The sequence below is a fragment of the Phalacrocorax aristotelis genome, chromosome 2 (genome assembly GCF_949628215.1).
Source record: "Phalacrocorax aristotelis chromosome 2, bGulAri2.1, whole genome shotgun sequence".
Taxonomy (NCBI): domain Eukaryota; kingdom Metazoa; phylum Chordata; class Aves; order Suliformes; family Phalacrocoracidae; genus Phalacrocorax; species Phalacrocorax aristotelis.
In genome coordinates this window covers 139,241,055-139,529,412 of record NC_134277.1, presented here as the reverse complement: position 1 = coordinate 139,529,412, position 288,358 = coordinate 139,241,055, and the positions used below count along the sequence as shown (strand labels likewise).

The 288,358-nt window shown below is 37.5% G+C and overlaps 1 protein-coding gene across 1 annotated transcript; it reads left to right on the top strand.

The window, feature by feature from the left end:
* Positions 1-52,673: 52,673 nt before the first annotated feature.
* Positions 52,674-232,774, top strand: MMP16 (matrix metallopeptidase 16). Its single transcript, XM_075085347.1, has 10 exons — positions 52,674-53,171; positions 148,395-148,543; positions 156,226-156,348; positions 167,600-167,904; positions 188,443-188,604; positions 191,299-191,516; positions 213,896-214,034; positions 222,067-222,217; positions 226,760-226,875; positions 231,342-232,774. The coding sequence occupies exons 1-10, from the start codon at positions 53,040-53,042 to the stop codon at positions 231,674-231,676; spliced, it is 1,830 nt and encodes a 609-aa protein (XP_074941448.1). The 5' UTR covers positions 52,674-53,039; the 3' UTR covers positions 231,677-232,774.
* The last annotated feature ends 55,584 nt before the right edge of the window (positions 232,775-288,358 follow it).

Here is a 288,358-nt window from a genome sequence, read left to right as displayed (position 1 = left end):
TTTTGCTAGTACAGAAAGTGTACAGATTTAGTCAAAATAATATGCAAACTACAGACTTATCTGCGTAAGTTTCTTCCCTACTCTAGGGCATTTCTCGCCAGCTAGATCCTCTGGGATGTTGTCCACAACTACAATTTCTTTTCTGAAGCATGATAGTCTTTTTGCTTATCTGTCTTTATCAGCTTCCTTTGACTTTGGCTAGTCCTGCAATCAGAAACAAGTCAGTATGCTCTTCCTCTTCCAATCTCTTTTTATTGTAATCTTCCTGGGAGTCTCATCTATTCTCCAGTCCCCATAGTAACACATAGTTCCAGTATGCAACCACTAGAAAAATTCTTCTGCTCTAAATTCTAGCCCTGTGAAAGGAAACAATCAGCTGTAACCTTCTCCTACCATATGTTGATCAGAGAAAATATACTTCAGTGACACTTTCGTCCAAAGACAGACTTCCAAGATGCAAGCTCTGGTCCTTGTCTGTAGCATAAGATGTATAGTTGTAGGGCACATTTGTTTCTGTCTGTATAGACAGCTTTTTCAGGCACTGGAATGTGATCATCTAGGTTGTACAATTGTTAGCACAGTCCCTGGTATAGTATTGGCACAGGGCAACTGTTTTCCTAAAAATTCTTGGGAACTTTTTGGGAGTTTGCTAATTCAGATGTTGCTTCACAGACATAACACCCAAAAAAATCACAAATTGTACAGATTCCTTAGATGTTCACTGTGGGGTTTATTTATTTCACATTTCTGCCACAGACTTAGTAGGGCTTTTCCAGGGGGCATGTTGGACCATCACTTTGGGTTTTTCAGGAAAATAAGGGCTAAAACCCAGAGACAGCTGCACAACGGAGATCAGATGTCTCAGAATTTGTTTCTGTGTCACCACTTCTATACAATCGCAGGCACAGATTGGTGTGTGACAGAAAAAAGGAGAACTAATATCCCTGAACGTTATTCACGTGCCAGATTGGGACACAGATTTTGGCTTTATTACTTTAAACATAAACAAGTTGTTATCATCTCTGGTCCCTGAATTATTTCCACTGTGGGAGTCCATATTCCCCTGCAGTCCTACTGTCAACTATGAATCCAAGGCCTAGCCATACACATCCAAATATACAGTTTAGATCTGATTCTATATGTGAATCTATATCCCATCTGATTAGGTTTTGTCTACCTGAGATTCCTACAGTTTTACAGAATTAAAACCATATCACGTTATTGCTATATAGTATCTTCTATTATATAATGATTTCTGGACATTTTAAGAAAATATTTGTGTGTTCTTATGCAGAAGTATATTAGGACAGTTTATTTCTTTTTCTCCTGTCCAATACTACAGCAGCTTCAGTAGATTAGAGTAACTTCAGTACTCTGGGGAAAACATTATTTAATTTTGAATTTTTGGTTGGTATATTTTACCTATACCAAGGGTCATGTCACACAACCACTGTCAAATCAGGGGCACAGCTGCCAGACTGCTCCCTACACAACTGATCTGTGGAGTAATATCACGCAGATAAAATCTGGATAAATTACACTTTATTGTAAATGCTACTTTACTAAATTGTTTTTAAATTGTGTGTTAAAGTAACAAGCTCTTTTTCTTTACTTTTCTCAAGCATAATATAGAGCAGTCCACTCTTATATCTATATTTACACATTTTGCTGTTACAGAAACACCTCTAGGAACACTGGATATTGATTAATATTGTTTAGACCGTAGATGAGTGAATGGCTTGTTATGAATAATTTATCTAAATCTTTTTCTTATGGCATATCTGTGAGCAGATTGCAGTTCTTTCAAATTTATTCAATAGTCAGAATTAAAATAACTTCTTAAAAAAGTTGTTAGTTCCATGGAATGAATATGAATTGTTTTTTATGGAGTATTCATGCATTGGATGCCTTGATCAGCAAAGGCACATGGTATTGTTCTTATTTCCTGATTGGACAAACATCCAAGCAGCTCTATTGCAAATCTTCACACAGCAAACATAAATTTAGATTTCAGGTTGTTTTCATAGAGGTGACCTTGTATGTATTCTCTGTTTGCAAGCATTTTGGCCAGAAAAAATAAATTGTACTGGCTTTAATAAAAAGAAACACAAAGTAAAAAATGTGACTGACAGGAATGCACAAAAAAGCCAATCAGATAATAGCAGAAAATATTTTCTATTATCTGCCTTAATCTGATTTATAACTGTTAAACTGTTATTATTTTCTTTCTTTTTCCTTTTCCATAATTTATGAAATAAGGTCTGTGAACTGTAATTTCTTATTATAAGTCTTCTGCCTCCTCTGTTTATTGAAAGATCTAAACCTGTTTTTTTTCTGTGCTAAATAATTACATGTCCTTTTCGTGACATTTAAAAATCAATAAAGCATAATGTTTAAAGGAAAAGTCAAAGCATGAATTTTTCATGGACAGATTAATCTATAATCTGATTGTTCTCAATATGACTATTTTACAGGCACATGCAGCTAACTGAAAAGGCATCTGTATAATCTTCCCTATGCATCCGTTTCTTAGTGTGCTTCTCAGGAACAAAAATATGTATGGCCTATGCCTTGTTCACGTTCTGAAGAGAATTAACGTACTACCTACACAAAACCGCTGGGGTTCCTGGACATCTCATTGTTCAGATTAGGGACCTGTAAGAATGCATTACAGCCCTTGTACAGCCCGACCTCCTCTAACCAAAATGAGCCCGCTGCCTCCCAGGACATCTCCAGTTATGTGAACTTGTAGTCTGAGACACTAATGTGCAGCTAGGAAATTTTTATATCAATGTGTATGTAACAACATTCTTATAATTATTAATCATACTAGCAGCAGTAATAACAGTAAAAATAATATTACACTAACATCTATAGAATCATCAGATTTCATTTTTTAATTCACCACAAAAATATATACTAGGAGACAGTCACTGCCTCTGACAAGAGGTTAGATGGAGGTTGAAGGAGACTACGAAGCTATGAAGGCATTCTTGTAATATCACTGGGAATTGTGCTATTGGATTATTAGGGCTCCTAAGTTCCTCTCCTTCCTTTGCCCTTGCAAATGTGCAGAAGGACAAAAGTTTGACAATAGATGGGAAAGAAAAGGAAGGCAGAATGACATGTCAAAGATCACAAAATAATTAAAGTCAGAGGTGTTAGCAGAATATAATTCTTCCCATTTCTAGTCCCATGTGCTACCTACTGGCCCATAATATGCTTGTAAATCTTTCCATATAAATCTCTGAGGCAGCAAGAGGAATCCTCAAGACAACTATCCAGAAGGAATCCTATTTTCGTTTGACAGTTTTTGACAGAAAGCCAATCCCACTTCATCCCCTCTTATGAATAAATACATAGATATAATCCTTTAAATTTAAATAACAATTTCCATCTAAGGATCTCCAAATTCTTATCAAACACTAGACCCTTACATTGCACAATAGTCTTACTGACCCTTAAAGAAGCATCACTTGACTGAAGAAATTTCTCATTGTTTTCTCAGATTCCGCTAAACTCAAAGTTGGGAGATCCGATTCAAAGTTTTCTAGACCTTTTTACTAAAACTAGCCAGACCGTCTGCCATCCTCTAGCACATGAAGTATTCTGTACTTTCGAATGGGTGAGGTGCTGATAAAGAACATTTTAATGTAATGTTAAAAGTTTTATAGGAAAAGCAGAAGCTTGAAAACAGGTTACAGTAGCCGTTTGTCTTGTATATTTTTATCACTTTGGAACAGTCTCCCTGTTGACATAATATGAGAGATGCAACGTGGTGTCTGTGTTTACCCAAACTGTCTGAATTTTTCTGACTCCCCGTCTGTTTCCTTGGTCTACGTGTTACTGTCTGATAGTCAACGACAGACCAGGCTTAGTCACCTCTGAGTATAACTCCTAAACACTTTTGGGGTTGGGAACATGTGAAAGCAGTAGGTCGGTAATGTGTCTATGGAAAAACCCAAACATTTGTCAAATTAACTATGGTTTTCCTCCTAACTGGTGAATCCCTCAATTAAAAAAAAATGGTTTTGTCATGTAAAATATCTCCTACAGAAAAATACTGGACAAAATGTATGAATGGGCTTTACACTTTTCTCCTGTGATGTATATTTTACATATTGCCTGCATCAAAGGAAGCATAAAGGGATATTAATTTTTTATTTTTACTCAGCTCAGCCAACACCTAGTTTGTGTTTTCAAAAGAACAATTTTCCTTCGCATGAATAAGTAAGACTTTATATTTCCATTTACAGTAATGGAAGTTATTAAATTGATGATATTATAAGTATTCAAATGTCAGGAGGGCAGTAAATTAACAGTGTTTAAAGCCAGTAGAGACTTTGTGTCATGTACTGTGATATTTACCTTAGGATCTCATTTCATTAGGCTTCAGTGGTGTTCACTACTTGCTTATCTATTTGAAAAGTATTTCTCTATTTGAAATATATTTTTAAAAGTTTTAGAAAAATCTTAATATGCCAACCAGCTTTTACAATAATAATGAAGCTTAAAGCTGATATCAGACACCACTGTAAAAACAGGGTAGCAATCAATTTTTATGGAATCAAATATGTAATAAAAGCTTCATAGTTTAGATTTAGTTGTTCAAATAAATTAATCCAGGAATGGGAGATCTCCACCAAGCCTCCTTTCCAATTGCTTAGTTGCATTTCACACTTCTCTGAGCCAAGGCTACTACAATATTCTGAGGTTGGATTTTAATAAATTAGAAATAAAAGGCATTTCATTAGGCGGATATAGTACAGAATCAGGAATTCAAAATTAAAATGAGAAGTTAACTGCAGATGGGACATGATCGAGCAAAACCACACATTTTTTCTTTGATTTCTGTGTGTTTACCACAGGAATGTCATAAATATGGCCAGAGCTCTTAACCCCAAACAATCCTTTTAGCTGTGTGAAGTTCTTTCTAGATTCAAGCCTGATAAATTCAGCATCTTAGTTATTCCCCAGAGGAGCAGTTAGGAGGAAGTATAAGTACAGTTTTCTTAGCATCTTAATCCAGTTTCCCTCCTAACCTACATAGGGGTTCCCGCAAGGAATTCTAGCTTCCTAATTCACCTTTTAGAGCTTCTTCCATAGGCAATAGTACAGTGCACAAGTCTGTCTGTCTACTTCTATGGCATAAATTAACAGGGCACTAGAGGACTTCCCCATCCAGTCTGGGATCTTGAAGGTTTGCTTTAAAGAACAAGCATTCTCTTCATGGCAGAGTATAATAGTCTACAGATAATGGACTTTTATTATTAGCCTCTTGCACTATATATGTTTAATGATACCTCCCCACATGAAAACTCCAGAAAGGAGGAAATTAGAAAAGCAAAATTTCTTGGCCCTAGCTCTCTACTCTTTCAGGCATATAAACAATCACTTTAATTTCCATCAATAAAAAGTTAATGTCTTTTATGCAAGATGAAAATGAGATCCTCTGGGTCTGGATTTGTTTTCAGTAAGGTGGACAAATACCATGCACAATCCCATGACTAAATGTCATGAGCCATTCCAGGGACAGGGAAGTTTAATGTCAGATCTGGTTTTCGATGAGGTTTTTGGCCCCCTACATTTCATACAGGCAGCCCACGTTCTCCATCCCTTTTTCCCATTTGGTTAAGCTTTAGCATTTCATTTGTCAATTTTAACAGCAGCTGATCATGTAAAAATAAAGAAAGAAAATCTATGAACTGTCTGACTTGAAAAATGTCCCCCAATAGATGTTACTTAAGGGAAGAATTAAAAAGAACAACATCAAAACTTAATGTAGAAAATTCCCGCTGAGCTAAGAATTTTGTGAGCACTCACATACTCTCAGCTATGTTGAGGATGGGCCAAAGACTATCTCAATGTACCAACACCACTGTTTAATCCTTTCTACATGGTTAAGTGAATGGCTCCTCTCCTAATTTTGACACTCTTCCCACTGTAATTATTTTAACAAAAATGACGATTCAGCCTTTGGAATTTCTTCAGCAAATCCTTTTCTGATATTATTTATTATTGCACTTACTGCAGCGTATAATTTCAGTGACAAGCGTATCCTGATAATGTAATTAGATACTACTAAGCAATTGTGTTTATGTGCTGCTTTTTCAAGATCTCTTGCAAGTAAAATGCAAGTCTCAAAAGACTCCTTTATTAAGATGATGTTATTCCTTCACATATTTCTATTTCTACTTGCAATTAATTGTCTCATATTTCATCCACTGAGCTAGTTTTTGTTACCAGATGTATACCTTTATCTAAATCCAAATAAATCCACACAGAATAGTTTAGCTCTACCCAAAACTGAAGTGTGGGAAAAAACTCTTTTCCCTATGTTTCGAAATCATCTGGTGACTATTTCTCACTACATCAGAAGCACACCAAACATTGGAACACAAAACAATATTTTACTGGAGATGTGAAGCACATCCTTTTGCCTCCCAGTGAAAATAAACCCACAGGGCTATAAGCCCTTCTAAAACTCAGGAGTCGCACATTATCAATTATTTTGAGACTGACCTAAACGCTATGCATGTGTGACACACACTTCTGTCTGAGGCTGGGTAAATACGTTTACCTAATCCTCTGTGTAATGGGGTCATTCTGAGGGTCATCTCCCTGTACGTGAGTTTCCTACTTCAGCTTAAGAGATGAAGAGAGCACTAAACCTAAGACTAACCTAAGAATTGACAGTTTTCCACCTTGGGCTCATAACCTAACACTCAGAATACCCCTCAGTGATGCTAAACTTAGAAGATGTGGCAAAGGTAGTGGCAGATCTGTGGCAAAGCTTGAACCTGCATTTGGGAGTCTCCACCATTCACCATGGTAAGCACAGATTCAGCCTTTCATGCTCTCAAAGCCATGTATGGCTTTCTTGTGAACTTGGCTTCTTATTTTTTCTTTCATCTACATAGTTAAATAAATCTGAAAGGACTCTGTTATTGAAGGTCAAATAAAGCAGTCATACTGGTATTGGCTTGTATTGGACAGCTACTGCTTCACACAAAGTCCATAGCATGGGGGTTTTGGGATGTAGTAATTCTGGGGTTCAAAGCAGAATAGGTCTACCGAGATGTGGCAAAGCAAAATGTAATGCTTAAAAATGCATTCTAGTCATTCTAAATGACAAAAATAATAGTCAAACATCTATCTGTACGAGACCAAGAAGATGAAAGGTACATAACTTATAAAAAAATATTTCCTACCTCTTTATGGCTTAGGGTTCCCAGGAATATTTTGTGGTATTAAACCATCAAAAAGACATATAATCCTCAGACTGGTGTATGACTTTTCTTATATGTAAAAGAAGCTCAACCATGAAATCCAAAAAAAGGGACTAGAATTAGCCTGGTCAGATGAAAATTTTATCTGAGGTCATACTTCGGCAAAGCTAATGGGAGCTTGTGATTGTGAATGTTGATGTCTAAATAGCAACTATGTGCTTAACATTTGCAGAGCTATACTGGCCATCAGAATTACATATAAAGGGACAAAAAAGGAGTTAAGCTTAAAAGTATTAAGTAGCAAGTGGTGAATATTCTTAGCTAAGCATATTCCAATGGATATCCAAAGATACATCCAAAGATTGCCCCTGGTGTTATAAAGTTTGAAAAATATTCTTCTGTCAGAAGGCTTAGATAAGAAAATATGTTTCTATGAAAAGTGGGATTATTAGACTTGCTTTAAAATCAAATAGTTTCTAAAAAACAATGTCAGAAATTTATGTTAGCAGCATGTGACAGCTGCTTGGTCTGTTAGCATTACTGTCTGACTCCAAACCGTTATGGGATTTAATGAGAACATTGTAATCTAGTGAGAAGCAGGTGGGTCCACCCCAGCAAACTCCATCACAGCATACATACAATAATGAAAGCATTAATTATAGTATAGAATGGAATTAGTACTCTTTAAAAAGAAGATACTGCCTCAGAATAGATTCAACAGTTATTGCACATGCCTGGGAAATCATGTATATATACTGCTATTAGAAATACGCCTTATTACTATAAATCCTCACATAACCCATTTTGGAAAGCTTTATATCAAAAGCCAAGTGAAAGTGGCAACTAAAGGGTATCTGAATTACTCCAATGTAAATGGATCTGAGAACATATTATTACTTTACCTAAGTCATATGCTTTACTGTTTTCAGCTACCTACTTCTTGTCTTCCCTTAAACATGGAAAGTGTTTCCTGTAGTATTCCATCTTCTCTGAGTTCAGTGCTAAAATGCGTATAGGCACTAGCAAATCTTTTCTGGGTCCAATTAGATGCTTGAGATAACAAAACATTAAACAGGAGATTAATCACAAAATATATTCTCTGCTTTACCCTTTGACATAACTGTCTCATATTTAACAACTGACATTGATGATTATATGTGCTGGTAATTCAGATCTTAATGGAGCTCCCTGCCAAGCCACCCACAGCAGAAGCTGGCACAAGGCCTGCGCTGTGGATGGATCAGAAATGGCATGTATATGGAATCAAGTAATTTTTGTGGTGGGAATGACAGTTGCTCAATGTTAGCCGAAGGTGTGGAGAAGAAAGGACTACTTTGCTCTGCCTGCCCCTCTTACGGCAAAGCTTATACCTGGCATAAAAGTGTACCATACCACTGAGGCCAATTAAACTATGCCTATTTATGCCCTGGCTATAATTTTGCCTTTACTTTCAATCTCATTAACAGAGTAACACAGTGGAGAGCCAGTCATTCCTTACCAGATATATATTTTGCTACTGTCTTGCTAATGTAGACTTTGAATTTCTGCCAAAATGCCTATACCAAATTTAATTGAATAAATATTGGATTGAATTTGGGTTTGAATCATAAATTAATTTCTGATGGACCATCTTCTGGTACCAGCTTTCCTTTGCAGGTGATGTTTTCTCACAAGTGACAGGGACCCACACATTCTTGAGTCCTTACTGATAGGCAGAAGCCATCTTCCTGGTCGGCTTTTACTTCTTTTCTCAGCTCATGAAAACCTGTTGTCTCTACTGGCATATTTATTGCTGCTCCTGCAGATATATGAACTATACCAAGCATAACCTGACCACAGATGGTATAAAGCTCACTTTAATCAATCTCTTGCTGTGTTCCTGGAATCTAACTTGGCCTGGCCCCAACTTCATAAGCTTGTTATGTCAATGCCCAGACTGTACAAAACATCAGTTGCATGGGGCACTAATCTGTTTATTTTTGTCCAATGAGCTATAGACTGTTTTCACAGTACAGCTTTCATGTGTGAAAATGTTTGTATGCTGTTCACTGATACTTTACTATTTCAAGGGCCACTGATCTGTCCAGCCTGAGTGATTCCAGGGTGTTTATACTCCTCATTTCCTAGCAGGTAAGCAGATGATATAGAAAGCTTAGATCTTTAAAAACCTGTTTTAAGTTCATTTTGTGGAATTCCTTTGCTTAGAGATAAATATTAAAGCAGCAGGGATTGGCCTGATAACAAACTGGATAAGACTAGTCTGGAGAGATATAATCTGGGTCCCTTTGGCATCTAGTGAGGGACATGCAAGGGCTGTGCCTGCCATCGTCTGGCACCCAGCAGCAGGTGAGCAACAGGCCTGACTGTTAGTCAGAGTGCTGTGAGTACAAGCCAGAAGAGAATCTCCCTTAAAGGTCCCTTCTGACCTGCTTATAGAGACATCGTTGGTAACAAATACACGCGACTGAAATTCCCCCAGTGTTTTGCAACACTGGGCTTTTGCTCACCATTCAGTTTTGAGCCCTCTGACTATTTTCTGTCTCTTGACATGGCAACAACTGTGAGTTAATAAGTGGGTTCAAAATGTGACAGAAAAAGTTTTTGCTGGGTGAGAGATGGAAAACTTCTGCTCATTCCACTTTGATACTGAGCTAGATTTGGACCTGAGCCTTAAAAGTAGTTACACTGAGACAGTATTTGCAAGAAGAAAATGAGGACATAGCACTAGTGTCTGCAATGTCTGAGATGCAAAATACTTTTTCAGTGTATTGATTTCATTTTCTTAAGCGGTTGGTTGATGTTTCCCTAAAGCATGGAAATTAAAGTAAATCATGGAGAAAATAGGGTAGTGAGTAGAGATGAAAACAGACAATAAAATGCAAGCCTTAAACAAAAGCATTACATTTTTCTGAAAGTTATCCAGTGCCTCTACAACTTACTGCACAGGTGATATCCCTTTCCGAAGCCATGTCCTTGGATGGACAGAAATTTCTATGTACATAATAGATACATTAGAAGAGAAAACCAAATTTCACACAGCTTATAAAAAGCAATCAAATATACAGGAATGTACAATCAGGTAAAAAAATCAACAGTAGTGCCATGGTGAGGTATATTCAATTCTTAAAATGAATATAGAATCTGAGAATTTTGTGTGTATTTTATGAGGTTCTTATTCAGGTCAAATGCCTTTTAGTTTCAGTAAGATTCTGAATTTGAAGATCCAATCATGCTGGAACAACACAGTTTTTAAGGCCTGAAAGAAAGGTGTCAAATATAAAAAACTGCTAGTGATACATAAAAGTAATTTTCACATAGGTCCTACTGAACAGGATGATGACTCAAAAAAATGGAAAATACAGCTCTGTTGGAACAGCATCCTCTTCACCACGACTCTCACAAAGTCAGTACAACAGAGTTTTATTGAATGGAACTTCTTTGGCATAATCCTGCAAGATGCTGTGTGCTCATAACACAACTAAAATGCCAGTCTTGAAATAATGGCTTTAATAATTGCTTTCTTAATTTCCCTATCTGTACGATATGGCTGATAGGATTCAACAACTTTCATGAGATACTGAAGTCATCCTTGGATGCAAAGCTCTTTGAAATGCAGTCATTCATATTGCACAGCAGACTCTAAAAAGTTCTTTCAGTGTCTGTGTAAGGTCTAGGGTGGTTGCGGAGGGACAATGGCACCTAATTCTTCTGTTCGCAATATTAGGAGTAGTTGTGAACTTCATATGAGAGCATCCTTTCAACGCTGTGCATTTACTCTATACTGTTTTCTGAAGCTCTCTTGACTGTACTTAAAATGTTGCCTTAGAGCATCCTTAACTACTTATTCTTTTCCCAGAGTAGTGCAAAAATAATCTACTCTGGGCAAAAAACAGTCATAAGTACGCAGCATGAAAGCCATAAAATGGCTTAATCTGATGTACATAGAAAATGTGATTGTGGTATAGCATAAGGTAAACTTCCACAAGACAATAGGGTTATCATTAATAAATGTGCCTCAACATCAAAAGGATCCCCTTGTCTATAGAATATTCAAAACCTTGTGAATTTTATGATTAATTATATAAAAGACTTCTAAAATCACAGAAATGCTAGTTAGACAGGTTTTTGTGGGTCATCCAATCCATTCTGCTACATTAACATAGGAAATCGTCAGTGTTTAATTAGGTCAGAGAATGACAGAATGGTAGGGGTTGGAAGGGACCTCTGGATATCATCTTGTCCAGCACCCCTGCTTGAGCAGGGACACCCAGAGCAGGGGGCACAGGAACGCATCCAGGCGGGTCTTGAATGTCTCCAGGGAAGGAGACTCCACAGCCTCCCTGGGCAGCCTGTGCCACTGCTCTGGCACCCTCACAGGAAAGGAGTTTTTTCTCATATTGAGGTGGAACTTCCTGAGTTACACCTGTGCCCATTGCCCCTTGTCTTGTCATCGGGCACTGATGAAAAGAGCCTAGTCCCATCATCCTGACACCCACCCTTTAGATATTTATAGGTATTGATGAAACCCCCCCTCAGTCTTCTCTTCTGCAGGCTGAACAAACCCAAGTCTCTCAGCCTTTCCTCATAAGGGAGATGCTCCAGCTCCCTGATCATCTTGGTAGATCTCTGCTGGACTTGCTCAAGCAGTTCCACATCCTTCTTAAACTGGGGGGCTCTAGACTGGACACAGTACTCCAAATATGGTCTCACTAGGGCAAAGTAGATGGGGAGGATAACCTCCCCCATCTGCTGGCCACACTCCTTCTAATGCATCCCAGGATATTGTTGTCTTTGCCTAGCTGAGCCTTAATAAGCTCCAAAGATGTAAATTCCATCATATGTTCCAGTGCTGCATTACTACTTACTGAATTTTTTACCTAATCCCCAACCTCAGTACTGCAAGCCTCAGTCTGTGGCAAGCCAGCAGCCTATTTGGTCCCTGGGAATATAATGGAAGCAGTCGTTTTGGTACACATTCCCAGGGACACATAGGAGAAGAAGGTAAGTGGAAACAGTCAGCACAGATTTACCAAAGATAAGTTATGTCTAACCAACTTGATTGCTGTATATGATAAAATAACAAGGTCTGTGAATGAGATGACAGCAGTGAATATAATTTACCTTGACCTTAGCGAGGCTTTGATACTGTCTTCCACAATATTATTGAATCCAAATTAGGATGTTAAACTCTGAATCGGTAAAAAGATGGTTGGAGGGTAGTGGGCTCAGAGTAGTGGGCTTAGAGGGTAGTGGTTAATGGGTTGTGCACTACTTGGAGGCTGGTAAAAAGTGTAGGACTGCAGGGTTCTGCTCTGGGACATGTTCTGTTTCACACCATTATCTTAAAGAGATGACTGAGTGCATTTTCCTCATGTTTGCAGATCGCACTAAAACGGAGGGAACAGCTGACACGGTTGAGAGCAGGACTGCCATCCAAGGTGCCCTGGACAGGATGAAGGAATGGAGCAACAGGAACCCTATGAAATTCCATAAGGACAAATGCCAAGTCCTGCCTCTTGGAAAGAAGAACCCCTGGAAACAATACAGGCTGGGGAAATCCTCACTGGGGATCAGTGCTGCTGAAAGGACCTGGATGTCTTCATAGACAGCAGGCTGAGCACAAGGCATCACTGTGTCCTGGCAGCAGAGGGCCAACTGCATCCTGGGTGAAATGAACAGAAGCACAGCAAACAGATCGGGGGAAGTTCCACTCTACTCAGTACTCAAGAGACCACATCTGAAATACTGCATCCAGTTTTGGGCACTCCAGTGTAAAAGATATTCTGAAAAAGTGAATCAAATTCAAAAGAGATTCACCATGATGGTTGGGGATGGAGCACTTTCCCTGGAAGGGAAGGCTGAGCAAATTGGACTTGTTCACCCTGGAGAAAGGAAGGCTTCAAAAAAGCCTAACAGCAACCTACCAGTAGCAATGGGGAGGTCATCAAGAAGCTAGTGTCAGGCTCTTACACAGTAGAGCACAGTGGGTGCATGAGATAAAACATGCATAAGTTGAAGCAATAGAGGCTCAGACTGGATATAAGGATAAAATTTTATACAATGAGGACACTCAAACGATGGAACATGTTGGCCAGGGAGCTTGTGCAGTTTCTGTCCTTGAAGGTTTTTAGACCAGACTGTGTGAAGCTGTGACAAAACTGGTCTGATCTCACAGTTGTCTATGCTTTGAGTAGGAGGTTGGACTCGAGATATCTTGTTCCCTCCCACCCTGGATTATCCTATTGCTACCGTTGAAACATCGGCTGAGAAGAGTTTGGCTCCATCACATCTGTAACTACCCTTCAGGTGTTTCACTGTCCCTTAGCCTCCTCTCTGACAGTCTGAAGAAGCTCCCTTAACCTCTTCATATAGGCTGTGTGCCCTGAGCATCTGGGTAGTTATCCTTCAGGGTGTTTAAGAGCACCAGGTTTCTTCAGAAAAAGAGACACCATTACAGACAGCAAGCCATACTTGTTTCCCATTGAACTTGTGTCAAATCTATGTAATTGCCTTTCACCTCTTCACCTTTCTCACAGATGTTCCAGCCCTTCCCACAGTAACATTCAAGAATAAATTTACATAGATAAGTAATCAATCAAAGAACAGTGAGATGACTCAAGTGCTTTGGACATACAGATGTGCAAATTTTTCCAAGGCCCAAGTTGAAAATGAAACAATTTGCAATGCACTATGAATACAAATTGTCCAGAGAACCAAAAAGAGGGACCTGTGAAAATGAAGACTAAAACAAGAAGCCAGAATTCTGTCTTTGTTCAAACTGATGGCAACATTTCACTGACTTCAGCATAGCCAAGATCTCATCCACTTTTTCCAAGATAATAATTGTCAGAAATCACCCCTAAATTGCAAACCTATGTTTTGTGAATAATAAATTGCTCTTGATCTTGTCCACTTCTAGCTTTTCTGTCTCATAAGCATTATTACACATCAGTGTCCTAATCTTTCATGCTTTTCCACTCACAGTAGATGAAAAAATACAGTCTGCCTTGGCTGGAAAATAGTACATAGAACATGTTCATCACTTCACCTGGTAAGAAATGTCTATGCTAGTGAATCACAAGAGCCCTCAGTGCATCTGTATTTCCCAGGTTATTCCTTTGCTCTGGAGCAGTTCTGTATTTCAGGCATTGACATTAACACCTAGCAAGAAACATATCTGGGCTTATTGATGTCAGATCTGACACACGGATGTGATGTGTATTACAAGGTAACTTCTCTTTTAAGAGAGCACAGAATAATTTTTTGGTGCATGTAGAAAAAGTTGCAACTTCAGAAAGACTCTTTTCATTTTCAAGGAATAGGCAGAGTAATATCTTAGTGCTGTCATAAAAATGAGTTTGTGCTCTAACTTTAGTGACCCAATAACTTGCAACACCAATATCATTCATCACACTGTCAGAAAGAAAGAACCAAGGAGGAGGGAAATAAAACATCATATTATATTGTAGAGCCAGTATTTGCAGTTGCCAAGGGAGCAAGATACCCAGCTGATTGGTGTCTAAATATCAGATCATTAAAAACAGTTCAGTTAATAACTGCGATTTTAAAAATATTTTTTTTTAGTCTGATTTTTCTGGAGAGTGTTGTTTTAGTTTGCCTCCACCTATTTTAATAAGGAGTCTTTCAGTTTCGGCTTTGGGTGAATTCTGAGAATATTACTTCTCATTTTTGATTAATACCTTACAATTATTATCTCTTTACACTAAACTTTGCTGAGATGTAATTTCTGAGCTGATTTAATATAATGGATCATGTTTTCTTTATTCCTAAGCCATTTAGAGAAATGCAGCAGATTTAATCTGCTCTTCACTAAAAGAAATTGATGCAGTGTCACATGGGATGTTCGTTAAACTGGAGAAAATGGGAACAAGTAGAGGAACTGTATGATAGGTAAAAAACTGACCAATGAATTATGAAAAAGAACTGAAATGAGATTTGTCTTCACAGAAGAAAGTTACTGGTGAAGTTCCTAAAAGGTTAGTCTTGGGTCTGTTGTTATTTAAGTATTTCATTAGGGACTTGGCACAAAAGTGTTGATGTGAAAATGAAATTTATTGATAATATAGAATTGGAAAGCACTTTAAATACAGAATATCATGTGAGGACGACTGAATGATTCTGAGGATTGGAATAAAACATAAATGGGACAAAATAAAAAATTCATAATGCAAGACCAGGCATTGTAGGCTAGACCCCAAAGTATTCTTAGGGTATAGTCTGCTCTGTTTACCTTCCACTTTAGTTATATAAAAGCACACAAACTTCTAAAGGTAAAGTTTACTTCTGCCTGGTCAATGGACAGAGGTAGGTGCCTTTGAAGTCCTCACGAGTGAGATATCTGCCTGATTTAGGTGTTTAACCTTGGACAAATACATCTTTGCACAGGAGATAAATCTTACTACTTCATTAGATACCTAAAATGAAGCTATTAGCTAGTTACCTAAGCTAATGGACTGGATTCATCCCTAGGAGCATATGAGATTGACATGTGAGACCTAGCAGACTGGAATCTAAAATACAGAATTAAGAGCCTTGATCTCTCACAGTGTACGTGGTGTATTAGGCAATATAGAAGTGACACTGTTGAATGAGGAACCTTCTTACACTACCCCATAGCAAATGCAGAAATTATATAGCTTAAGCAAGAATCCTCATTGGATTTTCTTTTCAAATTTGCAGACTGACGGAAGAGGAGGTATCACTTAGCACTATAAGGGTAAAGCACTTTTTCCAGCTGATTAGAAATGGGCCAGGATGGACTCAGGTATAACGTAAATCCTGAATATGTTTAAAGAGACTGACAGCCCTAAGGTAGGTTGTTTTACACAGATTGCCTATACAAACTTCTGTAAGACAGGAAACTTTAACTTTCTTACATCAGACTCTTATTCCTCTATTCACAGTCATGGGTAGAGGTTCATCAAGTCTGGAAGTGACAGATAAGACTGCACACTGTACTTGTAATTTCCTTATTTTTAAGTTGCAGTTGAGACTCAGGCTCACCAGCTTTTTATCTTTTTCCTGCCCTTGCATGTATTAAAAGAAAAATGAAGGGATTTCTGCAGCAGCAATAACTACTCAATATGGCTTGTATCTCTTCTGCCACAAACAGCATATTAGTGCTATCTCTAATGTTTTTCAAATGCTGTCAAGTGAGTCTTTTCCTGTATAAGATTCCACACAATTAAAGGGCAAAACAATGAGGAAGGTAGTGTTTCAGTTAGTAATATTTTGTTTACTCACCTTCATTGATTATTTAAGTTTCATGTGCTTTGATTGATTTTTATGTTTCCTGTGGGTTTAAAAGATTTATTGATGGTCGTTAGTGTTGGAACACTAACAAGGGCTTTGTTAGTGCCTTAATTGTTGTTAGGCTGGAGACACCTTTTACAAGGACTCCAGAAAGGACTGCCCAGTGTAATTAAGAGTAATAAAACTCTTTTTTGATTGCTTGTTTATTTAGATAAGTGAGGAAATATTCATGATTTTATGAGTCAAGACTCTGTGAAAAATACCACACAGCGCAAAAGTTTTCAAGAGGCTTACAGCTAGCAGAATTTTGTATGCTCTGATATGCCAGGAAACACTTGTGCTTTTGTGCATGGTACTGCACTGCATAGCATGCTTTTTCCCAGGTATGTGGAGCTCTTGCATAAAAATACTACACCTTTTCAGAACCTGGGCGAGTAATTTGGGGTGGTACTACAGACATATAATCTCTTTTTGAGCTAGCTGGGGAATGTATATGGAAAGGTGCATTTAGATGCTGTCAAACACTTCTGTGTGCCTAAACCTCTCACTAGGTCTGAGGCTCACTGTGCCTCACAGATGTTCTTTACTTATTTTTGTGGCTCAGTCTGTGGCTAGTTCAGCCTTGAATAGAAAATCACAACCCAGTGGGAATCAATTAACTTAGAATTATTTAATAATCATTCGGTTTCCAAACTACTCATAAGTCCTATTAACTATCCTCAGTGAAAGCTTTACAGATTGGAAGGAAACAGCAAATTTCTGCATAAGCTGCTCTGAAATTCTAACCTTAAAATAGCAAGTAAGGAAAGCAAAGAAGACAAAGCACAAATGGGGCCAAACTCTTCATTGCTGCCATTCTGTAAACAAGAGCTGTCTCTTGTGAGAGGTCTCTACGTGATATATTAGCTGCATTGAAACAGTTTTGAATAAAAATAGGGAGTCAGTATGGTTCTGTCAGTTTTACATTGAAGCTTTTTCAGTATTAGATACATCTTGAGGCTCTAAATATCCATTAAAACGATCTCTTTCCTCACATCGCAAAGTAGGAAAGGTATTAAAAAACCTGCTGCCAGCTTGAATTAATGACTAATCCAATAATGCTCATGCAACGCCAGGGCAGTTAAAATTATTTTTAACAATTTAAAATTTGCATATTAAAAAAAATCATCAAATTTTCCTACCTTCTTTCCAACCCTCTATATCCCTTGCAGATAAGCTATATTCCAACCCTCACTTCTTTTTTTCTTTTCCTGGGAAATTATTATATATTAGCTTTTAAGGCTCTAAATCAGCACTGTAATGATACAGTGCAATGGCTAGCTCATTCCAATAAAAATATGGTGGTAGAATCAGACTGTTAATTGGTTAACTCTTCCCTCTTCTTTTCATATTATATTATATCTATGGAGATACGAACACATCTATGATTGTGCAATTTTAAAATCTGAGTTTAATCTACATGTATTTAAAATAAAGGTTCCTGCTAACATAAAATATAAAACTGTTTTCCAGAGAGACAGTTTTCGTACGCCAAGTCAGGGGATACTTCTCTGTTCTCTTGTACTTCAAATTTCTATTACTAGCCAAAAGTTGTAGTAGGAGCAAGAAGAATGGAAGTGATGGGTGTCACATAAATGCTCTCACATCACAGCACGCAGTCAGCACCAACAGATGTTTAATTTTTCCTTTAGGATGGAAATATGTTCATCCCTATTGTGATGAGATGTTAAAGGTATGTTGTTAGGTAAGAACTCTTTTCAGAGTACTTAAAGAGAGAAGTATCATTATAATTACATCTTCCATATATCAAAGGAGTAGAAATTTATCACATGCCCTTTAACTCATTTATTAATTAGAGCATGTCTTTGAGGAAGACATTTCAGTTTTCAATTCAGTGTGATAAAAGTCTACCACAGTTCTTGTCAAACTGTCTCTGTAGTTAATTGCCTTCAGTGTCTTATTTTGAACTATAAAATAAGCATCAATTTCTGGGTTTGGTAAACTATCTCTTTGGATTAGCTTTCTACCTTAAGGTTGGGTATTCTATATAAAATCTGGAAATTGTATTAAAAACCTGATAATCTGTTTGTGAACTATTACAAAAATTTATAGTGGCAACTAGGATTAAAATTTAGTCTCTGATATCTTTCCATAAGTAGCATAAAACCGAATAGTTGTCTGAATGGATTTATTTTTTCTATTAATATCCAGAAACAGAAAATATGTGCATAATTTTTTTAATAAAATAACCAAAAGAAGTAGAATTCATGTTCAGGAACACTGCCTACTATAAAAAATAAAACAAAAAAGGAAAACCAAAAAATCCTCCATCATATCTCATGCCTACATACGCTAAAAAGAGTGACTATAGATGCTTCACAGATAGGGAAGGTATATTTGGTCTGAAGCCTAAGTATGATTCTCTAGGGCTGTATTTTAAAATGCTGTAATGTTGTTTAATATTTCACATCCAGCATATCATATACTTCACAGCAAAATACATATTTGGTCTATTCCTACAATACTTGGCACCAATTCTTTCATCCATCCTGCATGTCTACAGTGGATCAATTATGGTTTTCTTTTAAGTGAGAGTATTCCATTCACTAAGGCTACCTGAAAAATATGGATAAACTGTGAAATGGGCATCGCCACATTGTCAGCTCTCTTGTAGTCTCACTAAAAGGAGGTTAGAGAAGGTGTTGCCCTTCTAAATGCACTCTCACTCTTTCCCATAGAATTTTCACCTGCCAGGGCTAATTTCCATTTATAACACTGAAGTTCTTCTGTCGGTGCTAGTGTGGTGGAGATAAAATTAAGAACCCACTTTCAGTTCTCCCCATACCAATTAAATATAAACTGAAATCTATAAGTAGTGTTAATTATTAAGTTCTCCCCTCATACTGCAAAGACTAATTCTGTAAAATTTCACATTGATATAATTCTGTAAGTGACTTACACTGCTAACCAGTTCTAACCTAGGTTAAGGTTAGAATCCACAATGCAGGTAATCTATTTAGGATGAAGTGTTCTACCAATATATTAAAGCATATTCTATACACTTCCTTGAAAATTGATTATGCAAGATAAATGTAATATTTCTTGCCTAAAAATCAAATCAGAGGAAAATCTGAGATTGTGGAAATAGTAATTATGCAATATTAAATAAAATAGTTTTTCATCCCCTTGTTTTTGCATTAACTGCTTAGAGTCTACACCAAATTACTGTATTGTTAAACAACTCACATGTGATATTATTTAAGCTATTTAGTTTGTTTCTTTTCAGAAAGTCAATATATTATAATATCTAAGACATTTAAAAAAAAAGTCATAGATGGGATGTAGTAGCAAAATGAAAGATATTGCCATTAGTTTGAAACAGGTTTGACTTACAGTTGGCTAAATTCAGATTTTCTGTTTTGGTATAAAGGTTGATGATTATTTCTGAACCAGAACGGCAAAAAAATCTTTTCAGAATTCCTATTAAACATAAATGCTAAAAAGATTTTGGTCTTTGAAAGTCTGATTTTGGAAGTATTTGTGGTGCCTAAGAGGACTTGTCAGCTCAGGTGACCCTTGTCATAAGGTAATATTAGGCAAATTGATTTCTCATAGAATGTCAGATTCTAGGTCACATTCTTCCCGTCCTTTATATGTTGTCTGTCTGCCAATTCTATGCAATTGTTCATGGTTTTCTCTCCACCGTTTTTTCTCTCAGTCTGTGTTTACCTCATGTGCACTGTTTTCCATGGGAACATGGGCTATTGCCTTTTGTCATTTTTTGTGTCGTGATTTGACTGTTGGACCCAAGCACGCTCAGCTGTACATCCTCACCTCAGGTCATTCACTTCTTTGCTATAAAGGGCTGTCCACTTCGCTTTGTATTCTCCTAACTGACAGGGTCTGTTATTTCTCTATGAGGTCCAGATGACTTCAAGGGATAAAAATGTTCTTCTAGCTCATCAGACTTTGCTTTGTTACCTGGGAAGATGTTTTACTGGATCCAACACTAGCAGGAAAGGATCCTTTTCTGTTTGTTTGCCCTTGCCATCAGTTTCTTGGATGTCTTTCCAGGGGATTATGCATGCCTACTGCTATCCGTTATGTTTTCAGATTCCCAGATGCCACTGAACCACTTGAATTCTCCTACAATGTGTTGCTCATTTCCTGAGTCAATGTCAGATAGGTCAGAACTTGTAAAATCTATCTTTAGTTTCCTCATCACATTTTTTCCCTCCAGATAGACTCTTTCTCAGAGATTTGGGAATTAATCTTCCGTCACCCATATATTTTGTAAATCCTGATCTGATGTTTTCTAGGTTTTGCTGAGAATTTGGTGAGTCTATATGCCTTCTGTATTGTTTGCACTCTTCTCACTGTTCAAATGTATGCCAAACAAGCTTGCATACCCAGACACTACTTATGTCCAGAGTGAAACATATATTTTTCTTACATAAATCTCCAAGGGCTACCTGCACAGCCCCCTCAGCAATTGGGCTTATTTGTTCCTTAAGATCTGTTAATCCATTCAGTATCCTTCTTAGTACTGTCATGAGGTAAGGGTATAGTAGCAAGCTGATAGAACCAGTATTTTGTTTTTCAGAGCTACCCTCTAGAAATCTTCTTGTTTGTGTAGCCTTGCCAACAGTTGTCAGAGGCAAAATATTTTCAGTTAGAGGAATTTTACTTAACTGTTATTGGCAATTAACACAAACTTTTGATTACTGATTCAGGTACTGAGAAAAAAAGAAAAGCATACACAATTAAACACTAACACTTTCCTCCTCTTTCCCAGGGCTCAACTGCTCGCTGCTGCCGGTTAACATGATTCCAGTCTTCGAGACGTTTCCACACTGCATTAGCCACCATCCAGGAGTCTGTATGTACATTTACTGGGGCCAGTGATGCCCCTGAATATGTTCCAAGGCTATTTTCAAGGCCATTACTTCTGCAAACTAACTAGAGCCTCCAGTCCCTTCGCAGGTGGCAGCTTCTCCCGTGGAGGGATTCCAAGTAGCAGCTCACTACCTCCTGATCCCTGATGTAATTTTACAAGATCCATCTGTAAACAAACTCCATTGTTTGTTTTCAGCACTTAATGCATCATATGCTGGAGCTTCAACAGCCTGAGGAATTTGGTTTCCTCACATTATTGATTTACTGGCTACAGAATAATAAACCCAGCTAATCCCAGTCTGGAGCTTGAACCAGTACATGCCTACTGGGTAAAGGCCAGCACACATTTTTGCCATGCAGCACTGGTCGCTCTTCCACCAGTGGGTTTTGAATCTTTAAACCAAAAATTCAAGACAGGTAGTCTAGGGTATAACCACAGTGGCTGCTCTGTGCTTGACACCAGTGACATGCAGATTGTCCTCATCTGCAGTTTGAACCTCTTCCTCTACAGAAATGTAGTTATTTTTGGCACTTCTGTAGCTCCAACTCCCAAATCCCAACAGCTTGCCTCTCATCTCTTGAGGGGCTCGTTGCCACAGCTCCTGCTCTTTTTGCCACAAACTGCTGTTCTTTCCTGTGCTGGTATATAACAAAATTTTTACATTGCTCTCCTTCTGGATCAGTACTAATGTCATTGCATGGGCTACCTCCTGCTTTACCTGGTCAAAAGCTTGCTGCTCTTTCCCTTCCCTCTCAAAATGACTCTTTTTTGGAGGTCACTTGATATAAAAGTTTGGTCAATTGGCTGTAACTGGGGATATGCATACACCAAAATCTGTTAATGATTAAGAAGGCATTGGTGTTAGTTACAGATGGGCATCCAAGGCATGCACTTGAGCAATTTGTTCAGCTGTGATATGTCTCTGTCCATATGGCCATGACAAACCTAAAAAATTTATTTCTTAATTGGGCCCTTTCAGTTTGGAAGACTTAATGACAAATCTGGCACTGAAAAAGTAATGATTACCTGTTGAACTTTTATGGGTGTACATGAAAAGGTTACAGGAGGGCTGCAGTGGTGGCTTCTGGGAGAAGAGACATGGGGCTGCCCCGTGCGAGACACAGCTGCTTCCAGCTGGCTTTGCAATGGACCTGCTGCAGGACACAGCTGAGGAGTGTTGGTGGTGCCTCTGTAAAAAATATATTTGGAAAAGGGCAAAACCCACCACATTGGCTGAAGAGGAGGGAAAAATAAAGAGCAAGAAACAACCCTGTGAACACTAAGATCAGAGAAGAAAGAGGGTCAGGAGTTGCCTCAGGCTCCAGAGCAGAGATTTCCATGCAGCCTGTGGAGGAGACCACAGTAGAGCAGGTGGATATTTATGGAAGGACTGCAAGCCCATGGAGAAGACCCATGCTGGAACAGGAGAAAAGTGTGAGAGGGAAGAAGCAGCAGAGAACTGTTATGAAATGACCATAGCCCCCTATTCCCCATCCCCTCTGTGCTACTCAAGAGTAAGGGAGAGGTAGAGGAGTTGGGAATGAAGGAACTTGGGAAAATGGGGGTGAATGTGGTGTTACTTTAATTTTTGTCTTTGTTTCTCACTCGCTCTATCTATTTCAATGGGCAATAAATTAAACTAGTTCTCTCCAATTCAAGTGTGTTTTGCCTGCAACAGTAACTGGTAAGTGATGTCCCTGTCTCCATCTTGACCTATGGGCTTTTTCATCCTATTTTCTCCTGCCCTGGTGAGGAGGCAGAGTAAGCGAGCAGCTGGGTGGGCACCTGCCTGCAGTCCAAGGCTCATCTACCGTATGCTTTACTTAGTACTTATGGAGCTGTTCTTCAAGTTAATGCATCATCAATGTATCTGGAGATCTGTTATTTAAGGTTTAGTGGATGATGCCAAGTTGGATGGAAGGGCTGTGTTTGCACCCCTGGGTGACCTGGTTCCAGGTGCACACCATTCCAGGAAAAGGCAAACTGGGGCCTTGCTTCTGCAGCCAGAGGGACTGAAAAAAAAAAAAAGTATTTGCAACATCCGTTGTAGCATACAAGGTATATTCTTTGGCTTCTATCTTGTACAAGAGGTGCAACAGGTCTGAAAACACAGCAGATAATGGGGTGTGATTTCATTCAAAACTAACACCTACTGTTAACCACCGTTCTCCAGCAGGCTCTGTACATGCCAAAGAGAGCTGCTGTAAGGTGAATTAGTCTTTGAGACCACTCCTTGCTTTTCCAGATAATCAAGTAATTTTTGTATTTTCCCAGGGCCCCCCTTGGTCAGTTTGACACTGCTTTTGGCAAACTGCTTAAGTTGCTAAGGGAACAACAGCTGGGTCTATCTTATAGAATCGCAGACAGGCTGAGGTTGGCAGGCACCTTTGTATGTCATCTGGTCCAACCTCCCCTACTCAGGCAGGGTCACCTAAAGCCAGTTGCCCAGGACTGTGTCCAGGTGGCTTTTGAATATCTCCAGGGATGGAGACTCTACAACTTCTCTGAGCAACCTGTACCAATTCTCAGTCACCCTCACAGTGAAAAAGTGCTTCCTTACCACAGAATGACAGAATGGTAGGGGTTGGAAGGAACCTCTGGAGATCATCTTGTCCAACACCCCTGCTTAAGCAGGGACACCCAGAGCAGGGGGCACAGGAATGCCTCCAGGTGGGTTTTGAATATTTCCAGGGAAGGAGACTCCACAGCCTCCCTGGGCAGCCTGTGCCACTGCTCTGGCACCCGCACAGGGAAGGTTTTTCTCATATTGAGGTGGAACTTCCTGTGTTCCAGCCTGTGCCCATTGCCCATTGTCCTGTCATTGGCACTACTGAGAAGTGCCTAGCTCCATCTTCTTTATTCTCTTTGTTCAGATATTTGTACACAATAACAAGATACCCTCCTGAGCCTTCTCTTCTCCAGGTTGAACAGTTTCAGCACCCTCAGGCTCCCCTTATGTGAGGGAGGCTCAAATTCCCCAGTAATCTTAGTGGTCCTTTTCTGGGCTCTCTCCAGGACCTCTATATCCATTACTGGATATGTCTCTGTATTCCAGATTTTGAAACTAATGCCTGCTGTGGGCAAAACAGTCTTGACTTGGAGAATATAGTTTAATTTAATTTATTGACAACTGAAACAAAATTTTTATTACTGATTCAGGTACTGAGTCATAGAAAATTAAACACTTAGGAAACACCTCCTCTTTTGCCAGATTCAAGTTATTCAAACACCTTTCTTACTCCCGCCCTAGTGTTGGCTCACCTTGTTTTGACAGTGGGTTATACCCAGTCTGTCCCAATTCCTCTGCTGATGCGATGGACAGTACAAGAGATTGGGGGTGTTGCCTAATGGTTTATTTCCACTGCTCCTTGCTTCTTACTTGTTTTGAGTTGCCACCAGTCCCCCAGGGGTATCCCTGCCCTAACAAGGGTCACCCGCAGCCACAGTGCCTTGGGGATGTCCATGCCCTGGTGTGGCTTATCCATGGGCTGCAGTCCTTCAGGATGGTACATTGCCCATCACAGACCACCTTGTTCCGAGAGTGCATCTTCAGCCATACCCCCAATAACATCTCCTTCATCTTGTTCCCTCCATAGTGGCTGCTGCTTTTTCTTAAACATGGCAGAGCCATGGCACTGGGGCTGCTCTGGCTGGCTGTGGTTTTGGTGCACAGTGAAGCACTCACACTGGTGTCAGAGCCAGCTAGATCTGGCTTTGACCAGCCCGTTCATGGCAGTTCATGGTCTCCTCCCACACCAGTCACAGCTGCTACCCCTGTACTGAAACCCTGCCAGGTATGCCTAACACAACAGTAGAGCCATTTTTGAGCAATACAATGTTATGCCTTCCCAACTGAAGAGAATTAATATAATTCACTGCATTTTACCTTCATTTACCTTCATTGCAGCTTCTTTATGGAACTTTTTAAACACTGATAAAGTGACTAAATATGTTATATTTATCTTAAAAATTACTTCTGGAAAGTGATCCACAACAAAAAGCACCTTTAAGAATCATGTCTTTAAGTATGCCCCTTTTACAGTTCCTAAAGACTTACTAGTAGATGCTGTTTTCTATCAGTGGTGCCTGAAACATCATTTAAAAAATAGTGTATTACTCTTCTAGCTTCTGAAGAGGTAAGGTTCTTCAGGATTAGTGACCCTCTTATGATTTGATTTCTTTCTTCAAATGCTGCCCCTTGGTCTCTATTTCCATATCACATCATTATATACAAAGCTCCTCAAGAGTTCACGGTATCCTGAAGCTAAGGTAGTTAAGATAATTAACCAACTCTATAAATTGCTGGAGTCATTTCCCTTTCATTACTCTGGGGTTTCTTTACTTTTCTCAAGGTTTAAAGCAAAGCTGGAGACCACCACCTGTCAAGAAATGAATACTGGACTAATCTCCCTGAATATTCAATTTATCTGCATTCTGTCTACTGTTCTTCTAGTATCTACACAGGAATTGCTATTTCCTTGATGTCTTTTTTTCCCATCTAATAAATGAATGTATTGGCAATAAATTTGATACAATTCAGTATCATCTGTTTTTCTGGTGATATTCTGCCAGTAGACATTCAAATTTGGTGGTATCTGCCAAAATATATAGCAAAAATTTTCAGTGGTTGAATGGTTCATATGGCTCAATATGACAGAATTCATTTTTATATCTCAAAAAGTGAGCATTATTTCTCTGGAAACGTTGGACAGCATACCCATGTTGTTCATAATGATACTGACTTCAATGCTGTGTGACGTGGTTTAGGATAGTGCTAGTCTTCAGGTTATTTAAAGATTTTGTTTGTTTGCTTGCTTTTTAGCATGGATGATTCATACTGTGCTAGTTTTTGATGTAATGCTACATCTTTGTAGGCTTTCTATTCTCTACTACGATTCTGTCTCACAAGGTGCATCTGGGCATATATTTCCACTTCAGCTTACTCTATTGATGACTATTTCCTTTCTATTTTGAGATTTTTTTCTTAGTTTTTAGCTGTATTGCACAGTCTCTCTTAAACTTTGTTATATGTTACATATGTGACCTTTTTTCCAGTTATAAACAGATGGAAGTACACTCAAATTTGTAAGTATCTAGTACCCATATTGCATCTTGGTTTTGAGTAAAAAGAGTATTTTTTTTCTGTCTTACTGTGGATGTGATCACATATTCTGCTGATCACTCTTCTGCTATTATTCCTGCCAACAGCTTTGGTCTTTTCCCTGAACAATGCAGTAGAGGGAAAAAATGGATTTAAAAGGCTTTATTCTTACTGTTTAATTTTATCCCCCCTTTTCATTTTCCTGTACTGGTCCACATGTTGTTTTTAAACTACTGCCTGTGCAAATTTCAGTTTATGGAAGTTCAGGATATACTAGAAGTTGAATCCTTCCATGGTTCCACTTTGCTGCCTTCCAAAGTACTTCTCTGTGCACTAACCAAATACTCTTCTTAACTCTGGATCAGACAACTCCCTGCCACCACAGCTAATGTAACACTAGTTACTTTAGTTAAATTAACTCAGTACATAGATGAAACTTCATCAGGTTTCTAAAGATAAATTGATTTTTTTATTAAGAAAACACTTTATTAATTTATTTACATTAAGTAAAGCTAGAATCCTAGCTGTAAACGAGCTGCTGTCTTGTTTTCTTCCTTCAAAATACATCCTGCCATAACCACTACTCTTCTAAGTCTAATGCTACTCTGGTTGCAAACTAACATGGTTTTCAGTATGCTTAACTATGATGCAGAGAGCAGAGTTGTCTTTCAGTAAGAAAATCAGGAACTCACCTTCTATTCCTGTGTGTTTGTGTGATGTTGCCAATTCTTACCGTATTTAGGGTGCTTTTCTTTAAATATCAATTCTCAGAGATAAGTGTTTTCATTTAAATGATGCTTGCAGAGAGAAGTTGAGTAACATCTTATGGCCATGATACAGCAGTAACAGGAAGGATGACAACATTATTATTTTGAAGAAGTAATTTAGAAGCCTAATTTAGAAACCACTCAGGATAGAGGATGGTGGGATGGGGAGTGTGAGTCATGCATCTACTACATTTGAAAGTTTTGGTGGTGCTGCCCAAAGTTATTAGGTTAAATTGCACTGTTTAAAGGCTTCTTGTATCTGGTAAGCCAAAATACTTTGCAAAAATTTCAGGAAATATGGGCAAGAGCAATTAAATGATACTGATATATATGAATCTGTGACAGATTAAAATATTAGGGGGTCCTTCCCCAACCAATATTTAGTTCTCTTGTGATGTAGGCATTAATATCTAAAATCAGAATCAAAGTACATCACTTTGCATCCAGATGGATATTTATTTGCCCTGACATTGTATGGGGCAAACAAATGACTAGGGGAAGATGAAGATATGTGTCCTGGTGTTCTGGCTGCGTTTTCCCCATTCTTCCCTTTAATTTGTACTTTGGAAGATAACCTGGCACAGGCTGCTCTGGGAGGTTGGAGCAGGGGAAGTTCCACTGGTACTTCAGCTATATCTCTTCCCTTGGGAGGGATAACATTTGGGCTGCCTGCTCAGGTTGTCCTTCCCTTGCAAAAGCTCTGTCTACAACTATTATTTAGGAAAGTTCCACATGAGGTCAATATAAATGTCACCCAAATGAGGATGAGTAGGTCATTCCCCTCCTTTAACCAGACACATTCTACTTTTTCTTACACATCCATTGAAAAGACCAGCTTGTGTCTCATTATCTTGTAAAGCACTTCTGGGTACCTAGAATGTGAAAGACAGTGAATAAAACCAGATTTTATTAGACTTAACATTTGAAAAAAGAATAGAAAAAGAAAGCCAACAAGAGAAGTAAAACCATCAATATAGGATAATATGTTTAATATATTATATAAATAATTTAATATATAATAAATTATAAAATACAAAAGCATTTTAGTCTTCACTGTTATACATTTGTTAATTTGAGCTGATTAGTTTCAGTCTGTGGAGAAAGAATTGACTCATGAAGAGGTGAATTCAAATATGGTTGCTCTCAGGAATTATTATTATTATTATTATTATTATCATCATCATCATCATTATGTCCTATGAACAGAAAAGGGAGGAAAACAAATCCTAAAGCTGCTTTAGCTGCTGCTTTGTTCATGATAATGTGTATACCTTAGTGAAAATATAAAAGAAATACTTAAATGAGTTCCATTTCATTAGTGTGACACAGCTACTTTCCACCTTTTAAAGAAATCTGTATTTAAAGTGAAATGAGCATTTTTTAAAATATGAACACACAAAATCCTTTTCAAGGTGAATCACCTGTCATCCAAAGGGGCACAGCCAGTGGCTTTAATTCAGAGTATCTTGCTCAGAAATATTATTTTTCATATCATCCTGACATTGCTCTGCAAGCAGTTTAGGCTAATAATGTTATTTTATAGTGGACCCAAGGCAGTTTTCTGCATAATGGCCCAAGCATATTTATTGCATAGTTCAATACCTGATTGAAAAAAGACTCTAAGTTTATAAAAAATAGTTATCATTTGTGCCTTTCCTTCAGGAAGTAATAGTAGATGCACATCAAGAAAGAAAAGTAGTGATTGTTTCCATTCTTTTACTCATCTGTTTGCGTTATATGACTTCAGGAATTATATATCTAAGAGTGTAATTACGGAATGGGCCTCATTTGCAGGCAGGAGAACTTAAAATTTTTTCAGACCTTACATCTTGCTATTAAGCTGAGAAAAGCAGTCTTGTGTGTTTTCATCTTTAGCATAAATATTTTATGTTCCTCCATCCCTCCATAAAGTTGCACAGTATAGAAAGTCTTCCATGATACAGACTTTAGTGAAAGCGTCTAATTTAAATTACCATGGATCAGCCTGAATCTGTGTGTGTGGGTGTCTGTCAGTTAACAACTGAATGTCACTACTGTATGTACATTTGTATATGTAATATATAATCCAGAGACAAAAAAAGTACTTTAACACAGAAGTAGAGTTGGTAGTGTGCATTGGTAAATGAAGAGTAAACAGCATTTTGGCGTTGGAAAACTTGCTTTTTACCTTTGCAGAGGAATTTTTCTATATATTTTCTTACAGTTTAAGAATTACCAAACAATTTATACTAGAAAACTGAAGTAAGAAGCTATCTGAAAATATTCCTTTCATAACTTCTAATGATATGAAGACATGAAATATAAACCTTTGAAAAATAAAAATATTTTAACCATTGAGATCAGGTTTGTTGCTATGCCAAACAACTCAGACCCCAGTAAAGCCACATTGATAGTTATACATTTCAGAGCAGGGCACATTGATGAACCTAGTCTGTCTTTGTGTCTGACTTTACAAAGCTTTAGAGGGATGCATAAGTAAAAGCAGTGCCATGTGAGAGCTGGACACATGGCACAGATAAAGTCACATGTTGGAGCTCCTTTATATCTCCCTAGGTTAAGGATTTCACTCTGTGTTTCTTCTTTCATCTGGTACCTTGTGCCTTAGACACAAAGGGATGGGCATGGCAAAGTCATAAGGAACCTTTGATGACTATGACAGCAAGAAACCACAGCACTTTTGAGAAGTGTTAACTACCAGGCACTAAGAATTCTTGAAACAATCTTTTTTTTTTTTCTTTCTAAGTCATCTCATCGTAGAGACAGCTTTCTGAAGATTAATTCTTCAGGAAGAATTATCTAACTATCCCAATGGCATTTCCTGCCTTAATTTGCTGAGAGAAACTAATTGGTAAATCATACAGAGAAAATGAAGACACTGAAATAAACCCAAAAATTCTTAAAGGGATTCCTTTAGCTTATAAATCAATGTATTTCCTTGTACCTTTTCACCAGAAGTTATTTCTAATGGCTAGGCTACACACTTGGGGAAAACTTACGTATTACTTTTCAGACAAAGAAAATTAGCAGAGATTGTGATTTAAGCACAAATCTGGATCACAACCATCCTGTCTATCATTCACTGGATTTTAGTCCTGATTTTTAAGAAAGACATTATTTAATGATCTAACCACATCTGGCATCATATTAAAACAATTTCAGACTTCCAGAACATCATATCGTAGGTAGAGAAAGCCTACAAATTTGGACCCATTTTCAGAAAAAAAAACATTAATTTCTTCTAAGTGTATCTTATTATATCTATACGTATAATTATGTCTATGCTTTGGCTTCTTGTATAATCTGTGTAGAGGTTATGGACTTATCTAAACATTTACTCAGGCAAAAGGAAAAGTCAGTTTCATATCCCGTTTCTTTTGTTTCCAGGTACCTATCACAAAGCACGAGTAATTCAGCAGCCCTGGCATGACAGGGCATCTACGCTGTGCCAGACAGAAGGTTCAAGCAGAATATATTCCCCCATCCATCTAGCAAAACAGTTATGACCGTCTAGTTTACAGTTTCCTGTGTGAATTCCTCCTGGAGCACATATCAATGCTACTTTATCTTCAGGATTAATTCGATGTTACAACTAAACCCTATTTACTCATCATCTTTGACGTCACATCCCAGGCATTTTACCAGCATATCCTTTGGCATCTGGAACATATTTCCATTTAAACTGATTTGCCTATAATTTCATATGTTTGTTTATTATTTCCTTAATCCATTTCAGACCTTGCACGTAACCATATGTGCATATAGTAACTAGAGATATCATTAAAACTTTGTTAATATTGGGATGAAATTTAGAGAGACCTTTATTTCTACTTTAATTGTTCAAATAAATCTGCAAATTTAGTTTTATAACTGAACATGGGTTAGCTGAATTTGTTGTTTCCTAATAACTGCAGGTTATTATTTTTTCAGAAGAATATACTAACATGTGCCTTTTTGTTAATTTTGCCTTATTTTCTTCATACTTATTTCCTACCCACATTTCCTCTGCCTGAAAGGCCTAGACCTCTGAGAGACCTGCCTAATACCACAACTTCTGAGTAACGTTTCTTCAACTTTCCTCAGCTGCTGTTCCCAGGATTCACATGTAATAGCTATTTTAACTTGGAACAAAGCGCACTACAGAGAGGATAATTTTGTCACAATACCAAACAGAATAGCGCTTAAACAAAATTATATATAACCTTTACAATCTATCCAGATTTATTTCTGGTTTTCTCTGTTAAACATGGTCCAACTCTTTTCAAACAGGCTAGCAATATTTTGTTATGGAAGGCTCTGTTTAGAATTAAACCCATAAAAGAGTTGTCAGAGTTCCTGAATCTGGAGGGTCTTCAAAGTACAGATAAAGACATGAAGATTACTTATTTCCAAGATTTCTTTTTTAATTTCTTACTTTTTGTCGACAACAGACAACAATCATACAGGGAATAAAAAAGCTCTTTGGAGCTCACTAACTCTTGATGGGTGTATTGGGTTTGTTTGCAAAGACCTCAGTTGCTGCTTCTCTTCCCTAGTTGTGAAGAGACCAGGTAATGTATCACTTATTAAGGTGAAAAAAGCTAAAGAAAAGAATGGGTGGGGTTTTGGGGGCATGAAAATAAAGGACAATATGCTACATGTGCATGCCAAAGCACAGAAGCATGTTCTGTGGTAATAAGCAGCGAAGTAGAAAGCTCTAGGTGAAGAACACCAATAGACTGTTTAAAAACTTCTGTTAGCCATTGCAATCCATGGACTATTGGCTATCATCATACAGTTTCCAGGTCTTCTTAATTCATTCAGTACTTTATTTTTTAAAAATATATTCTCTCAATAAAAATTCACTGGAAACCAATAATACCTATTTTTCACTCAGTTCTAATGTCTGTTATGTTGGGCTTTATCAGAACTGCACCTTCAGGGAGTTCAGCTAAGCAACAGTGAGAATGAGAATATGACAGCCTCCCATTGTGCCAACACTCTGTTTTAAATGTGTCCAAATTCTGTGTTTATGAATATTCTAAAAAAAAGAGAGATATTGATCCTATAAATAAAAATTGCAAATTATTCACTTAATTTACACATAGTCAAAAGTTTATTTACTGATGCTTTTTCCACCTTTTTACCCTATCTTATTTACATATTTGATATATGAGTTCATTATATAAATGAGAGAGTGTGCTGATGAGATCAATGTGTTTTATTGTATTTTGCAAACAATTTAAGGGTATATGTGATTCCACCAAAACTTTCATAATATCAGTATGGACAGTTTTGCATTAGACTTATCTAGCAAGACAAATGAGCAGACTGTTGTAAATATATCTGTAATATGTCTGAATCCCTCATTATAATTTATCCAGTACAAATCTGAAATTTCACTGTTCATCATATTCATATACTGTCTGTATTACCCAGGTTTGCATCACAAAGGTAAAGCAAAATAGATTTCAGATATTTCTTTGGTAAAAGAATTAAAATGATGCTTTTACTTACTGTAGAAATTACTACTCATTTCATCGGCTGGGAAATATACATGATAGATGCAAAGCTCTGAGGAATGAGGTGGGGAAGATGAGTGGACATAGGGCAATATGGTCTCAACCTCTCTCCTTTAGGAATATTCCTTCTGCCATTCCTTCCAGTCAAAACATTTTAGAAGGTGACTAACTATTTTTCTATCTCTTCTGTCATTCTTTACTCACTTTTTACTTCTCATACTGTAAGGGTCGGTATATACTCCTAAAGGATAGCTTATTAAAGACACTGGTAAGTCTTTCTGATTGGTACTTTGCAGGTCAGGAAGGGATTTTCTAAATAAGGCTGAAACTGGTGATGGTTTGACAACTATTTTACTTTCTAAATTTCTTTATATAAGTAAAGGATATTTTAACAAGTAGAACACATAGAACTAGTGGAACTAGTAGATTTCTGTTCAGACTAAAGACTGAAGGGATACGTCTCAGGTTAAATTACACTGGGAAAATAGGGTTTCTGAAGTCCTTTACTTACAAAATTGTCCTTTTGACATTCCCTTTTCTATTCATGGAATAGAGGGTCAGTGTATCTGAAGATGTCTACCCTGGGTGCTAGCTTGTATGCCTGGAAAAGGAGAACCAGAGAAGCAGGATGTGTTTCCCAGCCTGGAGTCAGTACAAATACCCTGTCACTTACATGATTTCCTGCGCATTTCTTTATTCACTTAAATATTTTAATCAAATGGAATGCTGTTGTTTTAGCAAGATTAGCAATGTTATTGCCCTCTAGTGGACTTATTTATTTGCAATTGTATAAATTATCCCGGAAACATTTTGATAAACATGGTCTGTAACATAGAACAGTGAGTCTGGACCAGAAAATATCCTTGATAGGAAAATATCCCATGAGTTACTTTTTGCAAGGTATGTGTTGGGGATTATAAAATGTATATTATATTGGAAGACAGGAAGCTTCTCATATAACATTAAACAACGAGTAAAGTCTGTTGCAACAAAGGTTCAAAATCTACCTAGCAGTGGCACCAACCTAGCAAGTATACCACAACTGCCTAAGGCCCAAACCACACAATCAGACTGTGTGACTGCCATTTCAGCGCTGCAGTATGTGTGTTAATCAGTCTCAATCGCTCTTAGCCATTATTCATGTTTTATTGTAGCTTCAATGCTTGGTTAAATTCCTGAAATTAGTCAGCACGTCAAACTTGCATGGCTTCAACTGGGGACAGAGAGCAAGCCTTGGATAAAGTTCTATCAAAGCAAAGCATAAGCACTGAAAGGCAACAAAAGAAAGGCAGAAGTGTGTTACAGAATTATCAGGGCAACATGCACAGAATATAACATGTTTTTGAATGACTATATAAAGATTAGAAATGGAGGGACTGGTCTAATAAAGACAGCTAAGGTGAGTAAAATGTAGACTTTAAAGAGAATGCACTAGATTAAGTACTTAACTCATTGACTTCTAAAAGCATTGTTTAATGAACCTCACTTGCCATTGTAAATTGCATTGAGCATCAATCTGTGTAGTTAGGCCCCATCAAATGTGTGTAAATGGGGCATTTATATCTAAAATGAATTATATTTTAAATATTTTAATTTGGAACAGGAATCGATTAAAGTCTCTTTGCAATAAGATGTGTCTGAATTTTTATGAAATATGGATTAATGGGAGTAAAACATGACTTCACAAATATCACAAATTTACATGTTGCAGCAATTCTAATATTAATAGAATTTGGTCATTTAATCTGTTTTAAACATCCAGTGAGTGTTGTTTTAATATTCAGAGTCCATCAATAAGACCTATTTCACACAATAATGAACAACATAAATATTTATTAAATGATTCACTATTTTTCTAAACCATTTCTTAGCACATAGTGAGCTTGAAAGCTTGACTGAGAGAGACTGATTACTGTAAATTCCATTGCCTATGCTTTGAGTTCAATGGGATTACTCTGGCTTTACACTGTCAGGGCCCTGAGTGCATTAATAGGCTTCACCTACCTTAAGCAGCCTCACCTGGACCTTCACCCACCCACTCTGCCCGAGGGCACAGGGGTTTCATTCAGGCTTATGCTTGGACACCCAGACCTGCCCTGAGGGATGTTGTAGGTGTCCCTGAGCCCAGACCTGTCTCCTGCTGTCCTGGTTTGCAGGGTTCCTGGACAGACCTTGCACCTACACTGTAGTAGCCTTGCTTCCAACCCTGTCTCCTGTCACTCCTGAGGGGGTCCCTGGTCTCACCCTGGACTTGACTCATTATCTCACCTTATCTGGGACTGTTGATGGACCCTATCCCTCTCACCACTCTGCTCTGATATAGTAGGGCTGTGCCTTTGTCAGGGAGGGCACTGTCCGGCCCATGCCATACCCACTCGCAGATCTTGGGTCATCCTCTTCAGTGGACCAGTCAGGCTCTTGCTGCTCCCTGGCAAAGAGGTGAATAAAATGAGAATTCTTCCCTAACAAATTTACATCCAGGATCAATAAATTAGGCACAAATTTATATTTGCTTGAATTTTATGAATCATGTTTGATGTTTCTGAATTTTAAGGGCAGACAGGACTTCTACACATCACTCATAAAGAATTAGGGATAATTTTTTCTACAACACATTTCTTGCATTATTCTGAACATTTTCTAATCTGGTATTATTCTGTTTCTGTCATACACAAGACTAATACATTCATAAAAATCACCTTTACTTATAAACACATTTCAGAGATTTTAAACAATTGACATTGGCATTTAACTGTTATGTTGTATCTACAGTTTAAAATTTCTTTTCAGATTGCATAATTTGCCAACTATGATCTCACAGCAACTGTTGATTTAGGCAAAAAATACATTGGGATCTCCAAGTAAAGTCAAAAGGACTGTGAAAGAAGAGGCTTCCACAGCTGAAATCTAAAATTAGGCAAACACAAATCATTCTTGGACTATTTGGTGCCTACCTGGGAGTTAACGTCTGGGGGTGGGGGAAGTGCACATCATCAACCCAATGGTGAAAGTGTGGGCAGATCCTGTGTATCTTGTACATCCTCAGAGAAGAAAGCAAGGAAGTGGAATCTGGCAAGAGGGTGCTTTACCATAATAAAAAATAGATCAGTTCAAGTGCTCCACTGTACAGGCATCACCATACTGATATAAAGCATTATATGCATGGGTTCTAAGACTGAACAAGGTGAGCAGTGAGATGTGTGTCAGTCACGCACACAGTTCCACTCCTGTACTATTCCTGGGGTCAACTATAAAACACTCTATATGCCAATGTTGGAAGCAAGCAAGCATTTAGGTGGTCATAATTAACTCTGATCCAGCACTACATTATATCAAAAAATGCCACTAAGGTAGATTCCTTATATTAAGGAACCAATTTGCCATTCTCATGGAGTGTGAATTGTGCTTATCTTGTTCAGAATTTCATAAAATTCTATTAAATTATAAGATTGACTCCATGAATATGATCAACAGAATCCAAATTTACAGCAATATTTGTGAATAAGAATCTAGGACTAGTTTTATGAGATCTTGAGATAGCCAACTTTAACTGAAAATTTACTGCAGGCAGATCCCACTATTTCTGTGGTTTATATTAGTTAACCTGTTATTTTCAGGAAATATGTATATCTATCTCATAGCAAGATTCCACATTTTTGTACTTCATGGATTTTAACTTATTTCCAGCATGAGAAACAAAGTCATATTTGTATATGTCAAGTAATGCCAATGTAGAGTTTGCTTGATCTCAGAGGACTACGGTAATAATGTTTGTTACTCTGTAATAGTTGGTATATTAGTGTAATTGAAAGAGAAACACTTTTTTCATCAGTTGACCCAACTTCTCTTCCCTTCTTAAAAATGCACATGAAGATTGCCATGTTTTATTAAACTGTAAGTATTCTTTTATTTTAATACATAGGCAACATGCTCCTCTGTCTGGTGTTACCCTTTCTACATCTTTTTATACTTACAATCTCGCTCTTTCCTCTGCCTCTTAAAACACCCTTATTAACTCAAGCTGGTATATAGCTGGTATATAATGGATACTTTGAAGAATAAAAATATGTACGGCTCAAGTAATTGTCCAAAGATTTCTCTTAAGAGTAGAGGCACAGGAGATAAACTTTGAAATACAGCAAAGTATAAAGGCAAATGGGTAAACTCATATCCCTGAGTTGAAACCATATGACAGCCCTCCCTTTGAATCTCATTGGACCCAGGATTTTACCATTTTTCTTATAAGAAGTCAAAAACTGTTTTCTAGACTACCTGAAAATCACACTTGGAAAGTAACAACAGTTCATTTCTTAGTAGGGCAGGGAGGTCACTGGATCCAAAGGCATCTTTTCTTTTATCTTGTTTTTGTTTAACATTTTCCTAGTAATTTTTCCTTGCTGTTTCAACATGTTCCTGGAAATTGCTAGACTGAATATCTTTTCTCCAAATCCAGTCAAGCAGTAATAAAGCCTTGTATTTCCACCTCTTGATCTCATCATATTACTTCATTATTTCTTCATTCCATTGTTCCAACCATGATGTTCTCAGATGGTATCATTTTTCCTGCTTTCTCTCAAATGCACTGATATCTCATCCTTACTACAAATAAACGGTCTCTTGTCTACATCTGAAAAGGATATTCCCCGACTCAGCTTGACTCATCATTTTTTATCACTCATTTTCTCTTCTCCTGGTTTTATATTTTTCTGCTCTGCTCTTTCCTTAATATGGAGCAATATGAAAGTGGCCTTCAGATGGATGCCACAAACACTACCTACCCCTCTGAACAGGGACGAGATTGCTTCTTTTGTTCACCACAAAAGTGAAAATGTCTCCCAAAAAATGAACAGGGAGAGGCATTAACAGAAGATGGCGAAAGACAGCAATGGCTGAGAAAGCTGATATTCAGAGGCGTATCAGAAATTGTAAGCTCATATTCTACCTCTCTGCTGTTTCTCTGTCTTATGATTTTTCCCCCACTTTATTCTTTTGCTTTCCTTCCTCTTTTCTCCACTATCTTACAGTTATTTTGAGTTCTGTATGTAACTGGTCATATCTTCTCCCAGCAAAAGGAGGAGTAGCATGAAGGGTAGACTTACTTTTATCCATTACCTAGTTCCAGGAAAGCAATACAGACTTTGTATAGATGGAAAAACTTTAAAATTTGCAACTTACTATTAGTAAAACCCTTTCTGGATCATCCCATTATAGTATGCAGGAGTCCCACGTGCAATTACATATAAAATTATCAGAAGTACCTGAAAGTAGAGGAAGCCAAAGTTTTAAACTGGTCTAGTGCACAATTGATTATATAATTTATCAGAGTCCATATGGAGGCAGCAGTGAAAAAATATAGCAACACAGCTGAAAACAAAAAAAACCTCAAAGAAACAAACAAAAAAATTGTAATGACTACATTTTTAAAGAACCAATTATTTATCTTCATCTTAACTGTTAGTGGTCCATACATGAGAGATGCAGGATGACCAGAGTTAGTTTCATTTCTTTAATTTTTATGTCGTAAAAATCACAGAGCAAATTTATTTTCACCAACTTGGTGAAGTGGTTTTAGGATGGGACTTCTGAGGAGACTGTGTAAATGGAAAGGGGACCCAAAGATTCTTGCCCTTCACAGGCACTTGTCAGAGGGTTGTTCCCCACTTGGAGCAGTATGAAGTGGGAACAGTTGCAAATTCTTTGAGTAAAATGAGTTAATATGGTAAGAGAACAGAAACATGGAGGAAAAAATATTATCTTCCCTCTCCCTCCAAGGAAATTATAAGTAAAAGTTTTTGACTGGGGGCTACAGAACTAAAGTCTCTGGAGCTGCTTCAGCTTAATTCCAGATAATAGCTCAAAGGAGGAGGGACAGTACTGAAGAATGGCATTAGAATCCTCACACATTTTAGGAGGAGAGATCAATTTTCCATTTGCCTGCAGCTGACGGAGTTTCCAATTGCGATGTATTTGAATTGCCATGACTAGTTTTGTTTATAGGTACAAGACTCACCTTTCTTAAACATTCTCCAGCATTTCCTTTAAATGAACTACTTCTTAAAAATGGCTAACTAACCAAATAAATACAATCCTGCACTCTAATTCTAGTTCACTAGAATATTCGTAGACAAATACAACAAAGAAATACAATGCTGAAATTAATTCATTAAAGAAATTAAATGAATATTTACAGAAATAATTCCCTGTATTCACTAGATTACCTTAATGAACATTACTTGCATAAAGAGTAATTTACACAACACAAGGTCACGCCCTTGCATGCCTCACTTTGTTGTTCTAAAGAGTACTGGTGTCATATTTTGCTTTTTGATGCCATACCACCTATACTTATATTCATATATGGGCCATAAGTTGTTTATAAGGCACTACATGCTCAGAGGTGCTGGTTTTTCTTCTTCCCTGCCTTCATTACTGAAACTTAGTCAGTGGTCTTCCTGGCTGTAGACATTTAGGCTGAGTAAGACACACAGCTTATTACAGCAAACAGCAAGCAGAAGAATGATATGGAGAGCAGTCACTGCTCATCTTGAAATGGCTCGTTTGCAGGTGCATTAATAACAGGGGGGTCTTCATTAATGTGGACCAAGGTTCAACAGTTATCCCGTTTATCCTGTTCTTGCGATTCCCCCCCTACCTCACCCCCAGATGGCAAGTGGCATGTATTCCTGAAAAAAAGAAAAAAAGGGAAAAAAAGGCTAGAAGAGCCTATCAATGTCATGTACACTTTATCTTACCTACTTATCTTATTAATCTACAAATATAGGTGAAACAACTGAGAAAATACGCTGTTGTAGTCAGTATTTTTAACAATTCAGAAAGCTCAAGTTCATGTTTTGAGAAGGGTGACAAGATGCCTTAAAAGATGGCTACAGTCTGATTACTGCCATCTGCATAGGGTCCAGACAAACGTTACCCTTTTTGGACCTGTAAAGGCAAATTTGGAGAATATACTGGAAACTGTTATGAGGAGCTATGGGTTTCTGAAACCAAGATCACTTCCCAAAGCTGTACATGCTGTAATTACATCACAATCATACTATTGTCATCAAGTTCTCAGAATGGCAAGCTCATACCATTCCAAACAAGTACATTTCAATCATTAAATGAAAAGCTTTTAGTTCCAAGAGCTAAGGAAAAATATATCACCTGTCAGCAAAAATGAAGAGAGACAACACTAGTGTTTCAAAGAGCAGCCCAGTTAGTCAGCACACTGGTGTGTTCCACAAAAGCCCACAGAACTTCCCATCATGTGAGGACCTTTCCTGACAAAAAATAAAACAAGAGAAATGGAGAAACTTATCTTTAACAAATAAATTTAATGTATGAACTGGAGAAATGAAAATATTTTTCTGTCCGATATTAATTCTCAAGGAGTGGAACAAATAAGAAATTCTTTCTATGGAAAAAAAAATAGTTCTATACATTCTTAAATCCAGATCAAATATAATTTTGCTATCTTTTTAATGCTGATTGCATTGTCTACCTATAATTCACTAAAAAGATAATTCAATGGGTTGGTCATTTAGTCAGTCTACTCTGAGGCAGGACTAACTTGAAATATTTTTAAAACTTTCATGGCCTTCCTATGCAGCCTCTTCCAGCGTTTACAAATTATCACAGCAAGGAAAAAAATATGCCTAAACTAAATGTCTTCGTTTTAAATTAAGTCAAATTAATCCCACAGTGATGAGGGATTAAATGCACGCTTTTCACAATAACTGTACAGTTTCATAGGTATCATTACCATGTCCTCTGTATTGTCTTCCTTCCTAGGCTACACAAATCCAATTTCCAGTCCAAAACAAAACCTTTTCTCACACACTTTTAAATCTCTGATCACTTTGTTGCTCCCTTCTGTTTGTCTTCTCTTAAAGAACGGTGCTCAAACCTAAACTTGTAGCTGAAACCTTACCAAGACCACAGAAGAAAAATTATCATTCAGAGTTGTCAGTTTTGCAAGAATCATTCCCAGAATGACATTTGTTTTTTGGCAACATCTTATAAACCTTAATTCAGATTATAGCACATCTATACTTTTCTGTGTTCTTTCTTGCACTGCTCTTCCTTGTTTTGTATTTGCCCTTATAATACTTTTCCCAAGCATGGTACTTGTAGTTGTCGTCATTAAATGAAATCAGATTTGGGACCTTTTCTTTGACATACATTGATCTGTAGAATACTTACAAGCACCTCAAATATTGTGCCATTTGCAAATTGCATAGCTACACCCTTCATTCCATTGTTTAAATCATTAATGAAAATATAGAACAGACCTTCAGAGAAGCTGTTTCCCTGAATAGGTCAACTGGGACAGAAATGCACCACCTTTCCAGTTTGACACAAAACTATTGAAAACTGAACTTTGACAATATTTTTTCAACCTCTTCTGGTAATTTCATCTAGACTGTGTAAGATTAACATGGTAGTATACTGTTAGGGAGCTGTATTTCTAAAAGCTGTACAAAAAGACAGGAACTTTTTCATCACTGAGTCATGCATTGTCCCTCCCTCCGTGTCCTGCTGCCCTCCATGAGAAAAATATACTAAACTGATTGGTGTATATACCAAATAAAATGGAAATATTTGTTTCATCATGGCAACAAAGTGCTTTGGTGGGGAGCAGAGCATTCAGCTGAAACATATAGAGCAAACAGTTATGTAAATTTGGGACCTGAACCATCAAATCTTGAAAATGCAAAATGTGAACTGTTTTGGTCCTATGGGAATATAGGAAAATGGAGATTCCCAGGTGCCAGTTCAATACCATGATGCTAACTGTAATTGTATGAATTACTGTCAAGTAACCTGAAATTCCTGAGGGTTGGAAAAGTATGTGTCTGGTGATACTACTTGAAAGAATGAAGTTAAGAATATGTGATATGTGTTGGCAAAACATGTTACCTATATTGTTATGAATTAAAAGGAAAAACATTAATAAGAATCTAAGGAACTGTATAGCATGATTAGGAAAAAGGCTTAAATTTTATTAAGTATTTGTAAAATGCCTTAATATAAAAGCACCCTTTATGCATACCAGAACCACCTTTGAATACTGAAGTAATCTGGTTAGACTGAAGACCTAAGTTCCATAGAATTTGCATTTACCTGAAATTCATATTTTAAAATTAAACAATATTTACTTTTCAAAGTTATTAGTGCTTCTCTTGTCACATATACATTAATCTGTTCTCTTATGCATTAGCAAAGTATTTAGTTGCACTGTGCTATGGGAAATTATTGAGATCAAATATAGATTCCCTGAGACAGGACCTTTCATAGTAAAAGTTAGTTCCTTTAAAAACAATGAAGGTATCAGTCTACAACATATTGACCTGAATTCTCACCTGAATACTAGAAATGCATCTATTTGCTCTACACTTTTTTAGAGAATAATTTTTAAGCACATTATTTTTAATTCACATGCTATTTGCAGAACAATTACTGCAAATCTTCAAGTTTTGTATGAGCCTGCATGGCTTCACAAGTCATCTGATTTTTATTTATGGTCCCTGAATATTTTCTGTATGATCGTATACTTACAGATGTATTTGAATTCCTCATCTAAATGTAAAATTTGCTGTTTTCTTTTGACTATTGATCACTTACGTAGTTTGAATATAAATTTTTTCTCTGTGGATATTAAGATTTTTCACCCTTAGATTTTAGTTTTTGAATATTCCTATAATAACCTTTGCTCAGAACTACATTGTCTAAGGAAGAAAAGCAACTACAAAGCTTAGAGTTATATACAAACACTACAACTATGTGTATCTTAACATCACTTAAGTAAAAAATGAAGCACAAACAGCATAAAAGTAAATAAATTCCCAACTAAATTCTTTTATGAGCTCCAGTCTCAAAGTTGTAATGTTAATTAAAGAATAGACAAGCTTATTTATTTGGTTAATAAAAAATGGTAAATTTTCAGATGTGATGTTCTAGACTGAAAAATTAGATTTGGTAAAATGGAACTTGTTCAAATAATTAATGAGAAAATTTCTTCTACTTGACCTAAGCTCCACTGTCTCTGTTACTCCGTATGTATATATATGTTCTCATAAGCATACCATGCATATGTTTCACACTAATTTTGCTCAATACTAAACATGGATGAACATCAGATATTTGAAGATAAGTACCTATATGGGCTTGGGAAAAGCAAGAAGCCTTTGTCTCAGAACTCCACCTCTCACTCTACTTTCTGGCAGCTTTCTGGATAGTTGTAATGAAAAACTACACATATATTCTCTTTGTTAAGATAATCTGGTACTCTTCCTTGTGTGCTCTCCCTCTCTCTCTCACACACACACACACGTGTGCATGCACACATACACACATTCTCACAGAACAGCAACCTTAGTACATGTGCTACAATGAAAAAGCCCACATATTTCTAATGATGATGTTGTCATCCTCTGTCCTCCAGAAATTTTACTTAGCCTGACAAACATGGGAATGTTCTAACAAAATGTAAGAACCTTTCTAAGAGGTACAAATGTTTTCATCTGTCTTTGGGTCAGTGAGAGCTGAAGGCTTGAAAGTCTGCTAAAGGCCCCTTACCTCATAAAGCCCACTCACCATATGAAGAAGGTGATATTTCACTATGAATGACTGGACACAGTAACAATGGTAATACTACTAAATAATATAAACAGTAAGAAAGGCTTTCAGAGCGGTTACTAAGTTGGGCAACTGCAATATCAATCAATTAATGTATAGCCTGTGTAAAACTCAGGTGATGACTAAGCAACTAAAAAAACAGTAAATGCACTTTAAAAAATAATTATCTATATCATCAACTCTCTTTCTAATTCTCCTGTTTTTACTTTCTTTCTTTCTTTTTTTTTTTTTTTGTTTTCCTTTCCACCACAGGACAATGAAATAGATGAAGTGTAGGCCTAGCGTTTTCAAATATGCTTGTGGGATAGATTTGTCCAGTTCCTATAAAAATTAATGAGAACTAGGTGTTCAAATCTGTTAGGTTGCCTTGAATTTTCAATCTGAAAGTATGAGCACTATTTGGAAGCCTCTCTCCAGCTAAAGGTCTAAACATAATTCTGCCTGTTCTTCTGTTATGCATGAGTAAGAACATATGCTTAGGATCTCTACTGGGAGCCCCCTTAATGATATGGAAATACTGTAGAGCCAATTCTTGTGCTTTTATGAAGTGTCTTGCAATACAGAAGTTCGAAGAAAATAAAACTGAGAAGACCAGAAAAATCCCAGAAGGAAGAGAGGAAAGATATGCAACCCTGTATGTCTTAGATTAAGGAAGACTAAAAAATATATATATTAAAAATATATAAATAGTAGCTTTCCTGAAGAAAGAATACAAAGCATTACAAGGGTCAGGATTTTGTTTGTGTTCACACATTGTTCAGGCCAGAACTGGGGGGGTGGGGATGTTGCAAAAATCTTCAGTAGTTTTTGTGTGAATTTTCTGTGCCTGAGTTATACAGGTCACATCAAACTGAACCAGTAAGACTTCATAAAAGTCGACATTGTAATCTAATTACTTTCTATGTCTTCCTCCCAGAATACAGATATAAAACTGGACTGCTTATCTTACTTTCTTGCCAATGTCACTGTTACCAGCAGCCATGTATAAACAGACTTTTCAAGACTAATAACCTTCAGTTGTGCCTCACCACTTTATCTTCCCATCTTTTTCCTTTACCTGTGTGCAACGGCACTGGAAAGATAATGAATCTAAATCTATTTTTATAGCTCTACACACACCTACAATACAATCATATATACAGATAGGTTTGAAGTGTACCTTTTTATATGAGGTCCTTCCCCCCAGAAATGATACAGTAATATTATGGCAGACCATCAGATTCTAACACATTTCCTTCTCTTCCCAACAATCACATCTACACCAGAATCATCACCCTTTACCACATATTTTATGCAAATTTTTAAAATTGCTGTTGCTAAGGTCATGACTGCCCCTGGAATAGCAAAGAACAGCCAGGAAGGCCACGAAATTTGACTAATGAAAAAAGTTAACAAAGTAATTCAGTTTAAGCTTGATTTCTTTAAAATCATTCCCTATCCTCTCCTTCCAGAACAAACATAAATTAAAAACCACCTGTAAGAGTAAGAAGAGGGTGTTCCCATTGCTTTGAGAAGTAAACTGTGTTAAAAACAGAGGAACTGGACACTGATTAGTCAGAGAAGCTTGGGTAGAGGAAAACTGAGTCAGGTCCAAACTTGTATTTCCCAACATTGGGTAAAATCATCTATATGGTGCAACTAGATCCTGTAAGTGTGCAAAGCATTTTCAGGTAGTATAGCCCTGGTAAACAGGTCTGCCCTAGTAGTCTAAAGAATTCATTTTCTGAATCTTTCATTTCCTTCACCCTCCCAATTTTCTTCACTTTGGGATAAGTGGGTTTATAAAAACACACCCATACTTCAATATTCCGGCACTTAAAAGCTGCATTTCTAAAATTGTTAACTGTTGCTTATCAGAATATTAACATTCAAGTCAAAAAGTTGAAATTGCACATGGAACCTTAATATTAGTCTCATGAGAATGTGTCCTCTTTGACCTGACCACTATTTCCCAAATGACAAATAATTAACCAATTATAGCAAAAGGATGCTAAGATAACCTTAACATGGAAGAAAAGGTTGCCAATAAAAGGGGAAAACAAACAGTTGTAGTTGGAGGAGTACAGACACAGGGAAACTGAATTCTCTGTGTGTGATTTTTCCTCTCTTACTTGAATACCTGTTTCTATTGGATAGGTATCTGGCACTTTGGGTGTATCTGTACTGCAGAATGGAGTAATATATAAGCTTAAACTTGAGTGAACCCTCCTGCTTCTTGCAGGCTGGCCTCTTCAGATACATTTTCAAGTGTGCCCTTTTAAAAGACATATTCTATTGCTAGCACTGCTCTCTTTACCAGCAGTAGTAAACAGCTCTTCTTGATCCAAAAACTCATATATGAATGGCATAAACTAAAATCATCTTAAGGAGTCATATGTGTCTGATGCTTTTGAGGGGAGCACCTCCAGTTCTTGGGCTACCAAAGCAGCAGAACTGCTTTTTAGAATGTAAACTTTAATTCACGGAAAAGCAAATGAGAAATTTTGTTATGATGATAAAGATATTCTTGAACATATATGCCAAGTATAACAATTTTTTCTTGAGCCTGCAGAACAATAGCTCTAAGAGATGCAGTGATTTCATTAATGACAGTGGTAATTAACTCTGAAACTCACTAATGATATTTACAAGTTAACATTCCTCTCTATTTTACTGCTACTTATTTTGCCAGATGCATTCAATCCATCTGTGAAATGCCACAGTCTTAGGTTACTCTTCAAGTGCCAAATGCAATGCTATTTCTCCCAAACTCCAATTGCCAAGACTCATCTTTCCCCAGGTAACACTTCCAACATCCATTTGTGCTGTAAAAATACGGAAAAAAAAAAGTCCTTAAATAGTGTGTTGAAAGCTGAAAATAGACAATATAAATTCAGTTTCTGTGGACAATAAAATAAATACAACAATAAGGTTGTAAGTACAATTAATTTTTGGAGGTTAATTAATAGAATAACTTGAAAAAGGTCCATTTTAACCATGTTGATGTTGAATTTCCAGCCAGGTTAGAGCAACACAAAACCCAGGACAATTACCTTCCATTTAAGATTCAATTTGATATGGAGTTATGGAGGCCTTTGCATCTATGTTATTGAAGCCACCTAGTAACGAGACCTTTGCACGCTTTTGACAGACACCTGTTTTTTTCTTTCTTGACCAAACCCTTCAATATTTCTAAGAGGACTTTGTTACTTTTTAAGTCATTCAGCTACGCCAGTGTATTCTCTCAGAACTCCTCACGTCTTCCTCTTCAAACCTGTCACTGTTCTGCATTATTTATTTCCGTTTCGTGTATTGTGTTCTTCTCTTAGCTGTTAACAATATCAATTTTATATGCAGGGCACCTTGTAAAAATGGAGATAATATTCAACACAAATTGTTAAGATCTTACAACAACCACCGGACTGCCATTCCGACACTACTGTAAATTCAGTGAATAATCACCAGCACAGCCCAAAGGACAGCTGGACTGCTCGTAAGCCTTTGGCTGTAAAGAACCCTTTAGTTTGAGATATATATGCTGGTAAATTGCTGATGGACTTGACGCTTGAATGGGCCTTTCTTGCTCTGCAGACTGATCCAAAAATCAGAAAGCATGGAGAGAATGCATCAGGAGTGGGAGAGAAAACAGCAGCATGAAAATTGTCATAAAATAGAGAAGATAAAGTTTGGTATGAACACTTACACAGAGTAAATAAGTAAGGACTTGGCTGCTTCAGTGCATTTTTTTTTTTGATCTATCCTTCACTAATCCAATATTAACTCCTGTTCCTAGAAAAGGTCGTATGAAAATGTTATTATCAAAAAAGAGATTCTATTATTATTGTTGTGTACTTCTTGACAATTTTCTTCCAGGAGCCATTTCACTTTCACACTGTACCTTCTTTCTCTTTAAAATATATTTATCTTGGTTTTCAGCTACAGAATTATATTTCCTATACCTATTTCTTTTGGCCACTTCTCCTGCCTTCAAGAGATTAGGAGATACCTGCTCTACTTGCTGGAACGGGCGTTGTCACCACAAAGACTGAAAAATAACTGAAGGCCTGACAAATGCCTCACAGAAGAGATTTTACCCTCAGAATAGCTCCCTGAGACAGAGAAACTGCACTGCAGACTAGGAAATGATTGGTTAGATTAGATTAGATTGGGTTAGATTAACTTGATTTGTAATTCCCTGAACAAGCACCAGAGTTGCCTCTGCTTTGTACAGATAGTTGGACCTGATGACTTACAGAGGTCTTGATGAACCTAAATTATTCTATGATTTTATGACTCTATGAATTAGAAATTCAATTTATAACTTTATATTTTTTAAAAATTTTTACACTTTAAGACTTTATTCCTCTATGACTCCACTGGGTCTTTTGAAAAATTGCAGCCAAACATGAACCAAATATCTTGAAATATCACTGACTTTTATGACTTTAGGAATTTTCCTTGTGATCCTACAACAATTATGTGTGAGTTTTTACACTGTCATTTATCTTTACTTAGGCTCTTTATAAAGCCATTGGTAGAGCTGAAAGACAATACGGTAAAGTGCACTGGCAGTATAAGTCAGTTCTCTTTCCTGAACAGACAGCCTTATGCCTACAGTCAACCTTGTATAAATGGAGAACCACAGATACCTGAACACAGGCAATGTGAGTGTGATCCTGGTAGAAATATATATTCAATGCAGTATTCCCTCCTACACTGTTAAACTCGTTTGTTACCTTTCAGTCAAACAAAATTCATACGGACACATCTATGGAAGTCTCACTCTATGAGTAAAAGGCCAGGTGCTTAGAACAACTTTTCCAAACCAGAACTAAATATAGCAGTGTGAGATGGATACAGATATGTGAGATACACATTATCTACTCTCAATCTTTGCAGTTTCTTATATCTTGTAATGAAGCTCTCTTCTCTTTAAAAGTTCCAGCTGGTACTATCAGCAGCTAAGCAACACAAAATGGAGAAAAGACAACATGTAATATTTTGATTTTTTTCAGTTAGCATATGAATTTTTATTCAGAATTGATATACAGTAAAGTGGAAAATTTTTCCTCTGTGTTCAAAGCAGGACATGGAACATTTAGTAATGTCTATGTGTGCTTCTAGTAACCGTCCACTGTAAACCTCTGACTATAATAATCCATAAAGGATATATTCTATAGAGTCTAAGAGACTCAGCTGGTAAATGGTCTGGTTGGGAGCACAGGAGACAGAACTCTTCCGGCCTTTCAAAAAGGCTAAATGCTTTAGAACTAAGTAGAAATCTCAGTTTTTCCATATTGCTTCCCTACAAACCTGCTCGCTGCTTATTAATTACTGCTGGTAACTGCCACTGGCAAGAACAGAAAAATCATATTGGTATTTGATAAAAATCTGCAAGGCACTTATAAAGTATATGACTTGAATCATTCAAGTACTTCAACAAACAGCTCTCGTTCCTTTCCAATTGCCTTTTGCTGCTTGCTTCCTTCTTGTTTACTTACCCTCTCATCTTTGTTGCTTTTTTCCTGTCTTTTCTTTAATCTCCTTCAGAAATTCCAAACACACATATCTACAAACAGGCCTATGTATGAAGTTCTAAGTTCTTTTCTATTTCTCCTTACCTTCTTACATGTCCCATGAGGCTCTGACCCTAATCCTGCATGTTCCTGCCCACAGCTTACTCATAAATATTCAAAGCTCTTGCCCATCATTACTGGAATTTCTTCCCTCACACAAGCACTCCTTAATCACATTTTTAATTTCTAAGATCTCCTCTGTCCTTCATATGCCTTGTTCCTTCCCTTGTCACTCATATTCACACATTACTACTCTCTTTCCTTACCAATCTCTTTCTTTACCTGTGGTCTCCCTCTCTCTTTCTCAAACATGCTTAGAACTACTCAGGTGCTTTTGTTCTCCACCATTCTATTCATACTATTGCTTTTCTTCTTTCTTCTTTCTTCTGGATACAGTGTAAAGGAAGTAGATGGCTGCATTCATGGCCCCATGCTTTTCACAGTAAATAGCCACAGAAGTCCTGACAGGGCAGATGAATTAAATTCCAGTTACAGGAACATATCTATTTCCATTTCATTTCTGGGTATTACATGAATGGCAGACTTTACAAAATGCACCAGCAAAAACAGAGCTAGTGCTTGCTGAGAGTGCAAACAAGAAGAGGACCCTTAGGGGAAGAGGAAAACCAAAAGGGACAGTACAAACTTAGTGAGTTAGTGTTTTTTTTACACCAGTTACAGTGATTATTTCATAAAGTAACAAAAGGAAAGAAATTACTGATATACAAAGAATAACAAAATTTACATACAAGAATTAAAAAAGTTCATTAGATCTCATAATACAATCCACTGCCTGAGGAGCGGAGAAAGGATAGCTATAATATTCTTGCCTATCAAACTTCTGTATGGAAAAGATTCCACGCTCCCACTAGGTATCTTATTCCAAATGCTACTAGCACCACATTTTAGAAAGTTCTGTCTAACATTGAATCTGAAGTTTCTGAATAATTTCGTTGATTCATTTTTTCCTTCATCCCAAACCCAGAAAGAATGAAATATCCCAGCAACACTTTCCATATAAAAAGACCATTTTCGCTGAGTCTTCTCCGACTAAATAAATAGTGCTCTTTCAACTTTTACACATGTGTCTTACTTTCTAAATGTTTTAATATTTTGTTATTTTCCTCTGGACTGTCCTTAGTTTGAAATCAAACACAGCTGGCTTCATCAATCACTAGCAGAAAAATAATTTGTCCTGTCAGATGTACAGCACACCTATTAATACACTCCCCAATGAGGCTGTCTTGTCTTTAATGGCATCATGCTGCTGACTCATATTTACTTCATAGTCCATTTCAGCCCCCAGATTCTTTTCTGAAGTGCTGTGGTTTTACCAGTACCCTTTTGATTTTACTTTTTGATTTTTTTTCTTCCTAAATGTAATTTGCATTTGTCAGTACTAAGTTTCTTCCTCATGGTTCCAAGTTAAGGTCATTTTGACTTCTGATACTGGCCACCAAAGTGCCAACAGGTCCTTTTAGCTTGCTGCAGCTCTATATTTCATGATTTCATCATTTGCATCACTAGCAATCTGAAGAACAGAAAATGCCTTTAAGATCCAGCAGTTAACATGAAAAAAAGTAAAACACATAAGGAATTCTGCTTTAATACTGTTACTTTTGGTTAGGCAGAACCCGACTTCACAGAATCACACAGAATCACAGGTTGGAAGGGACCTCAGGGATCATCTAGCCCAACCTTTCTAGGAGGAGCACAGTCTAGACACCCACAGGAGCACAGCACCCTGTCTGCCGAATATTAAAAGTGTCCAACATGGCCAAGTCAACCACTCCCCTGCGGAGATTATTCCAATGGTAACTGTTCTCACTGTGAAAAATTTCCCTCTGGTGTCCAGTCGGAATCTCCCCAAGAGCAACTTGTGTCCCTTCCCCCTTGTCCTCTCCATGGGACTCCTTGTAAAAAGGGAGTCTCTGCCTTCTTTGTAGCTGCCCCTTAAGTACTGGTACTTGTTCTTGTTTGCACTCTCAGCAAGCACTAGCTCTGTTTTTGCTGGTGCATTTTGTAGAGTCTGCCATTCATGTAATACCCAGAAATGAAATGGAAATAGATATGTTCCTGTAACTGGAATTTAATTCATCTGCCCTGTCAGGACTTCTGTGGCTATTTACTGTGAAAAGCATGGGGCCATGAATGCAGCCATCTCCTTCCTTTACACTGTATCCAGAAGAAGAAAATGGTATTCTTCAGAGGTAACTGCTTAAGACAGCAAATGATGGAGAACCTACATCCTTCTACTATGTGTTGTTAAAATTTTATACATCTAATCTGCACATGTGTTAATTCTGGCCATTGACCTCAACTATCTGCGTAAGGACATTTCATCTGTTGGGTATGTCTTTTACTTCCAGGCTGTTCTGTATCGTGATCGGGTATCTTTACATCTTTTTTGATAACCAAACAAGTAAAAATAAGAGAAATTTTTAAAATCTTGCAATTTTTAAATAGCTTTTTTTCAGTAAGCTTGCCTTTTTTTGTCTTTTTTTTCCCAAGATGCATTATTGCACTAGCTTCTCTCACTAATGTTGTGCACCATTTCACATTCCTTTGACTGCATAACCCTGTTAACATATCAAAGGGCTGCATAAAATGTCCCATTAACCATAAAATCACTGCCAGAATAGTTTATCTTCCATAATCACAAGGCATTTTGAACATCACGATATCCAGCATAAAGTGTGCCTGTGCTATGGGCATTTCACACGCTGTTTTCCCTTAAATATATGACCCTATATTTGGAGGCATTAAAATAGATTTTCAATCTCTCAGTACCCAGATTTTGTCCAGCTTGGTTTATATCACCGTTAGCTACACTATCGTGATCTCACTTTCCATGAACTTTTGTCAGCTGTGACTTTGGATTTTCTTCCGAGCCGCGGAAAGAACAAATCGCTGCGGGACACGCCGATGACCACGCGACGCTCCTTCCCCGCCAAGGGCTGCATGTCGGGCAACTCCATCTCTCCGCCCCGCTCGCTGTCCAACCACTTCACCCCGCCGCTTCCACCGCAGCGCTGCTCCCCGCCGCGCTCCGTCCCGGTGCCGGCCGAGAGGGGCTTCGCGGCAGCGCGGCCCCGCGTTCGCCCCGCTACACCCGAGCGCGCCGGGGCGGGGAGGAGCTGCGCGTCCCCGGGCGGCGGCGCGGCGCGGCACCGCCGGGGCTGAGGGACACCCGCCCCGCCCCGCCCGAGCACCGTAACCCCGGCACGGGTGCAGGCGCGCGCTGCCCCCGTGCACTCGGACGCCCGCGGGAGCGGGGAAGCACTCGGGGCGTTCACGCCGCGCCGGGCTATCCTCCGTGAGGAGGCTTGGCTCTGGTGTGGCTGCTTCGGCGCCTTCGTGTGAGGAAGGGCCGAGCGCGCCTCCCGGCCCGGCGGGCGGCCGCCCTCCGACAGCCGCTCTCGGCGGCAGCGTGCCGCCCGCCCGCCCGGCCACCGCGGCCGTGCGGCGGGGTCGGCCCCTGGGCCCGTCGCCTTTAAGAGGCGGACGGGGCGGGGCTATGTAGATTTCGGCTGAACATTCTGGAGTGGAGGGGAGCGGCGGAGGGCGAGCCAGGGCAGGGCGCCGCGCCGAGCCGAGCCGAGCCGCGCCGAGCCGAGCCGCTGGGCGGCCAGGCCGGCCTTCCCCGGGAGGAGTCGGAGGCGGAGGGGGTGGAGGCAGGGGAGGAGGAGGAGGAGGAGAAGGAGGGAGGGAGAGAGAGAGAGACAGAGAGAGAAAGGGAGGAGGGAGGACACGGGGAGGCAGTTGCTGCTGCTGGGCAGAGAAGTCGTGCAGGAGCTGCGGCTGCACTCGGACGCCACATTCCCTCCTTACGGGACTGGTGGTGAGGATGAGCGAGAGCTGACCCTGCCGCCGCTGCCGCCTGCGCTGTGAAGTGTCTGCTCCTCCTCCTCCTCCTCCTCCTCCTCCTCCTCCTCCTCCTCCTCCTCCTCCTCCTCCCGTGCTGTGGGTGAACCTGCGCTACGGGCTCTTCACCGACACGGGGGGGGGTTGGTTTGTTTGTGTATTTGTTTAAGGCAAAGGGAAAGAGAGAGCTCTTCCGTCCACTGGAGCACAGTTCACTATGATCGTACTCGCATTCAGCACTGGAAGCCGGTTGGATTTCGTGTCTCAGTCCAGGGTGTTTTTCTTGCAAACCTTCCTTTGGATTTTATGTGCTACAGTGTGCAAAGCGGAGCAGTATTTCAATGTGGAGGTAAGCTCAGCCGTATGCGTATGCGAGCGTGTGTGCTTCCCCCTCTCCCTTCCCCCTTCCCTTTTTTTTTTTTTAATATCCCCTAAATAAAATAAAATCGAATAGCCAGCCAGCCATGTCTTCCAGCAGCCAGGGCACATGCCTGTGCCGGCGTTCCTTCCAGCAGCCGGTAGCTAGCTCCCCTCCCCGAGATCCCCCGCCTGACGGATGCGTTGCGGCCGGAGACCCCGTTCGGCGCGGCGGCGGCGGCGGCGCGGAGCGCGGTGCTGGGCGCAGCCCCCGGCGCCCCGCTGCCCTCGCCGCGCAGCGCGGGCAGCCCTCGGCCCGGGCACGCGGCAAACCTGGGCGTAGTGTGTGCGCGCCGCGCAGGGAGCGCGCTGGGGATGTCTTGGGCTTAACATACCGCTGTACTGCTGGGTTTCCCCAGCCTTGTTTGGGTGTGCTTTTCTTTTTTCCTTTTTTTTTTTTTTCTTGAAAGAAGAATGAATGAAAGCCTTATGGGGACAGGAGGAAGGAGACTTGAGGTTTTGGCACGCTTCTGTGTGGTAGGGTATTTGACAAAATAGGATCTTTTCCCCATTTAAACAACAAAAACAGTTGCCACTAGAAATAGTGAAGCAAACGGCATAAAGGTGCAACTACAGCACAAAAGTTAGAGGGTGTGGAGGACCAGGAAACAGGCTTTTTCCAAGTGATGAAGAAGATTAAAATGTGGGGATACCTAAATGGGGCAAACCCGTAGAGTTTACAGTGACAGTGAGAATTCAGTGGACATCCATTTCCAGCCACTCTTCCATACGCTCCCAGTTTTCCCGTTTCGGGTTTTTACATAGTGCTTTTGATTAACTGATGTTCCTTTACTGACATTATCATCTCTGCATATATTGTTTTCTCCTATTTGCCCCTTCTGTCACTCATTCGTTCGGCTGTGAGCCCTTTTTCTTAATCTGTTTCATTGTGATGTATTTCCCTCTTCCTTTCCCTGTCCACTCAGCTTCTTCATCTTTCTCGTTATGTGTCTCTTTCATTTACGTGTCCTCTTTCAGCTTCTAACACATAATACTGGTTTTCTGTTAGATCCCTCTGTTCCTTCGCTCTCCTCTGTCCTGCCCACTCAAAACTTTCTGCTGCACCCATACACCACCCTCACTCATTCTCGTTTCTAGTCTCTTTCGTCTCCTGTGTTCCCACAATTATTTCTCTCAGAGAAATGAAGTCTGTGTCTTTTCCTCTGTCTCGCAGATAGGCACACTTGCTTGTTTTATATGCGCTCTTGTTCTCACTCAGTGACACTCATTCTTGCTACCGTCTCTGGCAAGAATGCTCCCACAGATTCTCCTCCGTCCCTAGACTGTCTCCCTCTTTGTCTAAAGTTCTTACCTGTACTACTTCTCCCTCTGCCTCACACAAGATCGCCTCAAACATATTTAAAAAATGACTTTTTTTTTCCGTATGTCTGCTTTCATTCTAATCTTGCCCTCTCTACGTGCAGTTTCCCTTGCCACATGCAGTCCTCCTCTCATCTTAACAGCACACATCTCTAGCTTCCCTCTCTGACTTGCATCTCTCCAGAAAGTATTGTCTTTTTACGCCATCATTAAGATCTCTCCTGATTATAAACCCTAGTCTTTTTTTCTCTGTCATCTATGCCCTAGTCGCTCTCGTTCGTTCCGTATCACAAACGTGCATCTGCTTCCGTTTGATTGTAAGCGCCTTGGGGCAGGACTCAGGTCGTCTTCTATGTTTATGCGGTGTGTACCATGCTTGAGTCTGGAGTACAGTTGTGAGACTTTTGCTATATAAATTTTAAAGTTGCAAATTTCAGAGTGCACATTCAAGTTTTATCCTTTTGCACATGTCCTCAGCTGCCGCCTTTACTGATGAGCCGGGGAAGGCAGCGTGGAAAAGAGGAAGTTGCTCTCTGTCTCCTCTCCAGGCTTCACAGCCTGGCCCCCTGCAGGGTATAGGGAAGAAATTCCAGCGACAGAACTTTCTCCTCCCACAGCAGTCTGCTTTGTTGGCATCTGGCTCTGCTGGAGAGACGGGCGGCAGATGGAGCTAGTGTGGGAGGAGAAAAAGATTGGTTTAGTCAAGTGGAATATGAACAGGAGGCCAACTCCAGTCAGAAGGAGGTTTTATGAGGAAAGAAGGGAAACACTTTCATTTTTGCCACCTCTTCCATATGGAAAACAGCACATTTTGAGGGCACAGGCAATACTGGGAGCAAAAACCACCGTTGGGTGGAATGAAGTAGAGTGTGTGTGTGTGTGTGTGTGTGTGAGAGAGATGAGGGCACGTATTTCTCCCTTTTGAAATATGCCATCTCCTGTTCTTCCTCCCAGCCCTCTGAAACAAAGCGTGTTGTCATATGCCAGCACTCCTGGTCTCTTCGTATTTAAGTCTTTGAGCCACAGATCGCTGGGAGCCAGAAGAGTGTTCCAGGGAATTATTTTAGTATTTGAGAGTTGTCCTAAGATGGGATTTTTCCCTAGGCCGCTGCCTTTGACCACTGTCAGTGACGTGGTCCTGAGCTAAATGGACTTGAGATTTGCCCCAGAACTGCCATTGCCATGTTCACATTGTTTGGGTAGCACTGAAAATGCAACTTTTACTGATCCCAACAGAAGGAATGCTAAAAGCACGGGAAATTTGAGGCAAAGGACTTGGCAAGAGCATGTATGTATTGTGCTGTACAATCTGTGTCAGCACAAATACATAAAACAGTTGTACTTGATAGTAAATTGTGAAAATATGACACACTTTTTTAATGACAATAAGAATAAATATGCAAAGTAGGGCTCAGGAAAGAAGAGGTGTATGTTTAGTTGAATGAAATGTCACTGAACAAATGCTTAGGATGGTTGGAAAGCAGATTTTTTTCATTTTTTCTTGTCTCCAAATGAAGTACAGATAATACCTGTTGAACATTATAAAATGCAGAGATCATTTATTTTCCGTCTCATTTAATCCACATTCCCAGTTGATGAGCAAAATCAGTATAGCACTGTTTTATTTTTTTGTTTGCTTGTTTCAACGCAGTTTTGTTACGCTGTGAGCCAGTGCAGTTCTTAGGAGATATTACTGTAGCTCAAAGATATTAAATAAAAATGTTATATTTTAAAGAAAAACACAAAGCTGAAGTTTACAAGCTTGCATGAACGTTACCGTTATTCTTTATAGTTTTGTTGCCCCTCTGTAAAATTTCTTTTAACCGAACATCTACATGGATGAAGTCCTCAAGCTTCCGATGATAGCGGAGCTGTCAGTCCTGAAATGTATTAATGTATGTAGTATTTCATGTAATAGACAGAGCTGAGTAGAGTTCAGATTGTGGAGTATGGGACTGTGGAGGGGCACACTTGCACTCTGAGTCAGTGAAAGCTTTGTGGTAAAGCTGCGTGAGAGATGATTGTGAACTGATGGTTTAAGTAATGCTGAAGTTTAAGATTTGTCGTACTGTTATGTGTAGAAAGACTTTCAACGTTCACTGATTACCAATGGCATTTTTGTGAGACATTGTTTCTGACACCCTGAGAAAAACTAAGGACTACACTGCTAGCTCCCTCTTCTCAGTGCTGAACTATTGGTCCAAAGCTAACATCAATGAGTATGCTCACTAATGGAAGAATACGTCCATCAGTGTAGAGTTTTTGGAATAATAGTTACTAAAAGAACATTTGAAACGTAAAATTGAAGCAAGCACACACAAGATAATTTGTTACTAAAAAATGAGAGAGCAACCAACTCACCCTTCCCTCCTGCCCTTTGGTTCCTCACTATAGTAATAATACCTTGTGTTGCTCAAAAATAACTCCTTTGTGTGTTACGGGGAGTGTCTATAGATGGTCTTTCACAAGTATCACCCATTTAGAATATATACGTATTTATGTGATTTACTAAAACCAATAGTATTGTACTGTTTGAGCTGGTATTATCATGTGAGTTTGTCTTCTAATGTTATCTGTTAGTTTATGTATATATTTAAATAAGTATGTGTATATTTAATTTACTATTAAATATTCAATATAAAAAAATCAAAAAGCAAGGTCACCATTATGTTAAGGGAAAAGTAGTTACTGAAACAAGAATACCTTGGTCAGAAGACAGGATCAGCATGAATCTAGAATAAGATTAATCTCCGGATCCTAATACTGCCTACTCTTACTCAGCTGGGTATCTCTGTAAAGCCTGTTGAGAAAAGAAGTGTTTTTAGAATCACACCTAGTTTCATTGACTGTGTCTGTGATAAGGGAAGCACTAGAGACAAAGCATGCTTCATCATCTCTCTCCTCAAGCTGGCACTTATGCTCTATTTTGCTTCTTCTAATGCTAAATATATAGACTTGAATCCCTAGGGGACATCTCAAAATTACTCTTATTTTAGTGTGAGCAGTTCTCTAAAACAATACAGTCTTTTCTCCCATTTTCAGAGGTGGGACAGTTAAATTGCATATTGTGGAACAAAATACAGTGGAATCCAAACTTCAGAAAAATATCATCAGTTTCCTCCCTGGTAATACGTGGCTGAGAACCCCATTGTTTTCATTGTTAATAAACTTTACAGTTAGCCTCCAGCTCCTGCTGAATGGTAATGCATGATCTTTTCTTCTATAGGTGTTGAGTCTTTTAAGTTTAAAAACAGACCAGTTTAATTCTTCAGGCGGTATTTGAAAAAGCGTAAACATTTGGGAGGGGAAAAATTCCTCCAATATCACCCTTACAGGCTTTGCAACTAGTGGGCTTGGTTTTCTGGTTCGCAAGCACAACACAGTATTTTTATAATTAAAATGCAAGCTCAAAACTATGGAGAAGCAGCTAGGGTGGTTTTGGAATAATTAGTGCCACATGTCCTAAAAGGACTTTACAGGGTCTTCTGTGTTGTTTTAAGTTGCAGTCAGTATGCATGATTCTCAGTTATTTAAATCATGAATATCACTCTTCCATAAAGTATCCACTGAATGGATTTTTGTTAGAAGTTCAGATTGAAATTATTAGTAGGATGGAGGGCAGTTACTGAATCAGGTGATGGAGGTAGTTAGTGGGTGAAGTATTAGCTAGTAAAAATATAGATATAATGTGGTGTATTTCTTATTTGATTATTGACGAAATGCAGATACATAGAAAACCTCCTGTAAGGGCTTCTGGTGAGCAGATATATCTAGATAAGGAAGATAATTGGAAAATTATGTGTCTGATGATAGGCAACAACAGTTTTCTGTCATAGAAGGCAAATACTTACTATATAGTGAACTGGCTCTCATTTAATAGGAAGAAATATATGCGGAGACTACTAGTTGGCAGAGTGCATTCTCTGCTGTAATTTAAACAATGATTCCTGTTTATAAAAAATGCAGTAGATCAACTTTCCATTGCGAAGTATGAGATTATTTTGTGTTACTAAGGTTGCAGGAACATTTTTGGGCTCTGTTGCCTGTATTTTTTGTAAAGACAGTTTGAAAAGATGATATCAATTCACAATTGACATAGTGTGTTAGACCTTAGTTGCAGGATGGGTTTGTTTATAATTCTAGTTCATCTAGAATTGTTTTTCTACTGCAAATTTTTGACTGTTTAGTGTTTAAGCATCACAGCTGTTAGTAGTTTTCAGTTCTACTAAAGAAAAGAAGTAAAATGGTTAAACAAAGATATTTATGTAATCACCTTATGTGGTGCAAGATGTTTTCTGACATGAGATCTTACTAAAATAAATACACAATTTATTAGCCCACTGAAACCCCCTGAACAAGCCCAAGATCTCACCTCTTCTGTTATTCAGAAGGCGTAATGTAAAACTCCTGCATAAGCACTCATTGTTTCTTCAGAGTGGATATACTGCGTTCTTGAACTGGTTTAAGATTTATGCTGCTCTTTGTCAGTTTTATTTGAATCCATCTAAAAGGTCAGTGCTTGCTCTAGGCACCTCAGCTCTGCTTATGCACTCGGCAAGACTGAGTTGTAAGAGTTTATAAAGATAGAATGTGGTATTATATAGATTTTTAAACATTTCAAACTGCATCTGTTTTCAGTATTTTAAAGTCTGTCTCATCCTTCTACTTTACTGAATGATCATTTTGTGGAGTTAAACACTGGAGGACTCTGTTGATGCTTTTTGAAGATCCTTAAAGTAACAGTACAACTTTTTTTAAATTAACATATTTAAATTGCTTAATTCTTCTCACCTCTCTGTTTTGGATTCCAGTTTATTGTCTAATCTGTTCGCTATCCTCAAACTACACTATTGACCATAATCTGAAGGAGCAGGTTGAGACTGTTTAATTTGTTATCTGTGATATGTCAAATGACAGATTTGGTTTCATTTTGTATGAGGAAGACCAGGATTAGTGCTGCAAACATGATTTTAGTTGGCACTGAAATGGATTTGAAAAATAATTATGATTAGAGCTTTATCCTTTAAAGAGAGGTCATGCTATTTGGAACCTTTATTTATTGGTTGCCTGGCAACTGTTCATTCATGTTCCTGCTTATCATCATTCATTATAAGCATCTCTGCTGTACAGTAAGAGCAATTAAGTGGCAACAGCTTCTTTCTATGATAAATTAAAATTGACATAAATTACAAAAACAGAAAAAAAGAAATTCTGTGGTTTTACTTATTAACCGAAACTGTTAGTACAATGTTTCTGCACTTATTAACCCCTGGTTTATACTAGATGAGGAGTTATCTGCACTTCAGCTGTGATCATGATGTTCCTAGCATACCTTCTGAGGTATGACGGTGTATAATTGACTTAGGGGCTTGTTCAGGTGTTTTTGCCATGCTTAAAATCTCCTGTTAATTTGAAGATCTAGGTTTCAGAATATAAGGAAACTTATCTCCTGTTGATATCAGTGCTTAGCATTATGCAATCCAATCTGATGTGCTGAGGCTTGAGCCCAGCATTGGGAAAGGGTTTAAAATTCTGGGATTAAAACTGCTGCGACGGGATGTGCAGCTGAAGCAATGAGCCACAACAGCTCTGTAGCACATTAAAGTCACTTGAGGCTTTCTCTCTGTAGAACAATAGCAGTTTTTATTATGCTGTGACAAAGCATTCATAAAGCATATTTTTGACAGTTGTTTTGTGACTGTAGATGTGAAATATTTTGCCTTTTGTATTCATTTTTTATGGATCATATAATGATTGACCCTTGTGTGAAATAGTAGTGTGGAATGGGATGGTTGTGCTATGGGGATATAGCATACACATATATACATAGGGTATATATAGAAGATGTCTCTGTACGTTGGGAGGCATATTGGAATAAATTCATTATGGCTGCATCTTAAAAGAACATCTGTCACTGTAGGGCCAGGGTGGAAGTAGATTTGTCTCTCTGCTGCTACCTCTTGGTAGCGGTGGCTTTGCCTCTATACCAGACGGCTCGGAGCTCAGGGAAAGAATGTCCCTCTAGGACTGATGTCCTCTGCTTTGAGTGTCTGATTTTATTAACTCACCAGTACTCTTCATACCAGGCTCTGGTTATGGGGGCAAAGTAGCTGCTGTAAGACAAATCTATACCAATTTTCGTCAGCTTTTCTGACTTACATGACATGTCTGTGGTATGTGAAGATGCTGTTATGTGTTTTTACCTTTTATGAAACAATTGAACTGGTTTCACAGTTGTATAGATAATTTGAAAAGAAATGCTAACCTCAGAAAATCTGTTCTTTAATATTTTTTCCTCATGATCTTGTAGAGAAACAATTGTTTTGTTTCATTGGTCCCGTTCATTTTTGCTGACATGTAATCACATCTGCACTTACAAGTGTGAAATACAGATTGGTGAAGGAGACTTACTTTTTGAGAAGATCACCAGCTGAAAGGCAGAAAGAAAATTATCGATTTCTTTAAAAAGTAGGTACAAAACCAGAAAAAACAAGTGTCCCTTTCAAATGGGAAGGAACATGCTTCCTTTAAATGTATCAATGGATATTTACAGAGTGTACCAAAGAGGAAACTGCTTCCTTTTTGTACTGCATCCGGATCTGAAGGGGATAATCCTGTTGTATTTTTCTTTCTTCCCTCAGACGTTGGTTGTGTGATACTCTTCCAGGAAATGGCTTTGACCCACTGAGAAATTGACAAATTATGTTTGTCTACATGTTATGGTTTACATGCTGTACAGAATAGTAATAATGCATTTAATTGCAAGTACAATAAATGATCTGTCTACCTCACAATCAAATCTATTATTATTGCCAGAAGTAACAGTATTATATTGCTAACTGTACAGCATGATTTTGGTCTTGGCAAGTAAGGCTTTTTTTTTTTCCCCTCATTACTTCTGTGTATTTAAAAAAACTCCAAACAAACAACTCAGGAATGACTGTGTTCCATTTTTTTATTTTCTGTATTGATTATGAAGTGCTGGATTCTGATACTTCTGTCCTTCCTTACATGTATATGGAATGTCAGCTTTGGAAAAGTCTTTATTATCTCTTTCTCTGTTGCATGTATTTTTAAATGTGCAGAAAAAAGGAGGCAATGCAAGTAAGTGACTGAGGCATTGTGCTGTGGTGCTGGAGATCTGGGTTGTGGGTCCAGTTATACCATGAGTCTTCATATTGATCACATAGTTTATCCATCTTTGTAACCTAGCTTCCACAAATGTGAACTGGACTAACTGAAAAGTATTTGCTGCCTTTTCCAACACATGTCAAGAACAATAGAAGTGATGTAAAAGAGCCAGGAATATAACTTCATGAATATATATATTAATCTGTCTTGGGACAGTTTCACTTTTTGTCATAAAAAGTAGTAGAGGGATATCATAAAATATAAATACAGCATTTCAGTTTGGTCATCTGTGTAATAATTCAAGCAGTGAATATGTTCAAGAGCCAAGTACCAGAGCAGAAAAGGTGAAAAACACGTCTACAACACTTCAAATGCTGGTGGTTTGGGTTTTTTTTGTTTTTTTAAAGTGTAAATATCAAAACTTGGTAGAGAACATTGTCACTAGGATTACACACAGGTTGTCATTAGAAGACTGAAGATACAGAATGAAAGTTTCATTTCAGAATGAAAGGTGGAATAAGATCATTTTTGTTACTCAAATATGAAAACATAGTCTCCTTCAAAATGTATTTAAGTGTAAAAGACTTAACAAATAAAATGGATTATATATCAGATTGTAAATGTTACACAATGCAACATTTAAAACTGTTATATTTTTGAATGAATGTACTATTAAATAAGTAAATTGTTCCACAAACATTCATGTTGTTTTGTCATCACAGTACCTAAGTTTCTCCTTTTTTGTTTGAATAGTTGTGGATTTTTATGAAATGCAATAAAAGTTTGGTCTTTCACTGCTCCAGGTATTAATGTTTTTTATTAGACACCACTAATAAGCAGACATGCTGCTCACGTACCCCTCGATGTTGAAAACTTCATGGTGGGAGGATGAGTCATAGGGGAAGTAAGATATTTGCTATGCTGACACGTTAAGTATGATAGAAGTAGAAACTGAATCTTGTTCTTCAGGGTTCACCTTATGACCTTCCTTTCTTCCTTCCACTTCTCTCCTTACTTTTCTTTACTTGCTTCTTTCTTATATCTTGTTTTCATCTTTTTTTTTTTCTTTTTTTTCTTTCCCCACAGCTTGTCTTCCTACAGACAATTGCCTGCAGCCAGGGAAAATCATCAGTCAGTATTGAACCATAGAATCAGAGATATTAGAGATGTGAAAGACTTATCAAGAGCCTATTTCTCTGCTGTGCAGGATTGCTAACTGTTGTATATTTCCTGGAGTTTTGTCGAGTCAAATTTTAAAATCCACAGTGGTGGGACTTCCAAAACTGGAATTGGAAAAAAGCTGGTAAAAGTACAGTAGGGAGAACAACAGTGGAAGAATTCTTTTAAGTAGACTTTCCTTTGGCTACTGGCAACACTTTGAAGTTTGCCTAACCTGAGCCATTTCTGATAGAAAGTGATGTCTGTTCTATAATCCAAGATGACGGCAGCTCTTTATAACCATAAATGGCATGCATGGTTTGGTAATTTGGTGTGTGACTTTACAGAATGAAAAATGCAGGAGGGGCAGAGAGAAATGAAGGATTGATTTAATTTTAATTCAATGTGAAATTCTTAGTGCAGTTGAAGTGGACTAACACTGCCTGATTTTAAAAGATATGTAGATGTGTATGGATTGCTGACACCGTCTCAGGAGGTTTTGACTAGTTTAAGATGATTTTCTCGAAGTACTATGCTTTGTTGTATTTAAGTATTACTACCTAGTGAATAAAATTAGATATTAGTAGGAGTGTTACGGATATCTAGATATTACTCTCTGTTAAAAAGTCTTATTTTGGAATTTCACATATTTCATTAGTGTAGTCACAAACGCAGACTTAAAGATGTTCATGACACCAGCACATATGAGCTATCATAATGTCCGTGCTTTGCAAATTGTGTAAACACTTGTGAAGCAAAAATCTCAAGATATTCTCTGTGGGAAGGTTGAGTTTGCTGGAATATGTCCTGGTGATGAGATTTGTGCAGGGAAGATTTGCATGAAGTATGTTTTTCAGCAAGTGTGCAAGTTACAGTGTTAGACTGGGAAAGGAATTTGGTTTGAGAGGAGAGTATTTAAATTTAGGTGTTCAAATGTGCTGTATGTGTTTCCTATATATTAATAAGTCTGCTCTCTGAAGTCAATGAAGCAGAGAGACTAATTCAGCTGACGAACCAGTTAATGCCTGTATCAGAGTGACTTGAATCTTTTTTTTCTGGACTCTACTATTGGTACTGACTAGCAGGGTGATTGAGTTGCTTTCACATAGGTGTCCAGCCCTTGGCTGGCATATGCACAAGGCTGGCAGAAATAACATGGGACGTATGAAAGCTTCATCTTTTTAGGCTATCAACAGAAAGCGAGGCTGTGTTCGAAGTCATCTCAGATGACACTAGACACTTCTGTTTAGGTAACTGAATCCTATTCCCAATTTTGAGTGATGGTGAAGGGTGTCAAGACACCTATACCTACAGGGCTCCCTCCAGGTAGATGCTGGCATTCAGATGCAGTTTGGGGTTGAACCCCTTCCCTCTGCAACACTTGTCTAGGTACCTGGTGCTGTTTAGGCCCTGTGGTCTGTCTTGCTTGGCCTCTAGATAATGTTCCAGAAAAGCATAGACCTCTTACAGGTCCAATGATATATCTGCCATCCTGTGGATAATGTAGATCATCTTGGATCACACCAGACATCTATTATTTTGAAAACACGAAGAGCAGAGCTCCGTTTCTGTGGTAGTACAATTTTTACCCTGTCAGTCTGGTGCCCTGCACATTATTAAGTACATTTGTCCCTTAGCACAAGAGGCTAACACTTTCTTACATATAAAGATCTCATGTATTTTAAATATTTAGTTAGGGATATAAAGAATACAACATTTTGCCACTGGCAACAAGGCAGTTTTGCCTTCAACCTTAATGAGACCAGGCCTGGGCCTGTTTAAATCTGTGTAAAACATATTACTTAACTTATAGAGAATACTTCTCGCATGTTTTATAAACTTAGTGCTCCTGACTGTTATTTGATGCTTTACTGTAAATTATTTTAAAGGCTGTCTTTCCTTCGTAAGCGTACAAACCTCTAAACAGCTACTTGTTGCCCTAGAGGGCACAGAACAGAATGTTAAGCCTTTTTTTTAAGAAGTAAATAATTAGAAAACACATTTTAGAACAATCAGCTTGCTAAACGTCTATTTTCTGATAGGCAATCCCCAAGAAGATAAAAATGAAAATGATGTTTTAATAATTTCTTTGAGTAAGAGCCCTAGGCCCTCAAGAATAATATCTTTTCAAGTACTTTTGTTATGTAAAGTAAAATGTGGATTCATTAAACAGAAATTTACATTTCTGTGTTAATACCAGAATTTAGATCTCATCATATGCTGGGTCATAATTTAATGTATTTGTTTACACTACTTGCTGTAGGTCTTCAGAACTGTGAAATTAACTGGGTCAGAATAAGAGAGTTATTGGTCTGCTTATGTTTATATGTTTGCTTATTTACTTATTTATAAGTCCAAAATTTGCAATACCTGAGTATGCTACCTGATGTACTATTTGAATGAGTTTTCTGCTATCATGTAATTACAGAGAGATTAGATCTGCTGTTGATTCTTAGGTCTGCATTTGGGAAGGAAGAGTGATATATCTGCAGCCTCTTATTCCAGAAGAACTTCCTTTGTAATATTTAGCTCTACTCCATTGTTTTGCACTGACAGGCTCATTTAGAGAAAAAACAGTATTTTAGTTCCTTTGTGAATAATCCCATCATTCTTCCTGGCTGCCAAGAGAATTCACTTTTTGTCCCAGCAGTCAGATAAAGATAGAGTCATTGTTCTTCATAGATTAATTGCTTAGATGCCTTTTCCATTGAGATATTAGAGAATTTTTCTCTATATACGAGATCTTTCTAGGGAGGTGATGTCAAATTAATTTGGACCAAAAGAATTGGATTCTATAGAAACATGTTCTTTCTTTAGTTTTGCTCAAAGTAAAGATTCTGTTTCATTAGAAGTTTTTTTTTTAAATGTCTTTATGAATATTCCATTCTTTCTCTAAAGTTTTAGCAGCAGAGGAAATGATTCTTAAGGTGAAACTAAGCTTTATGTTAGAACAATACATTCTGTGATGTTTTGTAAAAGTTACGAGTGACTGTGGACAGGAGAGCCTGAAGCTGTTATGGCTTTTCTCATGTTTGAACTCTAATACAATGGAGAAATTCATCATGCCCATTGGCTTTAGTGTGGTAGGTAGAAAAGGACAGAGTGGGACTTTTAACTTTAAATGTCCTACAGTGCAAGGGCTTTGTAGGTGTTAACTTGTCTTTAGAAATAAAATAGCTACATGTGTAGCTGAAAATTGTTTAATGGTGTTTGGTAAAGTATCTAATAAAAAATATTTTTTTTCCTTTGGAGCAAAGAATTCAGAGAGTTGTTGAAGGAAGTCAACAGCCCTCAGATTCATATAGAAATGGAGAATAAAAATATGCTTTTGTTCCATGGTTTCTTTTTTTAGAGCTCGTACACTACCCATGTTTCAGTGATAAGAACCACCTGTTAAGAGACAGGAAGAAGGGAATCCACCCATATTTGATCTATTTTCTTTTACATAACTGTTTGTTGTTTACTTATTTACCTATTATCCTGATAAGATATCTGAGTCTAGTGGTCTTGATTGGAAAACTCTGATGAGATTCTAACTTTATGGAATTGGTCAGATTGTGCCACTAATTTTGTTGGATCTGAGATTTTACTCCAAACTGTTTGAAAAGCACTGAATTGCCAAACATTTTAACTGAGTAAGTTAAAAATATGTATATGTTAAATACCTAATATAAATACTGGTGTGGAAATCCATAGCCTTAACTTATACATAAAGGATAAAGCTAGTACAAAAAGAAGCGTAGATAAACTATCTATTTGTAAACTGAATTTTGTAGTTAGATGAGCGTTTAAAATCACTATAGAGGAGTGGTATTCTTGAACCACTTTCCAGAAGGATAGTAGGGGGTGGTGTAGGGGAGAAAAACTTAGCTTGTTTTGAGATGGGATCTAACTATTTAATGAAAAGGCTTACATAATATAATGACTCTCATCAGCAGTAATGGTCTGGATTCCTTCCTTGTCCTACACCCTCAGTCCAACAGTAATTTTCCTCATTCAGTGAGGCTGATGGCTCTACTGACAGCCATTGACTGTAATGTTTATTCTTTTGCATTAGTCTGTCTACCTTAAGAACTCTGTAGCTATTGCATTAGACCAAAAATGTGGACTATATTGCATCAATCGACTCCTCCGCTTCATTGCTTTTTGTCATGTCCACTATTCAGACACCATGTGTGAAATTCTTTTTCCAATAACATTTAACTCAGTGCTGTCAATCATGAATAAAGCCTGTGGAATCAACCAGACTGGTTTGAAAATCATAAAGAGGCTTATGGAATATTTTTGTTTGCCTTCTCCTTTTTGAGCTTTTGAGTTCATATTTTTCTCCGTGAAACGAGGATGAGAAATTCACAGTTAAAGAAGAAACTAAATATTTTCATTATATCCAGTAAGCTGTCTTCAGGAAACATAGCAAATACTTAAGATGAAACCTATCTAACACTAGCTGCAGTGCTCACTTCTTACCTTTTTCAAAATTGTATTTGCTGTGATTTTTGCTGCTGTTAAAACTTGCCACTTCACAACATCAAAGTACTTCTAACTGCTGACAAACACTGTTTTTCACTATATACCTACTAACATTATACAATATACATAACACCATTAAACTTTTTAACAGTAGGTAACTGGCTGACCTTGTGCACGACTATTTGCTTGACCATGGGAGAAGCCTGTGTTTGATTCTATGACTTAGCTACTGATTGTTTGCAGCAGCAGGGACCAGGTAGTTCTCCAGAAATTGAGGTTTTATTTTTACAGGTATTGTGATTTCTCTAAAAGGAGAAGAAAAGCACAGATTTTACTGCTTTTAAACTAGATTTATGATTTCATACTCTTAACATCTTATTTTGTAGCATCTGTGAGCAACTAATAGAGTTGTAGTGAGGTAGGGCGAGTGTCCTGGAGGTTCAAGATTAGACCTCCAAAAGCAGTATATTAAAATACCAATATCAGTAGTGACATATACTTTTAGTCATAAACCAACAATAACTTGTGGACTAAGAATGTTAATTTAGATAACAGTATTTAAATAATATAAATGAATTTTTAGATGAGTATTTAGATAATATAAATCCTCCCTCTCCCTTGTAATCAGATGCTTTTTCTCTTTATATTCATTTATTTTTTTATTTTGTTTTACTTTGATTGAGACACATGAAATTTAAGAAGACAGGACTGCTTAGTAGCTGACTGCTTAGATAATATTTTAATGAGAAAAATGCCAGTGATTGGTACATATTCAGTGGATATTGATTTGAGGGGGGGACAACACAACAATAGGCAGTTGACTGCCTAACAATATGAATTTCAGCTCCAGAATTCCTGTAGTGATTCACTTTATGCATGAGTCAGGAGCTGAAAATCAGGGGATGGCCTTTGGAAGACCTGGCAACAGGGATTCTGCTTGTTCAAGAATGCAAATAGGGAGTTCGTTATTTTAACCATATATGTCTATAATAGGGGTTATTTTAAATTAGCCACCACATTTCTTTCCTATGATTCAGAAAACATTGCTTGGGTAGAAGGGAGACAGCAAGTCATGAATTTCAAAGTAAGAGCTAAACAGAAACACTCTGCTATATGTCAGATAAATGCAGTGGATGGTGTGGATCGGTTTTGAAAGAACAGAGAGGGTAATCCCTTCGGGCGTTGCTCTTTGCTTGTATTAATAAGGTTAGGTTCAGCTTTTGAGATGCAGACCCGCAAAGGGTCTCTCTAAAAGTAGTGCAATGAATTTAACTCATTATGTCCAGCTCAGATATAAAGCCCTAATCACATTAATGTTGGATACAAAAAAGCATTTGAAATGCAGTTCCAGATGACCATAAAACCCTTGTCTTATGTAAAATGAAGCAGAGTCTGTGCATGAAGGTATTCCTTGAGTTCACTGTGAGTTTCAAGTTACGCTGCATGGTATTATGCTGAATGAACGCAGTATTGGAAGATTTTTGAAAGAGATCTGACTATGTTTGTATATAATATATTAAAATAATAAAACTGTTTTACAGGCTTTCTGTAGAGCTTTATATAAAAGTGCCAATGCAGTTTAAGTTGCTGCATTACAGACCTAACTGAAACTGGTGTAAGTCTTCAGTATCTTTAATTATGTTGAGAAATTTCCAGCAGAGATGGTAAACTAAAAAGGTTTACATAAACTGAAAGGTTGCCATGTTATGGAAAGTTCCACATTCCATATCATGTGGAACCTCTGTCTCTTTCACCTGTTGATTTGCTTGATGGAAGATACCAAGCTAATGACAAGTTAACTTGCAGAAGTTAAGTTTCAGGATAACACGTCATGTTTCAAGTAGTATGAAATTCAATATCAGAGTAACTCTGTCTATATTGGTAAGCTAAGCAACGCCAGAGAAGTCTTCAGGCACTGAACTGGTCTGTCTGTGGAGTTAAACTGTTGCAGGCATGGTTTCAGTATGGACCAGCTTGCATTCTTACTGACCAGGGACAACCTCGTGAAGGATTTGAATTCAGGCACTCTGTGTGTTTAACAGTATGGAGGTGAGCTGTTGTGCCAGTAATTTTTTTCATGCTGGAGAATGGTTGCAGGCACATTTAATTTAGACATGACCAGTCTTTTTTGTGAGTGTTTTTAAATGAACTGGTCCTGATTTGTCCCTCATGGTGATTCACTCTGTTCAGATGAGATGTGAAGGGGAAAGGTCCAGAACATCCATGTCCTTGTTACCATTTGTTGCAGTTTCCCTCACAAATTTTTTATGATAGACACTCTATTGGAAAATGGGTTGTTTTGTTGTTTCTTTGGTATTGCATATCGATATTTTCTTTGCACTTGCATCGTCCAGGCACCACAGACAAAGGTTAGCCTCAGACACTTCTGTGGTAGAAGGAGAATTAACCAGATTTAAAGATTTGAGGATCAGGGCTTTATTTAGTATCAGTCTGCAGTTGGGTCTTATTGGTGTATTGGGCCAGGGCTTAGTCAGGTTTTATGTATGATCTGGAAGATACGCCTTCAAAAGCCTGAAATAATTTTATTGCCATTCATTGCATACATTAGATGAGAGTCAACACTTTCTTTGCCTGCCCTGCTTTCTTACAATCATGTTTTTCTTGGTTGTAAGTTTGACTTACATTGACTGACTATTGAGGAGGCAGACATGCTTTTCCCCATCACTGTCTCTAGAATGGTTAGTGGTAGGGCAAGTTACCCAACACTGTGCCAAAGTTGATCAAACCCAAGCTGGAGAAAACAGCACCCAAGTCTCCAGGTGAGAGAACAGAGTCAGCTGAAGCAGAAACATTAATTGTTACCTGTGATCATGACCTCTTGTGAAATGCTTCCCTGCAGTTTATACGTTTGCAGTTCCATGTCACAAACTTCTATTAAGGTTGCAGATTGTGGATGGTGCAAATGTTATGGTGTTGCCTCACAGTCAAGTCTGTATCGCTGGGTGGTCTCATAGTGGATGAAATTTTGCGGGAAAACATGTCCCTTTGGTGAGAAGACCGAAGGCCGCTTTGCAGGATGTGGGTAGTTGTATGCTGGTGTTTATCTGGGATATCATTCAGGCAAAAGAAGCAACCAGTGCTTGGAGTCTCCTGTCCTGAAGGTGAGGTAAGTCAAGAGATCTTTCCAAGGCTCCTTCACTGTTTGGTGCTTCCTGGGACTGTCAAGGAAGAATGCCACTGAGAATTGATTTGAACTGTATTTTTGGGAACTGAGCTGGGATGACCAGCTTGTGTTATGTACTCGCAGCCCTCTGAGCTCCTGTAGTAGCAATGATCTAGCATTACTAGTCTTTAAGACCACAATCAGAGTAGTATTTAGATGGGGACAAATTAGCCTGCCTCTGCTTTTTTCTTTCGCATTTCTCTTTACAAAGCTCAGCCTGGAACATAGCAGAGGACTTTAGCCTTGATCTGGGAAAGCATGCTATTGAGAACTGTGTTTAGGGGACCTAGACCGTTCAGCGTCTTGAAAAGCAGAAAGCCCACATTGGCTTTTTGTCATTGATATATTAGCCTCTGATAGCCTGTGAAATACTGTCTTCAGTATAAACTGTGTAAACAAAATCAAGCTATTGATACCTATTGCACTTATTACTCCTACACAAGTCAAATGTTTTCTCTTGATCTGACACCCTCCATTCTCATTTTGTAAGCCAGTTCTTGATCCATGTGAGCAACTCGTCTAATGTCTGACCTTGTAGGTGAAACTGCTGTGTGATGCAGCATTAATGGATTTGAAATCAAGATAAATAAAATGTTCATTGTGTCACATTTTTAGTTTGTCATATCAGCTATATATACAGTAAGTTTGCCATGTGTATTTTTTTATGAGTTTGAGTTACTCTGGCTGGTCTATGCAGCATACAGTTTTAAAGGTTTGTAAATGAGGCCATAGCAAGCATTTCCAATTTCTGTCCTATAAGTGAAGTCAGAGTTACTGGATTGCAGTTCTTCAGATCCTCCCTTGTTCTTTATGTAAATATAGTTATTGCCATATAACATATGGTGTTTCTTCTCCCCTTTTTAACTTCACTTCTTTATTCTAAGTAGAAGAAAGGATATTGAAATTCCACCAAGACTAGTGACAACGAAATTCCTACAGCGAAATTGTGTCCTGACTGAAATTAATGGGATTTTTACTCTGACTTGTGTGTGGCTCTATGTTCACCTGGAGGACTTACAAAGCTTTCCGTTCAAGTGCGAGGGGAATATGTCTGAAGCTGTGGAATCCCCTGTCACCAGTTTGTTACTTTTGCTCTGTACTCTTCACTCATGGGATTAGCTCTTGCTAACATTAGTGCTATTGGTTGAACACTGTAGGCTGTGGGATAACCATAATTCAGGGAAGTATTGCTTGCAGGATGATAATGCGGCTGACAATTTTCCAGAAATGTTTCTTGTGTGCTTGGCAAAATAGCTTCAAGTCATTAAGACTTCTTTATTTTATTTTATTTAGAAAATGTTAAAATACAACGAAATATCAAATGAGGCAACTTAGATATTTGAACTGAGGGGGACTTAGCTAGAGATCCTTTTAATAAGGTGTGTGACAATTTTCAAGGTAGTGTCTCAGTTTAAGCCACTTACAGAAAAAAGTGGCAGATGATTATCAATCTGTTTAACTTACCTGTATTTACCAGATCAATGGAAATATTTTTCTTATGTTTCATCGTGATGTAAAATGAGGATGTAATTTCTGCATCAACTTGAAGTTATTTCTCAAAATTAGTGTGAATGATCACTAGCAGAACACGGTGTAAATGTTGCTACTTTGACCTGGCCTCTTCGTTTGAACTAGATACTGGGCCAAATTACTTGGCATTTCCCTTCCATGTAGAGGAGGAGAGCATGAGACATATTGCACCACTGCCACTCCATTGGCGTTAGCAGTGTTACTCCCCCTTTCTTTGACCAAGGACCAAGTGAAGCATTTCTCTGAAAATCTATGAGGTGCTCTTATGTCACTGTAGTGACACATAGATCTGTGATACTGTTTGTGATATGCAAGGGCATATCTGTTCTACAGCACAGAGTGAAACACAGGTATCCTGAAACTACCATTGATCCTACCTGCTCTGCCTGCTAGGTAAAGATACTTGATTGGGCTCCAAATATTAGTCATGCAGTCTATGCCTGACCCAAAAATCCCCATATCCAAAGACAGAAAAATACTATGTGTATGAGTAGATCCAGACCTACATCACTTTGCTCCTTCTGGTTAGAGACCTAGGGGAGGTCCCTTACTAACTGGGAAGTCCATTTTACTATATTTCATTTTGTTAGTCAGCCTAGCATTTTGTTAAGCAATTCTCATGGCTTAACCAAGTAGGCAGCTGAGCCCCACAAAGCTGCTGGCTCACTTTCCTCCTGGTGACATGGGGGAGAGAATTGAAGGGTAAAAGTGAGGAAACTTGTGGGTTGAGATAAGGACAGTTCAGTAGGTAAAGCAAAAGCTGTGCATGCAAGCAAAACAAAACAAGGAATTCATTCACTACTTCCCATGGGCAGGCAGGTGTTCAGCCATCTCCAGGAAAGCAGAGCTTCATCACATATAACAGTCACTTAGGAAAACAAATGCTGTAACTCTGAACGTCACCCCTTCTCTTTCTTCCCTCGGCTTTTATTGCTGGGCATGACGTCATATCGTATAGAATACCCCTTTGGTCACTTGGGGTCAGCTGTCCTGGCTGTGACCCTTCCTAACTGTGTCCTTCCTGACTTTTGACTCTGTGCAAGCACTGCTCAGTGATAACTAAAACTTCCCTGTGTTATCAACACTGTTTTAATCACAAATTCAAAACATAGCAAGATACAAGTTACCATGCAGAAAATTAACACTATCCCAGCCAAAACCAGAACCGCATTTAAAATAGTGGAACCGAAACATATGTCTCCATGATCCAAGTGCATAGGAAGAAATACAGGGTGTAAAGGTGAAGTGAAGTTGTGGCAGTAGTCTGGAGGAAGAGCCTTACATTCTTTCATAGTTGCCTAGCAGCTAAATATGACTATATTTTATTATTGCTGAATATAAATGTTCCCTTGTTCAAAATGCATGACAAACATTGGCAAACAAATTCTCACAACTTAATAATACTGTGTAAAAGCGTTATCTCTGCACTTTCTGTAGCACTTTATAGGACATTTATTGAAACCTTGTATATATATGCTGGAAAATATTAGTCATCACTCCAGACAGACTTTTCAATCATTCTGCCACAGACCTGTCATTCTTTTTGAGCCTCCAGTTTGTACCAATTTCACATTCTAGACCTGCTCGCTCTTTATTTAAACATCCCATTCGGTAAAAGACCACCATCCCTGGTGATTCCTATGGATCTATCACATGCCCTAGGAGTTATCTGTGGTTTGGTGGTAAAGTCATTAGGGCATCATGGTATGGATCCAAGATTTCCTGCTCCAGAATGTTTCCTTATATATACCAGATCAGCTAAGTTCAGGTGTAAGTGGGATGTTTGGTAATTTGATCTGTGATTAAAGGTGAGCCACAAGCTTCTTGATACTAGTATGTTTGTACCATTCTAGCCTTGTGAAACTTCAACAGACCTTTGACAAAAGTATGCATTTTTCCATTGTCAGATGGGATTTTTCTAGGATGCTTTTGATACCCTATCATACGTGATCAGATGAGGAAACTGACCTCAGCTAATCTGCCCAAACATCACTGCAAGAACCAGAATCAGATGTCATGATTAATGTAATTGGAAAAGTGGTATCAGACCACTATGTCGTAGAATCACAGAATGGTAGGGGTTGGAAGGGACCTCTGGAGATCATCTTGTCCAGCACCCCTGCTTGAGCAGGGACACCCAGAGCAGGGGGCACAGGAACGCATCCAGGCGGGTCTTGAATGTCTCCAGGGAAGGAGACTCCACAGCCTCCCTGGGCAGCCTGTGCCACTGCTCTGGCACCCTCACAGGAAAGGAGTTTTTTCTCATATTGAGGTGGAACTTCCTGAGTTACACCTGTGCCCATTGCCCCTTGTCCTGTCATCGGGCACTGATGAAAAGAGCCTAGTCCCATCATCCTGACACCCACCCTTTAGATATTTATAGGTATTGATGAAACCCCCCCTCAGTCTTCTCTTCTGCAGGCTGAACAAAGCCAAGTCTCTCAGCCTTTCCTCATAAGGGAGATGCTCCAGCTCCCTGATCATCTTGGTAGATCTCCGCTGGACTTGCTCAAGCAGTTCCACATCCTTCTTAAACTGGGGGGCTCTAGACTGGACACAGTACTCCAAATATGGTCTCACTAGGGCAAAGTAGATGGGGAGGATAACCTCCCTCAACCTGCTGGCCACACTCCTTTTAATGCATCCCAGGATACCTTTGGCCTTCTTGGCCACAAGGGCACATTGCTGGCTCATGGTCAGCTTGTTGCCTACCAGCACTCCCAGGTCCTTCTCAACAGAGCCACTTTTCGTAGTTCATCCCCCAGCCTGTACTGGTGCATGGGGTTGTTCCTCCCCAGGTGCAGGACCTTGCACTTGCTCTTGTTGAATTTCATCAGGTTCCCCTCGGCCCAGCTCTCCAGCCTGTCCAGGTCTCGCTGGATGGCAGCACAGCCTTCTGGTGTATCAGCCACTCCTCCCAGCTTGGTGTCATCAGCAAACTTGCTGAGGTTACACTCTATCCCTTCATCCAGGTCATTGATGATTATGTTGAACAGGACTGGGCCCAGCACAGACCCCTGGGCAACACCACTAGTGACAGGCCTCCATCCAGACTCTGCTCCATTGATCATGACCCTCTGAGTTCTGTTGTTGAGTCATTTCTCTGTCCACCTCACTGTCCATTCATCCATCCCACACTTCCTTAGCTTACCTGTGAAGATGCTATGGGAGACAGTGTCAAATCCCTTACTGAAGTCAGGATAGACAACATCCACTGCTATGTCACATATTCTCCTAATAATGAGCTTATAAATCCTTTGTACACCAGCATATAAGCCATACTCTCTACAAGGGTTACACAGGATAAGAACAACTGTGGATCAAATAACTAACAGTAGAGTGCATAAGGGATGCTAGAGGAACCAGGACACCCAAGCAACCGTAAACAAAGGAGAAAATGGCCTCCCTCTGTTCAAAGGTGTGGCTTCCCATGGCAGCGGACAAGGTCTTGTACATTCTATCCCAATTTTCCTCCCCCTAAGAACATACAGAAAGAGGAAATTGCTGTGGGACAATACAAAATTTAGTGCAACTCGTGAGCAACTATTTCTCTATGTTCTTCTGTGTTAAAAGGTTCCAAAGGTCTGTAAATGACATTTATGACCACTGTTGGAATCCTGTACATAGAAGGTTGAAAAAGCAGGCCAGTAGCTGAAAACCAAGTCCAGAAGAGCCTGTTTCCAACGTCCTCTATCTCCCATATGATTGTGGTAGGATAAGAAGAAACTGCATGTCAGGAAATGTGATTTTTTTATTTATTTCCTTTATTTCTACATTGTATACACTCAACAGTCACTGAATCCATCTGTAACAATGTTTCTAGCAAGTTTTCGTGGTAATTGTTCTCTTTATACTTTTCCCCATGTCCACTTTTGCTCTGTTCTAAATGAAAAATGCATCAACAAGCTCTCATTTATGTCTTTTCCTTGCAATTTTAGAAATAAATTGATATTTTTTTTTCTTTTTACAAGTAACAGTAAAAAACAAAGAGATTTATTAACATCAATAGCTGCAAGGATTTACAGGAGTGCGCCATATTCATGAAGCAATAGATCAATTTAAGGCAGATGAATAACAACTTTTCCCAAACTATGTACGTTCAGGAGAGGATAAAAGCCCTGGCTCTGGTATTATGTGAAGGCTGAATTGGAAATAACTCTCTTTTACTCCATATAAAATCAGCGTGGGCATCAGAATCATTCAGCACACTTCCTCAGCTGTCCAACACTTGCTGGTGTTTGTGTTACTGTATCTGGATTTTTTACACATTCATAATAGGGTCTTCAGATCATGATACTCAGGCTGTTCTGTGTGCAGCCTTGGAGGCAGACCAGACCTGTCAAATCCAATGGAAAATAAATGTAATGGCCAGCTGGCTTAGAAGGCTGTGGTTAGATCATCAAGAATGAAAACTCCACCCGGAGGTCTGCCCTCCTCTTGTAGTGGAGTTTGGGCCTCCAGCAGCAGATCGTGCTGTTCCTACCTGAGCTGCAAGGATTTAACCTTTGATTTTTTTTACCATTTAATAATTGAGCACAGGGACTCTACTTGTTCTGATTTTCTGTCTAGAGTGCTTTAGAGCATCAGCAGAGATTTTTCTGTGATTTTGTGATCTCTTTCTAGACAAGAGAACCTTTGTTTCCTCTGTGATCAAATAGTGAAAAGATGTCCCACATGCCTTCTGTCCAGAAAATATGTGGTGGTAAGTGTCCGTCACATGTTAGTATCTGGACTTCTGGATTGACTCATGCTAAAATATTTTTCAAGCTAAAATATTGTCTAAAATATACACACAGATATTGCTAGGCAGCACTGAGCCCAAGTGGAGGGTGAGACCGGCAATCATAGTGAAAAAACTTAAAGGGATTGGTCCGTACTAGATTCAGGGTTCTGCAACCCTATCAGGAGTGTGTATCTGAGGCAAAGAAAGGCTATATAAGGACCTTCCAGGGCAAGAAGTCGGAGATGCTCCTCTTCCGGTTTCAGGGTTACCACACAGAAGTGATGTGGTCCTCTGATTTATGCACTTGTGGTCTTACACTGTAAATTTTCCCGTTATCACCTATGGAGAGCACACTGTGGCTTGCAAAGTTTATATATATAGTACTATGTTGTATTAGTGTGATGTCAGCGTTCCACAGAATCACTTTTTCCAATAAATGCGTAAGCTAGAGGATGTAGGAATGTGCTAGAGGGAGTGGTTTTATACAATTTCTGGAATAAACAGGCTTAGAAGTGAGAAAAAAATCAAGAACTTCATTCTGGGAGATTGCAGAATGTAGTTTGTTTTAAGGTTTGTACTTTATACATCTAATAAAAACATGACCAGGGCCTCATTCTACAGGTGTTTTGGGTAATAAAATACGGTGATGTTTAATAACAGGTGCCTGGAGAGCAAGAAAGTCAAAGAATAGCAATACATCACAGGAGAAAAAGGAAAGGATGCAGGTTAGAAAGTTAAGCTGATGTATTCTAAATAATTCAGAATAAATTTTCATTTTTTCATTGATAAATTGTGCAAAAATGCTGTTTTCATGTTAATGAAAAACATTGAGAAATAAAACTTCAATAAACACAGTTCAAATGCATTTTTCCTCTTTGATGTAATTTTTTGCATTTCTGACTACTATTTTTTTTTTTGTTTAGGTAATAAATATGCCTGTCTTTTTAGAGAATGATGAGAGCTCCGAAAATCAGTATTCTACAGCAACTATATACAATTTAAAAGGGTAAAGGCAGTCTAAGCAATAAATCTTATTTCTGTGTTAGGATTTCATTTTAGCCCTACAACTGTATTTTAGTAACAAAAATGAGTTTTAAAGAGCATGTATCTTTAATAATTTGCCATCTGCAATGTATAGGATAATCTGTTTGAAGAGCAGCAATTGCTCTTACTAATAACGGGGGGTTAGTACTTCTCTCATGTAAAATAATAGTTGTATCAGTGCAAATAGGAACTGCTTAATGAGTCATTTGTCATTTAAATCTTTCAACACAGTTACAACAGATGCTTTTATATCCTTATTTCACTGCTTCTTTTTTGTTTTTATTATACCTATTGTTCACTGCTGAAATGAGCACGGCTGCTCAGCTGATGCCGTTTTTCATAGGCTCTCTTGGCAAGGGAGGGAGCGGGGATGAAGCTGCATGTGGGTCTCCATGGCGACCTTGGTCTTGGCCTGATGCCTGCAGTCTGGCCTGCTCACAAAACGCCATGCCCTGATGAATTATTTAGCTCTGTTGAAGAAAAAAAATACAGCAACAGGCTCCTAGTGAGTAACTGAGGAGAGCAGTGAGGTGACATCAGTCGGCTTACGCTGATGTGCTTGAGGGTTCTCACCAGCTAGCAGAGGGATCAGTTTGCTCTTGCTTTTCTTAAGGCTCTGCTATTAATCACTGTCCATGTTGGATACCCACATTTTGTCTATGGTTATGAACAGAAAATAACAGAATAATAATTCTGTGAGTTGATAGTCTTTTTTTTCCTTTCGTGATCTTTTATTTATGTTCGAACAATCTTGATCTTCTGTTTTCTAATATATATTACAAAATATATAAAAATATACTTTCATAGAGAGAAATTACAAGATTTTGACAGTATCGTGCACCGAATTGTTATGCCCAGAAATAATTATGCCCCAAATTGCTATGTGTTTCTGTGTATTTAGATGATTATATCAGTCTGTTAAAGAGCAGTTGGTAATTGTCAGTTGTTTCTGACAAAGGTAACTGACCTATATTTTGTTTCTGCATTGTTATTGTGTTTGGATTTACATACCCAATCCAAAGTGCATGTATGAGGTTTTGGGTTTTGAGGCATACTTGCAGGTAGGGAACTTAAGTAGAATAGGCAGAAGTTATTGTTATTTCTAACAGTATTATCCACTGCAAGTATGAAGAAAATTTGGAATACTGGGGAAGAGGTGATGTATCAAGTGTACGCTGTTTGATTTGGCACCTCAGGCTTTGGAAACAAATTTTACCAGTAAGACTGATTTTTAAAAGTTCAGTCTATAAAGGATTATTTACGTGAATGTAATTCAGGGCAGAGTACCGTTACATGCATGCGTAAGACTCAGAAGCCCTGTGTTTCAGAAGAGCTCATAATTTTCTTTCTAAGGGGAGATTATTTCATACTACCACTGACCAAATCGCTGTTCATGTCAAAAAAGTGAAATGTTTCAAATAGTTTATTTTCCTGTCTGTTGTGTATTTTTGCATATTTTTGGGACATACAATAACTCATCTTATAACTGCTCTTTTTACAACAGCACCAAGTAAGAATTACAAATGAGCTGTTTGGCGGATTCAGTGGGGGCCATGTCTGTGTTGGAGGGGTTGAGGTTAAGGTATATTTTGTTGCTTGACTCACCTCCTTTCAGCTTTGATGTGGTAACATGGCATTGACCTTCTGCGTGAAATCTGAGCATGCAGAAGGAACGTTCCCTACTTGGCATACTGTAAAATTAGCCCATGTGAGTCTTAAATTAACCCAGCAAAACACTACCAGTGCTACCTCTCATCAGTGGCTCACAAAGCAGTGGTTTGCCTAACCTTCATTCCGTTTGTCTTTCCAGCTTCAGCCTCAGCCCGAAGGGTCAGCTTGTAAGCCCAAGGCAGCACTCAGAATGAGGTGGCTGAGATTACTTTGTCCCCTTGCACTTTGCTTTGGTTTTAACCAGAAGTAACGTTAACGAAACCGAACCCTTTGCTAGCTATGGTTATTAGAAGTAAAAAGCTGCATGTTAGTCATTAAATCCTTATTTTGAAAGAGTGTAAGTCAGTCTAATAATCTAATTTTGCCTTGGAACTCACATTCCTTGAAAATAAATCATGGAACAGTTTGCTAAAGGGAAAATTGTAACTTCTGTACATTTCAAGAAGTCACAAGTCAGTGTCTCCTGAGTGTAGCTAACATCTTTACATCTGCCAGCTGCAAATGAAGATGAATTAGTAAATACAGACCTCAGTTATAATCTAGAGAATACAAGAATTTGAAGGCCTTACAAAGTCACTCTAAAGATATATAGTGTAATTCAAAGGCAGACAGCTACTGTTAAAAAAAAAATGTCATTTTTTTATCAAGCAAATATACCACAGCAATAGAACACTACAATGAAGAAGCATTGATGCCTTCAGCAGAAAGGAAACACAGGTTTCTATCTACAGGAAATTCTAAAGGCCATGCTTTCTGTGAATAATCAACAAGTACTATTCTCTTTTTTTCTTTAATGTTTAGTTTATCAGTTTTATTTTTCTTCATTTATAGGAATATTTATTTTTCTTGGGGGAACCAATTCTGAATCTGAGAGTGGTGCTCTACATATGGTTATTAGGTGGTTACTTACAGCTGAAATCTGGAGTTTACATACTCCTTTCTTTTAGATTATATTATTTTGACAGTTGGAACATCTGGGTATTGCTATTACATGGATTATATTTACTCCCAAACAATCAAACATGTAAGCTTATACTTAATCTTCACTTTTAAAATGTTACAAAAAATATGACTTCAAAATTTAAAGCATCTATGTAGAATCCACTGAAGAAAATCGCCTGTGTATTAAATAAATTCCTTGAAATACCATTACAACAGTGCAGATAAAATTAATTATAAGATCTCATTAGACTGATCTCAACATTAGTTAGAGAATTTGTAATTCTAAAGAAGGTACTAAAAGATGGAGTCTTTCTGCTTTTAAAGTAACAGCAAATAATAGTAAATAATATATTGATATTGTGTTAGTAATATATTCTATTTTCCGATATGCATATTTTTATATTTGTTTTTTGTAATATCAATTTATCAGTCCTGGTCATTTACTTTAATCATCTAAGGTGATGGCCACTTGCTAGTGCCATGGCCTAAAGTGATTCAGGACCCTTCACCAGCTTTGATTACTCATTGATAGTTACAGTGATTTATGAGAGATGTCCTGATTTTTCCAGCTCTGGCTTTCAAAATAACCTGCTGTTACCTGGTGGACATATAAAAATAAATTCTACCAGCAATGTAGTGTGTGGTTTTGGGTGTGATGTTGCAGAACTACTTTTAGTAAAACTGACTATTTTAATAGCATCTCCATGTGCCATTTTGCCCTGTTGAAATAGTGCAGTTTGTCACTGAATCTAATGAAGAAAGTATTTCAGCCTCCGTATCTTTGCTGCTTTTTTAAACACTTGAAAGTGATGGTCAGAATACTTCCCTTGTTCTGTTGAGTTTATTGCCGAATGGTTCAGTTATGTTTAGAAGTCAGGTGTGGAACCTCTACTCAGTAGGCATAACAATTTATCATACCATTAATTAGAACTGATTTGTCAATGGTCTAGCTGTATAATGTGGTATTAAATGACAGCATTTTCCATGTTTTTTCTGATGTTTGCTACTTAAAATAGAAGTGTCTGGAGCAAGGATGAATGGTATTTTAAAGAAACATTATGAGATTTGCACATCTTTGGTTTGTAGTTGTGCTTAATGAAGAGGTCCTTTAAGATAATGTGACTTTACCTATGCCATAGGAAATGCATTTTGTGCGTGAAAAAAATATTTCTTTTTTGAAAATACTGTAATAATAGCAAACTTCCCCAAAACAGTTACAAGCCTGTTATCCAGTTTAGTATATTATTTCAGATGTTTTCCTGACATGTTTTCTGAAACGGAGGACTTTTTTTGTAAGACACTTTCAATTCTATACAGATTTTGCTTAGAGAAAAATGCTGTTCAAGTGCACTGCTACTACAGCTGTCATTTACATCCTAGATAAAAGGGAAGAGAGTTTTGCCCCAAGTTGTTCTGCAGAATTCATTCCCATCTCCCTAAATTCAAGGAGGAACTGAAAGAAAATATCCTAATTAACATTTAATAATGCACTGTATGATCTCATAGCTCTGCTGAAGTAGAAGACTGTAATACATAATTTAAGAGTGTGAAATGTACTTTCTTTACTTCATGCAATTAAACCTAACTTTATTTAAGAAATACAGTTCATATTAGTTAGGCCTGTCTTTCAAAAAGGCAGCACAACTGGGATATGGAAGAAGAAGTTTCCATTGTAAATTGTGACTCAGAAAATGACAATTTAACTCTTGCTTAGTGCAGTGGACTGAATCTCCTTTAGCGACTGATTACCTTAATCTTCTTCTGGTAATTTCCATCAGATTAAGTTGAACATTTGCATGACTAAAACTGAGAAAAAGAAGTATGGGATGATTTTTGTGTCACATTTAAGCTTCCATAGAGACTGTAGAGGGGGATGAGCTCTCCTGGCAAAAGACATTGCCTGGCATGGATTCGGTGATTGGCACATCTATAAAAGAAGTGGTAAGAAAGGAAGCAAAACTTAGCGTATTGCCTGTGCTGCTGGACAGTTCCCCTCGTGCCCCGGCCCTCTGCAGCTGCCCACCGTTTTGCTTGTGTTGCTCCAGAAATTGCTGCTGGGGTGGGTATACTTTTAGCATTACAATAAACACGAACGTTACTTTGAAATGAGTCTACATCATTCAGTGTGCTGTTGTTATAATTAGAAAAGAACCACTTCAGGCTGGCTTGAAAAGCATATGTTTCAAAAATTCATTTATAAAAGTTTGAATTAAGGAATAGCAAGACTTGAGGAGTATTATACAGCAGCGTCGCAGTGTGAGACCACATCGACAGTGTAGAGACTAATGGGGCTGCAGAGAGGTGATTGGTGCTGTGGTTTTGGCTTTCCTTGTTTCAAATAGCTGGCTTTAATCTGACTTTGTTAGTCATGAGGCACTTTTTATTCCTTCTGGAAGGTGATTGCCTGACAGCAGTCAGAGGTAAAAGTTAGGGGGGTTGAATTCTTGAATTGATGGCAAAATTCATGAAGTTGCAAGACCAACATACTAGGTGCAGCTGGATTCTGTTACTGGTTGTTTTTCTTGGTGGTGGTTTTGTTTGTTTGTTTTTGCCAGAAACATCTGAAGCTTTCCTGATTTGAGAACTTACTTTTTAGTGTCATGGGACCCCAAGTCAGCCACAGCTGTGCAGCAGATGTGTGTAGAATTTTCCCTTACAAGGAACTCTTCAAAGAACACCAAAAGGCTTTTAAATAAACAAGTAAATAAGTAAATTACCTTTAGGTTTTGTCAGCATAAGACTAGATTAGTTGGGTTCCGAAGGAAATTCAGAAGACTTAGGAAAGACAATAGAAATAAGAAGGATTTATAAACAAATGCCTTCCCAGAGTTGATCCTTGCTTCCAGAAAACCCACTGACCTCCTGATTCAGAACCACCTCCCACAGGGGAGGAAAAAAACCAAACCCATCAGCTCTGAGGCCTGGTTATCTGCTTCTTGCAATTATTTCTTCATCTTGTCAAATGAGTTGCAGGCTCCCAGCTCTGTACTGCTATGCAGTTTCCTTTTGCTTGACCTTTGAGGAGGCTCAGTGTCTTCCCCAAGGAAGGAGCAATATCCCCTTTTCAGCAGATTCCACCCCAACAAGTGTCATAACTGCCATCAAGAATGAAAACCAAGAACTGCCCATCACAGTTTGTTCACACTAAAAATTTTTTTCTTATAAGTAAATGAGTCGGGTAAAGAAGCAAATTCTACTTCATCACAGCTTGGCAGAATTGACATGGGCATAAAGGTGCTCCGTACTGGTTAATCTGTTTCTAGATGTGTAAGCAGGAAAGTAAAAAGATATAACAATATGAAGAATCGAATGTAGAGAAGGTGTAGCCATATCTAAATCAGAAGCTGCAGTTGTGTGGCTATAATTACTATGCTAAAAGAACCCAGAGACCAAAATTTTTATTATGCTATAATCTGTGTATAGAATAGCGTTAGGCATATATGCACAAACTGGCAATTGCAATGAAGACTGTGCAGCAGAAAATTTCAGAAAAATACTCAGGCCTGCATATGAAGTAATTTCTTTTCCTATTTCTGCCTGTGCATGCTTTTAAAATCGTTTTCATTCCCTTTCACGTGCAGACAGTTTTGTGATTTCACCTGAAAACGATCCTACTGCATTCCAAGGAAGAGGGAAAGGCATTGTGTTGGGGGGGTCACTTGTTCCTTCAAAACACACTCAGGCAGAATTATTTCTCTGAATAATCCATAATGGGAGTGTTGTATAACTTCTATTAGTATGATGATCAATTAGTTTTTTTCTTGGAAGAGAGATTCTTAAGGGTAGTGATCGCGGTACCTGAGAACTAAGTCACTGGGGTGTTGTTGATTGTGCTGGTCTGTCTCTGGTTGTGCATATGTGTGTGCATACAGCTCAGGGGGTTGGTGTTTGTGTACATGGATAATAGAATTTTCAGGGGTTAGTCCTATGAATCCAGAGTTCTTATTCATCCCTGCGGGGACAGACTATTTAGTGTCTAAGAAATTGCTGCAAGTTATTTCTTTTCCTTTCATTCACTGTGGAGTTTAGCTGGTGAGGTGTCTGGTTTGGGCATATGAAAGCACTTCTGGTGTGATGTGATAAGTGACTGTTTCAGAATTGAGTACTTTTCCTTCTGAAATAGGTTATACAGATTTTGTAAGTCTTGCTTGTTGTGCAACTCCAAATGAAAGCAAACTTTCAGTTTCCATAGAAATAAGTACAGCATGTATTTAAAAACTTTGAATCATGGCCCTATTTTATACTATCAAAAGAGATTTAACAGCAGTGTAAATCTGCATGCTGAAGTTGCAAGCTACTTGCTGCTTTATTGCTATCTAACATGTTTCAATTTCTGGAAATATTTTTATATGCATTATTTCTCTGATTTTTGAAAAGAATTATTACATCAGCATCTGTATGGTAGGTTGAAGCTGAACATTCTTTCGTTAGAATTCCTGTTCATGTTCACAGTTCAAAGTAAAGAAATAATGTTTAATATCTGGTTTTCATTTCTGATGGTGACATGTGGCAGATAAACATTGCAATCTGTCTGAAGCAAAGACAGTGCAAAGCTGCTCAGAAACTGAAAAGCTGTGTATGGAAAAGCTTTGGCAGAGCACCATACTGGGCATCGACTGGGTGCTATTGGAGAAGGTGGTGGCTCTGTATGGAAAAGTAAAGAAAACATAAAAGACAGGCGTGGAAGTTTCAGTTGATTGACACAGGCGTTCCAGGTCTGTTATCCTGCTAATATATCCTTATGCACACTGCAATCTTTGAAGAAATGTCTGCAAGCAATCTGTGATAAACTGAAGGCTGTCAGTCAGAAACTGAATCCAAAGAGACGAGAGTTATTGAAAAAGCAGAGTTGAAGTCAGTGAGATCAGCATTTTTTCTGAAATATCTAAGGTTATATGGAAATGGATAGTTTTCCATTCCTTTTAGGATATGGAAAATTTTGCAGGAGCCTCTTCTTGCTTTGCTCATTAACATTGCTAAACTAATATTGCACAGACACTGCACAGGTTAAGTGAGAAAGACAAGCTTACAATAGTTAATGCAATGTGATTTTTCCTTCTCAAGCATTGACAGCTCTTGTCATTTCTCTAGTTTTAGGCTGCTTGCATGCGAAAATTCTTTAAAGTTGAACACACATGGCAGTCCTTACAGTCTTAAGAACAGTACATAAACATACCATTGTCTTAAGAAGGTGGTGTGTCACAACAGGAGAAGTCCAGATATTCCTGAGAGAAATAATTACACAACCTTGTAGCTGTGATTACCTTTTAATCTTTGGGGTTTTTTTGTCATTTCTATTCAAAAGTGATTGTGTATCCCTGCAATAGATTTTATGGTTCAGGAATCTTGAGGGGCAGCTAGCTAAGTGGTCAGAAAAAAAAAAAAAAATTATGATTAATTATAAAGTTAAAGGAGGCATGGACATAGACACAATAGTGCTGATGTCCTAACCAGACTTTTGATATTTTAGGACAGTATCTAGATAAAGAACAAGAATTGAATGTACGGGAGGAAAATATGCATGCTAAGAGAGGCTTATCTCCTTCCATAATTCAGTAGACTTAAGACTCAAATCTGATTTCAGATCTACTGAAAACTTAGCAAAGAAGTTCCTAATGTCAGGATAGACATTACTGGAATATGAACTGCTAAATTCATCCACCCTGCAGTGTAAAGTGCTCCTCAGAGTACCAGAGTGCCACTTTTTAAATTAAAGTGTGAAAGTGTAGCTTTTGAAGGTGAAATATTCGGAGCAGGATGTAGAGGAAGCCTCCAGGTGAAGAATATGAGTAACAGCTGTCTGTTCTGGTTCAGGAAAAGCAAGTACTCTGTTTCTATAACTGTTTGTAAAACTGTTGGGCTGCTGGGGATTTTGAACAGCGAGGAGATTTCATAGTAAACCATAGAGCAGGAAGATGTGGGAAATCACTGCAAGTGAAATAAGCTTGTGTTGCAAAGACAAGGTTTTTTTTAAGACTGAGGCAGCTCCAAAAGTACCATGTCATTCAGGGTTCACTGCTGGAGCCTGTTGTGATTTGGGTATCTGCCTGGAACAGAAGCTGACAATCATATTTGCTGATCACTATGAAGTGCTTCACAGAATAGCCTGAAACTTCGCCAGTAAGAAACCAAGAGGCTGTGATAGTAGCCAGGGCTCCACCAAATGAGTGGATTGGTTTGGGGGATCTGAGTCAGTTCAGATAGGAAAGCTCAGCATCCAAAGTGTTTCAAAGGGCATGAAGCAGTCTAAGTTCAACAAAAGATACACCACCTTGGAAATTAATATCTAAGAGAAACCCCGTGTCAGATCTCAGGAACTCTCCTAGGGTATGTTTCCACAACATGATGCAGTGTTGGTCTAATTAGCTGTGGCAGAACACTTCTATAATGCAACTATACTACATCTAATATTTGAGCTAGCTTGTGCAACTCCAGATGAAGCATTACATCCTGATGACATACCTTGGAATTCAGTTTGCTGCCTATGCAGAACAAGTACATTACAGCTCAGAGCCAGTCTGTATGGAAATTCAAGTGACCAGGTAAAAATACAAGCAGAAGAATAGGAGACTATTTTCATTAAAACTATTTCCTATGTTGATGTGTCTCAGTGCTTTCTGCTGACATGCTTTCCTGTTTCCACCATGCTGTACTTCCCCATCATTTCATAGCAAGACATCTGGGCCCTTGATTATTACTGAGTGAGATGGAATGGATTGGTTAATCCCAGCCTCCAACAGTATCAAAGCAAGCATGGCAACTCTTCCACTCATTGTGTTATGTTGCTGTATCTCGTTTTCTCTTAGTCTTGAATTATCATGGAGTGTTATTTGGAGGTTGTGTAGTCAATGCCTGTGTCTGTGCATAGAAAATCCCCCCCAGGTCAGGGAGGTTTGAACACAGCTGTTCTAAATGAGTCCTTGTGAGGAGAAACAGAATCTCCTGGGATCAGCATTAATTACCTTCATAACAAGCTTTTTTCCCAAAACCTGTAAAATTCACCTTTCCCTGGGCTACCCATTTAAGTAGGAGAATCACAGAATCACAGGAGAAGAGAATCCTGACAGTCTCTTCCTTCACTGGACCTTGCAAACAAATGCCACCTGTTGGGAAAGATGAGTAGAAGCTTCATGTCCATCCGTGGTTGTTGGAGAAATCTGAATAATTAATTTATTCTGGCGCAGGTTGGCTCAGTTCTTTCTTCTCCACCTCATTCATCATCCCTTCTTTATCTGGTCTATGTACTCTTTAGCCAAGAGTTTCTGTTCTACCTCCAGCTAGAGGCTAGTGTTGTTGGTTCTTACTGTGTGATCTTGTTCACATAAAACAGTGACAGTGTTATGGTAAAAAGATTAGCACATCTCTGCAAAGCTTAGTATTCTGCTTCTCAGCCCCCATCTCTGAATCTTTTTATCCTCTGAGAGCAAAACTGGAAGGAATCAATCAAGCATGGAATTAGGCATTACAGGGAATAGGGTTTATGAAAAAAGACCAAGTAAGAAAAAAGTCCTAGAGAATTCTGTCCAAAATCAGAGGCAATGCTAAAAATTAAGAGTCTGACCTCTCTTAATGCAATTACTTCTGAGTTTAGACCAAAAAGCATAAAGACCTATGTTCACACTGAAAATGAAGATGAGATCTATATCAGTGGCTGGAATGAGAAGAGATTGGCCCTCCTATTTCATGATAATCACATTTGTTGCCTGGGTGTGTCGCATTTGGCATGGCTTTTTAGAAAATTAAACTAAGACATATTATTAAAAGATGTTATTTTATCCCTTTAGATATCAAGTGAGTTAGCAGTTGTTCTACTGAAGGAAGATGTGTTACTTTTTCATTACTGATGATTAGTTATGGAATGACTGTACTGCAGGAAGAGGACTGGGACATAAGTGGCAGTTTCAAGTAGGAAATAACTACTGACCCACCACGTGTTTTAGTGATATTAGACAATCTGCTGTACGTATGTAACATACAGTGCTTTCAAACATGAAAGTATCTTCCTTCTATGTCATCCCTTTTAAGAAAATATCCAGAAAGCATTCTAGCATTTGAATGGAAATTCAGGTGGGACGTTAGCACTTGAAGTGAAAGAGCATGCTTCAAAATCCCTGCTGAGGGCTGACCACTTACCTACAAACGTTTGGAGATCATATAATTTTTGTGCAGAGTGCTCAGGACCTATAACCCAGTTGCGGTTATTGGAGCTTCACAAACGAGGGATCCTTAAGTTCTGTTAATCCCCTCAGCAGTCAGATTTAATAGTTAGGTGTGAGCAAAATAAACTGTATAAAATTAGAGGATCTCTTTTATAACCAGTGCAGTTGTGCTGGTTTTGCTGGAAAACAGACAATAGGAAATAGTCTGCTGGTAGATATTTCTTACAGAGAAGATAATTCTGATTCACAGAATATTAATCAAAGGCAATCCTGGGGGTGAAAAAATACAGCATGTTCTAAAGCTATCTTTATCTGAGGCCAAAAGATGACACGTTTTACAGATGTTGAGAAAACTCTGAAAGAATTTCCCCTGCTTAAACAAGATTAGATTACAGTACCTGGGGATGCATTTTATGTGTTAAGAGATATGGTTAGAGAGTCAAGGCCTTTAAGGATAAAAATATTTAAGGAAAAGCAGTATGAAATTTGACTTCCTGGTTTTCTGGATAATCCGTCTTTTATAATTCTGAAGAACAATTTCCTTTCAAGTGTTTGATGGAACACAGCTTGGTCAAGTGGTCTTAACACATCAGGGAAGAAAGTTAAAAGCAGACATAGTATACTAAAATTGAAGTTGTAATAAAACAAGAGTAATGTCATTGATTTATCCCTGTTGTGTGAGAGCATGACATCACTGCAGAAATCTCTAAAACTAATCTCTAATGTGGCCCTGTCTTGGGCTAGCTCTGTCAGTAGCTGTCAGCAGAGCTATCATTTTGGATGCAGACAGTATAAGCGAGCTCTTAGAAGTCAGAGCACTCTGAAGACATTTTTATTATATTGTTGGTTTTATGACTTCAGTGAGAGCATTTCCTGCTCAGTGCTTTTAGCATAGGACAGGACAAGGTAAGAGCCAGATAGGAATTATTTTAGGGAAGAGTGCGTGTTGCAAAATGCTAACTTGCTAAACCAAAAATGTTTTATGAGTAAGTTTTCTTCTTCCACCTATTTTCTCTCTCGTGAAACAGTGGATGAGTTTATTTTTTGTGTCTCTGTTCCTTTGGGTAAATCCAGACTGGTGATAGGTAGTTTCTGTATCCCTTTTCTGAGGAAGGTTAAAGAGATAAATGCATGTCATTCTTCTTTAATTTTATGGCATTCATATTCTCTCTTTCTGTATTTAGATACTAGTATTCTAATACTAGAGAATAATAAAGGCCATATTTGATTTCAAAACATGAATGCTAGTATTTTGTTTATTGAAATAAATTTAATGATGCCAGCCTTCTATGGTGCATGACTGAGACAAGGACTTTGTTGGAAGGAATCTTTCTCTTGATGTTTTCCCACCTTTCCTTCCAGTGTGTATTAGCAGCTTTTCCATTAACTATTCCAGTGTCACAAGGTGCCTACAGGGACCATCTATCCCACTGGAAGGTTGTCTGCTCTAAAGGCTGCAGCTCATAGCACAAGTTGCTGAAGTCCATTTGTGCTCTCTTAGTGTTTGTTGACGAAGCACCACTGTGAACACACTGCATAACATAAGTTGTTAAAGTCTGTCTGTGCTCTCTTAATATTTGTTGAAGATGCATGGCTGTGAACACATTCTAGATTTATAGCCTGGGTTTTGTGGATGGCGCTGGTTACATTACTGCACTCTAGCTAACAGAATAATTTCAAAGCATGATAGCCATTTGTTGATAATTGAGGTTTATATTGATTTTATTATATTTTCATTGAATGTATTGATCCACCGGCATAAGTAGTGTAAGGAACCAAAGAGCTCCAGGAGCCTCCACTCGATTTGCAAGTTGACGTTTTTAGTTTCTTTTTTAAAACCATATAGTCTTCTAAAAAAAGCATAAGCTTAGTCTGTAACTCTTAACATACTGACTTACAAGGTGCCTGGCATGTGGAATGATAACTCCCTATATTCATCCCACCTTGTCAGTGATCCATGAGGCTGCTTATGGTGAAATCACTTAATCATTTGTTTTATAACTTAGAAAGGCTAAGAGCAGAAGGTGTTATTACATCAGATAAAGTGTTGCTATGTACTGCAGATGCCATGCTAGTACAAGATACACAGCCTATGGGGACATCCTCCCATATGGTCTGTGGTAAGCTAAACTCTTAGCTGATGCTGATGCCCACCATATTTTGCATTTTTTGGTAAATGAATGTAAACGCTGATTTGTAAAACCTGAGTAATCATTTATTTAAAATTTATCTTTTGGATGGCTGGATTGCGTGTTGATTTTGGTAAGCCTCTCACTAAGATATTCAGTTATTTTTCTTTTCTTGTATGTCCACTGAAATTTAAAATGTGTATGAATCGTATTAGGAGAATATAGCATTGTCTTTTTACAAATGGTATGTTTTCATTCCACACTCTGTTTGTGTATTGAGCTTTTATGTTCAAAGTGTTACTGCACATTTCATTTTTATGTCTGTATCTTGAAATGCTTGTACTAGCTCAATATAAGTGACTGCAGCTGCAGAATTTTATTTAATCCTGTTGGATAGCACTTCTTTGGCTGTTTGAGTCTTCCAGAATTATCTATCCATGTTTATTTTAGATTGTTCAGAATATGATTACTAGTGAGGTTTTTTATAAGTAGGGAGCCAAATATAGGCTGCTTTGCCATATTCTTGGGTTTGCTATATCGCCTTTTTTTTTTTTTTTTTTTAAACCAGCTTGAATACCTTACCAGGAAGATATTGCAAAGGGTTGTCTGCTATGCAGTTGTCTGGTTCTAATACTTAACAGAGTATTAAATATCTTAATAGCTGCTTCCCATGGCTGTGGTTGAAAAAGGAAAAAATGTCTACCTAAGGAAATGTACCATTATAAACCAGGTTTTGACATTTTGCTTCATTTTATTATTTTCAGTTGAAACATGCTGAAATTTCAAAGGAAAAAAGTGTTGCAAGCAATTCTCAAATTCCATTACAGTTTCCATCAACTAGTTTTGTTTTTCTCTGTTGTTTGAACTTGTAGTTAGTATCACATAGTTCTATGTGGCTGATGAGTTTTGAGAGGTGCCTTGGATGGTATTTCCTGTGAATGGAGCAAATTTTTGCATCTAAAAAGAGAATATATTATTTGGGGACAATCCCCATGGCCCTACCTTCTTTTTGTGAAACAGACTGCATGAATTGAAGTCAACTAACATACTTTCCTGTAAGGAGATGAAGGTAGAGTTAAAAGTTCAAAGAAAAGGTGATTTTGCTTTTGCACCCAGAGATTTAAAAAAATTTTTTTTTTTTAATAGGCATAGCTATTTTTTCAGTTATACCTAGAAATTGCTAAGGTGAACATGTTCTAAAATATTAAAAAAGCTCACTATGGCTTCCTGGTTTTTTTCTCCTTCTTCCCTTTTTCTGTTCTTCACTTTCTGCCATTATCTGTTTATGTTACTCCCTTTTCCACAGACTTTACCAAAAATTCTACTCCCAGAATGTTTTCATAACTGTCCTGTGTCCCCAAACCTTCTGCCTTCTCTTTCCCTTTCCTTCCTCAACTTTACCTCTCAATATTTATTATTCTTTCCATTGTATTCCCATTTCCCATTGTCTCTGTCCCTCTCTGGACACTGTCCCACTAGCTACCTTATTCTGTGCTGCATTTGCAAAAGCATGTCCTGGCTGGTGAAGGTTTGGTAACATCTCAAATGAGAATATGGGATGAAGCATCTGCCGAACATGCCCTGCTTGACTGCAGGCACAGCAGGTGAAGCAGATATCAAAGCATAGCAAAGAAATGGTTAAGAAAAGTAAGCCCTCCACAGGTAGGTCTGGCAAAAGCTGTTTCAAAAATAAATTAGGATACTGATATATGCTTAAAAATTTAGAATAGGCAAACTTCTGCTAAGAGATTAGTTTATGGGGAAGGCATGGAGAGAAAGCCATTGTGGTAAGCTGACCCATAGGAACTGAAGAGAAACATGCTGTTCTGCACATTTTCTTGGCCTAACACAGCAACAGACAACCTGCACTGCTTATCCCAGAACTCATCAGCTAAAGGAAGTTGTACCTGAACCTCCGACCTTAATTTAACTTAACTGAGCTAGACTGTGGCTGATGGGCTACTGAAGAAGTTTAATCCCGCAGTACCAGCTAGCTAAAGCTATTACTCTAAGATTTACTATTTGTAAAACTATACTTTTCTATCTGTAAGTGACTGCTGAGTCAAATACATGTAATTCAAAGATGGACTGCAGTTCCGTAAATGCGACTAACTGCTTCCCTGCTACAAAGTGAAATACCCTGGACCAGCTCCAGTTTTCTACTGAAACAAATAAATTACATGGAAGATTTTGTTACAGTTTTTAATATGCTAGACTCTTTAGCCAACATCTTTTTAAAAAAATAAATATTTCCACACAGGGGCATGCGCACAAGAATTTTTGTTGGGATATGACACCTCTGTAAAGACACTTCTTTTTCTCAGTTAGTCCAGTAATAGCAGAACTCAGGGACTTTCCTCAAGGTCACTCAGTCTTCCTCTTCCAAATGCCTTTGCAGAACTATATTTGCAAGTAGCTAGAACTATGTATTTGTAGGGAAACTTGTAACTGGCTCCATGTATCATCCATTTACAACATATTACGGATATAGTATTATCTAGTGAATTTTTTTCCTTTGATACATAAATGATTTTTATTTACTAGTTATTCCTTACATTTTTTCCTCTCTGTCTATTAGAAATCAGACTCTTCAGGGTATGAGCAGAGCAGTGTTCGGTAGTACATAAGGAGTACAAGAAACAAATCCCAGCTTTTTATTCAGGTCCTCAAAGGTAATGCGATCAGTCTACTCTCATTGCAGTTTAGCCAGAACTCAGCATGTCTGGCATGATATATTTATTATGTAATAATATATGTCAGGCATCAAATCAGGCTCAGTTGTTGAGTGTTATCTTCTGCAGGGGTATAGTCTTCAGACCCCCCCTTATCTAGTCTGTGTTACTCTTCTTTCGTTGTATTATGATGTAAAGATTTTTAAAATCACTATTTCTGTGGAGTACATAGAAGTTATTTTTGGTTCTTCCCTTGTTCTGCTGATACAGTTAAAAAGCAATCACTATTCCTTAGAGCTATGCAAGTTATTGGTCAAATGATGGTAGTACACAGATAAAGATATATGGGAATGTCAAGACACTCTGCAAGTTCATTGCAAGTTGTCAAACAAATGCATACATGCAAATTTCAATTCTGTTCAGGGCACAAGAAGAAAAATCAGTATTTTTCAAATATAAATCAGTGTAAATATGTGAAAGTGTATCTCTATATTCTCTTGCTGTATGTTACAGTTTCTAATGGGTTGTTGCAGGCGGTGCACTGGAAAATATGAACTCGTATTGATCATTTTCTTACCTAAAAAGAATAGAAGAGTGCTGCTAAAGAGAAAATATTTTTTGTTTTTCTTTGAATTCTGTGCTGATATTTGAAATTCTTTCCATGGTTTCTTAGCATATACGTTTCTGAGCATGTGGAGTTTGAAATGCATATGGTTTCTACACTTTATACATTGAAATGCCCATTTTATGTAACAGTGGGCAGCTATAACTTTATGTAAGCGTATAAATGAGAATAATTTGCATGGTAAGAACTAGCACTTGACTGAAATTAGACAATAGAGGGAAGCAAGCCGTTTTGATGGGTGATGGATTTGGTCTGAATGACCTCTAGTTTAGTCTTTGAAATGGCTCTGTATGATGTGTGTCCAGATACTAGAACTGTGCTAATGTAATAGAGTATAATTTTCTGACAAGTTTAACTATACTATGCGCAGTTGTTTGAAATACCATTTGCAGAAGAGGAATGAGACCCTAAAAGAAATGCTGCAGAAAAAAATAGTGTGATTTAGGGCCTTCAGATCTGATATGATTTGCTAATTCAGGAGGGTAAATATCACAGCATAGTTGACATACATACTGCTGTATGAGAAATAAAGACTGTTCTTAGCCTCTGGTTTAATGCAAATACCGCCTTCTCCCCATTAATTTGAAACAAAATGGCTTTGTACTTTTTGTAGGGGATTCATTAGACAGATCTATAGGCAGCTATTTATGGCCTCTAGAGAATGATAATCAAATGTCGACGTGACAGGGAGTTAGTTCACATGATCACAAGTTGTGATACTTTATTAAGCTTAATCCTTTAGTTTTGCAGTTGGTATAAAGATACTTTACAAAACATGTGGCACTTTTTTTTACAGAAATATCCACACAGTTTCATCAGGAAGCTTTAGTGGCAGGAGAGTGCAGATTCAGTGGATTTCCCTTTAAGGATATTATGCATATGTAAGCTATGCATATGTAAGCTATGCATATGTAAGCTATGCATATGACAGCACGTGAAATAGCCACTTTTTTGAAATATTTTTTTTTTCTCTTGGAGGGGCTGGTATTTATGCTAAATAGATAAGATTTCTTATTAACCCTTAAGAAAGAAATATGATATTTTTTCCTCTTCAGGGCAACAATAACTGCAGAACAGATTCACAGGTACAACAAAGCGTTCATTCCTCCCTGTTTGGAATGTTTGGAACACTCTTCTTTCCTTCTTTCTACTATTCACTTTCCACTCAGCACTGTGTGAAAAAGTGAACCATTGCAACTGCTTTTCAGTCATTCTTGCTTTTATGATGCTCTTTTTTTTTTGTACATTTTTAGATAGAAAAATAGAAAAAGAACCTTTTAGAAATGGAATAAAAAAGACAGAGGTATTTGCTTACTGGGACACTGGAGTCTGGAAGACAATTTTAAATTTCTTAAAAGTGACTAAAATTAATTCACAGGTCTCAGAATACTCTGAAAACTTAAATGAGCTTAATTATTCCTTTGTGACATGGCCTTGTAAAAATCTTGTAAACATTTTTACACTGAACTACCATATATGGCTGTTCCTTCCAACTTTTTATGTACCTGTGCTTGTCATCAGTTCACACAGTTGATGTTATTTTCCATTTTTAAACATTTAAAATGAGACATGTTTCACTCCTCTGAGGTCGTATCAGATGTTTGAATGGAGAAAGGGGGCAGTCAAACAATCAGGGAATTTTGTGTTGCTTTTTTGTATTTTGCTAAGTTGGAAGACTCAGAAAGGGAGTTTCAACCAAATGCTTCATTCTGGCTCACTCAGGTAAAATGTCCACTACATGAATAGGGCTGGAGCCTTGCTTAAGAAACACTAGTTGTATCCATCTCTCAGTGAAATACAGGTGTGAAACCATTTCCTTCTCCCCAGATACTGCAAGATCCTTTTACAAGCAAATCATAAATCACCCCAGTGACCTGCACCAGCTTTAGAGCACAACTGGTTCTGCTGTCAGTGTTCTGGTATTAACTTTCAAAACTTCCACAAGAAATTCTCAGCTTTATGCCCTTTTAAATAGACCCATTGACTTAGATAACATAAATTACATTCTTAGTTGTTAAATATCTGGTTGAATTACAGTCCAGTGAGACATAGTAGATCAGTTGTCCTCTGGGTACCCAGCCCCCTGGGCTGGAAGAGAGGGACAGGGAGCAGAATGAAGCTCCCATAATCCAAGGGGAAAATGGTTAGTGACTTACTACACCACCTAGACATGCACAAGTCTTTAGGGCTGGATGGAATCCACCAAAGGGTACTGAGAAAACTGGCAGAAGTGCTCACCAAGCCACTTTCCCTCCTTTATCAGCAGTTCTGGCTAACTGAGGAGGTCCTAGTTGACTGGAGGTTAGCAAATGTGAAGCCCTTCTACAAGACGGGCCAGCAGGAGGAACCAGGGAACTACAGGCCTGTCAGCCTGACCTCGGTGCTGGGGAAGGTTATGGAGCAAATCATCTTGAGGGCCATCACATGGCACGTACAGGACAACCAGGGGATCAGGCCCAGTCAGCATGGGTTTAGGGAAGGCAGGTCCTGCCTGACTAACTTGATCTCCTTCTGTGACCAGGTGACCTGCTTAGTGGACGAGGGAAAGGCTGTGGATATTATCTACCTACACTTTAATAAGGCCTTTGACAGCCTTTTCCCACAGCATTCTCCTGGAGAAACTGGCTGCTCATGTCTTGGATGGACATACTTTTCACTGGGTTAAAAACTGTCTGGATGGCCGAGCCCAGAGAGTTGTGGTAAATGGACTTAAATGCAGTTAGCAGCCAGTCACAAGGGGTGTTCCCCAGGCCTCAGTTTTGGGGCCAGATCTGTTTAATATCTTTATCAATGATCTGGACGAGGGGATCGGTACACCCTCAGTAAGTTTGCAGATGACACCAAGTTGGGCAGGAGTGTTGATCTGCTTGAGGGCAAGAAGGCTCTGCAGAGGGACCTGGGCAGGCTGGATTGATGGGCTGAGGCCAACTGTATGGGGTTCAACAAGGCCAAGTGCCGCGTCCTGCACTTGGGTCACAACAACCCCACGCAACGCAACAGGCTTGGGAGAGAGTGGCTGGAAAGCTGCCCAGCAGAAAAGGAACTGGGGGTGTTGGTCGACAGCTGGCTGAACATGAGCCAGCAGTGTGCCCAGGTGGCCAAGAAAGCCAACAGCATCCGGGCTTGCATCAGGAATAGTGTGGCCAGCAGGAGTAGGGAAGTGATTGTGCCCCTGTACTCGGCTCTGGTGAGGCCACACCTTGAATATTGTGTTCAGTTTTGGCCCACTCAGTACAAGGAAGGCATTGAGGTCTGAGCATGTCCAAAGAAGGGCAACAAAGCTGGTGAAGGGTCTAGAGCATAAGTCTTACAAGGAGTGGCTGAGGGAGGGAGGTAGAGTTGTTTAGCCTGGAGTTGGCTGAGGGGAGACCTTCTTGCTCTCTACAACTACCTGGAAAGGAGGTTGTAGCAAGGTGGGTGTTGGTCTCTTCTTCCAAGTTACTAGTGATAGGCTGAGAGGAAAGGGCCTCAAGCTGCGCCAGGGGAGGTTTACAATGGATTTTAGGAAAAATATTACTTCACCGAAAAGGTTGTTGAGCCCTGGCACAGGCTGCCCAGGGAAGTGGTTGAGTCACCATCCCTGGAGGTATTTGAAAGACAGGTAGATGTAGTGCTTAGGGACATGGTTTAGTGGTGGACTTGGCAATGTTAGGTTAATGGTTGGACCTGATGATCTTAAAGGTCTTTTCCAGCCTAAATGATTCTATGATTCTGTGATAAACTGTGTCTACAGTACACAATGCTGGACTTTACTGAGATACAGTTAATGACGGTAGTGTTTAGAGTATGATGGAAAATGTTTAGCTTTAGAGGAATACCAAGGCAAAATAATTTTATTACATGCTTATAAGTGAACATTGCTCCTGATTATACCTATACAACTCTTAATAGGCATGTTATGGTTTGGTGTCTGAAGCTTATATTCTAATTAAAACTTCTGAAAAGGTCTGACAGTGAAAAATAGAACTCTGTCATAATGCAGCCATCTTCTCGACCTGTTTAAAGATACTTTGCAGCTGAAGAATGGTTTTAGGAAAATCAGCCATGCCTTATTACTTAAATGATTGATTTTTTGCTTGTTGACCTTGGACACTGGCTCAGTGCTGCACCTTTAATTACACAGCCAACTGCTGCAAAATGCAGGTGTTTGATTAGGTAATCAAGGATTTAACCTCTGACTACCTAAAATATTATGAAAGCTAGAGGTTCTTTTTGTGCAGTCAGAATGATCAGCTGCCAAAACTAAATTATTTGTTAACACAGATGATACTTTACCTTTACCTTAAGTATTTCAAATGAGACATTGATTTATGGTAAAGAGTTAATGTTTTCTATTGTACTTGTACACTTCTTAAACATATAAAAAAGTAATTAAACCACTAATACAGGCAGACATTAAAGAAAGCAATTGGGGTGTAATCATTTATACTCTCATATAGCCTGGATTTACCCAGCAGGTGAAGGTGGTTGTAGCCTTCCTCTTTAGTTGGGGCACACAGTCTAAGTGTGATGCAGCTGTTTGGTTCTACTGCCTCTCCGTGCTTTCTGCCTGTCTCCCCTCTGCCAGCTGCTTTTAGAGTATGGCAGCAGTATCCTGACAGCACTGCCCTGGGTGCTCTACAACCAGTTGTAATGCGATATCATCTCAGCCCTTACTGATAATACTCTATCTGTAGCAAGAGCAGGTGAGAAATTTTTATTGAATTTTATGCACAGAATTATGCATCTGTTTTTTAATGTTGCTCAAGCCATAACATCCTCAACTGAAATACGACTAACCTTTATCCACAGTGAATTTCTGGAAATTGAAAATGGCCAGTCTCTCCAGAACTTGTTTCTTCACAGTGATTAAAGAGAAGTGCATTCTCAAATACTCCCAGTCATCTGCTGTGGCAGCCTTGGAGCACAGTTGCTTTTGCAGCCTATTTGCTGTTGCTAACTTTAAAAAGCGTGTAAAGACATTTTTCTCAAACAAGTTGTGCACCTGGAGTTTGCATCTGCCCAGATTTTGGAGAATTTGGGGTAGACTCCAACCAAATATGTTGTAATAGGTGTATAGGATTTATAAATATTATCAAGCAAATAATAATTTTTAATAATTATTAATGTCCACATTTCCTGATGAGGGAAGTAGTCCAAAGAAGTGATCTTTGCCATAGTTGTCCATTTGCTATGTACAAGTTGGATCAAGATTACTGGGGACAATGAGGGACAGACACCAGCTGTCTGGATCCCATGGTGAGAGCTGGAAAGGCTGTGGGCGGTGGGGAGCTTCTTTGTAATCTTGTTACTTGTAAACTGATAAAAGCCATTGAAAAACAGTAAACATTGAGCTATGAGCTTCTATTTTCACAGGAACACTCTTTGGAGTTGAATTACCCTTTAAAATTGACTGCAGTCACTCGTTTAAGCGTATTTTGTTGTGCTGCGTACTGTGCCCAGATGATGGCTAAGGCTTCACTGGGGTTTGAAGTCCTTGGTATTTTGGATGTTTTTTTTTCTGTGCCTGTGCACGTGGCTGTCAGAATGCATTTCAGTCTTATTTTGAGTATGATTGTTGCTAAGGCTATAAGAGTTAAGTTTTCTGCAAGAAAACTATTGCCCAGTGTGGGAAGATGTGAGAGAGAAAAGCAGTGCTATTGGCATTGATTCCCTTTGGGAACAGCGTGGATGTTCTCTAAGCAGGACCATTTACTCTGAACAGCTCTCTGGCAAGAAATCCAGTAGCAAATGACAGGAGCATTAGAGCAAGGAGAACTTCCACTGAAACAGCAGAAGTAGGAAAGATTTAAAAGGAGCATGCTCTCTAGACAGAGAAGTCTATTTTCACCCAGAAATGGAATATGAATGGGGAGAATGAACATAATGTCTGGATAATCATTATGTTCATTAGAAATTTGAGAAGTAAAATTACATCCAGGAGGTTGTTGCTTCCCGAAGGACCTTAATGCCCCCTGCCTTTATTTATTTATTTATTTATTTATTTTTCGAGAGAACAGCACTTCTGTGTCTTTTAGAAATTCCTTAACTGAACTTGAGTTCTTTCTGTTACCAGTTTGTTCTCCTTTAAGAAATTAATGATAAGCCAGTATCTCTGTTATAGCCATTTGTTGTGTAGGAGAAATTTATTCAATTAACTGTGGCACTTAAAAGGCTTGAAGGGCTATTTCCAGAATTGAGGCAACTGAATCTGAGGATCCTGCTCACCTGGAATAGTGTCAGAATTCACACTTGAGAGAGAAAACTAACCATGGTTATCACTCACTGCTTAAACAGAGAGAGCTTTATAGCAAGTAAGGTATATAATTCGATCACAACAGACTAGCTTTCACTGAGAACAGCAGAGCTGAACCGAGCTGTGATACAGGGCTTGGTTTTGATATTTTTATCAAGAACAAACCCATTTAAGATGTGTGCTTATTGGATAAACACTGGAAGAGAAAAACTAAACTGTGGATTTTCAGTAAGTTAAAGAGGAAGTAGATTATAGGCTTTTCATTTTACAGTTTGCATAGCTGAGGAAACAGAAGACAACAGATTGAAAGAAGTGTAGCTAAATATAAAGTGAAAGAGATAATACATTAGATAGTACTTAGCCAGTCCATTGAATTCACAGGAAATCTAAACTTTTTGACTGCATTTAGAAAAGAAAAACTAATAATATATGGATACTGATATTATTTGTAGGGATGCATTATGTGGCAATAGATTTTCACATTTCTTTAATGCCTGAGTAGAGATTAAAGAAGAATTTAGAATTTTCACAATGGAAGACTGGATGCATGGATGAAGGGGACTGTTGCTTCTTAGCAGAATAGGTAGTGCTGGCTACTGCAGCAATATTTTGTATATAGTTTGCATATAGCATGTGGTTCAATTAAGTATGAATCAGAGTTTGGAAATGAAGTTTAGACCTCTCAGAAGAAGCAAATGAGAAAAAAAAAATTGTCATGTTTTGTCTCTTTTGTGAAATTATGTCCTTCAGCGATTTACAGCAGAAAATCTGTAATGGAAAGAAACATTGTACTAATGGAAGAAACAGGGGTGTGGACTTCAGCCAGACATGACATTTTCTCATTTCTTTTTCTGCCCTACTTTTGCCTTTCCCCTGTCACATAAGATCCTTTTTCAGTGCCCGTGATTAGATGCCTACCACTGTCAAGTGTTCCTACCCAGTTATGTGTAAGGAAACTGCCTGTGCTACACGAGTGAACTAGTGCTTCTCATTCTGCAATACATCAGTAGTATTTGAAGCAAATTGGAGTGGTCTGTCTCCTTCGGAGAAAAGATGCTGTCTGTATTCAGTAGCTATTTCTTGGGTGTAGCATCTGTCCCAGATGGGAGCAGTATCTCTAACATCTCTGCTTATGCAAATGAGTTCATTTGTTTGAAAAAAGATGAATAGGCTGCAGAGTTACTTTGCTTTTCACAGTAGAGAGATGCTCCAGATGCATCTTTGTGCATTAGATCTACTTAAAAAGAGTGGTAATAAATCAATTCTCACTTTTAATGTAGGTGTTTTACACTATGAAAGAGGAGAGAAAAACAGTGTTAACACCATGGAATGGTGATTGTAGAAATACAAATGAGTGTGGGAATTGTGGGCCTGAAGTGTACATGCGACTGCTTTTAACACTTTATTTGGAAACCAGCATTATTTCTAACTCAGTCTCCTAAGCACCGATCAATGTCGTGAAGTTTAATAAGCTATTTCTTTCCTGTAGCAGGAAATGACAATCTCAAATCTTGCAAGTACTTAAGGCAATGAGCAGAGTATACTGGAGTACTTTTAAATAAGGTGAGACTAGATTTTATTAGGTTTAGTTTAAGACTTTGAATTTTTGTAGGTCATATATATTGATGTTTTATGTGAGCCACAGGCAAAGGAGATTTACCCACAGTCATAATTAAATAAAGTCAGAATTCAAAACCTGATGGTGCTGTAGTAGACTTAATTCATGAGAGTGGCAAAGCAGGTACTTGCTGCTATACTTTTTCAATTAAAAAGAGAGAACCTTCTTTTGCTTAAGTCACCCTTTTAATATAGTTAGTTAGGTAACCAATGTATTTCACTAATCTTTTTGAAGGAAAGAGAGGAAATATAATGACAAGGTGGCACAGCAGAGCACTGGACTCAGAAGACCTTCTATTCTTTACCTGACTTTGCCCCTAATCCATCACTGAAACATGAAAGACATACTGCATACATAAAATGTTTGTAAATAAAATTTCTGGGTTTGGTTGTTTTTTTTTCATTATAAAGCAGTTGAGGACATCTGTTATGCAATCACTTATGATTCCATTGTAATAATTGACTTTAAGCTTTTCAGAATACTAATTGCAAAATGATGACTGTACACATAGTTTTCAGAATTTACAGCTTTGTAGAAGGAGTGTCTTAGACTATTAAATAAAGCATTATGGGCTTATGGTAGATCCTCAGGTCTCAGTCTTCTTTAAAGAGACAGACTTAAGAGGACCAAAAATCCTGTATCATGTAACGATTTTGAAATCATCTTCTCTCATAAGAGCAGTCTGGACATCTACAGGTTGAACAGGAAATCAGACTTCCCAATTCAGCAGTTCCAGAAGAACTGTATTATATTTCATCTGATGTCCAGAGGCAGAGGTGTATGAATGTTTGCATGAGCAACTGCCCTTCATTCACTTCTGCTGGTCCATTGGTCAGGTATCCCTATGCTGCCTCCAAGTTGCTGTGGAAATGACCCAGAGGGAGCCAGCAATGACCTGGAAGACTGAGAACTGGACTGGCAATTATCATAGCAGTCAAGTAAACGCTGAAGTGGCCTTGTTTGCACCCTGGGTATAAAAAAATAGGGGGAATTTAGTGTCTTGCTTAGTGACTCTTACATACCCAGAACTGAATCTAACATTTATTCAGAATTAGCTGATTGCACCCTGTAGAAATCACCACAGACAAGAAGACGACAGTTAGCAGGTCTGTACATTGTGAGTGAAAAGTAAATTGGAAGGGTACAGTATGCTTTAAAAGGCTCCAGTGTCACACCAGTCTGGAAGTCAAAGGCAAAGTGCCCCTTGACCTCAGTGGAACCCCTGTAAAGTAGCAGAGTTTAGATGATAGCATATTTTTCAGTCTGAAGGTGAATTAGCACAGTTGTAACAACAAATGATACAAGCTGATATCTTAATATGCCAGGAAAAAAAGCCAGTTTTGAGGTGAGTATATAGATTAGGATCTAGATAGATATATGTCTATTTTTAATATGGATCTGATAGGTTGTGGCTGGATCTAGAATTAAACTGGCTTTGTTGGAGGAATCCACGACAGGCGTTTTCTATTCAGGGAATGAGAATTGATTGTCTCATCAGCTGATCCAGAGCTCATCTCTTTGATCTAAAACCAGAACAAATAAAGATTTGTACAACTGGCTCTACAACTAAGGCAGAAAAGCATCACTAGCTGATATACTGAGTAAGAATTGAAATGTAACTTAACGGTGGCAAGAGCTACAATCAGGAGATGTACACTGTTGCTCAAATTCACCCTTACAACAGCTATTAATTTTTTTCTTTCATAAAATGGCTGTAGGCTTTTTTAGGTGCAGTCCAAAACCATTAGTGTGTAAAATTAGTATAATTAACTTCTTGATGTTTGCTAGGAGATATTGATATATTGCTTGATGATGACTCTTGTTTATTTGCATCCAAGGTTTAGTGTTTAGCTTTACACATAATTGCTCCTTATTTTAGGCTAACTTTTCCAAAACCAAATAAAAAGGGGCAAAAAAACTCCAAACCTCTTCATTCTTCTGTAACATATTCTGTTGAAATGTGGTGAATTCTAGAGTAGGGGCAGATGTTTTCTCCTTAATGGTCTGAAGGCATCTTTCTGTTCATTTATTTGACAGTATGAGAAAAGCTATTTAGAATTACTAAATATAACATCTTTGCCTTGTCCAAAATAGAAAGGTGCAAATTAGTTTGAGAATTAAACAAATACAAAGCTTTAGGATTCTAGGAGAGGCAAAGAAATAACTGAATGATGGGGTTGGTAGTCACATATGTCTCCATTAAACTCATGCCTCAAGCCCAATCAATCCAAGGAAATAAAAATAAAGTTCAGGGAGGCAACTTCTATCATGCACCTGCTGTGTGCATGTAAATCTCTTGGGTTTTGGTCCTGCGAACTATTGCAGGTTCTTAATGAGGTAAAAAGTTAAACACATGTAACTGTTAATAAAACATGGAAATCTAATCTTTAGCTAATCCTATGATGTGTTAAATATGACCTCACTGTTGTTTTGTCATGTTAGTAAAATAGAATTTAACACGTCCAATTTCAACTGCACTTTTCAGAAAGGAACTAGTGGGGACAAAGTCTTTCAGAATTCATGATCACCTACTTCCTGTGTAAGCATCAACTCTCCTAATACAAAAAAAAGGTCGCAGGGAATAAATTACAGGTTTCTAGGAACATTATGTGCTTTCCTTTCTGTGCACCTTCCATTCTACAGCCTACAGATTCTTGCATGTATCCTGGAGTTGCATGTAGTATTATAATGATGAAAGGCAGATCTATATCTATATCTATATCTGTATCTATATCTATAAAACTTTAAGTAATAAAAGTACATGTGTGAGAAATGAAAGATATTGTTGAGAGTGGTTGGTCTAGAAAGTTTGGATCCCCTACTCTAAGTAAAAGAATTGTGACATGATCTGTATTCATTTGCAAAACAATCCTTTTTCGTAAATTCCTGTAATGGATAATTCATTCTGCTTTGTTTTGTAGGACTTTAAATTTCAGTTGACTTTTTTCAGAATTCTGCTTTGCTCAGAAGTTCTCAGTACAGTTCAAACCTTTTGCCTGTTATTGTAGCCATGATTCTTGGAATCCATTGCTGGTCATCAGTATGTGATTTTAGTAAAAATCATTAAAAATTAGGCTTTTAGGAAAAATTTACACATAGCACAATAGCATTTAGTTTCCTGATAAATCTATTGTTGTATGGAGAATTGGTAACAAGGCTCTGATTCAGGTAAATTAGATCACATTTAAAAAAAATATAACTTCTCTGAGTGCCTGCAACTCATCACAGTAAGAATTCCTTTTCAGATTTTTCTAGCCTGTTGACCTCTTTTTGATTCAGAGATTTTCTGACTCACAGGCCTGTTCCTCAGCTAAAATGTCTCTTACAGTTTTTGACAAAGTTCATATAAACTGTAACAGATTCAACTATTGTTTTAATGGTCTCTTTTAAGTTTCTTTAGCACCTTAGTGAACAAGATTTTCTTCAATTTGTAGGGAGAACTTTAGGAACATGTTATTTAATTTTTATAACATTTTCTGCTAATAAGAGGAAAAGCTTTGTTCCTTTCTGGTGGAAACTGTAAAAACATCTTACTTTGTTGGCTCAGGCAGTGTAGGCTGCTGCAGAAACAGATCAGAGCTAACTTATTATTTTAACATCAAGGACGAATAAATTTCTTTGTAACAAAGTCTAGATTGAGTCAACCTAACATCTGACCCCTGTTTTTTTTTTTTTTAATCTTGAAATTCTTGAATTCTTGACTTTCCCTTGAAACTTATATCACATATACTTTTCCTGTCACTTTTTTATAGACTATATTACACTTTTCAAAACTTCTTTTAATTACTTTCACCACTACAGTTCTATTTCAGCTTTGAAATTTTTAGTAAATTTGGACAGTGAAATGATGGTGTTACAATCTATGGAGGAAATCTGGATCCTTTGAATCTAGTGGGTCTTTTGTTGATTTTAATATTCTCCTTACTTTTAAAGAGTTATAAAGTTTGCATTTGAACCTTTTGCCTTTACTAAACATGTTTGTGCGATTCCAAAGGTTATTGTGCTATAGCTTATTTAATTTGTCTTCTGTTAAAGAGGTGTTATCTCTCAGTGTTTAGATCTTTTGCAGCATCTCTTCCTCTTCTTTAATTTATGTTTATTCTCCATACCAGAGCACACTACACATTGTAAACTGCCATTATCCAATTAATCATTAAATTATTGAAATGAGCTAAGCTATGACAAAAGTGTTTCTCCATTACACTCTATTCAGCACAGCGTGAGGGAGACAATTTGCACAATCTCCAAAACAGAACAAAATTAAACCACCTTTGGAAATCATGGAATACATTAAATGCATTTTTACTATCTCTGATAGCTTTTTTTTTTTTATAATGCTAGCTATCTTGTGGTGGGAAAAACTTTAGATCTACAGTGGGTTTAATGATTAGGTTTTCATAACCTTAAAGACCACAGAAGCCATCTCCTACATATTGTTGAAGAGAATGCAAGAATAAACTCAAATAAGCTGGAGATAAGGTCATTTTAGAGAAGCTTTTAAAAAGACATTAGAGAAAACCTTCTTCTCACCAGCTAAAAGAAACAGAAAACCCTGAGAGTACTTTCAATAATAACAGCCTATTACTGTATCAAGAACAGGACAAGGAACTGAACTTACCGCCCTCTGGGGAAATTTTAAATATTTTTAAGCATGTGGAAGCCACAATAATTGACATTTTCATAAATGTTTATAGTGTAGATAGATTGTTAAATTGCCAAGCATTTGCTATTAACAGTGTAAAAGAAAGTCTCTCTTAAGCTATACCGCAGAAGGCTGAAAAAGTTTTAACTTATCAGAACTTTGTATAAAACATTTACATAATGAGAAAATCTCATGTGAATGCAACAATAGCTTAATTACATGTAAATTAAACAATAAAATGCAAATAATGTCACCATACTAGTTATAGACTCAGTGTTTCAGTTTGTTTTGTAGCAATGTGAAACATGAGAAAAATATTATGAAAACATTCTATTTTCTTGGAATTTACTGTTTATTTGAATTGTTTTTTCATTTAATTTGATTTTAGGACAATGGAGTGCTACATGTCTAACTCAGATGCCAGTCTTAAGTTAGTATTAATCTAAGATATCAGCTTTATATGAGCAATGCTTTTAGGACTTAAATGGATACTTCAAATTTTTATTGAATTTTTCTAATACATAATACAAAATATGTGGAGACTTTATAAGTTTTGTTGTATCCATTTCAATAATACAAATTATGTCTTTATTTCCCAGTATATATCATTGTTGAAATATTTGCATGTGTGGATGTATGTTTTTTATCACTATACATGCTTATAAAATTGTAGATACTATGTATTTTTAATATAGAAAGTTTTTACAGGTTCAGTTTGTCAATAGGTATGTTTATCTTGAAAAAGAGGTGTGAAGTATGTATTGCAAAATGCTCACCCTCTTTCAAAGACAAGCTTGTGGTGGTAGGGATCAAACTGCTATAATGGCACTTTGGATATTTCTTACTGTGAGGATGGATAAATTTATGTATGCAGCCTTGTTCTCTTCAAAGGCTACTCACAGAGGAGGTAATCTTCCTTCACTAGTCTGCTAGTATTAAAAAAAAAAAAGACCTATAATCCCATAAATTATCTGGCATAATGAAGGTGCTATTCAGGTTACCACAAAATTGCAGCTGAATGTTGTAATGTCAATGGTGGAACTTTCCATTGCAGACATAGCCTTGTTGCACACTTATCTTCACTGAATGTAACAGCAGCTCGTTATACAAGGTATTGTCTGGTGTTCTGAACACATACTTTCAGTGCTTATTTTAGTGTTAACTAATTAAGTTATTTTAATATAATCACACTTTTTTTTTTTCATTATAATCTTTGTAATTCAGAATTTCCTCATAGTTCTGAAGATAATTTAATAAAAATTTCAGGCATAATGAGATCAAGGGACATGACTGACAGGTATTCACATCATACTTAGTACTTAAGAAAGCATAAAGGCAGTTAGGATTGCATTACTTCTGCCAAAAGCAGTTAACAAAAATGTTCAAATCCTGAACAAGATACCTGTAACAGAACGGTTTTTGTGTTGTTTTAAGTATTATCATTGAGGGAGTTGATTAACTTCATTAATAGAATTTATTGTGTTTAAAAGTTTTGTAAACACCTTTGTTTTTCCTTCTTTTAAATTTCACTTATATTAACTTACATGTATATATAGTCACACAATGAATAAAACTCTTCTGATGAATTTTAGGAAGGGAATACATTCCATTGTCAGCTTGCTCAGCCATGGGGAGAGGGGGGTCAGATTTCATAGAATCACTGAATGGTTTGGGTTGGAAGGGACCTTTTAAAGATCATCTAGTCCAACCTTTCTGCAATGAGCAGGGATATCTCTCTCTAGATCACATTGCTCAAGGCCCCATCCAGCCCAATCTTGAACACTTCCAGTGGTGGGGCATCCACAACTTTTCTGGGCAACCTGTTCCAGTGTCTCACCACCCTCAGAGTGAAGAATTCCTTCCTTATGTCCAATCTAAATCTACCCTCTTCCAGCGTAAAACAGTTGCTCCTTGTCCTGTCACTACAGGCCTTGGTAAAAAGTCTGTCCCCATCTTTATTGTATGACCCTTTTAAGTATTCAAAGGCTGCAATAAGGTCTCCCTAGAGCCTTCTCCAGGCTTAACAACCTGAAATTGCTCAGCCTTTCTTCATAGGAGAGATGACCCAGCCATTTTAAATTAAGTTTTAAATGAGTTAATGACAAGAACCTATTTGTGAGTAAAGATATCACTGGTAGGCTGAAGTATTCACAGATCTGAGAACGGAGGGAGAAACTTGAAGATAGAAGGATAGTAGGAAAGAGCAGAATGTTAAAACTTCCAGACATTGAGAGTCCTCTACAGAGATGCCTAGACGATAAACTGGGAGATCTTGAAGTTGAACACACATCTAGAACTATTACTTGGTGTGGATAACAGAGTAAAGAAAGAAGAAAACAGAAGTAAAGCAAAGCTGGACTGCTGGGTTAGAAGAGTATGATTAGTTTAGAAAAGACAAGCCAAGGAAAACCGGTAGTTACACTTCATCTCACAGAATCGCAGAATCACAGGTTGGAAGGGACCTCAGGGATCATCTAGCCCAACCTTTCTAGGAGGAGCACAGTCTAGACAAGATGGCCCAGCACCCTGTCCAGCTGACTCTTGAAAGTGTCCAACGTGGCCGAGTCAACCACTCCCCTGGGGAGATTATTCCAATGGGTGACTGTTCTCACTGTGAAAAATTTCCTTCTTGTGTCCAATCGGAATCTCCCCACGAGCAACTTGTGTCCATTCCCCCTTGTCCTCTCCATGTGTCTCCTTGTAAAAAGGGAGTCTCCATCTTCTTTGTAGCTACCCCTTAAGTACTGGTACATGGTGATGAGATCCCCTCTAAGCCTTCTTTTCTCAAGGCTGAACAGACCCAGCTCTCCCAGTCTGTCCTCGTATGGCAGGCTTCCCAGTCCTTTGATCACCTTGGTGGCCCTTCTCTGGACCCCTTCCAGCCTGTCCACATCCTTTTTGTAGAGCGGGGACCAGAACTGTACACAGTATTCCAGGTGTGGTCTGACAAGCACTGAGCAGAGTGGGATAACGACTTCTTTCTCTCTGCTGGCGATGCCCTTTTTGATGCAACCCAGCACCCTGTAGGCCTTCTTGGCTGCTGCAGCACACTGTTCCCTTATGTTGAGCTTCCTGTCCACCAGGAAAAATGCATTTATTGCTCTTCAGTGTTCAAGCAAGAAAGTGAGAAGCAGACTTCTTGAAGGCACACCTTCACCAGCCTGGATAAAGTTATGAAGGGAAAAGAATGGGGACATTGTCATTCTTGGAATCTATTGTAGACAGCTTGGTCAGAAGAATAGAGTCACTAGAGTCACCTGAAGGATTTGTGTGTGGTTGAACTGGAAAGCATCAATTACTCAATTCCAAAAATAGTATGTAAGGATTGGGAAGGTCTGACATATGAACAACTTTATTTTAAAAGATAAAGAACATTATTAGAAATGGCATTCCTTAGATTTGGCTATGACCAAGAGATTTCTGAAACTGGTTGAGAATCTGCACTTGGAAGCCAATTCGGGTGAAAGTGACTGTAAAATGACAATGTTTGTGGTTTTAGGAAGAAGCAACCATAGTAGCAGAACGTGAACAACTGACTTCAAAAAAACATACTTTAACAAACTTGGGGGCCTAGTAGAAATGGTCTCCTGTGAAAATAATCTAAAGGATAAATGAATGAAGGAGAGCTGGCAGTTACCGAAAGAGACTATGTTAAAAGCAGAGTCACAGACCACCACAATGGGGAGGAGACACAGGAAACATTATCAGAAATGCAGATACATCAGGCAACACAAATAAGGCACCTGGAAGCTTTGGGGAAAAGTTCTGGAGGTGTTAGAATGATATGTTAGAATGATGGAATGATAAAAGATAGTGCTGGTCCATTGCTTTGCAAGAAAGAATAACAAGAAACAGATGAAAAAAAATCCCCTTCAGTTCTGTAGGTATGTATTTATCAAAACAGCAGTACCAAGTAGGTACAAACAGAATTGGGAAGGAACAATTTAAAGGATATTAATGTAACATGATGTATTCATGTTGACAGGATTCAATTAAATTTGCCCTTAAGTATTTAGAAAACCTAGCCAGCTCAATCCGTGAACCATTAGCAAACATAGTACCTAACTTCAAAAAAGGAAAAATAGTCTATTGTAGGATTATAGGTGAATCAGTATAATTTCAACATCTGGGAAGTTACTGAAACAAATTATTAGTCATTATATAGTAGGTACAGGGAAGATAATAAAGTAATAAAAACAGCTAGTATGGTTTTGTCAAAAACAATCACATCAACATACTCTAATTACTTTCTTTGATGGGATTTCTGGGTTAATCAGCTACGGGAATAGATAGGACTGATTTTGACTTCAGGCAAGGTTTCTGACACTGTCCCATAAAGGAGTCCATAAATAAATTAGGACAATATGATCTAGATGAAATTAAGACAAATTGCATTACTAGTTGGAAATGACACTTAAAGCTGAGTTATCAGTGTCTGACTGTCAAGGAGGGTGGACAGTGCAGGGCCTGGTTTTGTTCAATGTTTTCATAAATGAATTGGTAATGGACTAACAAGTGTACTTCGTATAATTTGTGGAGGAAATATGAGATTTGGAAGCATTTTGAACAATATGAAAGAAAGATTGTTATCTTGGAAAATTTGAGATGTTTTGTATCACTGTGCTGAAATTCCATAATGAAGTATAAAAAGCTTAGTGGCGAGGAGTGAAATGCACCATTAGTAAATGAGGATAAAGAACTAGGTATTTATTCCGAAGAGCAGTATCTGAATGCCATAGTGGACCACAGACTTTTTCAGCTACAAAAATGTTTTTGAAAAATAAGCTTCAGATGTTGTTCTGGTTGTATTAACCAGAATGCCATATGCAGTGTATGTAAGTTAATAATTTTACTCTGGACCTGATGAAGACTTGACTACAAAGTAATGTGTCCATTCTTTGGCTCCACAGTTTAGAAAGGAACTTAAAATTATAGCATGCTCAGAGGAGAGTAGCAAAATTACAAAAGGTATGGAAAAATCCCCTTTGAGCTGAGAAGACATTTAATTGATTTCATCTAAATGGTGGAACACATGATAACAGACTTTCAGTATGTAAAAGACTTATAGTCAAGACATCCATGTGGATAAACAAGTAGTAATAAACTTAGTTTTAAAAATAAAAGAAAAAAAAAAAACAACCCAGAAGCAACCAACCAATCAAAAATCAAAGCCTAGTGTTTTAGATGTGGTATTGGGAAAAACCTTTACCTTTGTGAATGAAATGCAGGAAAGCTGACTAACAGAAACAGTGTGGATTTGCTTTCACTGGGGGTTTTTAAGAAAAAAATCTGTCCTGAATAGTCTAGATGCACTTAATTTTGCTTTTGGGATAGGCGAGTGTCTTAATTACTCCTGTACACTTGGCCAGCCTTACTTTTTTATGATTCTTTGAAAAATTCTATGTTAAAATTCTGATTTAGCCCTCATCTCTATTCTTTTTAAACTTCTGTTTAGTTTAATATGCCTTTTTTAATTTGGTCTTTGTATCTGGGCTGGGGAACTGGACAGGTTACTTCAAATATGATGCCTTCCTAATTAATCAGTTATTCCAAATAGGTTTACACATACAGAGGCAGAGAACAGAACTTCTGAATCATCTTAGGGTGAGTCACTTGCCAGACTGCTGCTATTTATTACTCCACAGGTACTCTCTCTACAGTTTTGCATGAGCACTTTTCTGTCTTGTGGATGCTCCCAGATATGCATCTGGAACACCGCAGTGTATGTGCTGTGGACTGAGAATATCACCTCTCCAGGCTTTGCTGTTGTTTATTTTGGGGCTATTTGATGGAAATGGCAGCCACTGTATCTGAACACATCACATTAAAGCTAGCTGGAATCACAAATTTTGTCCTGTAGGCAGTTCCGGTATTTTGACATTTGTTTTCTGTCTGTCTCCTTTACGAGATTAGATCTCTATGACATTGGTTTCATTTAGGTGAGACTGCAGTGCCTTATGGAAGATGTAGTTCAGACAGGCTAACAGGTATTTTACCACTGTCTTAGAACAAATTGCACTAGGTATTCCATTTCTTGAATGACTTTTGTACCACAGTAATTATATAAGCTTCGATAGGGTTATTCCTGATTTGTGCCTGTATAAGCAAGAGAACCATAAGCAGATTGTTTCAAACTGTGTGATTCAGTGAGAAAATGGCCTCTTTCATAACCAGGAAGGTTTATTTTAAAAAATATTTTCTAATTTAATTTAAAAGCTAGGAGATTAATATGAAAGAATAGATGGGCAGGTTCTATTTATAATGAAATTAATTTCCATAGATCTCCCCATCTTTGTTGCTTCAATAAAGGAAAAAGGGGAAAAAAAAGGATATTTGGCTGGAGTGAGGAAAAAGACATTGCTTCAGGAGCTGCAGTAATTTAATCTTTTGTTTATTTTGCTCCTGTACAGCTGACGGGTGATCCTTAGGGGTATTCTGGCTTTTGAGCAGGATTCTTCTGTTTTTCACAGTTGAAGTGATTATGTAAAAGAGTTGTTTGTTTTGGGTTTGTTAGTTTTTTTTTTTTATTATTGTTATTTCTGGCAAAACAGTCACATTTTCCCTTTAATACATTCTACTCTGGTTGTAACAGTTTATTTATTCTGAACAGTGAATAGTAGACCACCATGTCATGTTGTTTTTCAATGGAAGTTTACTAAAGCTATAAAGTTCCTTGAAAGCATTTAAGGATTTGCTGTTTTGTGGATAACAAAAGCAACCTCGTGCAAAACTTCTGTACATTTAAACAACAATAGCAGTCATATTTCTTCATCCATTGCAGTATTTTTGGTTCTGGTCCAACAAATGACAAGTTTAGTTTTCATTATTCATTTATCTGCATTGATTAGTTTTGCATTTCACTTCTCTTTGAGATCAGATATTTCAACCTGTTTTGTTTTTTCTTTTTTAACATGGCGATGTCCAGTAGGTAAATGGTGGGAATCTTCAAAGCGGTTTTATACTTGTTTTACTTTATAGCAAAATCTGCACAGATGCTTTATGTGTGTTTTCGTTGGTCTTACTTGCAGATGTTCTTCTTTTACATGGGAAGTCACAATCCAATATTTACCTTTTTCTTCAGTCCTCAGCAAGAATAAATTACTCTGCCTTCATTTCCTTTCCTTTTTCAGAAGAGCGTGGGCAGAAAAACCTAGAAAATTGGCTTCTAGGAGAGGGATACCAGAAAAAGTACCTGTCTAGTGGAAGGTCCATGTGAGCTCTCTTCCTTTTGCTAACATAACTACCACTAAAATGTTTCTGTTGGTGGGGAAGCATGGAAGGTCACTGTCCTACCATTCATAGGCCCTGAGAGTACTGAGCTAAAATAGGAGCACCTTATCCATCAGACCATCCCTGCTTTCTGTTCCACATAGCTCCTCAATCATTTTGATCTGTGTCTGCATCTACCATAGCTAGATTTTGACTTGTCAGTCTACTTCTAGTAGTAAAAGTCAAGCAGCACTAATGCCAGTCTCCCTGCTGCAGAGCTACAGCTACTGTGTCGGCTTTTATCTGTGACTTTAAAACTCCTCAGGGCTTTGTCCCTGTTATTCAGTATAATTACATATTTTAAGCACTATGTAACTTTTGGCAGTACCGGTTTATATAACAGAGCGTAGAAAGAATATTTTCTGATAGCATTGGTAGTTCCTATATTTTAATGAAGCAGGATGATGTTTCAATTTATTTGTTTGGATTAGTGATAAAGTAAAATTTTATTAGAGAAAGCTTTATTATACTGCAACCTTGAGTAAAGCAGACATGCAGTTGATTAAATAATGTACTCTTTCCCCTTTTTCTTATCTTTAATTGAATCTAGCCCATCTCAGTTGGACAAACGGGCCTTTGAAGTTTTTCCTTTATATCAGCTTTCATGTGTGGCAACAAAACAAAATACAGTTAATATATAACCAGGTTTGAATCTTATTATGGACCATTCCAACAACAGTAATTAAATGCAATATTAAAAATGAACAGTATAAAGATTGGTGATTCTTTCTCCAATACTTTGATGTAAGTCTTGCAACATGGAGGACCAGTTTCTTCCCTCCATTGCACCTGCAGAAGCAGGAATAATTCCACTGAAGACATCAGGGTTAATGAGGGGAAGATTGGGTCTGCTGTTTGCCCAAGGTCTGTGAAGATGGGGGGAGGGGCCTGTATTATGGATATCCTGATTTTACAATGAGTAAAGTAACTGAAAAATATTGAAATTAATATTTGGTAAGTCTTCCCTTAAAATCCTGGGATTTTAAGACCTCTTTACTTTGAAATTCCTGGATAAAAGCCAGATAGTGCCTATTAATAAAAGAGTCATGGGAGTAGTTTGGGTTTAGTCAGAGCTAGCATGACCTCTTGCTTGGTCCAAAAAACCAAAGAGACGTTTTAGACAAAGGTGACAAGGGTGAGCAGGAATTGAGAGAACAGAAATGAAACAAACTTTCTATTATCAATTATCTGGTCTGTATGTAGAACGTGCTGTGGGTTCAGTCAGCAAAATTAGCTCTGCTCTGGCATTCTTGCATGTGGCATCGCTCAGAAGTCCAAAAGCCATGTGCAGACGGTTGTGCTGCTTTCTGATTTGATCTGACTCTGCAGTTGGGTGTCATTAATGAGCCTTCCAAGAAGAGACACAAAGCATCGGGAATGGGGGAAGAAGAAAGAAGGAGGAGTTGTGAACAGGGATGCTTGAGGGCTGGAAGGTGTCTTTGAAGATGATCTAGTCCAACTGCCTTGCTCAAAGAAGGATCAGCTAAAGCAGGTTGCCCAGAGGCATGTCCAGCTGAATTATTAATGTCTCCAAAGATGGAGATTCCAAGACCTCTCTGGGCAACCTGTTCCAGTGCTTGCCCACCTTCACAGGGAGAAAGGTTTTTCATATGTGTAAAGGGAATTTCCTTTATGTCAGTTTATGTCAATTTCATACAATCATTAAGGTTGGAGAAGACCTCTAGGATCATCAAGTCCAACCGTCAACCCAACACTAGCATGTCTCCTGAACCGTGCCCTGAAGTGCCACATCTACAGTCATTTAAATACCTCCAGGGGTGGTGACTCCACCACCTCTCTGGGCAGCCTGTTCCAATGCCTGACCACTCTTTCAGTGAATAAATTTTTCATAACATCCAATCTAAACCTCCCATGACACACCATGAAGCCATTTCCTCTTGTTCTATTGCTAGTGACTTGGGAAAAAAGAGGCCAACATCCACCTCACTACAACCTCCTTTCAGGTAGTTGTAGAGAGTGATAAGGTGTCTCCTCAGCCTCCTCTTCTCCAGACTAAACAACTCCAGTTCCCTCAACTTCTCTTCAAAAGACCTGTTCTCCAGACTCTTCACCAGCTTCACTGTACTTCTTTGGACACGCTCCAGCAACTCAAAGTCCCTCTTGTAGTGAGGGGTCAAAACTGAACACAATATTCAAGGTGTGGCCTCACCAGTGCTGAGTACAGGGGCACAATCACTTCCCTACTCCTGCTGGCCACACTATTCCTGATGCAAGCCCGGATGCTGTTGGCTTTCTTGGCCACCTGGGCACACTGCTGGCTCATATTCAGTCGGCTGTCGACCAACACCCCCAGTTCCTTTTCTGCTGGGCAGCTTTCCAGCCACTCTCTCCCAAGCCTGTTGCGTTGCGTGGGGTTGTTGTGACCCAAGTGCAGGACGCGGCACTTGGCCTTGTTGAACCCCATACAGTTGGCCTCAGCCCATCAATCCAGCCTGCCCAGATCCCTCTGCAGAGCCTTCTTGCCCTCAAGCAGATCAACACTCCTGCCCAACTTGGTGTCATCTGCAAACTTACTGAGGGTGTACCGATCCCCTCGTCCAGATCATTGATAAAGATATTAAACAGATCTGGCCCCAAAACTGAGGCCTGGGGAACACCCCTTGTGACTGGCTGCTAACTGCATTTAAGTCCATTTACCACAACTCTCTGGGCTCGGCCATCCAGACAGTTTTTAACCCAGTGAAAAGTATGTCCATCCAAGACATGAGCAGCCAGCTTCTCTAGGAGGGTGTGGTGGGAAATGGTGTCAAAGGCTTTACTTAAGTCCAGGAAGACAATACCCACAGCCTTTCCCTTGTCCACTGGGCGGGTCACCCTGTCATAGAAGATCAGGTTGGTCAGGCAGGACTTTCCTTTCATGAACCCATGCTGGCATTTCATTTGTACCCATTGCTTCTTCTGCTGTCCCTGGGAACCACTAACAAGAGTCTGGTTTCCTCTTCTTACTCCTACTCATCGGTTATTTATATATATTGGTGAGATCCTTCCTGAATCTTCTTTTCTCCAGGCTGAACAGTCCCAGCTCTCTCAGCCTCTTCTCTTATAGCAGGTGCTCCAGTCCCTTAATCGTCTTCATCACCATTCTCTGGACTTGCTCCCATTTGTCTATGCCTCTCTTGTACTAGGGAGTCCAGAACTGAACACAGTAATCCATGACATGATAGGAAATGTATTCAAGTTGTGGAAACAGGAATCTGCAAAAAAAGAGGCAGCATCAGGAGCGTGGCAACTGTACCTGAGTGAGGAACAGCCTGGACTAGTGATCTATATCCATGTGGTCCTAAGCAGAGCTAGCTCAGGTGTTTTTGCAACTTCAGCAGAAGTTTTGTGGGAAGGGGAATGTTTTGGTTTTTTTTTTTTTCCTTTTGATCCCAAAAAACCAAAACTACAGAGGAAATAGCGAGAGTAAACAAGGAGGAGAATTCTGGAGTATGGGCTTGTCTTTTTTCCTTCACCCAGGAGTGGTTTGCCCACATTTGTATGAATGCATGTGGAGTTTGTGAGAGGAGGAAGAATTAGAAGAACGAGAAAATGTCTCCAACGTATTCTATGAGTGTATTTAGTGTGTCTTCTGTGGGCTCTGAGAAAGTGCAGTGTGAGTTGAACCGAGTGCAAAAGATCTGTGCCTATACTGCCACAATGCTGAGTTTGATCTGATGTATTTTATATCTCAGGAGGGCTTTTTTAATTCAGGCTTAGCTCTGTGTGAAGCAGGTACATCTTGGCTAGCTCATAGGGTGGCCAGAGCGAACTCACATTCTCCCATAATGCACTGTGTAGACTCATGTGGGCCATTGCCAGAAAGGCTATAATCTACTGTGGAAGCTGTTGGCATGGAAAAGACAGGGAAGGAGCCGAGTTAAGTGAGTGAGTGAGTACTGCACTCAAACTTGGTGCTTTGAAATCCCAAGGCAGGTAGTGAAAGAGGAGAAAAGGTAACACTTCCTTGGAGTTTGTAGAGAGGTCAAATGGGGTGTAAGTAGGAGTAATCCAGAACTGTGTAAAAGTTGAACAAAGCAGAGGCAAAGTTTTGAATGTGAGTCTAAGGAGGCACAGAAGGCAGGTGGATGACAGCCCGGAAAGCTTTAGGAAGAGTATCAATCAGGTTTTCAGAGACAAGTGGGCAAATAAATGGAAGCAAACTATACAATCACATAAAAGAATATAAAGTACCTGCTTTTTAAGAAGGAAGACTGTTTAAATAGCTGTTTCATGAAGGAATGTCTGATTCTTCTAAACTCAAAATGTATTGCAATTTATTTAATTCACAAAGAAGCGGTGGTGAAGCAAAGTGCTGTTGATATCAACTCTTTCTATATTCCTAGTTCTTTATAATCAAAGGGCAAAGATACAAAGTTGAAGATTTTTCCAGCTGCAGTTTCTCCCTTTACAGTATAATCATCACACAGCTGCTTTAGAGCATACTTCAGGTTGATCATATGAATTTAGTTCTGCTGATGGCTGCCTGCGTGTTTTTATTTGAGAAAGCTTACACGTGTCATTCTGTAATGGTTCCTATTTTCATTTTAGGTCAGTATGCTTATGACGGCAAACAGCTATAAATGGCACCACCAGGTGCAGGCGTGAGAAATGAAGTAGAAAAAAATCTCATCACAGTATACCCTCAAGTTTTCCCCTTGACAGCAGAGTTTCTCTTCTGCAAGACACAAACCCTATATTTCCAAATAAGTCATCGTAACGCTCCTGAAAAAAGATGTTATATTGCAGAATCATCGTTTGTGAGGCTCTTGGTCTTTCATAGTGGAAGTCTAAAGCCTGTTACATGATTGGAAGTTGGTGGGGACTTGAGGTTGTGATGTGCTATGGATGATCTTTGGGCATGTTTGGGTAAACGTACCAGGTTACATGGTAACCAGCAACAGTAGCACCGGTGTCCTTTTCTGGTCTGAGACAGATCTGACTATAAACTTAAGTTCTGACTTTCATGCTGCTTTAGGATAAGCAATAGGTAGCTCAGTTTTCTATTTGTTCTTAGAGTGGGAACATTCAAGTGCATACATGTTCTGTAAACTCCACAGAGCTGTCATCAGCCTCCAGATGCCAATCCACTAGCTGCTTGTGTTTTTTAAAATTCTGATGTCTACTTTTCTTTGTGTTAAAAAAAAACCTTAAGAGTTTTGGTTTAGTTTGGGCGTTTATCTCCCCCCCCCCCCCCCCCCCGAAATAGAGAAAAATATTTGGCAAAATGATTTTGGAATTATTTACAAATGTGAGTAATTTATAAAAAGTGAACTGGCAGCAAGGCAAGCACCTTAAACCATATATGGCTTATGTGTCCTGCACAGTGTAGGTGAGGAAATAACCATCAGAATGCTTTGCACAGATCATAGGTATACTGCAAAATGTCTTCTACACGCATATATTGGAACCTATTTAGAGCCAACTTAAATTTTTGGTTTAGAAATACCTTTGTTTATGAAGATCTTATATAAATTTAAATACGTACTATTTTACTATTCTTGTCTTTTGTGTCTTCCATCATACTCATATCCCACTTCCTTCTTTCTCCTTTCCTCCCGGTGAACCCATTTCTGAAGTTTCCCCAGACATCCAGCATTTCGTGATGTACAGCAGAGGGTTCTGGGTGTTAACGTGAGGTGCGATGGCTCCCTTTGCTTAAATCTTTTGTGCATTATGTTTTGACCATGGAAGTCACCAGACACAAGCCAGTTTATCCCAGAGATCTGTGAGCTTGCATGGCAGTAGCTGGGTGAACTGTGGATGTCAGGTGATCAAATGTTCTAAGAAAGATTCTTGAAAGGATGAAGTAATGGTATAACCTGTATGAAACAGCAGAGGAAACTTTGAGTCAAATTTGTTATGAAATTAGATATCACTCTAATTGGTTAGAATTGCATGTCATTCTTAACTGAGGTTAACTCGATTTTTTTTGGTAATATTCCATCACAATTATCGGCAGTATTTCCCTCTGTGGGATGTGCAGTTTCTCTAATTTACATATTCTCATATCTTAGAGTTGTCAGGTTTCCTAGACACTTCAGCTGTATCAGTTCTGCTTTGCTTTTGCTTGAAGTAATGCTGAAGTGTGTATTGGCTGGGCTGTATTGTAAAATACTGGTGTGGCATCCTTGTGCAGTTTTCAGAGGTGGGATTTTTAATCTGATCTATAATATATAGCTGCATATTATGTTTCGAAAGCAATAGCAGAATATTACATTATTTTAAAATTACTTTTATCATAAAATTAAAAGAGAGACAACCTTACAACTGAAATTCAGATTTCATCTTTCTTTTGTGTTTCTGGGCTTTCTTTGTCTGCATCTGTACTGAAGATGGTACTGTCAAGGTAGCTGGAACTGGATCAGAAACTGATCTGCCTTGACAGTTGTACCATCTGGAAGCTCTTATCTTTTGTAATTGAAAGGTGTATTTGGATTTTTTCAAATAAGAGATATTTTGATTGAGAGTCACAGCTGTGGCCAAGTAGTGCTTGGCACATCTTAAGTAGTGAATGGTGCAAACATTACTTCAAGCCAGGTTGGTTTCCCATAAAGCCAGTCTCTGAGCACAGGTGAAGACTCTAAGTGGTGTGATTTGACTTGCTCTGGTTGCCTGTGTTCCCAAACGACTTTTAGGACAGCAGTGGTTTTGCTTTCTTTAGTCTGGCTTTCCCGCCTGATATATGTTTTTTAGCTGGGGCTGGGGAGAGCTCAGTGCAAGCTGAAAGGAGTGGAAGGCTGAATATATTTCATGCTCCAAAAATGTGTGAGAGTCACTATTCCTCCTCCCTGTCTGGAAAGCACTGAACTTAAATAGGAGTCTGCACTGTTATCAGTAATTATCATTGCACAATAGATTGGAGGGAGGGGCGGAGGCGGTCAGCACTGTAATACAAATGTCCTAGCTGGACTTTTTCCTAAGTAGTATGGAGCTGCACCACTTCCAGCAATGGGCTGCCATCAAGTCTGAATTGATCTTGGATATAGCAGAACAGTTTGCTAAGCTGTTGTCCTAGTCCAAAACAAGGATTACCAAACTGTGGCATACCTTTTTTCACAATTCTTGTACCATCTATTTCAAAGCAGCATGCAAGATAATAGTAGTAAAACAATAATATGACATCTTGCTCGTCTATTCACAGAGGAGATGAATGACAGCTGTTGGGTGGCCAGTAAATGGCCCCTCCTGCACCTGTGCAGAGTTTGGCACAGAGATATGCCAGCTACCACCATCGCCATATGGAAGAGCTGGGACAGGAGACTTCCTAAATGTGCATGTGGCTCAGCACTGACCCTGCAGGAGTGGCTGCTCGTTATACAGGGGAATCCCTGTGGAAAAAAAAAAAAAGACATGTTAGAAAATGCCAACCAAGGGGGGCTAGTCAGAGGCCTATGAGGCATTTCCATGTGTTTTACCAATAATTGCCTTGCTTTCACATGCTTGGTTTTGGTTAAAGAAGCCCATGGCACAACTGAGGAAGTAAAACACACAGTTTAACTAAGGTCAGTCAGCCTTAGGTGATTCCTTTCCACGTAGCATTTCGCTGGGACTTACGAGACACGAAATCAACGTGCATGAAGGGTGGCATCACACTGTCAACATTGTGTCCACACCACACTCCACATTTTATTCAGAGCACTCATTTTGAAGGATTCTTTAAAATGAAATTAAAACATATAGTGGAATTTGAGGTGACTTTTGCAGAATATGCTCGTTAGGTGGCACTACAGCAGTGAAGAGACATGATAACCTTTAAATCATTCTCATCATATTTGACTCATCTAACCCCTGTGGATGTATTTTTGATGGCAGTGACTATCATAGGTCTGAGCATCTTCTTCACACTCCAATTTTATGTCACGTTTGTGCTTCTACCTGTGGGCTGCTACACTAGATAATTCCAGGGAACTATCTAGTCTGGATGCTAAATATGACTAGTACTGAATTGTTCTTTTAGTGTTAAAAAATGAAAAGGAGAAAGAGCTACACATGGATAAAAGAATTAGAGCAAGTAGTACTTGAGGAAGGTATAATCTGTTTATGTTGTCCTGGTTTCAGCTGGGATAATGTTAAATTTCTTTGTAGTAGCTAGTATGGGGCTGTGTTTTGGATTTTTGCTGGAAACACTGGTGATAATGTGGAGATGTTTTAGTTGTTGCTAAGTAGCGCTTACAGTGGTCAAGGACTTTTTCAGCTCCCCACGCTCTGCCAGGTGCACAAGAAGCTGGGAGGGGACACAGCCAGGACAGCTGACCCCAGCTGACCAATGGGATATTCCATACCATATGACGTCATGCTCAGTATATAAGCTTGGGGAAGGAGGAGGAAGGGGGGGATGTTTGGAGTAATGGCGTTTGTCTTCCCAAGTAACCGTTACATGTGATGGAGCCCTGCTTTCCTGGAGACAGCTGAACACCTGCCTGCCCATGGGAAGGAGTGAAAGAATTCCTTGTTTTGCTTTGCTTCCGTGCGCAGCTTTTACTTTCCCTATTAAACGGTCTTTATCTCAAACCATGAGTTGCCTCACTTTTACTCTCCCCCATCCCACTGGGGGGGAGTGAGCGAGCGGCTGCGTGGTGCTTGGTTGCTGACTGGGGCTAAACCATGACAGTCCATTTTGGTGCCCAACGTGGGGCACCCGCAACCTTGGTGTTATGAGCATGAGACCCAAAATGGTGGGACGGGGGAGAGAGTGTAAACGCTACTTAGCAACAACCAAAACATCTCCGCATTACCACCACTGTTTCCAGCAAAAATCCAAAACATAGCCCCATACTAGCTACTATGAAGAAATTTAACTATCCCAGCTGAAACCAGGACAATGGTAAATTATGTTGGTAGTAAAAAGATACCATGAACAATTTATAGAAATAAATACATTCTTGAATTCGGTGTTACTTTAGTGTTCCATCCTGCCAATGAAATAATTATATGTAAATTATTCTTGTATCTTATCTCAACAGTGGAAAGTAACCAAAGAGTTGGGGCCACATTTATACTCTTTTGTAGACTTCTGACTGATCAGTTAGAGCTAGTTTACCGTGGAGCATTAGAGATCAAGTGCCATAGAGATCGAGCAGTGCTTGATACTGGTTTCAATGGCAGCACACCCCAGACTGTCACTCTGTAGCTTTCTGTAGTGTTACTCCTACTGTTTTTTCTACATTATTTGCCTTATTTCTGAACAGGGTTCATTGCATTTGTACATACCTCCATGTACTGTGTCTACTTGCATTTTTCACAGTTACGTATGCAGCTACAAAGCTGGCACCACCAAAAAGTGACACTGAGCTACCTTTAATACTCAAATATTGCCTGATTACTATAGCTTTTTTTTTTTTTGACATGTTCGTGGAAAATATTGAACTTTGAGCAAAGTGTAAATAATTCTACCTTGCTGTCACATTTTGAAGAGGCATACAGAAGGTCAAAGTGTTCCTGCAGACCAGAAGCATTGAAAAGTTGATGAAGGGCATCGTCTGCAGAGACAGGATCGAGTAACTCATGAAGGACTAAAACAAAGTAGTTTTCTGGCCTGGATGTTGTTGGGCTGAACAACGTTGTAACTAATTAAGCAGAATTGAAACTTATACCTATTATTCAATTAAAAATAGGCATAAAAATGGACTTTGAGGCATTATAAAAGCTGTGATTTAAAGAGAACACTATTTCTTGAAGTATTTTTTCTGACAATTTTTAAAATTCATTCTTTCTATGATGTTGAATGGTTTGAAGTAGTCTCCCAAACTGGATTATTATGCAGATTTGAAGGTGAGAACGTCAAAGAAAAATCAATATTTGCCAACATGTTAGTGCTTGTTCGTAGTATTTTGAGACATTGCCCTGATGTTTTGTGATTGATCAGACTAGAGGAAAGTATTTTCTTCATCCAAGCTGCTGAATTTCATTGTGATGGATGCGACAAACAAAGTTGTCCTTCTGCATTGACCTTTCTGAAGCTGAACATGTCAGATTCTCATCACAGATAGTGTTGCTTAGAGGTTCTTTGTCAGATCCCTTGTCACTGAGATTGTGTTTGAATTCTGGTCAGTAAAATATAGGATAATAAAAAACTTGAGCATTATTTGGGCATTATCTGAAAATATAACTCTCAAATCATCTATCATACTATTACATATCAGAAAGTTGATGAAATTTTTGCCAGAAAAATCAGGTGAAATGAGAACTGTCTTTCCAAAACACTGGTCATAGCATATTTAAATTCTGAAGATATTAAAAAGCTAGGATTTATCAATTCTTGATCAAATTGACTGTAAGCAGATGACACCAAATCTAACTTGGTGCCAGTCTTAGGCATTTCACAAGAGTTAACATCTGGTGAGGCCACTTTAATCCCCATTTTAATAGTATCCCATTTAAATAATAAACTTCTGACTTTCCTGTGCTTTAAACTAAGCCTTTCCTCATGTGCTAGTCTGCATGAATTTGTAACACACAGGGGAGGACATCTGGGTCTGGATTTAATTCCATGTTTCCACAACCAAGTGTTAAAAAAACAGCATAAACTTAAGACTTTGTGAAAACCAGTGTGTTTGCAGTTCATTTTATTAATCGAAGCACAGTTATCAACAAGAGCTTGGGTGTTATAAGCAACATTAAAAGCATTACTTTGATACATTAAAGTGTAGTGAAACACAGACTTCTTTTTCTAAGTATGTACAGGTTTTGTTGTAAAGATAGAAGATATTAAAATGCAAGCCAAGCCGTTGTTACTGGGATCAGTTACAGTAAAATGATAGTATTTAAGGTGTCATATGGATCTATGGGCCTTGTCACTGATAATAGGACATGAAAAATGCCTGGTGAGAACTGTGCTTGTGGACACTCCCTGCCTAAATTTAAAGCTTCTGCCTAGCTGCCAATTTCTGTTGGGTTTTTTATGTAGTAAAAAACTACAAAGTATATACCATAATAAAACTTAATGCCAGAGTGAAATGAAATGCAGTATGTTTTATCAAATGAAAGGCTTTTTAAACAATAGAACAGGGGGAATAGTACCTGTGAAGGACAGCAGGCAGAGTCAAGTGATAATCGTTAAGGTATTTTGAAACTATAAGAGAGTTAATGTAACAGTAATGAAGTAAAATGTAAACACACTGTGAAATTCATAACTCATTTCTATCTGATTTCTGTCGTCAACAAACACAGTGGATGCATGTAAGGTGTTACAGGTTAATCAGACTAGTACATGTAGAGTCAGTCTGCAATTCCAGTTGGAAAAAATCCATGCTTTTTGTTTTGTTGCTTTATTAGCATAAAAAAGAGAAACAAGATACAGTGTTAGTGGCTAACAATATTTCTTATACCTTAGATCACAGAATCACAGAATGATGGGGGTTGAAAGGGATCTCAAGTTCATCTCATCCAACTCCCCCAGCTTGAGCAGGGACACCCAGAGCAGGGGGCACAGGAGTGCCTCCAGGCGGAATTTTGATATTTCCAGAGAAGACTCCACAACCTCCCTGGGCAGCCTGTTCCACTGCTCTGTCACCCTCAAAGTGAAAATGTTTTTCCTCATATTGAGGTGGAACTTTCTGTGTTCCAATTTGTGCCCATTGTCCCTTCTGTCATTGGGCACCACTGAAAGGAGAACAGCCCCGTTATCCTCACATCCACCCTTTAGATGTTTCAAAGTATTGATAAGATCCCCCCTCAGTCTTCTCTTCCTCAGGTAGAACAAACCCAAGCCTCTCAGCCTTTCCTCATATGGGAGATGCTGCAGTCCCCTGATCATCTTCATAGCTCTCTGCTGGACTCTCTCCAGTGTTTGCACTTTTGAACTGGGGAGCCCAGAACTGGACACAGTACTCCAAATGTGGCCTCACCAGGGCAGAATAGAGGGGGAAGATAACCTCCCTCAACCTGCTGGCCACAATCCTTTTAATGAACCCCAGGATATTGTTGGCCTTCTTGGCCACAAGGGCACATTGCTGGCTTATGGTCAGCTTGCTGTCCACCAGCACTCCCAGGTGCTTCCAAACAGAGATGCTTTCCAGTAGTTCATCCCCCAGCCTCTACTGGTGCATGGGTTGTTCCTCCCCAGGTGCAGGACCTTGCACTTGCTTTTGTTGAATTTCATCAGGTTCCCCTCGGCCCAGCTCTCCAGCCTGTCCTGGTCTCTTTGGATGGCAGCACAGCCTTCTGGTGCATCAGCCACTCCTCCCAGCTTGGTATCATCAGCGAACTTGCTGAGGTTACACTCTATCCCTTCATCCAGCTCATTGATGAATATGTTGAACAGGTACAGACCCCTGGGGAACACCACTAGTGACAGGCCTCCATCCAGACTCTGCTCTGTTAATGACGACCCTCTGAGTTCTGTTGTTGAACCAGTTGTCTATCCACCTCACTGTCCACTCATCCAACCCACACTTCCTTAGCTTATCTATGAGGATGTTATGGGAGACAGTGTCAAAAGCTTACTGAAGTCAAGATAGACAACATCCACTTCTCTCCCTTCGTCGACCCAGCCCGTCACAGCATCAGAGAAGGCTATCAGGTTGGTCAAGCATGATCTCCCCTTGGCAAATCCATGTTGACTACTGATAACCTTCTTGTCCTCTACATGCCTGGAGACATCTCCAGGATGAACTGCTCCATCACCTTTCCAGGGATGGACGTGAGGCTGACTGGCCTATGGTTTCCAGGGTCTTCCTTCTTGCCCTTTTTGAAGACTGGAGTGACATTGGCTACCCTCCAGTCCTTGGGCACCTCTCCTGTCCTCCACAGTCTTTCAAAGATGATGGAGAGTGGCTTGGCAAGAACATCCGTCAGGTCCCTCAGCACTTGTGGGCGCACCCTGTCAGGGCCCATGGATTTGTGAGGATCCAGTTTGCTTAAATGATCTCTGACCCAATCCTCCTCAACTAAGGGGAAGTCTTCCTTTTTCCAGATTTTCTCTCTGTCCTCTGGGGGCAGGGGCCTGAGGGCCAGCCTTAGCAGTAAAGACTGAAGCAAAGAAGGCATTCAGTAACTCTGCCTTCTCTGCATCCTGTATCGTATTGTACTATTTATGTATGTGGGCTCTTGTATTGTTTTCATTCCTTATTTTTATTCCTAATTTGAGATTTTTTTTTAAACAGGTCATATTCACAATCAGTAAAGTTTAGTCATGTGCAACTATCTGTGAAGATATGCATTTTATGTATATATTTGTATATTTTATAATTCTCCAGAGTAGTAATAAGTAGTATACAGTACGAAAATATGGTTTTATTTGGAAAAAAAACAACCCTTCATGATATAACCATCCTGGCCATTTAGAATTATATAATGAAGATACACATTATGTAGCCTGTGTATGGTTCCACCTGACCTACTGAGCTATCTTTCTGAAGAGCCTTGATTTAATTTTCCAGGCTTTTGATTTTAACAGAAGCATTTCCAGATTATAATTTGTTGCTTTCAGCTGACGCTGAATATGTGTTCAAGTCCACTCTTAAGTTTCTCAGTCTACCTCTGAGATTCTTCTCTGGACTTAAACAGCTGAAGCTATCACTTGAGGACTTCTGAGGATTTATTGTAATTATCCATGTTATTCATCTCTTTGTGACATCTATGGGCCTTGCAAAAACTTAAATGTATTCAAGATTTTACATGCAAGGGCATAGAAGGTGGTTAAAAGATTTGCTCTTTTGAATCACAGGGGTGAGTGCCTCCCTTGGTTGCCTGCTGTTCTATATAGGACCCTATCTTGTTTGCATTGTTGTGTTCTTTTTCCTAATTGTTCTGAGTTTATGCTTTTTAAGCAGTTCATATTGACATTCACTGTAGTATCTGCTGTCATGAGCAATCGCATGTGAAGAAGTCGGACCCAGGAAAACAGGAAAATGTAATGTGACAAAGTTGAGTGTTAGCAGGGCTCAGACTGGGAAAAGAATTTTAAAAATCATGTTCCAAATCTTCATTCTTTTTACAGCGAGGGGAGAACAGGGCATTTATCAGCACAGCTTATACAATGCCTTCAGTTTCCACTCAGAAATATGGAAAAGACCAGTTTGTTTGTGACATCTATTCTCTTCAGGTTTTGTCAAGCTAAATAAGCTCTTTGAGTAGCTGGTTCACCACAATCTTTGAAAAGTACTGTCAGATTCCTGGTGCCAAGGAGTCATCAAATTTTCCATTATGGTCTTTTAAATAAAGCATTTGCTCATATAGTTGGGTCTTCTGTACCACAATCCTTTGCAATAGTCTGGTAGACTAGAGGCATGTCTGAAGATCTCTGACCTCTGCAGAAATACTATTGTATAGGAGGAATGCTACTTGAAGCAGTGGGAATGCCTCCACAGCGAAGAGCACAAGTAACACTGTGGATTTGTATTCCAGTGGTTAGAACAGGAAATGGGAGAATGGGACCAAGACTGCTTATTGCTCTTTCTGTGAAAGAAATTTTCATGTGTATCTGTGTAATCTACAGATCTTTCTAAATAAAAAAAAAAATCTGAATTCAAAGCAACCCAAGGAGTCTGGGATAATGCCTATGCTATCCAAGGAAAATGTCTTTGTAAAAATAAAGCAGAGTTACACTATTGGTACAGCACTAAGACCGGTTAGGGAATCAGGTATTGTACAATAAGTGGTTTAAATGAATCCTGAGATATATAAGTTTCAAGTAACAGCTTTTCAACCATGAAAATATCTGGTAGAAGAAAAATTTGAAAAAATTGCATGAAACTGTTGTTCACATTTCTGTAAATTCACTGAAACTGGGAAATATTTCATTATATTATTAAGTATAGTGAAATTCTGGATAAACCGAAGCTTTGGAGGGAAATTTCTGTATACCCTAGCAGAGATTTTTGATGGGCTTTTTTTCAATGAGTGTATGCAAAAGTACTGGAAAAATAACTCAAATTCCTATATCTGTAACACTAAAATAGGCAAAGATCCATTTTTAAGAACAGGTCTATTTGGATGTTATTTAAAAATAAGTTTCAAAGATCTTTCTCTCCTGGTATTTCATAGGTGGTAGCAGAATTTTACTGGGAGAGAGTTGAAGGTAATTGAATTTTGTGAGTTAAAAGATTAACAAATAATAAAGCATTTTCATATGCATATTTTTGTTGATTTATTTTCATATATATACATATCTAGTTATTTATTTCAATTGATTTTAATTATTCATTGAAATAACCCACACCATGCTAATTGGTATTGCATATTTTGTAATACTAATACAGTAGAAATATATTTATTTGCTTAGGATTATGAGAAATTTGGAGTTATTTTGGGAAATTAATATATGATCCAAAGTATAGTGCAGGAACACATCTGTAAAGCTAGTGAGTAATACAAGAGTCACAGCACAGATTTTTAAAGGTCTATTATTTAAAAAAGTATGAGGTTTTTATTTCTAAAAGACAAACGATGAATTAGCTAACATTTAAATGCACCTTATCAAGTGTGTGCTAATATCTGAACATGGAAATACATGATAACAGTATATGAGCTTTCATCCATGTGGTTAAATTTAAATCATGACTTAAATTGTCCTGAAACCTTCCTTAGTGGGTATTTTATGTAATTACAGAGCATTGCAAACGTCAAGGTGAAAGCAGTTCCATCAACTTCAGGAACTTCAAAGTATCAGCATAAGAGTTTGTTGTGATGAATCAGGAGGAAGCACGGTTTGTGTCCAAAAGAGTTTCCTCCTCTCCTCTCCATCTCCTGTCAGAGGCTTAATGGGACAGTTCTTTGCCTTAGGTCTGCTTCAGTTCATCATCTATGAAAGGAGATTACCATTATTTTCCTATCTGATCTGCTATAAGAAGAAATCCTTTAAGATTGTGAAATATTCAGAGAAACTAATTTTTAAGGCAGTGTAACCTCTGATAGATTTTTATGTGTACATGTCCATGCTGCGCTGAATTAACCTCTTTGTAATAAAACTTTTCCAGTCTTGTGTGGAAATTATATTTTAAGTCTGAGTATTTCAAAATTAGGTTCTGCGCCTTTCTAGAAAAGAACAGCTACTCTAGAAGCCTTTTGGAATGGCAGAATAGTGCCTGAGGGTACCAGATCCATAGTACATGGGGAAGCACTTGAGTTTTAAGCAGAATTTTCAACACACGATATGAGAATCAAAACAGCATTTCCAAAATGTCAGATACTTTTCTGGTGTTACAAGTTTTCAATATTTAAAGTTAAGAAGGAAAAGAGAACATAAAAATTAGGGTCAGGAAAAGAAAAAAGAAGTTTTATCATACATTTCTATTATAATGCTAGTTGTGCATTACTTGGCACTATCTGAAATGTTGCAAGACCTTCGCAAGATTGGGAAGGTCTATATATTATTTTCACTCTAATTAGTTTTAAGGATTTTACAAGATTTAGTGCAAGTGTTCCGTTATGAAAAGTGACACATACAGACTTGGTTTGTCAGCTGCCCTATGTGCCCTACAGAAATAAACAAAATAAACAGCTCATTCTGAGCCTGAAAGCTGATTTTAATATTTCTTTTTTTTAATCATATGACAGAGAACTGGCTTTGGTTAAGTTTGAAGGGATTTATATGTGTTTTCCACCTGTCTAGACCTTATGTGTACAAATGAAGCTGTTTATATAAACAGCCATTGTGCCAATAAATCATCCCAGAACTCGGTAGCAGACTTTTGATCCATTTCTCTTGGATACTTCTTCCTACAAAGCAGTTCGGTGCTTATTAAAACCACATGAATCTTTTCCAGTTCCCTCCAACCACAGACTGGTCTGTATTAGTCCTTCTGCAGACCTATGCCCTGTTATTTGTCTGTCCCCATTGCTCATTTTCATTAAGGCTGTATATTTAAGTGATATGAGTTGCTTCCTGGAGGCATCAACTGCTGGAACTCCCAAACTCTTACGACTCATATCACTTAAATATACAGCTTTTGCTTACAGTAAGCATTACCTCTTTGCTGTCACAACCACATGGGTTTTGTGGGGCTGAGATAAAGTGAACAGGCACAAAAGAAATTTCTATGATCTAGAAATGATTTCTTGATCATGAGATGCAAAAATGCAAGTCTAATAGCTACGGCCATGGTGATTGTACAAGTATCCCATCACATCTTCCTCTTCATGAAGAATTATTATCTCAAAGAAGATTGTTAATTCTAGGATGAAAATAATGTGAGACCTGCTCTCAGAGAAGACTGCTGATCATCCTGCTTTCATAGTAAAGGTCATAGGACTTCCCTGAACTAATTCTGCTTTGAAATAAATCACATCCATTAGGGAAAAGGCAATCCATCCTGGCTGTCAACTTGCCAGTGGAAAGAATATTTCTTAAAACTTTGAAACTTATTCCTTTAGCTACTTACCCTTGCAAGACTTTTTCCCACAGATTTTGTTGAGAAGTGAGTTTATGATGAGATTTTAAATTTATTGTGAGAGAGAGGTTATTTGCTGGGTGCTATACTATGGTTCTCAGAACATGTGCATTGGACTGAATGGTTGTCAATTTATTGAGGGTGGCAGGTGAAATTCAGTGCTGATAAGGTAATGTGTACTAGAGGGGATAATTTGAATTTCTCACACACATTGCAGATTTCTAAATTAATTGCAGTCACTGAGGGAAGAGACTTGGGCAATGTTTTGGACATTTCAGCGAAAACAGCTGTTCACTGTGCTACAAAAGCAAAATGCTAGGACATTTAAAAACAATTCTAAAAATTCTGAAATACTTTAATATTATTAAGCTGATCTGTTACTATTTTCTTCCATAGTGTTTGTTAGGTTCTGACAACTTCATTCAGGAAGTGATTCATCAAGAAAAGACAGAATTCTAGAAAAGGGTGAGGAGAAATTCAAGTAAGGTAAAGCCTGTTTGTAAGGGTCTGTGTTAATATTGTTTCATTTTAGGAGAGTAAATAGGATTGGCCTTAAGAATAAGAAATGCTGAACTGAGTTCTCCTATGTATCTTTTCAAAAATTAATGCAAATTAGTTGAAGCGGACAGTGAACTTTGAAGTGAAAATTGCTTTTTTTAAAAAAAACCCTTGAACTGATGGGCTTAAAATTAATTTACCCCAATAGCCAGATTATTCTATAATTGTCCAATAGGAAGCTTGTACTAAGGCAGGGGGTGAAGCACCATTGAGACAATCCATTGTGGAATGCCCTATGTTTAGTCCCATACTTAGTTTCCAATCACTAATCATGATTATCAGTTTATGTGATAGGCATAATGATCCTGGCATGAGTACATACAATCAGTTAAGAGCTTTTGATGTTATCAGAGCCTTCAGCTTTACTTTGCTTTCAGATCATCTGCAAAACTTACCCAGTGTTGAAGCAAGACTGCATTTCTGCTCTAGAAAGGCTGAAAGGAATGGAAGGGGAACTAGAGATCAATTAAATTTGATGAATCTAAAAATACCACTTGGTAAAGATTCTTATTTCATTAGGCATACCTCACTTTTTGGTAGTATGACTATTCGATCACATCTCAATTTTTATCCGTAAAACTGAATGAGGAGAAAACCAGTTTTCCACCTGAGAACTTGAGGTTTCCTGGGAGTTATAAACCTGAACTTCATGGAAAAGACACGAGATGCTTCAATGACTACAGATACCTTAACAACTAATGGAAAGATGGTTGTAGTTTCTGCTAAGGTAGTGTCTTAGGGTCTTCAAATCTACTTCTGGCTACTAGGTGCTTGGGAACTTTGAACCTCTGTCCTTCAATAGCTGTAAGATGGAAGAACTTTTTTCAAGTTTGCATCAAGTTGCAAACTTGGTTTCCATCACTGCTTCTTCAGACTTTCTGCTATGAAGAGAAGGAAAAGAAAGGCTGGTGCCACTCTTTGAGGCTCCATTTTACATCCCTGTGTTTGCTACAGGTAGCTTTCTCAGCAATATAATTCCTCACAGCTTTCACTCTTTAGGAACTTTTCATTAAAGACTTGTTCATATCCCTGATCCTCCTTATGAGATCATTAAAAAGCAGCATGAGCACTTCAACTACTCTTCTGTAGATTCAGGAAGTCACCTTTGCACCGGTTTCTGTTCAGATAATGGCTGCATTACTGAATCCACTATTAAACTAAAAAAGACTTGAATCCTAATGACATATTTAAAATGCCTTTAAAAATAGCCCAAGTTAGATTGTTGAGTTAGAAAGCTATTATTGCTTTAAAAGCTAATCTCATACAGCATTCCAAAATTAAAAGGTAGCATTAGGAATTTCTACTTTTTTGTAACATTAAATTCTCATTGTTAAAAAAAGATGGGTAACTTTATTACATTTCTCAAACTGAATATTCCTTAGATTGGGAGAAAGAAGAAAGATTACTTTTTGTGAAAAATTGCTTACAAAGTATGTGGCAAGCATGTATTAAAAAAATGAACCTTAGAATAGGTCAACTGCAGAATTTTAAGGTGAGTAAGAAGATGGTGCTTGATAAAAATGGAATTTATAGTGCAGGTGTTTATCCTACAGATGTCATCCTCAAACAATGCACCTGTGGGAATTCAAAAAACATTGCCAGGTTTTTAAAATAAGCTCTAGTTTAGCTGTCATACAGGAAAACAATACATCAAATGAGAGTACTACTTCCATGATGTCTACCACCTACAGGAAGATCTCAGTTGGAAATGTTCAGTGTGTCTGTTCTGTTTTGGGATAGGATGGACTAGAGCAACGTATCCTAACGAGTTTATGCCATGTCAGTCACAATCTGTACTTTTTTGTTCATTATATATACATGGGTCACAGGCTGAGGGCTTTTGGGTTCCCTAGTTGCAGTTCTGAGGTACCTTGATCTTGAGGAGAGCTTAATGTTTGCAAAATGCAGGACTTCATTTAATTCCCAACCTTGTTTTCTCTTTTTCTTTTTTTTTTTTTTTTCAGTATAGCAAAAATTACACTGTTCCTTTTTCCTAAGGTTTCTTCCTCCTTCCTGATAGGAGCTGAGACATCAAAGTTTCAGTTTGTCCATTAACAATTGCTAACTTAATCACTATGCTAAAACATTTTTTCTTGTTTCTAAGACCAAAATTGAAAAAACTATGTAATTTTTCTCTTAAGTATATGTATACATACAGGTAAACACTCTTGGCTTTAATACATGCAAAAGCTGTTCTGATTTTTAGTTTGAACCTGTATAAAAATATATGCATACTTTTGGAAATTTGGATTTAATTGCTGAATGGGATAATTCCAGCTTGGATTTTGCCTCTGGTTTATGGTAGACCAAGTCAAAAACCTCATATTAAACTGAAAACAAATGTATATCAAAGGAAGTGCTGCTTGGGATACTTAAACTTTAGGTTCATGTGATTAGCATACTAATGTAATTGCTGTGAGAATACAGGGCCTGTTATGTTTATTAATTGCAAATGTAATTTCTAAAATGTACTGGGTTACTTATTTTGAACATTATCCTTCTTAAATAAATGTAAGACCATGTTCTTGGAAGAAAAAAAAATCCACAAAAAAAAACAGAAAAGCACACACATAATTTTCCCTGTCCTTTTCTGCTATTTTGAGTCTATCTGCATGTTTGAGCTAGAAAAACAATGTATTTATTAAAAAAAAAACAAAAAAACAAACCAAAACAAAACAAACCAGCAAACCACAAACCAAAAACCTCTACAATGTCTGAGCTTTATAAATGTTACCAGTGATGAGTGTAAGGAAATTATTTTGTTTTAGCAGCTTACTTTTTAATATATATAAAAGTATAGATAAATCCTAATCTTGCTGTTGGTTGATATAGACACTTGACTGAAGTCTGCCAGGTACTGAGTGCTCTAAGCATCCATCTGAACCTATGGCTATTGAGAGCACTCAGGAATTCACAGCATCAGGACCTAATTAAGCAAATCTAAAGATGTTCTATTACATTTTAAAATTGTAATACAGATGACCATAGCCCATAGGGGAGCTAATAAAAGATAATCCCATGGTTTGCTTTGAAGCAATTACTGTATGTCCCTTTCTGCCTGCAGGAATCACCTTGTCACATCCCTCACTTGCATCAATCCACCACTTCCCCTTCCCCCCTTCTATTTTTGTAATTCTGCCCTTTAACAAAAATAGAGTTTAGAGGATGACATAAAAAGGAGAGTTGCAGATGTACTGAAATATATGCAGCCTTTCTGCTACTTGCAGGATTACAAACAGCTGGGGAGTTAGCGTACTACAAGCAAAATAGGCTTATCAGATGAAGTATGAGGACTTCTGTATCTTGATAAAAGTAGGAGGCTAATACAGTAGCCTGAGTTGGTCATATTCTGCCACTAATCTACACAGAGGTGGTTTCAAGGAAAGGGAATGTTTTACTTCAGAATGGATATGTCTGTATAATAGCAAGCAAGATGATAGTTTTCTCTATACTTTCTGTCTTTTTTCTTCACCTTAGCATCTATGCCAGGAGTCAATTGTGATGGATTCCCTGGTGATTTGAAGCAAGGCTGGTGTCTCACCTGTACTAAATTCACCTTTTCTTGGTACTTAAGATTTGAACTCTATACAGAAAAGCTACTTTATTCACTTATTGTGATCCATGCTAAAACAAAATTTATTAAAAGTATGTGATCACTGTTGAAGATAGTTAAGGAAAAAAAAAAGTAAAAATGCTTAGCCACTGCTGTTTTTACCTCTTCAGTTGTAGGGCACTGCCTAGCTCCATTTGAAACGCATGTATAAGAGGAAAATAAAACAGGTGTAATTTGCATAAATTACCAGAGAGAATCGTTAGAAGCAAGCATGAAAAAATGGAAGTGCTATATTCTGATTGATCCCTGCCCTGCCTGTGGCAGAGTCATCTCCCATGGGCATTTTCTGAAGAAGGGTTGGAAATGAAAGTGGGAAACATTAATTACAGATCAATATCCCGTGGACCAGCATTTTCAAAACCGGGGAGCAAGTCAGAAGCTTAAAGAGGATGGGACAGAGGACCAGCTAGGTTCTGTACTGCCTCTTCCTTTTCATAGTTACACCTTCTGATCAGATAGTTACTTTGTAACTGAATAGATTGTCTTCATTGCAAAACAGGAAGAGAGTGGCTGAATTAAAATGTTGCCCTTCTTCCTCCCAGCGGAATGCATTGCTCCAAAGAAATGATACATTTTAGGGATTTTACTTCTCTATTAGTCCCTGGCCCTTGCAGAAGTTACAAGGTTTTTCTTTCAAATGGTGGTGTGTTGTAGTAGTTACTTCTTTGTTGTAGTTGTTTTCATTCTGCTGTGTGGACCAAATAAAGTAATTTGGGAAACCACTTTTATGTCCATTGCGTTCGCTTCCTGTCTCTGCCGGGGAAGTGACAAACCGATACTATTTCTAGATTTTATGTACTTACAAAATCCGTGTTCATCTTCTATCTACAGATTTCTGCAGGAAAATACGAATCGGGTTTTTCAAAGAGCTGTTGTAGTACTGAAAATATCACAAATCTTATCCCAGCTTGATTCTAAAAAAGAAGGATTTCTAAAATATGAATGTTATCCAGCAAGGAAGTGCAGCATCTTAAATTTTACATTTTATATCTCTGACTTTGAAAAGCAGAAGGCAGAAAAAAAGATATTTTCAATTCAAAAGTGTGCTTAGTATCAATTTATATTTAAAAACTCTTTTAACCATGGGAAACAAACATACTGTGCCATAAAAGCCTATATTGCAAGTAGTGGTGACAACATTAATTGCTGAAAAGGCATAGAAAAGAAAAAGTAAAAGTAACATTCAACAAAATAAAGAACTATCTGATTCAGCTAAATATCTCCTATTTCCTCTGAAGGCAACTTTGCTGTTGACTTTAGCGTAGCCAGTTTGTTTGTTAGACACAAACTTTCAAATACTGCTTACGTGCAATACCATGTGAATTGACATGCAATCTTATCTGTAAGGGTGAAGTTAAAAAAACCCTATGAAGTATAAATCCACAAAAGACATGCAATGTGTTGTTGCATTTCTATTCTTTTGCTTTAATGCAATTTTATTTTAAACTATAACATAAGAATACTCACTATATTGTTATCTATACAGGAAATATTTGCATTGATTATTTAATGGTTGTGTTTATGATTCAAAATATTATGTTTCTTATGTCTGTAAAATGAGAAAAACCCTGTCATAATGGAGAAAATTAAATATAAGTGATATGGAGGGAAAAAAAAAAAGTTTGGCCAAGTCACATCTCCTATAGATGTTTAGCTTGCAGTTCATCTACTTCACTGATGTAAACTTAAAAATGCATAAACTAGAATAGTACAGTTTTTTTAATCTAATGGATTCAAATACCAAGTGTCAGATATGGTTTGAATAATCATTTCCCCAAAGGAACTTTGTAGCTTGACCTTTTGATTTTATTACAATGGACTACCTTCCCACAAGACTTTTTAAAGCAGCACAACACCATCTGTTGGTACACTGTGTATTTATGTATTTCCTATGTAAATGTCTTAGAACAAAGTTTTAGTACTTTTATTAATTTGAAGCAACCTATTGGGACATATAAAAAAAGGGAGTGCTGATTAACGTATTTTTGTGTGTCTTTTTTTTTACATGACAGCATGTAACTTATAACTGTGCCATAGAAGATATACCAAATAACCAAGATTTTTTACATTAGTCTTACAGTAGTATACGATTTCTATTTGTCTGATGTAGCTGCTGCTGCTGCTAGTGATTTTATAGTCTATGAGGAAAAATCCAATTCTGTTAAATTTTACTGATATAAATGCCTCTCTTTTGAAGTACATGATTGACTGCAATGATATTCTCAGGGCCTAAAAACGTCTGTGGCCATTTACAGCTAGTGTCAACTGCTTCAAGACTTTGCTGCTTGTAGGATGGCTATGGAACTAGTGAGGCAGTCATGAAATCATGATGAAGTGCATTGCTTTGGTTGCGTTGTATATGTGTATGAGGGGAGATGGGCCTTTCTCGTGTGGGCTCTAAACCAGAACAAACAAAAGTCCATGCAAGTGCTAAGCTCTGGGATCTTAGCAGCAAACTCTCTTTCCCTGGTTGATGTTCAGTTCCCTGCTTGCTTTTAGAAATAACGAAATAGAAGAATCAACTCTGCACTAAAATACTGTGATGGTAAGCATAGTCAAAATAATGCCAGCAATATATAGACAGATTACACCAAAATAATCAGCTTGCAGGTGAGGTATTGCAAAGCTATACGGATCAAAGGTGCTAATACTAATGCGATGACAAGGTGGGGTAATCTGGAGTGTGATGAGAGTCACTTTGAACTCTTGCCTTCCTTGATACATCACCAAATGGCAGTTGCATTTATATAGCATTTTATGTGTTCTAAGCCCTCTCTGGATTCTTGCAATGCTGTGCTGAGGAAAGTTCAGAAGCACCAGTCATTCTTATTTTTGCCACCACAAAAGCTAGCTGATTTTCCCAGGAATACCTAATGGGCCTGTGGCTCAACCGGGATCGTTCTGACTCCAGCCTCATCGTTGTTTTTGATATATGCCAATCACCTTGATCTGGCCAGTAGTGTTCTGGGATCCAGGCATCTGAATGAACTCCACAGTTACATATAAGAAACCATAGAAAACAAGAAAAGAAAGATAAAATCTAAACCCAGCAAAGATCAAGGATATTCCAGGTAGGGATACATGAGTAACTTCTCAGAAGATACCCAGAGAGGGAGAGAAAGGGGCAAAAAAAAAAGTAAAAGGTTCAACAAATAAAATGAGGCTTATAGGGACTGAAGGTTATGGAATCTTGTGGGTAATCTCCATACCCCACAATATGATGGTTGTCAAACAAGTAGACCACAGTTCTTGCAAAACGTATACCAGAAGCCAGACTGCTTAGCTATCAGGCAAAAAGTTGCAAAATTGCACCCAAGTTCTTCCTTAGTTTGAGATTCATAGAAAGAGAGATCTGCAGAGAATTAACTTCCAGGGACTTATTTTCATCTTTGAACATGAGGACTTTATCCCCTAATCTTGCAACACTCTGCTAGATAGGTTGTTATCTCCAAGACTGTCTCCTCATTATTTTTTTTTTTCCAATGGCTGTGGATGACTGCTAAGAATGACTCATTGTTTTTTCTACTTTATCTTGTTTAAAAGGCTACTCAACACCCCTTGTAAATAGGGGTTTCAGTCTCTCCTTCCTATAAACTCTTTCTTCATTTCACATTGAACTAGACAGTGTCTATTTCTGGTGAAGGAATTGACTTTCAGTTTGCTCAGTGTAGCACAATGGGGCTCTGTTGCTTCTTACAGCAAACTATCTGACTTCTACTGCTAACACTAATAGATAGTGTTGTTCTCATGTTCATATTTCCCGATTCTCTGCCATTCCTTTTTTTGTCCTCATGTTAGGAGTAGTGTCAATGCCACATAGGCTGAAGAGAAGAGGGTCTGTGAAACAAGCTGGCTGTTTAGAAATATGAGTATGTAGGGATGTCTTCCCTCCTACACAACTACTGTTCTTCCTGTCTTGGAGATCTTGGAATGACTCTGAGTGCAAGTATGTGAGTTATAATACCAAACGAAGTCTCCCCTTCTCCATGAAGAGAGTGTGTATTTAAGCAAATCAGTCACTATAAACATAATTTGCAAGGAGTACATGCTTAGGCAAAGTTGGAAGACTTTTCTTTCAAACCAAAATTTTGCAATGAAGTTAGCTGAACATTTTGTTAGAATTGCTAATTTAAATCAGCCAGCCTCAGGACATATTCTGTAGGCACCCATGCACCTTTCTCTGTGTGAGCTAAAGTATTCATTCACTTCAGTTTGAGAGTAGTGCACACAGTAAAATCATCTATTGCTTTGTTTGACCATATGAGAACTAGTCTGGAGTAATTTTAGAGTAATTATTACAGCAGAACTTTGGGGAAAAAACCTATAAAAATATCAGTAGTGACTTACCTGGATTTCTGATCCCTCAGGGACTTTTCCGTGGTTTGTGCCAGTATGAGCAGGATTCTACAAGTCTTCAGGATATTATATTTTTGGGAGCTTCAGTCTAGAATCACAAAATCACACAGAATGGTTGAGGTTGGAAAGGACCTTTGGAGGTCATCTGGTCCAACCCCCTGCTCAAGCAGGGCCACCTAGAGCAGGCTGCCCAGGACCATGTCCAGATGGCTTTTGAATATTGCCAAGAATGGAGACTCTACTGTAGCTCTGGGCAACCTGTGCCGGTGTTTGACCACCCTCACAGTGAAAAAGTGTTTCCTTATGCTGAGAGGGAACATCCTGTGCTTCAGTTTGTGCCCTTTGCCTCTGGTCCTGTCACTGGGCACTGCTGAAAAGAGCCTGGCTCTGTCTTCTCTAATCCCTCCCTTCAGGTATTTGTACACATAGATGAGATCCCCCTTAAGTCTTCTCTTCTTTAGTCTGAACAGTCCCAGCTCTCTCAGTCTCTCCTCATAGGAGAAATCCTCCAAACCTTTATTCATGGCCCTAGAAATTTCTTTTTTTTTTTTTTCCCCCTGAAGCAGTCATGTCTTATCCAGCCAGATTATTAAACACAGCATCCTTATCCCTGCAGAACACTTCATAGTTCTATTGGTGACTGGAGAAAATTTCCCTGAGCAACTAACGAGTAAGGTCCACATTCTGCAGTCAGTTAGAAATGCATGTACCATTATAGGGAATGATCAAGGTACAAAGAGTTTCTTTCCAGGGCAAGGATTTGTGTCATAGTTGTTATAACACTAACCCATTCTCGGTACAGACACTCAGTAGAAGTAGTGAATGAACAACATAACTCCTGCCTTTGGAGCTGGATAGTATCTGACCCCTGTTCCAAGTGTATTTCAGAGTCTTTCAAGCACAGTGTTATATGCAGATCCCACATCTGCCACTTAAGGGTAGGTCCCCACCTGCCTGGGATCTGCAAATGACTCTGTCCTGGTGCTCCTGGTTGCTTTTTCACACCCTCCACTCCTGCAGCTCTTAAGCTGCATTGTTTTTTCCACGCACAAATGTTGCAGTAAAGCAAAGGGTTTAGAATATTTAAACGAAATTGGAATTATAAATGAGATAAAATCATCAAACTTTTTTGAATATATTTTGCTTTTTTAGTTTTGCCACTGCTTGAACTCTGAGTTTTGTTCAAGTCACTAACCAGGCAGAGCTTCCGGCCTTGGGCTGCAGTCTTGATTCTTACAATGGAATTACCTCTCCCTGGGAACAGGAGCTCCATTTTAAAACTATCTCAGACTCTGTCCCCTTTCTCCTTACTTCATGTAGGAAGAGACATACAAGATCATGTACTGGTAAATCTGGTTTTGTACTGTCTGAGACTTATATAATATGAATGTTGAGTTTCACATCCATTTTGTAGCCAGAATGCAGAAAAGGCTGTAAGCGTACACATACAGTGGAGATGCCTCAACTAATTTTGAACAATCTAACTGCAGCAACACTGAACTCAATGAGGTCTAATTTATGCTCTTCTTTGGCCTACTGTGAGCTCAACTCTGCTACTTCTAGGACTGCACCGAAGTATTTACTATAGTGCAGTTTGCAACCTAGACATCCCATAGAATTTTCTGAAATATTAAGTCCTTGCTATAAATTCTGTAATCCACAATAAAGATTACTGTCATTGGTGCGTCTAAGACTATGCCAATACCACAGCTACTTTGTTTTTCGGGGAGGGGGGGACTGTCATGGTAATTCACAAGAAAAGTTGGTCACTGTCCTGGTTTTGGCTGGGATAGAGTTAATTGTTTTCCTAGTAGCTGGTATAGTGCTGTGGTTTGGATTAGTATACGAATAATGTTGATAGCACACCTGTGTTTTAGTTGTTGCTAAGTAGTGCTTATACTAAGTCTAGGAATTTTCAGCCTCTCATGCTCTACTGACTGACAAGGCTGGAGATGCACAAGAAGCTGGGAGGGGGCACAGCCAGGACAGCTGACCCAAACTGGCCAAAGAGATATTCCATACCATATAGGATCATGCTCAGTATATAAACTAGGGGAAAGCTGGCCAGGGGGCCGCTGCTCGGGAACTGGCTGGGCATCATTTGGCAGGTGGTGAGCAATTGCATTGTTCATCACTTGCTTTGTATATTATTTTATTATTATTACTGTTAGAGTTACTATTACTATTTTACTTTATTTAATTGCAATTATTAAACTGTTCTTATCTCAATCCATGTGTTTTCTCACTTCTACTCTTCTGATTCTCTCCCCCATTCTGCTGCTGGTGGGGGTGAGTGAGAGGCTGTGCAGTGCTCAGTTGCTGGCTGGGATCATTGGAGAATTAAATTTTGCAAGTTGGTGTTTTGACTTTTTCTTTTTAGCATGTTCATAATGACCAACAAGATAGTTGCTTGGTCTGAAGTTGATTCCTTCTATTGAAGATCTTCAGTGGAGCAGATCTATTCTTCAAAGATCTATTCCACCCTGCTGTACAATTTCCAAGAAGTGGGTTTGTTTGTGAGCTTCAAGCCATTCCTGACCAATGTATTCTAAACATGCAGGCTCTTTTTTATCTGTTAAGAATTAGATATCTCAAATTACAGCCATAGGTAGCAAACCAATCATAACCATTAAGCTATTATATCATCTATCATAATTCTTATTCTTATTCTGCAGACATTTCTGACAGACTAGGTTAGACTCTCCTGGACTATATGTTCTGGTTATATGCTTTTTTCCTGAAGTATTTTTCTCACTAGATAGATACCATACACAATATACCCCTTATCTAAATTCACATCAGTGTCATCTGTTAAAAAGAGAAAACATCACCAGTGAGGAACTGGTGACATTAGAGATAGGAGGTAGGAAAAACAGGAGAAGATTCCCCATAATTCTCTGTGTAAATAATAATTCTCTAATTCTCTATCTCTATCTCTATTCTAATAATTCTCATAATTCTCTATCTCTGTCTATCTGACTATCAAGTAGTCACTGAATAGTCAGTATTAGCTGCAATAGTTAGGTCTCTAATTAAAACACACCATTAGCCATGATTAATTGGCCCACGTGGAGAAATGTCCTGGTCATATGGATACTAATTCTGAAGTTAGCTTATTTATCAATACCATAGTAAAAGCCTTCAATCTCTTTTCAGAATGACATCAGCACTTGAATGGCTAAACCCTGTGGTGATCAGTGTAAGTTAGGCTCTTAAATATATGCTTTTTGAAAATATAAATCTCCTGAATTACTCAGACATTTTAAATCATTTCACTTACAGTGTCTTTGGTGGAAGTATATTAAAATACAAAAGTCAAAATATTTTGAAATTATGAAATCTCACAGTTTTACTTAGGACAGATAGGAATTTTGTTTGCATGATAAAATCTGAAAAAGGAACAGGAATACAGGAATAATAATGATATGCAGCTGCACTACTGAAGGTGTTTATGAAATTGTTTTGATCCATGCTTTATTAAAATGTTTGATTTATGAAGCTTTCAGGTTCATAGAACATAATTGTACTGTAGCTTATACCTTGTACTGTTGTTCAAGAACATTAATAATTTGTTGGTAAGTTCTCTTCTATCTTAGAAATCAATTAGCTCTCTGAAACTCTTGTTATCTTCATAATATTCTTGCTTAATCTTTTATGATTTTATATGGGTTTTCTTTGTTCTTAATAACAGTATGGTGTCAACATACTGTTTTTAAGAGCACTCTTTCTTCCTAAACTAGCAAAGAACTGAGTGATTGAAGTCCATTGGTGTATTTAATACCCTTTAAGTTAGCCCATGCTTTATCGTTCAGAGGAGATAAACACATAGCCATGTGACAAAGTGCTGTCTATTCCATAGCCAGATGATCCATATAGCAAAGCATTAGTAGCAGTTACAAACTTAAATGAAAAGATCTTTTAATCATGGCAGAAACACCCTCCCCCCCAAACCTTAGGCATCCATAGTCAATGACATCCAAAATCTGGAAGGTGATACAAATCGTGTGCTGAGCACTTACAGGTTCCATGGACTCCTGCAGTAGTGGCAGGCCCCCAACAAACTCCTAGCATCTCTACAGCTTTTATCACTAATGGAGTCTGTTTATCTTTTTCCTTACAATTATGAAAACAGAAGGTGGAGTTATGGTGAAGAACTTTTCTGGTGGAAAAAGTGTGTGTAAAGCACTTAGCTTTTAGAATTTTAAAATGTATAGATAAATGGGACATAAACCTTGAACTTCAGTTAGTGAGAAAAAACAGTAACAAATATTTTTGAGTGTCTATGTTCTTCTGAATTACTCCTAACACTTCAGCTAACCTACAGTGTTTGTTAATAGACTAACAATGGGGACTAACATAAAAATCTAGTGCAAGCAGATGCTTAGTAAGGATAGATGTTAGCTTCTAGTTTCCTGGAAGTTAATGTGGACAATGAAGTAAGATTAAACAAAAAGAGGTTTCTTTAGTTTAGTTTATTTAAAAAGATTAGAAAGAGTGACTCACATATGAGAGTTCAAATACATAAAAGGCTGCTGCAGAGGGGAAAAGAATAATCGGTTCCCCTCACCCGTAACAGGTAAAATGAGAGTAAGGGAGATTCAACTCTAAGGCAAAACTTCAAAGCAGTAGGATAGTTAAGCACTGTAATAGAGAGGGAAGTGGTGGAACCCATTGTCTTCCAGCTGTGTTTTTCTGTGGTTCCCATGGTTTTCATTTTCCTGAAGGACAAGAAAGTCCTGCCCAAAAACTTCACTTGAAGTAACAGTATTTTATCTTCCTAAGCTGTATAAAGGAATGGGACATATCACTGATTTTGGAGTCTTTGCAGAGCGCCTCTGTTGACATGCCAGGCATTATGTTAGATGGGTCTACTTCACTATTTCCTCGTTCCAAGACAGAGGAGTTCCTCAGGATGATAGAGATATAGATGCTTGCCAACAGTGCATTGTCATTGCTGAAGTGCATTAAGGCAGAGAGACACCAAATTTCAGTAGAGGGGGAGATGGATATTCTTGTGGTCATAATTTCTTTAGTAGGTTGCCTCAAAAGTACAAGGCTGGAAGAAAAATTGTTTTGCTTTGTTCTCCTGCTGTATTTGCCTCATTCTGTTTCTTTTCCTCTTTGTTGTTCTACCCACCTGTGTATTTTGGACTTAATTTTAAAGTTAAGCTTCTCCTCCATAGTTCATAGCATTTGGACTATGCACAATAGAACCTGAGGGGCATATTTCAGGTATCTGGCAGACTGAGCCAAGGTCCTTCAAAATTTGCTAAGAGAAAACTGAGGAATCTGAAGAGTGCAACAGGAACCATATTTGTTCTCTTACCTTGTTTCATGATCTGTTTTCACAAGGACAGAACAGTAGTAACATTTAATGCTACTAAATGAGACTAGCCTTCAAGCATTCACCAGTTATTAGCGTTGGAGGTCAATTTTTCTGAATTTTCAAAAAAATAAACTTGTTTTCAGAGTGTCATCTGACTTTCTGGTATGTTGGTTGTGTCTTCTAATTGCTATTTTGAAGGCTGAGTGAAGACCCAGGTGGTCTACTTCCATTGTTCAATGATAGGGAGTGACTATCAGGCATCCTGTATTTAACCTCTATGTAAGCCTTTTTAGAAGGGGAAAGGCTACACTGTCCACTCCTGCTGTTTCTGAGCTACCTCTCTTTTCCTTTTCTGTGTCTGCAGTGGAACGCTGCTAGATTCCAGTTTGTCCTCTCTACTGCACTGCTCCCTAAGCTTTTTGGTTTTTTTTCTCTCTCTCTCTTCATAGCTTTTCTACTTCAGATATCTGAAAGTTTAGCTCCTGGTAAATTTGGTTACTTGCAACCCCTATATCTGTCTCCTCCATCAGTGAGGATGGTTTTGAGTGGTGATAGGTGGCCTCACAAGCATACCAAGCAATTTTGTATGCCCTTAGCACCTGAAAGAGAGCTTCATGAAAAGCCCTGCTCTGTGTCTGCATACTAAATGCATGCTGAGACGCTGCATCATTTTAGACAACAGAGACATGCTGCTCAGAATTATTTTTCTTCCCTGACTGATCATTTGTTCTAATATCACTGAATTGAGAAGATGAATCTCAAATAACCTAAATAACTTAAATATACTAATTGTAAATATTAATTCAAAGGGACTCCACACGCTACATTAAAATCAACTCACTCTGCATCAGACATATTTATTACATCCATGGTCTTTTTTCCATATATTTCATTGCTTTTGCCAACTTTCCAGCTCTAGCTGGTCTTTCAGAGCTATCTTCCAATGATGGAAGGAAAAACAGATTTCCTGTGCAAAGCAATACATAAACTAAATTATTTGTGTGACGACCCAAATCTAGCACAAACTTAGTGTTCACAAGTTCACACTTGAAACCAAAAAGTGCAAGAAGTCAGTTGTATGTAAAGTTGGATGTGGGTACTGATTGTAGCAATTCATTTGTACTGGAAATAAGAACACCTTCCTATCTATTAAACAAAAATTTGTTCTTATTCTGAATGGCTCCTGTATATATAGTGTGAAGGTGAAAGAGGTTAGGCTGGGTCTTAATCCTTTCCATTCTCCCATCCCTGTTACGTGGCGCTCACAAACATTGTTGAGATTGTGTCTGAACTGCACCATGGGAAGGTAAACCTGTTTAAATTAGAAATATCTGAAGTCATTACCAGAAGATTTCCCCTGTCTTTAGTGCCAGTTTGATCTTTTATTTACACTGAGCCAATATTCACCTATAATACATGTTCAGTGTTAGTAAAGTGAACCATAGCAATGAGTTCATCCATCTTGAGGTTCTTCACTGGGTCCGTAAAGGAGGACTGCACCACCAGCATGGTTAACCTGCTATGGAACTGAATTGGGTGGACTTTGCAAGCTAAACTTAAGGCTGAATATTGCAGACTACACATTTTTGTGTTAGGCTGTGTATAAACAGTGTGTATAAACAGATAAAAAACCCAAAAGTGTTGTATGAGGCAGACAGAGCCAACAACTATAAGGGCAGGGTTCATTCATGTATTGATTCAGAATCCGTGAACTGGGATTTGATATGTTTGAAAGAGGTGGATGAAGCAGTTTTTAAATTTGTTTATCTATTAAATCTTTTTTTTTTTTTTTAAAGAACAGAAGATCAGATTTATGGGGTCACAAGTACTTCGTTACGAGGGAAAGTGAAGCTGCAGCAATATAATTTAACTGTGTCTTGTAGATTGGCAGTATACGTACCTTTCATTATAGTGAGTAGTTCCAGCTCTTAGATGAGAAGCTAAGACATTTTTAAAGATGTATCAATGCTTTTGTTGCCTCAGTCCTGGATTTGACTAGGCTAGAGTTAATGTTTTTCTAGTAGCTGGTATAGCGCTGTGTTTTGGATTTCATATGAGAATAATGTTGATAACACAGTGATGTTTTAGTTGTTGCTAAGCAGTGCTTACAGTAGTCAAGGACTTTTCAGCTCCCCACGCTCTGCCAGGTGCACAACAAACTGGGAGGGAGCACAGCCAGGACAGCTGACCCAAACTGGTCAGAGGGATATTGCATACCATATGACATCACGCTCAGTATATAAACTGGGGGGGAGTTGGCTGGGGGCACCAGTTGCTGCTCAGGGACTGGCTGGGCATCATTTGGTGGGTGATGAGCAGTTGTATCACTTGTTTTTCCTGGGTTTTGTTCCTCTCACTTTTGTTGTTTTCATTACAATATTATTATTATTATTATTAGATTTTATTACAAATATTAAACTGTTCTTATCTCAACCCACAAGTTTTTTTACTTTTGCTCTTCAGATTCCCTCCCGCATCCCACTGTGGGGAGGGATGGTGAGCAAGCGGCTGTGTGGTGCTTGGTTACCAATGGGGGTTAAACCATGACAGCCTCAAAAGTCTTACACTGTGCTTTGTATAGGCTAGATTTTGAGAATGCTTAGAAGCATTAAGATAACTACAGCTATTTGTTTATAAAACATTGCCTCAAAGAGGACGGCATGTTTCAGAGGGTATTTCCAGGTGTTCTTAAGATATTGGCTTTAATCCATAAAGCTTTCAGTTATTTGGACCATGCCTTCTCCCTCCCGCTTCTACTCAATTAATAGCATACACAGTTGGCATTAAATCTATCTTGCTTTATAAAGGAAGATCCTCTTATCAGGGAGTTTCCTGTAAGTGGGACAGACTCTGTTACTTCACTATCCCCTGGCCACATGCTTTACCTATAAGTATGTAATTTTGATATTCTCCTTGGAAAGCTGAATGTGTCCCCACCCACTCTTTCAAATTGTTTGAGAGACGATAGCAATATAGTGAAACTGTGTGAGAGCTATTGTGGATTTATTATTGTAGTTGGTGAATGTTATTATGTACCCTGTGGACAGTCAATTATATGTGGCATATATTGTAGATTTTATATTTTGTCTGCTTTAAAAAATTCTTGAAGTGCCTAGAGGCAGGGTTAGGTGCTTAAGTTGTAATTTCAAATAAATAAATACAGTGAATAAATAATTGAAGCAGGAAGTTTCAGATAATAAAGAGAGCTGGCTCCTAGGTAGAATATGCTGTAAGTCTTAAAACAGCAGAATCTTTAATAAAGGCGTTTAAATAAAAGCCCCAAAGAATTTCTTCTCTTCAGAAAAAAAAAAAACCCAAAACCCAAACTAACAGGATTTATGCTTGGTGAATTAGAAGCTTCATTATATATGCTACAAAACTAATTACTAGGGAGCATTTTATTTACCTCTAATTTCTATTTAATAGCCACTGCACTTGTCATTGCAGGTATGGTTACAAAAGTATGGCTACCTTCCACCAACTGACCCCCGAATGTCGGTGTTGCGCTCTGCAGAAACCATGCAATCAGCTATAGCTGCCATGCAGCAGTTCTATGGCATTAATATGACAGGAAAAGTGGACAGGAACACAATTGAGTAAGTAACCAGTACTGAAATGCTCTTGACTTTTCTGTTTCAACCAGGGTAAAACAGAACTGGAAAAACTATTTGACCCATGAAACAGGGGGACCAGGATATCCAAATAGCATTGCGGCTTCAGATGGGGAGTTAAAATGTTTCTCTCTCTCCTTGCCTGACTTTTTTTTTTTCATCTTCTGTATTTCCTGGTAGCAGGTAGTCGCCTGTATAACTGCTGTCTGCCTTTGGGCATGTGATTGTAAAGAAAGTGTTTCAGGGTTAACTAAAGAAGGGTCCAAAAGGTTGTCATGTGGACGTGGAGAAATCTATTGAAATTTGGCAATAATTCATTAAATCTTTCAAAGTGGAAAGATTCTTTTCTTACGGGAAAATCTTTAGTGTGAATTTCCTTCTCCTCAGTGAAAAAAAAATTTAGCACACCTCACTGGCCCATTCATTTAATGGTTTCCAGTAACAAAAGACCAGGTGTGGTCATTTTAACATGCAGTAAAATTGGATTAGTTTTGTGTGCTCTTTGCAATTCTGAAGTTGTGTAAGGCTGGCAGTGTCTGATTTTATTGACAGACTGAACACAGAAAAGCTTTGTGAAACACAGCTATTAAAAGGCACTTCCAAACAACTCTATACTACATCAAATTTTAAAAATGTGCCAGGAAAATGCACGCACACACAAAAGAAGAGTATTTGTACACAGTTAAGAAAACATATCTGGGATTAAGGTTTGAAGTGCTTGTTGGACTCATTCCAGTTAAAATGCAATAAAGATTATCTTGTGATTTTAGAAAAAGTTACTGTAACAAAATAGTACTGTCACTGCCTATCCAACATTTACTTTATTGAAATGTTTCTACGACTTCTCTAAAATGCCTTTTTTTTTTTTTTGGGGGGGGGGGGGGGGTGTAGGGTGGGGGTGGGAATCCTCCTTCAGTTCCCATTTACCAGCCCCAGCCCGATGTGTCATCTTTGGTTATTCTGTTCTGCTAAAGTACCTGACACGGATGATTTTTCTATCATTTAGAGTTTAGGGAAGAGACTACCCAAAATGCTGGCAGGATTGGAAAAATCATTTTATTCCACTGGAACATGCATTATTACATTGAAAAGCAATAAAGCAAAGCAGATTTTAGGGCTGCCCTAAGGGGATGTGAGTTGATCACACATCCCTCAGTTTAGGAATTTAAAGGACCTTAGAACATGCAGTGCAATAGCAGTAAACACCTTGTGAGAGAGCCGTGCTTAAAAGTATGTTTATGATCCAGTCTGCGGGGTGGAGAGACTAGGCTCTTTATACAGCTTCAGTGACCGACCCTTGAGGGGAGAGTGCTGCTACACCAGTCACTAGTAGCCTTTTAAAGACACATTAGTGGCAGCTTTGTAAGAAGCAATATATTTCACTAAAAGGAAAATAATCTGTTTACAGTTAGCAGTGCAGAGGAGATAGAAAGTGGTAACCTAAGGAGAAGAGGCCATCTCTTAGTTGAGAGGGTCAGCTAGCGAGCTGAGAAAAAAACAAACCAAAACTTTAATTGCAAAGGGAAGTAGTTTAAATTTGCTAAATTGAGCTTGTTGGCCAGCATGTCAGCAAGGTTGTCTTCACTTCTGCTATGTAAGAGACAAAGGAATGCATCTGTGCAGCAGTCCAAAACATTAATTTTACAATCTGGTGGATTTTGAGTCTTTCAAACCTTTTGATGCATGATTTTCTTCTTCACAGAGAGATATATTAAAACATGGTAATTCTTAGGTACATATAACTCATGCTGGATGACTTCTGGGTCTAGTTACACATTTGGAGTTGCATTAACCTGAGTCGAGTTGGGAACAGAACTGATTCTTAAAGACTTTTCACATTTGCATTCATGTTGAGAAAAAAAATAAACTCATTAAACTAAACTGTGGCCTCAAGTTACCATCAGTTAGCACCACTGAATATTCTTGGGAGATATAACTATATAACAAAGGATAAATTTTTTTTCAGTTGTTCATTTATGGCACTATTTTGTAAATGTTTGAAGTAGTTTTCCCTTTTATCTACACAGGTAGTATATATACTCTCTTTTGGCCAGAAATATGTGACAGTTTACCATTTGTTTCTCCATGATTAATATGTCATAATCACATACAATGCTGGGATTACAAAATAAAGAGAACAGCAGGAACCTCATAAAAGCAATATGTTGTCATCTTGTGCGGTAGGATTTACCTCCTTCTCTAGCATGACTTGAGAAGAGATTACGATGTGCCTCTCTGTCTTCAGAAGGACAAAAAATTTCGAAGATGTTGTAGCAGTAACTTGGTAGGAAACAACTTTTGGGATATTAACAGAGAAATAATGTCTTGCAGCAGCATCATCAAAAGTCTCCTGGGGGAGTTTTGTTGCTCTGAAAAAAAGATAATTCCTCAATGAGTATTTTGGTATGCATAAATAAGAACAGTGTTCATTTCCCCTCTACTACTCACCATTCACGTTTTTGCTATATTTTCTAATTTGTTTCCCAAGTGGCTTGAAAAGCATGATGCATGCTTATTGCTGGGGATAAGGAAGAGTGGGTGGTAGAAAGAGATATCATTATAATGGCATAAAAATATGAGGGACCTTCTGAATACAAGTATCATGACCGTGGCAAACCCAAGGAAAATACTTTCTGACATTTGCGTGGGGTGCCACAGTATTTTCTGTGATTCATTTATATATTACCAAACACAGTGAATAATTCATTAAAAAGGATACTTCTAAAAATGGACCCACTGTTGGCATCTTGGTCTTTCACATCCCTAAACCAAACATACTAAGTAGAAAAAGACTAGTTGTTGTCTTTCCTTAAAACTGCTATACATGTGTATTTCCAAAACATGTTTTGCGGTTTAAAGGGGTACATTACAAACTTCTTGGTATACAGGTAGAATGGTTGTGTATAGGATGCTGACTAAATCTATGCAATAGTAACAAAGCATTCATTTTATAATGGCTACTGTGCTTATTTTAATGCTCAGATGAGCTTCTAACCAAGTTTACTTCAAGGTTCATAATTAAGATGTAATCATATTTATGTGTGATCTCTGCTCTTTATATATTAATAATCAGTCACAGAGTAAAAGTGAATGGAAATTTTTGAGCTGTTGAAATTGTCTCAGTGTTATATTTTATTAGTAGATGGTTTTGTACAAAAGCTCTACATGAGGTCTTGTACCCTCAGCAAACATTCACTGAGAAGCCTTGCAGACAAACCGTCATCAGTAACAGGGCGGAAATACAGTATCTTGCATCACTCTTTGACTGCTTCCTATTACTTAGAGTGTCAATAAAGTCCTATAATAGCACAGCACTGGAAGGGAAGAGTAAAGATGTTTAGAAAATATATCTATATCTTCTCACAAGAAGTTTAAAGGTACCATTCAGCAGTTTTCTTAAATAAATGTCTATAGTTTTTCTAGCCACTAAGTCAAGTTGTACTAAGTTGGATTCTCCCTTTTATTTTCCTTTTTTGCCATAACTCTGGAAAAAAAAAAACCAAACCCAAAACCAAAAACAAACCCCAACCCCAAAACCAAAAACATTATGCAGCTTAAGCAGCAGTTTTGATTAGGAATAAATGGGGGGGTGGGCGGCATTTAAACAAAGGTAGGTTTTAAAATGTTTTTATTCCACATTAGACCAAAACTTTTCCCTGAAGACTTAAGAAAGCGAGGAGACAGAGATTCTTCCTCTTAACCCCCAAATAAAAAAATATAGCAAGGCAAATGGCTTGAGTTATGAGAAGTTGTTTCATCTCTCTCTCTACCAGAAGAGCATTACAGTTTTGCTGCATATTTTTATTTTAATCTTTTCAGATTTTCTGTGAGTCTAAACTGTTTTAATTCTCTTGACATATATAGCTTCTCAAGATTCAAACTAATGGAGCTAAGAGAGGAATTTGATGTGACATAGTCTACAGACAGAGTACATTAGTCACAATTAAGCCTCTTTATTGAGTACTGATAAAATATTAATTTTGAGGGGCTGCTGCATAAAAGACTTCTACAAGTTCAGAAACAAACAAATGAGAGGCAGTCGTTACCAGTAAGTACCTTTTTTGACAATGAAAAACAACTATTTAAAAAAAATTAATTAAGCCCCAACAAGCAATCAAGAACATAGAAGACCTTGATCATTTTATGTTAAAAGCAGCTATATTTGGAAGAAAATAGAGATGACTGCTTTATTTATCAATTCCCCCCCAAATGGAAGAGCATATTACACACTAAGTATCCCCAAATGTCATGAGCATTAATGATTGCTATTGACAGAAGTCTTCCTCCCAGTCAGTGTGAGAACAATTACTGTTTAAAAAATATTTTTAACATATTAAAGAAAAAGGAAAATGTATTTGCCCGAAGTTGTTCAGTTGTAAGATTTTGCTCATTTCTGTGCTAGAAGAAACTGAACTCCAATACTAGCCATGTAATAATTTGTTTAAAATTGAGACTGCTAAACTTAGCTCAGCTAAGTTCTAGGTGAGAGATTTGGTGATAGTCCGACTCTTCAGCTGCAAATTGAATCTTTCTTTAAAGCTTACATGAAGGTAATTTCCTGAAAGCTAGTGAACCACTTGTGCAAAGGCTTCCATTCCATTTACATTGGGATTTATGCTGTGTGTGAACCGCAGCCCCAGGCCTCATGTACGAGCAGTAAGAACATTAGTGGGCCAGACAGCATGACAACATGGAACATCCCCTGCCCATCCAAACCAATAAGGATACAAGCATAATGTTCCAGATAGGTACATACAATCAATGCAAGAACAAATTGTGACCGCTTGAATTTCATAACATTATTTTGAGCTATGTTTTGTTTTGCTAAAAATGGATTGTCAGTAGTTCTAGTAAGATAATACAACATTGAGTTTTCAATAAATGCTACCTACTGTTCATGAGTTTTTGTATTAAATCTTAAGTGTAAAACATTTTATGCTAACATTTCCTGCAAGGGTATTGAACCTTTGACATAACTTGAGAGATTGTTTCAATAATAACTTTGAAGATTAATTTTTAAATTCACAACTTGGAATATTTACACTTATCTGCCCATGGCTTGTCAGTGAGCAAACCTGGCAAGTTATTAAAATAGGTCCCCATCATTTAAGCTAAACAATTTAAACATTTTTTTGGGGGCAGAAACCTAATTCAATTTATTTAAAGTCATTGCCCTTGGAACAGTACAACTATAAGTGATAGATTATATATTTTATACAAGATCCTGACATTTTTGTACAGTGTTTCAATAGCATAATTCTAATATACCCTGTCATTAAAATGCATGGTAACTGCATGCTGATCTAACAAGCACCGTGAAAAAGTATTACTGACAACATGTCTAAAAGTTTTTTGAGGTATGAGCCAACTTTAATTTCATTTACTGAAGTGTAAATATGGTATCATTTTACTAAGAAGAATAGAACTTCCCTTTGCTCTGTAACAAAAATCTGCTTCTTTCCTTCATTTTCTTTTATTGTTAGAGCGAAATGAACTTTTCAATGTTATTTCATGCCAGAAATCGCTAACATTTACTTTGTTGAATTGACACTTCTTTTAAAAAAGCAGAGGAACCTGAGGTAAAGTTGCAGGGTGTTTCAACAAATACTGGAGGGGTAAAGTTTTATAGATTTTGCAGTATTGTCTTTGCAGACACTAGGGAAAGAAGATTGTCTTCCTTGCAAATACAAATAATAGTCAATTGCTTTATGTGCTACACATACTTTCTAATAATTCTATCCAGAAATTAGAGCAAAGAATTCTGTGTTTCTAATTTGAAACAGGTAACTATTAACTCAGTGCCTTCAGTTCAGGCAGTCAAATTCATAAATTTTGGCTTCCCCACTTGTGCTATATGATGGATGTGTCACCCATCAAAGTTTTTGCAGGCACTTATATAGTCTTTATCGGTGCAAGTGTGGTGCGGTGCCATCTTGGTAGTATCACTAAAATTTTGTATTTTTGCATAGGCTGGTGAGTTTAAATCCAACTTACACATTTAAACAACATTTACTATATATCCATAGCTACAGTATATATGAAGTGTTCTAAGTCTGGCTGTGCTTTTAAACCTCTTCACACAGATTTATGAAAATTAGTGTGGCTGATATCGACTGGATTAGCCCATCTCTAGAAATTCATTTAGTATGCATTATGGTTTGTCTTGTATTAGTAGGTGTAAAACTTACAATGCACATCTCATGCCTCAAGTAAAGAGCTGAAAAATCAATTATTTCATTAGATTGTGTAGTTTTCTATACACACACACACTCTCTACTCCTTTGTACTGCAAATATTCCGTGTTTTCTTTTGGACAAAACAAGATGGTTTTCTTCATTTCTCTGCCCTAGTGAGACCACATTTGGAGTACTGTGTCCAGTTTTGGGCACCCCAGTTTAAGAAAGACAGGGAACTGCTTGAGCAAGTCCAGCGAAGAGCTACCAAGATGATCAGGGGGCTGGAGCATCTCCCTTATGAGGAAAGGCTGAGAGTCTTGAGTTTGTTCAGCCTGGAGTAGACGGAGAGGGGATTTCATCAATACCTATAAACAGCTAAAGGGTGGGTGTCAGGACGATGGGACTAGGCTCTTTTCAGTGGTGCCCAATGACAGCACCAGGGGCAATGGGCACAAGTTGGAACACAGGAAGTTCCACCTCAATATGAGAAAAAACTTTCCTGTGAGGGTGCCAGAGCAGTGGCACAGGCTGCCCAGGGAGGTTGTGGAGTCTCCTTCTCTGGAGACATTCAAAACCGACCTGGATGCGTTCCTGTGCCCCCTGCTCTGGGTGTCCCTGCTCCAGCAGGGGTGTTGGACAAGATGATCTCCAGAGGTCCCTTCCAACCCCCACCATTCTGTCATTCTGTGATTCTGTGAAATATTGGAAAACATTGAAATATTGAAGGCCACTGTAAAAACCAAAGATTTCTGTGGAAAGCCTGGTGCTGCTGTAATGGTAATTTTTGTTGTTTGTGATTTAGACCTTTTCAGCTTGATTTTGTACAGAGCATTAAATATTTTTAAGCAGAATTCTTGAGTTAAATATCTCCACTAGGAGCTTATAGATGCAACGTGATACTCTTCATTGTGTGGAAAGAGAATAAGATAGAAGAACGTATTAGCATCATAAAGTTAGCAGTTTCAGTATCTTGAACTAAGAACAAATCTGGTAGTTGACTGGGCTCTTTGAAAGAACTCAAGGCTTGTTTAAATATCATGACAATGAGACAAAGTACAAGGATCACAGAATACAAAGAAATAATTCAGGAACTAGTGATTTGACTAAATCTTTGTGTATATGCTTTAACTTCACCTTCAGCAAGCAAGCTAGTGATACAGATCATAATTACCTTGAACGAATCAGAATAAATTATTGGCTGTGAAAGACTTGTCCAGTTGTGAAGTCTTTGTTCAGAGGTTGTAGCAAAAGAAAACTTGGAAGAATAACAGCAAAGATATTGGTTTCTGAATGTCATGGGATGCAATGAAGTTCTACGAAGTATACATCTAGTAACAAGAAAACTGTTCCTTTTGTTAGTCATTGTTGCATGTAGACACAAAATTGATAACACTGTAACATACAAAAAAGTATGATGTTTTTATTAGTTGGGTACAGTGGTTATGATTTTTCTTTCATGCTGCTTTAACTATGTGGTGCTCTTTCTTGCAGCTGGATGAAGAAGCCTCGATGTGGTGTGCCTGACCAAACAAGAGGTAGCTCCAAATTTAACATTCGTCGAAAACGCTACGCGTTAACAGGACAGAAATGGCAACACAAACATATCACTTACAGGTATGAAAGATATTCATATATATATATATGTCACTAGTAGTGCTGACTTTTAATTCAAAGTGAATTTAAATTTCTGAAATATTTTTCATTATTTTGAGAACTTTTTAATAATATGTGATATAAAAATGCTGATTTGGATACCTCTTGGATAAGTGTGTATGTGCTACATAAAAACCAGATTATTTTCTTGGATTAAAATTGCATGCATTTAGGAACCGGTAAATTCTCTGAAGCTTTCAGCATTGATTTAACACCCAATATGTCCTTAACCTTACCTTTCAACCCTCTTGGCAACTTCTGAACGAACATTGCTCTGAAACTAAGAGCACTGTAATGAAACTCAGATCTTTAATTTAAGTATGTAAAATAGGCCATTGAAAGGAGTCAGTCTCTGCAAAGTGTAGGTGCCTACAGGTTTGTTCTAAGTACAAATTAATTTGATTATAATTTGGTGAGTCACTGACCCAACAATTTCCTGCCTACATGACGATGGGCATAGGGGTACGTGCAGCGGCGTACACCTGTGTAACCTTTGAGTCTGGCACATAGTTTACACTGTATGTTGACTACTGTCAAAACTGATCTTTGCAGGGGAAGTTAGATGCAAACTGTGTACTTGCTACAGCTCGCAACCAACGAAAGTATCATGTATATCACATAAAATTTATAATTTGTCAGAAAACCAAATCTGAAAATTTACACAGCCTCATTGAGATTCCTGTAATATCTAACAAGGGTAAATTCTGAGGGATAAAATATGTTTTCAAATTCTTTAACTGCTGCCATTATTCATGAACCCATATAAGTAGTATATTTTAAGATAATAAGCTCTGATGGTCACATGGACTGTTCTTCTTACCACAGTGAAGAGCTAATTTTATTAATAACTCTGTGTCAATACTATGGCTTATGTCTGAATTGGAGAATTCTATTTTAAGACATTACACACTGATATAACTTCAAGCAATAGAGAACTGACTACCTTGAGATCAGTATGTTGTATTGGCTGGAGTCCTTTATTGTTAAGGTAAATGTAATGCATAGTTGGTTAGAATAAGAATGCCCACCTACAGCACTTTACATTTATCTATGTTTTAAAATTTAAATGTAGTGTGTGTGCAAACATATGGCAAGACATGCATGGTCACCTACAAATATGTGTGATTTTCTGTCACTCTGATTCTCTGTTTCATTACAGGATTTTTTATAACAGTCTAAATCCTACCACTTGTATATCTTCTGTACTGTCAGCCACGGCATTAATCATAATAACAAACGAGGGTGCCCAGTATTAAACTGTGGCAACCATCTAGTAATCTTTCTCACTTTGAAGAATTTATAGCGATTCTTTACCTCCTGCCTTCCTGCTTGTAAAATGTTCACTCTCTCACTTTGACAAGACCTCCAGTCAACCAGAGCTTTGAAGTGAATAAGGCTATAATATTTTTTTTGCAGTGGATTACAGACCAGAAGACATTTAAAGTAGGAACCCCAAATTTTATTAGAATGAAGAATACAATATTAATCTTTCTGAATTAAAAAATAACTGAAAGCAAATAAGGACAACAAAAAAAAATGTAATAAAATACTTTACATGCTTCTCTGCACATGCTTTGTTCTTTCCAGCAATTCCCTGCTTACAGGCTTGATACCAGTTAACTGAATGACATTTAAGTTGCTTTGTTCTCTAAACTTTTGATCATATCCCTGGAATCACTTGTCTGCTCCATTTTTCTCAGTGTCACTTCTTAGTCTCTTTATAACCTGCAGGTTTCCAGCTGCATTCTGTGTCTTTCTGGCCAGTTGAACCTTGTAGTCTAAAGTGTGCCAGCTAAGCAAGCCTGGTAATTCATCCAATGAAAGAGTGATTACTCCTGCAGTGTCTGCTACCTCTTCCACTTCTCTGGAAAACAAAACCAAAACCCCACAAAAAGACTCCCCCAAAACCAAGCCCCCCCCCCCCAGCAGAACAGAAATACAGAATAAACAACAAAAAAGATGCCATCCATCACAGTTATCCTAGGACTGCATTCACCAGTTTTTCCAAACAGAAAGGTTAATAGCAAAAAAAGAGGATTTTGTGGACATACCCATTATGTTAAAGAGAGACCAATGGATGAGCAGAACATGGACCTTACCAGCAGTTAATGGGTTTTCCTAAAAAATTTGTTGATTATTTTCTTTCCCAAGGGTTTCGATTGGAGTAGTGTATGTCAAGCTTTTCTTTGTATGCATCACTGTCAAATAGATGCAATTCCGGTGATGAGGGGGGCCCTTTGAAGGGGACCAAAAGCTACACTTACCACTTACTAGCTGTCTGGCTACTTGGTCTTAGAGTATATCCTCAGATGCTCTATTTAAATGAAATAATTATTACTTCAGGCAAATCATCAAGACAATGTTAATGGAAAAGTAGAATTGAGATCTCATAAAAATGCATTTTAAACTGTGTCTACTAATATTTTTGCTCTAGCATTTTCTGTCATTTATTTTTTCCCCAAGAGTTGCTCCTGACATCTGTTAAATTTAAATTAATTAATGTTTTTCAGAATATATTTCCTCTTAGATTGTCCCCGTAATCATGGGTAAGAAGATCAAAATAGATACACATGCAACATAATATTTTTTCTACATGTCCCTATTTTCAATTTATAATTTTTCAAGCTGAAGCAGTTCCCTATAATTTCAAGATGGTACTTCAAAGAAGTGAGTTACTATTATAATTTATATTAATCATGTCCTTTTTGGCCACGTATTACATTTTGGACTTAGGTGATAATTACTCTTAGAAAACAATGTGTGTGCAGACAGTACCAAAATGCAGATTGCCAGTATTGGGAATGTCGGCATGGAATAGACATTGTGCTGCATTAATTATACTTTCTCTCCCTCAGGGAATGCAGCTTTTCACTTATTTGAATGGCTGAATAAGGTGATTGTGAGAATTTCTGTTCCTAAGGAAGTTACACAACAATATTGGTTACTGTATCTTTTCTGCCTGGTATAGTTCATGCCAGTATACCTTGTAAACCTTATTCGTACTTACCTTATATACTAAAATGACTTTTACAAAGAGGGAAACAGAAAGTGATTATTTGAAGCTTTTTACCAGACAGAAGAGTACAGGAGTGAAGGAGAACATCCAAAATATATGAAAATTATAACCCCATTACAGAACAAACTACAAAGATCTTAATGATGTGGTCTTGATTCTTCCTTAATGTTTTAGACCATATCAAGTTACACAACAATCTCTGAACATTATATAGAGTCAGACGAGAAATCTATGAGACCTAGTAAGGGATTTTTTATTTTATTTTTTTAAGGTGGTATTTAGAAAGACACTTATGAGTCGCTCTCAAAAAACAATCACCTTTTCTTTTGCTAGGGAAGTAAATAATCCAGTACTTCAGAGAAGGAGCAACAATATAAATCAATAAAGCAGTCAGCTTTATAAAAATAAAACATACATGTTTATATGTCCTTTTTAGACAGAGAATTATTGAATATAAAGTCAGAATTCTGGGCATAGTGTTCATAGTTTTAACTCCAGCAGTTGGTCATTGGTCAATTGCTCAGATTATTCAGTCTGCAGGACACTTTTGCAAATAAAATTGAAGAATGCTCTCTAAAAAGTCAAGCTTTGCCTTGAATTACAAGTATTACTTAGAACTTATAACAATTTAAATAAAATAATAATTTAAAAGCTATTCTGCTTTATTTTGCTGTCTTGAGCAAGAAGTAAAAAAAACAATTTGATTGTTTAGCAATATATAATAATTTCATTGGTGGAAGAACTTAACTGTAGATGGTCAATGGCTTTGTCCCAAACCAACTGGACTAACATAACCTTTTTCTTTACTTCAGCAGACATTGGGTCAAGCCCTAGATTAATGTCTTTTTCCTTTCTGAACAAGTTTGAAGAATCGTGGATTTCAGCTCTCCAGCAACAGACAAATGATTAAAGACTTGGAGATGTCCAACTTTATGCTGTCCAGTTAAATGAATTAATGCTAGCTGGGAGCTTCAGTGTGCAATGAAAAGTCCTGTCTGGCTTGTTAACAATAGACTGTGTTATTTCTATGGTTTGAATGATCCATATTGTGCGGAATACGGAAAGAGAATTTTTTCTGGATGTTTAAAAGCCACACTGAAAATACTGAATTAAGAAAAAACATAGAAAATACTGCTGAGTCAAAGTAGCAATAAAACAATATTTTGAGTGTACTACTACAAAGGAATATTTCGAAAATATCTCCTAAATCAAGGAATTGCACACCTTATTAATCATACTTGTCACAAAGCCAGTATATGCTGAACTTGCTTGATTTCAGTTTGCTCATGAATGAAAAAAGGTCAGTTCTGAGTCCGTATTGAAACTGAAACACAGGCTTTGCATTGTGATGATGTTCACACTGCATTATTTTTGAAATATATGGCTATACTATTTCAGCATCAAGACATGAGCATATTGTCTTTCCATTAAAAAGGAAAAGCAGAAATAAGGGGAAATAATGATTTTTTTTCTTTTCAGAGATGCCAAGAATGTCCTAACTTTAACAAATCTGTGAATAATGGAAATGTCTAAAACTTTTCTTCAATATGCTAGCAATATTCTGTTTTAATTCAGTTGTACCTGACTCATCTATTTTGAAACATGGTAGAAACATTTAGAGGATTGGGCTGCACTTTGATATAATTTTTTCCGTATGTACATATGAGGCCTACAGGACTTGAAGGGAGTGGAAATACCTACCTATATGCTCTAGAATACTACCTTACCATTTTAAGCCCGTAACAAATTTTTAAGTTCTTAGCACCTCTGTATCACAGAGCATGCAGTGGTGTAGAAAATGCATGTGGATTTGTATTGAGAAGTGTACCTGCAGTTGTGGAAAGCATGCAGAATGGCTTGGTGAAGAAGTTTCCAGGGTTCTGTGTAAACAGACGTTTTCAAAATGGCCCACCCATGAGTTCTCATCATTCCTACTTATGTGTTTTGCTGGAGCCCTGATGATTTACAGTTGCAAATCTAAAAAAATGGTAATTTGTACTGAAGACACTACTTGTCTTCTACAATAAAGTTCTCATAAACTTAGTCTACCATAGGGCTTCAACCCTTAAGTACTAATGGGACAGGGATGCTATGTTTCCTGACACTAAGTATTAGGTTTTTGTAGTAAGCATGGATGCAGAATTAGATCCTAATTAAGGCTCTATTAAACATTCTTTTGTCTTTATAACTGCATCTCCTACCATCTTTCAATCAGAAATGCCATAAAAATGTAATTCTAATCAACCTGATGATACACAGGAAAGCTTCCAGTATGTATCTACCCGATATCTGCTTAGCACCATTATAGGCAATGTTTAGGAATCTCAATGAAATGGAATAATTCAGTTCCTGAAATTTGATTTAAGCATATTTATCCCTCTGTTAATGCTTGGTGCTTTGACAAAGTCCAGCTCAATAAAGGCAATGCTTGCCCTTTTCATAAAGAGCTATATTAGCAGTGTTACACACTTTAGCATTTCTAACCTCTGAATGGAAGGGGGGAGGACATGTCAAATATGCCTAATAAAAGGAGATTAAATTACACTGCAGTGAATCTAAAATCTATGCAATGAAAAAAGTCTAGATAACTGTAATTGTGAGAGGATTGTACGTAACAATCAATTAAGCCCATCAATTATGCTTTTCCACAGTATAATTAACAAAAAAATGCTCTTAACTACATGTATTTTTAATGTCAGTCTTTTTCATATAAAATTTTAATATTGTAGAATAGCAGTTGTCATTTCTTTAATACTTACCTGCTTCACCAATCCTGAAATAATTTAATATTTGAATATCAATATATAAATGTAAATGTTTATGTTGCATTTTAGTAATTTTAAATTAATTAGTAAGTTATGACATGTGGCTACTTAGAACATCTTTCCTATAAAAGCATTTATCTGTCAAGTATTTTGCTAATCTTGGTTTTGTGTCTTGGAAATCTCATCTTTGTCACTTTTCATCTTCTTTTAATGAATTATGGGGAGAATATTATCCATGAAACGGAAGACACAAGAGAATTACATATCGTTTCCAACATGGCAGCAGTAGGTTGACTTTTAATGTGGTCATAAGAAAATTAAAACCAATATTTCTGACTTGGGTTTAACCAGATGGAGCAGGAACTATATGAACTAAGATTGCATTTTATCTGAGAAATGTTCTTAGGTTATAGCTACGAAGAGTTAGGAAAGTGAGACTGGAAAGAAGTTGAAGGTAAGAAAACCCACATCAGTGAGAGATTAATGAAGCAACTTGCTAGAAAGTATCTCTAGAGAAATGATGGTGCAAAATTAAATATACCTTTGACCAGAGATAATCTATTAATTTCAATAAAAGTAACAGTGGGATGTAAAGAAAAAAAAAAGCAGCTTTTTGTTCAGTTTAGGTTTGATTTACAGCAACGACAATGAGAAGGTAGAATCAACAAATTATTCAAATTTAATCTATGTTTCAATTAATTTTATCTTAATTGTTTCATATCAAATACAGATATATAATTGGCTTACTTCAGATTACTGACTGCATCTTTTTACCTGCTCAGTTGAATTTCCTGTTCTTTTATCTTCTATCTCCTTTCTTCCTTTAGAATGGGGTTTCCAATTTGTGACTTTGCTCCAAGAAAATCTTGGAATGTTTGAGAGAAAAGGCATTGTAGAAATATTTTCTCCATTTATATTTAATTGATATATTTATGTTCTAAAAAAAAATAAAAGATCCTCTTGCATGATTATAATTACATAGTCATTCTAAAAGCACTCATTAGTATCCAGTGTAATCAGCACAACAGGGTAGCAAGATATTGTTAATCTTGTACTCTGGATTTAATGCACAAATGAGCATAGAACCAATTTAAGAACAGTATTTATTATACGCAGTGGAGAATAGAAGTATCAAAGTCTACAGGCCATGAAGAAGTCTGTCACTGAGTTATTACAGCTCTTGTGGAGGCCATTACTGCTAAGGTAAGCAGTAATAATAAGCTTTATGCATTTCAAGCTTTGTCTAGCCTTTGCTGAACTGCCTCTTGGGTCTAGCTTCGGTCAGAAGGGTTGATTTTACATACAGAATTGTAGCAATTTATGTGAAAAATATAACGAGCTGTTCTAATGACAGCTCAGGAAGAAAAAAAGGAAGTAGTGAAATTTTATGGCAAATATGTGCTACTTAATATACTGTATTTAAATTTAAGATGATTGATTTTACACAGCCAAGTGAGGTATATCTTGACAGCCTTGCAAGGCTCCTGAAGCTGTTGCAGCCAAATATGTGTCACCGGAACATGGATAATATTTTTTTTTTTAGGATATTTTGGGGAAGGAGGGGGAGGAGAAGGAAAACCCAAAGCTTTTCTAAAATCAACAGGACACAGTATTTCAGAATAATGGTCTCCAAAATAAGACTCTTCAGGCATCTGTAGAAATAGTAAATCAGTGTGAAAAGTGTGTAACACTGGTGAAATCTTATTTTCTTGTGCAAGACCTGGGTTTAAAATCTGTAGTGCATAAAGCAACTATCAGGTTGAAAACCATGTTTGCATGGTTTTGCTTGCATCCTCTTTATAAGGTTGCACTGCCTAGCTGGCCAAAGTCAGCATTGGATCTTTCTCTCTTTTGAACATCTTTTCTGTGAAATGATCACTAGACTTCGAGGTTAGGAAAGTAATATTTAGGAAATATTGTTTTCTTATCATGATGGCCTTTGTCTTGCTGCGCTGCCACCTTGCGATAGGAGTGGTGCTGAATTGGCATGTCCTCCACTTCTTTTTATTTGAGCTCCATTATCTCGACATGTTAAACATAAGATACCCAGTTCCTCTTTTTCTGTTACCAGTGATAGCTACCAGTATTTCAGGTGACTGCTGGCTTTAAGAGGCAGAGTCAAATGTAACAGGACAAGGGTTTATATAAGACTGTAGGTGCTATTGCAGTGATATGTCTAAGCTGAAGACTTTTAAGAGATGAGCCCTAGAATCTCTGGTAGTTGATACATTGTCTGTATGGATTGATCTTACTGTACTTCCCCTTTGGAGGCTACATGATCAACACCATGAAAGAAATGTAAATTAACTTGGATTTCTTATATCTACATTGGTGAATTATTCTGAGCAAAGTTCCCAGTTAGACAACTTCAACATTCATGTTACACACAGTATTGGAATTTGCCCTTTTAGGACTGAACGTGGCTTGTGTTAAACACATTAAAATGTATAATCATTTTCTGGAAATACTCTTATATTGGAATAACCACTGATTTATTTCATTTCTTTTAGAAGCTACATTTTTCAGTATAATCTCGCCCTCTCCAGAAGGTTGTTTTGGAAGCCAGAAATCTGTCTTATTTTAATACTGAATGTGTGCTTTGAAAAATCTTTCTTCTTGACAATGAATCTTGAGATGCTATTTCAAAAGTAATTCAATAGCTGAATCCCTTGGAAAAGGTCTCCCATCATAGGTAATCACCCCTAGTTAATGTGTGTGAAACTAGCACAATGGCCTGATTTTTCATTTGTAATCAGTGACTAAAACTTAATTCTGTTCACTGAAAAAGCAAGAAAATGTAAAGTGATAAGGTTTAGAACATGAACCAAACCCTTTAGACCAAGTAATTAAGCAATTTACCACCAATACAAAATTCCAATCTGTTTTTATCCATTTCCTCATATCACATGTAACAGCACAAGACCATCCTTTTGCTCTCTTTACATAACTCCAAAGTGTGACTTTGATCCATTACTAAGATTCCTAAATACAAAACAATAACAACATAATAAACTGTATCTTTCAGATTAACTTTTCCTACATCAGAATATCAGGTTTGCTAGACGTATTCTGTTTTCTATGAAAGTCGGTTCGTTCATTTGCTGTATTCATGATACATAACAAATAACAGAGGCTCTAATCCTTCAATGAGCTGTGCTTGAGACAATTTACGTGCTTTAGAGAGTATACTGCAGGGCTGACTGAGAGAAAATTCATCAGCTTGGTAAGTGTTATTTGTAGCATAGCGACAGGTTAACTGTTGTCAAGTTTTTGGTAGTGGCAGTGTAAGTTTGCCCTTGTGAGGTGTTTTGATTTAGAGCCACATGACACTCTGGTTGTTAAATATGGTACATTCTCAGGGGGCACAGGATTAGTTTATGAACTTGCTAACTAAAACATCTCAAAAAAAGTAATCCATAAAGGAGGGAGCTTTCAGAGAAGGGTTCTGCAGGGACTGATCATTGGTCCAGTACATGCAATATTTTTTCTAATTACCTGAAAATCAACACAAAACTGATCATAAAATTACTGATGAGTACATAACTATAAAGAAAGGGCATCAAATAAAGCAATTGGGATTGCATGACATTTATATGATATAGGGTAAGGTATGCCTACAGATCAGAGGACTTTTTCTCTCTGACAGAGAGATCAGTACAGCAGTACTTTGTAGTTCTAACAGAGTCAGTTTTAAAAGAACTTTGCAAAATTGGAGTGAGTTCAATAAAACTCACAGAAAATATTTAATAGACTGGAGAAAATGTCTTATATAAAGAGATTTGAAGAGTTCAAACTTTTAATTTCAAAGAGACAACAAAAAGGTAATTATTTGCAGTGCAAAAATGTCTTCTAAATGTCTGTTTTTTAAGGGTAAAAAAGTATTCATAAAGCTCATGTATGTGAAAGAGAAAGACAGAACAAGAACCAATGTTACAAGCCAGACAAATAAGAGAATAGGCACAAGTATGTAATGACTAGTTAAATCGCCTGTGGAACAAAAGATCAAGGGAAGCAGTGGATTCTCTACAGTGTACTACCTTCTAATCTGTCCTGATAACTCTTTGGAACATACATACTAGCTAAAAAATAATGCTCTGGTTAGATTATTATTATTATTGGACTGAATACAAGAATACTTGTAAGTGGAAGTCAAAATAGGTAACTATGTTTTTCTACATGAACCTATGAACAAAACTGATATATGAAGTCAAATCTGTAAAACTAGACTTGAAGGATTTCTTTCCATTTATATAAACTTAAATACTGTGTAATCAAGCACATTTAATGGACCAAACAAATCAATCATTCCAGGTTGATTCATCAAAAATATTTTTGTTCTCCATTAACACGCCATGCTGTGTAAACTTGCATAAATTTTACATATAGTCTAGGACTATGTAATTTCTGCAATTTGTACTGGACATTCAGTCAAGCACATGTCAAATGAACAAAGAGCATCTGACTGCAGCAGTTTCAGAACAGATACAAACCTAACAGAGTTTTTGCTGGCCATATAAATCAAGTGAAAACGATGGAGGAAATTGGATAGGTCTGAAGTTGATTATTGCCATTCCTTTCTTTAATTCAATAATAAAAAGAAAGACTTTTTGAAAAGATGATTCTACTATAATTTACTAGTAACTGTGACTCTGAACTCAACTGTAATTCTGATTTTTTTTGCCTTCTCTTATGTGTGTCATTTGAAGAAGTAGTGGAGACTGAAATTTCTGTTTAAATATCTGTTTCTGAATTAGCACATATTGTTTTCTATAAAATTATTTCTCTGATGAATTCTACAGTTTTATGCAAGATTTATAGAAATAAACAGATTATAAAAGGACGTCTTAGCCTGAATTGAAATAAAAAGGCTTTGTTTCTGATAAGGAATTATCTACCCAGTCACAAATGCAACAAGACCTGTTTTTAAGGCTTTTTGAATACTGGTTGGTGGTCACAGTATGGAGCTCTGCTATTGTTAATGGACCCACTAAGAAGTTAAAATTTCATTTAACAGGAAACATTTTTCTTTTGATCAGAAATGAGATGCCGTTCTTTAGCTGTGATGGATTCTAATTGTGGTCCAGGAGGTAAACAGCCAGTGGTTGATTAATCTGGTTATCCCACTGTTATGAATTTTTCATTTTAAAATTTTTTTAATCTTCTAAAAATAATATTTTTATACTGCTGAGAGTAACCTAGCTAACATATGATAAGTTCTAGCATAACAGGCTACACAGATTGACACAATAATTTCACACCAGCTTGTTTAAAAATCTTGTTTAAAAGTACTCTTCTTAAAGGACATAATGCCAGACTAGCACATTTTATTAAAAGCACAGTGCTTTTAATAGCTAGTGGAAAATGGATGTAAGCAGTGCCACTTACCACTCTGTCAAATTTAATCTATTTAATGTTTCTCTGTTTCTTTCAGCATAAAGAACGTCACTCCAAAAGTAGGTGATGCTGAAACTCGTAAAGCCATTCGCCGTGCCTTCGATGTGTGGCAGAATGTAACTCCTCTGACATTTGAAGAAGTTCCTTATATTGAATTAGAAAATGGCAAGAGGGACGTGGATATTACAATCATTTTTGCATCAGGTTTTCATGGAGACAGTTCTCCCTTTGATGGGGAGGGAGGATTTTTGGCTCATGCGTATTTCCCTGGGCCAGGAATTGGGGGAGACACTCATTTTGACTCAGACGAGCCATGGACTTTGGGAAATCCCAATCATGATGGTAAGAGAATATTTCAGTTTAAACAAAATGCGTGACATGAGTTTTCAGCTAACAGAACTATTTCCATGCTTCCCTGTCACACATAGTTTTCTTTCTTAAGTTCACATTACTCTAGAAATATCTTCAGTCGATTGGTCTATTAGAATTTGAGGCAGAAAAGTTGCTGTCTAAATGCAAGTTACAGTATGAAAATGTGTTTCTCTTGAAAATCACTGAATTCTTGTTAGGAACCTTTGTGTTCATTCAAACAGTGTACTGTTAAATACATAAACTGCTTTCATTTTGAAATTGTTTGCCATATAGATCTTACTTAGGTTTAGGGAAAATGTGGAATGTTCTTTAGCAGTGATATAAGAGAGGTTGAGAACAACGGAGACTACCCACCAATACAGTGTGTACCAATGTACATAAAACCTAGCCTTCTCCAGTTATTTTTTTTTATGGTGATGCAGTGCCAGCATTTAAAGTCAGCTTTTAAAGATGCCATATCAAAAAGAGAGCTAGTGTGTCCCAATAACTTTTGAATGTATTTTGGAATTGTTAATTCCAACAATAATTCCAACTTACTTAAGTTGTACATTCCCCATAGTCAATTAAGTGACTGCATAGTGCAGTTGACGTACCTAAAATTTACCAAATCAATATTAAAGATACTCTTTGAAATTAACTTTCACAGAGCTATAATCTGGCCGTTGCCAAGCTCCAAGTTCATGTGACTAAATTGCTACCATTATCTAGGAAACCTAATTTAAAGCTAGCATTTGCACCTCTGCAGAACAGTGGCAAAGAAGAGTTTTTGTGTAGACATATTCTGTGTTTGATGTTTTGACAAGTTTTCATTCCAAGCAGCCTTGTTTGTATTAGTAGATCTCTCTAAGCCAGTTACATAGAGTTGAAAAGAGTCTCTTCAGCAAACAATGATGCACAAAAGGGATGTTTCTGGCATAAAAAAGATGATAAAGATGACAAGTGCAGAACTGCAATATTTCAATGTTACGCTAAATTTGTGAACAATGAGTGGCTTCATCTAATTCCTTTTCTTGCCCTTTCTTACTTGAGATTTTCCAAGTAAAATGCAGAGCTTTTTATGTAGTGGTATTTGTAGTCTGGAGTTTGCAACAAAGCTTTAAGTTAATATTTGAGGATTATAAATATGGTATTGTGACTGTTCTAATGGTGGAATATTTCTGCTGTACCAGGGTCAGTGAAGCAAGAGCAGCATATTGCACTGTGAAAGCCCTTGGTTGCAGAATGTGTTCAAGAAGCTTATTTCTTGTGGACCAAGCCCATGATCCTTACTGGAGCAAAATACATGGTGTGGCATTGCTTGTATTTGTCCTCTTCACCAGTTTAGCTCAAAGAAACAACAATGGGAATCTTCTGTTTGTGCAGTTCAGGTACATAGTCAGTCACAGCATTGTGAGGCTAAATTAAGGTGTTTTTATGGACCTCAGTGGAGACCAACAGTGCACATAGTGTTCTGTGGTTTTGGAGCTATTACTTCAAGCACTCAGGAAAATCTACAGGCATGTGTACATTGAAGTCAAGGTGTCAATTTAAAATATGATAACTCTTTTAGAGCAGTTCCACAGATGGATACTTTTAGTCTGTATGAAAGTGTGCAAACTTCTGGCTAACTCCTTCTTTAAATAATTTTCAGAGTGCAGAAGGGCACTTATGTCTTTGTATGCCTTTTTGTGGATGAGTTTTGTAGATCAGTTTTCAAAAGCTATTTCTTCTATTCATTAATTTTAAGATATTTTGAAGGGAAAAAATCAAGTGAAAGTAAAATGATACTATCACTAAAATATGCTTTTGTGTATCTTAGAACATTGAACTTTAATAATGAAAAAGTTTTGCTATCTATATCATGAAGGTTGAATATGTATCACTGGAAATTTATTCTGAAAATTAAATAACTTATGTACTTTAGTGTTCTCTTATACACTTTTTTGAGGGGGACATATTCATGTTAGAATGGAATAGTCAAGATAGAAAGCCCAGGATATTTTAGTACTAGAAATTTGTGCAAAATACATGACAATTAAAATAAATATCTTACCAATGCAAGTCTTCTGAAGAATTTTGGCAGCTCCTAGTTTCATTGTTGAGATGGTATGAACCATAGACCTTAGGTCATAGCTATTGGCCAGAGAAAAGCCTTATATCATTGTAACTCTAGAAACAGCAATGTATATGCAGTTGATCTGTATATGCAGAGTGCCTGTTTGATTGGTGAATTTCAGTTATCAGGTAGGCCAAGTTTTGCTGATGATCTTACTGCATTAGCTCATGTCTAGGAATCCTTAAGGAAGGTCCAGATTTTTTTTGTGACTGGTAAAAAACTTCTGGGTGGAAAAAAAAAGGCAAGCATGCCATTTGGGATTGAAAGAAAGAAAAGACTTACAACTCTATTAGGCTTCCTATCATCTTGAGCTTAGTCTCAGAGCACTGAAAAGCAGAAGGTTGAAAAATATATTTATGACCTTCACTATGTGTAATTTTTCCCAGGCGAGTGTCTTTTTTTTTTAAGGTCATTGCTCCAATAGTCATCTCCATGTACTGTTATTAGAAATACAATAGAAGGTGAAAAAGATTTGGTGATTTATTTTTACTTTTAAACTAATTCATGCCCAAAAGGGCTGATTTTCTCTGATTCCTATTTTATTATTCCAGAGTGATTTGAAAACACAGACCAACTTGGTTGTTTAGCAGCAAAAATGAAAATAAAATCGTATAAAATCATAAAATCATTAAGGCTAGAAAAGACCTCTACGATCATCAAGTCCAACCATTAACCCAACACTACCATATCTCCTAAACCATGCCCGGAAGTGCCACGTCTACACATCTTTTAAATACCTCCAGGGATGGAGACTCCACCACTTCTCTGGGCAGCCTGTTCCAGTGCCTGACCACTCTTTCAGTGAAAAAATTTTTCCTAATATCCAATCTAAACCTCCCCTGATGCTAGCCTCATTTTCCACCTTGTACTGTTCTTCTAATGAAAACAATTTGCATACTGTCTACCTCAGAAAAGATGGGCAACTTCTTGAAATGCTTTCATAAACTTGTTCTTTTTAAAATAATTTTCCTTCCAAATAAGAAATCATATACAAGTTCAGTATTCTGAGTATAGTTAATTCCTAAGATAGTGTATCGTGAGCAGTTAATTGTAGTGTCTCCATACTTTAGGTTTGGGGTTTGTTTGTTTTGTCTTTTTTTCTTATCATGTTTGCTTGATTTTAATAATGTTATAGACTGAAAGGACAGTTCCAATAGAAAAACATCATCTCCACAGTGCACTGCTGGTTTTCTTTGTTCTCACTTCAGTGGTGTGTTTTTGTGGATCACAGACCTATCTTATCAAACATGGTCTGGGGGAGTGATCTGTGCTTTGACTCCTCCCTCATTCTAAAGAATGAATAAGGCTGTTAAGACTAATGGGCCCGTCGCTCAGGAAAAAAACTCCTGTCAAATGATTTAACACTTGTAGACTCTCTAAAATGATTGATTTCTTTGCTTTGATAATACCCTGTAAGCAGAGTACACCTGGTACCTTAACTCCAGCTGAACTGTAGAAGTCTTTTCTCTGCATGTCCTTCCATAGTGCTGCAGGTGATGCCAGACGTATTGGGCAGAAAGAAGGGCAAGAAACTTGCCATCACAGGGGAACAATGGAAAAAAGGACAGAATTTGTTTTGCTAGGGAAGGAGAGATATACTGGAGGATAAAAGACACTTTTTTTTGCAAGGGTTTTTTTTGCAAAGTAGGGAAATGTTAATCTTCCAATACTTTGGACAAAGTGTTTGTATACATTGAACTGTAGCCTTCCTCCAGTTAGCTGTCGTGTTCCACTTGCTCTTTTAGGACATCTACTTTTCAAGTTGTTCTGTGGGAACAGGCCTTTTCACCTATAGCAGACCTCATTTCCTTTATGGTCTGCCTGTGCAGGCTTCAGTGTAAGATGAGAACCTTAGGTTAGTAAATTATTTGGGACAGGATGGTTTCTTCATGCATCTTTTGAAGTACCTTATCCTCCTAGGCATTCTCATTTCTTGTTAACACTTGGCAACTATGGTAGAAGAAGAGGACAGAGGAAACAAACACTGCAGGTGAAACACTGTTCAGGAATAGCAAATCAGAAAGGATAGGAGTATCACAGGAAGACATTTCACAACATGTACACTTAAAGATGTAAAAAGAGAAGAGTAAACAGGAGGTGAAAATCAAGTTACATAAGCAGCTATCTGAAAAATCAGCACTTATTAAGAAAAAAATTAAATCCTTTCTGTCTTCTGAACTTAAGTGCTGGAAGGAAAAAGAAGTGGAATAAAAAAGGAATGGGAAGAAATCTTACTACATCAGTCTTGAGACTATGGAGAGATTTCATTGTTCCCATGACTTCAATCCGTTTAGGTGGTATATATCACCTCATATTTTGAATGAAAAGTTTATGGACAATGAATAATGAATCTAAATCCAGACAAGAACAATAACTTCTTGCTAAGAGTGGCAATATTTTGGAGATGTTGCATTGTCAGAAATCTTTTTCAAAATATTTTTTTCAATTGCAATATGTCAATTTACTGTGATGAAATTCAAAGCCAGTGCCAGAGAGTGGGGAGAATAGGGACTGTCTGTAGTAAATTCTCTGGTAGCTAGCAGAAAAAATCCAATCCTATGCCCTGTCTTTCTGTACCAAAACTGAAAGTGGTGTTTTTTATTAGCCTTAACAAGACTCTCCCACATATTGTCTTCATCTGTCCATTATTAAATTGGCAGCATTGAAATTTTTTGATGCACTGCAATATAATTAGAAGTTGAAGTGTCAGATTCTAGTAGAACGGTAGTGTGCTAGATTTCTGGAAGATCTGCTTCATTATGGAGTTGTTAAGCCTCAGAGCCTATAGTGTCCTCCTCCTCTATCCTCCAAGTTACTGCAGCATGATGGGCCATACACATTTTCAAGGTCTTATAGATAAGATGCTTTCCCTATTGTAAGACTGGCAATTATTTGTTTCTACTTATATTCTCCATATTTTGTTCTAACTTGGAGCAATAGTCTTTGAAAGCTGTTAATAATGTCTGCTGAGCATAGATGTTTGCTACTGGAAAAAATGGAAGGTTTATTTCTACAATGACACAGTTAGGAACAGGACTTACCTTGCAACTCTGCCTTGTTAATAGCGTATCATAATAAAACCGTAAAAAATTTCTGTAGGCCAGTTTTCCTATGTGTACTTCAGAAACTGCAAATTAGAAAGAAGTCAAAACATATATACAGTACACACTAGGTTTTATTTCATTGCCTCGTTCCTCTGACTGAAGGTTGCCTATGACCCCATAACAGAACAGAACAGAAAGAGAGGAGGCAACATTTGATCTAAGGGCTGCTAAATGCAGTCTTCACAGTGGGGGCTGCTTCTGAAGTGAAACAAGTAGATATGTGTCCTGCATTATAGGATCATTAGCTGCTGTATTTTGGAGGGGAAGTGTTATTTTCTTGTTTGGTTTTTTGTTTATTTGGGTTGCGTTTTTTTTGAGGAACACCTCATAAAGCCTTGGAGAGGACAAGAACTAGTCTCAGTTTAGTTTGTAGTTTTCTCAGTAATTTAAAAGTGGACAGTTTCAAAAGCTGAATGTATCTCAGACACTTTACCATTTCTGAAGTACGAGCCAAGAGAGGGACAGATGAAGAGTCTGAAAACAGTTTTCTGAACTGTGACTTCAGAGAAAGCTGACTCATCTTTAGAAATCTGTATATCTTGACTAGTTATGTTGGCAAACCCCAAGGGCCATTTCATGGATCAAGTTTGTGTAACATCCTGATATTGCATGGCAACCCCAACCCATCAAAGCCAGGTTCCTTGACTAGTGACTCTGCTCAGAAGTTTCATTTTGGCAGATAGTGGCAGAGGAAGAAAGAAATTACTGTGATGAATTCTGCAGTTAATAGTCACTGCTACCTGCATGTTAAATGAAAAACACACTATTCCTATTAGTTGGGAATAATGACTGAGATATATCTTTTCTTCCTCACTAATGCCTTACATATTTTCCACCAATCTCTTTTCCTTGGATTCATTGCATGATTTATTAAAAACATAATTCCTATTAAATATAGGAAAGCTCTCAGATGGAATCCTAAAAATTATGGCAGAGAGAGCAGAAAGGAAGGCATTCATAGAAGGGGCTATCATGGATGAAGATAATTACACTAAGTTCTAATAGAAAGCAAAATCCATTACTGATACATTCCATCATATATTTTATGGCTTCATAATTTATATATTTCCTTTCTTCACCTGAGAGTATATGAAAACATTTTTACTATATGTCAGAAGGTAACTATCTCTAACTTAAGGCATAAACCTTACCTCTATTTCAAAAATTGCATTGGTTTATCAAAATTGATTTCACATTTACATGCACTTAAGCTAGTTTAAACCTTGTTTAAAGCAGTTATTTTTTCTGGGAAATTACTGAATGCATCTAAGCCTATTTAAGGGAGTGTTAAACCAGTTTGAATGGAGAGTGCACTACTTTTAACTAGATTAATTTAAGATTGACCTACTTACACAAGTGCAGCTTTTTGAAACAGAGTAAGATTTAGAAGTAGCTCTTGGGGAAAACAAGGATTTCTTGGGAGCTTAGATTTCAAGCACATTAGACATGATGCTTAATGTACCAATTACTGGCTAAGCTCTGACCGTAGAACTGTGTCTTCCAGTGGCAGAAAATATTTGGCGAAAACTAGGTTTAAGTTCTCCTTGGATAAACACAGTAGATCAGTAATGGTAGTTTGATACTCTTATATTCATATCTGCCACAGAAATAGAAGTCAAAGTAAAATGCATGATTTTTTTACATCTGTAGCAAATTTACCAAAGCATCCACTGTGCCATACTGCAAATCTGCAGAAACCAGTTCTTCCACCAAAGAATATACAATAAGTAATAGCAGGTGAAGCTCCATTACAGAAGTGATGATGTTTTTAGTGTACAGCTATATTTAATTGTAGGGAGAACATAACCGCAGAGTGCTTATATTCATGTGGAAGATTTGTAACTTACATATACATGAAGCTGTGTTTTGGGGAAAACAAACCCCAAACTTCAAGAATTTGGTAATTTTTTCATTAACTCTCCAGCATTCAAAAAAATATTCAAATTTTGTGGGCAATAAAAAGAAAAAAACCCCAGACCTATCACTTTGTACCATGCTGTTTGTAGATTGCCAAGTAAAAGCTTCTTGGACCTGATGCAAATGCAGTATCTGGTGTAACGTACTTGGACTCTAGTTAGTGCATAGATTCTGCTGTGGGCACTGTGTTGGCAGCCAACAAAAATTTATGAAAATTCTGATCTCTGAACTGCATAGATCAACTTGTAGTAAATTTCTTTTGGCTGCCAGTGTGGTCGACACAGTGTAGGAGATATATGCTCTGGAAATATGAACCAGCGGAGTTGTGAAAACTAAGTCTCCTAAGGGAGCTCTGTGTCTCAAACTGTGCTCATGTCATATGCTATGGTTAGATGTAAAGAAAGCTGAACATTTCAGATTAAAGGAAGCTCTGTATTACAATATTACTATGACTCTAATGTCATAATGCATAGCACTTAATTGATTATATATATTTTAATAAACTCTTATCAATATCAATTTTGATCTGTAACCAAGCAGTGTGACCTTGCAGTTGTCACATGCATGTTTTCCAGTTCTGTACTAGGGTAAATATGTAAAAGATTAGTATCTTCTTTGAATTTGCATTGTATTATACTTGTGTACATACTTTTAAACACAGAATTGCCAACATGGGTTCAGATCAAAGGTTATCCTACAACATATCCTACCTCCAGTTATGGCTATTAACAGATACCTAGGGAAGAGAATAAGAGCAGAACTAACATATGGCAACAAAACCTCAGCATATTCCCTCTTAGCTTCCAGCAATCTGTGGCTCATTGAATTTCTGAGCCACAGGCCATACTTTTTGTGTTTAATAGCCTTTGAGGGATTTCCTTTCATGAATTGGTGTAATCTCTTTTTGAACTCATGTAATCATTCGGTATCCACAGCATCCTGTGGCAATGTGTTCTATAGTTTAAGCAGACGTGAAAAACTACCTCTTTCAGAGTTTTGAACCTGTCAGTGATAAACTCACTTCAGGTAGACCGGTGGTCATATTGTGAGAAAGTAATGTCCTAATAATTTTATCTATGCCTTTCATAATTTTATGGACCTCTGCCGTATCTTGTTTTCAGGATAAAGAGACGTAGCCTGTTGAGTTACAGCTTTGTTTCTATGTAGTTGTAAGGCTAAGGAAGCACAACTTCTATTTTAAACTGACTCTACTTGAATGCAAAATGAGAGAATTAGCAATATTATAAAAGATGGCAAAAAGCAACTATTACATTTATAACATTGCACAACAATGAAGATGCCAGGATAATATTTAAAAGAACTTTGCAAGTTGCAGACAAGTGGAGTAATGATTGATTCTTTTCATTTCAAAATCCAATTTAATTCAGGAGGCAATTAACACAGATAAAACTTATTATTACAAAACCTCAAGGCTTCCAATATTTAAAAAGGAAACCAGTCTTTGCTCATCAGTAAGTGCATGTTGTGCTGATAGAATTTAACAAGGTAATCTGTTCTCAAACGTCCCAAACCTTCCATGGATTATACTTGCTTGGTGTACATATACCTTCCTGTTCCATATCTAGTCGCCCCAAGATCTTGCATAACTCGGAAACATTCAGTGTCTGCTGCATAAAATATGTCCTTGAAAGTATTATCATAAGATGAAAAGCTGCACTTGAAAATATGAAGATCACTTTCAGTTACTGAAGAAATGGAAAATTATTTTTTAAAAAAATCAAACCAACAAAACAAAACGAAATGGCCCTGGCTGGCTTGTGAGGACTCAGTCATTAGACATACGGCTATACAGGTAAGAGAAGAGCATCTGTCTGCTGGACCCCATTTACTGACTGGAAACTAGGTGATGGAAAATATTAACTGTTGGCAAGGTAATGACCTCATTTTTATTCTTTTGGTGGAGTTTTTTGCTTTCATGGAGCACCCTTTCAGCTTTGAGAAAAGCACTTCATTTACACGTTGTTAAAAGGGAAATCTGTTAAACACTGGCAGTCAGTGAAAGCGGTCTTGTGGGTGAATCCAGTTCCATGCTCTAGATGTGTGTTTATCTGGTTGCTGTTAGTACATTCCAGGGGCTATCAACGTGCAACATCATGCTCTCAGCTTCCTCCTTGGCCTAAAATTGTCAAGTGCACTATTACGCAAACTGAGAGGCTGAGGGATATTTCAGGACGGTAGGCTTTGTGATATTCTTAATTAAAACAGTGGAAATGTGGACTGCTATGCACATCTTACATTATGCTTTTTGTCTCTGTAGAAGCAAGGTGATATTTACACTGTGGCTTAATTGCCAAACAGAGATGGTCATGATGCACGTCGTAAACCAAAACAGGCAGTGTAACCTGAGCCACTAAATTGCATGTTGCTTCCATCACTGTGTATGTAGACATAGATCATTGCAATCCTATATGGGGTAGTTAGGGAAGTTGCAAACTCAGTTATCCATTCAAACTGCAACTGGAGGTTATTTCCCACACACCAGGGCCAGTAGAACAAACTGCTTGCGTTTGCCATCTGCCTCAGTTTGCGATCAGCCAGCCTATCTTAAACTGCTAATGAAAAGCGTTAAAACAAATCTGGCTGACTTTGCATGGAAAGCAATGGGGAAAGTTCACTTTGTCTGTTACATCAGCTTTACTGCCAAGGAAACATCTAGCTGAAAGGCAGAATGGATCCTTGCAGACAATTTTGGCAACCATCGCACCAACATTCACAGAAAAGAACTGCCATTTTTTTGTTTTTCAAAGATGTCTTTGTCTCAAACAACTGTTTATACAACAATGAAGATAAGTTTATCTTCCCAAACTGGATTCATATGATCAGACACTCGTATTAGTATATTGAGAGTACTGAGTTAATATGGGGAAATGTAGTTAAGAAATGTTTGTAAAAATTAATAATAAGTTGAAAATAATTTTGGATTTTGGGAGGGTTGTTTGGATTTTTGTTTTTTCTTTTCCCTGCAGTATGCTATGTTCAGGCAAATAGATATATTTTGAATGTGTGCATGCATAAGTTGTGGGCTTCGTGGAGATTTTTTCGCCAAGACAGCAGCTTTAGGAAATCTGACTTTTCCCAAAGATGTTCTATAAGATATTATTACTGCACTGCCCTCTTCTTTCTCCTGCCTTTTCAGGGGCAAGCAGAATCAGGAAAATCATGTTGCCAATTACGATGGATGTTGTCATGGTTTTCTGAGAGAATGAGTCAAGAATTTTACAGTAATTATATATTTATTTATTAGGCAGAAATTTAATAGATTGTTGTTGCAAAAGTAGAAGAATGCAAGATAACTCTAAAATAAAAGGTAATACTCTATATGACTTTTTAAAGAATATATGACTATCTAATTAAAGATATTCTACAATATCTGTGTTCTCAGGTCTAGAGAATAGTTTGTGCTTTATCCTGACAATTCTTCACTTCAAAATGCTCAAACCATATGTTCTTGAGTCCAAAATGTTTTTAATCTATATTTATATTCCTTCCTAAGTGGCTTGGGTTTCAAAAAGTGGTGAGCAGCTAACACCAATACCTGGAAACATCTACTGCTAAAACATCAGGTTGGGAAAAAAGATGAAAACAGAAAAATCAAAAACCACCAGCTAAAAAAAATACTGTTTTGTGCAAAAAGTTTTGTTGTAGTGGACAGCTTTAAGTCTCTAGTTCAAGTCAATGATAAATGCTTCCTGGTTTTTTATACATATCACTTAAGTCCATATCCTGCACTTTTGTAATTAATGTTTTGCCACTGACTTAAATGAAAAGACCTAAGTCAGAAGGCAGAAGACTTGAGGGGGTGGATTTAATCTGACCATATGTTGATGTTTATATCTGAGTTAATCTCATAGAGTCCCTTTAGAGTTAGAGGAGAGATATATTGCCTTCCTGGGTAAGATTTGTTGTATCCTGAAGTAGGTGTCTAAAATAAACTAGATGAATCATGCTCTGAAATACCTGTTTCTCATCACTGGCTGTGAAAGGTACAGGTACTGACATTTGTGTTACAGTTTTCTGTAGCTAGATGATTTCCACCAGTGATGCTGAATCATGTACAATCTCAGATATGAGGAGAACTGAAGTAATAAGTACTTCCAAATAACAGCACCAACTGGGATCCAAAGAAATCTGTCTCAGCAGCAGAGATGCCTGTTTTGGGATCAGTTCAGTATTACACTCAGAAAAGGTAATTACTGGTGTAGGCTATCCCCCTCCCTCTCGGTATGGCAGGACAAACACTCTCCTATTGGTCTAAATACGGTAATTCACAAATGGATCGCATCACTTAAATTTTGAATGCATAGATGGTAATATGATAATGTGTAACCTTACTTTTAAATCATACATAGCTCCTTTCTTATGATGCAGTTTAGGAACCGATACACTGTAAGCATGAGGAAATGGGATTATCACTGAGCATTCAGGAAACTGAAAGATACCCTAGTGACGTAGGATTAATGTTGCTAGCTGTACTCCAGCTAGCAGTGCTAGCAGAAGCAGTACAAATACTAAGGCCTGAGCTTCAGGAAGAGTTAGCAACTCAATATGTACCCACAGTCAGTCCTTAGCTGGTTTGTGTTTTTAATGATCACTTGTGTTACTGGCAGGGCTGGCCGTGGTGGCTGGCAGAGGTGCAGGGATAATTGTCCCAGTCCGGCCTGAGTAGAGTACCTGTGGCAGAGTAGCTGTGGGAACAGTGTGCCCCTGGCGAATCTGAGCTCAGCTGCCTGCTTTCAGTGGGAAGCTCTGATCTGAGAGCCATCAGGCATGGGACCTCTGGCATTGTCTTTTCTCTCTGCCTGTGCCAGCCGCTGTCTCCCCAGACTGGGGTCCTGCTGAGCTCCTAACTCACAGAAGGGAAAGTGTGCCAGGATTGACCTCTGCCCTGGCTAACATCCCCATGTCCAAGCTCTTCTGACCTTTAGCAGGGACAGCTAACTCCTGCCTTCATCTTCCTCTCTAAGCATCCTCTTGCATAGTCTTTCCTCCGCTTGGAGGCCCAGGAGGATGGCTTGGCTGCCTAACCATCATGGCCTCTCCAGCACCCTTTGCCCTGCCCTCCGCAATCTTTCACCCTGGAGGCTGCCCCTCCACGCGAGTGCTGAGGCATCTCCATGCCAACAAGTGACGGCAATGACTAGTACCAAACTGACTTACAGTGGTTCCTCTAGCTAGAGTGAAACTAGCAGCTATATGAATATACCCACTAATAGTAGCAGATTATTCAGTAGATCAGAGCATTTCATATGAGTAAATTTTAACAAAGTAAAACCAAAGTAGCAGATTTGTCTTTCTGTCACTTTCTCCATAAATACGATCCCCAGTTTGAAGTTGCCTCAATTTAGAATATGGAACACACTCGGATCAGCTCCCCCTTTGAAGTCTGCAGACGACTTAGAAAACATATCTGCTTTTCGGATCAGAGAACTTTTAATGATTTTTTTCTTCTCCTAATCACTTTGCCAATTAGGATTCAAAATTCCCACTTCTTTTATCACCAGTCCAAGGAAAAAAAAAATATAGACAATTTTGTCTTGGCAATTTTTTTTTAATAAGAGTGAAACAAGAAAAATAATAGTGAACGAAGAATAAATGTTCATATAAAATTCCCAAATATATATACAACACTATGTCACTTTCTCTTCAAAAGCCTTTAAGTCATATGTACATGTTAAGTAGATACAATGATAGGGTAAGAATAGTAACCTGGTTTTGATGGCTTTAATTTGAGTTAAGTTAGAGGATAATATAATTACTCTCAGTAGTTTAACTGACACAGGGTAAAAATTTGTCTCTGCAGAGAGCCAACACAAGATTAAAGCATAAATTAAATTCTATGTACCTTCTATTTTGGGGATTTCAGTGATCTGTAGGACCCTTTCAAATTTCACCCCATGGCAAGTTACATCTATTGTGAATATTGGCAGCGTGACTTTGACCTTCCTCTTAGTACTTACACATATTTCTTTATAGTAGGACACACAGGACATAAGGGGAAATGAAGGGAAAAAAATCATCTCTTCGAAACAAAAACAGCCACAGTGTTAACATGCCGGCATTTTAGCTGAGTGGCTTAGAGACAAAACCTACATTTGTTATTGTCACAGGCAAGGATTTGATTTTAATATGGACTCATGCACAATCAGGGTCCTTTCACATTTATTCTCACCCAGACGCGCACTTACTCAGGAGTGGTAAAAGATGTCCATTCCCTTCACGTGAATGACCCTCAGGGACAGGACCATGGAGGGTAGCTGAGAATTGTGTGATACATGCTCTTTTCATGCACATATCCAAATCTTCGATCCCAGCATGTGTTCATTCTCACAGCCTTCAGAAAGGAGTTTTAAATACTTCTCCAGCTTATTGTTCCCACAGCAACAACTAAAAACAGAAACAAAGAGAAGATGGGAAAGAGTATAAATAGATACGGCTGCTACAGTATTTGCAGCATTTGTAATTGCATTGACACTACTGGAAAAATAGTGTGAATGTTATTTAGCAACCTGGTCATTTGTAATGTTATGAGAATGAACATTGTATTTTCAAATATTTTTACTAGTGTGAGCTTGCTAGGAGAAAGTAATTTATGAAGGTCTCTTCTAGCAAAAGACCAAATTCCATTATAATTTAAATTTATTTAAAATAGTTATTATCTAAAGGTGACAAGGAAAACACCCAAAGTAAAACTTTTCAGTCTATTAATTGTTATGACTTTATTACTAATAGAATGAAAATGCCATTTGAGAATAGTATACAAATTCATTAGTGGACTTGAACAATGAAGAAGTTAATCCCAGGAGCTAGAGATTCAGCACGAGTGTAGTTTTTGTTAGGTTCACTGTCACAGCAGGGTTTCCTCAAAGCATGAAATGAAGCCATAAGCATTATATTTGCCGAAGGAACACACACCATCATACTTACACCTTTTTGGGAAGCAGCAAGCTCTTGTGTCTTCTTTACCTCCCCTAGGATCACCTCCAGCTGCTTCACTTGCCACTCTTTGGAGAAGTTGGTATTGATTCACTACTGAGAACAGTTTGTGGCATTTTTCAGTACTAGTGATTGAAACAGTGAGAAACAAAGTGGAAATATCCTTACTTACTTACAGTAAGTAATTAATTCCACCCATTTCAAGCAATTTACTAGAAAGTTGTAGAATGTACTTGGTAATAAACCTCAGTAGTAAAGCAGAAATTCTTACCTTTTGCATGTCCTTGCCTTCTAAAGTACAGGCCGATCTGTATTATTAAATAATCTGGGCTTCTTTCAAATGTGTTATTTATCAGGCTCCTGACTTCTTCTAAGTTGTGCCCACAGTATGCAGAAACAGTAGAATACTGCCAGGAAGGACATACACGCTCTAAACTCACATGTCCTTATCATATCTCATCAACAACCACTGAGTCACTTGAAGACAGTCTTGCCCTATAGGCGTATCCCCTTGTCAAATTGCAAGCAAGCAAGTTTAATTTTCAGACTAATCTGTTGATCTTTTTTAAATAGAATAGTTTTCAAAAATATACACCTGTGCGTGTAGGTATACTAAATTATACACAGAGTATATTAGTACATTGTATATAACAAACTGCCTGTACTTCCCCTTCTGTCTGCAAATATATACATATCAGAAAGTCAACTTGTAAAGATTTTAGTGTATATGTTAGCATATGTAATAATACAGTGAAGGAAACTTATTTTTATGTCATCCTTTTTTGTCACAATGGAAAAAAGGCTAAATGTTATTGAAAAATGTTTAAAATACAATGCGTACAAAATAGATACACTAAGTTCATGCAGAAAATGGGCATACTATATGGGATATATTTTTATTTTAAACCACAAAAATTTAGTTTTGCTCTTCATTTTCAAAGCTACTGCATCATCTCAGCTCCATTTTTTAGCAAGACTTTCTTTCCAAAATAACCGCCAAGCTACCAAATTTCAGTGCTGATGGTAGAAGTTTGAGATAATGTCAAGCAACTGTACATGATTTCTTAGACTGAAAAATGTGGCACCATTATTTGGGTAAAAGAATGTCTATGATTTATATTTAGGTCCACATATACTCTCTGTAGAGCATATATATGTATACATGGTGCTTATGTAAGTGCATACATAATGTATATGCTCAAATCTGCTATACTGCAAGAAGGTCAGAGAGAGAAAGAATCTTTTTTTATTACTGACTGTTGAAATAACACATTCAAAATTCTGTCCTGTCTGGAAAGAGTAGTAACAAAGATATAAACCCTTTTTTTCTTTTGTTTCTTTTTTTTCCCTTGTGTGTGTTTTTTTTACCTTTCTGTATGCTATGTAGAATAAGAATCTTATTCTAAATTTTGCAGCATTTTAGCCAGTTAAGATTAGCAGTGTTTGTTTGATGAGTCAATGGTACAAATGAACAGAATAATAAAAATGCAAATTCTAAACACATCAGACACAAGTTCATGGGTAGCATGCGTGTAATATTTTCTGAAGAACTGTAAGCTTGACTTGAGGTACTGTCTTGTTGATAATAGGGCTGTAATAGAAGTCTTTCTTGTACAGATTTACATTTCAGATTCATATGGATTTAATCAGAAATCATCCATCTCCATCACAAGTAGAATGATCTTTGGAAGAAACAGCATATGTCCACATATAAAACACTTTTGTAGTTTTCCAGTTTGTTCATCATTTCAAATTCAGTTTCTAGATATTTTGGTTTCGTCTGGATGGGAGTGTCTTCAAAATTGAGGTCACATGGCATTTAAATGATAGTCAACTCTAGCTCACAATGAGTTATAGCAGTTAATGTCACATGCCAAGGAGAAGAATCAAGTGACATGCCCTGAGGTGTCATTGATTGCTGCATTAAAAAGACGGGCAAATGATGAATCAAAGTCTTGCTAAACCATTAGGGTATTGCTTTTATCAATTAAGCTCACATACCATTTAAAACAGGAATTAATATCTTCAGAACTAAGGTTTCTTAATAGCTTGCTGTGGACAAACATATTAGGTTTTTTTATCTGTAGGTATGAAAAATAGTGTCTATATTAGCTACAGGGAAAGGCCTCCCCATACACCATGCTCCACAGTGCTGGCTGTTGAATATTTGATATATTAATACATATTTATATTCTGGAGTTTGGGCAGTGCTGGTAAAGTCAGGCAGATTTAGTGCCTAAAATAGTTTATAGCCTCAGAGAAAAGTGTCAGTGTAAAAATAATCATTTTGTCTTAGTTCTTTATACACAGTATCTTTTTTTCCTTGTGAGATCAGACTTGAGATAAAATAAGAAAAACAATCACTATCATTTTGAGCTTATATCCTTTCTGTTCCAATCTCCATGCTAATGGGGAACACAAGAACAGAGGTGCACAAATTTTTGACTCGTAAAATATATTTTCCAATATTTCTCTACTACTCTATAGATAAGTATAACAAGATGTAACAGAGACCTTCACAATGAATAATCACCATTGTATATTCTGCAGTGGCGACTTTTAGTTTTAAAGTCTTCATAGTCATGTGTAGTTTAACTGTGTTACTTACAGCTTGTTAAAGTTTTGCGATGGTGCTTCATTTTGCCAAGCGGACTGAAATATATGTTTCTACTCGGGTAATGTACACTGAAGTATAGAATCATTTGGGACTCTCTCCTTCAACGGTGGGGACTGAAAATGTTTAAAAAATTATATATAATGTCAGTAGGACAACAAAGCTAGCCTGAGCTGGTATGAATGTTCACTTCCCTTCACACTCTTTCATCTTACTGTCACCACTGGCCAAGTAACTGAAGTTGGCCTCCTATCAGCCTTGCAGTCACAAGTACACTTCTGTGCAGCCTGGAGACAAAAAGCGAGTACTCAGCGTTATCCTTCTGCACTTTCAGTAGCTAGTTACGGTAACATTGGGATGCTCAAGGCAAGACTGCTCCTGAAAGCAAAGAGGGGCTGAGTAATTGTTGCCTAATTGGAGGAATCTAATTATATCCAAAGAAAAAAGGATGGAAACTAAGACAGTAGTAAGGCCTACCCGCGTTGGTCTCAGACAACACACCTTGAACTGGTTTAAAACTTGGTTTCAACTGCACTAAGTTATTTGGGTCAGTTTAAATTCAGGATGCCCTGGAGACAATTGTGACTCTTGATGGAAATTGTTATGAATAATGGGGCTATTTGACTATAAGTAGAAAATATGTTCCCTGTTAAATCTCTGTCACCCTAGGCAAGAATATTATTCTCCCAGTTCTTTCCTGTAACTTTCTCCCTTCCCCCTTATCCAATTGTTCAAGGGCTGCTCTGTCTTTACCCCAGTTAATAGCTCCTCTGTTGGCTACAAGTTGCATTGCAGGAATTGGAAATTACTTTTCATAGTCCTTTTGCCTGTTAGGCTTTGACTAAGTCCAGAGGGGCAGTCAGATGCTGAATATAATTTTTTTTTTTTTTTTTTTTACATAATCACCCCTATCCAAAAGACAAAGGGAGAAAGACATACTAAGAAACAGCCAGAAGAATATCCCAGAAGGAAGATACGCCAGTAGATGACAGTGTGTTTTATTTATTTCCCTATTACTACATACACACACCTTCCAGATCAACATGGAACTATGGTCAACTACGTACACACACCTTCCAGGTCAACATGGAACAAAATATGGAGATTTTTATGGGGATTCAATAAAGAGTCATAACCAAAGGATGTATTGATTCTTCATGCATTGTATAACTGGCACAAATAAAGTGAAGCAGGAGACTCTTCCAAGACTATTTAGTAACTCTGGTTTCTTAAAATTTTAGAAATTGTAATTAGTTCACTTCCCAGAACTCGTATCTCAAACAGTAAGGTTCAAATACCACATGTAAACCACTCTTTGGTCTATTGATACTGACCAGCCTAATAATAGTGGTAGAATCAAATGCTATTAATTTAAACTATTTTTAAATGGTTCAGTAAATACTGTGGCCAACTTATTAGTACAATTATTAATATAGTACCTAGACTGGCTGATATTCTTAACTATGATGTAAGAAGCACAGGTCTAGGAGGCAAATTTGCCTTTCAAAAGGTCTGAAAAGAAAAGAAAGTTGCATCTTAAATATATGAGTTAATGCCAGACAAATGTTTTATTCTAATAAACCTGAGTTAGAACTCTTAACTTTCATAAAATGCAGAAAATAGTTGAAAAATAATGTGAAACATGTCACAATACAATAGTTAGAGTACGGTAATATCTTCTTCCTTCATGTCTTTCCATATTAAGCCTATAATTTTTCAAAATTGTATTATGAGTGCAGAGTTAAAACCATTACAGAGTTGCTCCTGTGCATCACTTCCAATGCTAAGGTTAGCTAGAGAAGCTGTGGATTATTCATATGAGATAGTGTCAAGATCGGTTTTGACTGCATATGGAAGGGCAGATTCAGATATCAAAAGCATTCGTCACCAGGACAGTCAAGCTTATCAAACCTGTTACAACAGTACATTGAGAATCTGCTTTACTATAAAAAGAACTGCATCCAAGAAGAAAAATATTGTCATGAAAATATTTCATCTGGAAACCACATAATTATGAATGATAGGATAAACTCTTCTCATTTCTGAAAACACATTATGTCACATTAATTTTTGAAAGACATGATTTTTCTGCACAGTTATATTGAATAAAAGGGCAGTAGCATTTAGTTTTCATATTTCCAGATTAAGAATCAGAAAGACATGAAAAGACTCAGTCAACTAAGCACAGTTGTGGATGTTTCCATGCTTTCAATCAAGCATTTATTTTACAAACATCAACATGGCTCCATATATCATTAAGACATCTACTGCCAAGTGTTCCCCCTTTCATATATACTTGGAAGAAAGTTTATTTCTTTGTGTCAACAAGAGGAAATACTTGAAAAATTGAAATGCTGTCAACTATGTCCTCAGATTTCTGTAACTACATATATATATATATGTAATTTTTTTCTAAATTAAACTTTTTAATGTTATTACTATTAATATTAGAATAGTACTTAGAATTCCAGATGAAGTGCCAGCAGTGGAAAATAACTGTCTACCTCCAAAGAATTTAGAGAATATAGGGTAAGAGTTAATGTTGAGCATTTTCTTGTTCCAATGTACAACTGTCTATTAGGCCACAGTATAGGCCTTTTGTTATTTATATTGCTCTTTCAACAAGAAACTACTTACTATAGGTGGCACCTGTTTCATTCGAGTCCAGCCATCTAAAAGTTAGGTGTTCAGCATAAGTTTCTGATGTAGAATACTTCTCTTGTCAGTGGGACAGTAACATACTTCTGGAGGATGATTCCTCACATCCCTAGGTGGTGAAAATAAGCAATATCCTGGATCGACCCTCTCCAAGTGGCCAGAATCTTTCTCCTGATGTAAAACATTTTTCCAAAGTCTCGTTATATGACAGGTTGACTACAGACAGAATCTGTACAAAAGACTCATAGAAAGATATGCTTAACTAAGTCTTAGATTAATAAAAATAGACAAAATTAATACCATAGAAGTTCAGCTGTAAATTTTTCATATAAATAATCCCATTGGCTTTGATTTTTGTTCGCTTCACAGAGTGCCATAATTCTACTGCCAAAACTTCTAGCAGTGTCTAATACTCTGTAATAAAAAATGAAATTATGATTTTTAGAAGGGAATAATGAAAAAGTTAAATCAGTCTATAAGATGACTATGTTATTTTATTTTTTAGACCTACAAAAATCAAAAACAACTAAGTAAGCAACTACACTTATAAGGGAATTACACAATGAAATAAATCAGGGCATCCTGTTTTGAAGGACAGCACAGCATCCATATTTTCCTCATTAGGATTTGAGTTAGGGTGATTTCAGGAATGGACATCATCTACAAATAATCAGCAGGTGTCTGATTACAAGTGCTTGGATGAGTAAGTTCCCTGTAGGGTTTGTCCTAAATAGGTAGTCCTCAGTTTATGATGTTTTCCACATACAGCAAGGATATTTTCCTTTTGGAACTATTTCTTGATGCAAGCATTTTTAGTCAGGTTCACTGCAACATCAACTTCAAGTCAGAAACTGCATAGAAGCCTAGACATGAACTGTGACACTTGAACTCTACACTAAACATGCGTATCACTTAAAAAAGATTATGCTTATCTTGTGTCTGTAAGCATATCATGTATTATATGTAACAATAATGATTTCCTTGTTTAAAAAAAAGGGAAAGCTGCCTTTACTATCACATTATCCTTATGACTCATTATTAAACATTACCTTGTAAAATTCAAATTCAGTGAAATTGTCTTTCAAGTACAGAGTCCTCCACTTGTGTTATTTCTGTTTCTATGCTTGTGGTTTCAAAGGTCTTTTTTCCCTTTCTTCTCTTCATAGGAAATGACCTGTTTCTAGTTGCAGTGCACGAACTGGGACATGCTCTGGGCCTGGAGCACTCTAATGATCCCACTGCAATCATGGCTCCATTTTACCAGTATATGGAGACTGACAACTTCAAACTACCTAATGATGATTTACAGGGCATCCAGAAGATATACGGTATGTCATACTCTAATTGAGCAACATAAGTTTTTCACTTTAGGATATGTTGAGGTCCTCCTGTCCATACCACCTCTCCAAAAGGGTTTGTTAGTGTAGAGTCTGCCAGTTGTTGTACCACAGGCCTACTTGTAAGTAGGCCAAGGATTTTGATGAAGCTCTTTTCTTTGTTTCTCACTGTTCACAGCTTGCATTCAAATTTTCACTCATCTGGAATAGTAATTTTAAATATTTTTAAAAGCCATAAAGAAAATATCTGCAAAAGGATCCCAAACTATAAAAATATTAAGAAATGCAGGCCTTTAACCATAAAGAGCTTATTTCCACAGTAGTCCAAGCTTATGTAATTGGATGAACTGATTGATGCTTAGTTTATCAGCTATAATACTAAACAGTTCCCTGAGTGTACAAGATTTGTGGTCCCAGAAAAATCCTTTGTTGTGATAAATATAGCAAATTGATCTCAAAAGAATGTTATTACCAGCCCAAGATTTTGGGCTGCCAGGTGGGAAAAGGCCCATTTCTTTAAAATATGTTTGCTTAGGATTTTTGTGGCCTGATACAAAAGACACGTGTGATGTAAATAAATTATGCATGTATTGAATTCCATTGGACAAGGAAAGGTCACTGAAAATTAAAAAAAAAAAAAAATAAATAAATTAATTGTGTATTGGATTCAGTTTTGTACTTGCATTTATTTTCAATTTAAAGGTTTGTCAGGCTTATACTGAATGCTACCAGGGCCATTCCTTGTTTATCTTTACTACTAGGAAGGATAGCTATGATCGTGTAGAATTACTGTACTGCTAACTAGAACACTGCAGTCTCCATGGTGTTTTAATGTAACAAGCTTATAAAAATACATTAATTAGCACTGATATATATTTTCATAAAGCATAAATAGCCATTTCAAAATGATTGGCTGATCAAGTTTTGTTTGGTTGGTTTTTTTCCTGTGTGATTAGCTGGAAGGAAGGTTGTTTCTCATGACCTCATAAGTTGGTAGTCTAGACTTAAAGGCTAGACAAGAATACTTTGCTGAAAACTAACTGCTAAGCTCTAACAGCTGTGGGCTATACATTCAGGGAAATGTGTTACCCCTGGGAAGTAATATCTGACATCATCACCAAATGGCATATGAAAACTTTGGTTTGGGGTTAAAAACTTTCCAACATGAGCTACTGCAAACTGATTCCTTTGTTCCCTTTAAAATCAAGAAGTGATTTGGAATCATATGCCTCAATAAAAATGTCACACTTATTAAAATAATTACTTTGGTCTGCAGTATTCCTCAAAACACCATTATTAACTGTAAATTAGAAATGTCACAAGCCTTAAAATTGTGAATGAAATAAATGCTTTATTAAATTGTACGGCAACCATTTGATGAGTTTAATATTTCCTTACATAGTCCATCTTGTTCTTTAAAAAATATCAAAATTTAAATGTCATTTATGCAATTTCAGAGTTGTCTTGATATTCAAAAGTCTTTCCGAAGCTGGTCAAGCAAATTATATTTATTTTTTAAAGTCAAAATTGATTATGTATTTAAATGATTTGGAGAGAAGCCTAAATAGAATGAGCAAACTTAAAGTGTTGATTTTGTTTCCAGAAATCTTACTGATCCAACTGAAAGTTCTTATCTTGTACATGGAAAATACATGTAAGCGTACTAATATGCGTAGAAAGGGAAAGGCATTTTCAGTACACCCGTTGCAAGTCATTCAGTGTGCCATTAGGGTTATGAACAGCATCTGTCTAGGGTGACCTTTTGACTTTCAGGTAGAGAAATTATGAGTGGGATGGTTATTTCACTTGTCATCCAACTCTGTATATTATGACAGAAAATGTATTTGAAAGAAGATAAAAGTTTTAAAACCACTGTACAGAGTTTTAGTTTTTCACTTTAGTTCCTTTTAAACCGTTCATCCTCAGAACAATACCTTTAATTCTAGACAACTCTAGACAATTCTAGCCACCAGATGTCTAGCTTTCTAAGACTCACTTGAAAATAAAAATTAAAATAAGAAGTAATTAATTTCAGAATATTGAAGAAAATATGTGAATTATGTTTTTTGTTTATGTGGATGCCTAGGATTTGAAGTCCAGTTTCAAGAGCTCCTATACATAGCAAGGGGCATTGGGGAAAGCTGGGAATGTCCTGTCACTTATGCACATGACATTACTTGGCCCACAATTGGGTCAGTAGGGAATATCAGCTATGCTGCCTATATACATATGTGAATTGATGAGTGGAAGCTAAAAATACAAGTTGAAAATCCATTGACTGCTAATGATCTTATTAGGAACTGTTTTTTTTGTTTTCCTTTATTTTGTACAATAGATTATGATTCTAATAGTTCTTACTCCATAAAGTATGTTCTATGAATTACTTCTCATCTGAAATGATGGTGGACTATGCATCCTTTTTCCTAGGTTTTATTGGAACATTGCTCCAATAAGGAAGAAAGATTCTGGATAGTGAAAAGTAATTATTTTCTTAATTCGTGCCTTGTTTTTATGGTAATTATTCATTATATACTTTAACAAGATAGGGAAGGTATGTTAGGTCACTTTTTCCATTCCCCTTCCACTGTAGGATTTGCACTGCTTACAGCAAGTTTTTGTTGTGTATTTCTTCTTTGAGTGCCACTGGTGGGCATGTAAATTACATCCTGCTGCTATATTTTAAAGGTCCACCTGACAGGATCCCACCACCAACAAGACCTCTGCCAACAGTGCCCCCACATCGTTCAATCCCTCCAGCAGACCCACGGAAGAATGACAGGCAACCTAAACCTCCCCGGCCACCCACTGGTGACAAACCTTCCTATCCTGGAGCCAAACCTAACATCTGTGATGGGAACTTCAATACTCTGGCTATTCTTCGCCGGGAAATGTTTGTTTTCAAGGTAAGAGGCTGTGAATTTTTCAATGTTACATCAAATGTCTACATTTCTCCTTTTTTTTTAAAAAAAAACAAACTCATTCATCATGACTCCAATTTCCCAGCCTGCTCACAGTTAGAAAGTTCAAGAAAGAAATTTAAAAATAAACATACACATGGCTTAAACATCTAGCAGAGAACTGCTGTAATGTTCTATTTTGGGAAAATACCCATGTCAGCAGAAACTGTAATGACTCAAAATGTAAGGGTAAATAAATGCTGCGTGTTATGGAGAGATAAAAAGTGTAAATCAACTCAGAATAATAGCAATGAATACAGCCTCATCCAGACATACAGTAGATATTGTGTCTTTGATGTTTTTGTTGTTTTTTTTTTCATGGAGCTATAATTTTACCTTTACAATTAGATCTGTCATTTAAAAAGGAAGTTTGTCATTGTCTTGTGGTTGCATTGAAACCACAATATCTAAGTAAATGTCTTTGCCACAAAAATCTTATTGCAAATGTGTCACTGTTTATTTCCATTCATCTTCTTGCTCTGAGCTGAAGATGTGGTATATACAACAAATTGAAATAAACAAACTGAACTGAAAGGCAATCTTTTGATAGAAGGACTTTGCTAAGACTCATGGACATCAAAGCTATCTTAGGAGGATGATCTGCAGTATTGTTTCCAGAAGGCATTGAATGCTGAAGAATAAATACAGAATCATTATTATTCAGTCTCTTAAATCTTAAACCAATTTGCTGACAGGTAGTGTTGTGCAAATGTTCCAGGAACAAGCAACAGGATAATCTATTATTTTGAACGACTGGTGTGTCAAATTTGCTTAAGCAATAGGAAGTGTGGAATCTTTGTTTTGTAAATATACGGTATGATTCTTTTTAACTTCAACATCATAGGTAGAGAATAAGGGCCTTTCACATGAATAGATAACATTTTTCCCTTCACAATAGCGTAAGTACAAGGGAACTGCAATGAATTTGTCCCAAAACATGAAGTCCCCAATTCATTGGCTTTTGTTGTCCTTTCTGATAGGACTCTTATATGTTTTCTTTTTATGTAATCTATCACTCCAGATTAAATTTATTAGCGATGCTACCCAGGCTTTTGCTTTCTTTAGCATACCTGAAAAAATATGTACAATTAGCTTTACAAGAATTCATTCAAAATTATTTAGCCACCTTCACAACCCAATGGGCAGGAAATACTTTTTCCATAAACAGGATTTTGCCAGCCCTGGGGCTGTCAGAACTTTCCATTTGAATAGATGGTATACCTTCAAGCACTGGGAGGCTGTGAACCATCAGTCTTTTCATGACTAAAACTCAAAGGTTAAGGAAGAATCTAATTTTCTAACTTGACATTAAACAGGATATTAAAATACCTACTTCAATCTCATGTCATCCACCTCAAGAGCAATAGAACATATTCTCATTTATTTTAGACATAAATTGATAAATAGTGAAATGCTATCCCACTAATACAAAATTTTCTGTCTAGCCAAGCCTGTGTTCCTGGATAGATTCACCACCACCACTAATCACTCTTACCTATTCTGATTGAAAATACAAATTAAGTTTTATCAAATAATGTTTACTGCTTACTGCCTTAACACTACATATTTACTATACATTTTGTGTGCTTACTAGTGTGCAAACTGTGTTTATGTTCCAAAATTAAAATTCCATTCATGATCCACACCCTAATGCAGAAGCATGGTAAAACTGTCAGAGGAGGATGACCAGTAACAACAGAGTGTTTACAGATTTCATGTTTACAGTCTGACTCTCCAAAATGAAGTTGCTGCAGTCATAAAAGGAACATGTTGGGAAGGGAAGAAAGAGGTGACCTTTGTCCAGATAAATTTCTTTAAGGGTCTCACAATTCCCCATTTCTCGTCAGGGTACCTGGGAGCATGGGAAAGCATGACTTCAGTTAGCATACTAAGCAATGGAGTTTGCTTAAGTATATTAATCTTGACTTTGTAGTGTGAGTGTCTTTGAATGCTTGAGTTAATAGGCCTTACCTTTCTGGTTTGTACATTAATTTGCTAATGAAGATTTTTGTCTGCTAAAGGTATTTCATTACCTGTTTGAGATTTTTTTTTTGCAGGGCGGCATTTTTTGGTGTACAGGAAGGAGTATGAAAGGAACAGGAAAGGGGAGGAATTAGAAAAATCAGGGATTGTTAGTAATTTTCAACTTGTTTTGTAGAATCTCAGGGGGGCAGGTTATAAGGAAAAGCTCTGCATGTCAGATTGTAGCAGGAGCAGTGCAGGAATTAATTCTCAGAAGGTATAAACAGGAATAGGCAGTGAATACAGGGAAAGCATCCAGCAATGGAGGAAGCAAAGCTGGAGGTTCTGTGGTTTGACGTAACAAAAAACCCCAAACCTCTTTGCCCTTGCCCCTTAATGCTAGTGCAAGAGTAGACTGGGAAGGCATGAGTGATGGGATGAAAGCCAAGTACAGAGAGATGGAGAAGAGGGGATTGATGGCAGTACTGTACCAGGTGGAAAAAATTGAAGATGAATTATGACCTTCATTGGAAGAATTATTGCTGGATAGTTCCCAAATGAGTTAAATTAATAAAGTTGGAGGCTAATCAAGTGATATCATTTTCTTTCTTTGTCTTTATCCACAGGTCTGTAATGACTGTAATGACTGTGTAGTAGCCTTCAGAATAGCATGTATGCCGTCTACCAATTTCAGATTGAAAATAGCCACTTTTTTATCTCATGGGCAAGTCTCAAGCTCAATTTGTTTAAATAATCCTTGGAATTGCTTGGGAGTTTAGCCACAGGGTTGCAGAATGTGGGCCCTTTTGAGTAATTAAATTCTAATTTAAACACAAAAATGAAGCACAAAAGGTAACAGTTTGAGATACACTGTGGATTTTCATGGTAGATGACAAACAATTTTAATTTCAAGAAGATTATGTTATCTTGGCTGTTGATCTATTAGGTGTACATAAGAATATCAGAATATTAGAAACAATTTCTATGTTCAGTCAAATTGATGAGTTTTGTCTGTGGTTTTAAGACCACCTGGCATTCCAAATGGATACATCCAGAGTAAAACTGAATAACAGTAAACTTAAAGGGAAAATGGAATTTACAGTTAACCATCCTCTTTTATTGTTTTGTCATCACTTTATCAAAGTAACAATCCTAGCAACGCTTGAAAATAAATGTAGGGTTATAGAAATGAAATGAAGAGGACGCATCCATGATCTAACATGAACAGTAAACAACAAAGCAAAGCAATCAACTTGTTAAAGATTCCCCAAAGATCACCAAATAAAATTAGAATTTTTAAGATCAATTGCTTTGATATAAATGATTGACTTTTTAAGGAAAACAAAATAATTTTTCATCAAATATACATGGATTACTGACATATACATGTATTGCCCCAAAAGGATGTATTACTGAATTCTTTAAATTAGATGCCATTGAAATCCCCCTGCTAGCTACAAGGCTTGGGGACACAATATGCCATAGAAGAAAAATATTAGTTAAAATCAATATATTGTAACTATTGGTTTCTGTTGTCATGAACAGATATTTTAAAGTGTCTGAAGTTTGTCTTAATTGAATGAAGTTTTTTAATTACTGCTATTATCTAATACATGCTTGAACTGGTATAAGCAACTATCAGGACACGAGAATTTCTATGCCAAAATTCATGAGTGCCAAGTTTTTATCTTGACATTCCAGTTAGTTTCTGTATTTATGCTGAAAGCAATTAGTGTTTAGCTGTCACTCTCATTTCCAATCTTTTCTCCAGCTATTTTTTCCCTCTGTTTAGTTAGAACTCCCCTGGGACACCGAAAATGGCTGAAAATGGAGAAAAATTAATTGGTCTTCCTTTTCTGGGAAAGTCGTGCAGACTAGTATGACACTGTCTGACTTTAATGGAAAAACCTCTCAGCCATTATATATAGCAATATGTGGTATCTGACAATACTGTCTTCTCCTTAAACTCTCCTGAGAGTACCTCCAGGGCTACTGCATCATGAAAAGAAACCCCATTGTCTAAGGTCACCAGAAAAGATCCATTAGTGAAGAAGCATGTATTTCCACTTTCTTCCTGTGTTCTGTGCAACTCACACTGCTTCTCCAGTCTTCTGTAGCAATACAGCCTTGAGGATGATCTAGGATGTCCTATCAATAAAGGTACTTACATTAACACCTTCTGAATCTTTTACACAGTTAAAAAAATGTTCAGGGGAGACAATGGTTGCACAGAATGTATTATCTCTCAAAGGATGCAGGTCAAGTAACACTGGTTGCTTATTCTGTTATTTTTGAGGCGTGTATAGCTTGTGTTTGACTCTACATGCTGATTGTTCCTTGGCAACAAAATTACCTCTAGCTTTGCTTCCACAATCTGTGTTACTGCTGTTAATATCCTTTTTCTTTCTGTCCTTTTCAGTTTCATAGATCTTAAAAAGATCCTTAGTTTTTTGAACAGGTTACATCTAGAAAAGTAAGCACTAAATGGGTGGAACTTGTCCTGTGTAATCAGCAAGTTAGAGGGACAGGTCACTGCTCTTTGTTTATGAGACACAGGGTTTTGCTTCACAGAAGAACATCTCGTAGAGGTTGCACTGATCCTTTCTTTGTTTAATGCTAAATCCTTAAGAAACTAATGGATCTTACTTAATCTATAATGGTTTGAGTATTCATGTTGGAAAAGTTAACTCACTCCTTGAAGAACAGCATTTTTAACCACTGTGGTATACTAGGGTGTTCGTTGAAATGTAGAGTAAGTGTAAGAGAAAGAAGCTTGTCCATCAGACAAATACCATTTACAGCTCAGAGAAAAGTCTCCTGAAATGTTAACGTTACAGATGGTAGAATATGGAACCAATTTTAGGAAGGCCTTAACAGGCGGTGTTTTACTATTTTATAGTAATTTTCCACAACTTGCAGAAATTTGTTTTCTGACTCTTCATCTGCTAAGAACCATTGTAAAAACATTTACGATGTGCCAAACAAGCCAAGCTAATTAGGCTGTCATTACCCCTTGGCATTAGTTTAGACTGCAGTTGCTTTCATACATAACTGTATAGATGCCATTTAATATCCCTTTCAGAATTGTGTATTTATACAGAGTATGCTGTTAAACACAAAAGAAAAAAAAAACCTGTTTCTTGATATGTGGTAAACACATGAGGAATTTTTAAAGAATTTTAGCATTGGCTCTTTAATCATAACTGGTAGGTCTAATAAAAAATCTGTGAGACGGAGGGAAAATACTACTAATAAAAAGTAGACACAAAGAAACTGCTACAGTATGAGACTTGACTCCACCGTATTTGAAAGCAGACACTTTTTCAAAGCTCTCCTGGTCTGTTTGTGTAGCTGGTTTTTGTCGCGTGATGCTGTGGATGTCTGGGCTGTCAGCTGCAGCCTGGGAAAGTTCAGCAGAGGATGCTATGGAATTAGACACTTTGGGATCTGAGAGGGAAAACCAGTTAATATCTCAGCTATAAAACACTGGGAACAGGAGGTCAGAAGTAGCTAAGTCAGCAGAGAGCAGACTCCTTTCCCCCTACTTTTTATATCATTACGTTAGGAAGAATAATCTGGTGGAATTTGCCATTTTTGAACTCATCAGGGAGGAGGGCTGCTTTAATTCAAGTAATTCAAGTTATATGTTGAAAAGGAAGGAGAAAAGCAGCAGAAACTCAATGGGGACTTCAATGTATCATGGTAGACCAAGCCTGTTGGAAACATATAGGATGGATGTTTTGTGGCACAGAAACAAATTGTAGGATGTCAAGAAGGAAAAAAGCAGGGACATGCTGGAATACTAAAAAGTCATAGCTTGTATATTTTTGATAAATGGATACTTTCACTGACATATGTAAAAACATTTTCCAAATGTTACCTAAACCTTTCAGTGTGCTTCTAAGCTAGGGGAAGGTTTTAGCTAATACATTTCACAGGTTTGAAATGGAAAGCACAGACTGTTCATCACAGTATGGAAAGTAAGTAGTATATTTCATCCAGCTGCAGAGGAATTTAGACAAGAATCTAATCACCTGGGTAATAATTGTACCAGAATAGTTCAGTTAAAAATCCTTATACCCTCTCACCTTTTAAAAAATTTTCTTGACTTTATTACATAGTTTTATGTCCATTCAAAAGATGGCAACCCAGTCATAGCTATACTTATTATCTAACACCTACTAACCTACAGGTATATTTGTACACATATAAATATTATGTCTAGAAAGTTCTAAAAAATCATAACTATTATTAGGGCTTTATTTACATGAGCATCAGTGTAATGGATATACATGTTATTGAAACTTGTAAGCAACTTGAACTGATTAACAATCTGTACTATCCGGCTAATAAAATTCCTATTATTCATGTACTAGTCCATTAAAAAGTATAACCTCAGCAGGATGCGTGACTCAGTATCTTCAGCAGGGCTTTAGATTTGTCAGAAGAAAGAGTACTATTTTTTTCCAAAAGGCTATGTTTTCATTGGCAAACAATGTGATGTAAAAGGATCTGATCAGTAGCAGAGCAGATGGTACTGAGCTCCTCTCATGTCCATCATATGTGCTTTGCTTTTAATTAGATACAGTCTGTCCTCCGAGGCCAAACAGTTCCACTATACATGTGGTTCAGATTTTTCTGAAGGGCAGCTATGCCTTAGACACTGGCATCTTTGACTCTGGACCCCTCAAGAGTGTACCACACAAGCTTTTCATCTAATGCATGTTGTGTTACCATCTTCTTAACATGTAATTGCTCACACCATCTTGACCCAAATAAATGCTCACATGCAAAACATATATTATTATTATTTCTCCTCATACCATGTTTTGCATGACACAATGTTACCTGGTGCTTGATTACCTCCATACTGTGAGTTTGGATGACATACACTGCAATACAGTCCAGGGAGGAGAGGTAGATATAACAGCTGTGCCGAGACATCACCTTGATCTTACAGTCTAATATCCTTCTGATTTTTTCCCCCCTGAGAGAAAAACAAGGCAGAATGCCTTGTTTAAATTCAATTTAAACATGAGAAAAAACTTTTTCATTGTAAACCTTACAGATTAAACACTGGAACAGGTTGTTCAGAGAGGTTGTGGAGTTTCCATCTTTGGAGATTATAGAAAGCTGCCTGGACATACACCTAGTCAGCTGGCTGTAGCTGACTCTGCTTTGAGCAAAAGAGGAAGTTGGATCTCCAGAGATGCCTTCCAACCTCAGCCCTTCTGTGATTTTTTGTAGCAATTGAAATATAAGCACTAAAAAGGCATAGCCTCCCAAAATGCTTGTTACCTGTTTTTTGCTCATTCCTCCAAAGGAGGGATTGAGTATTTCTTCATACTCCCCTGAAGCCTCCCGAAGTCCCTTCCAACCTCAGTGATCCTGTGAATTCATGGAAATTTGACTGTTTCACCCACTCATTTCCCAGCAGCATTTGATACATCATCTCTTTTGGGATATGGCCCTCCTGGTACATAGCTAGTGAGACTCAGTCAGGAGGCTGTTTTGTGACTTCTGTATTCAGCTCAGAAGAGACCAGGCAGAGGAGATTGGAGTGTGTGGCTGCTGCTCACAAAGCACTAACAAGGGGACTGCAGGGGAGGGAGTGTCCACCCCTTCCAGCTGTGTGAGACAGATCCTTTGCTGTCTCCTTCCCTTGTCTCAGCTTGCAAGGGAAATCACCCTCCTTTCTAAGGTTAGGCTCTGGGCTAAAACACTTTATTCAGACTGACCCAGTCCTGTCTCTGTGAGACAATCACAATTTCATGATGACCAGTTAATACCCACAGGGTACACTCCCTATCCCAGAGAGTCCTCACAGATTGAAAAGAGGTACTTCAGACTCATCCAGAGTTTTCACAATGGGATGGACAGCCTGGGTTTAACAGAAATACTCAAGTACTTGTGTGAACCCATGTACAGATGTGGTGGTAGGACTGGGGACAATGCTTGTAAAGGTTTGGACAGTTAAACATGACTCAACAAATTCTTGCTTCTGATTTAATTTTGATCTAATACATACTGAAAAATGTGAGACTAAGTATTTGTAAATCATAGGCCAAAATTCCAAGATTTAGTCATTCTTTAGAAATTATTTTTTTGGTTGGTTTCGTTTTGGTTTTTGGTTTTATTTTGTTCTGTTTTTTTAATTACAGTAGAATTGGTGGAATCTGAAGCTCTCTGTTACTCTTTTTATGCAAAAAGAGAGAGTGAGTCAAATTTTTATATATGCTTAGGAAGGGACTTCTAACAGTACTGAATAAAGGATAGAATTACGGCTTTTTCTTGATCCCCCCAAAATAATCCACAGGATCCTTCAACAAATTATAGCACATTTATATGGTGCTACTAAAATATTTAGAATTGCTATTTTTCTTAGTCATTCTTTTTTTCTCCCCATATGTCAAGAGGTGGTTCTGAAATCTAGTTGACCATTAACTTAATTGTGCTTTCAATCAGAACAAGTTTTACATACTACCAAATGCAAGAAATACAGAACAATTATAGCTCTGTATAGCACTACTAAATAAGTGAAAGACATTAAAAATACAGATAAACAAATGCATGCGAAAGACACTGATGTGGCAGATTTACTTCTTACGAATAAGTCTAGCCTAGACAGAATCTCAATGGGGAAAATACATGCACATAAACCCTCAGTGGGCATAATGACTTGAGTAAGGACTAACGATGTGAATTAAAGTTTAAAGATCAAATCTTGATTTTTTTCCCCTCACTGTTACAATATTTGCTTGCAACAGTCAGAGAATCCCGTGACCCTATTAATTTTTTGCTTGTTATTTTACTACAACAAAAATTACTAAAAAAAGCTTTGACTGAATACAAGGGTACAAAAGGTGTTTAATTTTGTAGAACTTGCCTGTTTTCAGAGACTCAGTGTTTGAGTGAACTGATTAAAAATATTTCATTGGCAAGAGAATAGACAAAAGCATTATTACAAAAAATAATTGCAAAAACTCACAACAAGGAATAATCTAAAATTACATGGAGGCATATCTTCAACTTTCTACCACCAGGAAATGTTATCTTGTAATATTAACAATACATTTTAATTGGGGCTACATCCTAATGGAACCAAAGAGAGTAATTGCAGAAACACTTCAAGCACAAGGCTTAATTAAAATTTCTTGTTTTACAAAATTGTGGCCTTTCAACTAATTTAGGTAAACATTTGGGGAAACAATTGGAATGGCTTGTAATGTAAGCTTTTTCAAGCAGTGGTATTGATCAGTCTTGGAAATATTTGCTTAATCTTGATTTACAGCTAAAGCTTTATATTCCAGAAGTATTTGTGTACTTTTTATTTATTTGTTTCTTTTTTTATTCCTCTTTCATGGGGTTGAGGGTCCACAATGCAGAAGTTTAACAGGCATTTAAATGAAAAGAAACTAATCTCATTTTTTCCTCTGAATTAGTAGTTTCCTATGCAAAACTCTGCATTACTAAAGAGTTGAGGTCTTAAATAACTTAGAACAACATCCATGTTTATTTTTTCAACAAATCAGTGAAATGCTATTCACACTATTGAAAATGTATTGAAAAATATCAAAAAGTTGTAATATTTATTTAAATCTTATATTTTATTCATTTTATAAGATATAGCTTGAATATTTTTTTAAGTGTTGCCTTCCTTGCCTACTGAGTGAAAACTTGGCTCAGTTGAAAGTAATGGGAAAAAATTCCACTGACTGTGACAGACTCAAGATCTCACTTGGAATTAACTACCTTTGACATGATAGGGAGAATACCTATTTTGAGTAATACATATTAGGTAAAGTAACACAAGAAACAGGAGATTAGCTTGTAATACCAAGCACATGAAAAAAAACCTGTTTTCCTATACAAAATCAAATTTTATTATACTGCTTGTTCGTTCTATAAATCAAAATCAGACAGGGCTCATTTTAATTCATGATCTGACATATCTGACCAGTGAGAATATCTTCACTTAGGAGAATAGACTGTATTAGGTCAAAGGTTATACTTGATCATGACAGAGTTTAACCATTTCCCATTTCCCTAGCAGTTCACCAGTGTTTCTTCTTAATCTTATAACAATGGACCTTTTGCTGATGTTTTGGATTGATGTCTGGACAGCCCTTTATAACACCCACAGTCATTTACTGCTTCAAATAGGACATTCCCAGGTTATCTGTAATCAGATCTAATGTACAATATTACATATTCACTGTTAGAAATTCCTTCGCTTTCCTAATGATCTAATCCCTATATCTGAATGACAGAAAGTGAGCAAGGATATCTGAATATCTACCATTTTCATATTTGCGTTGTCATGACAGATGTCACTGCTGGTTGCTCTTTGCTGGACATGCCTTAATGGCCCATTTTTCTCTTTGGCCATGCTGTCTACCTCAAAGCTGGGTCACTCCCAAGAATATTGCTGTTCACCCACTGATTACAGTGGGAACGTCTACAGTCTTTTTCTAATCCTGCCATTTCCATGGAGGAAAGGATTTACTTAGCCTTGCCCCATGCTACTCAAAGCTAGATTTGGCACCCAGATTTTTAAATTTCTGTTGTCAACACAATTTCATAGATCACAAGCATTAAACTTGGATCAAACAGCATATATTAGCATCTTAGCTTGCAGCGTCTTGGATCCAAAATAATCCCATACACTCACTTATAGATTTTCTTACGTCATGTCTTCCCCTATGTTCATATGTTATCAGCTTATCAGAGTTTAATGCTTAATTCATACTCTAAACAACAGGAAAGATTGAGTTATCACCAACATATATGCAACTCGTTGTATATTTTTAAAATCTGAATTTGGTTATGCCCTGGTATGCACATCTTGCTCTTTACAATGACTTGTGTGTACTTTTTTAAGCCATTTGATGATTTACAAACAGCCTTTTATTAGTCCACTACCTAAATGTTTAGGTAGCTGGTTCTTTAGTTTCAATCGATCTCAGAATACTTGTCTCCTCAATTGCACAATTACAATAGCTAGATTTTGTGGCAAAAGATTGGGATATTTTGGCCTTCAGAGTATTGCATTTGTTGACTTCCATGGCTGCTGAGGTTAATACAGGAACAAAAAAGGAAGCTTAACAGAAATAGATACTTATTCGCATTTAGAAAGGTTGGCATGTATAAAATTAAATGCATTCTTACATTGTTTACAAGCGTCTGGTTCCTTTTGCAAAGAAACCACCACTATGACCTGAATAGCCACATGTTTTCCACTTTGTGATTTCAGAAATCTTATACTTAGGTATGCCAAGCAATGCAGTTTTGAAGGCTGATATACATCTTTTCACATCTGCTCGTTACAGGTATGCATATACAGGCAGAGGTGGTGTGGCCAGTATGAAATCAGTAGGGTAGGTCCTCTTCCATTTCCCCTACAGAGAGTATGTAAAAGGACTGGGATATGCTTTTGAGAGCCCTAGCCTGGTTAGAGCAGCTTCAGTCTCCTGTTTATGCATGGATTGTCCTAAACTACTGCAAGCAGGAAGAAATACTTAAATTAGTCACTGTTTCCTGCTCCCACCTGTGGTTCTGACATGAGTCATCAGGTCACTACACCCTTTTTTGGTCTCCTCAGAGGATCCATGCAATGCGCAGTGTGGGGAAGGCAGGGAGACAGGGTAAGTGGTAGGATGAGCACATACTGCATCTGCACTTAGGATCACATCGAATTGCATCTGAATTGCAAAACCATGAGATTTGGCTTCAGTGATTATGAATCTACAAAGAAGGGACATGATTATTTTAGGTCTTCAGAGAGGTAACAGATGTCAATGTGAGATTTACCAACACAGTTGTTTTCATGTGTTGTATTTACGTATGTGTGTATGACACATACATTGTGGTTTCCATCACCTCATGCTATGTCCTCACCCACTGACATCCATCTTTCCCTACAACTTGTAAAATAGCTGTTCTATTAGGAACATTTTGCGCAATTTCCATTTTTTGAATTTTTTTTCTTCTTACCTTCTTGTGAATGTTTTCCTATTATTAGTCATAGAATCATCATTGAATCACAGAATGGCTTGGGTTGTAAGGGACCTTCAAAGATCACCTAGTCCAACCTTCCTGCCATAGGCAGGACATACATATTTGTACGGAAAGAAACACAGTTGTGTTTGAATTTATGGGTATGACAGAAATAAGAAAAGGCAGGTGATACATTGATAAGTCATATAAATATCATAAATACATCAGATTTCATTCTAGAATAAAAGAATCACTGACTAAAGGGAATGAAAACTGTATTGCATCTAGGAAAAATATTCAGAGTACTAATTTCTGTGTTCCTACAATATCAAGAATAAGTTTTTGATAGGTGGTTTTGGCTAATCTTGGTGGATATGGTTTGTTACTCCCCCATCTTCACAAGCTTTTGGCCAACAAGAGTGAGTGATAATAACTCATATTTTATTTCCACAGTGAAAAGAGACTTAGAAGCTTCCTGTAGATGGAAATTATGCTAAATGATCTCCTAGACATGCCACAGTTCACAAGCCACAGTCTTATTCATGTAGGTGAACATTATTTTTTACTGAGTGAATTGTTCTTTGCTCGATTTGGAGTTTTCCAGTCTTCTTGGTTTGCCAGTGTTAGCTAGATGGGTTAAAGAAACTAGAAACAAGTATTTGTGGCTTTGGCTTAATCATAATTTCTCTGTTTGACTTCTTTCAGTGTTTTCTCCACCTTCACATAGAAATTTTGATGAAGCAGGGCATACCTTCTCTTGGATTCTCAGTACCTTTTGGTTATCTAGGCCCACAGCCTCTATTCCATGCTGATTTAACCCCTATGTTTTGTGGGTAAAAATAAAGAAAGGGAATTGAGTCTGGCCTTCTTCATTTTCAGGGAGTGCCCGAGTCATTACAGAGAGCCCGATAACTCAGACATATTTGTAGTAGTTGTTAAAATAGTCTGCTCACCCCTCAGGCAGATGGTGAAGCATCGTATTACAAGTGATAAGGGCAGACAAGTAGAGAAAACACAATTATTCTGATTTCATTAGAATGGTTGGTCTGTTTTGCCTGGACAAAGATAAGTCTGTCCTGTACCATTTTCGTGGAGTCAACAATTTCAGACTGAGAGAAATAGAGCATAATTTGGGGGGGGGGGGGAGGGAGGCGGGGGGGGAGCAGGGGAAGTTACAGAAAAAAACTTAGGCACACAAACCCAAATACTCCATATTCTCTTCTCGTGGCCCTAGACACAGAGCAAAGTTAAATTGCAAACAACTGTGGAAAATTAATCCTTAATTTTTCTATAGGATCCTAGGTGGTACACTTTGTCTTCTCCAGGAAGGAGTTTTCTGTTCTAAAGGTCTAAAGTGCTATTGTTGGTAAAGCTATATAGCATAGTGCTAGGGAATACTATGCAGCTGGGAAAAGAATCTTGAAAATACTTTTATGCTGATATCCTGTCTATTTCTAGGGAATTCCACGTTTTCAAATCCTCTTGACAATTTTACTAAAGGGAAAAAGGTAGTCCAAGGTTCTTGATATTCTTTATTTTACTGAATCAGTACCAAGCCTGTTTCCTTAAAAAACAATAAATTAAAAAAAAATGGCCTCTTTTGGAATTTTTTAAGCCTAAGATCTATTTTTAAGAGCTGTTTTTCTTTGTGTGTGTGTATGTCATACATTCAATATTCAAGGAAGCACACAGACTATTTGGATATACTAATAGTCAACCAAATAGATGTCCAGAACCATTTCTGCACAACAAATGACCAAACTGCATGGGGTACTTGGCTGAATATTTTGTTATATTTTGTTTAGGAAGAGGTAATGTAAGCTCACAGTATTGTGCACTTCTTTTTCATATTTGCCTTGTAATATGCAAGATATTTAGCAAAATATTAACATACAATACCAAAAACAAACTTCACAGTTATATTCTAAAAATATTAATAGCTCTGTATTCCTTTCATGTTGATGATTTTAGACAAAATAACACCTCTTTGAAATAGCTGAACAATTGATATTGTCTTCTAAAAGAGAAAAATGTAGCACGAAAGAGTGATTTGCAGAATCTAGAAAGCCAATTGCTTTCTACTGTGGAATTAAGGAACTGAAGTAGGACTAATCTATAAATTTCCTTGTAAAATCTATACTGAGAAAAATGAAAAACAGAAAAGAAAAATAATTTCAGCAATCATTCTCATAGCTACATTGTGCTAATATTTTTTCTACATTTAATTCTCCTGATCTTCTTCAATTTCAAATTCTCCTGATCTGCAACTTCTTTTTTCTGCTCCATGAAAATTATTTCATAGAAAGTTTCTTATCAAAAGCATCTTATTCTTTTTTTCCCTCTTCTGTGCAGTGGTGTCCTTTTGAGTAAAATATTATGAATTCCAAATTTGGAATATTGAAAATTGATGTTATTAAAGAAAGAGTGGGATTCCCCAAATGAGTAGAAACTACGCCTTTAATTCAACATGCTGCAAGCCCAGTATTGCCATCATCAAGATCCCCTGGTGAAATTCACCTGAACTGATGAAGTAGATGTGAAAAAGTGCCTTTTGAGATTAGATCAAGATTTTTGAAAGGATATTCCTGATTTATTTTGACTTAGATACAATAAATATACCTAGCATTTTCCAATTCAGGAAGTTTCTTAATATTCCCATAAAGGTGTGTAAGTAAGGGAACTTCATTTTTTCCAGGATCACAGTCTTGAAATATAGTCTCTGCAGGTTCTGTCCTCTGATAAGTTTCTCTGTACATAACTGGAACTCTTCTTTCTCTGTAAAAGAGTAATTTAAAGTTACTAAACAGCTTAGTATATTATTTACTGCTGCCTTTTTTTTTCTGTTCGCAACACTCGGGAAAAAATTATAAGGATGCTAATTTGTCTGAATGTTTCAGTCTGCTGCTCCTGCTTTGCATAGCTACTGGGTATGTTTAATCTTCCATTGAGAAAGGCTTGCTTTTGCACATGGTCAGAGGTAGCTAATAGGAGAAGACATGACCCAGTGTGAAACATTGGTGTGTTTTGTCAATAATATTAAGCTACAGTATTAACTGGAATCAGCATTTGATTAACATTGATATATGGCAGAAGTATTTTGTTTATTTCCTTTTTTTTTTTTAAAGTAAATAGGCCAAGCAGTGATCCTGTAGAATCTAGTCACAGTAAAACTTCTCTCTCTAACATCTGTAGATATTAAATTTCTCAGTTTTGCATCTCATTCCATCCTTTGGTGGTGGAATACCCTTAACAGCACTATATATATGCTTCAACATCAACTTGGAGGCTTAGTGTTGACTGAGAAATTCGCACAGAAATATTTGCTGTACAATGCAAGGGTATTCCACAAATTACTGGGGGTTTCACACACATTTTATAATCATATTCAAAATATTACAATTTGGAGTTGTGATTTGTCCTTGTTTTTTACCTATCCCACTGTCTGCCTTAAATCTTTTCCTGCCTTGTGGACCTACAGTGCATTTTAAGATTCCTTGTAAAACCAGCACAAAACCTAATTGCTGCTAAAGTCAGCTTAATCTTCATCTCCAAGTAGTTACAAAAGTTACCACTTGAAAGTTTTCCAAACTTTTCTTCTTTCTAGCTCTTTGTAGATTTTTTAGAATGACTGTCACATTAGGCAGTATTTCTGGTTTTAGCGGGTATGATTTGGACCTCTGAGTCAGTGTCACGTTATTACAGAATGGCAGATCGAGTTCATTAGATATAAAATAAAGGGCAGAGCTCTAGAGATTTTGTAGCAAATTAAAGTTTTATTGTTGGCAATGGTTGTTGGTCCAGAGATGCAGGAGAAAATGAGGTGCTGGGAGAAGAAAGCTCCATTAATTTTGCACTGAAAACTCTACTAGTTTGTATATTATGGATTAATTGAAATATCTGGATATTGTTTTTAATTCTCCTACCCATCAGCTGAGTCCCTTAAGGAATCTGAAAGATGTTTAAGGTGAGAATAAATCCTGAAATTGAAAATAATCGTTCATAGGAATACAGATTTAAACATTCATTTGAAAAAAATGAGATGGCAGCAATGCTTACCAGCATCAAATAGAAATAAATAAAAGGAAATTTATAAACTTTTTTAATTTAGAAACTTTGCTAAAAGAGTTCATAGAATCAAATATGAAGAACAATTTAACACAATAATCACTAAAAAACTGAAATCAATTTATTGTAAGATTAGGAGGAGACTGTGTCTAACAATAAAGTATCAAAATTATGCATTATAAGCCAGATACACTCTTCCATTCAAGATTCTCCAAGCTGCTAATAAAGAATTGCTTTTATGAGGAAGATATTTGCTATGATCATAAACAACGTACTATATTTTAGTCCCTTCATCCAATCAGTAGGTTACATACGCACAGGAGAAAATACCTAGAGCATTTACTGGCAATGCAGAATGATTTATGTATAATCTCTGTTCAGCTTGTTTTCTCTAAAAAGCTTTATTGTCTTTTTTTTTTTCTCAGAAGTATGCTATCTTCTAAATAAAACAAATTTCATAACACTCAACTTGAGTGACTTCTGCTTCTTCATCCTACTATTATTTTTTATCCATAATAGTGTTTCTGGAACCGCTTACAGTCTCTCTTTACTCAATGCCTATTTTCTGATTCTTGGATATATTACTTTTCAATTCAATTTTGATTTTTTTTTTTGTTTGTTTCAGTTCTGCTTTTTGAAGTGGGAATAATTATCCAAGTTTAATTTGCTTAATGTATCTATAGCCATAATATTTAATGATCCATTATTACGCAAGATCCCAGCTGCACAGGAGTGATTCATATATGTGGAGCTATTGGATAACTACAGGTGCTTACAAAAAGGCATTTGCTGGCCAGCAAGGAAAGTCACTAAAAGCTATGCATTCAATGTATGTGTTTGCTAGGCTGGGAATTGGAGTGCATGTGACAAGTCATGTGTTCAACCTCTCTGCAGGAGTTAATGTGTTTTGGGGAAATAAAATAATTAGAAGTATATTTAACCAATATAGTGAGAAAGACTAACAGTTTTTCAATACACAGTATTTCTCAAAAGAGACAAAATTGTGTTTATTCAGTATAACCAAATATACTGAGATGTGCTTTGTCAGAGAAATTGTTTCAAGCTATTTATTTCAAATATCAAAGAGCTTTCTTAAAGTGAATACACTTTCTCTTGGACTATGCCTCTTTCAAATTTCAGTACTAACTGAACTATGTTGAAAACACATTTTCGGTAATTGTACTTGTTTATCAAAATGCAGATGATCAAATTGCTGGTAGATGTAACTTTGTTTAAGATAAATTAAGTACATTTAGCTATATGCGCTGAAATGATCCGTTCTTCCATGAGCAGAGCCTATCCTATCTGATACTTCAGAAAGATCCTTGGCATGCATTACAGCCATATGCTAGAGTTTCTTAACTTGAGTTCCAGAGTTTGAACTCTGGCAGTCTGAAACCTTTGAGTCCAGTATGTTCATAGGAAAGTCAGCCAGGAAAATTAAATTTACATAAACAAATTATTCTGTCAACCTCTGCCAACACCTACCTTGCCCAATCTTGTAAATGATGCAAACTTCCAGTTCAACACTCCAACATTTCCAGATATTTGCTGATTCTTTCGGTCTGGCTATATCTAAAAATACATTTATTGGCAAATCAAGTTCCTGCTCTGTCTGTTTAAATAAGACCATAGAAATACTAAAATTATATATATGATTTCCAAGTTTTAGTTCTGTGGGAACCTGAAGGGTCTCTACTGATGAGCAATACCCCATTGTTCATGATTATTGCGATGGCACATAAATCTACTAAAAATAGAGCAGGAAAATAAGGATTATAAGGATTCCATCAACAGAAGGGCGAGCATAGTATGTTATGTTCACAATTATGCTTCAGAATGGAATATTTAGACATTAAAGACAGTAGCACAGAAAGATCTTATTTCAAGCCGCAGATCCTTTATCCTTAATATTGGCCAGATGTGTCACAGTATAGAAAGGTTTCCTGAAAACAAGCAGAAGGATTTAGTCTACTAGGTGGTTTAATATGAAGTAACAAAGGTCTTGGATTAGATCTTGCATTCAAAGTGAGGGCTACTGTTCTTGGTGATAAAGAAAAAGAAATAAAATGAATGGAGGCTGAACACCAGTGAGCAACTGTGACTGTTGCTGATTGCTTATGGCAGTAAACATTTCTGCAGATAGCTGTGGATGCTCTAAGTTTGCATGTGTTTAGGAAAAAGTCCAAAGGAGTAAAAGTCCATCAAGTGCTATTAATCACAAAATTATCGCCTTTTGTTCAGGAGGTCCCTGAACCACAAGTGATGGGCGACTGGGAGAGTGTATCAGAAAGGTGTCATTGCATGTTCCCCTTGTTTTTGTTAGAATAGAATAGAATAGAATAGAATAGAATAGAATAGAATAGAATAGAATAGAATAGAATAGAAATTTCAGTGGGAAGGGACCTACAACAATCATCTAGTCCAACTGCCTGACCACATCAGGGCTGAAGTCTTACCTGTTAATTTGCTAGTGATTCCACTAGAGATAGGATATGGGCCTAGATGAACCATGACAAAAAGTAGAGAATGGACAGGACTTATCTTGCTTGAATTCAGATATCCACTTTGTACTTTGCAGAGATCTAAACAGGAGCGAGGTTTCTAGATTGCCTTTATAATCAGCGTACAGAGGTAAACAACCAAGTGAAGCTTACCATAGAATGTTTCTGTGAAGAACCTTCATTGTGCCACGTTTGGTGATTCATTTCTAAACAGATTTTTACACTGTAGTCATATAAATCTGGTCAAATTAATCCTAATTATGTAAATTAGTGAACACTAATCTAGTAGTATTAGTACAGAAGTAGTAGTCTCATTTCTTTATAGAATTTGGGAAGTAACAAGGTCATATCAAAAAAAGAAAAGATCCTGAAGATTCGTGATTTTTCATGATACCATTTTAGATACCATTTCTGTTCTAACTATCTCTAAAATTACTATAGGATAGAGTGGGGATCTTCTATAGTCATTCTCAGGTGAAAAGGCCTGTGCCCATCCAGGTTGGACATGTATAAACAGTAACACCCTGCTGAATTAATTTCTTGTCAGATACCTTGAATTATTTCTTGCATATTATTGACATTACCATACATATATTTAAAAACGAATTCCTGTGGCTATGCTGCATGAATCAAAAATTCCAGATTTTTGCCAGAATATATTTTTGCCAGAATATATTATTGTGAAGATTTTTATGGTGGTATAGCAGGGTTTATTGGTGTGCAAAGGAATTTGAACAAAAAATAAATAAGAATAATCTCACTATGGTGCTGTAAATTGCTAATTTTAAATATGAAATACTCAATTTGATATACAACTCAATAGCAAATCTGAAGAATATAATTTTATTGGTCTTGTTATCAAAATTAATTAAGGCAAATATATTCCACATATCACTAAGGCTGAAACATAACTCACTCTCATGAAGAGGATCTTTGTTGACTTGTTGATTGTACAGTTTTTGTTGCACTGTGAAATCTATGTTTGTTACAGCGTTAGTTTCTTTCAAGAATGCATGTTTAGTGTCTTTACTGAGGTCATTCCACTGGGACACTGATATTATACCAGAAATCACCGTGATGGCATAGTACTAGCCAATCAGCAGTGCAGTACTGCCCAACCAATATGACTGCTTGCTACTCTGGCCACAACTATCTTAAAACTGGGAAGTTTGTGAACTATTGAATATAGCCATGTCTATTGAAAGTTTGGGGTTTTATTGTTTTGTTTTGTTTTTTAAAAAAAAGTCAATGGAATTGATTGCATATTTAACAACGTAGTTTAAGTCTGATCAAAAGAAGATTATTCCTGTGATTAGAACTACAGAATTCATTCTCTTGTAACACATTAATGTGATTTGTAAGATCTGCTTTGGTGTAGCAGCTGAAAGTTGAGGTTCATTAGCCAACCTAGAATGTTACAAGCTTTGTCTATAGCACTTAATGTCCAGATTTTCTGGAGTATGTGCGTTGTATTGGGAAACTCCTGAAAGCCTGAACATTTCATTTACAACCTTTGTTCAGTGAAGTGATTACGTGTGTACTTATGTCCTTTTGTACTCAGCTAAGTAGTGGGCCTTTGTTCAGCTTTAAAGATCTTGCTTAAATAGCTTGTTCAGCTTCTTGATCAATGTCCTTCTGAATTGGTGGACATTTTATGAGAGCTGGATATGTTCCTTCCTGCAACTAAACATTATTTTCTAACATGTGCTTTTGCAACCAAATTCAGACAAATAAAAAGTGTTATCTCTATCTTGGGGTGAAGAAAGACAAGATTGGAATATTCCATTGTACTGAAGATAGTAACAGATATCACAAAGACCGCAGTTTTGAATCACTTCAGCTTGCTATTTGTTTGTCTTTTTTCTTTTTAAACTTTAATAACTGATCTCTGAGATACAGCCTGGCTTTTGAGGGTTTTATAGAAATTTGGGGAGGACAAAGAACTGTTTGGCCTGTTGAGACTTATCATCACATCATTCCTTCCTAAGACATTCCTAGATTGATGATGCCTAAAAATTCTGACCTGAAAATCCATTTCAAGCATTTATTACTATTTCAATGAAAAAGTACTTCCAAATGTCTGCTTTGAGGATATTCCCCCTATTTTTAATTTTTCAAAGCCCTCTTTTCTAATCTACATGCTATAATAAAAAATAACGGAGGTTGACATTACCTGTTCCAGCATTCAGAACACATGCTTCAGTTAGGCATTCCTAAATACTTGTATCTCTAAGTTGTATTCCCCCATTTCTTGTCAGTTCTCTTACTAGAATTTAGTCAATTAATGCTAAAAAATTGCCTTGCTGACCTTCCTTAAATGCTATAATACATCTTACAATAAAAAAAAATGAAAGCTGAAAATAGGAATCTAATCAGATGACAAGAGTACACCTGTGTTACACTAGCAATGTAATAGCTAGACATCAAAAAATGTGAGGGATTTTAGTAGTATTATTTCCAGACAGTTGCAACTTTTCAATATGATCTTTTTCAGGTTGTGTAAGCTACTTGATTTTTTTTTAATATTAAAGTTCTCAGAAATCTGGGACTCAAAACAGCTCTTTCTATTTTAGACTCATTTATGCACATGATTAAGATGCATTTTTGTATATATATTGAGCTTTTTTGTATTTGTATGGCTAATACTTTTTGTGGAGATTTATAAATTGTTGAGTCATTGGAAAGATGAACAATTAAAGAGTGCTGTGATCTCAGGTTTGGAAAGATGATGAATACAGTTCATCATAAGCCTGCTCCTGGAAAGTATTAATCTTCTCTCTAAGCTGAGCCAGTTCACATAAGAGCACAGATCTCTTTTGCTTGGCAAGTTGGCTAATACAGAAAGAAGGCTCAACTGCCCTGTAGAACTGTGACAGATAGGGGGTTTGTTTTATATAATATTAATGCTGTAAAAATGTGCAAAAATGTCTAAAAAGTTAAATACTTGCTTACCCCATCCTTCATCTCTAAACATTGGATGAACTGGAACTGTTTTTATAAGAGCTGAAGAGGTACAGCAACAACATCTTTATCAACACTCACCCAATGTGTCACATACTCATTTCTCAGCTTGAACATTCCTCATTCCTCAACAAAGCAACTGCCGTATGATTCTCACTTAACGCAATAGCATACCCCACAGGGAGAAGCAATTTTAAATGGCAACAAGCTAAGAGAGATTTACCAGGATGCTGGATTTAACACCTATAGGTGGCTGCAATATTAACTGTTCTATTTAATATTACACAGAAAGACTGCTAATCTTCACTACAGTAGAGCTGTCATCAAAGTGTAGTTCTTATCAGGCTGGTGTAGTAATGTTACAGCTGTATCTATCAACCTTTCACTGTTAGCAGCCACTACAATAAAATGGCTTGCCAAATTAGTTGATCTTCAAAGCCTGTCTGTAGTCCCTTTATTTTAAGCTTACACATATGCATACAGTTCGGTATAAAAGCACTTGCAGCCAGTCCACAAATTTTAAGTTGGGTCCCTTACAGGAATGATGTTGAGAAAGTTACACCGTCTCATACAGCATGCTGTATGTTCTGCCGAAGGCTTTCTACACCAAACTGTGTAGTTCACATGGGTAGCTTGTTCCCACCTCAGGGAACAACTAGCTCTGACACATCTGTAATGTGTGGCTGTGACACAAATGCAAACACAAATATGGTTATGCAAATAGCGAAAGGTCATTCTCTAAAAATTCTGGGATAGGCTGTTCAGTATTTTCAGGACAGCAACTGAACATATTTAAGTGCCTCAAAGCATAGTAAGAGACATATATTTGGTTTCCAGGATCAGTGGTTTTGGCGAGTCAGAAACAACAGGGTGATGGATGGATACCCCATGCAGATTACCTACTTCTGGAGGGGACTGCCTCCCAGCATTGATGCAGTTTATGAAAACAGTGAGGGGAATTTTGTCTTCTTTAAAGGTAAGAAAAGAAGAAAAGTAAGATTTTGTGTAATACTTTCAGCTGTGATGGTTTCATGGAACATATCTTGCTTATTTTTACTAATGATTTGTAAATCGTGTTGCAAATTGGTAGCTACATGAAGAGTATATGAGTTACGTTTTCTCATTTTGGCAACTGCAGCTTTCATTTATTATTATCCTTCAGAGTATCAGATCACTTGCTCTTACATATTCAGTAAAAATTTAGAAGTATAAATAAGAGACATAGCAATGCAGTGGTCTACTATGAAATCCTTTTTGAAAAATGTGGATTAGGAAGCAAGAAAGAACACAGGTCCTTTTTTTTTTTTTTTTTTTTTTTTGTGGTTCTCTGCTCTTCTTCCATTTTACAAATGAAATTTGTGTATATTTAAATGGCACCCGTGCTACATATATGCCACTGTACTGCACTTATTTCATCTGAGAACTGGGATGTTAGGGGTATCAGATGGGAAAAATATATTTTTCATAGATGTATATCTAGTATTTTTAAAGAACCATAAACTCCAGAAAACATCTTGTGTGGATTGAATTGTTGCTAATCATTCTTCTCAAAGTTCCACCCCAGGCGTCAGCCATTCTTCAAAATTAAAGTTCTTGAATATGCACCTAGTTTAGATTCAATGAGAAGATTACCCTATATGTTAAATAAATACCCATTTAGCAACAAAAGACTAAAAGCCATGTAAAGTGTGTTTTATAAGATGATGATTTGGAGAAGAAAGAAGAAATTGAGTAGATATGTGAAAAATTATTCAGCTACTTAATGTTGTGAGTGATTCACTTGTTAACTCATTACAGAAAAGTATAATTTTTTTAAAGTTATATAAAAAATTTTTACAAGTGGAATCATTAAAAGGGAGATAATATTCACCATGGAATAAAATTCACCATGGAAACATTATGATCTTGGGAATGCTAAATGGAAAATGTTTAATAACATGAAGAAACACTGCATAACAGTACAATGAATATGAAGTTTATGTTTTACTAATAGGGATCAAGCTTAGTCTTATACGTGCTTTCTTCTCCTTCCCAGTGATCTCAAAATGTGTTTTTATCACTATTTAACTCTTCACCCAAATACTGACTCCTGTTAGGTCTTAGAGGAATAGGTTGGTTCAGTAGTGTCTAGGTTATAGATAACAAAAAACAGAAGGAGGAGAGGAACTTCTGTGTTTTCTACCTGGGAAATTAAATGATCAGGATTAATTAAAGCAAGCAGAAGCAGCAGGACAGTGCTTTTAGATTTCAGAATATTGTGTTCTTTTCCTTTCTCACCATCCCCAGCTTATGCTTTCTGATTTCAAACCAGTTAGCTTTGTGCTTTCTAGCTGATATCATATGATACTTGGATTTTCTGTTGCAGGTATTTTTCCACCTGCTTTCTTTTCAAAGTTCTGTCCATTATTTTTCCAGTGACATTTGTATTGTCCCTTTGTTTTCCAAAGTCAAAAGTCCTCATACTTCCATATGCAATTTTTCTGAATTTTTGCTTCTCTGCCACTTCCTCTTCATGATTTCCAATATCTACCTGATGGTGCTTGTCTATCAGTGTAATTCAAGTTTTCCCACTGCCACAAAATCAATAGGTCCAGCTGAATCTTTTGTATGTGTGTCCTTAAAAATTCCTCTTAACCAAAGATCTCAGATTCCTTGTGGAACACAATTGCAGAAGCCTATATAGACTGTAGGTAATGGTCATTGTCTCATTTCTTCCATTCCGTCACAAAATTCTTCCTGAGAGAAGAGTATATATCTTCCTCCTAAAGGTGCTAGAAATAGGGAAGCTGATTGTTGCTAAGATGATGAGCAAGTAGAACATCTTATCCAGGTAGTGTGCTTTACCGACCTAAAACTGGTCAAACCAAGTAAGTTCTAGAAGGAGATTTATAGGAGAAGGAGATTTATATTAAATCTGGCATACAGATATGTTCACAAAGCACATATCTAAGCCAACATTTATGTCCATTGTTCAGAGAAAAACAGAAAAGGTGGAGTGAGTGCCACCATAGAGCTTGGACTGGAATAATGTCACTATGTACTCCTCCCAGAAAACATTTTCCAGATCACTTCATTTTAAGTCTGGTCAGTTCTTCACAGCAGCAAAGCGTGGGTTTTGAGTGAAGACAGCTTTTACTTGCAGATATTAAAATAAAGTCTCCAAAACTTCTTCTCAAGATACCAGTAACATCCAATGTCCTGTAAGGTATAGAGTCTTGAATTCCTGGTGTGTGCTGGATAAACAGGTCAGTGTGTAAACAACCTCCCTTCAGAACAGACACTGCTTCTTCTGCAGATGCTCAAAGGAAGGTTCCAGACAGACCTTCCATCTCCATTGCTCTCTTTCACTCACTTTGGAGGCTTTTTTACTGGTGTGAAACAGGGCCTCCTGTGACTGACTTCTGCTTTCATACTTGTGGAGCAATATGTCTACTCTCTGAGGAAGGTGAAGAAAGGAGTAAGCCAATTTACTCAGCTGCAATTGCTAGTGAGTAATTGCCACCTTGCTTCTCCTTACAAGCCTACAATGTCATAAGTTCAGAATAAACAATATTCTGTTAGGCCTGTGACACTTTTAAGATGCAGTCAAGATAGGCCTTGTGAACCATCCTCGTTTGAAATGTTTGAAATATATAAATCCACAAATCTCATTTATTTTCAATAATCTATGATCTATTTGATTTGTTTCAATACTTCTCTTCCAGGACAGCAAACATCAAATTTAAAACAGTTGATTTAAGTTATAAAACCAGTTTAGATCTTTATTATTATTTTTTAATTAACATTAGATTTTCCCTCCTTCTGTGTATACAGTTGGATTCATGATACTAGTATACTACTTCTTTACAGTAATAGATATATAGATTAGTAAAAGTATAAAAGTATTTTAAAACTAACTTTTTTTAAAATAGGAACTATGTTGTAAAATATTAGCCACATACAAATGATCTAAGGTGGCAGCTCAGGCTAGGACAATTATTTATGAACCTTTGAAACATCTTTATAGCATATGTTTTTGCTATGAAAAATGTAGTTATTCTTAACTTCTGCTAATATAATCTGTCACTATATTTGTACCTATTTGACATTATTGTCCTGAGAATACTTGAGGATTCTGCCTGTGAGATCATGCATAATGTGTTAGATGCCTATAGAAAATCAAGCTGAATCAAGTTCAACACTATTGGATCAAGTGTCTTCTTTGGTTTGAAATTTCATTGGTTTAGATTTTTTTTTTTATTTTACCACTTTAACTTTTATTTCTTTTTTTTTTTAATTAATATTTATTTACAGAAGGAAAGACAATTGTAAAATTCCAGTACTGTGTAGTGTAAAGTGATGCTTGGTCATTTCGGGTGGCTTAAGATAGTTGGCTTGCCTCCTTGTGCCTCATAATGCTCATAAAGTACATAGCAATCTGGTGGATGACTGCTTATAAAAAGCAGATGTTTACATTCTTGTTATTATTCACTGCTGGTGTCCATGCTGAATTATAATAAGAAGATGGCATCACAAAGATACTTTTTAAAAAAAAAATTATTTTAATGAGGAAATGTGACTAGTAAAATTTATTCTATGTACCTGTGGGAATTTATATGGTGCTAAAAATGAAATTGTCAAGCCATCTGCACTGTTGAATGTTACGGTAAACCAAATGTAGCAATAGAAAGGCTGCTGTAAAACTCATACTACCAGTGCCACCATCATAACTTTCAACTGCGCTTATTCTACTGCTTGACAGTTTTATTTTGAAAAACGGATTTACTATAGTGCCAGATCATGGAGCAGAGAAATGACAGACATTTAATGTGGGAAATAGAGAATGAGAAAAAAGGAAGCATTAATAATAATTTGGGGATACTAGTAAGAAGACACTTGATCCTGTCTTGAAATACGAAAATTAAGAGCAAGGATGACTGCAGAAGAAAAAACCCTTCAGAATTAGGTATTAAAATTTGAACTGGTTTCAGTTGAATATAATTCCAAAAAGGTTTGAAAATTTGTTTCATCACTGTAACACTTACAGTGATTATATGCTATATCCCACACAGGTCTTGCACTACACACATATCATAACTGCGTATAACATGAACAAAAATTTGGTTGCTGACATCCCAGGAGCACAACTATTTAGTATTCTGATTCTACAAAGGAAGGAAGAACTACAGTTGCTAAAACCTGCATAATTGTTTGCAGTACTGAGTAGGCTGAAAATCTGGAGTTAAATATTCAATATTTTAAGTGAAGCATAGCAATACAGATACCCTTTATTTCCAGTTATTTTTTTAGAACGTCAAAGATAGATGTTGAGACACTTCAAATAATTGCAGTCACAGTTCATCCTTCTCGATTGTTTCCCTACAGTGATGGTATTTAACAAAGCATTATTGCAAAAAGTAAGACATTTTGACTTTTTTATCACTTGCTTCATTCTCAGCTTGTGACCTTACCATTCTGCTTGTTATTATATTAGATCTTACATTGGGGAATAAAAGCAGAGAGATGAAACATTCTGAAGGTTGGCCAGACTTCATGAAACATGTGGTGCTTTCTTCTCTGTCAGAATAACAAACCCAGCAACGAGACCTTAAAAACTTTGTAAAATAAATCAGTGGTGATTTCTGCCAAGGGCATAGGTTAGGGCTCTGAACAGTCATTAGTTATCTATATGAAGGATCAAACTATAACTATTGATATAGTTCTTTATTTCCATTATAATTACAATTAATGAAGTATATTGACTATTTACTAGTGGAAGTGGAATATAAGCTAAATGAAAACATACTGACTTAAGCATTCATTTTTAATACATTTTAAGATACATAAATATAAGTTAGAAGTAAAAGGAGCTAATTTTCATCACAGTCAGGCATCTTTTGCACTGATTTTCAGCTTTACCTCCTCCTAATATTTGGTTCTGGGTTTGAAAGCTTCTCATTTTTTCTGACTTTCTGGAAATCCTCCAATCAACAGCCACCCACTTTCCTCCAGCTGAGGGACAGAAGCTAAACAGAAAAAAACTCCAAACCTACAAAACCAACAAAAAACCACCTAAAAATCCCTGAAAGAAAGAACTAAAAAAAAAAAAAACAAAAAACAAAGTGAAAACTGTCAGCCAGCTGAAACATTTGGATTTCTTACATACAGTCCTTCCCACTAACAACCAACACAGTTGTAGCAGACTAAACATGTCTTCCAAAGCAAATGTTAAGTACAATTCCCTCTAGTTAGAATCAATAGAAGTCTTGCCTACATATGTTAGAGCTGTCAATGTCCTACTGTCTCCATAAAATACAGTTAAATTTACCTTTTCTCTATTTACCCAGAAATAATTTCTTTCTTAGTAAGAAATTAGGTGAAGAATAATTTGTTTCTTAAACCTCACATTTCCACAACTACGCTTTCCTTCTACTTCAGTATATCTGAATATGCAACAAATACCTGGCTCAGTGGTGCTGTCACTTATAACGGTGTGTGCTCAACCCTTGTTTATTTTGGTATGACCTGATCTTGTAAATAGCTAAATTTGGCTCATTGGGTATGGCTGATAATGATGCATTCCTAACAATTGCTGTTACTTGTATTCCTTGTGAGGCACAGAGAAAGGTAATGGCATTACATACATCACAGCATATGCCTTTCAATGCTGTGCAACAGCTGTCATTTTGAATGATCTTCTGAAACAGAAATGAGCTGGCTCGGTATCATTCACTGGATGCCATCTGTTGTTCACACCAGAAGTACCAACTAGTAAGGTCCAAAATGCATGACTTCTCTTATTGTTGCATTTGAAACTGCCATTACCATCTGAAGTCTTCTGTGTCTGGTCATGTGAATAGGCAAAAGGATACACCACATGGGAGGAGGGACAGCAAATGGCTGAAGACGCTCATCCCTGTCATGATCAAACCCTATAGGTGAATTTTTTAAGGAATCTCAGTAAAGGTAAATGTCAGGTTAGCACAGACCTTAATCCCAGGTCAACCCAGACCTCAGCTTTCCATTACTTCATAGGTCTCTGTGTCTCTATTATTTTCAATACATCAAATGGCTCTGTACATACTCAGTCTTTGAACCCTTTCTTCCTTCAACTGGTAGGAGGGAGAAGATGGTTCTGTTAAGCAAACTGTAGAGTCTGTGCTTGGAAGTGGGTGACAGGCAGCTGTAAAGGTGGTGCTGAAAAATTTGCTTTGGAAACCCAATATGGGAGGGACTGAAACTATATCCCCTCTCCTAATTAAAACTGATAAAATGAAAATATACTTTAAATCACTACAATACAAACAGGGAGTTTAAAATACCCTCCCTTTAAACAAACATTTAATAGTACTGAGGGACAGTTAAAACATAAAAACAACTGCAGAACAGCTCTCCGGGTTTTCCGTCTTGGTGATTCTGGCCAACACATGATCCTAGATCTTTGGGGTAATATTATATTTTCCTATAAATTATTTATACAGCATAGTGCTTTAACCTCCTAAGTGTGTGTAACAGCCTACCTAGCCTTACAGGTAAGTACAATGTTTAATATGAACGGCATGATTTTACTGCTTAGGATCTCTTTCCAAACGTGTTTGAGCAAAATATATTTTCAGACTTTTCCCCCTATATTTCAAATATCATCATCGTAAATAACAGTGAGTAGATCAAAGTGAAGTATCCAGTAGGCCATTCTAATATATATGTTCATGGATCTTCTCTGGACCTTTCTGTGATGTAACTCAGGACGGTCTACATGATGTCAAAGAGTACCTTCTCCTTCAGTGTTACTATTACTAAAAATAGCAATGGCTTTTGGAAACCAGATGAAGGTAGTGCTTTGAAGATAAAATAAATATGGTTCCTACACAATGGAGCCCATAGTCTAGCTCAGAAAGAGTGTCCTGTGGCCTAGATGACATAATGCAAAGAGAAGACCGGCCTCAAAGCAAGCTTTTCAGATAAGTATAAAAATGCAAATTATGCTCCCTTTTCCCTATTTCTATGGGACATTTGAGGATCTTTATTCCCTTTTTTCAGCCAAAGCTGTCTGTGTTTGAAAGGGAAGTCTCTATTAAAAACACACAGGTGAGAAGTGTATTTGGAAGAACTAGAAGAAAGCAAAAATATAAAAAGGAGAAGATAGTTGCAAGAATAGAACAAGAGGCACAGTACGTTGAGAAGACCCTAGTAAAGAGTCTGGAGAACAACACAATTATTTGGAAAAGTGTTAAATGAAAGGCTTAATATGATGATGATAAACCAGGTGAGATAACACCAGCTAGAGTCATACAACTACCTTTTATTATCAGTATGTAATAAGTCAGTTGGGTGGTTTTAAATGTGACATCATCCACAACCAAAGGTTAAATCTTACTGCCCCTGGTACTATAGGCAACCTCCCATTAATTTCAGAAACACAAAGTATTTACTTGTGGGACTTAAGAACCTCAGTTTGCTGTCTTTAGGCCACGCTAAAGAAAATGTGATTAAAAAAAAATTCTATGGTAATTTCAGAAATAATGTTCACATCCTTCGTAAGTAAATTTCCTGGGTAGAAGGAAAGTACAGAGTAACAAAAGTATACAGTCTCTGTGAGGATAGGAATTTGTATTTTTTAATTTATTTATATGTTTTCTTACCTCATTTTGTCTTAAAACTCACTCTTCTTTCCTCACAAAACAGAAATCTGTTGTGTAAAATTGCTGTAAATGTATTACATTATCAACCACAGAGCCTCTTGAGAGGACTTCATTTTCATTCTGGGTTTGATCCCCATATAGTTGGTATCAAAATATTCTGTGGGCTTACTGAATGAAAGGTACTTTATAAATGCAATGTATCTGTAAGGCATATTTAATTTTGCATTACCTGCAGTGATAGAACATTTTTCATTTCATTGTGTTTGGCAGAACCACTATCACCCTTTGGGAGTCTTTGTTATTTCTTAGGAGTATATTAATATTAATACTGAGAGTACTGAAGACTAACACACATATATGTATGTGTATATGTATGCTTTTGTACAGGTAACAAGTTCTGGGTTTTCAAGGACACTACTCTCCAGCCAGGTTATCCTCATGATTTGATAACACTTGGAAGCGGAATTCCTTCCCATGGTATTGATTCAGCAATTTGGTGGGAAGATGTTGGGAAAACCTACTTCTTCAAAGGAGATAGGTTGGTATAAGAATTCTTCAAAGAAACGATTTGGTGGATATCAGCTAAGCATGTTAATCTTTTCCTCTATTTCTCAAAAGAAAAAGTCAAGCCACTTAAACAGTTCATTTTCTGTGGAGGAAATTAACCCCTCCTGCATAGAGGGACATTCTGTTCTCACATTTCTTATAGCCTAGTTTATATTTGTGTGAATATACTGAAATGAATAGATGTATGTCCAGTGGAAAGGTTACGTTTTAGAAGTCAACAGGCAAGTCACAATTGTGGCAAATTAAAACTTAACTATTCAAACTAATGTAGTTATGTACACCCTTACCTGCTCCTTTTCATCCACACTTCTAAACCCTAGCACATAAACAGGCAAGGCATAATCCAAAGCTTTTTAATGTCAGTGAAAATTACTTCTCTACTACTATTTAAAAATGAGGTAGGAAAGGGAAATGACAGCTAAACCAGGAAGCTAGAAAACCATTTAAGCAGTTCCCTAGGAATTATTTTGAAATAAATCTTACAGTTCCTTTCAGAAAGGACAGTTATTTTTATGATTAATGAAGAATGGAAAAAAATTGTGAAATCCGAGTTATTTTCCAGTCCTGAAAGAGACTTACACTAGTCACTTAGTGTCTCTGTGTCTTCATTTCCCTGTCTGTAAAAATAAGGAAAAGAATATTTGTCTGCTTTATAGAGATGTCAAGAGAACTCATTAATTTTTGAAACCCTGCAAGTTATCTGAATGATGGATTTTACAGGTTTTCAGGATGTTACTATGTTTGTTGATTGATGTATCACTGTGCAAGTTCTGAGTGCTCAGAGACAAATTATTCTTTATTAATAATTGTGATGATTCTATTAGTTTTATTAAAAGTATAGTGACTGCTTTTGTTACTGTGTGGTACTTAGGATTCTGAGACACTAATAGTATTAACTGATCACTTAAGAAATTAATTTAATGCGCACCACAGAATATGTTTAGCACACTACAGTTGATCATTGTTAGCAGTACTGAAACACTGCACTACAGATTGCCACAACCAATTTTACTGTTAAAGCTTTTTTTAAAAAATAAAAATTTCTCTGACACTCATGATGCGGAAAGTAGATAAATAAGTAAAATCTTTGTATTGACTGAAAACTAGGTATCATTTCAAGCAATCAATTTCCACAGTGAAGAAGAAAGACACCTAAATAATTTGCTTCCCCTGGTTGAGTATATTTTTTTTTTAAAGAAAGTTCATTTTCAGGTAAAAATTTTCCACCTCCTCACTCCTGGGAAAGTATGTACGGTAGGAATCTTAAGTGACCTATACTTCCTTTAGGCTTTATTCATCAGTGTCTTTATATAGTTCCATGCACAGGCAGTTACTTATAGTTAAGATTTTCCTAAAACACTAGTGGTAATAACAGAAGACAAAAAGAACTATCAGAGAAAACATCTGTTGATGGAGAAGTTGCTACTTAGAGCTAACAACCACAATGAAACTCAGCAGGATATAAATGCAATACAGTATGTTAGAAGAAGATCGAACAACATGAGCCTTGCAGAGATAATTGAGCTATTACAGAATATTGGCCACCAGTGGGAATAAACCCATATACCACTAAGCTTCTCAATGTGTATTGTTTATATCACAGCTTTTTCTTAATGTAAAGTTCAATTCTCCTGTTGGGTTTAGCAGTATGTATAAGTATGTATAAGGGGTGGATCTTTTCCTGAAGAAGGTGTAACATAAATGTAGCTTCTCAGTGGCAGGAGGTAGGAATGAAAGGTAACCAAAAAGTTACACCAGTGTCAAAATAGCAGATTAAGTTCCTCTTTATGTAACTCAATGACCTGTATACTGATTTTGTTTTGACAGTAATCTGTAGTTAAGGAGCTCCAGGCAGAATCTAGACAGGGTTAGATGTCCCAGAACAGTGGTATACATAAAAAAGTTAGTGCAATAGAATACAAGGCATCAAATACTGGCTATAAAATGAAAAAAACCTGCACCCCAGATCAGTAAGAAGATTTAAAAGTCCAGATAGTAAATGGTATCATAATACTCATATGTCTAAAGCAGCTCATGTATGGATCATTGTTATTAATATTTGAAAGGATCCATTTAAACACTAAGATAATTCTTTCAAATAATGGTGTGAAAGCTGAAGAGGGTACAGAAGATGACTACAGAAGACATTTTGCCCATTTACATTCCTCTCCTGCAAGAATTGAGTAGTGTAAGAAAAGATGATAACACATTTGCTGCACTTCTTGACACATGGCCTTGTTTATGCCCCTGTCTGGTATGACTGGTTTTTGTACTTAAGAGTTTAAATGAATAGCTTTTTTCTTCATAAAGCTTATTCATCCAATCATTCAGAATATCATTAAGTAAATAGGATTAGATACAAGAAAGCACATGTTTTAGCAAATATTTTCCAAATTCCCTTTTTCTAAAGCCACAAAGTGCACTTTCATTTATTTTCTCTCTGTTACTTTATCAGTCTTTGAGATACAGTAACACAATTTATATAGTTTGTAAAGCTCAAATCACTTAAACCGGCATTGGGGAGTCTGCCTGTGAACGTTTGGCGTGTCAAGGAGAATCGGGACTAGGCTTTTCCTGACCCTGTAGACATGCTCATTATTCCAGCACAGATTGCTGAGGTAGTATCATGACCAATCCTTTCCTCATAGACTTTCTCATCAATACTGAAAAAACAGCAGTTTTGGGACTTTTGAATGTGCACTGGGTCTGTCCTCAAAGACTTATTTTTTAATGACAATGTGTCCTTTTGAATGTCCTATAGGACTGTCCATTTCCGTCATGCAGCCTAGTGGAAAAATGTAAAGGTTAGTAAAAGAAGGAGCTCAAAAAAGTGAAAAGGTTGGAAGAGAAAAAAGGAAAATGAGTGGAAGTATGCAGGAAGGAAATAGGGTTCTGGGAAAGAGGAATAGAGGAAAAGGTAAGATAGTTGATAAAGAAGTAATATAGATAAAAATGGAGATTAGGAAATAGACTATTAAGCTCAGCAAAGAATGAGAGTAAAGAAGCAGAGAGAAAGGGGGAACAGGCAAATATGAAAAGAGAAAATGCAAACTAAGGATGAAGAAACACAGAGTCAAAAGACGAGCAAGAACTGGTTGCAGTAGTATTATTGATGTCAGTGCCTTTTTTACTACTTCGCATGTTGTTTCTTTCTCCAGGTAAACTCTGAAAGATGCTACATTTCAAAATAAAGAGCATTGCTTTGTTGGCTGGTTACTGATACATATGTGACTAGATTAAGAAATCAGGCTATAAAAAGTATTTATGCATAAGAAAGAAAAAATAAATACAAGTGTTTTTTAACGTAAGTTGCCAGCTCTTAACCTGCTTGAAATCTGCCACGTTTTAATTTCATTTAAAGTTTAAAGCCAGAGCAGTGCCCCACAGGGAGAAATACAGAGGAGTTTAGACCATTTTGTTTTTTAAAAATATTAAGATAAGAATTGATGAGAGTGTCTAAGTACCTTTGCAGGCACAAAATATCATCCACTTAAGGACTCTTTAATATACCAGGAACAATCATAACAAGGATCTCTAAAAGCTATAGTCAAATGAATTCAAATTAGAAAAACGGTCAAGTTTTTAGCAGTGACCAGATTATCAATGAAAGTGATATATTCTTAGGCTCTTGATGTCCTGAAATGGCAAGTGGCTGCCTCTTTATGTAATTTTTCACATGACTAAAGCTGATTTGGAAAAAAAATTCTCCAAGAAAACTATGCTCTAAATTGATATGCTCGAAGTTTATGGAGCCAATAAAAATATGAAATGACCCACCCAAATATTACATCAGGATACACAGGGATACTAGAGATACAGTATGTTAATACTTAGAAATAGCTTATAATAAGATATGCATAGCAATTTAGCCAGCTGCATAAGGACAAAGATATTGTCAACATTATCTGTAAGTGTAAAATAACTCACGAGTGTAAATAATTCTTACATGTTCAGGTTCCCCAGAATGTGCATGCTGAAGCTTTTTAAATTGGAGTAGGGCTGGCTGGCAAAAGGCACAAAAGCAGGTTGAATTTTGTATTACACTGTACCTATTTAATGCTAATGAACTGAAAAGCTACTGTAATACATACATATAAGGAGTTAAATCAAGATGACTGGGACTATTTTAATCTGAAACTACTGTCATTTTCATTACTTTAATCTAAAACATTAATGTATCTTTTTTGCATATGTTGCATCTCTCTGTGTCACCATGCAGAAGTCCTAGGCATCAGAATTGCTGCAATTATAAGTGAGATGCATGCTGATTTGCTTGTCAAAGGGCAAAAATCTTTTATCTTCTTTCTGCTTACATGAAATTGTTGTCCAGTCAGCATATAGATTTCTTTGAAATCTGGTAGCATGTTCAAAGAAAAGAAGGCAAGTATTCTTGTTTGTGGCTAATGAATGTAGCAAATGTTAAAAGGAAAAAAAATATGTAGTTACTCGTCTGCTATCTTATGACTTTTTTTTTCCTTTTTGGTTTTTTTTTTGTCTTTTAAAACAAATACAGGTACTGGAGGTACAGTGAAGAAATGAGATCCATGGACCCTGGTTATCCAAAACCAATCACAATTTGGAAAGGTATCCCAGAATCTCCCCAGGGAGCCTTCGTCCACAAAGAAAATGGTATGCAAACACATTCCTGTTTTAATGATTTGCCAACACTCTTTTTGTAAGCTTGAGTAGTAGAGGGGTGATTGACTATTCAGGTTAAGTAGGGAAGGAATTCTTGATTTATGAACAGAATATTTCCTGCTGTAGAACTTGCTCTGGTGAAAATGGCTGTTTGTTTCCATGTATCATTTAACACAATGTAGAAAAATCTTTCAAATTTAGTATCATAAACCTTAATTACCATTTTTTTCTTGTGTCTTAATTCACTTTATTTTTGTTCTCTGCTGAATTATAGTACCTCTTAAAACAGGATTCCTAAACACAGTATATCTCTATTTGAATTGCCAAGGTGTTGGCTGTTTAAACAGCCTAGAAGGTATTACCTTCATTCTGAACAACTAGAAAAGGGAAGCAAAATCGTCTTCTAAGCAGAAGTATCCCTAGGAATCTATGTAAATCAAAGATGACATAAGCCCATGATGCAGAAATGCAGATCACAGGGATGTTAGTATGACGTGCTTTTACCTGTATCAACACCACACGCAGGAACCTAGACTCTCAGCTGCCCACACCTCCAAATGAATGAGAGCAGCCAAAATCTTCTCTATCTTATGAGAATTCAGTGCTACCCAGGGCTTCTGGCAGACTGCCAACAGAGCCCTCAGTTGCACAGTGTTTAGATCCCTTTGACGGTAATAAAAATATGCATTTGTCGTCACTTATTGTTGGAGAATTGTATGGCATTTATGATTTATTTATTAGTAGGTTCTGAGTTTACTCTGCCTCACAGACAGCACATGTATATATTGCCATATTATTTTAATTTCCTTTTAAAAAGCAGATAAAAAGATTTCTTTGCTTGTATAAACCGTTTCAGTCTCCTATTTCAACCTCTAACTTGATTAAGTAATTTACCATGGAAATGCCTGGGGGGTTTTTTTTTCTTAAAAAAAATGTTTAATTGCTTCCTTGCTTTGCCTCTTTTTTTATCCAGAAGCAGAAACCTTCTCTGGATTCTGGCCTTTTGGCTAGACTGGATTTTTTTTGTGTTGTTTTTATTTGTTTTGTTTTGTTTTGTTGTTAACTGGAAAGTAGGTCAGTTAAGATGATATTTTGCATACATCACACTCAATAACTAACTGTAAATACACATATATGTGGAAATAGGCACAAACATTATGTATGCACAGACAAACATAATGAATATAATCTCTGCTTTTTTCCCTTCATTACTTTTTAAGACTATTTTTAAAGATTTACGTCCAAAAGGAAGTTTGAGGCTTTTTCTTACCTTGATTGCATTCTGCATAGTAAGTACTGAGCTCAGGTTTATGTGTCACTCATTGCAAACAAAAACTATCTTACTGTAACACTCAGACCAGTGGGTTTGAAAGTACTGAAGAGGCAGAGTACTCATTCCTAAGGCAGGAAAAACTCCTGGTTACATCAAAGCCACTTCTCTTTTTTTACCCCAGTGGCTTCAATGCTCTGACTCTTTCAGTGGTGAGGGTGGTAAAACATGACGTAAGATCGTGGAAGAGAGACAGGGAATGAGAGTATTCTTCTCAGAAAGCCTGAAAGGGCCCCAGGGCAGAAAGAGGGACTGAAAATGACACCATAAAGTTCCCAAGAAGACCATTAAGACATTTTCCCTGAAATCAAGAAAATAGAAGTCTTAAGAAACAGTTCACAACTTCACTGTTGTTTATATGAAAAGAAACAAAAACAGATGAGAATAAGAAGTGCCACAGCTTAGTTGGAAAGAAGTTGATTACATTTTGCCTTAAACTGTTTTCCTGTCTTTGGGCAGAAGCAGAGTTGACAAGGAAGTTTTACTGTATGGCTTTGTAAGGGAACATCTGAAAGCACGTCTTCTAGTTAATCCATTTTGTTTTAAAAAATACTTTTTCTTTCCCTTGTCTTTCAATTGTGTAAACCAAGCAAATGAACACCTGCAATAAGTCTGATCTCAAAGGGGTTTCCTTCACTGTCCGCAAAAATTTGGGGTAATCTTGCAGTAAGAGGCTTGGGAAAGAGAAGAAAAAACAAATTCCTACACTAGTCAGCATCCTAACTTAGTGTCCTAGAAGCTTGGATGGTACAGGTAACAACTCTGAAACTCTCCTTGCTATTTCCCATGTTGTGATTTAGTTTCTAATGCTGTGGTAGAAACTCGTAGGAGGAGGTGAAGAATAAATTTCCTTTCTGTTGCTCCATGGAATCTGAGATCACACAACGTTCTCCAGAGTGGAGAAATCTTCCTTTCTGCCTTGAGGGAAGCATAGAACATCTCACCTCCCAGCCAGAAATACTGCTAAAGTGGATGGTGGAGCAATTTTTAGAGGGAAGAAAGAGAAACGCTAGTCTAACTTAGTAGCCCATTGAGCTTTTTTGCCTTATGCGTACTACCACTCCTAATTTGAGTTTGTATTTGATATATTAGTGATTGCTAAGCTCTTCCATGCTGTTTGGGTCAGGTATTGCACTCACTATTCTCGGCACCTGGAAAGTTGTAAGGAGCAGCTCACAAAGCAGGCTCAGTAAATTAAGCAGATTAGATGAAATCACTTTCAACAGTTGTGGGAGGTCACTTGGTCTGCCGTGAGAAGCGGTAAAACTACTCAGTGTCTTAGAACTACTATTCTCTGCTGGTAACTTCCATACTTCAGCTGTTACTGACTGTTATCCTGGTTCCTGCCTCAGCAAAATGACAGGAAAATTTAAACTATGGTCAGAGTTTTACAGTGGAAAATATGCTCTTATCAAAGAATTTTTACTGGATCTATAGGGACTGGCTATTACTTTGCTGCTTTGATTTTAACAGTTTTAATTTGATATTTCAATGTATAATAACAATTAATACTACCTAATGTCAGTATTCTGACTTATATGTACCCCTGATGTATACATATATGTATCCGTATATATGTAAGAATATAGATTTACAGGTGTCATATCTGTATATAGTCTCCATATATGTATTGGAATATCGATGGAAATAATATATCAAATTTCCACACTTGAAATATTTATCCAAGGCCAGTATGTACAGTGTTTTCTTACATACACATAGTTATACGAAATGCAAAGTTAGGGCAACCTGTGGCTCAAAATACTGAAATTTTACATTTCATAATATTTTTTGTTTAAACCACAGATTGCCTTAAGGAACTTTATATATGCTAAAATTTTAAAACTTCATCATATCAGAATAGAAGGCATTTTGTGAACAAGCCTCCTAACTACTGTTTTGATATAGTTCTGTGCTTTTCCTTTCTGTTTTCTTTTTAACCAGGTTTATACCTTTCTAAGACATACTAACATATTCTCAGACAATAAAACCATAAGGGATTAAGGAAAGGAAAATAGTACCTTTTCAGTGGCTAGGAAAGCCATTAAAATTACAGCAAAAACTGTAGAGAATATTCAATATTCAATTGAAATATTCTATTCTGAAAAGTGACAGTAGTTGATGAAATTTGTTTTACAGTTTGAGCTGCAAAATATACTGTAATTTTTTTTAGAATGGAAAGAAACTTAACTGCTGTTTGAATGCGTGATTACTAATACTATCTCCAGCTACCCAGTTACTGATCTTTTCAGGAAGCATTGTTAAAATGACAAATAGTGCCCAACCTGTCTTAGTATTCTCAGTGGCCTTTAGTACTGCAGGAAATAAGCTGAGGTCTATAAAGTGAAGATAAGGAAAAATCCAGCTATTTGCATTCAGTTCATAAACAGTAGGAGGAAGTTCTCTTATCCTGAAGGTTTGTTTCTAGCCAGATCAATGCTATTTTTCAGCTGGGATAATAAAGTGATGTAGATTTTTGGCAAGGAGTCAAGGTTTGTTTGTTGGTTTTTTTTTTTCATTTAGGCATGTTTATTAGTAACATTGGATTGCGCTGAATGATCAAATACCAGCTCTTTGTAGAGAACTTAAATCTGGTTACACCTGTTTTCTCTTGACAAAGCTGCTGTTATTTCATCCAGTTTCCTTCTTCTGAAGTACAGCAGTAGGCTATGTGACATTAAGGAGGGTCAGTTCTCATTTCTGGCTAGCAGAGCACTGCAATTTGTTTCAGTAGACTTCCCTTCTTGAAGAGGTTGTGATGTTTTAAAGTCCTGGCCCTGAGGATTCCAGCGCTGGTTGGGTTTTCAGCGAAAGTACAAATCAGCTGAACCCTGGTCTGTCAAAGATCATATTCTCTGGAATTCCTTTATTTTTTGTAGTAATGGAAGAAAATAAAATCCCAGTTTATTGAATTTAAAAAACCCACCCTGATGTTAAATTTTCTAGAGACAGTAAATAAATAAAATTTGTAAACAAGATTTGAAAGACCTATAACTGAAGTCCACTCCTTACATCTTTTTAATTTTTCAATTACAAAATAATTTGACACCGTTAGTTTTGGTCATGGTGTGTTGATGGCATGGTTTGATCCAATATGACCATGAATAATTGCAATTTTCTTTCTCAGGCTTCACATATTTCTACAAAGGAAAAGAGTACTGGAAATTCAACAACCAGATGCTCAGGGTGGAACCTGGCTATCCCAGATCCATCCTCAAGGATTTTATGGGTTGTGATGGACCAACAGATCGAGATAAAGACCGACACAGCCCTCAAGATGACGTTGACATTGTCATCAAACTGGACAACACAGCCAGCACTGTGAAAGCCATAGCCATTGTCATTCCCTGCATCCTGGCCTTGTGCCTCCTTGTCTTGGTTTACACTGTGTTCCAGTTCAAAAGGAAAGGAACACCCCGCCACATACTGTACTGCAAACGCTCTATGCAAGAGTGGGTGTGATGTAGGGTTTTGCTTTTTTTTTCTTTCCCTCCCAGGAGTTTGTGGTAACTTGAGAGTCAACACGAGCTGTTATGCAGTTTCCTAGCTAGGAGCGGGCATCTGTCAGTCTGAAACAAAGCTGATCTTTAAAACCCAGGGGGTTGCCTGTCCTGCGCATGAGTGGCGATTCGCTCGGCTGGGAAGCTTCCATGATACACAGTATCTGCTGTTTCTTCAGTCCTTTGTCTTTCTTTGTCATTCGATTCTAGGCCTTTCCTCTGCACGCTCAATGCCCTATAAACTGCCAGGTTTAACTAACGAAGAGGAAAAAAAAAATCTCCAATGTTTCTACATTTTTCCCTTAAGGCCTGTTCCCCTTTGAAAAAATTTTTGCTGAAAGTAAATTTTTTTAGAACACAACAACACACAACGGAACTTTCAGGAAAGTGAGAAGACCCAAAACAGCTTTGTCTCCAAAGAGGATTGCTTTCTGTCTGCTACGGATAAAGTCCTATACTCCTACTTCCAGTTTTGTCAGGTGGGAGACTCGGATGACAGCAGGACTTCAGACTGTTCGGACAGCCATTTTCCAACAAACAAGGGGCCAAAATATCTGCAATATAGTAACAGCCTTAATGATACATTCATTTTGTGTTTTTTACAGCTGCTCTGGGCTATGTTCTCAATGTTTTAAACTCATTTATATTCATTACTATATTCAAGCAGAACCTTTTTATTGGTTTGTTTGATTTTTGGTTGGTTTTCCTGCATAATCTTTCCCAGGCTGTACCAAGCCAACTGCCACAGGCCTTTCATAGGTCTGCCAGGAGCACTCATTCCAAAGCATGGTAAAAGGCAGTGTGTTTCTGAAGTAGATTTCAATGAACTAAAGCAACAGTCATGCTACAGAGAAACTTGACACTGGTATTACATTGGTGGTGTAACCCTTTGAGAACTATTGCATCTGTTTTCGGAGTCTGATGGATGTTAATCTTGGTTGTCATTAAATTATAGGATTGTGTTTGGGTAATACAGGTTTTAAAAGTTTTTCAAAACAGATTTCCTGTGACTGCAAGTGAGTGTTTTTAGTTATTTACATTATTGATAGAAAAACATTTGTAAGATAAATAGAAAACAAAATATATTTACCGGCTACTTTCTGGTTAAAGGAACCAAACCTATTTTAATAACTTCTACCGCTTACCAAGAATTTTTCTGAACTGGCATCAGTTTTATAGCTTAGCCTTTTATCTTAAGCATCTTGAATTTATCTTTTAAACTATGTTGCATGATAATTCAATTTGCCTCTGCGGAGGTAGAGTTACAGTTTCAAAGGAAAGCTAAAACAATGACTCTGATATTGCATGAGTATCCTTCGGTGTGTTACCCCTTTGCATGTTTACCATAGTTCTCAAAGGGTTAGTCAAATTTCTGGCCTTCAGCCGAACATGATATCACTGACAGAGCCAAGGGACCACCAAAGCATTTTTGTCATTCTGCGTAATTTGTGCTAACAGCAGTATTGTCATATTCATGTGACCTGCAGAGCAGGTTTGTATCAATATTTTTTTCCTAGAGAAAAGTCAGCAACTGACAGACCTCTTTATTGATTTTAGGAGCTGCTTCTTGCAGTGATAGGCTTTACAGTCACTGGGCTGTGAACTTATTAAAGATGGTGAGAATGATGCACCCCAAAAGTCAGACACCTGGTTTTTTATGAAAGCCAGGATTTGAGGGGAGTAGCTTTTGCAACAATGAACAGCTTGCCTTGAACTTGATTATTGACCTGTTGACTGTCATTACCAAGTTAAACGTTGTCTTCTGTGAACAGCTTCACTGTCTGAATTTCCTTAAAGTGTACTGTCCTATGTCTTTGATCTTTGACCTTTAACTTGCAAACTGGCACAAACTGAAGGGAATCAGCGAATGAACTAAGACGAGTTTTACTTCTTAAAAGGCCTGATATACATTATCCAAAATTCGAGCAAAAAATGTTGAAGGGTTTCCATAGAAAAGAACTGACATAAACTGAAATATTTATGATAGAGCTGTAGAAGGGTATTTTGCTATGTATACATGCACACTCTAAAAATGAACTACAGTAGAAGTTAATTTTTATTTAACTTGAATACAGTTTTCAGTATAAAGTTATCATTTCTACGAATAGCTAGTTATTATGAAAAAGGTTATAGGAAAGTATTAAAATACTTGAAATGGCCAGTATTGGCTTTTACATAAAATGAGACTTTTATACTACATTCAAACAATTTCTTACTGGTTTCTTAATCCACATAACTGGATCACTTTTTAGAGAGTGTAGGTATATATACATATATATTATGGTTATTATTATTTTGGTAATGGATAGCTTGACTGCCTTGAATTTATATTTATATTGAGCATAGCATGAAAAATAGTATGCCTTTTTGTTCAATTACATGATTTTATATTGATTTGAGGACTTATTTTATGAACATGTGGCATGCTATAAAGCATTGCAAACTTATTTCTTAGAGCATAAACAGATATACATATGTACGGCTAACAAAAATGAAGATTAGAAAAAGATATAATTTTACAACAAATATGCAATGCAGATGGCATTTTGGAGATGTTTTATAGAGGTACTGCATACTGTAGGTTAGAAGTACATCAGTATCAGCCCATAGCATTATTTAGTAAATCCAATTCAGTTGCTAAAAATATAGATTAAATGACAGTTAAGTAACATAGGATATTTACTGCACATCAGCTCATTTGGTGAATTTGGAATTCTATGCCTGTTTGTCATATTTATTAAAATGTGTGTGTGTGTTTGTATACTTACATGTGCACACAAACACACATATACACCTACATGCATATTTGAATCATTTAAGTCATTTTATTGTCAACAAACTACTAAAACTTATGTTCTGCTACAGACAGAACATGATTCATGTTGCTGTTCCAATTTTGTCCCTTGGATAGTTGGTGGAAAATACTAACAGCACTGCTTATTCTGCATTTGGTTTTCATCTATAACAGCAGAACTTATTTTATAATATCTTTAAGTTAGAACAGCATCTCATCTGCTTTTTTATTCGCTTGAAAATGTCACTTCAATTTTGAAATATCTTTCGTGGCAGCTTTAACTTTTTGTGCAGCTGTTTCCCTGACAGTAATGAAGTGCTGAGCATGTTGACTGTTGTTATTTGATAAGGTAACAAAAAATGTTTGTATTTGGAGAATTTAACTTTAATTATGCAGGAAGGTAAGTGTGATAAGTCTAGTGCTTGGTATATGGTACATCCTAGATACATGAATACATGATAAGTTGATAGTTTAATCTATTTTCTTTTACTTAAAAGTGCTTATATATTATATACAGAGAGAGGGAGAAAAAATAATATTATATTGGCATGTTTATGTCATGCAGAGCAAGATTGTGTCAGCATTTCTATTACATACTCCTATTTTCAATAGGTTATACAGCAGTCATAAAGGTTTGCTTTAAGTAAAAGATGTAGGAGCAATTGTGTTCACTGTAATTCCCAAATACACACTGACTAGTTTCAAATTATAGAGGTTCAGAGTAAATTAGTGTTGTTGCCTGATCTAGTTTAGAACTCAAATGAGTAAAAGTTCTGAGCCAATGTTATTTTTCAACAGTTGTTTTTCTACAAGGGCCTATAATTATGAGAATTAAGAAAAAAACAAATTGAAAATATTTTCAGTTCTGCAATCTGGATTCCTGCTCATGTGCCGTAACTTTTTTCATAAAGTTTTTATAAACATTTCCATATTGCTATTGCCACGATCTGTACTGTGGAACAATACAAAACTGCATATGCATTGTGTTAATCAGTTACAGTCTATCAAGCTGACTCTACAGAGTTGTGTATCTTCAGAGAACTATGGTCTGTATGATGCAGGAGGCCAGAGTAGATGATGGCAGTGTTTCCTCTGGCCTTTTAATGTATAAACCTATGAAAAGGTTATTGACTGTAGACACAAATTAGTTTTTATCAAAACATACATCTAAAAAACTATGTAACTGTATATTTACTGGATAGGCTGGGATGGAGAGACATAAATGGCTCCAAAGGAGCCCTTTCAAGTCTCCTGAATAAATGTAATACGTATTTTCTATCTTCCTATGAACTTTTGTTCTTTTTCTTCTTTCAAAGTGGGGCAAAGGGAGGGGATAATTAAAGAAAAAGATTTTTTAAGGCTAATTTTGTGAATGAAAATAGCAGAAGCTAATAGATTCAAACTTAAGGGGCAGACTTACACTTCTTGTTGGAAGTGTACTTCACCTCCCCGGTTGTTTGGTCAAGACTCCTGTGCCATTAGCACTGTGGGTTAAGAACAGAGTGTAAGGCTTAATTTTTGAATTTTCAACTTTTTTGGGGGTCTTACTTCGCAATCTTATTGTCAGTTAAATGTAGCTTTTGGTACCAAATTATATAGAACCAAATTCTAGCTTGTTGGTTAGAAAAAAGTGTGTAGAATAGAAAGTAGGTCTGCCTATAAGCAATGGAAGCATTACATTCCTAATCTAGTTTTTTGCATTTGAACCATCACTAGGGCAAACTTTAAAAAAGACACATAGCAACTGAAAAGTGAATGGTCCAGGCACTGCATTTTTAAGAAAGTAGAATTGCAAGGTACTACACCATTAGCAGCCTAAACTGGAGACAGCACAAGATGACTGGGCTGAGGAGCAAGGATATGACTGCAGGGGCTTGCTCTGTACTGGCCTCCATATCTTCTCACAACATGGCCTAAGTTTTATCAGCAATTGCAGAAGTGGGGGAAGCTGTTCATGTGGCAGTAGATGTGAAGCAGCCATTACAGAACAATAGCTCCCTGTCGCCTTTTGTTTTTGTCAAGACTGTCTTTGGACAGCTCTATTTCCAGAAGCGTAAATAGATGACTGCAGCCCTATCAGCCATAAGGAAAATCATTATTATCAGTGGAGGGAACAAATGTCACTGGCCACTTAGGTGTTCGGCTATGCTGTAAATCAAATAATATTGTGTGGGAGCTGAGGAACAAAAAACCTGTTATTGAATACAATGGTATAGCTGTGACTGATACACCAGCACTGTAACGTTAGGCGAACTTCCTTGGCTCATGGTACACAGACTGCAGACAAACAGAGTGGTTCACATAAGATCATTTAAACATATGTCAGTTACAAAATCAGGTGTAAATGAACCATATACTTATAAAATTAATCTCTGATTTATGCATGTAAATCAATGAATTGTCTGCCACTGGTCTCATGGAAAAATGTAATGTGTGAGTGAATCTGTCTAACCCATTCTTGTGACTTGCCATGTGAGATGTCAGAGGCTGCTAGAGAAATGCATTGTCATCGATGCCATTGATGCCGAAAATGTCTGGTAAGCATCAAAAGCATACCATCGCTTGTTGCAGACTGGGTCCATTTGATGCTTGATCTAAGGTAGCCTCTAATGTTAGGCCACATAGATTCTGTACAATGTGGCATTATTTGAGGTATGTATGTAACTAGTAAAGCTCAGTGATAATCAGGAAATCGTATTTTGAAGGATCATCAGTATGTGACCACAGCAAGCATTTGTTCCTAAAATCAAAATGTATTTCAAAGAAGCACGTAGACAGCGTTAAACACATGCATCATAAACAGGTCTTGTTTCCCAGTATACATAAACTTTAGCATATCAACTACCAATTATAGTCAGTTTATTAACATTTGCAGTTGCAGCGGCCCATTATGTCTTTGAGATATGACATTCTGTGAGAGGTGTACATAAAGTATGTTTGCGTTGTGGTGATAGCCTTAAGTACTGCTCCGGTCTGCCCACAGTATAGATGAAATAAATTTTAGTGGCAGAGATGTAAATGAAGAAATGCTGATGTAAACTAGCATGCTAAAGACAATTTTCTTCACTTGGATGTGCATGCAGCATAGTGCCACTTGCTGTCACAGTAAAAATACATGAAAAATAATCATTACACATGCCAGCCATTTATGATGGCAGGAAGCTTTCCAGTCACAGAGCTTAGTTTCTCCTGTTTCTGTAGAATGACATTGTCCACAGATGATAACTGTAATAGCCACCACATAAACCAAAGTTTTCTCTTTAGATAGTAATAATTTCTACTCTATGAAATGGCATCACAACCTTTTTATAACTACAAGCTTAATCTCCTTGGCGAGCTATCAGCATATCTTAATTCATAGTCTTTCATGCCCGTTATTTTTTTTGCTGTTGCAGTAAAATATATACTGAACATTCTCTCCATCTTGCCATCTGGCACTAACTCGTGGAACAATCACTTTCATTTTGTGCCATGCATGTGTCCTGGATCCTCCATTTCTCCAACCATCATTCGGGGAACTGGCTTTCTGGGAACTGGGATCAGCAACAGAAGGCTGGGAAAAAATACCTTCCTAAAGTACCAGATTAGCCCTTAACAATACGACAATGGAGTCTGAAGAGTTTTTAGTGAAGTATTACATTACTTGCCCACTGGCAACAGAGCAGCGTAACTCTGCAAATCAGTGCATGCCCAGATGGGTTCACCATTTGCAGAGCATGGTGTGTCAAGTCAGAAAACAATGTTTCTAATCCAGATTTCCATCCTGATTTGTTGGCATAGTTTAACACCCAGCCTACACACATATTCATAATTTACATGGCTGTACATAAAATAATCCACCTTGTGGAAGCTGAAAGTACTTACAGTCAGCAGGCAATCAGTGCTAACTCATTTATAAGGTGTGAACAAATTTTGGTTCCTTTACAACATCAAAGAAAATAAAGTAGGTTTTTCCATAATGTTAAATGATGTTTTATAATACTCTTTGTCAGATTTCACAATTACACGATATTATATATGTAGCTCAAAAAATACTATAGTACAGCTGATATATTCCCGTTGAAATGAACAACCCCATATTTAGGCATACAACGAACCTCAACAGAGATGCACATACTGTATATGCCATGCTTGGCTATTGCCACAACATTGTCAGTGCTCACATACTGATCATCTCTATATCTTGCAGGAGCACCATGTTGAAGTCAGCTCCAAGCAGTTTGTCTGCTTGGATATAAGTAGAGTCATACAAGTTAGGAAATGGTACATGTGATGGTATGTATTCAGAAGACATCATCAGCAACATACAGTACTGTTTTAAATGAGCATGACAACCACAATTCATACCTGCAAGGCATAGCTGCGGCTTGTATTTACATGGTTGTTTTTTACCTCATATGATAAAGTGCTATGAAGTCTGGCCAGGCATCACGAGGTAGATGAAAACTATTAAAACAATCTTTCAGGATAGCCATTGTTAATACTCACACAGCTCACAGAAATACCTGAGATTGCTATACCCAAGAAATTTTAATCTTGAATAGGAATCCAGATTTGAAGGAATGTGTGATGATACGAATAGTCTATTCCCAGTTCTTACTATATGTAATGCATTTGGTAAAACAGTGTTAACTAAGTATATGCCTAACATCCATCTTTATTGTGTTTCCAAAACCATGCAGATAAGTCTTGTCAATTCATGCACAGTACTGTCTTACTGTGTCTGGCTGAAAACCATTTTATAGGATAGATCAAGTATTATGATCCTCCCTTCTCGTCATCCAAGATACACAGGGCATCACCTACTGTCAATATGCATTCCTCTGAAGGTGATAGTCCTTGGATCACAGTGATGACAATACAGATTTAAAGGAACATCCTACTGAAATCTTTCTCAGAAGAAACTTAGTCATGAACTCACTTTCCCCAACTTCTAGGGTCCACTGCAAAGCCATCTAGGTCTTTTGGTCAAAGGCTGCAGACAGACACAGAAAAAGCAGCATAAGAACATTTCCATTTTTCATTTCCAGAAGAATATAAGAAAAGGAATGAGAATATTTTGGTTTGTAGTTGCAAGTACAAAACCAGTTTATCAGAAAGGGAAGGAGCCAAGCACCACTGACACTACTGAAATTGCGTGTAACTGCTGCATAATCAACAATAAAAGAGAACAGATATTATAAGGAAGCTGGTGATAGCTTTGAAAGAGTTATTGGTCTCCAACAACAAGGATACCTGTTAGGCTGTAGAAAGCCCACTGAATTCTATATTTGGTGTCATAACCCACCAAAAAGCAGTCAGTCAGAAAGCTCCTAAGTGTAGTTACTCTAAACGTGACTATAAATATATAGAGAGCACATTGTGTATCTGCTGCAATGAAAAATCTGAGAGAGATTTAGTCAAACTAACATCAGTCTCAATCCATGTGCAAAAACTTGCCACAGTGAAATGTTCTGACTTTTGTTTTCAGAAATTAGATCCAAAAAGTCATCTGTCATTTGAAGAACTCCACTGGATGAAATACTGAAGGACAAAGAAGCCTTTACCTCTGTTAGTCTATATTACAGCCATGTATCTTTATCTCCATGATATTTCAGTCCTGAAGTGTTTGATATAACAGAAATACATTTATGACATTTGGATAGACCATCTATTGCTATTTCTTTATGTAAATTGATAAATAGGATCAAACTTCTGATTCCCCTCCACCCCCCCTTTTTCACTGTGCCCTGACATGTTTCCTGATTAATTAAGGCAATATTTAATGTTATATGCTCTTGGTAGTCAAGTGAGAAATGATCTGTTGACTATACAGAGAAAAGAAGAAAATAGTTTTGTTGTCCATCTCATTTAATCACACAGAACTTTTTACAGTCTGTCAGTAGGAAATGCAGCTTTTTGTGTCTACAGTGAAGAGGCAGGACTTTCTGAAAAACTCCTGTGAACATTTTAGGAACTTGGTGTATATCACTAAATATTGTTCATTGTCCAGTCCCCCAGCATTGAACTCCAAGTTACTCATTTCAGATTATTGAAGTATCTGCCATCATTGGCACTGCCATCCTTTGTATCTTTTACAACAAAAATGATGTGTTACAGCCAGCAGTGACCATCATGGACTCCTTATTGGCATCTTGTGACTACTTGCCTGGTAATGTGTACACTGGTGTAACCATAGAGACCTATCATTTCTGATGCCAGCCATTGCATACCATTTGCACACATAGTTATGCCGTCTGTGAGAGGTGAGCAGGCTAGAAAGCTACATTTCAAAAATCTTTGTGCCATTTCCAGTGGTTCCAGTTCTCATCTTTAGCATTTTTCTCTTTCTCCTTCACATTCTGATACCTATAGTCTGTCATGGATATCCAGACAATAATTATATGGCCGGACTCCTTCCTCTACCACAACTCAGTTCATACACATACATCAACTACCATTACATTAGTGCTGTAGCATAATACGCTAGCAGTGGTGCATGGCAGAATGCTTCGCTATTATGAATTGTTTTCTGATGGATCCTAATTTTTAGGCACCATAAATATCATATTAATGAAGAACTCTCTCTGACATCTGCTCCTGCAGTCTGGGAATTGGATTCATCAGCTTGCAGACAAAGATGCAGGTGTTTGACTTCTGTAGGTTTATTGTATGTGATAAGTGTTCCTATATGATCAGAAGCTGATTGAGGGAGGTGATGTCTGCTCCTTGCCAGTCCTGTGGTTAGTATTGTTAGCAGTTAAAGCATGTACAGCTGGTTTTATCAGTGTGTAGTCAATCAGAGTTTGATATGGATATGTACAAGAAGGGTACATTGTTCTCAATGCTTCATACACATTCTTGTTTCTCTTACTTTCTGAATAACATGTACCTTCCTTTCTCTCCAAGTGCTGTACTCTTGTATCTACCAGAACCTGATTTCTTCCTTAGTTCTGTTTGTTGGGTGTTATTTTAGCAGCTGATTCCATTTTCTGTCTTGTTGCCATTCCTTCCTCCTTGTAATTCCAGCAGAAGTTGTTCTGGTTCTGATATGTTAGCTAGACACTGCTACAGTTGTGACTCTTCCCACACTGTGATTAGTTTGTTTATCCTCCACCTCTGAGAAAGAGGAAGTTAATGTTTCATGCAGAGACAAGGGTTTTGGTGCAGTTGTTAGGATATCTCTGAAAGTGGTTTTATGCATAACATGACCATAAAACTCACACATTGTTAAACATCAACTCTTTTTACAGCTCTACTTCTTGAACCACCCAACAATTGCTTGTTTAATTTACAAAGCCTGGAAAATAAGTTAGAATATGGATGTGATGATTTCTCTGTGTGATGCAAATTTCCCATTTATATTCCCCTTTCTCTGCATAGCCCCATATGCATTTCATGCCCATGTTTGGCTCATTAGGATGCGTGATAGTAACAAAATAACTGGAGCATTTATTTGCTTTCTGCAACTAAATTTCATTTTATTATTGTTATTTTGTTTTATTCTGTTTTATTTTATTTTATTTTATTGGTTCACACAGCATTCTATACAGTAACCTTTTTATAACTGACATATGTTATTCTTTCAGGTAGCTTCTACTGACAAACACAAAGCTTGTTTGTGTGCAAATGCAAGGCTGACTAAATGGTGCTAAAGTGTATTATGACTGTCAGATATAATCAGGCAAAATTTTGTGGTGCTTAGACTGATTTTTTCATTGTTTTTATTGATCAATGCATTGAACAGTGTTTTATTATACACAAGTTGTCTTTTATTAGTAAATCAAGACCTCATAGTGCATTGTTAAACAAAATGGTTTAATTAATCTATGTAACAGCTCACCAAGCTATTATCTCTTTAACTCCTTATAATGTTGTGTCATTAAAGGTCAAGGGGTCACGATAATAATCTCATTGCTGTAGACCATTAACATGACTGAACATTTTCAACAAAATACTTATGTTTACAATGCTATAACCCTTTGACTGCTGCGGCAACCTTTAACCACAGAAAGTCACATGCTAGAATCATCATTATGGTTCTTGCCATGGCAATCAAAGAGTTAAGGGCTGTGCAGTGATTTGTTTTATATTTATTAATTTATATTTATTTTTTGTTTTCATTTGAGAAGGGGGGAATTGGGGTGGGGCAGTTCTTGTCTGCTGTAAGTGTCTTAACCAAGGGAAGGGTTAAAATGGCTTTTTATACTATTGCATCTTATGTACTTACCATCGTTTCATTGTGTTGTAATTAAAAAAAAAATCTGTCAATAAATAAGAGAACAGAAAAAAAGTTTCATAAAGGCATTGTGGTTTAATTGGTATGTATTACTGTAAGATTTATAGCTGCTGCTCTTCAGATACTGTATAACATTATAACCAACTTTAGCCTCAAAAGAGGAATGTCTAACACGTAATGACAATGTATAGAGATATTATGGATAATTCTGGAATGTCTGAAGGGCCACTCATTAGAGATTGCTGTCACAGCCACTACAAAAATGATGAACAGGTGGCTGAATTTCCTCCTTTCTTGTGTTTAAGGAAAACCGTGAAAAGTATAGTGTAAAGAAAAGTTAAGTCTGATAGAATAGAATCATAAAGTTTGGAAAAGACCTCTAGGATCATCAAGTCCAACCATCAACCCAACACTACCATGTCTCCTAAATGATTCAGATTAGAAAATAGAATGAAAAAAGGATAAAACAAAAAAAAAACTTTTCTTGAAATCAAATCACAATAGAAAACCACAGGTCTCAGACAGAGAGTTTTGTAAAATTTTGACCTTCCAGCTCAGCTTGTCAAAGATCTATGTTCCTCACGTGTCAACAAATGTGTAAGTCTCTTAGGCTACAGAGGGTTAAAGGTTTCCTACACCCATGCATATGTGTGGGTGTAGGGAACCAGGAACAAGCCCAATCTTTTTGGAGATAAACTGAAAGATATTATTGTTTTAGAGCCCAAGCAAGAAAGAACGCAGTGCTTGTAAGCTGATCCAAGACCTGAGGCCAAAAGCATCACATAGCTAAGCTACCTGAAACCTTACTGTGTTCCATTCTAAATCAGAGGTGCATATGTTTTACACTTGCTAAAACTCACGAGTAGCTCACCATTTAGAAAAAAAAAAAAAGAAAAAAAAAGGAAGTTCTATTTTTTAGCTGAGTAGGGGAAGAAAGGAAGAGAACAGAATAAATCAGATGCTACAGAAGTCATTGATTGCACTTCGCACACACGAGAAAGAGGAAAAGACCCCTGGTTGGACCTTGTCTGCAGGTGACTGACAGGAAAAACACCAGTTCTGAATGGAAGGGTCTGGGGAGTGTCTTAAATATCTTAACATCTTAAGTTCATGGAAGTGCGTTGTTTCTGAAAGATATGAATTAAAACAGCTTCCAAGTTGATCCATGCTTTCTTAATACCATTTACTTTATAGGTGAACATGGTGTTACAGGCAGAAAGTTATTAGAAACATCCAGCAATCACAGTTAACATATAAGAAATTTGGTGCCATAACTTGAACTTTTTTCAGACTTATTTTCACATAATTATGTGGCAGATAATAGATTTTTGTTTTAATGTTTGGGTCCAAATAAAAGATTTATCTTCCAGAAATTATTCTCCTCCAAAAATCTTTCCAATGAAGAAACACAGTCATTATTACATTAACCAATTAGACAAAACTGCTTATGAATAACAAAAATTCTTTATCACTGCTTGCTAAACACTTTCCTGCTACTTGTTTGAATTATTACAAACAGTGAACAAAGTCAATTGAACATCTGGACATCAATAGTTGTCAATGGAATGAAAACTTATGAATATATTATATATTAATTTTTCAGTTCTACACAGCTTACAATGGCACGGAACGTGCTCATTTTCCACTGAAAAGAAGCTAAGGATAAAAGAAACTAGGATTTTATAGATCACCTACTAAGCCAACTAGGAAAACTCTGGGTCTTACTATGGATTGTGAGCCTTGCACTTTAATGAACATTATTCAGTCCTAAAGCCTATGCAAGAGTCAAACTGTCTTTTCTCCAAGTATATTGGCAATGCGCTGCTGCTGGTGGTGAAAATGAGTCTGTATTGGTAAACAGATTTTTGCTATAAGATATGCAAAGTTTAGGTGCGCATTTGAACTGTGCTTCACTGGAACAAAAAGCTACACACTGGTCAATGTCTAACCAATGTTCACCTGAGTCACTTTGAACCCAAAAGGTGTATTACAATCCTCTGCAGAAACATTCAGAATGTAAAAGAGCTTTTCCAAGGCTTAACAAAAATGTATGCTCTTACTTCAGTGTGTGATATATTAAATGCAACATATAGACATTTCCACTTAAGCATCTCTTTTCCCAGTGAAATTATTATATTTTTTTTTTAATCTGAAATAGTCAAGATATAATTCAGGAGGACCAGAGAGGGTAAGCTGTAAAAGCAAAGTAGCATCCAGGAAAACAACAACAAAAAAGTACTTGAAAACACAATATTTTTCAAAGATGTTTTTATATTAGTATTTAATTTCTGGAAAGTTTTCAAGCTGAAATAAGTATTGCTGCTGCCACACTGTTCAATATATTGATGTGAAGTTTGGTTTGCAACTCATTCATCCCTTCACAATCACTGCAAGAAACAACTCCTAAAGAGCATGCTAAATTTCCCAGATGTTGGTGTGAAATTACTGTCATTAATCACCATATTGATTACCTTTCTTCACTTTTCTAGGAGTCTTCTATTTAAAATGTTCCCCTGAAGTGACATGTAGAGGCATCCTTGTTATCCATGACTTGCTCACTTGCTGTCTAATTGCTAGATAAGAGATTTATTGTGCAGTGCTTTTGTGCTGTTGTTCATAGATAATTTTTGCTTTGATTTTCAGCATCAGTCAAACATTCTCACCGTGACAAATGACAAGTGTGGCTACACTCCCTCTGTTTCTGCACAAGGAAGTTGTTTCCCTGTCACACTGGCCAGCTTCCCACTACATGTCTGTGCTTATACATTGATTAAAGTAATAGATTCAGGTTGAAAAGATCCTGAAGGGTTTTTCTATTCATGTTGTTCTTTTTTAAAGAAATACTCTATTATCTTTGAAGGACTAGTTTTACAAGGAAGATACAGAGTACATGAATACTGTCGCAGAGTGAAGTAAGTTCGATACCAAACCTCTTCCAGGTCCTGTTTCCCTGGAAGTCCATACTGTGTGTATTGCAGATTTTCTTTTAGAGTGCACTAGGTCTTTTAGAGATAAAACCTGTGTTTTCTTTTGGGAAGCAGTTATTCCAGGAATCACTGTGGCACTGTTTAGGCTCAGAACTGTAACAAACTCAGAGGCAAAGAAAAGACAGACCTTCTCAAAGGTCAGTCTAGCCTATCAGAAAATCAGTTTGGGATACAGGAACTTAAATGCTCCTTAAGAGTCTAGCATAGCACATAATTGCCAACTTGTACCTCCTAACCTATGCCTAAAGCAATCACATTAGGGCTCTACCTGACTATAATAGATCTGTACCCTAGCTGGTGGCCTTTGAAGTTGGTTCCTCTCTCCGTTGAACAGCCTATACTACAGTTGTGTAAGTGTCAGGCAGAGGTACACTGTTTCCTCGTGTACCACTTCCTGATTTCTTTTGTTTGAGTCAACTAAAATTCAGATATAGTTAAGTCACTCTTATCACCTGTAAGGAAGGTGCCTCCACTGATTCACTGTTGAAATTCATGTGTGTAGCAGAGCTTTTGCACATTACAAACAGCATAGAGAAGAGACATTAATTGGGCTATGCCATATGGATATCAGTTAGCAGGACAGGACATAGTTGAGAGAAAAAAAAAAGGCCTTACAAGGGCAGCAGTGCTGAATGCCCTCTGACTGTAATGCTGAACGCCAGCTACAGCTTTTGCACACACAGCTATTTGTACAGTGCTTTGCTTACATGCTGGCTTATACCATGTAGCACAAGCTTGTATCTTGCTGTGAAATGTTACCATACCATGTATACTCAGGTCTCTCAGAGGATGAGGGAACAGGCAAATAAGGACACAGAGAATATTACTAATGTAATAAAAGGTTGGAAATGCATTAAGGTAAACATTCTGTGAGAAATGAGAAAAGAACTAAAGACCAGAGTGTTTAGAAAGAGTAGTTCTTTATATGATATGGAAATTAATTTTGACAGTGGAGTTTCTATTTACTTAATTTTGGGGGAAATCTGGGCCATGCACATTTTTCTGGCTGTGTTACTTACTAAGCCCAGGCACAACCAGTAGTTAAAGAGGAAGCAGCAAAACAAATCCAGATCAACAGTACTGGAAAGCATAAAATGCCTGGATGTGAAAAGATTTCTCAAATCCTTTGATATGAAAGGGACATTGCCTAATACCATAAAGTCCTAACGACCTTTGAAAATGCAAACAGGGAATTGTAATCTCATTTAAATGTTAATTAAAAGAATTGAACTTAAGTGGTTCAGAGAGACAAGAAATTGAAAGTTCTGAAGATTAAATTACTCCTCTGGTAGGTCAGGCTACAAGGCACTGCACACCAGTTGTGCTTCTGTTAATGTGGGCTGCAGGAACAGTTCCTTGAGGGACAAAAACTCTCTCTTCATCTCTCCCACCTCTCTCCAGATTACACTGGCACAATCATATGTGCCTGTTTATCTCAGAAGCTGGATGATTCCTGCAGAGCTTTCTTCTTTATTCATAAAAGTAACTATTTTAGCACTGGTAATCTTATTCCCCAAGTCTCTTTTCCTTCATACTCTTTACATGGATTATTACAGTGGTTAGTCCCAGTCTGCAGCCCAGCAACCTCAGGAGTTCTTCAACGGCTGATTCTTTCCACCTGCATAAATCATAAAGTGGTTTTGCAGCTACTTTTGTAGTCTTGTGGCTAGAGTGAGAAAGATACCTAGGTGATGGTAACACTAACCTAACTGCAATAATGTTCAACTTCCCAGTACAGACAGATCACTTTTTTGACCCTTGGTGATTCACATAATCACCACTGGCCAGCTGTTGTAATACTCAGTATTGAAATGAGTAGAATTGCCAATACAGAGTTGCATGTCTAAGCTCTCCATACCCTGAGCACCAAAACTATGATTAGTAACAGCCTGTTGAGGAAGGTGACACTTAAGCTTACTATTAAGAAGCACTGAAGGAGGGAGACAGTGCAGCTCTTCCTCTAGTCTTAGCCACCAGCCAGGGGAACAGATAGGCACATCTGGAGCTCTGGGACATCATCAGTTGATGAACTGGGTAAATTGCATGTTTGGAAATAGGTGACTCATTCAAGCATTGTCCCCGGTGTGTGGAGACTTCTGGACTCCAAAGCCCCCAGAGCTCAAGGGGATCTGGTTCTTCTTAGGAATCTGATGGCTTTCAACAACTCAGTCTTCTTTCCTCTTTGTCTAAAAAGGGAAAATTTATATATTTAATCTCCAGAAAGCTTTTGTCATTCATGTACTTAACCCAGAGAGGAAAGAAGGATTTTAAATACCCTATTTCATCAGTATTTCTCAGTATTGGTTTTTTTTTTCCCTCAGTGTTCATTTAGGAAATATTATGGCAACTGGTGTGAATCTGATTCTAAACTGCCTCTCCAGTCAATGCAGAGGGAATTTAGGCACTGGCTTAGATATGAAAGCAGATCCTTTGCAGTGGATGTCTTAAGCGGGGTCACTGAAATTCTATAGGATTCTTGTTTCTTCACACTCTAAGGTTGCATTTGTCACAGCAAGTTCCTTCTGAGTGGTACAAGTTATCTGATCTCCTTCCCAGGGACCTCTTGGTGGCTTACAGGGGTTTAGTGATTGCATATTCTGTCAGTGCCCAGGTGCTGGCAGTGGGGGGCTGCAGGGTGGCCTCTGAGGAAAGGTCGGGGCTTCTCCATGCCAGACACAGCCAGTTCCAGCCAACTCCAGTAAACCAAACACAGTTGAGCCTGTCAACCAAGTGGTGCCTTTGGGAAAATTTATTTTAAAAAGGGTGAAAACACTGATAGGGAATGAGAAGTGAAAAAAAAAAAAAAGTGAGAAACATCCCTATGAGCACTGGGGTCAGTGAATAACAAAGGGGAGGAGGTGCTTCAGGCACTGAAGCAGAAATTCCCCTGCAGCCTATAGAAGAGACCACGGTGGAGCAGACATGCACACTGCAGCCTGTGGAGGTCCCTATGCTGGCGCAGGTTCATCCTGAAGGACCACAGCCTGTGGAGAGGCCCCGCAGGGGAAAAGTGAGAGGAGGAAGAAGCTGCAGAGAGGAACTGATACAGACTGACAAAAACTCCCATTCCCTAACCCCCTCCACCACTTGGGGAGGAGAGATGTAAAAGTGTCAGGAATAAAAAAGTGAAATTGAGCCTGTGAAAAAGGAAGAGGTGAGGGGAAGGTGGTTTAACTTGTCTTTGTTTCTCGCTATCCAAACCTATTTTACTTAGCAATAAATTCATTTCCCACAACCTAAGTCTGTTTGGCCTATGACAGTGATTGGTAAGTTATCTCCCTGTCTTTACCTCAACCCACAAGGTTTTCCACCTTATTTTCTGCCCTGGTCCTGTTGAGGAGGGGGAGTGAGTGATCAGCTGGGTGGGATGCTGGCTGCTAGCCAAGGGGAACCCCCCAATCAACCATTTTTTAAGGTTTTTTACTTTATTTGGTGGTATACCTGGCACAGTTTTCCTGTCACAAACTTCCATGGAGATGCAAAATGCTATATCTGTGTTAAGAGTAGAAGAACGTGGAGAGGTAGCATTATCTTCCTGGTTGTGATTATCACAGCAACATTTCAAGCTGAAATGTCAGTATAAGATGTTAAAGAATAGTTGATAGGATAAGTATCACACTTCTGCTTGAATTAAGTATTCTGAAGGAACTGAAAAAAGAAATAACAGATTTATGGATTGTACTGTATTGTGTTTTCCTAAAACTGCCTCATGACTGGAAGGTGGGTAAAGTGGCAGTGATTTTTTTTAGAGAGCTTTCTGCAAAATCTGAAAAACTGCAGCCAAGTAAACTGTCATCTCTAGTGAGAAAACCGACCTTAGGAGACGGACTTGTAAACGTATGGATAAATCCCATATATGAGAGCTGAATCAGAATTACTTTAGTAACAGATTAATCTATTAGAGTTCTTGAAACACATAAATAATGCTAATCAAGTGGATATACTTTTCTAGATTTCCAAAAGGCATTTAGCAAGATCCTTCTCCAAACATTCTTAAAGAAATTTAGCTGTGATAGCAAAGGCTGTAAGGTCCTCAGATGGATGAGCAAGTTATTAAAGTACAGGAAACAAAACAAAGCATTATTATCTAGTTTCCACAACAGAGAGACATCATAAATAAAATTCAGAGGAGTCTCTGCCAGAGAGTGTTATTCACTGTATTCATAAATGATCTGGAAAGAGTTATATGACAAAGTTTGCTGATTATTTTAACAGTAATAAGGACAAGGAATGAGAGTTAATAATTTTAAAAAGAAAAGCTGCACAATACTAAGGGACTCAGAAATGAAAGGCATATAAATGAAATTACATACAAGTGAAGAACATAAGAAAAAAATAAAATTCGTATATATTATGATGTTTCCTAAGCCAATGATTAGTGTTTGAGAAAAGCTCTTAGGAATATGAAGGAGAAATCTATAAAAATGTCAGTTCAATACATGGTAGCAGTGAAGAAAAACAAATGAGATTTTAGAAGTTGTTAGGAATGGAATACAGAACAAAACAAAATAATAATAATAGAGAAATCATTACGCTGCGGCATAAATCCATTACATACCTGCCTCTTAAATTCCATCTGAAGTTCTGCCTTCTTTTCTCCACTTGTACACCAAAATTCATATAGTAGCAAAGTAATAATAGTGTGTAATATAGCCATGTTTGGATAAAGGCTACAAGGGTGAGCAAAGTTATCAAAGATGTTTCTGTTTTATAAGAAATGGCTACATATAGGAGGGCTCCTCAAAAAAAGATAGCTGGGGGGAAACACAAAAACAGTCTAAATACCTGAATTATATTAATAAGTGTATAGGAAGTTACTTTTCACTGTCTTATCCTGTAAGTTAATCAAATGACACTAACAGGTGCCAGGCTTAAAGCTAGCCAAAGTCGATACCTTATACAACACACAGGTAAGATGTTCATCTCAGTGTTAAAAATTATCATAGACACTAACTGTTGACATGTACTCTAAAAGTGAATTGAGAAATGCAAAGAATCAAAATCTCGTTAGAGCTATTCAATATAAACCACCACCATGGGCACAGGGAGACCTCTGGCAGGACCTGACACACCGAGATACAGGACTGTGGAAGAGAATAAGGCAAATTTAAAGCAGTATATCTGGGGAAGTGGCTGAAGATACTCGACTAGATTCCATACTGTCATCTATGTGTTTATACATATATTTATATAGAGAGTTGGTGAACAAGCAATGTTTGTTATAGTTGACTTAACTCAGTAAGTAAACTACTAAGTTTCCCACTTCTTTGGGTAACTGAGACTTCAAATATAAATTTACTGAACTCTGTATTCCATATTAATCCATACATTAGCAGATATACTTAATATCAATATTTAAATGGGATAAGCGCATGTAATTCTTTTCTGCCTCTTCACTGAAACCAGACACAATGATAATCAACCACTAGGGTGATGATAAATTTTGCGATAATGATCCTGAAAATATGTCTTTGAGGGCTACCATAACAGTCATGCTCACCGTTAGTAATTGAATCTTTACACAGATGAAGGCCTAATCTGAGAAAAGGAATCCTGTGTATCATACTGTGACAGTCTCCCTGGCACAGTTCTTTACATCATCAAGATTTCTATCGAATATGCCTTCTGTGTGTTGGTAGTCAGTGTGACTTACGAAAAGACTGACTTGGCACACTGAGGCCAGCTGAGTACTTCTATATTAAAAATTAAATATTAATCCTTGGAATAGTTTTCATATATTTTTTTGCTTCCCTAACCCAGTACGATAATCAGTAGAAGTCTATGTGCTCAGCCTATCACCTACTCCATTAAAAATTCAGTATGTGTATATATATTTTTATATATGCGAACAGGAAGGTTAAATAAAACCTATGTACCTGATGTACAGCTTGCAATGAATGAATTATTTGTCATAGTTTCTAAAGAGAAGGAAAGACTTTTCCCTAAGGTGTAAGAAAGTAGTTCAAGATGCATGATGTAGAACGTGCCTGAATTTGGAGGACTTTCTCGGATGGCTTCCTCAGAGATCACCACTTTATACAGAGGTTTAAAAGCAAGATTCCTTTGCTTTTAGTGGATTTAATACCCCTTGATGGATTTCATAACGGTGACAAGCTATGACCAGCATATAGTATCTTGGTGGCCCTAAGGAGCAAGAAAGATAACACAGGCAAATTTTGCCTCATAATTTTGCACTGGGGTTTCTGCAGTAGTTGTCTCAATAATTAACAGCTGTTCAGTTCTTTCACATTTTTTCATAAACACATGGACAAGAAAATGTCAAGGTGGATCTGGGATATGAATGACATTTTTAATCCTAAAGAATTAACTTTGTCAATGAAATTGAAAGTCTCCCCTTCAGTGAAGACTAAAGAGTTTGTTCTGATGCTTCAAATATTTGCCAGTGTTTTGAATGAGGCCAAGGAACAGTTATTTTGTCAGCAGCCTACGTACTACTTACATAGGTACAAAAATAGAACAGCAATAAAATAAAAATCAAAACAGAATGAGAAAAAAAAAAAAACTGACAAAAGAAATAGCACTAACAGTATTTCCCTTCCATCACCTTCTCTTCCCCTTTCAGTACCCTGGGAAGATAAAAAGGAAATGGGTTCTTTATCAATAACAGTTGGCCAAGAATTTTTGATACATAACAGGAAACATATTCCACTGCGTTTGTACAGTACTAAATTGGTTCAATGCTTTAGATTTTCCTCTGGGCACTTTTGTGGACAAGAAAGATATTTTTTCCCCTTGTACTTGGACAATTATGTATCAGAACTGCATTTCACCTTCTTTAAGAGATTCAGAGAATCCCTTGCTAGGTACCATGCTAGGTACAGAAAATGGGAAAAAATGCACTTGTGCTTTTAGTAGAGTCAATGAGTTTGTCAGGTGTCTGTTTAATCTGCCTCAGATCCAACCAGCTGTCAGGCTAGAGCTCAAGGAAGAATTGTATCTGCTTCCAGATCAAATTCACAGGAACCAATTGCTTTTTTGTGATCTACTCCATAGCATGCAATATGGCTCCTTTGGAAGAGTTTTCACCTAATTAACGTTCCATTACTGTAAAAAATGGGGCATTGGCACCCTGATTATGCACTCTAGTGTCTATCCTCTCTCTTTCTGTGTCACATTGATTGCTTTTGTTATTCTCCGTACAAGTTTTGTGTTTGGATTTGGGTTTCTGGAGATATGTGGAGGTTCTGGTTGTGGCTGGGGGCTCCTGGAAGGAGCTATGAGCCCAGTGCCTGCAGCTCCCTCCCTCTGCATGCAAGGTGTGATTCAGAAGGGTTGCGTAGGACTATAAGCTAAAGGAATGCCAAATACAGTGAACTTCAGGACCCAAGGGAGTTATCATTCCCAGCCCACCAGAGCCAAAAATGCGGAGGACAACTCCTGGTCCAGTCCCCAAAAGCCAGCCCACATTTGGGCCCTAGTGAGGCCAAGCAGACAGCCTTGAGACACACACACTTACTTACATACATGCACACACAACCAATTGACAGCAAACTAACACAGATGGGAGAGGGCTGTGCCCTTACAGACAGCACGCGCCCACAAACAGCACTCCCACAGATGTGAATCACACCAATGGCCTGATCCTGTTCTCACTTGCAGGCTAATCAGTTTCAGGGCTTACTGACAGAGCCCACAATCATACACTCACAAATGGGACTTGCAGGAGGCTGGCCCTGTCTTAGGATCCTTGCAGTAGCTGCCCCAGTCTCCCCAGTATCCAGCCCCAGACCTATGGCCTCTCCAGTTATTGGCTCCCAGACCTGTGCTGTGACTCACTGGCTATTCCAGTTTCCAATTTGCTAGCATCATGCATCATGTAAATGGATCCCTCCAGGAGCTGGCCTTAGATATTCACCCAGACCCCTACCCAGTACATGCCCCTAGGCTCTAGTCTTTCCATCTACCAGACACCCTTCCTATAAGCCCCCTTGATCTCTGTCTTCCATAGCAGCCACTTAGACCAGTCCTCCTACTTGCTGGCTAGCCCAGCTTCATGATCAATAGCAGGTCTCAAGCACACATGCATAAACACACAAAGCACAAAATCACAGAATCACAGGATGGTAGGTTTTGGAAGAGGTTGATCTCCAGAGGGAGATCATCTTGTCCAACACCCCTGCTTGAGCAGGCACACCCAGAGCAGGGGGCCAGGACCACCTGCAGGCGGGTTTTGAATGTCTCCAGGGAAGGAGACTCCACAGCACAGCCTCCCTGGGCAGCCTGTTCCACTGCTCTGTCACCCGCACAGGAAAGAAGTTTTTCCTCATATTTAGGTGGAACTTCCTGTGTTCCAACTTGTGCCCATTGACCCTTGTCCTGTTGTTGGACACCACTGAAAAGAGTCTGGCCCCATCCTCTTGTTCAGCAGTGGGCCCACTGTATCCCCAGTCTTGCTTTTGCTGCTGATGTATTTGAAGAAACCCCCCTTGTTATCCTTGACATTCCTTGCCTGACTGAGTTCCAAGTGGGCCTTGGCTTTCCTCCTTGCATCTCTGCATACCCTGACAACATTCCTATATTCCTTCCAAATGGCCAGTCCTTTTTTCCACATACTCTGGACCTCCCTCTTCCATTTGAATTCCTCTAGAAGCTCTTTGCTCATCCATGCAGGTCTCCTGGCTCCTCTGCTTTGACTTCTTCCTCCTAAGGATGCACCGATCTTGAGCTCAGAGGAACTGGTTCTTGAATATTGTCCAGCCCTCTTGGACCCCCATGCCTTCTAGAGCCCTAGCCCATGGGATTCCTCCAAGCATGCCAAAGTTGGCTCTCACTCACACAGGAAAACACTTAGGAGAAGGATTTAATAACAAGACTCAACAGACTGTGATGATCATGAGCAAGACTTAGCCAGTCAAGTGTGCCAGACCAACAACTTGTTTACACGCTACTTTTTTTGACCCCTCTAAACATCCCACAATAATCTTCGCAATCTCACAAGCCCTTTCAAATATCTCATAATAAGTTTATTCTGTCTCCTGAGACTCAGAATAATATTGTTTTCCCCTTCTTATTAGTCACAGAACATCTGGTTTTGAGTGCTTCCATCCATGGTCTGTCTCAGTCAGACACCTGAGAGATCTGGTCTTTGACATTGTCTCTGTTATCTATGGCTCGTGAAGGTATGTGCATCTGGGTGTTTAATTTATTCTTTTGTCTCTTTTCCTAGTCTTTTGTGTGAGTACCCACTAACAAGATACACTCGCAAACATATTCTACTACATCTGTGAACTGCACATTTAATTTATTTGATTGTTCTGTTTAATTAGAGGTTATTTGCTATACACACCTTCATGAGAACTTAGTAAAGAAATTGTGGCAACAGCTATCTTTGCAAAACCTCCTGCATTTCAAAGCCTTGTCGGTGAACCGAGGTCCCTGTAATGATTCAAAGGTGCCAAGGTACAGCAAGGACCATGCTTCCTGCTCCATGGACCTCCCCAGGGACCTGCAGAGAAGATACGCAAGCCATAGGAGGAAGCTGCTGGGGCAGTCTGCCATGGACATGCTTGTCTGCGACTTTTGAAAGAGGAGACCTTAGCAAGAGTTTGCATGATCAAGCTCTCTCCATGACTGTCCTTTGGCTTCTTCAAGAACCTGAATCAGCAGGAGCCCAGAGCCACAGGGTCTCTCTATTCTGGGGAAGAGGAGCTGAGGCTGCTACTGCACCTGCCATAGCCAACGCCCACCAAGGTGGCAGCTGCTGCTGCTTTGCTGCGCCCTTAAACTTTTAACTTAATAAAATCTTCCCTTTTTGCTGAGAAAAATGTGTTTGTTGAGGGGAATATGTCTCTAATCCAGTGTGGCGGTGCAAGGGAGGGGGTCATTTTTCCAGGTTCCTGTGTGATTTTGGGGCATACTGACCTGTCACTTCCCTCCCTCTGGATTATGTCTAAATGCTTTAAATATCTGAATCAGTTAAAATATATAACTGGAAGAAGGGTATGGTTCAGTGTACTTTAATAGCTATGCAATAAGTAGCAGTTGATTTTAGATGGGTAATTAGAACTGTTCACGTGTACTTATGAAGTGAGATGTGTTTCAAACATGTACAGGATTAAATCCTGTTCAGCAGGGAAATTAAGTTTACATGCCTGTGTATGATTAAATACTTTCCTAGAGGGAGTTGGGCTCCCGAGTTTGGGCTGACTTGCCTGACATACGTGGTTGTAGTAGAAAGGGATGGATCAACAATAGAAAGCCATGATGTGTGACGTACTGAAAGCAATGATCATCTCATAGTCACCTGGAAACTTTTAGCAGAACATTTTTTATAAATTAAAGTAGGATTCATAAAATTGAAATAAGGCAAATATCTCTTCTGAAATTATTGTGTACCAAGCAAAAGTTATTTTCGTGTTGTTTCTTCAAGTCAATTATGTTAGTAACTGTAACATTCTTTCAGAATGTTTTCTTTTTCCTTACTATATCTAACAACTACAAATTTTAAATTGCTAAATGTATTGTAAACATCACTAAAAGGCAGTGTCAAATAGCTTAGGAGTTTCTCTGGCTTGGGAGATAGGCAAAGTAGAACAATTATGAGCAGGAAGACTTCTATTTATCAACTTCTCTCTCATCTGCATCTCAGGGGCTACATACTACATTGGGTCAAGAAATATATTGTTAACTAGAGGCAGAGTGGACAGCTGCCTTCATATACTTTTTCTTACTCCTATTATGACTGGAAGAATTGATGTAGACGATTCAATCTTGTTTTCTGTACAGGACGGCCTGCTTAACCCTGGGAGTGAAAACTATGAAGGACGCGGCTATCTGTGAGAGACAGACAAGTTGAAGGTAGCCATGGACTCCACGTTTCAAAATGTTGAACTTTTTTTCACTGCTGGGGGTGCCTGTGGGGGGCCATGCTGCCAGGCCCATGCAGAGCCCCCAGTACCACAGGGTTGTATCTGGCACGGTCATGCCAGCCTTGCTGCTCAACTTCCCTCTCCAAAGTCTGTCTTCTTACCATTAAAATTTTCATATTTCCTATACTTCTTTTTGAGCTGACCTTTCCTGTGCTTCAAAAGTCCCTTGACAATTCCCTGGTTACTGTGTAACCCATTCAATTCCCATTCAATTCCAATGCCAATGTTATCTGATATTTTGGCGAGGAGAGCACACCTGTGAGCACACCAAGAGCTGAAATATCTTACAGCTGATATGAAACCGAATTCAAACCCACTTTTTAATTCTCAAACACTCACATCATTAAGATTTTTTAAATGAAACATAAAATAAGAAAGTTGGGAGAAAACTCTTATTTATATTGATACTTAGAATAAAAATATGCAAGTTATATGTATACCTAAGGCCTTATAGCATAACTGAATACTTTCCTTTTTTTTTCTTTTTTTTTTTCTGGTCTCTTGCAAGCTATTCCATGGAAATATTTTATGTTCCTAGTAAGTGAAGTTTAAGCTTCAAATTTAAATATTTTATTCAAACAGAATTATGCAGTCAGTGAATCTGCTTTTGTGAAGTACATGCAAAAATAATTTTTCTTCATATTTTGCATTACTTTGAGATTTCTTGGAACCTAAAAGTGTCTGGGCCTCTGGAACCCATCATAAATTTAACAGTGACACATTTAGTCTAACTTCCCCTGTTGAAGCCTCCTCAGTTAACAAACATCTTCTAAGTCTTCCTACAGCATACACCTTTGAGTTTCAAAATGTATGTTTTCGGTCCCACTAGAACACAGAACAAAGATCTCCTTTCACTTGGATGATATTGAAAGACGTTTCAGTTCTTCCATCAACACTAGGAGTAGCCAACACATGCATGTAGCCAAAGAACTTTTTCCTGTGCCTGTTGGCAGCAAGATAGAGATCCTAACAAATCCATTATCAGTAAACATAGTCTTTATTTTCATTTTTTTTCAGGTTGTGGAACATTATGTGAGATGTCAGTTGTCCGTGTAAATGCACTACTGTTCTTGCTCTGAAAAGCATAATTTTGTCATAAAAAAGGGGTATTTCTCAGTCTGTATTTCAGAGCCTAATTTATAAATCGAAGCTTCCATGACAGAACTAAAGCTAAAAGCATTAAAACGACATTTTTATGTAATTTGTCATTTTAAGGCAACCCTATATAGCAAAGATTCTGTGAAGTAAATGTGGAGTCCAATTCCCACCTAAATGGCTGGAAATTGTAATTTTCACACATCCTGGTGCCTACTTTGGACTCCTTTTCCCATCTTCTGGATTCCCTATTTCTAGAGGGACACTTTAGCTCAAGGGTGTATGATTTTATGATAATCCTGCAGATGGATTTGTGCAATTCTGAATCTGTTAAAATAACTTGAGGTGTTTCAGGCAGACGTAGTCACCCTGCAACTCATTTGGGGAGCTATTACAATAAAGCTGCTAGGATCATATGCCCTAGCTTGGTTGGTTTGTTTTGGGTTGGGGTTGTTTGTTTTTTTTTAATGTAGGGTTTCTACAGTCTCTGTTCTTTCACTTCTGAGAAGGCATACATTCTTTTAAAATAATCAGTCTTAGTAATACAAAATCTTTTTCCTGCTATGTAAGTTCAAATGCTGGAAGATTTAATGGAATGAATAGGCCTGAAAAATACTACAGCAAGGTTGATGACATTTTTAGTTCAGAAAAACAGTCATACAACTGCTGAACTCTACTCCCAGTGAAGAAATAATTCAGTAAAGGTTTTGTTTCCTAAAGAGATGATACTTCAGATACTGCTAACTGAGAAGTCGCTCAAAGAAAAACAGTCTTCCACTTCTTTTAAGTGGCCGTGAGTTGTAAACTAAATATATCTATAAAAGCCTGTCAGTGAGTATTGTTTCACTTCAGATACAATGATAAATGACACTGAAAGTAAGTTTCAGGATATATGGGAACTCTAAAGCTACAGAGATTTTTCACAATTGTAGAATGGTTAAGCAAATATAGTTAAGATGTTGACACTGCATCTGAGGTTAAGTCTGAACATGTTCTATTTTCCTGAATTATGTAAATAAATCTAATTGGCTTGAATATTAGTAATTTGTATTGTGCCCTGACATAATAGGGTCTGAGGTCTGGGGGATAGAAAGTTATTAGTAATTTACATTGATCTAAAATAACTCATGAATCTTCTTTAATGTCCCATTTTTTTTGTCTCTCCTAGTAACTGCATTTTAGTTTTTAAACTTGTTCTGCAGAATGAACAAAGACTTCTTGACAGAGAGATGGCAACACGAGAGTAGCTGGTTGAAATTTGAGCTTAGTGCATACACAACTGGTTTAAGTAAACAACTTTACTATTGTGGTTTTATATAATCCAAACCAATAGACTAATACAAGTTACTGCAACAATTCTTGGCTGCTTAGGTAACTTTACCTCATAATATCAGGCGGGACATTCACCCTACTTAGCTATTGGTAATGGTAGATATTGTTTTGTCATTCTAACAAATGTAATCTAAACGCCATCCGTTTCATCTGCTTTTGTCACACTGATCTGTTTTGGCAACTGGCTAAACTAAACCCTCCAATTGCACAGGCCCTATAATAAACTGCCCATTATCAAACTTCCACTCATGTTGTGTAAAACCACCTTATTTAGAAAAGTGTAGGACTAAAATATAACTCCAAGCTTTATGTCTTATTTTTACTTAAATGTAAAATTGTCATAGCAGAACCTTATTTAAAGTCTTTTTTTTCTCTTAGCTCAAATGAAATTTTAGTATGATGAGGGTCTAAGAACATCTGCCATCAGCTTTAAGCCACTTGCTGTGATCTTCCTGCAGATTAACTTTTTCTTTGGTTTGTTTGTTAAAAAAGTCTAGGAAATCAAAAAACCGTGATAATTTGCTTCGAGTCTGAGGAGACCGGGACAACTCATTTTAATGGGTACTTAGCAGCCTGTTGAAACTAAAGCTTCTCCGATTCTGGAAGGACTGGATATGTAATATACATCAGTGGTGTTTGCTTTCTTCACACTGGAGAAAGCCAGGCAAACCAAGAAGAGTATAAAATAAAAGGAAGTGAATCACTATGGTGGGCATTACCAGACTCCTACACAACATAAAAAGGCTGATTTATCAGAATTACAGGCAATGCATCTGAGGAACCTGTTCGGTTCCTGTTTATTTTGTGTTTCTGAAAATTCAGTTGCTACAAAACTCCTGCTTTTTTAAAGTTAACTTTTACCAGTATTTGAACACATGGTAGAAGCCTCTGTGAGAATGAATACATTACTGTGCATAGTTAAATGACAAGCAACAGTGTAAAGACCTGTTAGAGGGAAATATAAATTATATTTAAATTCTATGCAAATACTGAGGGTCCAATTTATTCCTTGATCAATATGCTGAGTATTCACACCAAGTAAATTCATAAATTACATAATACATAAATAACTGAAGAATTATTATAACTGAAGAATGTGAGGTTTGGAGACAGCTAGAGATAACGATACCTTGCAGAAGACACTGCCTCTAGGGCAGAAAGGAAACAAACAATGACTAGGCAGTACTTGAGAGGAATATTTTGGTTGGAATTTGTCATAGAAGCATAGAATCATAGAATGGTTTGGGTTGGACGGGACCTTTAGAGGTCACCTAGTCCAACCCCCCTGCAGTGAGCAGGGACATCTTCAACTAGATCAGGTTGCTCAGAGCCCCGTCCAGCCTGACCCTGAATGTTTCCAGGGATGGGGCATTTACCACCTCCCTGGGCACCCTGTGCCAGTGTTTCACCACCCTCATCATAAAAAATATCTTCCCTATATCTAGTCTAAATCTACCCTCTTTTACTTTAAAACCGCTACCCCTTCTCCTGTCACAACAGGCCCTACTAAAAAGTCTGTCCCCATCTTTCATATAAGTCCCCTTTTAAGTACTGAAGGACTGCAGAAAGGTCTCCCTGGAGTCTTCTTTTCTTCAGGCTGAATAACCCCAATTCTCTCAGCCTTTCCTCTAAACCAGTTATCATCCAGATAATGTAAGCTGCATAACAGATGATTTATTTAATGACTATACATCTGTCCATTAATGTGTACAAAAGGAATAACATATTAAATGCACAAAACCAAGCAAACAAACAAGGGACAGCACATGAAAGGGAAAATGTTCAAAGGACTGAAAGGCTGATATCCATTATCGAGCCTGAATTCCTTCCACCCTCTCTCCTTCTAGTGGGAACTAACTGGAAAATCCCAGGCAAAATAGGTGGAGAGAGACCACCCCCTAAGGGGTGAATCAGAGGAGCTGAATACCCCTCTAGAAGTGCCTCTCTTTCTTTGACAGCAAAGGGAACTAGGAATATCTTTCCAACTTAGGTGCCTTAGACGGGGTGAATCCTTCCACCTCATTAGGTCCTACATTTATATACCACAGAATTATTTTAAAGCTTCACCCAGCTGCTAATTATAAATCTTTAATCAGCCCATAATAATGATTCTGTGAATTAAGTCTTGCCTTGTCTCCAGAGCCTGCTTTAGCAAGTGATATTAGAGCATACCAACTCGAATACTAGGCAGGAAGAAGTAGAGGCTTCTCCATAATCTACAGCTTCAGACCCTTCCTTGGTCTTAGGAACTATTTATAGGGCTTCTGTCTGGAACTAGATGTGATGTTCAAAGTGTTAAGAGGAAGCAAAGCAAAAGCAAAAAGAGTTGTACCTTTCCATTGTGAAGGGAACTTAGTGAACATGCTCGTGTCTTAGGGCTTATTTTTATTTAATTGATTGGCAACAATTTTTATATTTTTCATTTGGATTAACCTTTGGATTATCCTTTGAAGCTGGATTATTTTAATGTATTTTGGGTGTCAAGTTTAAAGTAGCTATCTAGATTCTTTCCAGAATTACTTTTTTGATGTAGACATATTCAGAAGGGAGACAAAGGTGTCCCCCATATGGACGGACTTCCTACAGCAACAAAGAATGCTATTTATTTTAGGTGTTTATTTTGTGATGTAATGGATGTTCCTTTGTCTTTCCATTGACCTTACAGGAAGCCTGATCGTCTACAGAGCCTTCCTGACCTGCTTATTCTAGATGGATATTAATGTCAGTTAACATGGTGTTGTCCCCATATTCCATTTTGCTAAATAAAAAGAGGGAAGATGTGCATATTGAATCTGTATTTTACAAAAAGTTCTGAGAAAAATAATAATCTCGCATGCCATTATATGTCTATGCTCATATATTACTTTAGAAGCTAGATGTTTTGGGGAGTGGAGGGAAAAATTTATGCAAAAAAAATTCTAATGTTGAATATAAAATTAAACAAAAATATTTTCACCTATCTTGTTTATGTGTTGTGTCTATTGGGTGGGGCAGTGAGTGATTGTGTGTTTGATTGTCAATGATTACTCCTTTTAAGACTGGAGGAACTGCTGGCCATTCATGACAAGCAAAGAAATCTGTTCAACATTCTGTAGTGTACCATAAAGGACTGAAAAAGGGAAGGTACCCAGAATCAACTTTAAATTATTTTTTTTTCCCCAGGGAGTTAATGTATGTAAAATGTTCTTTTGGCTTGATATTTTTTTGTTTTGTTTTGTTTTGTTTTCAGGTGCAGTCTTCATCTCTGTAATGTAATAAGAGCAGAGCACTATAGGATAGTCTGAATTGAAGAATTACTGCCTAATGTTGTTTAAAAGAGAAAGACATATTGTATGACCTTGTCTTTCAAACTATTTTGAGAATAGGAGCTAAGGTCTGTTTCAAACAAAGGACTCAGAATGCCAAAGAGACAGAATAAACCGCTTGCTGTTCCTTGTAATGACAGTTTTACTTTTAAATCAGAAAAAGTAATCTAGTGATCAGAAAGATAGATGTAAAAGAAAGCAGTTCAAACATACTGCAGCTGTGTATTATCCAAGAGAAGCCATCAGCAAGCACTGCCTTACAGCTGGCACAGTTAAACTTCCAGTGGATGGGGGGCTAATTGAGAGAATTGTTACACTGTGCATGTGGAAAGGGTAAACTGATCCCATCAGGTGAAACAGCAAGTGCTAAATAAGAACATTTATGATACATAAAGGAAATTTCTTAGATGTCAACTGCATTCATCTGGCAACTAAACAAGGAGGGACAGATCCAGAAAGGAAGGAAAATCATGGCAAGGCCAATGCCATGACATGTCAAATAAATTCAAACATCTGGGCAATAATCATATAAACATATATATTTCCCATCTTACAGAATAACTTAATGACTTGGATGCAGGACTTGAAAGAATACTAATTAAGTTTGCTGATGACACAAAACTGGGATGAGCTGTTGACACTTTTGAGGGCAGAGAGGCCCTGCAGAGAGATCTAAACAAATTAGAAAGCTGAGCAATCACCAACTACATGAAGTTTAACAAGGGCAAGTGTCGGATTCTGCACCTGGAGCATGGCAACCCTGGATGTTCATACAGGCTGAGGAATGAGAGGCTGGAGAGCAGCTCTGCAAAGAGGGATCTGGGGGTTCTGGTCGATGGCAAGCCGAACATGAGCCAACAGTGTGCCCTGGCAGCCAAGAAGCCAACCATGCCCTGGGGTGCATCAAGCCCTGCATTGCAGCCAGCCGAGGGAGGGGATTGTCCTGTTCTGCTCTGCGCTGGTGCAGCCTCACCTTGAGTGCTGTGCGCAGTTTTGGGCATCGCAGTACATTAGGGGTGCAAAGCTACTGGAGAGTGTCCAGAGGAGGGCCATGAAGTTGGTGAAGGGTTTAGAGGAGAAATCATATGAAAGGTGGCTAATTTGACTTGGTTTATTCAGCCTGGAGAAGAGGAGACTGAGGGGAGACCCCATTGTGGTCTGCAGCTTCCTCACGAGGGGAGGAGGAGGGGCAGGCGCTGATCTCTTCTCTCTAGTGACCAATGACAGGACCCTAGGGAATGGCAGGGAGATGTCTCAGGGGAGGTTTAGGTTGGATATTAGGAAAAGGTTCTTCACCCAGAGAGTGGTGGAGCACTGGAACAGGCTCCCCAGGGAGGTAGTTACAGCACCAAGCCTGGTGATATTCAAGAAACATTTGGACAATGCCCTCAGACACATGGTGTGAATTTGGGGTTGTCCTGTGCAGGGACAGAAGTTGGACATGATGATCCTTGAGGGTCCCTTCCAACTCAGGACATTCTATGATTCTATGAAAATGGGAAAAGTACCTTTACCAGATCATATCTCTGGTTGAAAGCTGGCATCTGTCTGTGCAGCAATCTAAAAGTCTAAAGAAAAACACATGGGTGTGTGGTGTTATAGATTGTTGAGGAAGTTATTTATACTTGCCTTGCCTAAGTAGCCTCATTTGTAAATCATTTAGTCTCCTATTAAAACAAACGTGGCATGCTTGCCCACCCCAAAGCTGCCCAAGTGTGTTACAGTGAGGGACACCCTGATGACAAGACTGTGTCAGCACCTTTGTTCTAAACATAATTTTTCAGGTGACAGAGAATACCCTGCATCTGCCTATTTGTTTTCTTTTTCATTTAAACAGGACTGTTTTTCAAAATCCTTGTATATCTCTATTCTACCTTTATAGTTAAGAAAATGAAAAGTTGAACATCTAATGACCGATTGAGTGAAACATGTCTGTACATTCAACACAGTGGCAGGTGTCTGCTTAGAAGAGGTGAGAGAAAAGAAACAGAAATGAAGGTCCAAGATGATCACTATTACAAACATTTGAGGAAAGAGTTCCCGACACTCTGTGGAAAGCAGTCACACAGGCACCTAACTGCAAAAGAGGTCTCAGCCACTGGAACCTGTGTGGTCAGAAACACCTCCTGGTGCCTTGAATCTAGCTGAGGGCCAAATGTAAAGATTTATTTGTGATCATGAAACGTGAATAGAACAAGGGCTGTGAAGGGGATTTACTCCCTCTTAAACTTAAGTAGATAAATGGGTCTTGTTGCTCTAAACATTGGGTTGTTCCATAAAAGAGACACCTGCCCATATGGGAGGTCAGAACCATTAACCAAGTTCTGGAAATGTTACTAAAACAAGCATGAGAGATGAGCTAAACATGGAAACACATAATTTGTGAATATTCCTGACATATACAATGAACAATTCACCTCTGTTATGATGCTGATGGCTTTGTATGGGGTCAGCAGTACATGTTCAGTATCCAGGTAGAAGCTTTTACTGGTAAAAGCTGAGACATCTAAGGAATTTAGGACCCTCCAAAGTTAGCTGTCAGCACATAAAGTGACCAGTTAATCACCTTCTCATCTTGGAGTAGCACCAATTAGTCATTAAGGCACTGCTATTAAAGGAGGGTATTTAAATAATAACATCACCATATGTTTATGATTAAAGACTTTATCAAATTAAAATGACGAAAGAAAAAATAACAGATTTTACTGATAAAGGTGAAATTTCTTGTCTTCCACTTTGATTTTACTGGATTTTAAATCAGAAGCCAGAATGATACAAAGCCAACATGGTATATTTAAAATGGATTTAAAAATCCATGTCTCAGAATGTCATTCTGTAAGGACAACCATCTACTCTTCTGATTTTACTGGAGCCCCATAGGGATCTATTCTTGGTTTTGCAGTATTTAAAGTTTTCCGGTGACATGGAAGACACAAAATCATTACTGATAAAATTTGCTGTTGACAAAGATTGAGGGAGTGGTAAATATAATGAAGAATACAGGTCACTAATGTAGAAAGCTGGATCATCTTGTAAATTGGGCACAGTCTGTATGTTTCTGTCCCACTAAATGTAAGGTAATACATCTGGGAGCAAAGAATGTAGGCAGGCTTCCAATATGAAACCCAAGGAAAAATGAGTCTGAGAGAGATCATAATGGAAAGTCAGCTGAATGTGAGCTTCCCGAGTAACACTCTGGTTTACAGTGATTACATACAGACAGCTGAACACTGAGTAGGAAGCATCTGATACCACTACCAGTGAGTATGACTTCTGCTGCTAAGATGGGATATGTGCCCAGGTCTAGTGCATGTCTTTTGTAAAAAGACTATTTGTAAATGTGATGTATTCCAGAGAAGCAAGAAAACACTTAAAAACCAAAATGAAAAAAAAAATTGGAGCATAGGATATTCAAGGATGAGGCCAGTCGTGGGTCAGTGTTTCTTACACTCTTTTCCTCAGGCAGCCGCCTTCTTACAGTAATCTACTTTGAATTACAGCAATTTCCTTTAAACCTTTCTTTTACATCTAGACTCTTTGCAAACTTTTCCTTCCAGCTTTATTTCAGTAGCCCTGTAGTTGCTTTCCCAGATTACTAATTATTCAAACAAAGCCTTTCTGGTGTCCAGGTAAGAAAAGCCCTTTCTCAGTCGTGAGTCCTCAGTTCTAGTCCTTAGTCCTGTGTCAGCCCCCACTGTCAGAGGGTACATTCTGCCAGCATACTTTCATGTCTTTTACCTAAATATAGAGAAACCTGCAAGATTATCACTTGGGATCTAGTATGAAATCTAGCTATAAAATTAAGATTGTTTAGACTAGAAAAGAGAAGACTGAGAGGGGATGCTATCAATGCTTATAAATATCTGAAGGGTGGGTGCCAAGAGGATGGGGCCAGAGTCTTTTCAGTAGTGTCCAACAACAGGGCAAGGGGCAATGGGCACAAGCTGGAACACAGGAAGTTCCACCTAAATATGAGGAAAAACTTCTTTCCTGTGCGGGTGACAGAGCAGTGGAACAGGCTGCCCAGGGAGGCTGTGGAGTCTCCTTCCCTGGAGACATTCAAAACCCGCCTGCAGGTGGTCCTGGCCCCCTGCTCTGGGTGTGCCTGCTCAAGCAGGGGTGTTGGACAAGATGATCTCTAGAGGTCCCTTCCAACCCCCACCATGCTGTGATTATGCCCTAAAAGATCAGATGACATGTTTCAGAGAACTGGATTAGCCTAGTGTTCTTTTCTTACGGATCACCAGTGTAGTTATTCTTGCTGGAATTTTTTCAGCTGATATTGTTTTCAAAAAAGTGAGCCAGAATAGCTTTCTCTTTGGAAATAAAACAGACAAGATCAGGAAGTAGATCCAAAATATCCCCATTGACTTCACAGGGAACATGAATCTTGTTTCACATATGTATATTGAGGCTACAGACCAGGACCCCTGAAAGAACACTGTAACACGGTGGATCTGGCCAAAAGACGGTGGATGGGGGGGTGTGTGTGTGGAGGGGGGTGTGGTGTGTGAGTTATGAATAGTTAATTGATTAAAAAATACTGATTTCTTATTGAGTCCATTTGTCACAGATATTCAATTATCTGAAAACTGTCTGAAATGTGAAGTCACACATGGTCAGATAAAATGTAGGAAACTCTTGAGAAAGTATCCATGGCAAATTATTCTGCTTGGCCTGAGTTTCGTCTGTTATCCTGAGAGTGTACCTCTGAACAAAAGAAAAAATTGCTGAGGCTACTACAACTATAAATAAATAACAGTGATAATTCCTGTTTAACACAACTAACATTTTCCCAGTCAGATTTGGTCTTTTTCTTTGTTTGCAGTCCATGCTGAACCCTGTATCAAAACCCCTCTCTAATACCCAAACAAGAAAACAGAGATTAATAATATGAAGATCAATACCACCTGTGGTGGTATATTGTACTGCGTCCGGGGACTTGAAGTAAAAGCATCCACCTGAGACAAGACAGAGAACAGAAGCTGAGGATGTGTTCTCCACTCTCATGCAAGGTAAAGCTTCAGGTGTAAGAAGCAGACTGGGAGTTCTGCATGCAACAGTTTGCTTACCCTGTACCTGATGTTAGTCCTTTCACTTTTCACCTTTAAATTAGAGTTGCTTGCTGGCTTACTAGACTTGGATCATCACTTTCTGTATATTAATCTGTCATTGTAATATTATTCAATTTTCACGCAAGACTTCATCTAGTTATCCTTTATACACCTATTTATTCTATTTTAACAGTTGTAGAATAGCTCTGATACATAAGAAAAATCAACGTACCTTAACCTTTTTCTAGAACAGTCTCACTGTTTCCTAATAGGGCAATATTCCTTTTCCCAGATCCCATGCATGTTTTCTGATTCCATCTTCCTGAACATCTTCTCAAGTTGGTTTGTTTATCTTCTGTTAGAGTAGCAGCTGGTAAAATTTGGAAAAGACATCTGTAATTAAGGAGAGAGTCAGAGAAAAAGATTCTAAATAGAAAATGACCACATCCCTCCTTCAGCAGTTTTGTGATGAGAAAATTAGGACTTTGAAAAGGAAAACAACCTGGATTAGTCCCAATTTTGGTACACAAACCTACCTACCGATATATATAAGCAGTGAATAGAGCATCTTGTTACATTTGGTTTTGTCAAATGCTCAAGTAAGGCCATTGTGTCTGAAAAACAAATCGTGTTCTGCTTACGCATACAGGATGCCACCTTTTGAATTTTCAAAACAAACCCATGGTAACAGAATGTTTCCTCCAGATGGCAAAAATGTCTTTAATTCTGTCTCACAAATAAATGACAGTACTTTAACCATGTTTGCTGCTAAAAGGGGTTGTTCCTATTCTGGAACCACAGGCTGGAAAGAGCTTTATTTTCTGTAACAGTGGATGAAATTCTGAACTTAAACTCAGTAAGCTTTTGTCAGTGATTTGAGTGGAGTGAGAACTTGACAAGTCATATCGTAAAAGAAGGAGTATATATGTGTATATGATGAATATGAGTGTATAAGATTATAAACTGAAAAGAACTCTGAGCTTCCTTTTACAGGGGAAATAAAATGTACAATAAAATCAATTAACCTGAAACTGAAGAGAGTTGCCATTGTTCATAGTTGAAAATACAGATACTGTTTGGCTTTGGCTCAAAGGTAGTAGGCATGCACAAACACTTCAAGTCTCTTAAAATGTAAACATAGAAAATACATAATCTTTGTAATGGCTGAAAAAATAAGTCTGCATGTATAGGAGGAACTGGCTCTGCTACAGGATCTGTAGTTGTGAAAATGTGCAAATAGGAATGAATTGCCTGTTTCTCCCATAAGAAATTGTCTTCTTGAAAGCGGAGACTGAGGGAATGAGCATTTATCAGAAGGAGGGAGAGGTAACCTCGTTTTGGAAAAGATCAGAGGAAATTGCATTTTCATAGCTGCATACATTGTACAGAGTGGGATTTGCAGCACCAAGCATGCTGAGCATGGAGATGACAAATATATGCATATATGCAGTAGGAAAGGGGGAGGGGGGCAGGGAGGACTCTCTCGTACCTTCCCCAGACTTGAGTATGTATCTTTCCTAGCATTCGGGCAGCAGATGTGGAAGTAGCTGACCTAAGGCTCGAGCTTTTATTAGCATGCCTATGTCTACCCCAGACTTTTAACTTCCAAGAAGAGCACGCTGAACACTAGACCTTCACACACTTTATACCTTCTCTACAGAAAGTATGCCATTCACTATAAAATCATGTGTAGAGACAATGAAGGGGTACAAGAAATACAGTATTATTCTAACAATGAGGAAAACATTCTTACAGGAGAGGAAGAAGGAAATATAAACCTTTACACTGCATTGCAAGGCATTTTGTGTATTTAAATTTCTACCTTTTACATGCTCTGCCATTCATGTCTCAATATGTGTCTGGTACTAAAGGAGATACGGCCCTTGGGCTCTTCTAGTGCTTCATCCTTATAAGTTTAGCAGTCACCTGTATACCGCACTTCTTGCCTAGTTCCTTACAAAGTTTTTAGCTGTTGTTATTACAGCTGTACATTATACCCCAACCCCGCATACCAAAATAAGCAGGAAAAGGAAAATTTCACTTATTTGTAGTGGAGAGAAATGTTTTCTGTTAGGGAAACAGAATGTACCACTTGATGTATGAAGGGTGGTTACAAATAGCAGTATATACATATACTCAAACCTTCCCCCCACCCCCCACCCTGGCTGATCTGTAATTGTATTTCATTAAATTCAGCTTCAACTGCTTGACTAAATCCTGACGTTTCTCCTCAGAACGAGCTCCTCTTTACTGGATAGTAATTTAACTTTTCTAAGACTGTGAGAACCTGTGCTTGTTTATTTATCATTTAATAGTACAACGGAAATAACAAAACTGCTGTGAAGATAGAAAAAGATAGCAACTGGCTGGATGGGCAATTTTCAAAGCTCATAGTATAAGTATTATTGTGCAAATTTAGAATTTTTTGTGAGATTATTTAGGAAGTTTGTGAGCCCTTTAGCAGTCAAATACAACAGTGATGATTGCTTACTAAGTGTGCCAACAAATTCTATTTTGAACATCAGGCAAGGTTTCCAGAACAGACCTTTCCCAATGAATGAATTGTGACAGAAACAGAGACAGATCTACAAGCAGACTGAGGTGTGATAGCACGATATGTTACCACACAAAACATTTACATGTCAATCACCTAATGAAATTTATTAATTGAAGCTAAGAATTTCAGTTACTGAGATAATTTCTAGTGTACCTAGTAATGCAGGTTCACAGCAGTTAACAGGCTAAGCAAGATGACATCTCAACCAGCCTGAAGGAGATAACGTTGCAGCACTGGAGCTACAGAAATGTAGCAAATCTCAGCCTGAAGGCATTACAGGAAAAGGTGATTCAATTTTAAAACAAAACATATTTCATTCATTCACACTCATGCTGTCTTTCCCACATACTCAAAACCACTAAACCATATGTGTCCAAGTAGTCCATCTAGCACCCAAGGCATATTCAGGTGGTCTGAGCAGGATTCCTTGCAATGAATGACACAGAAGACAAAGAGTCCTGTCCTCCTCATGTCTCCTGGCATTGTGTTGTGCTGGTTTTGGATAGCCTTTTTGTCCTCTAGGAACTGACAGTCTTTCCATTCGTTCACATTTGGGTGTGAAATTATTTACTCTGTAATAATATATGTTTACATAGTATATGTTTATTATGTATAATATACTATATTTTTATTGTATTATATAATAGTATTTTATATATCACAATATATTACTTTTATTATGTAAAAATGTATTTTTATAATATTACATAAGAACACTGAAAAAATTTTGTATAATTAATACACATTACTGGAAGTAATAAGAATTTGCTCACCATCCTTTGTCTTTTAGTCTGGTTGTTCTAAACAGTTGCAAGTAAATAAACTGGGATCCTCTTAATCTGAGTGAAACCAGCATACGACTTTCTTGCAGCCATTTTTCTGACTGGTGTTTGCTCCTCCTAGTGCCTCATACATTCCTGTTCAGAGAGACTGGAGTGTGTGCATAGTGTGTGAACATGTATGTCAGTGTGCATGAATATCAAGATGAACCAGTCTGTAAGTAGGGCATTGAAATGTCCAGAACCGGAGGTCAGACACTGGAGAGAGCACCAAATCTGTCAGTTGGTTATTAGAGGGACCAGGAGGATCACTGGGCTCACGATAGGGTCTAGGGTTCGACCGAGGGACTCATTTGTGTGTGTGTGTCAGTGCATGAGGCAACAGGAGATGAGCAGGTTGCAAGGCAAGTTACTGGATAGACTGAGTGTCTAACATCAGTTACTAGGTGCATCCAGAGTGTGTGTGTACATATGTAGGTCTGTACCACCAGCTGGAGTGGGGCTGCAGATCACAGAATCATAGAATCATAGAATTGTTAAGGTTGGAAAAGACCCTTAAGATCATCGAGTCCAACCGCTAACCTTGGGGCTCCTATGTCCGGCTGCTAACAACTAGGTAGAATAGGATCCAGGGGCCAGTTCCAGTACAGACTCAGCGTCTATGCCACTTACTAGAGGGATCCACTTCGTACATATGTGCACATTTCCACTAAGAGGCTTTTATCCTGATGGACTGGATAATGGAACAGGAGGAGGCCACTGGTGCTGCTTGTTTTTGCCTGATAGCTGTGTTTTCTGCCTGTGCTGGTTGGTATGGCTGGCCATGTGAACATGCATATTGTATACGTGTGTTTTTCTGTGTACCTGTTGGGACCATGTGCTCAGCCTCACTACTGGATGGAGTAATGAGCTGGGTGGAACTGCAGCCACTGAACCTCTGTCAGACTGCAGGATTGGGCAGCCCCTAGCAGAACTCTCTTCCTTTCCTGCTGCTTTTTTAACTCTGCTTTTCCTGGCAGTGATGCCAGTGAGATTTCCATGTGCAAAACGCGTAAGATTGATGTTATTATTAGCTCAAATTTTCTAGCATGATTAATTACCTCAGTTACCCAATATATGGTATTCTGAAGAAACACCATTTTAGGAAGTGCATAGTACCTGCCATATAAAATTCATAAACCTTTAAGCACTCTTTAGCTGGACAGATTAACATTGTGGCATACCAAATGATTAATTGTGTTTAAAAATGTGCACCAATATTTATATAGTTCAATAGGATGGCATAACAGTTTCTAGGAACGTGAAAAATGGTTTCTACCTTGAGGAATTCATAGTCTAAACTTAGATCTGACAAGGTAAGTGATTGCAAACAAGAGACTGTGAGAGTTACAATAGGAAAGTTGCATTTACTATTTTCTCCCTTTCTTGTTTATACTTGTTCCTGTCTCTGGGAGCAGTTTATAATTACTTAATTGGAGTGAAATTAAGGTTGCTCTGTGGTGAAGCAGTCACATAGAATAAATGTGTGAAAATCAGAGGATATGATAAAGAAAGAGATAGGGAGAAGCACAGGACAAGAGGAAGGTAAAGAGAATAAAATAACTGGGTGTGTACAGACAGAGTTGTGAATAGCAATGTGGAAAGGAAGGAGGACTAAAAAAGTAAAGTAAGAAAACACAGAAGAACTGCTACAGAGTATCTGTAAGACTAGATGAGCAATGACAAAACTTCTGTTACACATCCAAAAACATGATGCTGAAAATTTCAATATGGTGTATATTTGGAGGCCTCTGGGACAAATCCCCTAGGAAGGTAATAGGATAAGCCAGAGTGGGGTATTAGCAACCCATTCCGGTTCCTCTACAGAGACCTATAGAGGAAGCTAAAGCTTGCTGTTTGCCTGGCTTGTAGTTTTTGTGCATCTCTGTAATTACACGGGGACCCTCTAGGACAGTGTTCTCCAAACATTTTTGATTGTATACCCCTATCAGTAAAAAATTTTTGAGCACACACTCCCACAGCATTCTCCTGGAGAAGCTGGTTGCTCACGGCTTGGATAAGTGCACCCTGCGCTGGGTTAAAAACTGGCTGGACGGCCGAGCCCAGAGTGGTGGTGAATGGAGTCAAATCCAGTTGGCGGCCAGTCATGAGTGGTGTTCCCCAGGGCTCAGTGTTGGGGCTGGTCCTGTTCAATATCTTCATTGATGATCTGGATGAAGAGATTGAGTGCTCCCTCAGTAAGTTTGCAGATGACACCAAGCTGGGTGGAAGTGTTGATCTGCTGGAGGGCAGGAAGGCCCTACAGAAGGACCTGGACAGGTTGGATCATTGGGCCGGAGCCAATGGTATGAGATTCAACAAGGCCAAGTGCCAGGTCCTGCACTTGGGTCAAAACAACACCACGCAACGCTACAGGCTTGGGGAAGAGTGGCTGGAGAGCTGCCTGGAGGAAAAGGACCTGGGGGTGTTGGTTGACAGCTGGCTGAACATGAGCCAGCAGTGTGCTCAGGCGGCCAAGAAGGGCAACAGCATCCTGGCTTGTATCAGGAATAGTGTGGCCAGCAGGAGCAGGGAGGTGATCATGTCCCTGTACTTGGCACTGGTGAGGCCGCACCTCGAGTACTGTGTGCAGTTTTGGGCCACTCACTGCAAGAAGGACATCGAGGTGCTGGAGCATGTCCAGAGAAGGGCAACAAAGTTGGTGAAGGGTCTGGAGAACAAGTCTTATGAGGAGTGGCTGAGGAGTGGCTGAGGGAGCTGGGGTTGTTTATTCTGGAGAAGACGAGGCTGAGGGGAGACCTTATTGCTCTCTACAACTACCTGAAAGGAGGTTGTAGTGAGGCGGGGGTCAGTCTCTTCTCCCTAGTAACAAGCGATAAGATGAGAGGAAATGGCCTCAAGCTGCGCCAGGGGAAGTTTATGTTGGACATTGGGAAAAAATTCTTCACTGAAAGGGTTGTCAGGCATTGGAACAGGCTGCCCAGGGAAGTGGTGGAGTCTCCATCCCTGGAGGTATTTAAAAGAAGGGTAGATGTGGTGCTTGAGGATATGATTTAGTGGTGGACTTGGCAGTAATAGGTTAGTGGTTGGACTTGATGATCTTAAGGGTCTTTTCCAACCTTAACGATTCTATGATTCTATGATTCCACACTTCAGTGGGCTCCATTTCCTGGAGAAACTTTCTCATTAATTGGAATGTGTGTCTACAGCAAGAAGTGAGGGATCTGACATAAGGAAGGCATTCAAAACTGATGAGTAAATTGGGAGAAGCTTTTTGCTTAACCCAGGTTGGAGCTAAATATTGCCAACAATCAATCCTGACAAAAGGTTAGATTCCTAATGCAAACTAGCCTTTATTGAAAATAATTCATGACTCTGCTCTAGCTTCCTGTGATTTATGGTCAAGAAGAATACATCTACTGTGGAAAGAATCGTATATATTATGTAATGTAAGTTTTGGAAGTCAGAAAAATGACACAAACTTAACTAGCTCAGAGATATATCTAGTTCTTTATCAGTGTTTGAACTGATGTATGAAAATACGGAAATTTATTTGTATAAACATCTCTGTTTCCTGGTTATATGTTAAGAAAGTTTATTTAAAAACAGTCTAGACAGATGTGAAAAACCGTAATGACAGTGATATTAACATGGCAAAAAAGTGTGCAAAATCTCACTAGATACACCACCTTGTAAATGAAGTCTGCCATATATTGTCTGTATGGACAGTATCCAAAATTACAGTTCATGAATAAAAACATTGTCAACCAAGATTTAAAATCAGGTGTGCACAATTTTCTTTGTTTAGAATAAAAAGTAATTTTGAACTCTATAAACAATTCAGCATGTTGTGAGAAATATTTTCTATATTTATAGGACAACATCCAAGCTGTCACCTATTGAAGAGAGAATGTAGCCTTCTACATAACACATAGAAGATTAAAATTTCTTTTTTTTCTGCAGAGTATATCCTGGTTGACACTGTGTTCCTGTAAAAATACAAGGCAAATAAAGCTCACTGGACCACTGAAAAAAATACTACTTCAATACTAGATCTGCCTGTATGAGTAAAGATTGATTAGAATGTATCAAAACTCAAATCTAAAATATATTCAGAGTATTTTGAAAAGCTAAATTATTTCAGTTAAACTTGCAGTTTAAAACATAAAATTACCATGTAACAATGAATGGTTTAGAAACAGTTATAATGGAAAAACTAAACAGTGATGACTATGATTCAGGGGTTATGAAAAAGCATGTTCTTGATTTCAATCACTGGCATAGGAATAATGTCTAGAATTTAATAGCTGTCTGCTAAAAAAAAAAAAAAAAGAACATATTTTATTTTTAAAGCAGGAGTAAGATTTTAGTCCTGTTACAATAAATGCCAGATACAACATCCCACAGATCTCGGTAAGAAGAAGATCAATCCTACGTACTTTTCCAATTCTGTTCTTCTAAGGTGTTATGCACTAGTTCAAAGCCATATAATCTGGAATAGATGTGGTGCCTTTTAATACTTTCTCTAGCAAATTATATATGACACTAGGAAAATATAGTTATTTGTAATTTTTATTACATTTTAAAAATCTTATTACTATTTTTATATGCGCGTGTGTGTATTGATAGATTTTTTTTTGTGTGTGTGTTGTCTGTTGTCAAAGGAAAACAATATTTAATCTCATCATATTTGGGAGTGATGTCTTCTATTACTGTAACTCCTTAACAGATTTTGCAATTTAGTCTATTGTACAACAGGATATGAACATCTCCTGCTTTCCTCCTTTATTAATGACAGATAACTACTACAGGAAAAAACCCACAATAATCATGCTAATCAGCAAGATGGATTTTCATACACTGGTCTACAAATTTTACTGTTCTTCATGATGCCAGCATGTAATAAAATTCCTAGGCTACTTTATGACTTTATGAGAAAGAACAATAATATCTCTCCCATGGGTATTTTTCTGGTTGTTCTTATAAGAACAAAAGAACAGCTGTATGGGTACAGAGCAGTCCCACTGGCCATTGCACATGATTCAGAAAAAGTACAAGAAGGTAATGGTATAACAATATTTCTTTGGTAAATCCTCCAAACCCTTAGCAATCAACAGCACAAGGAATTCTTGAGCCAAGCTCATATCTTGTTGTTTAATATCTCTGGATGGACTTCTTTTTTCTGTGACTTTTCATTTGTATTCTAAGATGAGTTCCTTGGAATTCCTAAAGTGTCTTAATGATGCACAGAAGAACAGATTTATTAAAACAAATTTGGAAAAAAAGAGTCACAGGAGTAGAGGAAGAGGGCAAGTATCTCTAGACAATGAAATGGGATCTCTTTGTGGAAAAAGATTAGTAAAAGGCTTGTGACTGATCTCTGGCACTAAAGTCAACTGGCATAACAAAGCCCATCGTTTATTATTATGTAGCATTAAACTCTCTTATTCAAAACAGGCTGTTTGAAATTATTTATAAGGAATGGATTCTGGCCTATGAAAATCCATGACTCAAATCTAAATATTATTTGGGAGAGTTTGGCTCAGGCCAAACTCATGCTAAGGACCATAATAGAAATTTAAAAACTATACTAACAGTTTAACAGCTGAGGAAGCTTCAGTGCCCAAAAGTCTTCCCTGTCAATATCTATGAAAAGTGAAACCTGTGTGCTTCTGCTGGTGTTTTAAGTTCTGCAGGGTTGTATCAGACTAGAATTAAATGATCTTTTTAGCATGTCAGTTGCTATTAGTAAAAAAATTGTAATCTTGAGGGGGGAGTCTCAAATTAGAGCAAGAAATTTCTTTCTCTTAGGTAAAGCTCTGCTGCCTCTATTAGAAGTCACTTGTGCATACTGAAGAGATGATAGAATAGAACTGACCCTTAAGGAAAAAATAATTGCCCATTAGGATACATAGAATGACATGGGAGAAAATTGTTCAGCCATTCAAACATGGTTACATCTATTCTCATCAGGATCTGCAGAGGTGTCAGAGAGTTTGTGTTACCAGTGGTACTGAAGGAGGTTGATCCAGCCTTGTGAAAAAGTCAGGCTGATCTTTCTCTCTTGTCCAAAGGAGATCATTTACTACAATAATAATCCCAATTGCTTAGGTTAGCTATTCTTCTCCATTTGCTCTTCTCATGTAGAAGACGAGAATTTAGATCCTGATTTCTGCTGAACACAAATGTTCTTAACTCAGCATTAATGAAATATTTAGGAAACACAATGCAATCAAGGCACATTCATTGTTCTGAAACAGGCAATGAGTCCTTCCAGCTGATGAGCTTAGTATAAACTTCCTGACTAATTAGGTCATATAGATTAAAAACTGAAATCCTACTTTTATGTCTTCAGACTGCAGCCCATTACAAAACTACATCTTATAAAGGAAATAATATTAACGAACTAGTAGCAGGAAGCTTTCCATGCTATAAAACTGTGGGGTTGGTTTTTGTTTTGTTTTGTTTTGTTTTCTAACAGCCAGTTAAAATTACTTATTTGATATATTCAGGGTTGCCAGGACACTGCAGATGATAATGATGTTTCTTTATACTATGTAGCCGTACGCTTCTACAGGAGAACTTATCTTGGGCCGCATATCTCCGGGACACAGGGCTCTACCCACCCTGGGGACAGTGATGCACAGACATCAATGTGATGGATACAAAATGTCCATTTATTTAGCTGCGTCACACGCTTATATAGCTCTTGCGCTTCCTGTTCCTGCCACTCCTATGGGGAGGAGTCTATCTTTCCGTCACATCCCGTGATCTTCCGGTCGCCGATCCCTGTCTATTCCCCTACATCACTACAGCACTGTTAACTTTGAAATCTAGTAGATGGTATATAAATAGAAAGAGCCAACAATCTTACCCCCAGTTTCTTAGGAAGTTCGGTGAATTCTGTGTTCACAGACTGCTTGTGCCTGGGTGGATCCCAATGCTGCTCCTTGCAAGATCAAGCCCGTATCAAGCCTGTTGTTGAAGTCATTGAAGCTTCAAATAAATATATAGATTTTCTGAGGTGAATCCTCTTGAATGATTGGTGCATAATATTGTGTATAACTTTGAATGCACAGTTACAAATAACCTTGTACTGAAAATTACTTTTCAGTGGCTTGCTGACTGATATATATTTCATCAGAATCCTAATACATTTAAATTGGTTTAAGAATGAGAAATCAGTGCAAGGCTTTTGGCATATTCTAGTTTTGTTAAGGTATGTCAATAAGCAGAAAAATAATGAGTAACATTTTGAATCAATAACTCTGATTATTCATTGCCTGTTTCTAGTCCCTCTATGACTTCTCTTTTTCCTTAAAAATATCCTTATTGATAAAAGTCTAAACCCCTTCAATATTAGAAAAACTTGCTGCTGGTGTAAAAGTAAATGTATTCTTTGAGCACTAGTATCTACTGGCTTTTGCAGACAATTTAATTAATGTCATGCATTTCATAACAAATCTAACTTTTTGTGACCGGCATCTGCAGTACTTGCAACTGACTGCAAGAATGTTGTAAGTAGTGTTGATTCTTCATTTGCACTCATACTGCACTTAAAAGCACTGCAAATTTTGTTAAGGCTAGGCCCTGGCCTAAGGTTAGGCATGAGAAGAGCATGAGAAACTACTGGGCATGACATGACTTGCTGGATGAACATGAGAAATAACAGCACAACAAGGCTGTTTAGTTGCTGATGCTAGCCAAGGTGATCTAGCCAGGTTCTCCTCCTTGAATAACCATTGCTAAGTCATGGCCTCAGGAAAATAGCATAATAACCTGCTAAGGAGCCCATAAAGATGGAGGATCCTGAGCTGCCAAGAGGTAAATTGTTTCCAGTCCCTTTGCAACATTTAACTTGCACAAAAGTAGCAGAATGGGAGAATCTGTCCCAGGAAGAGGCTTTCCAGATGCAGGCCTATAACCGCATCTGTCAGAGTTAGGTCCTACTTACTCTTTTCCTTTATTTTACTATTATCTTCAAACAGCCTGTTACTTGGCAAAGTCTTTTCTCTGCTGAAATGGAGGATGTTTCATGCTGTTCATAAACTCATGTTGTAACAGCAATTATAGCTGAAGAGATAACACCTAAGGTGTTTGACCTTATCCAGACTATTTTATTGACTAATACATTAATACTTCATGATGATCCTACTTAGTGATTACATAAGGAAGATTATACCTGACACTTCAGTTCTGCAGTCCATTCATAAGGCACTATTTCTGCATGATTGTCATGCTATAGAAGAGTTCATCTATTGATTCTTGCCTCAGAGTCTTTTACAGTAGTTTTCTATAAGAGCTCAGTAATTCATACTGTGTGGAGACATAGTTTTCATATTTAAGGAAAACATAAACATTATTATAATTACATTTTGACATACCAATTCTTTTGCAAAATTATAGTTTTTTTGTTTACAGAATCATGGAGAAGGTATTATGCCTGCATCTACCTTATAATACATGATAAGGGCTATGTCCTGTAAAATGCGAAATCCTTTAGCTCTGATCCTGCAGAGCACTTACATTCATGAAAGAACACACTGAAATCAAAGGGATCTCTCAAACATGCAGAGATAAGGACACGTTTATGTGGTCGGTCTATGAAATTTGTAAATATACAAGAATATTATCAATATTTGGGTTTAACCCAAACTGCTCAGATCCAGAACAAAATATTATTTTGCACGTCAAAATATTATTTTACTTTTATAAAAATCAAGACCTTGAGGACTACATTCATGGCTTTAAAGCTTGCTTGATCTACCACAATGATAAAATCCAAGCTTAAGTACTTAGACAAATTTCCTCAAGGTCTATGGTATCAAGAGTTTGGCCTAAGCTTGACTTTAATTACTTTGTGTCAGAACTGGGTCATGCAGCAGAATGTACTCCTATCATCTCAGAGAGGCTCAGGCAATTAGCACTTAATACCAACTGTTTGGAGTAATTTTTTTCTGTTCTGTGCTGCTCAGTGATCTAGATATCTCTGCCTATGCTTGCTATGCATTATGCAATAGCAGCCTGTTTGCTCCCTTGACAGCTTTAGCATGATCCTTTTCACAACAAAACCATCTCTTTTCCCTCTTTCTAGTAGTTAACTTAAAAATAATTTATTTTATTCTTCACAGAATGTTTACAGAGTTTTCCATCAGCAGACGTTAACTTAGATAGGAACAGCAGCTGCAGTGGATTTACTCATGTGAGGAACTAACTACCAGTGTAAGGACATCAATACCTTCTCCAAAATTTGCCTGTAGCTAAAGCAGTGCAACTGTTGCCACTGCAAAAGAAACTACTTACTAAAAAATTCTCAAGTTCAAATTAGCTGTTTTATATTTATTAGTCCTGAATCACAAGAGGCTAGCAGTTATATGGCAAGTTCTGTGCCAAAAGGTATACATGATTGAGAATAGGTTGATACAGCTTTGGTTGCTGTGCAAGCTTTTGCAGTTCACCTCTTTAACATTATATTTCAAAGTTTGGGATTATGAAGATTATGCTATTAAAGATGAGGGATGAGCATTATGTGAGATGAATGACCTTGGCACACATCAAGTCCCAAATTTATCCAGTTTATCTTCTAAAACAGTGTGTAAAATCATGTCTAGCATTCTTCAGCTCTTCCTTAAGAGAAAAGATAGAATGCACATGTTTTTAAAAAGCAAGGTCTACCGCTGCTAATTCAAACATATGGTGTTTTATGTAGTTTCATGTACAGTCCTTTCTACATGGCCCAAATGGTGTAAACCATCCCCAATGTGTTTATATGTGTTTATACAAACATGAGATTCGTATAAAGCTTATTTCTCTCAATCTGTTTGCATGTTCAGGCATGCAAATCTGTAAAATATGGACTCAAGGGTCAGTGCATCCAAACGTAGTGCTGGCTAAAGTTTGCACACCAGTGAGGAGCCAGGTGAGGCACCTGAAAAAAGCTGGCTAAGACTGGAAGCTTTTATTCCATGTCCTGAAAAGTGATAACAAAGTGTATGTGGGAGGTATAATGAAAACTGAGGCACAGTTAGAAGTGGGCCAAGCAAAACCCTTTTTATCAGTTTAGCTTATTTTTGAGAAATTGTTATTATGTATTAGTTATGAATAACACAAAACTTGGCAGCTGATAAGAATTGTGGAAAATGTAGGCCTACTTCATTATTAGTGCTTCTCTAACTTCTTCCTTCAGAGAAATGCAATAAAAAGGATGAAGGGGCTAGAGAGACTGATTTATTAGAGAACACTAAACTAAACACTAACACTAAAAAATGCTGCTTAGCAAACAATTTAGTAATAGCAGAGAGTGGGACTAGATGTATTATTATTTATTAATTTTGTTGCAGTTGTGCCTAGTGAGTCCTGTTACGTTAGCTACTACACAGTAGGAGACAGTGCCTAAAAAGCTCACACAAGGAGGAGAAAATACCTTACACTAGGGTCAGGCAACATGGGAGTATCTGATCTAGCAGTGGAAGTCCAGAACCCTGTTCAAGACTGCTGAATTCAGCAGTTTCACTGCTGTAATGTCGCTGAAACATACCTCTGCTTCTGATCTGATGGGCATAACAGCATTACTTAAGAAACGTGGTCTGTTTTTTCAGTGTGTTGAGATCAGTCCATCTGTACCTGTCAAGGCTAGAGCACCATCAGGACAGACACAAAACCACCCACTGGACTCCCTGCGCAAAGAGGGGGAGCAGCCCTTTCCAGTCACTGTTGCAGGTACCGCTCACCTCCACAACACAATGCTTCCGGTGTCCCAGAAGATCAGAACCAAAAGTGAACTGTTGGGACAATTAGATATTTGCCTGTAGGTTAATAGGAATGGCACAGCAACAAACACATTATCTAAAACAAGACTTTTCATGCATGTTATCTCTTTGCAGACCAACCCAACACAGACAGGCTTAGAGTTTAAGCTTTTTATCCTTACAATTAGGCTTTATTGTCCCACAAGATCTGTGTCATAACCTCTCCTAAAGAAGTAATGGATGGCTTCCCTGCTGCTAATCTGAAAATAATGTTTTTATAGTACAGAAAATTTGGAAGTAATTTCTGTTCAGAGCAGAAATAATACTTCAATTTCTCTGCAAGACAGATGTTTAGAGAGCCTTAGAGTAAACACCAATGCCATCTGGATGACATGTCACCCTACCCAGATGGAAGATTGCTACTTAATAGTGGCTATGGGCAGAGTTGTGTAAAAATACCAAAAAAAATCAAATTAAACAATGTTGGAAAATCCATTTAAACTACCATTAACTACTTCATCATTTCCAGGAGTTTGAGGAAAAAAAATCTGTCTTCAAATTAGGAAAGCTTGCTGTAATAACAGAACATGACTCTATATTTGCAAGTTATCAGATTCATGAAGAAAATTTTCTTTCAACTAAGAGATTTTCAGCTGTGTTAAGTGAAAATATTGCTGAAGAAAGCTGCAGCTTGTATTTTTTTCTTCTGGCAGGTGCCCTGACTGCTGCCTCTAATTTTTTCTAATAAGAATGGGAACAATATTACATAAGAATGATATGTAGATACGAAAATCTATTCTTTCTTGGAAGATAAGATTTTGAGATTTGCTCAGATCTAGATTTAAGACTATGTCTAGAGAGCTGTGTGTGTAACTTAACAGGAGCTTTGGAAGAGAGAACACGTAGGTTCCTCTATCCACTGGTTTTTTTTCTATGCCTAATTAAATCTCTAACCTATCACATAACAAAGTTTGAAATAAACTCTTTTAAATGGTTTCTGTTTAGAAACTGTGTTCAAAGGCCCAGACAGGAAGAATAAATATTTTGCTACTGACCCTGTTGACACAGCCAACACCTACAGTGGATACTGAAGTACTTTTTTAGCCATTCCCAAAAGTAACACCCAGAGAAAAGAGTTTCAAGGAACGACAGTCCAGATTTGCTCTGATTCAGTTTTTTGGAATACAAGAGGACCCTCTCATAGTGGTAGTGAATGAAGTGAAGCTCTTGTAATGCTGAGAATGAAAGTCCCCAGGTGCTCCTTGGCTTCAAGACACATTTCTGTTTATAGCACTTTCTCATTTCCAAGGACTGAACTTCATGTAAACACATCACCAGTGCAGTGAGGATCCAGTGTGCGGTTAGGGACAGTGTCCCTTTCCTTCCCTTTCTCCATGGCCTGCAGTCCAGCTGTCATCACAGCCTACACCTGCTCCCCCCTGAACCTCCATAGAGAGCCTCTTTAGGCCTCCACTGCCAGCTTCTGTGCAGCCATCCAGGCACCTCCTGTGCTGTCTGCTGCTTCATCTGCTGCCTTCCATTGGAGCGGGGAGATCTGCCTCCAAATACATCTAGGGCAGCCTGATTTGTAAACCCGGGGACTTTTTATATTTTCCAGTATAGAAAAGTACCCCTAAATATTCTTCCTATAATCTAAAAGGAAACTGTGCTGAAAAAGACACCACTAGTTACTCAAGTATACCTTGGCAAGCCTATCCTTTCTGGAGAGGGAAATATCCACTGACAACCCAGACTGTCCAGCCGGCTAGTTTTGAACTACTGACAGAAATGTTACTTTCTGTTCACCAGCAAGATGACTGTAACTTATTCTGCAAGCTCCACTGAAATGCTACATATAGAAATAAAATTTGCACTGGCTTTTCTTTTAGGAAAACACAAAGGGGTATATTAGATTAAAACCAGTTTATTTAAAGGCTTTTGTTGTTAAACAATAGTTATATCATAAAAAAGAAAGCTATTTGAATAGGAATAGATCAGAAAATTTAAGTGGATCCCATGCTGAAAGCCGACTAGTAGGGCATATGAATGCTAACTGTCCCTGCTAACTTTTGCTGCAGATTTGCTGAGTTTAAAAGCATAACAACTGTAATAATGAGAGTTATGCATTATTTCCTAACTCCCCATGAGGCATACTCAGATCATGACTGAAAAACTCTTTATTTTGCTTATTCTCATACAGATTCTACAGGGTAAATTTCCTTTTGCTATATATATACTCATGTTGCCATCAGGTAGATACTCTGGTCTATATGCAGTCACCTCTTGTGCAGCACACTGATTGGTAAAAGAGCTGGTAAATAATTTGCTACACTGTTTTTTCTAAGAGTTACAAAAGCATTTCAACATTTACCTATGGCTACTTTTATTATTCATATTGATGACTGAATTACAATTTAGTCCATTGTTCCTGTAACGTATATGAATTTGGATAGTAAGTTGCATTTGTTAGAATTATGGCCTTTAAGTCAACGACTCACAGTAGCTGAAACAACCGCTAAAATTCTGGCTCCTTTGGTTTCCATTTCAGAATATCATGTCACTGACCATGTTTGTCAAAAATGGCCTGAATTCAATGTGTAAATCTCTGGACTGAAGGAGATTGAGCCACATGCAGGCTCAAATGCAGCAATGTGTTATAGAGCTTATGCCATGGTGTCAGTCCCCCCTAGTGAAACACATCCTCCTCATCATCATCTTCCTTCTCCTCCACCTCCTCCCTTCTGAAGTGAAGGCACCTCCTTCTGCCAGGGATATTTTAATTTTCCCAGCTCCACTGAGGATCATGACATGTCACATAATCAACATGGCCTGAATTTTCTAGCATATGGCTAGAGCATACTCAGTGTTAGGCTTCAGATTTGGACCAATACTTAGGTCATACATGGGATTTTGAATGATGTTACTAAGGTATTCTGGACCTACCACTTAATCTCTTATTTTTTCCAAATGTAAAATTCATATCACTTTTCTTTCATTCTCAGATGACCATTCAGCATTATAATTATTTATTGTGTAATGATTATCTGGAAATTCCTGGAAATTCAAGTAGAAAGTCAAGAAAACCCTAAATGCTCTGTTGAGCAGGTTAAAGCCCAACAGGAGACAGAATTAGAAAAGTCTTAGAAACACCAACTTTTAAAATCAGGCACAAGGTACCATAGTAGAGTTGTCTTGCTAAGGGGAAGATTTAAGTGTTAGCAGCTTCTGTATAAATAGGAGGTGATTACATTATGCCAGATATAAACTTTTCCACTAAAGTAACAGAAATTGGCATAAACAAAAGCCATTTATAAAATAACTGGTGATTTGCCTAAGATTTGGATCTGAAGATTTAGATACAGAAATCTGCAAAAGACAGACTATCCTGTAATCTCTGCATCGATAAAACTTCTCTGTGGGTTAGTCTTTACTATTATATGACTCTATACCCTATTTTCCTAGAAAACTGCAATGAGAAGTCTCTTGGGAAAATTATGTTCGAAGCCATGGATAAACACATTTCACTTGAACAAGCAGATGAATGCTTTCGTATGGGGATCTTTCTGTCATGTTTTCCACTAAATATCTCCATACATTTGGTGAGTCAAAGTAATCCAGACTACAGGTTGGTGTCCAAGTTACTGACCTTAGAGATAGAAGCCCGAGACTTGTGTGCACAAAGAAGCACAGAGAAAAAAGTTTTGTCTTTCAAGACAAGACCGTCTGGAAAAACAGATATTTGAGGACATGGTGTTTGACTCAGCTGGCTGAGCACTCAGTGGTGAGCTGACGAGTACAGCCCTGTGCTCTTACAGTAATTGCAGCATCACTGTTGATCATTCCTTCAGAGCAGAGAAAAGGTGCCCAATCCATTTTGTGCAATTGTCTCTATCTTCTGTTGCACTTCATACAAAAGACTTTCCCAAATTATTTTGCACTTATCGCTCTCCCTGTAAGCTTTCTGTAGCCTTCCAGTCTTACCTATCAGACATGTAAACGGTGTTTCAGTGCCATTATAAAGTTGTAACTATCCTTTCTTAGATATGGTTTATAATTTGACTTTGAATTTAATGTAAAAAGTCTACTTTTGAAATGCTGTTGGCAATGAATTCCTATATTCCAGGGAACAAGTAATAACTACAAGAGAAGTGAGGAACTGATTCTACTTGCTTCTAAATCTTTATTTTAGTTCTTGTTTTCATAAAGTCAAACAGTGAAGAAAGCACTGCAAAGTGGGGTCCAGTGGGGGAGAGGCATAGAATCAAGGCTGTTCAGACTTGAGGGAAAAGGTTTATTTTTGAGAAATGGTGAAATCCATTCTTCATATAGCATATATATCCCATGAACCAGGTTTTGTTCTGAATCCAAATTAAACCAAAACCTCCATGCACACTATATATATACTGAATTTCACTTTCCCCAGTTTCAAAACTAGAAATCAGTTCCCCAAACTTTCTTTAAAGGGTTACAGATATTTTGGTTACCTGAAGTCACTTTTGAGCCCATACTGAAATGCCAAATCTTTAATATGATTCTTACAGGGGCTTCTGAAATGCATTTAATTTTTCTGGGTTGTGAGCATTTTATGATACTGTTACTTCAGTTGTTCCAGCAATTAAATGTGGATAGTGCTTACCAAACTGGCAGGGAGGCTACTAGGATCAGTTACTTTCTTTAAATGGCTTTTAGATTCCAATCATAAAGTATACAGGCAGTGTATATAGCATGCTTTGAAAGAACATGAAAGCTCCTAACATCTAGTTATTTCTATTGGAGATGCTACATATGTAAAAAATGTATTTAACTTCCTTAAATCTCATAAGGGAAATACTGTGGATAGAAACCAAACAAATCCACCCCAGGTTGTTAATACTTCTCAAATTTAGCTCATATTTCTTTTCAGTGAACACATAATTCTCGATATGGTTGATCTGAATGTAGAAAATATTTCAAAAAAAATTCTTCCTGCTGAAGGACTCTAAATAAATGCAGATAAATTTTTTAACTGTATTATATAATTTAAAATTAATGGATTTTTTAATGAAGGAATATTGTTCCTTCCAGAAATATTGGGGAAATTAAAGAATCTTAGAATATTTGATACCTTTCTTCCTTTTTCTCAAACACATGCAAACTTAATGAAGCTGAGAGTTTAATAGTTTTAAATTATATTGCTTCACTTCTCATTTTGTTAGAAGAAATTTTAAAGAGTATATTACCCAATAGAACATAAGTAGGATAGAAAGCTGTGCACTAAATAAGTACAGCAAAGCTGCCCAGATATTATATCAAGTACTAGGATTATAAACCTACTTAGGTTAAAAAAAAAAAAATAAATTATTCCACCTTAACTTTGAAGTCAGAATTGAAAAAAAATATTAAGTTTAGTAGCTGGGTGAACAAAGTCTGCATCACGGAGAAATATGCGAATTGTCATGATAATGTAGGAAGGCTTTGAAACATTTTGTTGAGTATATTGTTAGCAAAATAGTTTAGAAAGCTTTGTTTCTGATCATTTTCCCAGTGTTGTATGCCAGCAATTAATATGATTCACTTATTTGGAAGAATGATATTGACAAGAAAGTCCTTTAATAGCAAATATCGCTCAAATAATCATATTCATGGATCAGAACATACAGCCTATAATGTCTGAGCTAGACAGAAGTAACAGTACAGTGGGCATTTTCCTGCCTCAATTCAAATTTAATTGAAAGCTCTAAATATTTTGGAAGTGATTGCCACAGTATTTGGGTACGTGCCTGACAGCCTCTGCTATTTTTTTTTCTTTCTTATACTGAGGTGGTTGGTAAAGTGGAAATATATTCAGATGAGTAATTTTAAAAGTTAGCATTAGAAATATCACATCTGGTTTTATCTCATTTTACTGAAAGACAGAGTATGAGATAAAAGTCTTTCCTTTGTACCTCACTGGAGGAAGGAGTTAGCTCTGAAACAAAGACACTTTTTCACTGAAGCTCCTCTGGAGTATCTGAATTAACATAATATTAAAAAGTATTCACAAGGAAAGTAAAGCAAGTAAAGCATTTTAAATAGTCCTAATGAATTAAATGAATTAAGTTTGGCTTGAAGGTTTAACTTGTTTACTGTTCTTCAAATTATTTTAGATTTAAGGTTAATTTGTTTATTGCTCTTCAAATTTTCTCATTCTAGAAAATAAGACATGGACATCTGAGATGATAATGTTACAAAGTAGCAGAGACTTAGAAATAATAATATTTTTATTTTCTGTTTATTTTTTTAAATAAAAAGCTTGGAAATTCAGAAACTTGTTATAGGTCACCCTACAGAAAAAAAAGCACTCTAAACTCAGATTTTGCTGAATGCCAATTATAACACTTTCAAATATAAACGATGCAAGAGGTTAATCCCTATGTTCCACTATCAGAGTATCCAGAAATCATTTCCTTTTGTAACCAAAGGGATTTCTGGGTCTTAAGATAGAGGAATGAGCAGGTTCAGAAATGTGCATAAGCCCTGATGGGACAGGAAGGCTTTTGCAGCATTGAACTTTATCCTCTATTATTAAATTAACATCACCTTGGAGTTTAAAAAGAAAAAGCCATTTGCCAATAAAAAAATAAACAATGTGCATGCTACTGTTAATACCTGACCTGGAAAATATCTTCATGTTCTGCTAAGGTCTGTCATTTTTAATTTTAAAGCATAAGGAAATATAATTAGGCTGGATTTCTCATTAATAATAGAATATTTGAAATGAGAAAAAATTAGGCCACCTTCAAGTCGCTATAATACAGCATGCTTAATTTGAAAATTGAGGTATTTCTCTCCAAAAGTGTAGTAGAAATGTACATAAAGAGAGAGAAAGAGATCCAAGGGTGAGGTAAGACTTTCATTTGAGTTAAAC

What these genes read in the sequence shown, in the direction of transcription:
- MMP16 (XM_075085347.1), top strand. Translation starts at nt 53,040, where the DNA reads ATGATCGTACTCGCATTCAGCACTGGAAGCCGGTTGGATTTCGTGTCT. An exon ending in AGCAGTATTTCAATGTGGAG is followed by an intron (nt 53,172 to 148,394) that starts GTAAGCTCAGCC and finishes TTGTCATTGCAG; the next exon opens with GTATGGTTACAAAAGTATGG. An exon ending in CTTCGTCCACAAAGAAAATG is followed by an intron (nt 226,876 to 231,341) that starts GTATGCAAACAC and finishes TTTCTTTCTCAG; the next exon opens with GCTTCACATATTTCTACAAA.